This window comes from Perognathus longimembris, chromosome 17, assembly GCF_023159225.1.
Source record: "Perognathus longimembris pacificus isolate PPM17 chromosome 17, ASM2315922v1, whole genome shotgun sequence".
NCBI classification, from domain to species: Eukaryota; Metazoa; Chordata; class Mammalia; order Rodentia; family Heteromyidae; genus Perognathus; species Perognathus longimembris.
The window spans coordinates 51,224,537-51,478,594 of NC_063177.1; the positions used below are offsets into that span (position 1 = coordinate 51,224,537).

The following is a 254,058-nucleotide window of genomic DNA, read 5'->3' on the forward strand; positions in this document are numbered from 1 at the left end:
ACAGTTCAAAGCCAGCCCAGGCAGGAAAGTCCGTGAGACTCTCATCTCCAATTAGACAGAGAGAGACAGAGACAGACAGACAGACAGACAGACAGACAGACAGACAGACAGAGAGACAGAGAGAGACAGAGAGAGAGAGGTGGTGCTGTGGCTCTAAGTGGTAGAGTACTAGCCTTGAGTGAACAAGCACAGAGACAGCAGCCAGGCCCGGAGTTCAAGCCCCTCCTCGCCCCCAACAACAAAAACCACACCCAACTATGACCTAAGCAGAACTAGAAATATATAGTTGGGAAGAAGGCGGGCTCCAGAGCAGCGAGCCGGGCTTCCAGACCACTCCCACCCCACCCACGCCTGGCACCTCTAAGTACTCCACTACCCACCCACAAGCTTCAAGACCAGCGGGGTCCAGGGCCTAAACACCATCTCCCCAGGGAGGACAGGCTGTCCTGGAAGGGTCTCAAAGATCCAGTGGAAGCTGCTTGAGGCCTGAACAAGGACCAAAAGGCCTTCACTCCCCAGACCTAGAGCAGGGATTGGCCAGACAATGGGGATGTCAGCACCCGTTGAGTATCTCAATAGAGTTTCCAGTGGGGGGCCTTGCAAGGAGGAACAGAGACAAGAGCCCACCGCGCACCCTCGTCTTCTATCATCTATGTGTCATCTCTCTGTCAGTTCATCTATCATCCTTCATCTATCTGTCCATCTGCCTGTCCCCTTTGAGACCCCCCCGACAGTGAACTTTCAACACTCTGTCAGGAACTGGAGGACTTCCCTTTAAACACCCTAAAACTTCTTCCTTGCAAGTGGAGTGGACGTGCTTAGCAGGCATCAAGGCCCGCCAAGCTTGGGGTCAAGGGTGTGGCTCTGTCTTCCTCCCTGACCCTGTGGAGCTTGTCTGCAAACGGCGTGAGCCCCTCTTCCAGGCAGGCCCACTGCGTTTCTCCTCTGTGGGTGGAGATGAAGGAGGGAAGTCGGTGGAGAAGGGGCAAGGGGTGCCTTACTTGGATCCTGGCAGGGGAACTGAGACTCCAGCCCCTGTACCTCCAGATACCTCCGGACTTGGGGACTCAGCAGGGCCTTCACTGTCATTTCTCAGGGGTCAGAGGATATGAACCCCAAGGAAGTAGGTTTGATTTCCCCCCCTTACCATTACAGACCCGGGCTGTCCTCGAAGTGTCATTCCCCACCCCCCAAAATATGCTGCCTTCCCCGAACTCTGCGGGCATTAAGCAATACTAATAACACAAGACAAAGCACGCCGAGGAGGCTTGCTATTTCCAGATTATAAAAATAATGCACACCGATTGGAGGAAGCCTGGAAACATACAGAAAACCAAAACTGCAAGCATCGTAGCGCATCCCCAGCAGGAAATGCTGTCAATAACTGGGCACATGAGCAAGGACACATTTCTCCGTGTGCCGGCTTGCACACTTGTGAGTGCACGCACGCCTGTCCGTGCCTCTTATAAATCACGCTCAGGGGTCTCCTCCATGCATCCAGTGCCCTTCTCTCTCCAGCTAAGCCAACACCACGACCCTTTTCTCACACCGCTTTATCCCGACTGCCTCAGCGCCTACTTGTGTGTGGTCCTTCAGAGGGCAACGCAGGCACCCCCCGAGAGCACCCCAGCTCAGGCTGCAAAGAAAGACCAGAGCATACATTAACCCAGAGTCAACAACTTATCCTTAAACATTCAGAAGGCAAAGGGATTCACAGTTGATCAAACAGTCAATACATCAGAAGGCTGAAGGACATAAAACCGTCATTGCTAAGCTCCACGTGGTTAACAAGCACAGTCGCCTCCCTTGTCCTCCTCAGCCAGCACATCCCTCCCCCCAGGTCCCGCCACGTCCTACCATCCTGGTCATCTCAGCCTGCCCTCGCTAGCTCACCCCCAGCGTCCCCCCTTCCCCCCTCCCCCCCACGCCAGGGTCCTGTCTCTCTCTCTTTTCCACACCAATTCCTTAACCAGCGCTCATCCACATTCCTCAACACACTTCCAGAAGCCCATGCCAAGGCTGCCATCTGGTGAGATGCAACCAGGAAGCCGGGGTGGGGGGGGGTGTCACTAGGGAGGGAGCAATGCATGGCTGGGGTGGGCAGAATGGACGTGGAGGGGGATATAGAAGGGTCAAGGTGCTGGGGGCCAGCTGGAAGCTTTTAAACAGTCATGAATTGAAAATAAATGAGACCTGGCCTTTTCTTGTGTTCCTTTTTCACGGTGATTTTTTTTTCTTTTCTTTTCAGCCAAGAGTGGTCTTGTCTCCTAAGGGACTTTTGTCCTTATCTAGGGACATTTGTGATCGTCATAGCTGGGGAAATGCATGATACAACAGCATTGGGAAGGCAGTCTGAGAATGGGCAACCCTGCCCTGCTTCCTTCTCTCTTCTGTGGTGGTGAAAGCATCCACATAGACTCTTCCAGATTCTTGCGGCTCGCAAAGACCCACACGGAGCAGCGGAGTCTGGTCTGTGAGTTCCAGAAACGTAAGTGGATGGAGCCTGAGAGAGTCAGAAACACGGCAGTGGGCCGATCTGTTCAGGTCTGGTGAAGGTTACCTCATTCACTCCCTCTAGGCCTGGGGGAGCGCTTAGGGCTTATGATCGGCAAGATGCCGCCCCTTCCTCGGGTGCAGGAAGGCGAGCCGCGGGACACGGTGTGGGCAGGAAGTCGTACTTGGACAACTTTACAGAGGAGAAAGAGGAGAGGAGAGAGGGCTCCTTGGGGTGGAGGTGGGTGGGGTACGTGCCAAGCGCTCTGTGTGTTCTTGGTGCTCTGCCCATGGCCCCCAAACTCCCGAGATGAGAGGCGGCTAAGATTCTTCCGTTCAACCTGGGTAGGAGGGCTAGATAAGTAGGAAGACATCGCCCAGTGCTAAGAACCTGGGGCCACTGGCGGGTCTTGTCATCCTTGGTAGGCAACACCAGCCAGGAGCCCCAAGCCTTCTTGCTGGACTAGCAGGGGAAGTGCGCCTCCTCTGGCCTTGGTTTTAGAACTCTTATTCGGATCCTGGCTGCTGGAACCCTCAGCTCTAGGGCCAGTGCTATGGCTCCTGGGCCTTGGGTGTCAGATCCTCAGGTCCCCACCCCTCCCCCCACCGGGAGATGGATGGGGTATGAGTGACAGGGGAAATGGCAAATGAAATACAGCTCTGGGGAGATGGATGGGGTATGAGTGACAAAGGGGGCGGGGCTTAGGAAAATGTCTTCTGAAAAGAACCGAGTGTTACCTCTTCCAGGCCCTGGAGTCTTGCTCTAGCTACTCAGCTATGCAAATGCCATGCAAATTCAGCCCTAAACGATAAGTACGTGAATGAACATGGCAGTGTTCCAATAAAGCTTTATTTATAGACACTGAAATGCAGATTTGATATCATTGTCACATGTCACGGGATAATACTCTTTGGGGTTTTTCCCTCCATTATTTGGAACGTTAAAAACCATTCTTAGCTCACAGGCTGGAGAGACAGATGGTAGGTTGTCTTTGGCACCCAGCCTGTGGTATTCTGACCTGGGCTGGAGAGATTTACGATAATCTCTGGAGACGCACTGCCTCCTCTTGCTTTATAGCGTCATATTCCTCTTGGGAAAGGAACTTTGAGCCCCACGGAAATACCTGGTCCCTCAGCCGAAAAGCTCAGTGGCTCTGCCTTCTCTGGGAGGCTGTTAGATTGCCTTTCTGTCTCAGAACTTGAATAGTGACTGGTCTCATCATTCATGGTGGTAGATGGCCGGAGATCAAGCTGGGAAAATGTGTTCCATCATGAAAGGCTGTGGCCCCAGGAGCCATTGCGTGGTTCCTCCCGTTTGAATAGAACTTCTAACTTGCTCAAGAACAGCTTTGCCTGGATTTCACAGACAGTGTGACAAGCTGGAATGGCAGGGTGGTCTCGGCTCAGACAGGATTCTGAGTGTTAGGCGTGTGATTGTGAATCTGTCCTTTGTATATGTGTGCACGGGCACACACGCACGCACACATGCCAATACCAGAGCTTGAACTCAGGTCCTCGCACTCTCTCACTTGGCTTTTTCACTCAAGGCTACTGCTCTACCACTTCAGCCATACCTCCAACTTCAGCTTTCTGTTGCCAGTCATGGGGTTTTAATTCGGCTTGGGCGCTGTCCCTGGGCTCTTTTTGCTCAAGGCTAGCACTCTACCACTCCGAGCCACAGCACCACTACCAGTTTTTGGTCTTTTCTGCCTGGGCTGACTTCTAACTGCAATCCTCAGATCTCAGCTTCCTGAGTCGCTTGGATTACAGGCATGAGCCAACAGCACTAGGCTCATCTTCAGCTTTTTTGCTTTGATTGAACCTCAGTCCTCAAGAGACCAGCCTCCTGATTAGCTAGGATTACAGGTGTGAGCCACTGGCCCCAAATAGTTTTGGGGGGGTTGTAAATTTAACTGATTTAAATAAAAAGGTTCCCCTTTCATATTCTGGCAGAAATAAGCAGGGAGCAGGTGCCCTAGGAACTAAAACAAAGTTCTAAGTCCATGATGGAGTTCAAGAAAAAAAAAGGGGTGGGGGAGGGCAGAGGAGCCTAAGGTCTGGCAAAACAGAAATATCTAAACCAGGCATCCTGGAAGCAGTATTCTCTATCTCCTGGCTGCTTTAATATACTGGTTGTAGAAGCCCAAGAAATCATCAGAGGTCTTAGGGTCTGAAAAAGATTGGGCTGGACCTCAAAGAAGCCAGCGCCTACCGCGAACAACTTTAGAATAACCTGGAAACCCACAAGCAATGTGCTCACACACAGATACTTTTATTCATTCATCAAATATTTATCTCCTGTTTCTTCTGTGCCAAGCTCTAGGCTAGATACTCAGAGAAACAAGTGGGGAAAAGAAGAAGAAGAAGAAAAAAAAAAAAGACTCACCTCTGCCTGCAGCAAAAGACCGACAGGGTCCAGTGGTAAAGGTATCCGGAGCATGAATAGTGAGGGTAGGCGAGATCCAGGGGGTGTATCCCCATACTACAGACACCCCCTTGCAGAAGCCGGGCCTCCCGTAGCCTGCTCTGAGTCCTGAGCACTAGGCCAGCGTCTGCGGAGGCTGGGGAATGATGCCCAGTGGCTGCTCTTGCTTCGTGAACCCAACGCGACCTCAAGTCACCTGCAGATCAGTCATCTCTCTCCCTGCTCGGAAAGTGTCCCCCACCGCGTCCTGCCCTGCCTGCCCTGTCCCGCCCCAGGAAGGCGGCACGGGTGGACAGGGACCGAAGATGGCAGAAAGAGAAAGTGGATCTGGACTCCCGCCTGTGCCCTCCGCCCGGTCAGCGCCCTGGCCTTGGCATTGATGGTTTCATCTTTCTGAGGAGGAAAAGAACAAACGCGGAAGATAATTGTAGTGGAACGGCCCGAGAAGTAACGTTTGGTCTCCTTTTTACAACTATTCCCTAGGGCTCCATTATGGTAATTTTTCTTCTATAACTGGCAAATTGTATAACGAGTCAGATGATAAACCAGCAAGCAAGGCAGGAATTTGCATTTTAATACAACCGCTGGTACCATTTCCCCCACCCCCATCTCAGGGAGGTCAGGGCCTCTGTGTCCTGGGGTACCCCTGGCTCCCTACTCTCCTGGCTTGCTCTCTTACCCTGCATAAGGGAGACAGCAGCACTCAATAAATGCAGCGTTTTAGATGAAAGCGTAAGATCAACTTTCTAAAAATGTCATGTAGCAGAGCGGGATTTGGACCAGGCCCTCTACCGGAGGGTGTCTCTTGGGGCAGGATCCTGATCTGTGCCTCAGTTTCCTTTTCTGTCAAGTAGAGAGCATTCTACCGCCTCCACGGGCTTCTTAATGGATGTGTAGTGCATAGTAAATATAATCAATTTTCATTGTTATAGTAAGTGTAATCAAGGCACAACTAATAACACTTATTGATAAAGTTGATGGCAATGTGAATGCTGATCACTAACCGATATTAACTTGGATATCAGTAAATATTAATGACATTAATTACTGATGAGTGTTAATCTTGCACTAGTGGTGACGGTGATGACTAGTGCTAATCAATAGTAAATATTATGGATCATAGGCAGGGTGGTGATGAAGATGACAGAGTCTGGGAAGACCCCCCCGGGTCCACAGGGCAACCATTCTGGTCAGGATCTTGGCTCAGGGCTGGAGGGGTAGCTCTCGTGGTGGAGCGCTTGTCTAACAAGGTGGAAGCCCTAGGTTCAGTTCTCAGTGCAAAAAATAGCCAAGGAGACTGAGATCTGAGGATTCCGGTTCAAAGGCAGCCTAGGCAGACAAGTCTGAGAGACTCTTATCTCCAACTAACCATCAAAAATCCACAAGTGGATGGGTGCTCACATGTGAAGCACCAGCCTTGACAAAGATAAGCAAAATCATAAAGCCCTGAGTTCAAGCCCCAGTACTGGCGCACACACACACACACACACACACACACACACACACACACACACCTCAAGTCTGTCCTTTCTTACTTCTCTCATGCACTCTTCTGTACCACTGTGCTGCCTTTCTTCTATCATCATCATCATCATCAATCTTTAAGTAGTTGTACAGAGGAGTCCATTTGTGAGTCTAATACTTCTTGGCCAATGTCACCCCTCCCATCATTCTCCTCCCATCTCTCCCTGATGCGCTCAGCCCCCTCCAATTCCCTGGCTCCTTTTCCACATATTCCACATTCCTATATTCACCCATCCTTCCTCTCTCTAATCATCTGCTTCCCGCCCCTTGACCATCCCCCTCCAGACAGCCCATGTGTCAGCTTCTGGGTATCCTTTTTGTTAAATTATAAGTTCTTTGTTTGAAGACGTTACATCATTGCTATCTGTCCCTGCCCATACCCTACTTTAGTAAATATGTAAATATCCATGCTGCCTTTCCATTCAGAGGCTGTGAATCCTGGAAAGGAGCTAAGAACCTACAAGAAGTTAAGTCATGGGTTACAGAAAATCAATCTCTCTCTCTCTCTCTCCTCTCTCATAGAGAGAGAACTATGAGCTTGCTGACTTAAGACTGTTCTGGCCAAGCAGAATTTCAGGAATTCTAGAACGTCTACTCATTTGGAATAGTGAAAACAATCGCATCCCCTAAATCATAGACTTAACTTTAAGGCTCTGCTCCATCACTTCTGACGGTGTAACGTTGGGGAACTGGGTTCGTTCCCATCTCTCAAGGGGACACAAACACACACTACCACTGTCCGGAGGCCTACAAGAGTTAACTGAGGCTCGGTCCAGGCAGTCAGACGCCAGGTGAATCCAGCTGACTCCAGAGGGGAGGCGCTCTCTGCCCAGCCAGCTTTTCTGAGGTGGTTCCATTTGGCAGAGATGGCCTGTCCTTTCATGCCCAAGATAAGCCGGAGTAGCATCCAGAAAATCCTGCCAAAAGCCAGGGATTAGTATCTCAGCTCCCGGCGTGAAATCTCTGGGGGTTGACATGCCTTATGGTTTGAATTTGTGGACCCAGGCTCCTCCCACTAGCAGCTAAAGGAGTGAAAGTGTGATTGTCACAGCCAACTCTTTGAGGGTTATTTTTAGAATTTCCTCCAACTCCTTGAGACCATGAGAGGTTCCCGGGAGAACTTGGAACTGAGTTTGGTTTCGCATCATGATGAGATTTCTGAGCTCACCAGAATGCATTGGGAGCTGGGTTTTTTGGGGTTTTTTTTTTTTTCCCCCTACACCCAAAAGTGAATCATAGCCGATGAGGATTTATGGTAAAGCTAAAGCCATTCATTCATTCATGCATTCAACAAACACACAGTGACCTCTGGAGCTGTTCCAGTTTAGTCTCGGTACTTAAGAGACGTGGAGACCACAACTGCCAGGCCCTGGTGGCTCACGCCGGTAATTCTAGCTACTCGGGAGACTGAGATCAGAGGACGGTGGCTCAAAACAAACCTGAGAAAGCCTTGTCTCCAATTAACCAGCACAACACCAGAAGTGGAAGCATGGCGCAAGTGGTAGACCATCAGCCTTGAGTCAAAAAGCCAAGCAAGTGTGCAAGGCTCTGAGTTTAAGCTGGTACTGGTATACACACACACACACACACGGATTCTTAAAGGATAAAATAGTCACCGTGTCATTTAAGCCACCATGGTGCGTCCTAGGCGTTGCATTCGTTCCTGGGCTCTGGTGGGGCCTCTTGAGCCTGTCACTGCCAGGTGAGGAGTCAGGCCCGTAAACGAGGACGTGAGAATGGACATGAGCAACCTACAGTCCAGGCTGGCCCGGCTGGGGTACCACGTCACAGGCAACCGGCAGATCGTAAACAGAGGAAGATGTTGTACAAGATCTCCCTCGTGGCTTTCTCTTGCTTCCAAAACCGACTCAGCCACTTCATAGAACAGGTAGGTACCTATTATTTCAGCTGCCGCCACAGGTCCCAAGTTGGGGTGGACTTTATGTTTCAAAAGGGGAGACAAATCAAGCTGGATGCCAGGTGGCTCGTGCCTGTAATCCTCACTTCGGATGGGGCTAAGAGTTGAAGATGAAGGTTCAAAGCCAGCCAAGGTAGGGAAAGTTCATGAGACTCTTATATTCAGTGAACTGCCAGAAGTGGTCAAGTGTTAGGGTGCCATTCTTGAACAAAAAAAAAAAAATAGCTAAGGTTCAGTAGCCAGGCCCTGAGTTCACACCCCAGTACCATCACAAAAGGGGGGGGGGGTGCGGGGAGGATCAAGGAATCCACAGATTCAACTCTGAACTGGGAGCCGTGGGAAGGATCTTCAGCTAAGCTTATTCGAGCCTCTGGACGTTGAACCAAGTCACAGTGTCCCTTATGGCTGTAGGACTGGGTTCTCACTTCCCGGCTGGCCATTGGCTGTGTGGTCTGCTCCCAGAATGGAGCAGCTTCCTCACTCTTCCCCCTGTGTGGTCTTCTCACACCTACCGACGATGATCTTTCTCAAGTCAGCTGATTGGTGACCTCCAACACATCTTCAGAGTCCCCTCAGGGCAGTGCGCAGGTTAGTGTTTGATTGGACAGTCAAGGGATGGGGATCTTAGGAAGCGGGTTTAGGAGTCTTTCTGTACCCCACTGGCAGTTTGTGGCTGTTGTGATTGTTGATCTTGTCACACTACCAGAGCTATGGACAACAGGGCTGAGGAAGATGGAAAGGGCCTCCTTCACGCTCTTTCCTACCAGCTTGACTTGAACTACTTGCCCCCGTGTCAGCCAAACCTGGGAGCACAGTGCTTAGGGTAGAGTAGAACAACAATGGTGGAATCTGACCTCCAAACAGCCACAAAGAGCAGAGAGGCCTCATCTGCCAGGCCACTCCCCCCTGAAGTATTGAGAGTGAAATGCACTTCATTGCTTAAACCACTGAATTATTACTTTGCATGATTATAGTAGCTTAGTTCATACATGTAATCTTAGCTACTCAGGAAGCTGAGATCTGAGGCCAGCCCAAGCAGAAACGTCTGTGAGGCTTACCTCCAAGGAACCATCAAAAACCCAGAAGTAGTGCGGGGCTCACAGGGTAGAATGACGGCTTTGAGTGAATAAAAAAAAAACGAAGGGACTGAGTTCAAGCATTCAGCCCTGCTTCATACACACCTGCACACATACACACAGGCAAACTGATGAATGTGAGACATGTTCAGGGAAGAAGCAGCGAGTTCTACCAAATCAATCCTGATGGGTCTCTTGGAGGGGACATATAGCCTTAATCAAAGGCATGCGCGTGACAGTACACAGAGGACTCACACAATATTGAAAAACTGATCACCTCAGACCCAAAAGAAATATGTGTGGTGACAGGCACAGAAAACAAAGGAGAGCATGCCTGGGAAGGTCAGAGGTGGCCCTGGGGTACATCCTGTAAGAACCAAGTAGGGGTCCATATAAGATTCCCATCACCAATATGGTGGGACTAAATGAGGACCCAGTGTTAGCCTCGAGAAGGGGCTGGGAGGTTGGGCCCTTTCTATGAGGATAGCCCTCCTCGGGGTCTTACCAAGCTTACCAAGTAGAAGACCCAGTAATGGCTGCTAATGGATAGACAGCTCCGAGGAAAAACTCTCTTCCCTCCCAGCTTCCGCAGGCCAGAACTTCCCCCAACTTCAACAGGCAGAGGCAGAGACGAACAACTTTCTCGTGATGACACGAATTCCCCAGAATATCACTAGGTTGAGTTTCTTATCATTCAATCAACATTTGCAGCGTCGGGTGCAGTGTGACCATAAAGGGGGATGAGCTACGGTCCTGTCATTAAGAAGCTTGCCAACCCGGGGATGATATAAGATATGCAAGCAGGAGACCAGGGTAAGAGGGAGAAATTGATGTGTGCAAAGACAGAGTAGAAGAAACGTGCTCTGAGAATTCCAAGGAGAAAGATGGCGTCCTGCTGGGGTGGGAGGTATTCAGGCAAGATGTGGTTGTGGCCTTTGAAGCATCCTGGGGAGCCAGCTTGGGGGTTGGGGGGGGGCGGTTGGGACAGGGCTGGTGGAGGTAAGTTGGGGAGACAGAGATCTCCCCAACATAGGTCTAATGGAGAGCGTTCAGGAGGCAGGACCAACTCCATGGCTTCGTAACGTCACGGCCGGGGAAGGTGCCTCCTTGCTCTGCAGTAAAGAGCAAGTGACGGATGCACTGTTGAGAAGCTTCCCGAAGTGAGAAGCGGAGGCCTCGCTCCCGGTTCCTTCTTCTGTCAACCTGAGACGCTTGAACTCTCAGGGCGAGTAGGGAAGGGAGAGACTGCTTCCTCCTGCCCCATGGAACGCACCAGCTCGGTTCTGCACCAGCTCGGCCTGGACAGGGGCCCCGGGGAGCATCTCTGCCTCTGCCAACACCCTCCTCCCGGGTCCAGCACAGCCTCACTTCCTGCAGGTGGGAAAGTCCGCTCCCCTCCCTCTGGAGACAAGAGGAGCTCTCCCCTTCGCTTTCTTGGCGGGACCTCTCCGCATACACGCAGAGCGACTCTGAACAGAGCCTCTTCGTGCATGCCCAGAACACCCTCTCCGCCTCCCTTTCCTACCGGACCTCTGTGCGCGTGCTCAGAACAACTCAGCGCCCCCATTTTGCGGGCTGGTTGGCAAGAGATGGGGCCCCAAACACTCAAAAAGCACTCCAAACTTCCCCATACCAAACTTCCAGGAAGGCGTGATCTTAGTGAGGGGAAAGATCAGAGCCTCTCAGAGATCAGAAACTGGTGAGGGTTCTGGGGCAGGGGGGGGGGTTGGGAGGGAGGGGGGGGCTCCTCATCACTTTCTCCTTGTCACTAGGAAGACTTAAAGCCTGGAGAGGGGGAGAGGCCGGCTCTGAATCCTGAGCTCTCTGCACACGCTTCGCTCAAACTCTCTTGTCAAAATGAGACAAACTGTTCTTTCAAAAATCCAACCAGGGAGATGTTAATAACCATTCCTACTGAAAAGTGGGGAAGGGGGAGGGGGGGAGGCAAAACACTAAATAATTGAAATTCTTGAGAGCTTGTGTGGAGAGACGCAGTGTTCTTGGCCGTGATGGGGAAGGTTAATCAACTTCGGCGGCGACACTGCCCGGCTGCTGAGGACTTGCAGCGGGCCGGAGGCCTCGCTGAAGGACACCTGCACTCAGGTGCGTGCCCAAGGCCCCGCACACCTGTCCCCTTAGACCCCCCCCCCCCGGCTCCCGTCCTCAGTCTGTCAGCCCCGAGAGACACCCGAGGACACAGAAGACCTGAACCCCCTCGCCCTTCCACCTAGATTCTCACCACGCCCTGGCCTCTCCTTGCTTCTAAGGGGAGAAGCACACGAAGATGGTGGCCTTCGGCCCCTGGGCCCCCCTCCAGGAATCTGCACCCCACGAGGGAACCACCTCAGATGGTCCTAGAGCCGGCCATCCCACCCAATGCGATGCCATCCGTCTCTGAGGACCCTGAGTGGCGGCACCCACGGGGAGTCATCAGAGCCGTGGGTGTTGCTCTGGTGAGCTTGGTGTGGACACGCGCGCACACCGAACGTTCCCCGGGACTGCTGGAGCTGAAGGAAGCCCTCTGGGGAGTGGAGATTTCCTTGGGGACTCCCTTGTCCACCCCTCATCTGTCTGCCAGCTGCAGCCTTCTGCGTGCCAGCCACCTCCTGCCCCTTCCCCCGGAGCTGCCAGCTTTCATCCGCCAGACCCCAGGATGTCTCTGGATGCTGCCCGGGGGCTTTGATCTCCCCCTGAAAGTGCCTAGCGGCAGCAGTTTACCACCTAAATATCACATCCGGAATCTGACGGGGAAACAAGCTCTTGGGTGGTACCCAAATACAGCATCAACACAGACACACTGACATTTCCATCTGCCCCTCAGTCCCAGGAGTACCCCGTGTGCACGAGAAGCCACCGGCAGCAAAAGTAGGTCGCTTTGCTCTCGGTGGAGCGGAGCAGGTGTTCAGCAGAAGCCCAGCTATGAGCTGGGGAGGCGGCTTGGAGGCGGGGGGGGGGGGGTGGCGGGGGGAGGGGGGAGTCGTAGGGTACCATTGGCAAAGGAGGGGAAATTCTTTGCCCATGTTTGCAACAAGCTAGGGAACTGGCAGTGTATTTGGGTCTAGGTCAATGGTTCTTAACATTGATTCTGAAGGGGTTTCGTTTCATTAATCACGTCTGGACCCACAGAACACCAGAGAAGGTGGGGAGGAGAGGCATCACTAACCTCGAAGACCTTCCTAGGTATTCTAAGAAGGTGACATCTCTGATGGCCACAGAAGGTGACGGGCTCTTCCCTTCCCTTTGTGGGTGAGAAAGGACCCAGGGGCGGGGGTGGGGGGAGGAGAGAAGGTAACTGGATGGGCCTGGGTGCTCTCATTTAGCTTGTTCGTTCCACTTCCAGCTTTCTTGCTGTTTCATTGGCGATGAGACTCTCGTAGACGTTCCTGCTCAGGTTGGCTTCGAATGGCAATCCTCCCATCTCAGCCTCCTGAGTAGCTAGAAATTTACAGGCATGAGCCTGTCTCTCTCTCCCTCTCTCTCTTTTTTTTTTTTAACTGTTTTATCCTTTTAGGGTTTTTGGTTTGTTTTGGTGCTAGTTTGGGGCTTGAACTCAGGACCTCCTGAACTTCTTTTGCTCTGTTTATTTGTTTTGTTTTTGTTGCCAGTCCTGGGGCATAGACTCGGGGCATAGACTCAGTGCCTGAGCACCGTCCCTGGCTTCTTTTTGCTCAAGGCTAGCACTCTGTCACTTCTGGCTTTTTTCTATATATGTGGTGCTAAGGAATCGAACCCAGGGCTTCATGTATACGAGGCGAGCACTCTACCACTAGGCCACCTTCCCAGCCCCCTCTCTTGTCTCTTGAGTGTGAAGAAGTGAGATGCTGGGTAAGATCTCCCACTCTCCAGAGCCCCTCCCTCCGCGTCCTCATCTTTCACACGGGATCACTGAGCCTGCACCTTTGCCAACCGTGTTCCGGCCGTGTTCCCCACAGGACGACGGGTGGGGGTGGGGGGGTGCCTGGAGTACCCGCCTTTGGGAAAGGGACGCGCTGCAGGTGCTGCTGAGAGTGGTAAGCTCAGGCGTGGGAGTCCCGCCCCTGCCTGGCTGGTTAGGCTGCGCCCAGCTGGCAGGATCACGCTACCAGGTGCTCCAAGGAGAGGCCCGAGCCACACAGGCCAGGTCTGCTGTGCAGGCTGGGGCCGGGCCCTCCGCCCCCTCCCTTCCTCCCCAACCATTCACCGACGCCTCAGGAGACCAGAGCCCCCCAGACCTGCCCCCCGGATGAGGGAGCAATACGGCCCCTCAACTCTCCTCCTCCTCCTTCTCAAAAGGAACAGATACAATTTCCGACACGTGACAAAATGTACTTTGCTAAGCAACCCCCAGCCACCTTTCCCAGAGGGAGAAATGCTAATTATCTCCCATGTTTTCCCCCAGCAGGAAGAGCATGGCAGTAGAAATGAGGGAGAAGTTGGTCAAACAAGAGTAGCCCTCGGGCCAGGCCCTGGGGTACAGCTTCTGCCTGTTGGCACTCTGGGACCTGGATGGGGTGGTGGGGGAGGGTCTGGTGGGGGGTGCAACAGGGAGCCTGAGCTTTGTCTGCAGAGCCTGGCATCTGGAGTAGATTAGCAGGAACCCCCGCCCCCCCCCCGCCACCAGACAAAGCCACGGGCCATCCACAAGAGGTACCACAGGGGAAGTCACTGGGCATGGCCACTACAGAGCAAGGGCCTCGGATAGCAGGAAAAAAAGGTCCAGAACCTAGGGAGAGTGAGTCAGAGAGGCCCAGGAAAAGAGGGGGTGGCACAGGGGTGTGTGGTGGTGGTGGGGATTCTGGTGATGGAATAATCTGGTGATGGAGGACCAGGATGAGACCACCGCGCTGCGCGGCACTCTCCCTGTGACAGACATCTAATTAAGGATGGGCGGAAGCAGGGGAGATCGCCGCTTCTGCCGGACCCGATTCTGCCTTGCTAATTTAGGTGGCCGCGCGCGCGCGTGCGCGTGTGTTTCCTGTTGGGTGAATGCTTATAAAATTTTAACGAGGTAGTGTGGATTGGAACAGAGATGGAAAGCTACCTTTTCTACCCCCTTTGGTAATGGCCTCACTTCCTCCGGAGGCAGCAAAGTTCTGCAAGCAACGTCCTGAGTAAGGAAAGTGGGAAAGGCCTCGGACCCTGGGCTTCCGGGGGGGGGGGGAGGAGAGAAGAGATTCTGACTCCATCACAGACAGATGGCCCAGACCTCTCTCTCTCTTTTTTTTTTGTCTTGTTTTGTTTTGTCTTGTCATCAGACTCAAAGTAGCTATTTATAAACCTGCCAGGAGAGGCTGGCATTTCGCTATCATTGACCGTCAACTCATATTGAATAAATTTTTAATCCCCTTTAATGGGACCGGTCAGCAGGGGCAGCCGGAGGGGAGCCCTGGGCCTCCAGTACTGGCTGAAATGCACAGCAGGGAGCGGGAGCCGTCCCCAGCGCGGAATCAGAGAGCCCCTTCCCTTCTTCTGTCTCCTGGCCTGAGTTCTGCTCCTGGGGCTCAGGTACCAGCCATGTCTGATGTCTCCAGCGCGTGTCAAGAGAGCCCAAGGAGGACAAGACTACAGGTGCGAGGATGAGCAAGCAGCAGCCTTGCTTAGCTTCCATACCAGCTAGGAGTAACTCCGATGGCCACGGCCCAGGCGGAGGTGGGGCTTTAAAGCCTGCACCCCCTGCGGCCCTTGTGGAAGCGCAGATTGGAGTAGGGTCTGCGACTCTGTCTATCTAGTTGAGGAGGTACGCAAGAAGCCAGGCATCCGTGGCTCACACCTGTCATCCTAGCTACTCGGAAGGCTGAGATCTGAGCATCACAGTTCAGAGCCAGCCTGGGTAGGAAAGTCCGTGAGAATCTTATCTCCAATTAAATCACAGAAATAGAAAAAAAGTTAAATAAGAGTCCCGGGACTGTGGCTGCCATCTGCACCACCAAGAGAGCTTAGCAAGACGTGGCCCGCCGGTCCCATCCCGCAGGATTCTGGCTTCGCTGGTGTGAGGTTGAGAAGGGGATCCACAGTGCTGATGGGTGGTACAGGTGGTCATGGTGGGGCAGAGACGCACCTTGGGAATGGCTGCTCTTCGGGGCTGAGGCCCGCTGTGAAGGACTGGTCCCCCACGTACCCCCCAGCCGAGCGAGCAGGTGCACAGTCAACGTTGTGGGAGTCGGAGGAAGCGGAACTGAAGTTGGCTTTTGAAGATCTGGGTCCAGTGCCGATCCACCGAGAGGAGGGGAGCCCTCCCAGGTGTGTGCACGCAGAAGTGGACGAATGCGAGAATTTTCGAGCTGGGCCCAGTAGCTCACACCTGTAATCCTAGCGACGAAGAAGGCTAAGATCTGAAGATTGTGGTTTGAGGCCAGTCTGGTCAGGAAAGTCTTGAGACTCTTATCTCTAATGAAGAACCCCCCCCCCCAAAAAAAAGCCAGAAGTGGAGCTGTGGCTCAAGTAGTAGAGTGCTAGCCTTGAGCAAAAAAGGGACAGTGGCCAGGTCCTGAGTTCAAGCCTCAGGACTGGCATACACACACACACACACACACACACACACACACACACACACACACACACACGAGAGAGCTCGTGGGTTGCCCCTTTCATCCCACGAATGGGGATTCTGCTCTTCTCTTGACTCAGCAAAAGCAGGCAGGAGGAACACTTGAAAGGCCGTTGAACGGACAGAAGTTGCTGACTTCTTCTAATTCAGTGATAACTTCTCAAGTACAGCCTCCTGAGAGGGAGAAGAAACAGCCCTGCCCGTAGGGATATTTACAGTCCGGATGGAAACTGAGCAAGGACGGACGTGTCGACAGCCAGACGGCGGGGTTCCAAGGCTCGCGCCGAAAGGCAGACGTGGGCAGCAGGCCCACCCCTGGGTCCTGCTGGGTGAGAGGTGCCTCCCTGGAGACCTGGCCATCCTCCGGGGAGACACGGCTCTGACCCCACACCTCAGAACAGCTGCAGAAACCACAGCAGCCGGGGGGGGGGGGGGGGGGACCTGCGCCTGAGCAGAAGTGACACTCACTTTGTATACACATGTTTACAATCAGGGCCAGATGGTGAAGTGCTGGATCGGTTTCAACGCCACTTGAGTGAGCTCGGCGGCGGAGCCAAGCCCCGCACGTGGCCCAGGAATGGCAAACGTGGCGGGGGGCCGGGGGGGGGGGGGTCCCTTTCCTCAGATCCGCCCTTGATCTGATAGGTATTTATTAGCCCTCACTTAAAAGCAGCCTTAACCCGACAGCTGTCAGAACTCTTTTCTTTTTGTCAAATCTCCTGAAATTCTACAGACGGGGGAAAAAGACACACACGAAGCCCACTCTGATACCGCCGCCGACTCTTTCCTTTCCCTTTTCCCTTTTTTGAAAAAAAAAAAAAAAGAAAGAAAGTGCACTTGACGGAAAGGAGTTTGTAAACGATCGGCGATGACAGTGTTTATGTTGCCAGATGATTCGTGCCGGCAGGAGGAGGGGGGGGCGGCTGCCTGTGGTTCACGCCCAGCCGTTATTTCCCAAACTGTGAAGGCGGCCTCCATGACACGGCCCAGCAGGGGGGGGGGGGGAGGGGCGGGGGACGGGCGGGGGGGGGGCGGGCAGTCCGGCAGCGTGCCACAGACGGTGTTGGGGGGTCCGGGGGCTTCCATCCGAGTCCACCTTGGAGCTTCCAGCCGGCCGGCATACCGGGAAGCAGAGGAGGGGCCCAGGACCGTACCAGCCAACCCCGACCCAGACGGTGTCTCACCCCCCCCCCAAAAAAAGATCTGGGGCTCAGCAAAGCGCACGATAACCTGGTACACCATGAAAAAAAAGGAGAAAGAGGAGGGGGGTCGGGGGAGAGGGGGGAGGAAGAGGAGGAGGGGGAGGAGAGCAGGGAGAAATGGAGGAGAGAAGAGGGGTGCGGCAAAGTCAGAGAGAGAGAAGCAGGGGAGGGGGGAGGGGAGGAAAAGGGCAAGGGGAGGAGATGGACAAGGGGAGGGGGAGGGACGAGAAGAGAGAGAGGGAAAAAGAAAAGAGGAAAAAGGAAAGGGAGAGACGGGAGAGGAGAGGTAGGAGAAGACTCCTGTTTTCTTCACTAGGGAATAAAAAAAAAAAAAAAACCCAGGGTCTGAAGAGAAAGTCACAAAAGTTTCTGGGAAGACATCAGTCCATAACTCCAGCTGCCAGAACTCCTCTTCAGAGGCCGGACATGTATTTATTCCGCGGAAGTCATCATTACTGCAGACACCTTATTTTACAATTCACCTTTAAAAAAAAAAACACTCCCGTTAGAGCCAGTTAGGAAGAAATGTGTCACCGGCAATAGCCAAGGCGTTTGGCTGCTGGGCACGCCAGCCAGCAAGGGGCCAGGAGACAGCACAGCGGGGTAGAACTCTGAAACCAGCTTGGGCCAGGTTCCAGAGAGACACCCCTCCCCCCGCCCCCTTCTACCAGCACGGCTGGGCTGCTGGTTCAGGGCGACCCCAAAGGGCAGCTTTGGAGTCCCGGCTGGCTCCATGTCTGAGTGGGACCAGCTACGAAGAGGAGGGTGCTATTCTCTGGGAAAGACCTGCAGCCCCCCCCACCCCCGGGTGGGACGCACCTTCAGGGGTCAGCCCCGCCCCGCCCTCCCGACCTTAGGCCCTTAAGGCTTGTATGCCAGATGAAGGCAGGTGAGACGCCGCTAGGATTTCAGCCGCATCTTGGCTGGCGTTGGACCTTATTTCGGTCACTTTCCAGTTCCCAGAGGCCAGAACAGTGCTCAGCACACAACCAATGCTCCAAGAATTGTTGACTGAATGAACCCAAACGTACACCCCCCTGGCTTTCATATCCTTGGGCGGCTGCTTCCCGGATCAGGCCAGTGTTGGTCTCCGCCACCACCAGAAGTGAGGGGATGCTATGTGCTAACACAACCATGGGACTCCCTACCAGCAGCCAGCAAGACGCCATCTTGGATGTGGTTCCTCCCGCCCCAGTCAAGCAACACCAGCCCCGGGTGACTTTTTTTTTTTTTTTTGCCAGTCCTGAGGCTTGAATTCAGGGCCCGGGCACTGACCCCCAAGTTTCTTTTTGCTCAAGGCTTGCACTCCACCCCTTGAATGGGCCACACAGCGCCGCTTCCAGGTTTTTCTGTGTATGTGGTACTGAGGAATTGAACCCAGGACTTCATGCATGCTAGGCAAGCACTCTACCACTAAGCCACCTTCCCAGCCCCCAGGGTGGCTTTTTTGACTGCAGCCTGCTACAAGCCTTTGAGCTGTCTCTCAGACTCCTGCCTTGCAGAATAAGCAGGGAGCCCATGCATCACGCATGTTGGTTGTTTGCCTTCCTTATATTAGGGGGCAACATGTTCCACGGTGCTAGATAACCAAGCTGGAGAAAGGGTAGGGTAATGCACGTGCCTACGTATACACTTTAACCGACAAGGCTGCATTTTACCCCCCGACCCAGATCCTCTCTTACAAACACGCCTCTTCGAAAAGAAAACAAAATGGGTGGAGTGGCTGGTAATCCCTATCTCGTGCAAGGATGACGGTCGATACAAGTTCCCCCCCATTTCAAGTCACGGCTCCGCATGGCCACGCCCAGCTCCCCTCTGCTGCCACCCCTGCACATCAGGAGAGGCGGCTTCGTTTCTTGGGAGGGTTTTTCTTTTGTCTTCTCCGGTCATTTGACTTGCCTGGCCACTGTTTGGCCCCAGTGCTAGAGTTTAATAAGCACTGGATGGACAGATGGATGGATGGATGGATGGACAGGCTTCCTTTTATGCTACTTATGATGGTGTTCATGGATATCTGCCCAAACTCTCTACACTAGCTCTCCCACTGTGATTGGGGCCCAGAGCAGGATGGGTAGGGGAAGGAAGAGATTGATCGGCTCATCCTTACGGCTTGAGCTAATGAGCTGGGACTGAAAAGGAAGATGGGAGGACTATGGGATGGAGGCGGAGACGGGAGATTTTTTTTTCTGGCCACGATTATTTAGAAGATACAGCAGCAAATTAGGAGCGAGCTGGTTTTCATTACCGAATAATGAGCCCAAATGATAGGAGAAAGATCTGGCTGGCTAGAGAATAAGAGAGCTCTCTTTTCCCCTCACCTCTCCTTCGCCGTGCAAGAGCCAAGGGAGCTAAGTGGTCTCAGCAGAAAAGCACGCCCGCCCGGCTGGGAGGACGTGAAGAAGACGGGTGTGCGTCTCTCATTTTTTTTTTTTTTGTTCTGCAGAGAGTGAGTGCACGCTTGCCTTGGGAACAAGGAAGTCCACACGCAGGCAGAGGCGGCTTCTGCTTCAGGCTATGGACATCGCCTAGGCCCCGCACACGACTTCCCAAAGGCCTGAAATCCTTTCTGACCACAGAGCATAGCTCCACCCTTGTGGGGCACACCTGGAAGTCAACTAGCTGGCCCCGCCTGTTTCTCAGTCGTGAGGCCACGTGTGGCTAAGATGGCGGCACCTAACAACAACGCACAGCTGCTACAAGTGTCTTTGGTGATAACCCGAAGGCGGTTCTGCCCTCCCCCTCATCCCTCCCCTTCCTGCTGATCTTAGACCTGATTGGCTCCTGTGCCTTATATTAGTGGCAATAAGCGAGATCTTGCGCCGACTTGACTCCCAGGCCGTCTGATTGTCCTCCGGTGAGGGAGGGCTGGCTGGGTGCGGGCGGCCTGCAGACCCTTTCCTTTCTTGGTTCGTCCGGTGGGGGCATGCCTTCCCCGTCTCTCCTGCAGGTCGGGGGAGTGCGGGGGGGCGGGGGGAGAGGGGCTAAAAACCCCGACACACCCTGGGTACCGGCACAAACGGGGAGCCCACACTGCCCAGCCTGGGAGCTGGTACCAGGGTAGCAGCCTGCTGTTCTCAAAGGGCTCCCCCAGAGGGAGGGGCAGAGCCTGATGAGCAGGGGAGGAGCCAGGACCCAGCATCCGGCAAACCCACCCCAGCCTACCACAGCCCAGCCTGGTGTGGGGGTGTCCTGACTACAGGCACATTGACGGACCATGAAGAACACCGTGACGCGTCTGCAGACAGGATAGCAGGGAATGCGCCTAGGGACTTTGGCCTCTGTTGTTTAGGGCTCTCTGGTTCGGGAAATAGAAAAAAAGATACCCAGAAAAATTGGGATTCCAGATAAGTGGTAGTTTACTTGATGTGAGTATATCCCAACGAAGGCATGGGACATACGAACGTTAAACGTGGCTACCCGAAACTCAAATTCGACTTCGTGTGGAAATACTGAGATGACTCCTCTCTCCGATCACCGTCCCAGCCCCCTCTTGTCTCACACGGACAATTATTCGAGACACAGATACCACCAGCGGTAGCGTGCTCCCCTTACCACGGCTAGACAACCGACAAATGCGGTGGCTCCCGAGAACCCCTTTACCGAGCCCAGAGACTCGGCCAGCAGTCCTGTGATCTCGGGGCCACCTCCGGGAGGCTCTGGCAGTCTGGCACGTGGGCTGCTCGAGGCAGGACTCCCCCTGTGAGGCACACGCAGGGAGAACCGCACAGCTGATGTCACGGGGGGGGGGGGGGGGGGGGGAAGGGGCGGGTGCTGGGTCCCAGCGGAAGCCTTGGCAGGCCAGGCTGGGGCGAGGTGAGGTGGGGGGGGGGGGGGGCGGAGAAGACAGCAGCCAGGTCTGAGAGTCATCAGAAACACACGGGGACCGCGCGCGGGGCTGCGGCTGATTTACACGGCACTTCATCAAAATCGTCTGCCACCGTGATTGCCTGCGACTGATAGCATCTGCGTGGATCCGGCTCCCGGTCCCCCGGGCTTCGTCTCTGCTCCCACCCATCTGCAGCCCGGAGTCCTGGCTCCGCTGGAGAAAGGAAACAGCTGCCCGCCTCCGAGCCCGCCTCCCCCCCCCCCTCCTCCCGCGGCTGCCAGACGGCCTTGACTGCCAGAATACAGACTCCGGAATGGAGTCTGTAAACCCCAGAACGGCCTCTCTCTGGTCACCCCTAAGATCACTAGCCAGAGAATGGCCAGAGCAAAGGAAAGGGGAGGGGACTGGGGAGCCCCACATATTGCGCGACACCCCTACTGTCACTGCCGCCCCTTCTCGGCCTTGACCTAAAGCCTTTTTGCCCCAGGGCCTACGGATGCCCCCAGCCACCCCTACCCCTGCACCTGCTTCTGGGAGCCTGCAGGTGAGCCAGCCCCACCGTGGTCTCTGTGGTGGGAGCCTGCACCACGTGGAGATGGTGCTTTCTGGAGCTGCAGCTGGCTGGAGTTTGCAGCATCCTAGCCCGCCTGCCCCAGGAGGGGGAGAAGGGGAGCAGCTCGCCCACCGCTGGGGAGGGGAGGTCAGGACAGTGGACTCTTCGTGCAAGTCGACCAATGCTCAGCCTCTCCCCAGCACGCCGCCCGCCCCTGCCGGGGCTCAAACAGCATGGCAACTTAGGGAGGCTGCAAACACAAACTAGGAGGCCTGGGGCCGGGACCTGTCCAAAGACTCGGGTGTGCGAAGCCTCACGCCTGCTGCCTTAACGGGGAAAACGTACGTGGCATCCGGTGGCTAAGCCTCGTAGGCCGCAGCTGGGCCTGTCTGTCCTGTGGGGTACACATGTCCTTGCATCCTGGGGCTTCAGGACTGGGGCACACAGAAGAGGGGGGGGTCCCGTCCTCTCACTGCCCTAAGACTTCCAAGTTAGGGACGCAGGTGACATCAGCTCACGTGGGAGATGGGATGCTGGTGTCCATCATTCATTCCCTGTCACAGGGTCACACCACCAAGGCCTGGCCTCGGGTGGGCAGGGCCCTTCCTGTCCGGTGGCATCCGGCTGCTTTGGCCAATAGGATATCGTGAGACACACACTCGCCCGCCCACACTCGACGAATGGACTCGGAGAGGCCGAGTTCGCCAGCCCAGTGAAAGCCAGTCCTTAACAGCGAATGGCGGTCTTGCAAGATCGAGTGTCTGGTGGGCAGAGACACCCAGGGTAGTGACACCGAGCCATTTAGTTCCCAGTTTGTCACATTCTCCACTTGGTACTCCCGGGTGATTGTAGCACATGCACCTTTGGGAGTCGATTGCATTTTTAAGAAAGGGATTTGTGTCCTCCACCCTTTCCCTCATTTTCTCCGGCAGGGAAGGATCCGCCCTCTGGCATTTTGTTGGGGTCCACTCTACCCAATGCTGGTTCATTCCTTCCCTTCTGGTATCCTATTTGGCTACTCTGTTTATCTAGAAACTTCCAAGCACAAGGACTTTATGATCCTCAGGCCCGTCAGTAAGTTGTTAACGTAATAAACAACTTTTCACTTGAAAAGGCCCTTCCCTGGGCTTTATTTTCCCACAGATATAAAAAAAATCACAGCCCACAAATGCTACGGAGGAGTCCACATGCCTGCCTGCCCTCTCAGCTTATTGTTAGCCCCAAGAGATGGTGGCACCCCGGTAGCCTCCTGACCCAAGGAGAATGAATGAAGTCTGGGCACAGGACCTGATTTCAGCCCCAGCCTGGAGCCAGGCCAGGCGAGCTGAGGCCAGCCGTGCTGAGGAAGCTTCCGGAGCACGGGGGTGGGGGCTTCCCTGCGGGGTCATGAGGCCGGCTCTCCTGCACTCCACCACGGCCGTGACCCGCTGATACGGTGACCTCACTCAGCTCACAGAAATCGGAGGGAGCCAGAGATGAGTGAACAGAAGCAAAGCATAAATAAATTTTTTTTTTAAAAAGGACCCTCAAAGCTTAAAGGGAAAGGAAGTCACATAGAAAGGCGACAAGCAATGTAACTACAGAACTATAAAAACAGTTCTGAGTCACCACAGTGATACCATAGCACCTGCTAAAGATTAAACTTGCCAATCTGTGTGGGTGGCCAACGCCTATAATCCTAGTAGCTCAAGAGGCTGAGCACTGAGGATAGTGGTTTGAAGCCGGGCCCCAGGAGGGAAAGTCCTTGAGACGCTTATCTCCAATTAACAATCGTGGGAGGGAGGTATTAGAAATTTAGAGGAGGGTGGGTCCCTTGGTAAAGGAGCAGGAGGAAGTATTTAGCAAGAAATCACTAAAAAGATTAAAGAGAAATTGCTCCTAGAAGCCTGCAGCCGAGGTAGAGAGAAAGAGGTCATCTCCTGGTTTAGGCTGTGTGAGCTAACTAACCCTCGCACAAGGTCTGAGACAAAGGTCCAGCCCAGAACGACAGCAAGGATGCTGTTCATAAATACAGGAGCTGATTGATCCAGGAACACTTGGTGTGGGGCAGCAAATCCGGTAAAGATTGCCCGAGCCCATGGTCCCGCTTGTGCTGCAGAGCCCGATCCAGCTGCATATTGATAGGCGCTCGCACGGACAGCCCTTGGAGCCTGCTGACAGAGAGCTCTCGCGGCAGTTTGTCTGGTCTCCGTGAGAGGTGCTTTTGCCCAACACGAGTGGCTCACGCCTGTCATCCTAGCATCTCAGGAGGCCGAGATCTGAGGATCCTCGTTTGAAGCCAGCCTGGGGCAGGAAAGTCCATGAGACTCTTCCCTAAGATTAACCACCAGAAAAAAAAGCTCCAAGGAGAGCCGTGGCTCAAGGGGTAGAGCACCAGCCTAAAGCGAAACAGCTAAGGGATAGCATCTAGGCCCTGAGTTCAAGCACTGGTACGAGAGAGAGAGAGAGAGAGAGAGAGAGAGAGAGAGAGAGAGAGAGAGTTTCATATCCCAGGCCCCCTTGTGTGCTCAAAAGTGTCCAGAGCCCCTGAGCTCTGAAACCAAGCGCCGGGCCTCACAGCCAGGGGGGAGAAGGAAGCTGATATTTTGTCACAAAAACTCAAACTGGAATAGCAAAGGCCCTCATCCGTCCAGGAATATTGACATTAGCCAAGAAAAGAAAAGAAGGCCTCAGACTGAATGTGTTTAAAAGACACAAAACCATAAATGCTTGATTGCGACTTGATGGTCTAAAAAGAAATGACAAATTATGAAACAGTTTGTTTAAACGTACATTGAACAAAAGCGGACTGTGAATTCAACTCCTTTTTAATTCCGGGAATGAACAAAGAATGAAGTGTTGATTCGAGAAGCATAATTTTTCTGACAAGATTGCCTTGATGGCGCCATACGGCCGCCTTGATTTCACGTTTGACTTTTGCAGCACAATCAGAAAGAGGACTTTTTTGCCAAAAAAAAAAAATTTATATATATATAAATATATATACATATGAAGGCATCATCAATTTTCCCAATGGCCTGTCTTAATCCTCTAAAATTCAACTCTCTTTCCCTCTCCCTCTCTCTCTCTCTCTTTTGAAGTGCCTGTCATTCTGGCAGCCTTGTAGATTTCTTCTTCTGTAACTGTTAACTGGGCGGAGAACGCCAGTTCCTCCATTTGCCGCGCAACCACGTCTGTGACTCAGACAATTCTCCATAATCACTTTGATCCATCTCAGGGAATTTTGCATCTCTGGTGCCTTTTTGCACGGTTTGGGATCCTATTTCTGCACATTCGTAGCATATGGCTGACCCGCAACTGGGTGTTGGGAAAGTATGTGGACATGAAGCTTGAGGACCATGACAGCCCAGGCAGTCAGTCCCTGAGTGGATTTTTTTTTTTTTTTTGCCAGTCCTGGGGCTTGAACTCAGGGCCTGTTCACTGTCCCTGAGCTTCCTTTGCTCAAGGCTAGCACTCTACCTCCTGAGCCATAGCACCACTTCCGGCCTTGTCTGTGTATGTGGTGCTGAGGAATCGACCCCAGGGCTTCATGCACTCTAGGCAAGCACTCCACTGCTAAGCCCCATTCCCAGCCCTGAGTGGATATTTTTGTGTAATGGCAACTTTTTTTTTTGTTTCTTTTGTGTCAGTTACTGGGGCCTAAACTCAGGCCCTGGGAGCTGTCCCTTATCCCTTATGTTTTCCCACTAAAGACTGGCACTCTACCACTTGAGCCATACCTCCAGCTTTCTGCTGGCAACTTGGAGATAAGAGTCTCATGGCTTTTCTACCCAGCCTGGCTTTAAACTGTGATCCTCCACTATCAGCCTCCTGCGTAGCTAGGATTGCAGACATGAGCCCCATGCTCCTGGCGTGGCAAATTCTTGTTTGTCCGAGACAGGGTCTTGCTGCTTACAGGCTGGTCTTGAAGTTGCTGTTACTCAGGCTTGCCTGGAACTAGCAATCCTCCAGCCTTAGTCTCCTGAGTGCTGAGATTACAGCACGTACCTCCATACTCAGTCTGTCACGGCAACTTTTATTTCCCTATGCAACCGTATTTAACTTCAGAGATTCTGATCATAAGAATAAGGAAATCACGAACCTCTATATAGGAAAAAGGAACATTTACCATAATATGTAAAAGGCCCATGCAAAACAATAAGAAAAAAAACGGACAGACACAAAATCCTTGAATGAAAGAGAGGAAAGAAAGAAAGAAAGAAAGAAAGAAAGAAAGAAAGAAAGAAAGAAAGAAAGAAAGAAGAAAGAAAGAAAGAAGAAAGAAAGAAAGAAAAGAGGGAGGGAGGGAAGGAGGGAGAGAGGAAGGAAGGAAGGAAAGATGCAAGTGTCACCAGTGGTACTCTTGCCTCTAATCTTTGCTACTCAGGAGGCTAAGGTCAGAGGATCTCAGTTGGAGGCCAATCCAGGCAAAAGCACATGAGGAGAAATGCCTGCCATTCTAGCTACTCGGGAATCTGAGATATAAAAAACTGAAGCTCCAGACCAACCTCTCCCGCCCCCCCCCCCCAAAAAAAAAAAGAAATTCACAAGACCTCTATCTCAACAGAAAAAGGTGGATTGCAGTCCAGGCTGGCGAGGTGAAAACTGAGAGCCTGTTTTAAAAACTGCTGCAGCCAAAACGTATAGAGGTGTGCCTCAAACAGTAGAGTCCCTGCCTAGTCAAATGAAGCCCTGAATTCAAACCCCGGTACCGACAAAGAAAAGAAAAGCAAGAGGCTAATAACTATTGGGAAAGAGATTCAACTTCACTGTAAACAAATCCACCACAAAGCAATATTTCACCATCAAATGAATGCTTTAAATTATAATTCTCAATTCTGCTAGGGCTGTGAAGAACTAGGCCTTCCTCATACCGCGTTCGGAGGTGTAAATTGGTGCAGGCTTCCCAGAAAACAAATGCAAAGCTGTATCCAGCCTTCAAATTATTTCAGCTGCATCATATTTCTTTATAAAGTCCCATGTTGCCTGAGCATATTCTCACAGCATTCTTAAAACGAACAAAGACTAAATCAAATGTTGATTTTTGAGGGCGTAATTTTACTGGGGGAGAAAAAGAAATTTCGTCTAGTGGCACAAAACAATATCCTTCACTTTGAGTGAAGTTAATTGCTTTTCAGCTCTCTGGAAAGTTTGATCTCTCACTCGGAGGCCACTTTGAACAGGAAATAAAGACTTTCCTCTCTGGAGGGTCCCCACAGGAAGGGACGTGAAGCTAGCGGGGCAGGGCTGAGTCAAGGCACCAAGCTGAGTTGCAACCAGCTCCTGTGCCCACCTACCCTCCAGTTCCTCCGCACTAGAAGCAAAGGACTGGGTTTCCCAGATCTGGGTATCATTCTCAGAGACGGAGAAGCCAGATGGTCAGTCCCAACGGACGTGTCCGCCAACAAGGACGCAGCAGACATCTCTAGGTGGCTTTTTAAAACTTTCTTCTTCCAATTTCCTGCCGGTTTATGCATTTGTACAATGAGAAAGCATTGCATTTCCAATCACTGAGGGGATCTCTCTCTCTCCCCCTCCCTCGCTCTTCCTCCCTCCCCCTCCCCCTTTCCTTTTGTGCAGGTCCTGTGGCTTGAACTCAGGGTCCTGAGTGCTGTCTCTGGAGCTTTTTGTTGTTGTTGTTTTTCTCTCAAGGCTAGCATTACCACTTCTGGCACAGCTCCACTTCTAGCTATTTGTTGGTTAAGTAGAGATAAGTCTTATGGGCTGGTTCAAGCTCTAGTACTGGGACACACACACATACACACACACAGAAACACACAAATTCAGTCTCTCACATCTGATGTTCCCTCCCCTGCCTCCTTTCAAACCAGGTGGCCTCTTGAAACCTTGGACTCCTTATATGTTGGTGTGGGGTAATGCCAGCACACACCTGCTAGGGACCCATCACCATGAAGGGGAAAAAAAGGAGACATGCAAAGGACTTACCACAGCACCTTGGCAAACACTACCAGATCCATAAGCGGTGCCTCGTTCTTCTTATATCCCAGTAAAAATGCCCGTGTGGTCTAGGATTTGAGTAATGTTACAAGTAAACACGCTTTGTACATCGTTAGCCAAGAATAAATGAAATGCAATTAAAAATCTCGTTTGGAACATTTCAGAAAACATCAGAGGTGGTTTCATTCATCCCTGGTAGCCAAACTGCAGAAATAAAACTCTCTAGCTCCTGCCCGCCCTGGGCTCCCCCCCCCCCCCCCCTCAGCTCCATAATACCCAGCGTGCATCCCCTTCAGTTCCTGGGCCTCCTCGTGATTTGGCTTTTTGTTTTGCTTTGTTGGGGTGTGGGAAGGTGTTCAAGCTCCTTGGGTGTCTTGGTCAGTAACACCGCCCCCCCCCACCCAGATTCTGGAAGATAACAGCTAAGTGCTTTTGGATTAACAATGAATGTACACACACACACACACACGAATGAAGGAATGAAGGTACACACTGGGACCCAGTGGCTCACCCCTGGAATCCTAGCTGCTCAGGAGGCTGAGATCCGAGGATGGAGGAAGCCAGCCCAGCAAAAAGCTAGAAGGCCGAGGTGTGACTCGAGGGGTAGAGAACCGGCCTTTAGCAAAACAGCCGGGGGTGAGAGTGAGAGGCTCTGAGTTCAAGCCCCAGTACTGGAGCAAGGCGGGACGGGGGGGGGGGGGGGGGGGGGGTGGGGGGAGTGTGAACAAATGCAACCGAGAAAGGGTTTCTTAGGCCACTCACTAGATCCCAAACATCTAGGAGCCAAGGCGGCCCGGGTGTTGAGCAGGACCGGCTTAGAACCGGCTCCTCTTCCTCTCCTGGCTCTGCCTCCCCCGGGTCCACAAGAAGCTGGTCCAACCCAGGGAAAAGAGCATCCACTGGAGTCCCACTGCAACACTCAAAACTCAAGCGGGGGCTCTGATTGGCCCATGGTGGATCATGTGACCACCCCCCCCCAGCTGGAGTGGGAGGGACCCTTAGGAGAGTCAGCCCACGCCCCTCGGATGCCCCCATGCTGGGTGTCTTTCTCCCTTAGGAAGCTGGGAAGGAGACTTTTGCCATCCCCAGCAGGTGTAGGGGGCCGGGGGAGGAGGATGTGTCTGGTGTAAGATGCCCTGGCTGTGCTGAGGGGAACAGAGAGAGACAAAAACAAACAAAAACCTACCTTCCGGGGCTCCCCACGGCCATCACAGCCAAAGTCCTCTGCACAGGACTGCCTAGACCAAAGGAGTCCTTGGGAACCGAACGAGAGAGGAGTCCTGCCAACGAGAGGGGCTATCTCTTCTCAAGGACCAAGCTCAGGTGGAGCCACCGGTTTTGAGGGTGACGTGAATGACACCCCACCCCCACCCCCCCAGTGTCCCTGAGCCTTGTGTGTCTGGGTTGGCTGGCCTCTACACCGAAACAAAACTGAAAACACTTGGCGTCGACCAGCCCCCCGATCCTCTAGGAGGTCACGGGGAGGTCCTTTCAATCCTGGATGCAGACAGCGAGATGCTCCCAGCTTCTCAGCTTCGGCGAATCTGACTGCAGCTCAGAGAGACCCCACAAGTCGGCTGAGGCCTGGCACCCTCCAGGGAGTCCGCAGATGGGGAGAGAAGAGGCCTTTAGCCTCCAGCAGAGTGTGTGCGGTGGGCCAGGCTGGGAGGAGAGTTGCAAATATGTATTTCTCACTTCCTTAATGAGGTTGGGGGAGGGGACGGAGAGCACCCCTCCCATCTCCAGGTGCACAGATGGGCAGCCCACCCTCACCTCTTCCTTCCCTCTGACAGGGCAACACCTGCATGCGTAGCACAGCTCCTCTGGCTGCCCCCCCCCCCCGCATCTGCCTCTGCCTGAGCTGTGTCTCCTCCTCACTCCAGGCTCCTTGCCAGAGACTGCCTGCCCCCCTCCGGGCACACCAGGTGTTCTGAGGAAGGCCGGGGCCAAATGGAAGCCCATCGGGACTCTTGTCGGGAGAGATGTTATTCTGGAAGATTTTGACGGCAAGTGGGCATCAAGGCGGCTGCAGTAGCAGGAGCCCCCTTCGCGAAGAGATCTGCAGGCTGGACAGCTTTCTCTCCTCGAGAGGGGTACGCCCTGCTGGACAGAAGCCGGTGACGATCGATCGGAGGGCAAAAGCGGGCTGTGGTTGGGAAGCAGCGAAGACAACGCTCACCCCGGGGCCAGAGGAGCCGAGTGCCAGGTTTAGCCAAGTGGAGGATAAAGGATACACCGGGAAACCTATAACCGATTGGGCCTCCTGTAATCACGTGAAAGCAGGGCGCAGGGGATACCTGGAAAGCAGAGGTGCTGAATGCTAAACCGAGAGTGATTTTGAGTGCCTTGCTCCCTGCAGCCCATCCTCGTGGCCTGCATGAAGGGAGGCCCCCCCTGGGGCCACGTGGGCAGTTCAGAGGACTGTTGGTATTTCCGGGGTGCAAGTCTCTGCATCTCCGTGCCTGTTAACTCAATGGCCCAAGACACTTTGAACCGTGGACAGAAGCTGCCGTACTCCAGCCTGATCCTCTTACCCCATACCCTTGACTGGGCGAGCAAAGCCATTGGTTTAATGAACTCATCTTGTTCCCTCCTTCTAGTGCTCTGCAATGAATAGATTGGCAATCACCATCTCAAGGGTGCGAGAAATGGTCCGTGACTTTATTTTCCTGAAGTCAAATTCAATCTGACTCCCAGCCCTATCCCATGAGGATAGCAGGAAACACAATCTCAAGCCATGGGGGTGTGGGGGGGCGCTCCCTTGTCACCAACTCCCTCCCCAGGGTCATATGAAGGACACAGTATCCCTCTGTGAGAAGGGAAACTTTGGGGGTACTTATGGTTTTTCACAGTCCCCCTGAAATCCAGCCACTCCCCAGCATCCGTGCCAGGCTAAGGCTGAGGCTCTGTTGAGGATGGTAGCCTTGTGTCTGTCTCCCTCAGGAGTTTGGCAACAAAACTCAAGGAGTCCCCCCCCCCCCCAGCTTCTCACTCCTTTGTGGGGGAATGCCTCTCTTCTTTTGCCACTCCTCTCTTCCCTCTCTCTCTCCTCCTCCCCCCTCCATGGTTCTCCTCCCCGCCCCCCCCCCCCTCCCCCACCGAATGAACAGAAAAAGAGAGTATACGTATACAATCAAGCCGGGTGCTGGTGGTCACGCCTGTAGATCCTAGCTCCTCGGGAGGCTGAGACCTGAGGATTGTGGTAAGGGGTGGAAGGACGAATGTCTTGTGCCTTAAGCCCGGTGCTCAGCTGGGGGCAGTTCATGGGCCAGCTCAGAAGACCCTGGCCATGGATAAAAGAAAATCTTCAACTCGCCCCAGGTCCCTTCCACGGACAATAACAACCACAATTAACTATGTGCCTGGTCGGACTGAGTAACCCTGAGGACCCGGCAGCACCCCCTACGGGTAAAGGGAGAAACCACTTGCCGAGTTCTCCCGTTCACAAACCTGGGAGAAGAGAAAAAGCCGAAGGGTCGAATGCCCCTTTAGATTGCAGCTTTGTTACAGGGCGATGGGGAACACCCCGCCAGCCCCTCGTGGAAAGCCATTAGCCGGCGTCCTAGACATCAGGCACCGCTCAGACTGGGAGGAGCAAACAAGAGCCCTGGACAAAGTAAACTTGGATGGCAAGAAGGCCGCTGTCCGGGACTAAAGGGGACTGGTGAGGGGCAGAGGGTAGTGTGCGGCGTGCCCTGCACCCAACCGCGCACAGCTCCACGGAGAGTTGGCATCGCCCGTCTCCTGGAGCCAGGCACGGGTGGGGTGAGAGGTGGGGGGTCGAGATGCAGACTCCGACGGGCACTTCTGACGGCCGTCGGGGGACAGCCCGTGCCAGTCGACCCTGACCGGGGCCCGAGAAGCGGGGGGTTTGAGGGCTGCTCTGACCTCCAGAGGGGCTACACTGCCATGTTGAGCTGACCAGGGAGGGCATCTGCACCTGCCCCGGCTCACCCTTGGGCTCTCAGGAGGGGCCGCGTGGCCTTGGTTGGAGAGCCGGATGCCTTAGCCAGGCTGCCCACGTGCCGTCAGCCCTCGCCGTGCCCCAGGCTGCGATCGTTGGCAGCTTGGAAGCAGAGGGACTGAGGGTAGAAGTCTCCTCACAGCCTGGTTGGGGGGGGGGGGGTGGTGTAAATAATGAAAGTCGGATCCATAAGTAATTACTTTTTAATTATTAGGAATGATGAATAGCAAAGACCCAGCCACTCTTGGGTGCAGCGGTGTTAACTGTAATAGCCTGTTCCTTTCTCCTGCTCAAATTGATTTGCTGGGGGAGGAGGCAGAAGACAGGGGGGGTCCCCCCCTGGGTTGTGGGGAAGAGGAGAAGAGCAAGGCAGGGAGAGAGGGACCCCAGGAGCCTGGCGCCAGGGGACATCCTTCCACACCCCCTTGCAACAGCCCACCTTTGGGCAAGGCTTGGAGAGGAGAAGGGCTGAATTTGACACCCACCTTCCGGGAGACAGAAAGCTCTCCCCCCCCACCCATTCGCACCGAATCATTAACACACAGGCACAGATCAGCACCGGGTAGATGTCCTCCCCTCCCCCCACCCCCCCTGGGCTCCTCCCCAGCTCGCCTTGGAGGAGGGGCGGGGCCTTGGAAGGAAGGTGGGGCCGGATGGGGAAAGGGAAGGGTCAACTGTCCGGGTGGGGCTTGGGTGGGCAGGGAAGAAAAGTTGGAGAGATCGCCTCTCCACAGAAAGAAGACTGGGCGTGAAGCTCACGCCTGACATCCCAGCAGCTGCGGGCATTGTGAATAGGAGGATTGTGGTTTAGGCAACTTCGGACAAAAATCATCAAGACCCTCTCGCAAACATGAGAGCTAAAAAGGCCGGCGACGTGGCCGTGGGCGCCCTGCTTCACAAGTCCAAGGCCCCTGAGTTCAAACCTTGGTACTGCCCCCGACACCAAGGGGCAGTAAGCTAGGACCCTCTTCCTATTCCTGAGATGTGAGCTGCTTCCCCCAACTTTAAATCCAGCGCTAAGGGAGAGCACCACTTACCTGCTTAGAAGCCACGGGAGGAGGGGTTTCGGAATCAAACACAAGACCCAGGGGGGGTTGCCAGCACTGGCCCGGCGGGCGCTGTTGCCCAGCCTCCTGGTCTGTGGACCAGCAGCCCCCCCCGCCCTCTCCCCGCCCCCACCCCACCCCCCAGCATGGCCCCCGGCAGGCACCTCTCTCCTAGGAGCTTCAGGCTTCCGGGGGCTCTCTTACCTTGGCTGAGCATTGCACAGTGGCCCGGATGAGCAGACAAAGGTGCTAATAAGACAGAGTGCTAATTAATATCAGGAGCTCTATAGCTTTGCTGTTTTAATGCTGAAAGGAAAAGGCGTTTATGGCTTTCTTCCTTCCACCCGCTCTCCCAAGCAATTATTTCATCTGCGGCAGAAAATGTGCATATCAGTAATAATTACTCAATCCGATCGTCATTAGCCTCCCAAGCTCCAAGTGGCCATGCTCAGCACATTCCTGGCTCCTGACCTCCATTGCTGAGTTCAGGGATGGGCAGCAGGCACAAGAGAGAGAGAGACCCACTTCCCCCGGAGACCAGAGGGAGCTTGGGTCTATACCTTCTCTGACCCTCTTGCTCTTGGCTTGCTACTGATTCCCTGTGTACATCAGGTATGAGCCTTGCTGGATTGAGAGAGAGAGAGACAGAGAGACAGAGACATAGACAGAGACAGACAGACAGACAGACAGAGAGTCTTGGCTGGCTTCGAACTGCAGTCCTCAGATCTCAGCCTCCTGAGTAGCTGTGATTACAGGCGTAGGCCACCAGCGCCAAGCCATGCTTTCATTTGAACGCGGAGTCATACAAATGACATAGGTGTCCCTGCCCTGCTGTTTCCAGGGAAAACACTTGGGGTGCTTCCCAGGGCTCCCCCAGGATTCAATCCTTGGATGGGCACACATGGGCTTTCTCTGCAATGGCAACCCCGGCCTCGCTGGCCAAGAAAATCACAGACTACTTTTCAGTAACCAATGTCGTGGGGAAGCAGACCCCTTGCCAGCCTTTGAAGGCCAAGCCTAGCTAGTTACCTAGCTGGGGACACTGACGTGGCAGAGTAGTAACACGGGTGGCCTGTAGGATCAGAGGGGCAGCGTCACGGAGGTGCTGCCGGTGCTGGAGAAACGAAGGGGCTGAGGTCAGACCTGATTGCGTTTCTGGTTCTGCTTCTCAGTAGGTCATTTTTTAAAGGCCTGCTAAAGTCCCAGAGCCTCGATCTTCTCAGCTGGTGCCCTTGACATAAAAGGTTAAAAAGGGAAAGCGGAGCGCTGAGGGAGGGAGAAGAAAGGGGTAGGAGCGAGAAGGAAAGGGAAGAGAAAGGAGGGGAGGGGAGTCACCACATAGAAGGCCCGGTCAGTAAGCAGCAGTGCAAAGACAGCAAACACCAGAGGGAGTTGGGACCCACCGAAGATCATCGCCCCTGTGGAAACCTGGTGTCCTTGTAGCATGTCCTTTCGAAGGCAGCAGGAAATGGAAGAAGGGACCCGGTACAGTAGCTGACACTTGTAACCCTAGCTACTGGGATGGTGGAGATCAGGAAGATTGAAGTTCTTGGAAAGCCCAGGCAAAACCATTTGCAAGACTCCATCTCAACAGAAAAAAGAAAAGAACAGCTGTGTGTGGTGGTGAGTGAGAGCTGTCGTCCCAGGTAAAGTGGGCCCTATCTCAAAAATAACCAGAGCAAAAAGGAAGGGAAGGAGGGAGGGAGGGAGGGAGGGAGGGAGGGAGGGAGGGAGGGAGGGAGGGAGGGAGGGAGGGAGGCCATGAGCAGAATTCCAGGGTTCTTGGCTTGCTGCTCCACTGCCAGCTGCCATCACCAGCCTAAGTCTGGTGGTCCCTGCCCGCCGCCCAGCTTCCAGGAAGACGGAACCAGTGGGGACACCTGGCAGCCCCCATCGTTGCACCTGACAGCAGCCCCTGATGGACCGCGGGAGGGGGCGGATCCCCTGTGGCAGGGGGCCTGATAAGCAAGAACAAAAGGCCCTGAGTTCAAACTCCAGTACTGAAAGGGGAAAAAAAAAAACATTTGTTGGGAGAGACCCATAAGCCTGATCACCCCCACCCCCCACCCCCCAGACAGACAGCCTGAGCCGGGACACGACAGAACAGACGTCACCCAGTGGGAGAGACGAAGGACCACAGACATCGGCCTCCCCTTCCGGTCCAGGGTTAGAGGCTGGGCTCAGAGCCGGCCCACTCCGAGGGGATGGCTTGTCCTGTCTCTCCCTGGGGTAGAGGCACCCAAAGTCTCCAGCAGAGACGCTTCTGAGCCTGGCCACATGCCGCCCTAGCCAAATCCGGAGGCCTCCCGGTACCTTTTTTTTTTAAAATTCTTTTGCAATCAGCATTTTCCTTTCTTCATTTGCTGCTTGAATAATGCAGCCTGGAAGAAAGGGGCCCTCAGCACAATTCCTGCGCTCGTTTACAATGAAAATTGGGGAAAACGGCAAAATGCATACTGCAAAGTGCATTTAAAAGAAGATGATTCAATTGAATTTGGCAGCTCTGATATGCAGGACCAGAAGGAGAAAATCTGTCTATGATTTGCACATGTATAATTAAGATGAAAGCCTTAAGTACCGGGTGCATTTCTTAAGATGTCACCGGGCTCTGTTGACTCCAGGCGCCCTGATCTGTGGCGCAGAGCATTTGTTTCTGAGATCAGAGTGGCTATCCGTGAGATGATGCCTTTTTTCAAACCAGCACCACGGTGCCAAGTCAGAGCCCCACAGCGCTCAGCTCAGCCGGTGGTTGCAGGCAGGAGGAATGAGGGAGTGACCAGGCAGGGATGAGGCAGGGAGGGCCAGGCGCCCTCAGGACTGCAGCCCTGAGCCTCAGCCCTAAGCGTTGAAGGGACAGACAGCATTGGATCCATTCTCTGGGTTCTATTTTGGTTCTTTTGGTGTCAGAGGAGCTGCCCGGGACCCCGGGAACCGCTCCATGCTGAAAATAGCACACACCGAATGTTTACCATCCGGGACTTCTAGGCTATGCTTTTTTCTTTTTGTTTGGTGGGGGGGGGGGGTGCTTTTGTGGTGGTTGTTGTTTTTTGTTTTTGTGCGCCAGTACTAGAACTTGAACTCAGGTCCTGGGCACGACACTCTACCTCTTGAGCCGTATGGTAGCTTGCAGCCTTATGGTAGTGAATCGGAGAAAAGAGTCATTGAAAGTTCTGCCAAGTCTGGGTTCAAACTGTGATCACCTCAGGTATCAGCCTCCTTCATTTCTAGGATTGTTTCAGTGTGAGCCACCAGTGCCTGGCTGACAGGCCTGGTTTTGCTTGCTAGAGTTTCAGTCACCCATGCTCAACCCCAGTCCAAAAACACTAACTAGAAAGTTCTAGAAATAAATCACTCCTGAGTTTGAAAGCGCATAAATCACGACTTTCTCAGCGGTCCCCCTGCTGAATACACTACCTGCCCATCAGACAGACACTCGGTCACCACCTCGGTTATTAGGCTGATCTACTGTCAAGTACCTAGTGACCTAGTGCTGTGTAACTCTGACGCAATGACCTCATGCTGTATCCCAAGGCTTATGTCATTCACTGAATTTCATTTCTTCATCAAGGGATTGCCAGAAGAAAGCAGAACAAAGTAAATGCAATGTTCCCTGACCTCCCCCACCCCACCCCACCCCACCCCCACCCCCCCCGGTATGCTACAGTCCCAGAGAGCAGGGGCAGGAGGGGAAGCAGGAAATGGAAGAAGGGTCAGGGGCTGTGACTCACACCTGCAGGGGAGGGGGAAATCAAGGGGACCACAGGTCCAGGATGGCCTGGACAGAAATGCTCACAAGACCTCATCTCACCAGAAAAATCTGTATCACAATAATGAGGGTGGATACCCCTCAGGGTATTTTGCGAGAGACACCATTTCACGGAGCTTGTGTTATTTATTATAAGTGTTCGACTTCACTATCAGTTGTTCATCTCTCGCAGGGTCTAATTTGCAAGCTAAACTTCATCGTCCATGCGTAGGTGTAGGAAACACAGCCCAGGCCCGTCTGTACAAGTGGGGGAAACTGAGGCCTGCGAGGGCACAGCGAGAGCTTAAACACAGTGTTTACTGTGTTTCTGCGTGAGTAAACTGAGGCACGAGCAAGTCTCCCAGAAGCTGCGCCCAGCGCAGATACTGTGGAAACCTTACTTCTCGTTCCCTTTTTCCTCTCCTGACCTCCCTTCTCCTCCTGCGTGGCTCCCTCCCTCCTCATCCTCAAAGCTAAGGGAAGCTCAGGAAGCCACAGGTCTTGGAGAGGGCTCTTTGTTCTTCAAGGTGTGGGCCCAGAGTGCGGGCCCAGGAGGTGTGGAGCCAAGGTCCCCCGAATCTCAGGAATCCCCCGTGGCTCTTCCCCGCAAGCTGTGAGAAAGGCCTCTCTGTCCAGAGCTTCTGATGTGACCCCTTGTGAAACGTGCATGTGTGCACCTTTCACAAGCTTTGCGTCCCGCCTTCTGCCTTCCAAACCAGGCACAGCGCACAGGAACTGCTCGACTCGAGTGCAGAAGAAGCGTGGAGGAGGCACCGAGGAACGCAGTAGCTTGGACCTTTCAGGGAAGATGGCTCCCCAATGGCGTGCTTGTTACCAGGCCAAGGAAAAGCCAGTGCCCAGTGCCCCTGAGCTGTCCAGCGGCAGGAGGCTGGCCTGGCCGGTGTGGCTGTCACAGTGCCAAAGGCAATGATCCATCTGATGGTGACCTTAGCCAGGGAAGCTGGTAATGGGCGCCGGAAGCTCTGGCTCACCGCTTGGGGTGAGAGGCACTGATCATTGTATCCAGAAGGACCTTGTGGGCTTTATTCCTCTAGGCTGGCCGTGGACTGCAATCCTCCTGTTTTCCACCTCCCCAGGTACTTAGGATTCTATACAAGCATGAGCCAACAGGGATCCACTCTGAATTTTTGTCCTACTTCAAAGAAATGAAAGAAGAGGTTTTGGTCCCTGACACAGAGCAATCCCCACAAAGGATCCGATTGATTCTTTCTTCCTTTCTTTGGTCATCATCTGGGCTCGGAAGGCCATGGGGCGGTGCTGGCCTTTCCAGAGGCCGGGGAGGAAGAGTCCGGGTAACTGTGTAGCTCGGATACGCAGCACCAGCACGGAGCCGTCTCACCTGCCTGCCTGAGCGCCGACTCCAGATGTCCAGGAAATTACTATGGGCGGCGGGGTTATTGGGTTTAAAAGCCAGAGCCTGTGAGGGGGGGTGGGGTGCGTGGCAGAGGCCCCCCCGGGGGCTCCTGGGGTGCGGAGGGGTGACGGGCACGCTCTCTCTCTCTGCCTGATGGATGGCTTCAGTCAAGTGGCAAATCCAAGGGCAGAAAATTGCCTGCTGCCATCGGTCAGCCTCGGTGTGGTCAGGCGGCAAAGGTCCTGTTAGCCCCTCTGTCATTAAGCAATACAGACACAGGTAATTTGCTTCACTCTTCGGTGGCGAAGTTAAATGACTCATCATTATCTTATTAATGAAATCAGAGGCTGAAAATGAAGCCGGTCTGGGCACTTAGCCACCACGGCGTTTTCTAGAAGAGTCAGATGTTCACAGCCCGACCCAGCTCCCTTTGTCTCCAAGCCCAAGAGCTCCTGCGTTGGTTCCAAGTCTGTCAGGGCCCCCTGGGTGTTCTAGGCCGAGAGACAATCTCTCTCTCTCTCTCTCTCTCTCTCTCTCTCTCTCTCTCTCTCTCTCTCTCTCTCTCTCTCTCTCTCTCTCTCTCAAGTCTGTGAGGGTCTAATCCAGCCCCGGGGCAGGGGTTGGGGGAGATGGGTTCCCTGGTCTCTGAATGTGCTCTGGCAACCTGCCCTGGATCTGGAGCGTGAGAGAAAGGGCCACCAATGGCGACTGTCCTTTGCGAGGTGCACCTACTGCACTTGCCCGTGCAGTGCCACTGGGGGGCGCTCTTCCAGCCCAGGCTCCGCGGCTCTCACTACACACTAAAGGGGGGAGAACATCACCCAGCCTTGGAAGGGAAGGAGGGACCTTCCATTGCCACTAGCAACACTCCAGCAAGGAAAAGGGACACCGCTTGCCTTTGCCCTCACTCAAGACCCCGGAGCTGGGGCGCTGGTGGCTCACGCCTGTCATCCCAGCTACTCCAGAGGCTGAGATCTGAGGATCGCGGTTGGAAGCCAGTCCAGGCAGGAAAGTTCTTGAGACTCTGATCCACAACGAACCAGCAAAAAGCCGAAAGTGGAGATGTGGCTGAAATGGTAGAACGCCAGGCTCGAGCATACAAGCCCAACAAACGTGGAAGGCCCTGAATTGAAGGCTTCAGGGCCTACAGCGCTGGGAAGAGCTTCAGTCCTTTGCTAGAGACCCACGGCTGCCCCCTCCTGAGCACGAGTCTGTGTCTCCAGAGCCAACCTAGATTCTTCTCCTGGGGCCACGGGAGGAAGACAAGCAGCAGAACTAACCTGACTCCTGTGGAGGTCAAAAATCACTGGGAGAGAAAGTCCTGTATTTCCAAGTTGGGTCTCTTTTATCTGAAATGCCTGGGGGCCTTAAGTGTCTTGGACTTAGGAGTCTTTTGAATTTTTGAAATATTTGAATTTATATAATGAGGTATCTGGGGGATGGAGCCTCAATCTAACCATGAAATTTATGTATGCTTACATATGCCCTATACACATAGCCTAAGGGTAATTCTATACAATATTTTCAATGATTCTGTGCATGACTGGACATAGTGGTACACACCTATAATCCCAGCTGCTTGGGAGGCATAAGTAGGAGGACCAAAGTCTAGCCCCCGGCAAAAGCACAAGACTGTCTGAAAGACAACTAAAGCACAAAGATGCCGGCTCCGTGGTACAGTGCCTGCTAGCAATCTTGAGGGGCCCTGAATTCAAATCCAGGTACTATAAAAGAAAAAATCGTGCAGAAATCAATTTTGTTGAGCTAACACTTCAGGGAGTATAGAGACCAGGCCATGTTCTCTGTGCTGGAAGGCGTCGAGAACCACAGTCTTGCTCTAGGCTTGGGGCCTGGGACCCTCCCATCTGCCTGCCTATCTTGCACCTGATGCTCAACAGAATGTATTTGGTGATGGGTAAACCCAAAACAAGGTCCTCCCTGAATGTAGACAGAGAAAAAGACTCAGCCATCCCCAAGACGCTGGGGGAACCACCCAGGAGCAGGAGGTGAGAAGAAGAGGCCATCAATCCGAGACGGGACGCAGCCCAGCACGCATGCGCTCTTCAAACAATGAAATTGCAAGTGTTGCTAGCCAGACACACCAACCTGGCCTGTGAATAAATACAGCAGTCCTCGAGCCTGCTCTCTCCATCATTTGTACTCGGGCTATAAAAGCAGAGTGAGAACCTGGGGTTGGGAGAAGAGGAGGTCATGGTCCGTGCATCCATCCATCTCCACGGCCCTGAAGCTGGTGCGTCCCGAGGGGGGTGGCCCTCCCTGGTAACGGCCCTGAGGACACAGGACATAGACCTCCAGCAGCGCGTGGCCCTGAGACCTGCCTTAGAGGCTAGACTCCTGGAATCACCCAGCTTTCTTGGCCTGGTTCACACTCAGCAACCACTGCATATGAGGCTAGGGGCCTCTCTCCAGCCTTCTTCTTGGAAGCCCCATCAAGGAAGTTTCTAGAAGTCACCCCAGCAAGGAATCACAGTGATAGGTGTCTCTCTCCAACACTAGCAACGTTCCTGGGTGACGTAAGCATTTGAATAATATAGCAAGAAAGAAAAGAGAGCCATTGGCTCACACCTGTCATCCTAGCTGCTCAGGAAGGAGGCTGAGACCTAGAGGACAGGCATGTGAAGCCAGCCTGGACAGGAAAATCAGCGTGACTCCATCTCCAAAATAGCCAGACAGAAAAGAGCCAGACTAGAGGTGTGACTCAAGCAGCAGCCTGAAGGAAAACAAACAAGCAAAAAAAAGCTGAGCAAGAGCTTGAGGCCCTGTGTTCAAGCCCTGGTAGCAGCAGAGAGAGGGGAGGGAGAATAAAGCAAGTCCTCGGCGGGCCTCTGTTCTCGGGCTCTCGGGTGTTTGGAGTGTTTGGTTTGGTTTGGGCAGTACTGGGGACTAGGTTAATGCTCTTCCACTCAGCCCCACTCCCAGTCCTTCTGCTCTTCATTTGCCTTTCAGTTAGGGTCCCACTTTTTTTTTTTTATTTAGGCTGGATTCAACCAAGTTCCTCTGCCTGCTGAGTAGCTGGGATTACAGGCATGCACTGCCACTCCAAGCCCGTTCCCTTTTGTATTGAACCAAGAAAAGATCTCACTTGTATGGTGAAGAGCTGGAGTTCCGGAGTTCAAGCACGACATTCACTACTTCTTAGGAGCTAGACATGTCAGTCTACTTTTCTAAGACTCAAGTCCCTTGTCTAGAAAACAAAGACACTGGGACCTGCCCCCTGGGGTCTGAGAGGTGTGTTCCACGGGGCCATTTTAGACTTGTCCCTAATGCCCAGCACGCCATACTCACCTAAGGAACCTAACCATGGCGGCTGCCATTCTGGTTAGGGTGGAGGGGGAGGATGGGCGGGGGCGTAGCCTGGCCTGGAAACCAGATGCCCCAGGGGGGGAAGGTGGCTCCCCCTGGAGCCTGGATCATGGGAGGGCAGCCGCGTGGATGTTCACCACTTCCTCCCGGGGCGTGTGTCCCCGCCCCACCCGTGAGCCCCAGGCTGGGAGTCGGCAGCCCACGCTCCCCTGCCCTGAGCCCTGAGCCGTGGGGAAGGCGAACGGTGGGCTTCATTCACATGGATGTCAGATCTCAGGCCAGCCCTCACCTAGCAACTTCCGCTGAATTATTCAATCTCGGTGAGGATCACCGGGGCACTTCACCGTCCACTCGCCCGCCGGTGGCTCTCCGCCAAATGGCTCCGGATTATCTGACTGGAACTCCAACCGAGGGGAAGGGTCGGCTCCGCGGTGCGGGGGAAGCCCCAGAGCAGCCCCTCGCCTTGCCCCTCTGAGCACCTCCCCCCCCTCCACCTCCTGTGCTCTGACAAGGAACACTCCGAGTTCCCGGGGTGGGGGGGAGGGCTCCCACTACCCCAGGCGGCACCCACGCTGTGCAGTGTCGCACGAGGGCCTGTACGTGCTCCGTGTGCTTTATTTCATCCTCAGGGAGGTATTTCGAAGAGGATGTCGCTGACCCTCCTTTTCTAGACGGCGAAGGGACTCCGGGTGGTGACGTTCCACGTGGCCGAGTCCAGGCGGAGGCCCACGCCCTTCCCACAGCCGCAGCCTGAGCGCAGGCCACCCCGGGACCCATCCCCTGGTCTCTGAAGTGGTGTCCAGCTGTCCCCTGTCATCGCTGTTTATTGTAATTACTGCATTCTATTAGCGGTTACTCTCCGCTGGGCATTTGGGCAAAATGTCACCGACATCGTTGCTGAAAAGATTCATCACGCAGAGTTAGACTCGGCGAGGCCCTGGGGACTCGGGGGCCCTGGGGCTGGGCCCAGCCCAGGAGTGTGGCGTTTACGATTTTGTCGGGACGGCTTGCCCCGGCTGCCGGCTGACTCCCAAACCTGCTAAGAGCCCCAGGTGAACGGGAGAGATGGCTGGAGTCAGGAATTCCCTTCCCCCCCCCCCCCCCCGGGGAGGCTCAAAAGAGAAGGCTTAGCTGGGTACCGTGGCTCATGCCTGTAATACCAACTACCCAAGAGGCTGAGATCTGAGGACCAAAGATCGAGGTTCGAAGCCAACCTGGGCAGGAAAGTCTATGAGACTCTTATCCCCAACTAACCACCAAAAAGAAGGAAGTAGAGGGATGACTCGCGTGGTAGAGTGACAGCCTTGAGCAGAAAAGCTGAAGGATAGTGCTCAGGTCCTGAGTTCAAGCCTCAGCAGTGCACAAATGAGAGCTAGAGAGAGAGAGAGAGAAAAGAGAGAGAAGGCTCAGGCTAGACCCTCTAAGACACAGTCTCTCTGGAGCCACTACAGGCACAAAGAGTATCACAGAGTATCACAGGTTGACTCAACCCAGACCCTGCTTCTCACCCATGGCCCTGGTGGGTGGGGGCGTCTCCTGGTCTCCATGAGAAATCACCTCAGCCTAGCCCTGCTTTGCCAAGCCCATCTCTGTTCTTGGTTAAAAATCCACTGCTCCATGGAGCTTTTCAGTTCTAGGGACACAGCCTAACACCTTCCTGGCTTGGAATCCTCCTCCTCTGCCTCCATCATCCTCTCTCGTTGTAGCCTTCTCACTGGGCACACACGTGTGCCTGGGTTCCAGCAGGGAGAGGCAGCCCTCTTCCTTCTTCTGCCTGTGGTGTGCGTGGGTGTGTGTTTGAACTCAGGGCCTTGGACTCGTACTCTTGCTTGGCTTTTTCACTCAAGGCTGGTATTCTGCCGCTTGAGTCACACCACTTCCAACTTTTTGCTGGTTAGTTGGAAACAAAAAGTTTTTTTAAAAAAAAGACAGTTTTAGCTCCCCAGAATGGCTTCAAATTGGGATCCTCACCTAATGTGCCTGTCTATTCTTAATAGACACCTACGCTGCCCTTGCAAGCCCCCCAAAGGGGGGGAAATCCTTAAGGCAGTTAGTTGTTTATTACAGTACTTGGTGGCATTCACAGGCGAGAATGTGGCAAAATATAGATTGGGGATTGGGGCGGGGGGCGGGGGGGCCAGCCAGGAATCGCATCGCCATTTGTCCTGTTCCGAATGTCATTACGCATTCCATCGCGGCATATTACCGAGATGATTAGTGACATCAAATGACTTCTGAAAAATGATTATGTGCCATTAAAAGCATTAGTCTGTCTGAAACCAGCACAAACAAATGGCCGTGCAAGGATGAGTCATTAGTCGGGGAGCCTGGGAAAAGGGAGGAGAACTGTCAGGCTGCCAGGCAATTAGCCAAGCCAACAGGTTGTGGGACAGGGGGCTGCTGATCCTACCGCCCTGCCTCTTGGGGGTGGGGGTGGGGGAAGAGGGGTGCCCTGGGTGGGGCTGGGGCCTGTGGGGTGTCCACTGCTCCTTGAAAAGCCGTGAGGATGAAGAGTTTGAGGTGGCTTTCGGGTCCTTCCTGCCCCACGGCTCACGGCGGCAAGGTCCTAGCCCTTCCCCAGAGTGAGGGCGGGCAAAAGAAAGCCGCCGTCGGCCGGGGTAGGACTCGGGGAAGGAAGTGTGGGAGACACAGCGATGAAGACAGAACCACGGAGGTGTGGAATGGGACCAGAGGGCTCAAAGCAGGGGACCCCTGAGGGAGGATTTTTTAATTGACTCCAAGACAAGAAAAAAAAAAAAAACCAAAGTAAAATAAAATGCGTAGGAATCACAATATAATTTACAACAACAAAGGCATTAAGAGAATCTGTCAAGTGGGAGATTAAAAAACATCTTCTGAACATACACAAACAAAATAGCTTTGATGTGAAGGCCAAAGAAGGAAATAGCTTTAAAAAAAAAAAAGGGGGGGGGGTTATTGTATCAGATTGTTTTCTTTAAGAGTGGCCTGGTGGTCGCTCATGTCGGACTCTGCTTGGATTTCACGTCCGGGGCAAGGCCTTGGATTGGAGATGTAAGGACTGAGGGGCCAGCGTCCCTCTTCCTCCTCCTGCAGTGTACATGTGCAGGCCCGTCCACGGGGGAATAGGGGGGCTCTGTCCATCCCTTCCCAGCCCCCCTCAAAGCAGCTAGCACTCCTCTGGCCCCTGGGTAGGCTGCAGGAGTCTTCAGCTCTACCCTCCTGTCTTGCCCCCATCTTCCTTTTCGCCCTTCATCTCTCTGTACACCCAGCACAGGGGATGAACAACCTGCTCCCGGCCTGGCCTTCAGATGGTCGGCTCCTGCGCCAAGCTCAACCCAGCATCCAGCCTCCCCATCCCAGAGTCCAATCTGGAGACCCACGTAACGAGAACGAGCTGTGTCTCCAGGAGCCAGGCCTCCTCTCATCCACCTTCACCCTCGAGGCGGGTGCGACCACCGACCGCTGTGTTTTACAAACAAGGAAACAGGCCTAGAGAAGTCACGACAGCCAGGCCCTCTACTACCCAATGGGTGCTGAGCTACGGGGACTTGGGCCAGGGCTCGCCGGTTCCCTGGAGCCGGTGCATGACCCCATTGGGCCTTCCTCCCAACCACCAACAGGCAACCCAGCCATGGTCCTAGAGACACTCGGATCTGCCTTCCCAGGCTGGACCAGGGGCCCTGTGGGCTCCAGTAGCCCCCGCCTCCTGTGAGGAGAAGGTCCCCCAGCTCCCGTCCTCACGCTCAGTCCCCTCAATGTCCTTAGCTTTTCGGGGGGCAGGGGGGCGGGCGGGAGGGGAAGGGAGTCTAGGGAAGGACAGGCCTGGATACCGCTAGCAGCTTTGTTTTCCAAGCTTCCGAACTGTTCCAGGGCTAGCTACTGCTGGGACTGCAGCCTAGGGGTCCTCAGCCAGCCTGGGAGAATGTTCTGGAAGCTATTAGGCTCAAGCAGTGCCAGGCTGCGTCAGTTAGCCTTCTGTTTGACCAAATTCCTGATAAAACAACTCAAGGGAGGAAAAGATTTATTTGGGCTCACAGGCTTAGAGATTTCAGTCCACCGTGACCCAGAGGTGTGGCAGAGTAAGCTCTCTCATCATGGTTGCCAGGAAGTAGGAAGAGGACACTAACCGGCTTCTTCCTGCTTCTGTTTTTATTCTATCCCAGCTCCTAGCCTCTGGGAGATGGCTCCACCCACCCTCTGGGATGGCTCCACCCATCCCCTGGCATGGCTCCGCCCACCCTCTGGGATGGCTACACCCACCCCCTGGCATGGCTCCACCCACCCTCTGGGATGGCTCCACCTACCCCCTGGCATGGCTCCACCCACCCCCTGGCATGGCTCCGCCCACCCTCTGGGATGGCTTTGCCCACATCTGGGCGGGACTTCCCCTTCAGTCAACCCCTGTGGATTATAGGGACACACCCAGATGTGTACTTTACTAATCTGTCCAATCACGTTGACAGTCAAAATCAAGCACCACTCCGGTCCCAACTACGCTAGGGTTGAGAACCACTAGTCTAGCCCACCCTTTCTACTACGGATGAGGAAACTGAGGCTCGGAGAGGAGAGCCAAGAGTCCAGGTCAAATGGTCACTCAAGGCCCAACCAGGAACCAAATGCCTCTGAAAAGCAGCTTGACAGCCGCCTGCCTTCTCTAACTCTGTCTGTCTCTGCGACTCTGTGTGTCTCTCTCTCTCCCTTTCTTCCTCTCTCTCTCTCTCGTCCTAAAATCTGTCACTCCCACTTGCCACTCCGGAGCCAACGGCAGTCAGAGCCGAGGTGAACAGCAAAGCCACATCAGCTGAAGCTGGAGGCTGTCAGCGCCTGACACCTGTCATCAGGGCCGACGTCTGTCACCATCCAACCCGGCCCCCGGGGGCCTCTGAGGCCCGCTCACCACGCCCTCCCTCCTCACCCCTGCTGGCTTTCCATTGCGAAACCAGGGCATCACCAGCTCCGAAAGCTGGCCGGGCCCCAGACCTCTTTCTTCTTCCCTTGCCTGCGGGCCCGGCTGGGCCGCCGGCCACAGCCTGGTTCTGTGCTTCGTCCTTGCTGGACTTGGCTTTGGGACTCTTAATGTTGGGGAAGGAGAAGGCTGGGATGGTCGTTCAGAAGTGCCGGCTGACATGGTTTTACCTTGCCCTGTTAGAAAAAAAACATGAAGTCCCTCTTCCCCCTGCTCATTTGGTTTGTTTTATTTCCCTTCCCACGACGACGGAGCGAAGTGATATTTGATGATGGCGCTGTTGACGTCTCCACGACACTAGGTCACCGGTGCTCCAGAGGTGAGTCTGCTCAAGTTCAAGTCCGGCTGCTACGAAAGATTGAAAGCAACCGCGCGTAGGACCCCTGCTTTCAGGACCCCTGCTTTCGCTTAACTGAGGATACGAATGTCCAGGCCCACCATCCAGAGAATGCCAAGACACCGGCATTCTGCACACAGGTTGGCATCACCCGCAGGACGTCCCTCGGGGACTGGCACGGCCACAGGTGGGATCACCTGACTTGGGCACCGCCTCCCGGAGCCTCCGGCGATTCCCAGACATTAGGGCTTCTCGGCGCCATCCACCTGCCTGGTGGACTCCACGGGCCTGGAGGAAGTAGGTGGAAGCTGGAACTCCCAGTGTGACAGGAAGTGGGTCATGAGGGTACCCCTCCCCCCCAGAGGGATTACCATCCTTATAGGAAGAGACACCAGCCAGGCGCCGTGGCTCACCTCTCTAACCCCAGCTACTCAGGAGGCTGAGATCTGAGGATCATGATGCAAAGCCGGCCCAGGCAGGAAAGGCCATGAAACTCTGATCTCCAATGAACCCCCAGGAAACTCCAAGTGGAGCTACATAGGGCTCCAAGCCTTAAGAAGAAAAGCTCAGGGGCAGCAGCCCCACAAACGATCCCCAGAAAAGACACCATCAACCATATGTGTTGGTTCAAGCTTGTAATCCTAACTACTTGGGAGACACTCACTAACCAGGCAAGTTAGTGCCTATCTCTTTTCCTGGCCAGCAAGGAGAGTATAGTGACCGGGCGCCGGGGTGCCTGTCTGTCATCTTCAATAACATGATGAAGCACCAGGACTCCAGCCCAGGTCAGCCTAGGTATAACACAAGAGCCTACCTCGAAAATAACCAATACTGCCTGGAGCCAGCGGCTCACACCTGGAATCCCAGCTGCTGAAGAGACTGAGATCTGAGGATTGCAACTCAAAGCCAGCCAGAGCAAAAACAAACAACAACAACAACAACAAAGTCTGTGAGACTCTTAATTCCAACCATCAGCAAAGCCAGAAGAGGAGGCATGGCTCAAGTGGCAGAGTGCCAGCCCTGAGGGAGAAAGCCACGCAACAGTGCAAGGCCCTGGGTTCAAGCCCCAGTACTAACACACACACACACACACACACACACACACACACACACCCACACACAACCAATGCAATAAGAGGGCCGAGGCATGGCTCACGTGGTAGAATGCCTGCCTTCCAAGATCGAAGCCCCGAGTTCAATCCCAGCACCACCAAATAAAAAGAGAGACAACACTGGGCTAGCTCTGGTTGCTTTTGTCCTTGTGAAAGGTAGCTGCCTGCAAGTCAGGAATGGAGGCTGGGCCAGTCCCTGGCCACACCGAGAGAACAATGTAAAGACAGAAGCCTGGCTCCAGAATGGAGCCCTATGGGGCGTGCTGGGTCTTGTTATTGTGGTGGACCTGGGGCTTCCGGAAGGGCGGTCCTGATCGTGGAAGGCAGGCCACAGCACTGGTGGGGGTGTGGCCAGCTGGGGAGGCCCCATTCCCAAGAGGAGGCCCCTGCGGTTGCCATGGTCCCCCAAGTCCTGGCTGACTAGCCGTGGTTGCCTTGGGGATGCTGGATGAAGCTGGCTTTCTGGCTAGAGCAGGTGAGCCAAGAGACATTGCAGGGAAGTCAGAGCTGATTCGGCCCCGTGGAGCGGCCTGCAAAACCCCACGCACTGCTTGGCGCTACCACCTTTGAGAGATGCCCCCTGTGTCTGCCCCCCCGGGGCAGGGGGGGGGGCAAGGATAAAGGAGGCACCTGCCCCCTGGGCTCCTCCAGCAGACGAACTGGGGTTGGAGTCCCTCCACCCTTCCCGGGCAGCGGCGGCATAAAACCTGAGGTTCCAGGCCCGATGGGGCGTCCTTTGAGCCAGGAAGGACAGCTGTCTCCTACTTACGAATCTCCAGTCATGGGTCTTGCTTGCCTGACAAAGCCCCCGGGCTGGTTTTGTCTGGCTGCCGCGTGCACCCGTAATAAGTCATCGTTTTCTCAGAACGGTCAAATTCGAGAGCCCTCCCCTACTCCCCAAGGAGTAGGGTGTCCCCCCATGATGAGTCCCTGGTCCAGAAGGAGTGGCCAACCGCAGGCTCTCTGCCTGGAACCCCAGGGTGACTAACCGCTCCTCCGGCAAACAACTCCCAAACAGTCCAGGCTTCCTTCAGCCCAAGCACACGGAGCCCGTGGGATGCAGTCACCTACCAGCTCTTAGCTGCACGCGGTCTCCCAGCAAGCTGGTAAAGGCCCCCCACCCACCTCCTCCCACCTCCCAGGCCCAGCATGAGAATGGATGGGAACACAGAGCCCCCCTGCCCTTCCCCTCTGCTGCGCCCTCTTCCACCAGCAGGGGGCAAGCGTGAGCCCGGGGAAGCCAAGGGACCGTCCAGCAGGTGTGGATGGGCTTCCTGGGATGTTGAGAAGCAGAGGAGGAGATGGCAGGGATTAAGAGGGGTGGAGGCAAAGATCTGGCTCTGGTCCTGGTAGGAAGCGGTGGTGGTGGTGGTGGTGGAACCAGGTTACGGAAGCCAGAGCAGGGGCATTTGGAGAACCATAACAGATTTGGAAATTAGAATGGACGACAGCAATCAAATCACAAACCCATGGACGGGGCAGTCCCAGAGGAAGGAGTTCCGCCAGCCCCGATGGTGTCAGTGGAACCTCCGCTGGCAGGAATGGTGGGGTAGACTACAGAAGCGTCTAAACGCAGCAGGAAAAGAACCACAGCAGACAGCAGGGAGCTTAGAAATCGTCATCCCAAAAGCATTAGAGAGGCTGCAGTATTCAGGAACTCCAGGTCCAGGCACCCCGGTAATCATGCAATCCTAGCTACTCAGGAGACTGAGATCTAAGGATTGAGGCTTGAAGCCAGCCAGGACAGAAAAGTCTGTGAGATTCTTCTCTCCAATTAACTAGAAAAAAGAAAAAAGGTGGAAGTATGGCTCAAATGGTACAGCATTAATCTTGAGTGAATAAGCCAAGCATGAGTGCGATGCTCTGAGCTCAAGACCCAAGACAAAGGAGAAAGAAGAGAAAAGAGAATGAAAAAGGGAGGGAGGGACGGAGGGAGGGAGGCAGGAAGGGAGGGAGGGAGGGAGGGAGGGAGAAAAAAAGACTCCTGTGCTCAGGACTTTCATGACCATACTTTGCAGAATGTGTGGCTGTTATTAACGCACTACAGTGTCGATTACAATCAATTTTCGTGAGGTCTCTTTTCTGCTAGTTCTTTTTAATGTCAGGTGTATTGCCCTGGTAAGTTAGATTAGTAGTACCAGGAATAAAAAGTAAAGGAGGGGGGGTAACCAGGGCTTGAACTCAGAGTCTTGTTGCTCATGGAAGGTCGGGTACTCAACCACCTAAGCTATGCCTCCAGGATGACATTTTGCTGGCTAATTGGAGATGGAATCTCATGGACCTTTCTGCATAGGCTGGGTTTGAACTACAATCCTCCATATCTCAACCTCCTGAGTAGCTAAGAGTAATAGACACGACCCCATCGCCGTCCCGCCTGGAAAAAAATTAAGGCTTTCTTTTAAGTAAGTAAATAAGTAAATAAGGGAACTTGGGAGATCTTTTCCTCCTCCTATTGCTGTGCTAGGAAATAGTACACTTGGCACTTCATGAGCTGAATCTTTGCTCCCCTGGTCTCTGCGTCCCTCTTAGACCCCTACGGTTTCTGACGTCAGGCCTGACCTCACCCCATGAGGGACCCCCCCCCAAGCTAGTTTAAACTCAGACGTAACGAATACCCTTCAGGCTGTCACCATTCATCCTCCCGCCTGTGTCGGAGAGAGTGGAACGAGGAGCAGAGTTTTCTGGAGAAAGCATTAGGCCCGAGAGGTTGAGCTGTGGTCTTACGGCAGTCCTGCACCTGGCCAGCACCCAGCATGCCGCGCGGGCGTCTCCTCTAATGCGCCCTGTGTTATGAGCACATCCAGGTGGTTCCTGGGCCAGCAAACGGGTCTGAGCTAAGCATGAGGCCTTGCGGTCGACGGATGACCCGGGGACCAGCACCGTGGATGTAAAACGGAGAACCGGATGTTGGCGTCTGTCCTTGGCAAAAAAACATCAGAGCACCCACACTCCCTCTGCTTTTTCCTGCAGGCTTTCTGACCTCCTGACAGACTCCTCCGGACCACAGGGCAGCCAGGGCTGTCTCCACACGGATCGCTGAGGGGGAACTTGTATCCCGACACCAACTGCACTTCCAGCTGGAGATGCCCGGTGCCGTCTGCAGGGGCCCTTCCGACCCAGGCAGGTGAGAGGCAGCTCCCTTCCCCCGGCTCTGGGCTCCCCCCCGCCCCCATGGCCTAGCGCGTCCTTCTCCCTGGACTTTGACACCCGTGGCTCTGCTACAGGCCATGGTTACCAACAGGCAGCATAGCAACCGCAAGGCTGTGCTTCCTCGGTGAAGCATCGCCCGCCGAGCTCCCAGGTGACGGCTCGGCTCGGTCCCCAGCTGGAGGCATTTCCAACAGAGGACTGGCTGGTGAGGCAGAGTTGGCCCGTCCGGCAGTGAGCTATTAGGAGGTGGCGGGAGGATGGTCACCAGGACTGTGCCTACAAAGGATCTACCTTATCCCCCAGACCTGTCCTTTCTGTCTTCCTGCTTCCTGGCCTCCCAAGAAGCGAACGGCGTTGCTCTGCCACGCCATGATGCTAGCCAGCCTCGCCATTGTCCGGTGCAGCGCCTAAACAGATGTTGCCTCCTGTAGGTTGGTTTGCTTAGGTATTTGCCATAGTGAACAACAACAACAAAAAAAAAAATGTACTCACACAAGCAAAAGTGCCTCCAACAGCCCCACACAGAAGTAGCAGCACCTTCCAGGACACACACACACACACACACACACACACACACACACACACACCTGCAGTGGTAGTATGTGCGCTGGGTGCTTTCCATGTCCTACTTAAACATACCTGTGCTACCTCCTGGTCCTATGCTGTTACTCCCCCATTTTATAGATGAGAAAACTGAGGTTCTAGGAGACAAGCACTCTTGCCCCTAGGCCGTATTCCCAGCCCCAAACTGAGGTTCTAAAGGAACAATGGGTTGAAGGCTGGACCCTGGTGCTGTCTTCTGGTCTGCTTAGCAAACTTTCCTACTGTTGGGAGTGTTTAAAGATAACGGTCCACACAGGTAAGACCCTGCCAGCTGTCGTGGTATGAGCCGGTAATCAAGGAGGAGGAGGAGGAGGAGGAGGAAGGAAGATAATGAGTTCAAGACTAGTCTGAGCTACACAAACTAGGTAAGATCATGAATCTCGAACTTTAACTCTTGGTAAAGATTTTACTGGACTTGATATTCATGAAGGGACACGGTATGTGTGAGAACCAATCCCAGGAAAGCTGGAAAGCAGAGCTACCTGGAGGAAGGGAGTGGGAAGTGGATTTACAAACACACCGGAACAGGCTGTCCCCGGGGGAGAAGGCAGTGAATAGAGCCACCAACCAGACAGAATTTATTTGCATGCCTATAGACAAGAATTACTTGTTATCCTGTTGGGGGGGGGGGCGCACAACTTACAGAGTCATAAAACACTCAAAGGCACTAAGAGGCTCGAAGTTACAGCTGGTATGGCTGTATTCTAAACGGGTGGAGCCTCCATTGCTGACACCGATGAGTTGTCAGACTTACTCCTTGCAGGTGTGCTACGGGCTGAATGCCCTCTCCCACCTTTGTGTTGGCAACTTTAACCCCCAGATGCACATGTGGATGATATTAGGTAGCGGCTTAGCCGGGCGCTGGTGGCTCACACCTGTAATCCCAGCTACTCAAGAGGCTGAGACCTGAGGATCGCCGTTCAAAGCCAGCAAAAACCAAAGAGCCGAAAGCAGAGCCGTGGCTCGAGGGTGAGAGCACCAGCCTTGAGCAGAGGAGTTTGGAGGCAGTCCCTCCAGCTCCAAGACTGGCACACAGATGTTATTTGCACGGGAGAGAGGTAGAGGTGTTGGGAAGGGACTGGGGGGACTGGGCGCCCCGCCCTCGTGAACGGGTTAATTCCTCCATCCCAAGAGTGGGTCGGGGGAGTTGTTATGGAGACCAGAGGCCGGCGTGGCTCCTCTCACGTGACGTCCTGTGCATCACGCCACTAGACAGCCTCCACAGATGCCTTTCTATTGGACTCCCTGCCCCCTCAGAACTGGAGGAAGTAAATTTATTGTCTTCATAAATCACTCAGGGTTAGCGGCCAAAAAAAGACAACACAAAACAGCAAATAAGACAAGGGACCGGTGTTCAGACAAAGACTGGGTGGCCTTAACGCCTCACGCCGCCTGGAAATAGGGGTTTGGAGAAAGCATAAGCCCCCCAGCATCCTCCTGGGGGGGGGCGGTTCAAGGGACTGAAAGAGAAAAGGTCATCCCAGAAACAGGAGAAGAAAAGACATGATGGCTCCGACGTCCCTGAACCCTTGGCACAAGCCAGGCGCTGCTGCCACCATCTTGCACGCCACAGTCCTGACAGAAGACCTGGGGGAATGGTGCTGCGGCTGCCCCCGGTCCAGGGGCCCTAAATCCTGCAGCCTGTATGGCGCAGCACCTGGTGAGATCAGGACCACCACACCATGCCTTTCATTAGATCCCGTCTGGACGGGGGACAGGTGGGGTCCTCTTGGCTTTGGCCTTGCTCACCTGACAGCATGGGCTATGCCCCCTTGACCCAGCCCCAAGGAGGCTCAATGCACGCATCAGGGTGAAGTTGTATAAGACCAATGTTTGGAGACTCACAGAATTGTCAGAATGCCACTATGGAGACTTGACCTTTGCCCCCCCCCCCAAAAAAAGCTGTTTATTGAATTGGCATCCATAGCAAGCAAAGGCTGAAAATTCTCAGAAAGTAGCACAGCTCTCGTGGTGGGCAATTACCCTCACGGTGCTCAATATTTCACAAAAACTAACCAAGAAGAGGGCTGGGGAAGCCCAGCTCTGAAACAGTTCTCCACAGGAAAATTCTAGCCTCTCTCCAAGACACTTATAGGAAAACATGGCCCTGGAGTACTTAGCCCAGCATTTCCTAAGTGCAATCCAGAGAACAACTTGTTGGAATTAAATTGAAAAGGTTTATGTAGTCATATAAAGTTGGGGAACTTAGGACTCATTAAAATTTAACAGATTTCCAGGTGCCCATGGCTCATGTCTGTAATCCTAACTATTCAAGAGGCTGAGATCTTGGGATCAAGGTTCAAAGCCAGCCTAAGCAGGAAAGTCCATGAGACTCTTATCTCCAATAAACCACCAAAAAAGGAAGAAAGGAAGGAAGGAAGGAAGGAAGGAAGGAAGGAAGGAAGGAAGGAAGGAAGGAAGAAAGGAAGAAAGAAAGAAAGAAAGAAAGAAAGAAAGAAAGAAAGAAAGAAAGAAAGAAAGAAAGAAAGAAAGAAAGAAAGAAAACCTGGAAGTGGAAATGTGGCTCAAGTGGTAGAGTGCCAGCCTTGAGCAAAATAACTCAGCAACAGTGCCCAAGCCCTGAGTGCAAGCCCAAGTTCTAGCACACGCACACACACACACAAAACATTGCTTTAGAGTCTTTATTATCTTTTTCTTTTTAAGTAAACATGAAGTGATAGAAAAATGTATTAGAACAGAAATATGACAGAGAAAGACAGGAATACGACACTTCAGCCCATCCCCACCATCTTGGCCATCTTCATCATCTGGAGAATAATAACGGCTCCCGCTGTCTGCAGCCCCGAAGGCCCAGCACTATTATTAGGTCATTTTAGCCTGGCGACTGACGTAGGGACTGCTCCGGCATCCAGCCTTGGCCTCTTGGTCCCGCACCAACTCCCAGAGACAGGTGTAGAATGACCCCCAAACTTCAGCTCTAATTCCCTCCCCCCACCCCCACGTTTTCCTGGAGACCCTGCTAGGCCTCATGATGCCCGAGATACTTGAGAACTGGTTCCAGCGTCTCAGCAGCAGGCCTGGCTTCAGAGCCCCATCCACCGGACACTGGGAAGCCAGAGCGAGTCAACACGGCAGGCAGGGAGTCATGGCATGGTGAGAGCCTCTGGGGAGTCTATATCTGCTGGCTGTGCCCCCCGCCCCCCCCCCCCCGTGTCCGAGCAGAGACATCCACCCCTCGGCCCTCCTCTCTGGGCTGCCTGGAAGCAGGAGGCAGTGGAGAAAAGCCAAATGGGCCCACCACCACACCTAGCTGAACCCCAATGCTGGCAACTTCCCAGCCAGTGACAGCAAGAAGCTTCTCACGAATTGGGCTCAGCCCAGAGGAATGAAGGTGCTAATAATCACTTCAGGCAGCCGTCCCTCCCCTCGCCTGGCCCTCCCTCCCTGCACTCCCTTGCCATTTCTGGCTTGATCTGATGCTTTGGCTGGAGTCGACAACAGGTGCATGAAGGAAGTGGGGGGACGCGAGCATCCCTGGGGTTGGGGGTGGGGGGTGCCAGGAACCCATTGCCACGGCCTCGGGAGGGGGAAACCAACCAGAACTCATGTGGGAAGTCAGAGTTGGCCAGAGATGCTGATGAAGTAATTAATTCTGCTTAAGCGAAATGTTACTAATAATTAAATGTACTAATTAAGAAAAATTGGATCAGCTGTTGTCCCGGTAGCGCAGAAGCGGGAGTCCACTGACATAATTCGTGGGCAGCTTCCTTGGGGGAGTAGATGGGACCAAACACCATGGACGCCGTCCCTCTGGGGCTCTAGGAGGTGGGGAGAACTAGATGAGCCAGGAGCAGGAGTGGCCCCCCAAGGAGGAGGCAGCAGGCTGAGGGGTGCCCAGCATGGTGACAGGTCCAGAAATCTGGAGGAGACCCCAGGAGGCTGCCATGAAGATAAGAAGGTTCTAGAACCTGGTCTGGGTGTGAGAGCCTGAGAAGCGGAGCTGTGGGACCCTGATGGATTGGGGGTTTGGGGTTCGTAGGCCTTCTTTCTCCCAACATACTCTCAGAACACAGAGAGCTTCCTGGAAAGGCCCATTGGCCCTGGCTGCACAGGAATTCAGTCCTATCCTGGGCATGGACTAATTCCACCCTACACTGCCTGGGAGCCGGGAGTGGACCTGGGTTTATGCAAATTGTAAGCTGTTTACTGCTCAGCTCTAATTCCAGAGCCGAGGAAGCCATCTACCACTTGCATACAAAATATTGTCACTTGTTGATGCTCATACCTTACTCTGCACACCCTTCCCTACATGAAACCAATAACAAACCTCGGTGAATGGAACCCTGGGAGCTGAAGCTGGTGGAAGGCTACAGGCCCCCTGGCACCCCGAACCTCAATTCCATGGTGCGGTCATCATTACTGCCTTGCTCCTGGTGGTGGAAGTTGAAGGCGCAGGAGGCCGGTTGTAATGCCTGAGTACGGCCACTCTTACAGGAAGTGCAGGAAGGCTCAAGCGGATGGGGGCAGATCAGGGAATGGTGGGGAGCGCAGAAGCAGGATGGAGTCTGATGGCAAGTCAGGGAGAGAGAAGACACAGGTCGGGGGTCGGGGGTCAGGGGTCAGGTGTTTGGTACTGGGGTTGTCAGTGCTCAGCCTCGGGTCAGGTGGGAAGGCAGCACAGTGTCAGAGAAGGAGGAGGAACTGGGTGGCAGGGGTCCTGGCTAAGGCAGGATTCCTCTGCATGGCACTCTAGTAGTTCTTTGTCCTTGTAATGAGGGGTGTCTGGGCCTTGTAGGATGTCTAGACGTACCCATGCCCTAGAAACAGTGGACATCAGAAGTAATCTCCAATCAGAGCAATCAAAACATCTATAGGGGCTAGGGTGTGTCTCAGGGGTAGAGCAGAACACACTGCCTTAGATTCCATCTACAGCATTGCAGGTAGGTAAGTAGACATGCAGGCAGGCAGGCAGGCAGACAGACAGACATGCCTTAGGTACAGACTACTGAACTAATTAAAAGCAAAAACTTGGCATCTTAACATAGCAAAGACTATGGTCACTCCTAGGAAGAGTAGAACCACCCAGCCCAGACCCCAGGCCCCTTTCAGCTGCTGGCCCACTGCCCCAGTTCTCAGGTCCTTCCTGGGATCCATCACCTCCAGCTGGACAATGAGCTGGGGACAGGGTGTGTGCAGTCTGGGGGACCTTAGGGGCCAGGCTTGGAGGGATGGACATCTGTGCTTGGGCCACTGGCCCCACGAGCTGCAGAGAAGAAACCTAGCTCGGGTATGCAGGAGAAAGAGATGCCAGGCACGGCTGGACAGCTGGCCTGTGTCATGTCAGCTCCTGTCTGTTCCTGACACTAAAGAAGGGCCCTCTACCCCTGGCCTTTCCTTCTCTAGGCTTCTGTCTGCAATCCAGCTACAACATGGATGAGCAGAATGGTAGAACAAGAAGGCATAGGAAATACTGCATGATTTTACTCTGCTCTGCATGTGCTCTGCATGGGGCAGGCCGATCTGAGACAGACCCCAGGGGAGGGCTTCCCCGGGGCGGGGGTGGGAAGGTGGGCGAGGACAACTTAACCAGCCCAAGGCTTCCTCTTGGAATGTCAGAAAAGAAAAATAGATGGAGGTGACAAATGTACTGAATGCTATTGGATCACATGCTTGCCAATCACTATTTTTAATTATTTTTATTATCTTCAAGTAGTTGTACAAAGGGGTTCGATTCACCCATGTCAATTTATGAGTACAATACATGTTGATCAACGTCACCCCTTCCATCATTCTGCCCGCATCGGTCCCCACCCCACCCATCCTCTCAAGTTCCCTGCTTCCATTTTTACACATGTCCATTGGATGTTATGACTGCGTTCATCCCTCCTTCCTCTTGCCATTCGCCTGCCCCCTCCTCTTGGCCTCACCACCCCCAACAACACACACATGCCCTAGCTTCTCAGTGTTTGTTTTGTTAAATTGTTCACCAGTTTCTCAGAGGAGTTACGCCCCTGGAGCCCTCCCAAGCACACCCCACTCAGCCAATTTCTGTATGTGTCTATGTGCATTGGGTTGTCCATGCTTTCACACATGTTCATAATTCAGACCTAACTTCCACGTATGGGAGAAAGCACGTGCCCTTTGTCTCCCTGAGCCTGATTTGCTCCACTTCCATGTTTTAAAGAGCAAAGGGCCCTTCTAACGCTAAGCTTCAGTGCTTGTTCAAGATCCAAGCAGGGCAGGAACCACCCAAAAACAGAAAAGAAAAAAAAAATGGGAGCTGTTCTTCCCAGACGCATACCCCTAAATAAACAAGACTAAGGCCCAGTTCCTACTTTGCCCATTGAGTGAAGTGTATGTTGTAAGCCTCTCTGAAGATGGAAGGGACATTATTATTATTACGCGGCTCTGTGACCTGGCTGGTATTTTCCACTCAGCTGGGGACACGAAGCCTCCGACAGCCTCGGAGTAAGTGAGCTGCATAGATGTGTGTGCATTAAGGACAAGCCAACACAGGGGTCCTGCACAGTGGCCCAGAACAGCCATGATTATTCAGACCAAGTAAATTAATAATGATGCTGTTTTCCCTTGTTTCCTGAGTGTCTGACCCTGCAGAGACCACCCATAAGCACCCACGTGATTACAGTCCCCTGCAACCTTTATTTTACACAAATGGAAACCCCAAAGGTCCCATGATTTGCTACGTCCATTATCGCCAAGTAACAGACCCTCCCCAAATGTAGCAGCAGCAAACATAATGGTTTTCTCTCACGGTGTCTGTTCTCAGGGGTCCAGACATGGCTCTGCTGGGCCCTCCATCTCAAGCTGCAGCCCAAGGGGCTGCGGGCTCATTCGATCCACAGCCCTGTGGCTGTTGGAAGGGTCCCGTCCCTTCGTGGGTGTTGGCCTGTGGGTCTTAGTTCCTGGCCCTCTGGCAGCTTGTTTCAGTCCTCAGAGGCATCTAGCCGAGGAGTCTCTCGAGAGCATGCAGACAGGACAGCCGCCATGTCGCCCTGCCGTCCAAAGCGACATTTGGTTCCTTTGCCATCCATCACTAGGGCTAGGCCACAGGCAAAGGGAGGGTCACGTCATCCGTAAACCCCTGGAGGCTGGAATCTAAATGGAGCCCGTGCCGTCTGCCCACCGTGCTTTGCCAAGGGTCCCAGACTAGTAAAGAGGCACCATGGGGTTTTTCTGAAGGAGTTTGAGCTCACTTTGCTGCGTTGTATGTTCTTAATGTATTCCCAGGGTGGGGAAGGGATTGGGGAACAGACACAGGAGGGGTGCGCTGCCCCCCACCTTCACCAGGCGTCCTATCAGACGGACGGACGCAGCCTGAGTTCGCTCTGCCCTCCACGGTCACCGCGGCCTCATTAGAGGCGTGCGCGGGGCTGCATTAACGGCCTGGCAGAGCAGGTTCCCACTCCTCCTCATCATGACTAGTAATAGGCTGGGAGCCACCAGGACTCCCCATCCCTGCCCCCCACCCCGGCCCAGGCTGGCAGCCCTCTCCCAACACAGGCAGCTCGAGTCTCCCTCGCCCCCCTCCCCCCGAGCCCCGCGGCCCCCTGCAGTTCCTTACACCCAATACACCACCCTCAGAGCACCCGGGAAGCAGGGGTAGAGGACTCTGATGGTGGCCACCAGGCCCGCTGAGCCAAAGGGCTGGCTCTCCAAGCCCCTGCTCCTGGCCGCCAGCGGGGGTGACCCAGCAGGTGGAACTCAGCGCCTGTGAAATCAATCACTGGCCGCCACAGGGGGTCTCTCGTGCAGATGTGGTGGGACACTAGGGAGGCCAAGACCGAGCAGGAGAAAATGGTCTTGGCCAAAGTCTCATTTCCCGTCACTCTCTGAGTTAAGGGGGATGTTTTCAGGAACTTTCCAATAGCCACACAGACCAAGGGAGAGCCAGGTAAGCGTTTGTAATTACCTTCTTCTTGCTTCGGAGATGAAACCACACACAAGATGGCTCTCCCCGCCTCCACTCCCCCAATTCAAGCAGAGGAACCCTGCTGTGACTCAGGTACCTCCAGACCCCCTGGCCGGATTCTTCCTCCCCTAAGTCTTTTCTCTAGAGATTGCCAGTGTTGAAACACAAAGATCTTCATGGCACCCACCCCCTGCCAGCCATAAAGGGCCCCCCCACCGCTGGCTCTCCAGCCCCTCCTCCATATTAGAACCCAGATGCCCCCAGCAGCCATTGCTTTCCCTGCTCCAGGCCAATGAATGGATGGACCCACACCAGGCGGGCTCCCTGTAATCCTAGCTGCTCAGCAGGCTGCGCTCTGAGGGTCTCGGTTCGAAGCCAGGCTGGGCAGAAAAATCCAAGAGACTCTTATCTTCAGATACCCAGCCAATATCTGGAAGTGGAGGTGTAGCTCAAGTGGTTTGAACACCAGCCTTGAGCAGCAAAGCTTAGGAACAGCACCCAGGCCCTGAGTTCAAGCCTCAGTACACACACACACACACACACACACACACACACACACACACACGTGAATTGCCTAACCTCCTGGTCACACAGAGATGATAATTCATTTATTAGCTCACACTCCATCTGAATCCACAACAGCTGCTACTTGGGAACCTGCATAAGCAACTAGGTAGCACCCCTCATCTGGAGCAGGCTGGTGGCTTATGCCAAGTGAACAGCACAGGCTTGAACAGCCTTGCTGGATTGGATGGGCTGGTCGCTGTGGGGTGCTTGTCTGCAAGGCTGCAGCACATCCTAGAGGGTGCATTACTCAGCTCCTCCAATGGGAAGGCCCGCAGCTCCCGGCCAGAGCCCTCCCGCCCCTGCCATCCCAACTTCCCAGTTCAGCCCCTTGCTTTCCTCCATCTCCAGCCTCCTCCTCCTCCTCCTCCTCCTCCTCTTTCCTGTGCTGGGAGCAAAGGAAGCTTATTGAATTTTTGCAAGTACTTTGCATGGCATCTGATTTACAATTCATAACCTGGATTATACTGCAGGTTCATCCTTCCAGGGCTGGTGTAATTTAGATCTCGGAAATATTTGCCCGTACCTTCAATTCCCTTGATATCTGAGGGACTGAAAATGGATTCCGCCCGGGCAGGTTTCCTTCTTGAAGGGAGCAATGGAAAGGGGACCACAGGGATGACGCACAGAGAGGGTGACAGGAGCAGAGACAACTGACTAAAGGGTGGAGACGAGAGACTGAGGCACCTGCAGAAGCCAATATGGCGGGCACAAGAAGGAGGCCTGGGGAGGCCAGGGGCACCAGAATCCTTGCCACCCAATGATCCTACACCAGGGCCCTCGGGACATGGAGCCAGCTGTCCAGCAGGAAAGGCTTGGCCATGTGCAGCCACCTGGGGCCGGGGTAAAACATCCCACTTCCTTTATGCCAGGAGCCAGTGGCTCACACCTGTCCTCCTAGCCACTCCAGAGGCTGAGATCTGAGGATCACTATTGGAAGCCAGCCTGGGCAGGAAAGTCCATGAGATTCTGATCTCCACTCAAACACCAAAGAGCAAAAAGTGGAGCTGCGGCTCCAAGTCATAGAGCACTAGCATTAGGCGAAGCTCAGGTACATCTAGGCCCTGAGTTCAAGTCCTAGGACAGGCACACACACACACACACACACACACACACACACACACACACACACCATCTTCCCCTGCCATTCTGGAAGAGGAGCAAATCTCCTGAGAGAGAGAGAGAGAGAGAGAGAGAGAGAGAGAGAGAGAGAGAGAGAGAGAGATGATAGGTAAGTAGGTAGCTAGATAGATAGATAGACAGATACCAGTACTGGGGTTTGAACTCAGGGCTTGGGTGCTAGCCCTTAGCGTTTTCACTCAGGGCTGATGCTCTAACACTTGAGCCACAGCTCAACTTCCAGGTTTTTGCTGGTTAATTAGAGATAAGTGCATCATAGACTTTTCTGCCCAAACTGGCTTTGAACCTCAATCCTCAGATCTCAGCCTCCTGAGTAGCTAAGATTTATAGGAGTCTGCTATGGGTGCCTGGCTCCAAATTGCTTTTTTATTTTTTTGTAAAGTATTTTTGAGGTGTCATTCACCTACCACCCACTGGCCATTTAAAGTATATAATGTCATAGCATACAGTATATTCGGAGTTGGACCCACGTTTCCTCAACCTAGTTCTGAACATTTTTCATTATTCCACAAGGCATGCCTCTACCCTTCTGTTCACTTCCTGGGGCTGTTGTAACAAATATCCACAAACCTGGCCTGAAAAATAACAGAAATTAGGACTGGAAGTTTGCCCCAAGTAGTAGAATGCCTGCCTAGCAAGCATGAAGCCCTGAGTTCAAATTCTAGTACTCTCAAAAAAAATAGCAATAACAGAAATTCGCCAGTCACTGGGTGGGCATACCTATAATCCTAGCTACTGATGAAACTGAGATCCAGAGGATCACAGTTTGAAGTCGGCATAGGTGGAGAGAAATCCACTGAATGCCATCTCCAAAATAATCAATAAAAACCAGGACTGGAGGTGTGGCTCAAGTAGTAGGGCACTAGCTAATCAAGCAAGCCTACCAAGAGAGTCCAAAGGCCTGGGTTCAAATTCCAGCACCATGGGGATGGGCAGTGGTTGGGGAAATTATTCTCTCATGTTCTCCCTGGTGTGGGGCAGGGCTGTGCTCCCTCGAAGGGTCTACCGAGGTTCCTTCCCGCCTCTTCCAGCTTCAAGCGGGCCTTGGCAGCTGGCTGCATTACTCCATCCTCTGTCCCTGCCATCACGCAGCCTTTTCCTCTGTGTGTCTGTGTCTCAACTAGCCTTCCTCGTTTCTCTTGTAAGAACACGTCGGCCAGTGGTGAGTGAGTGTCTGTTATCCCAGTACTCAGGAGGTAGAGGCAGGGGATCCCACATTTGGCCTTCTATCGCTCCTCCCTCTCTGTCTCTCTCTGACTCCCTGTCTCTGTCTGTCTGTCTGTCTGTCTCTCTCTCTCTCTCTCTCACACACACACACACACACACATCATTGAACATGAGGACCACTTAAAATCCTGGGCTCAATCATATCTGCAATGATGCCTTTGATAGGCAAGCTCACAGTCACAGGTTCTAGGCGTTTAGAACATGGGCCTTTCTCTTTGAGGAGATCCCCGCTTAACCCTCTCCATCCGCTCTACCTATACCATTTTCCTCAGCCCCTGGCAACAACCAATCTCTTCTCTGTCTCTACAGATTTGCCTGCTCGGGACATCTCATATGAATGAGGGACCACAACACACCAGATGGTCCTTAGCATCGGGCTTCTTTTAAGTAGTGCAGTGTGTTCGAGACTCATCCCGATTCTAATGTGTGAAAGCTAGTACTTATTCATCTGCAGTGATGTTTGAATCCTGCCCACCTGTATGGATATACCACATGCCAGTTTTCCATGTATCTGCTGAAGGACATTTAAATGCTGTCTCTTCTTGGGCTAGCCCGAATAGGACTGTTATAACCGTTCATGTGCAACCCCCAACGTTATTCGTACCACTAGTGAAATGGGGAGAATCTCACATTGACTCCCCCCAGGTCAAGGTCACAGGGAGTATGCTAGGCAGCTTCCCAAATGGCCCTGGTGGTCGGTCATCCTCTGGAGTTCCTAGCTTTGCAATCCCTGCCGAGCGTGGGCTGGACCCGGTGGCTTATTTCAATGAGTGGAGTTTGGCAAGGATAATGGATAGACATCCTGTTCAAGACCAGACCATAAAACACTTAACCTCTGACCTGCTCTCACTGCCGTTCTCACTACTGTTCTGGGGCCCGCACAAGCTGCCGTGTTGTGTGCGGCACAGCGGGAAAAGCCATGCAGCAAAGAACTAAAGGAAGCCGGGGGGCCAACAGCTTTCTCAGCACTGAAGTCGTAGTGAACCAGGCAAGATGGCACTCCAGCTGCGAGCTTGATCTTGGCCTTGGGAGGTTCTCTGAGCCAGAGGACCTAGTTCTGCTCCCTCAGCCACGACTATAACGACCCACATGTTGGTGTAAGCTGCTAAGTGTGAGGGTGATCTGCTACAGAGAAAGAAAGACGAAATGCAGCAAGGTGTGAAGCACATCTTGCCCTGTACTCTCTCTTAAGAACAAGAGGAGAGTCTCTTTCTTTTCCTAGGAACAAAGAAGCCCTGATGGTCAAACTGGGGTGGGGAGAGCTGGTTTGCAGCCATTGCCATGGTGGAAATTATAATGCTAATGGTAGTGGTGGTAGGGGGGGATCATGATGGTGGTGATGGCCGTGGTGACATTGATAATGGTAGTGATGGTGGTGGTGTTGGATGCCATTGTGATACTGGTAGTCATGGCACAAATGGTGTTGGTACTGGTGGTAGTTATAATGATGGTGACAATGGTGGTGATGGTGATGGTAATGATGATGGTGGTGGTGGTGGTGATAGGGATAATGGTGGTGGTGGTTGTCATGGAAACTGATGGTGGCCATAGGACTGGTACTGGCAGTAGCAACAGTGGTAATGGTGATGGTGATGATAGTGGTGGTGGTGCTGCTGCTGACGGTGGTAGCAATGAGCGTTGGATGATGAAAGCAGGGGTGGCAGTGGTAAAGTCCGTGGAACCTCGCTGCAGAACGAGGAGAAACCTGGCTAAGCCACGCCCAGTGCTGCTGGGAATATGGCCTAGTGGTAAAGTGCTCGTCTCGTATACATGAAGCCCTGGGTTCCATTCCTCAGCACCACATATATCGAAAAAAGCCGGAAGTGGCGCTGTGGCTCAAGTGGCAGAGTGCTAGCCTTGAACAAAAAGAAGCCAGAGACAGTGCTCAGGCCCTGAGTCCAAGGCCCAGGACTGGCACCAAAAACAAAACAAATAAAAGCAAGCCGCACAAGAGGAGAGGACAGCTGACTATGTGGGCACCCTCTGGAATCCTAGACCTGACTCCCTAGCTCAGGGGCTGATTCTGATGCTCATTCCGTGACCCAAAGCTGACCCACAGTGAACACGCCAGACCCAGAGCTCAGCACAGGGCCCCGACCGTGACAGACCCTTGAAAACATGTACGCGTACACCAACCATTGGGCAAACTGGAGGCCAGAGGCCGCCACGTGGCTGGAGTCCCACGTCTTCCCTGGTGCGCTTAGAGAGAAGTGGGTCTATCTAGAGGCTGAGTGGCCTGAGCCTCCCCGCTAGAGAGGCGGCGGCTCCAAGGTCCGTCGAGGCACAGAAACATGAACGTAAACCACAGCCACGTCATTCAGAGGTGGAGAACGGTTACGCCTGGGAGAAAACACGTTTCGATTTGGTTACTCTAATAAAAAGAAAGTAATCGCTAATATTGCCGATGGAAAAATTTTGCAAGAATTTACTCACTCGAACTCACAACAACCCTTATGACGTGTGTCCCCATTTCCATCATCATTACCAGCATCACCATTATGATCACCACCACCACCCCCGTCATCACTGTCATTTATAATCATCACCATCACCCCCATCCCCATCATCACCATCATCGTCACTACCACCACTATCACCATCTGATGATCACCATCGCCATCATCCCCATCATCGTCATCACCGTCGCCGTCACCGCCATCATCACTCGTAACCATCTTGTGGAAGCAAATCTGAAGCTACAAGGAAAGGGGTCCTATTACCCATAATCCCACCGCGAGTCAGTGGCAGAGCTGGGAGAAAACCCCAGGCAGGCCACGCTCCTCGCCCAGGCTCCCTGCAGCCCAGGCAGCTTTCCCACCGTGAGCTGGCACCTCAACGGTGGCGTCGGCCTCCGCGGGTGGTGACCGTCAAGGGGTCTTGGCCGGAAGCCACTGGCAATTCCCTAAGGAGCGCTAGATTAGGGTCCCAGTAAGGAGACCCCTAAAGCAAGGCTGGAGGAATAGGGAACACAGGTTGAGAGTTTTAGCAAGAAAGGGTGCCATTCCATTCCCGTGTGTGTGTGTGTGTGTGTGTGTGTGTGTGTGTGTGTGTGTGTGTGAGGGGGGGGGGCAATCATAGGAAAAGCCTCAGTCAGCCACTGTCAGCCACTCTCCCCTGCTCCCACCCTTTGACCCGCCATTTGTGCCACAGCCAGGCAAGCCGGAGCCTAGGCCCAGGGGCCCTCAGAGGCCCGAGGTGGAGAAGGAGAAGCTCAAAAGCAGACGAGGGGAGGTGAAGCAAGCCGTCCAAGGTCAGATTGACTTGATGCCGAAAGCTTTCCCACCGCCACCTCTGCGGCCCGAATCCCAGCGAGGAGGAGGCGCCTGGCGCTCACGTTGGTGTAAATGCTCGTGCGGGAAGCTGCCAGCAGGCTCTCGGTGTTTCCATAATGGGATTTTAATTCACTCCCCCATCACCCTGCTGAGCCCAAAAGCACTCCGGTTTGTCTAGTGCTTGTTAAGCTGCTGCTTAAAACCAGAAACAGGCGGCAGTGCCTCACACCACTGACCCGGAGGAAGCCGTTCACCCCTCCACACACACACACACACACACACACACACACACACACACACACACATCAGGTCCCCCGAGAACCCCATTTTCTCTGTGGCCAGAGCGGGGAAAGAAGATTGGGCACCTTAAGAAGGGGAGAAGCCAGTACCTTCGGAAGGCAGCCCGAAATCAGCACACCCAGGAAGCGACGGCTACGCTGAGCTAGGGCATGGCTCCCAGAAAAACATGATTCCCAGCCCCACCCTGTCTTTCCACATCAAGAACCCCCACGCCCCCAGCTGCCCCCCCCCCCCCAACCCCAACATCCCAACATCGACATCCAGCCACAGACCGGGAGATGTCTACCCAGATTCCCCGGGCCCTGGCCAGCCTGGCCGCACGCTGCGTTGGATTTCTGTTTGTGTGTGTTCTGTTTGTTCTTCTTCTTTGGTATACCCCATCCTAGGTGAAATTCCCTTTAGGAAAGGGGGTGCCCTCCTCTAAGTCGGCGCTTAAGCTGCGCTTCTGTAGATTGAATCCCAGCACGGCGTTGGCTTCCTGAAGCTCTTTCGGAGATTGGCTCCCCAGTGAATCCTTACATTTTTAACTTTCTCTCTACCCACCCCAGGAAAGAGTCTGGAATTTTCCAAGAGGCGTTCTGGTGAGCTGGTTCTCTGGTGCTAATGACAGTGAACTGTTCTGTGGACTCTCTTTAACCCCTGAGCTAGGCATGGATGGCCTCCCTGGACCCTGACCATGAGAACGGCTGGGATTCCCCAGCCCCCACTCTCAGGATCTCTGCTCAAAGTCAGCCTCCAGCAAACGCATTGGAGGGACTCTTACCCCCAGCGGACCAGCAAAAGCCTGGAAGGGGAGGTGTGGCTCAAGTGGTCGAGCGCCAGCCCTGAGCAGAAAAACCACATGGGAATGTGAGGCCCTGAGTTCAAAGCCCAGGAACAAAAGCGAGAGGGAGAGAGAGAGGGAGGGGAGAGAGAAAGAAAGAAAGAGGAAAGCATTGTGGGGGCGAGGTTGAGGCTCGCTCCTTTCCAGCACCTGCCGGTGGTGACTGACTGGGAGTTGGCCAGTCCCACGCCTTGCCTGCCCTGTGCGGCCCCTGAGGCCCGGAGTCCACAACCACGGGCCCCTCCCCGCCTCCGCCAGCCCCTCACCCACCAGGAAATGGCTTGGGGTAGCAGCTGGCAAAAGGGAGCACAGCTGCCTCGAAGTTCTCCAAACGATTTATCTTAAGATTCATGCAGAATTCATTGTGTGGGGACCGCTTTAATATTCATGCAGATTTGGGAGAAATGTTAATCATGGGCTTGGATAATTTGCACTTTTGCTGAATTCTCCTCCTCCTAGCCTGGGTTCGCCAGGCCCCTAGCCCCCTTCTCTCTGCCCCTCCTGTATTCTGGGGGTGGGGGAGTGGGGGGGGGAACCTAACCCACCCTGACAGCTGGGGTGGGCACAAAGGCCACAGGGGCAGGGGAAGGGGCGAGCTGCTGTCTCTCCCCGCCAACACCTTGGAGCCAGGAAGGGGCATGGGGGTGAGGGGAGGAGACCAGGGGAGGAGGGGAAGGGCAGCAAGGGGGAAGAGCAGCAGAAGCCTTGGGACAGCTTGACAGGAAATAGATAACCTGCTATAGCAACCAGATATGTGCAAATTAGCATTGATTAGTCTCAAATTAACAGCCTGGGCATTGCAAACCCCAAACAAGGTCTCAGCTCTGCCTCTCCCTCCTCTCTTTCTCTGTCTCTCTCTCTCTCTCTCTCTCTCTCTCTCTCTCTCTCTCTCTCTCTCTCTCTCTCCCTCCCTCCAGTGCCCCACCTGCTCTCCACACTGCCTGGGCCTGAGGAAGGGAAGGAAGGCTTCCTGGGGGAGGAGACCAAGGGGTCTCCACCCACCTCTCTTCTCCCTCTACTGCACAGAGGTGAGACTTTTGTAGAAATTGCCCATGACTCTGTCCTGGTTGGAACCCTCATGCATGGGGAAAGCATGGTCTGACTTACTTCTGGACTTGAGGTGATGCCCCCGGAAGCAGCTCCCTCCCTCCCTCCCTCCTTCCCTCCCTCCCTCCCTTCCTCCCTCCCTCCCTTCCCTATGAGGTGGAAACAGCTGGAACATCCCTCATCCTTGCCCTCAGCTCTGACAGACCCCATCACCCGAGCCAGCCAGGAGCCCACTACCAGGGATAGTCCCCAAAGATGCCAGACGGACCCTAGGAAGCTTGTCTGAGAGCAAGCCATCAATGGAACCATTGTGTCCTCCCTCTCTTAAGGCCTAGCTGGGACTGGGAGGAGGGCCCTGGTGGGGTTGTCCCAGGCACCTGCTCCAACAGAGGCCATGCAGCTGTGTTTGATAGAGGACAGTTGGTAGTGAGGGGCATGGGTATTGCCATCAGCCCAGTTGGTGAGCCCTCTCTCTCTCTCTCTCTCTTTCTCTCTCTCTCCTTCCCCCCTTGTCCTGCTGGTTTTCTGGTCAGCTTCCAACACCAGCAGTCACTGTGACCTCTTACTTCCCTTCAGCTCCTCCACCACAAGTAGCTGTCTCTGCCTATGCCCAGAATATAAAATGACATCTAAGGGGCTGGGGATATGGCCTAGTGGCAAGAGTGCTTGTCTCGTATACATGAAGCTCTGGGTTCAATTCCCCAGCACATATACAGAGAATGGCCAGAAATGGCACTGTGGCTCAAGTGGCAGAGTGCTAGCCTTGAGCATAAAGAAGCCAGGGACAGTGCTCAGGCCCTGAGTCCAAGCCCAGGACTGGCAAAATAAATAAATAAATACATAAAATGACATCTAAGTTTTTCGGGTAATGTGGTCAGGTAGGCATTTAAAGCACAGGAATTAATTAAATATCTGTAGCTTCTGTTGCGTACCCTTTGCGTATGGTAGATAACATGGTGTTAGAGGCCATTTGTGTCTTGGGGGTTGGGGGTGGAGAACCTGGCAGTATTGGGACTTGAACTCAGGACCTCGTACTATCTCAGCTTTTTCACTCATGGCTGGCACTCTACCGCTCAAGTCCCAGCTTCACTTCTGGCTTTTTGCTGGTTAATTGGAGATAAGAGTCTCACCGACGTTCTTGCCCGGGCTAGCTTTGAACCATAAACCTCAGATCTCAGCCTCCTGAGTATAGTTAGGATTACAGGCATGAGCCTCCAGTGCCTGACTATAACTATGTGTCAAAGGCCCCATCTTTATTGAATTTGAACAAAGGGCGTGCCTTCATTTTTCAAAATGGCACTCGGCAATGTAGTTGCTAGCACTGGGGTGCAGTGGTCTACACGGCCAGCAGACATCCCACCCGGGGTGTGGAAAGGCCTGACATGAGTCTGGCTAGAAGCTGGAGAAGGAGAAAGATCGAGAGACAGTCCTGACCACTTGTTTGTGCCCCTGGAAATGTCTTTACCTGAAGAAACCACAGCTCTTGGAACACCCAGATATATAGGTCAGTACGCCTCTGATGCAAGTTGGGTTTTCTGTTTCTGGTCACAAACAAGTCCACATGAATGTGGAGGCAAGGCCAAGCCTTGAGACTGAATGAGACCAATGCTAGCCCCTGTTCCTGAAGTTCAAAGTTTAAGGAGCTATAGATGGACAGGACAGGGTGGACAAGCAGTGGAGAAAGATAAGGAACACCTCCTGACTTGTAAAAGTATCTTGTAAAAAGCAGGATTGTGACCCCACTCCGCGTGCCTGCTCCCATGCTGGATGTATGCATCCAGCAGATGTTACTAGAAGGTATGGCGGAGGCTGGAAACTCCCCAGATCACATCACCCTGGCACTCTTAACTGCACTGGCGATCACTGGCCGGGCATGAAAGTCTGAGTTAAAGAAAGCGGTGACCCTGACGCCCTTAGAAAGCATTGTTGCAGCCTTGGCTGGAAATCCCTTGTTGGGCGGGCGGGTCAGCCTCTGAGCTGCACCAGACCAGTCTCCCACAGCGACACCATGTGGCAATGTGGAGTAATGGCAGCCTCCAATAAACGGCAGTTCTGCCCAGGCGGGAGTAAGTGAGCTTGTGCCTGCGGAAAACTAGAATTTTCTGAGGTCCCCTGATGAACCAGTGTTTTGAGAATTCTAACAAGTAACTGGAGGGAGGAGTGGGACTGAACGAGGGGCAGTAATCTGTTTGCACTCCAAACTAGAAGAACAGTCATGCATTTTTCCCAAAACAGCCTGGCGCCTACTTGTTGTGCACTCTTGGGGTGAATCATACTCACCCCAATTCGAGCACTCTGGGATACTGGGATATCGTGTCTGAGGAGTGTGATCGTGTTGGGGAAAAGGCGAAGGAGTAGAGGGACCCTACAAGGGACCCACAGACTCCAGACAAAGCGCTCCTCAGCCCTCCCTGCTGTCAGGTGGGATGGCTCCAATCAGCCCCCAGAACAACACACCCACCCGCCAGGGGTGAGAAGTGTCCCACAAGACGGCCATTGTGTCTGGGGGTGCTCCAGCCACCAGCTATTCAGGCCCGCCTCCTGCCAAGCAGCTCCCACCCTACCTCCCAAGCCCTGAGGACCAGGATGTAGATCTGACGTTCACCCTTCTCCTCTAAAGAGAAGGAAAGTCAGAAATTCTCCAGGTGCCCCGGCCACTGGTCACACTAGGCACAAGAGGACGCCTCCGAGTCAGAGATCTGAGCCAGCCAGCCACCCAGGTTGACAGACCAGGAAACTGAGGTCCGCGGTGCAATTGAGTCAAGCAAATCCCCAGGCTTAGTGGAGTCTGGGGCTCTGCACACCCATCTCCTACCCAGCAACCTCGGCATCAGCCTTCTCCCCATGCCCAGCCCGGCACAGCGCAGCGGCGGGGGCGGCAGACTCCTCTGTCCATCCACCCCTGCCCTTGTATCCAGGGCTGTGAGGTTCTGAACTCACATTGATCCCCTGAGCTTCCAAAGGCTGGAAGAGCTGTGGAAGTCCTGCCCACAAGAGTACAGATTTGAGAGGGATTTGGGTTGAACCGGGAGAAAGAAAATAGAAGGGCTGAGGCCCACGGCTGGGTTGCCAGGGGATTGGTGGAGGATGCAGAAATCGCTGTGTGTTAAAGCTGGATCCAGGCACAGACATAAACCCCTTTCCCTCCTCCGAGGGAAGCTATACAAGCTGCCTTCAATGAAGGCTTTACATGGAACGTGTCCAGGCGTTTCAATGTCCTCTTCCCAGAATAGGGCCCCCCACCCCATCTTCTCTGAGCTGGCAGCAAAGAACAGTCTTCTCTAGCTTTTCCTGGAGCGCCAGAAGGGTAGCCTTGTGGTTTTCTCTCATAGGGATAGTGTTGTGCAATGGGCAGGTCAGTCCAATTCGCCTAGGTTCAGGACCACACTGCCTGCCTCAAACGGTAGCTCTGCTTTTCACTAGCTGGGCAGTCTTGAGGATGCTGCTTTCCAGGCCTGAGCTCAGATTTCCCTGTCTATAAAATGGCCACATGCGCCAGGCGCCAGCCAGTGACTCACACCTGTAATCCGAGCTCCTCAGGAGGCTGAGATATGAGGACATCCGTTTGAAGCCAGCCCAAGCAGAAAAGTCTGTGAGACACTTATCTCCAACTAACGGATAAAATGCTGGAAGTGGAGCTGTGGGCTCGAGTGGTAGAGGGCCAGCCTTGAGTGAAAGAACTAAGGGACAGCACCCAAGCCCTGCATTCAAGTCCTAGTAACCCCCCCCCCCACCACACACACACATACGGCATTACCCATGGCCACCATAAGAAGTTATTGTGAATGTCGTGGCTTAAGACAGTACACGTTTACCTCACTGGTTCCCTGGGACTCGCGTCACGGTGGGAGCAAGGCTGCCTTCCTCCCAGAGGCTCCGAGGTCTTTCCCCCCCATTCTCCCGCCTTTTAGAGCCCCACAGTGACTCAGGTCCTTTGCTTCGTGGTCTCGGCCAGCAGTCCTGCTCCTCGGGCCATTCTTCCGTTGCCTCTCCAACCCCTCTTCCGCGTGCGAGGACCTTGGGGTGACACTGAGTCGCCCTGAAAAGACTCCCACCACCAAACCCTTGACGTGATCACACCTTCCAGCCACATTGTCACAGCCCCAGGGATTAAAACGAAGACAAAGCCAAGCACGGCTGCTCACGGCTGGAAGCCTAGCGACTCGGGAGATGGAGATCGCAGGGTTGCCATTCAAAGCCAGACGACTCTCATCCCCAATGACCCGGAAGTGGAGATGAAGCTCAAGAGGGAGCATGCCAGCCTTCAACAAACAAGAAAGCCAAGGGAGTCTGAGGACCTGAGTTCAAGCCTCAGTACTGGCACACACATGCACATGCACACACACACACACACACACACACCACACACACACACACACACCAATAACGGAGACAACTTTTGCAAGGAAGGGGAGCAATATTCCCCTGACTACACCTACCACTCCGTGTGACTAAGCAGGTTTAACAAGAAACGCACTCCGCAAGGTGTGAGCACAAGGCCCCCGTCTCCCGTGCACACAATAACGTGCAAGCAGCAACAGTGCCCCTGTTGTGCCAGCCACACCCACGGCTGGCACAGACTTCACAGGCAGCAGCACGGTTTTGCTTATGTTCCAGAAATTTGCACCCTCTTGCGCCTTATCACAGATACTTGCACATGTGGGTGGATGTATGTGCACATACAACGTGCCATTGGGGCTCAGCCAAGTGCATACATACATGCATACACACGTGTGCGCACACACACACACACACACACTGAATAGGCATGACCACGCCTTCCAGACCTCCGTCAGCTGACAGAGCCCCTGATCAAGCAGGACAAGGGCACTTTTCCTGCCCCCCTGCACAGACTGAGCTGCCCCCATGCCCCAGAGAAGCTGTAAGAGGGTGCCAGGAGCCCCCCACTCCCCCGGCGGCATTCAGGGCCCCCACCCTCCCGCCCATCCCTGAGCCGTGCCTCCATTGATTGGCCTTGCTGCTCCGTAGCCGGAGATGTGCCCCAGCTGGAGGAAAGCACTTGTAATTTATGGAGTGTCTGATTTTTAATCAGTTTTTTGTTCCTGTGCTGTAATTGTCCTAATTAGATATACATATTTTGATGAAGGTTTTTCCAAAATAAAAATTGTAATCGAATCTTGCTTGACATTCTTTACACCCACTCGCTCGGATCCAAGCCCTCTCACCCGGCAGCAGAGGCTGGGAAACGGCGCATGCGGCTTCCCCGGGGGCGGCGCTGGGCCCTCCGCTGGCCTCCTCCCCCCACTCCCCCCCCCCCCCGCCGGGGCCCACGCGGGGCCGTCCGCTGGCCTCCAGGCCGGAGGGCATGGGGGGGGGGGGCAGGCCCCAACCGGGCAGGGCAGTCTCCTTCCGCCCGCCCGTGGGGCAGCCTCCTCAGGCAGACTCTGCATCTGCAGGCCGCGTCCTGCCCTGGCTCTGCCCACAGTTCTAGTCCCGAAAGCCCACTTGGCCCTGCTGGTTTCCAACACTCCCCACCCCCCCGAGTCTGGCACACAACCACGGGCCCCACTTCTCCTCCAGCACCCACGGGCGCCCGGGTTGGTGTTCTTCCACCCAGTCCTAGCCTGCACCAGGACGCCGGGCCTGGGACTCCACCACCGGCACTCCGCCGGAGCTGACCGCCAGGGGGCGCCGGAGGGCTTGACGGCGACTCTCTGCTTCCTGTTCCTCTGGGAGCAGGTCTTCACTGCCACGTCACCAAGTCCTTCTGTCAAACTCGCTGTTGGAGTGACTCGGGTGGCTTCTGATTTGTTTTTTAATCTTATTTTCGCTGCATGGTACCTATGGGCCCAGGGCTCCACTTGAAACGAGAAAGTGTGTGGAGGGGGGGCAGAACCACCACACCCACCCCGGTGATGAGGAGACGCGAGCCAGCCCCGCCTGCTCACCCCCACACACCCGAGGTGCCTGGACAGGAGAACCAGCAGATGGAAGGACGGTCAGCCATGACGCGGTCAGTCTGTGCTGGACCCTGCCATGGCTCCTCTCTCTAGGCAAAGCCCCACAGGGTGCAACCAGGTTGAACCACCTGGCAAATCTGGTCAAATGATGGCTGGAATGAGACATCCGATTGCATTCTGGGATAATGTGATGCGGGAAGGGGGAAGAGGAACCACACAGGCCACCAGACAATGGCCGGTGGTCCACAGTCATCTGAAATGCAGGTGCAATGGAAGGCACCTAGCCACTTCTCTTACCATGGAGCATGGTAGTGAGCTGATATTGGGGGAGGGGGGTGGATGACTACTGTCCAGGTTAGCCCTGGCTTGTGAGGAATCACAAATGAGAGAACACACACAGGCATGAAGTTGTGTCTATGTTGTGGGTTTTGTTTTTGTTTTTTTCTGGTCAATCATGGGGCTTGAACTCTCTGAACTCTCAGCCTGGGCATTGTCCCGGAGCTCTTCAGCTCAAGGCTAGCGCTCTACCACTTTGAGCCACAGCACCACTTCTGGTTTTCTGGTGGCTAATTGGAGATAAGAATCTCACGGGCTTTCCTCCCCTGGCTGGCTCCAAACCACACCCGACAGACTTTGTGTTATTTTTAGTGTGCCTGGTAAGCAAGATTTATGCCATCGAGACTAGCAGAGTCCAATTGTGACCAACAGGATGAACCAATCTCTGGGTCACGTGTTAAATGTCACGAATGATGACACTGGTAATCATGGCTGCCGGAATATTCCTTCTTCTTCCCCAAACCTAACCAGATGATCCTCAGTAGGTCTCTGAAAGGTCCCAATATCACTAAAAGAATGGCTCCTCCAAGTGTGTTTATTATGGCCAATGAACATTATATAAAAACCGAACTATGTAACTTGAGGGTAGGAATGGGAGGGGGAATGGGGAAAATGATGGAAGAAGTGACATTGATCAAGAAGCCTTGTGCTGGGCTGGGGATATAGCCTAGTGGCAAGAGTGCCTGCCTCGGATACACGAGGCCCTAGGTTCGATTCCCCAGCACCACATATACAGAAAACGGCCAGAAGCGGCGCTGTGGCTCAAGTGGCAGAGTGCTAGCCTTGAGCGGGAAGAAGCCAGGGACAGTGCTCGGGCCCTGAGTCCAAGGCCCAGGACTGGCCAAAAAAAAAAAAAAAAAAAAAAAAAAGAAGCCTTGTGCTCACAATCTGACTTATGGAACTATAATCTATCTCTTTGTACAACTACAGAAAAAAAATGAGGAGAAGGAGGAGGTAGAGGAGGAAGAGATAGAGGAGGAGGAACAGGAGGAGGAGGAGGAGCAGGAGGAGTTATCTATCCAAAAGTTGTTAGTAGGGCTGGGAATATGGCCTAGTGGCAAGAGTGCCTTCCTCGGATACATGAAGCCCTGGGTTTGATTCCCCAGCATCACATATATAGAAAACAGCCAGAAGTGGCGCTGTGGCTCAAGTGGTAGAGTGCTAGCCTTGAGCAAAATGAAGCCAGGGACAGTGCTCAGGCCCTGAGTCCAAGGCCCAGGACTGGCAAAAAAAAAAAAAAAAAAAAGTTGTTAGTAGAGCTTTTTTAAATTCTTTCTGAGAAAAATCAAGCCAGTTTGTGTAGGTTGATTGAAGTAGACCTGGCCCAACATCGCTTCTCTGGAGAAAGGATGGTTCACTCTCCATCTCCCAATATTTTAAGGCTCCAGTCTAGCAGGGGTGACTCCATCATCCAATCCTAGTACCAGTTAAAAGGAGGCTCAAGAAATATCTCTCCCTAGCATTAAGGTAAACTATTGAGATGGCTCATGCCTGGAATCCTAGCTACTTGTGAGGTACAGATCAGAAGGATCTTGGTTTAAAGACAGTCGGGGCAAAACCGTTTGGATCAATAAAAGCTGAATATGGTGACACATGATTGTCACCGCAGCTATGTGGGAAGCATAAATAAGAAGATGACATCCAGGCAGGCCTCTTTGGACCTTGTCTGGAAAATAATGAAAGCAAAAATGGCTAAGAGTATGGCGGTGGCTCATGCCTAGACCCCTAGCTACTGAGGAGGCTGAGATTGGAGGATCACGGTTCAAAGCCAGTCCAGTCACGAAACTCTATGAGACTCTCAGCTCCAATTAACCAGCAAAAGGCAAAGTGGAACTGTGGCTCCAATGTTAGCCTTGTGCAAAAGAGCTAAGAGACAGTGCCTATGTCCTAAGTTCAAACCTCAGTACAAAAAAAAAAAAAGAGTAGTATATAAACTTTCAAGCCAACACAAATCCCATTATTACTATCAAGAAGAAGGGGGCTGGGAATATGGCCTAGTGGCAAGAGTGCTCGCCTCGTATACTTGAAGCCCTGGGTTCGATTCCTCAGCACCACATATGTAGAAAAGGCCAGAAGTTGTGCTGTGGCTCTAGTGGTAGAGTGCTAGCATTGAGCAAAAAGAAGCCAGGGACAGTGCTCAGGCCCTGAGTTCAAGGCCCAGGACTGGCCAAAAAAACAAGAAGAAGAAGAACTAGAAGAAGCGCTACCTTTCCCCTCTGAGGTATGCTGGGAGAATATGAATTTGAGCTACTCATGGCCATGTTTCTCACCATTCAGAAGGATGCTTCCAGAACAAAGTCAAACCAAACAATCAGAGGCTGAGGGAACGAGACCTTTGACTCCTCTGTGCAGTCCCAAAGACCAAGCCTCTACTGCTCCCCCAGAATCCCTTGCAGCTCATGACAGGTAGGTTCTCTCCCACAATCCCTTGCAACTCATGACTGGTGAACTGTCATTTGCTGACATCTGTTAAGCTGGACAAGTGTCACTTGCAAATAAATGAGCCCTGAGTTTTTTTGTAGCCCTCATAATACCACATCCTGTATGTCCTTCCTTCCCTGCACCGTAATGGCTGCTCAACACAACTGGCAGTTCTTAAGAAGAGAGATTCCTGGGCTTCACCCCAGACACGGGGTGCAGAATCCCCGGGAAAGGAGGCTGGGCATTTGTGTAGCACTACCGAGGATTCGGATGTTTAACCAGTTCCAAGCCTAGGTTGCGACCCGGCCCTCGGAAGAGTTCCTGCTGTCTGAGTGTCCTGTCTGCAGGCAGCTAGTGGAGGGGATGGACAGGACGAGGGGGTGGCGGAGGGCACTCAGACAGCTCTTCCCGTGATGTGTTTCTCAGAAACCAAGCAAGGGGGGAGCCCACAAGGGACCCGCTGTCTTCGGCAGCGTGGAATCTGTCACGTGGAGGAAAGGCAGATTGCCTTTGCGGCATCCCCCAAGGCCAAGCCTTCAACCAAGGGCATCGAGGTGCCAGACTAGAGCTAAACAAAAGGAAACAAGTTTCCGGCAATTAGAGCTGCCCCGTGGCGGAAGGTCCACCCCCAAAGGCAGGAGCTGCCCAGCTCCACGGCTCGATACTTCGCCGCTCACCATCTGTCAGTTGCTCTGGCCCCGAGTATCACACTGGACAGAAGGTTGGATGAGCTGGCCTTTCCTTGCCAAGATTCTACAATTCCAGAATGTGGTCTGGGGACCAAAAAGGACATGGACACACAGACACACAGACACACAGACACACACACACACACACACACACACACACACACACACAGGAATCCAGTGGCCCGAAGCAAAGAGACCAACACAGGTTTGTGGGGAAGGGTCCCTGTAGAACACAAAACCCACAAGAAATCTCAGCGGTCCCCTGGGTTACTGTTACACTGTGGGCTACCCCTTGAAGCCAGGGAATTTTCTACTTTTATGGAACTTGGTTTTATTTTATTGTATGGTCATGGCTGTGAGTTTCTTTCATAAAGAAGGAAAAAAAAAATCCCAGATACTTCCATCTCAAAAAAAAAAAAAAAAGATAAAGTAAAGGTAAAGCAATGAATAGTCATGCAGTTAGGTATGAAGAGGGATTGTGGGTAAAGAACTTCCCTGTCAGGGAAAACAGAGTTCAGGGGTTAAGGAGGTGATGCCCCTCTGCCTATCCGCATCTTGTATTGGCCTAAATGCCAGAATGGCTTCACCACCAGAGTTGTACCTTCACTCTGGGCTCCTCTGTCTCATTCGGGGCCTGGCATCTAGAAATATCCCTAAATATGTTCCTTTATGTCTGTAGCAGGGAGAACCCCAGGGTCTGTAGGCCATAGCAACCAAGCTCAGGAGAGGAGAAAGGGAGAAGGATGCTGGGAAGGGGGACGTTAGCCTCTAATGGTGCAGGAAGATGGGGAGAAGGGGGTGTGTGACCCAGCCCCAGGCCCTGGGAGAGGGAGGACGCACAGCTGGCTGGGACATTGTCTTTGAAGGCCAGTGTGTGATCCAGGGCTATTGTTTATAAGCAGCAGAAACCAAACTCAATCAAGTGACGGGTCTCACAGCTGGGAGGATCCTGGGAAGGTTCTGAAGATTTCCTTCTTTGCTCACCTCTGACTGAAGACGGGCTCTCTCAGGGGCTGGCAAAGATGGCTGGCCACCAGACACCTCATGCTCCTTCCTACCATTGCATCCTCAGTGAGAAAAGTCACCACTAGCAGGATCCAAGGAGCTATGTCAGAGGGAGGATTTTGATTGGCCCTGCTGCCATGGCTCCTCCCTTCATGGGCCAATCATGTTTGCCCAGGATGGGGCCCTGTGATTGGTCAGGTACGGGTCACGTGCCCATGCCTAGGGACTGTGAAGAGTTGGGATTAGGCAGTCAGTGCCTAGTGGAAGAAGAGCTTGAAGCTCGGAGTGGGGGGGGGGGATTCCTCACCTTCCTCTGGGAGGCTGATAGAGTGGGGCCCCCTCCAGAAAGGCCTTGCTGACCCCCGCCCCGGGTCAGGTGACTGCCTTCACAGTAAGAAAGGTCAGTCAGAGGTGGCCAAGGGTGGCTTGTCCCAGTCCTTGGGGGATGGGCTCAGCGGGATTCAGGATGCTGCCATGGCAGGGAGGCCTCCACGTCATCCTGGTACACTCTCACTCACACAGACAACACGCTTGTGTTCACCCAAACCTTCACACACTCACACAGTCTCACCTGTCTCACACACACACACACACACACATATATACATACACACATATATATTCTCATACCCACTCACACACACACATATATACATGCACACACATATATACTCACACACACACACACACACACACACACACACCTTTGCTTTCCCATGGTTTTAGTTTTTTGGGAACAGGCTAGCCTTGAACTTGCCATCCTCCTGCCTCTGCCTCCTAAATGCTGAGGTTACAGGCCTGAGACACCATATCCAGAACACACACACACACACACACACACACACACACACACACACTCCCTCCTTCCCCCATAATCCCTTTGTGAACACAGATCATAACCTCCTCGGCCTTGCTGCGCGCAGCTTCACTCCCTCCAGGGCCCCGAGGGGGTGGGGGCTGCCTGGCTTCAGGGACGACCCCAGCCCCCCACCCTAAGCCCCCCGGCAGGCAGACTGACCTGAACCAGACCCTGCAGTGCATCCAGCGCCGGGTAACCCTCTGTCCTTTGTGTAAGTCTTCCCGGGAAGGAAAATGAGAGAGGCGATCTCATCTCAAACTGCCCCCACCAATGCCCAGCAGCAGGTTCCTAAGATGAAAGAAATCCACATCTCCCCACCAGTCCTTGGGTGCCCAGACTGCTGCCTGGCTGTGTCTGCACCCTCCGAGCCGCACCTCCCTTCCACGTGTGTGTGTGTGTGTGTGTGTGTGTGTGTGTGTGTGTGTGTGTGTGTGTTGGTAATGGGATCTGAACTCAGAGCCTGGGCACTGAACCTGAGCACTCTACCACGTCAGCCACAGCTCCACTTCCAGCTTTTTGGTGTCTAACCGCACCTAAGAAGAGTCTCGCGGTCTCCTGGGTAGCTAGGACTACGGGTGAGAACTACTAGCCCTTGGCCTCGGCCTGTCTTCCCCTCGTCCCGGAACGCACGCAGGGCCGTCCAGAGACTTAGAGAGAGAGAGACACGGAGAGGGAGGGGACTGCCCGGCACCGCGTTGCTGGCGGGTGTCCGGAGGTGTGACCCCACGAGGCGGCTCTCTTCCCTGGGACGGGGCGGTCTCCCTGACAGCTCGGAGTTCCACGGGTGGGAGCGGCCCTGCCACCCACAATGACCTGTCCTGGCCAAAGCACGGAACCTCGGATGGCCGCTGCCCTCGAAACTCAAAAGGGAAAGTGCCCTGAGCCCCCTCCAGGAAGGGACAGGTGCCCGGTGTCAATGCCTCTTGCCATCTGTCCCCGCTCCCCCTCCACCCTCCACTCCCTCCTCCAGCTGAAGGCTCCTTGCCCCTTCTTGGCTCTCACCGTCCTCTGCCTGGAAAGCCCTTCCTCTCCTCTGCCCTGCCAACAACACCTTTGCTTTCCTTTCTGTCGACGGTGGGGTTTGAACTCAGGGCCCGAGTGCTGCCCCTGAGCTCGTTTGCCCAAGGCTGGTTACTGCTCTACCACTTTGAACCCAGCCTCCGGTCCAGTTTTCTGGTGGTTAACTGCAGATCACCTTCCTGCCTGGCCTGGCTTTGAACCGCGATCCTCAGATCTCGGCCTCCCGGGGTAGCTAGGATGACAGGCGTGAGCCACCGGCGCCCAGCTTCCAACAAAACCTTTTCAAAGCCCCCTCACGCTTTTACCCAGGTCTTTGGGTGCCCCCACTGAACCCTGAACGCGGCAGGAGGCCCCCGTGGGGTGGGGTAGCGCTTGGAGAGGCCAGGCACCCGGACCGCTGCCGTCTCCCCTAGGAAGACATCCATCCACAGCCTCCCTCCAGCACCCCCGCTCCTCCCGGAGGCCACCCTTGTCTCTTAGCTGATATTTATGGGTAATAAGCCAAGCACATCCAGCACCGAGGTGAGATGCCTCTTAAAACAAATACTCTCCAGCCGGCCAATCCATCCAGCGGGCTGGGCCTCGCTGGCAGCGGGGATGCGGGCAGGAGCCGCGGCCCGGGGAGGAAGAGGCGCCCAGGGGCGGTGAGCGGCGGGTGGGAAGGGCTGGGGCAGGTCCCCTCGCCCCACACAGCGTACAAAGCGGAAACGGAGCACGTGCATGCGCATGCGCACACACACACACACACACACACACACACACACACACACACACACAGCTCAGCCGCAGACCTCAGCCAGGATGAAGCGGGCGGCGTGAAGGCTTGGCAGTGACGCGGGGCGGAGGCCGCACCTTCCACGCGGGGAGAGCCAGAAGCCAAGGCCGCCGGGAGCCGGCAGAGCTGCTTTTCCTGCTCCCCTAGGAAAGGAGCCTGTGCCAGGCTTTCGCGGGGACGTGCGTGAGTGTCTCCAAGTGCCCTGCGTGTCCTCAGAAGCCGCCGTGGAAGAGGGGTGGGTCTCCCCAGGAGGTCCTTCCTCCATCGGCCCCAGGCTGGGTCAGCTCACCCTCCACAACCACCCAGACAGGCGCCGGCCTTCTCCTGCTGGCAGGGATGAAGGCCCGCGGGCCCTGGTGCAGACAGAGACCCGCCCCACGCGAGTCCTCACACACAGCGCGTGTACGGCTATTCCAGAGCACGCACGCACGCACGCAGGCACCCCGGCATGCATACACACACGCAAGCACCTGTCCGTGCATGCGCACATGCATGTGTCCGTGAATACATATGCACACGAGTGTGTACATGAGTACACCTGCCACATGGTGTACCTCCGTGGGTATGCACGTGCACACATGCAGTTACTTTCGTGTGCCAGTATTAGGGCTTGAACCAAGAGCCCATGCACTGTCATTTAGCTTTTTTGTGTTTTGGGGTGTGTGTTTTTTTTTGGGGGGGTGCTCAAAGCTAGCACTCTACTGCTTGAGCCACAGCTCCACTTCCAGCTTTTCACTGGTTAATTGGAGAGAAGAGTCTCGGGGACTTTCCTGCCCAGGCTGCCTTCATTCAACCACAGTCCTCAGGTCTCAGCCTCCTGAGCAGCTAGGATTACAGGTGTGACCCGCCAACCCCCAGCTGTGTGTGCAGCTTCCGTACGTGCCTGTGTGTGTACACGCCGGCGTGCCTGTGCGCACACCGACACTCCCACACGTGTACACAACGCGATCACAGTTCCCCTCTCACAGCTATGCAGAGTCAACCCTACCTCTCACACTCCGGCTTCCTACCTTAGTGACCAGAAAGGGCTGGGAAGGCTTTTCATCAGATGCTGGGGACACATCTGAGATGACAGGTGCAGGCCAGCTCTTGCTGACCCACCGAAACCCCCCGGGTCTGTGGCTGACGGACCCACAGCTTGGCCTTTCCACGCCACTGCCTGTCGCTCTGCAGGGGACAGCCTAGGGCCTTATTCCAGACAGCCTGAACCCACCAGCTTCTGCCCCCAAACCCAGCAACAGGAAGCTTCCTGGCTTCAAGGGGGCCATTGAGACCTCACCCCCAGCCTGTCTGGCAGGGATGAGGCAGGAAGGAAGCTGAGAAGAGGTAAGAACTAAAGCAGGCAGATAAGCGGACAGGCAGCCTCTGCTACATAAGCACTGGGTCAGTCAGTGCAATTAGGGCCACTTATGCCCCATTGTCTTCCCTCCGGCTCTTCCTGTACTCTTCAGGGGATACTCCAGGCTTCATTAGTTCAGCATCTTTTGAGCCTGAATGTCTTCTACTGCACATGCAACCCATTGGCTGTTTTCCCTCTGGGCTGGGACAGGTGGGAGCCAGGAGCTCTTCATTGCTTTTGTGAAGATAAAATTCTTGGTTGAACCAATAGCTGAGTCCCTGTCTCCATTCCACACTGCATGAGTCTCCTGTGCATTGTGCTGGTGAGACATACTCTGCCTCCAAGCTCTTGATACCAAGATGGCCTGGAAGCAACCTCTCTTCTGTCACTCAGAGAGGACTGGACCCTACAGGAAAGGAATGCCTGGACCTCAGCTTGGTTAGGCAGGTTTTCTTTGAGCACTATTCTGTCAGTGGATGGATGGGTTAATGGATGGATGGATGAATAGATGGGTGGATGGGTGGGTGGGCAGATGGATTGATGGATGGATGGATGGATGGGTGGGTGGGTGGGTGGGGTGGATGGTTGGATGGGTGGGTTGGTGGGTGGGGTGAATGGTTGGATGGGTGAATGGGTGGGTGAGCAGATGGATTAATGGATGGATGGATGGATAGGTGGGTGGGGTGGGTGGTTGGATGGATGGGTGGGTGAATGGTTGGATGGGTGGGTGGGTGGGTGGGTGAGCAGATGGATTAATGGATGGATGGATGGGTGGGTGGGGTGGATGGTTGGATGGATGGGTGGGTGGGTGGGTGGGTGGGAGATGGACTGATGGATGGATGGATGAGTGGGTGGATGGATGGATGGATGGACAAATAAACACACAGCTAATAAGGAAAGCCCTCCTCATGCCCATCTCCTTTATCTTCTTCTTTCTCTTTTCCTCCTTAGAATAAGAGAGTTGTGTTTCTGGCCATAAGGGCAGCACTGAGATTTCATCTCACCTAGTAAGATTGGCCAGCATCAAGAATAGGAATAAGGGGCTGGGGATATAGCCTAGTGGCAAGAGTGCCTGCCTCGGATGCACGAGGCCCTAGGTTCGATTCCCCAGCACCACATATACAGAAAACAGCCAGAAGCGGCACTGTGGCTCAAGTGGCAGAGTGCTAGCCTTGAGCGGGAAGAGGCCAGGGACAGTGCTCAGGCCCTGAGTCCAAGGTCCAGGACTGGCCAAAAAAAAAAAAAAGAATAGGAATAACAACAACAAATGCTGGCGGGGGTGGGTGCAGAGGAAACAGAACCCCCTTGCGCTGTGGCTGGGAAGGCAAACCAGTGCAACCACGCTGGAAGGTGGTTTGGCTAAGCAGAACTCAGAGAGAAGGATGTACAACTTTCGTCCTCTGGCTCCCCAAGCCTGGCAGGGGCGGAGGGGCGGCTTGCTGGAAAGATAGATGCCCGTGAATCAGGCAAGGCTGAGCTCTCTCGGAACCACCGAGAGCATCATGGAGGAAGAGAGCCATGTTCCCTTCTCTGTTCAAGGTCAAGGACTCAATGGGGAGATTTAGAAAGGCACAAACGTCTGGACCCCGCCCCAGCGGCCGGGATTTAGGAATATTTTCAAAGACTCCCAGATGATGAAGCCATGCAGTGGGTACAAGGAGCTGCTTTTATGTCGGTCTTTGGACCTGAATGCAGGGCCTGGGCGCTGTCCCTTAGCTTTTTTGCTCAAGGTCGGTGCTCTACCACTTGAACCACAGCTCCACTTCTGGCTTCTTGCTGATCCATCGGAGAAACACGAGTCTCACAGACTTGCCTGCCCCGGGCTGGCTTCAAACCTTGATCCTCAGATGTGATCCCCCTGCATAGCTGGGATTACAGGTGTGAGCCATGGGTGCCTGGCTAAAGGGAGCTTCGATGAAAGATTTAGGCCAGCACTTCTCAAGCAGTAGTACACATCCGATCACCTGGGGATTGTGTTAAAATATGAATTTTTATTAGACCTGGGGTGGGACTCCAGAAAGTTCATCTCACAGAGGCTCCCAGTGAATGGGTGCCAGTGGTCCCAAGACTATACTTCCAACAGGAAGGATTCAGGCCAATGGGTCTCAAGTGAATCGACATAGCCTGGGTATGTGTTAGAAGTGGAAGTCTCGTGTCCCGTCTCAGACCTACTGACTCAGAAGCTTGGGTGTGGCCCGGGAGTATGCTCAGGTCAGGAGAAGCCATCACTGAGGGACGAGGCCCTTGCTCCCAGGCCCATCTGCCCCCATCTGCCCCCATCCGCCCCCATCTTCAGGAGGCTGCCAGAAAGGCCTTCTTGGAGGGGTTCCCCTCCCCGTCCAACTGAGTGAGTGTTTGGGGAGGGGGAGAACAAACATAAAGGAATTAATGAGTCCATATGCCAATTCCTGGCAGGGAATAAATGCACGCAGTAAATGTCTAGTTTGGGGGCCTCGAGGAAGAAAGGAGAGAGAGAGAGAAAAAAAAAACCCACATCTGAAACACACCAGCAATGGAGAGATGCAGTTCAATTCCAAACTAAAAATACACATTCTTTATCCCTCTCTGGAGGGCAGTTGGGAGGAGGCCATAGCGAGTGTTTCCCGGCTGGTACACTCCTCTGTAGCGTGAGCAGGGAGCCGGGTGGATTGTTGTGACCCCCCCACCCCACCCCCCCAACTCCCTCACCCCACCCCCGGGCCCCGCATCGCTTCCTCCCACCGGAAACCAAGTCCCATTATCTGGAGGCTGGTGGGCAGGCCCTGGGGGGCACCCAGGCTCTGGGCGCCAGCTTCCCAAGGCCGCTCCCCAGAAGGTTCCACCGCCCGTGGTGTCACCACGGAGCCACCCACCTGGGTGCAGCAGTGTTGGGAGGGGGAGCGTGTGCTCTTGGTGACTTCCGAAGGATCCTGGGTGTGGCCTGGGGGGGACAGGCAAGGGCCCACCTTCTTCTTAGGAGGCAAGAAGGCTTTGCAGAAGAAGGTGGGGGGATGGCCCTAGGCCCCGTGTGCCAGGAAGAGCTGAATCTAAACCAACCTTGGGAAGCCAAGACGGGCCCCGGGGAGGAGGAAGCCAGTTTTCATATACAGAAAAACAAGGCTGGGCATTGGTGGCTGCCCCCTGTGATCCTAGCTACTCGGGAGGCTGAGATCCGAGACGCATGGTTCAACACCAGCCCGCGCAGCAAAGTCCATACGGCTCTCAACTCCAAGTACCTAGCAAAAACCCTAAGTGGAGCTGTGGCTCAAGTGGTAGCCTTGAGCAGGAAAAAAACAACAACAAAGCTCAGGGACAGCATCCAGACCCTGAGCTCAAGCCCGAGGACTGGCACCAAAAAAAAGAAAAAATATATATATATATATAAAATATATTAATATATAATATATATTACTTTAAGAGAAAAAGAAAAAGAAGGCCAAATATGCGCACTGGGGGCTCGTGTCAATAAGCTAGCTACTGAGGAGGCTGAGATCTGAGGACTGCAGTTCAAAACCAGCCTGGGCAGAAAAGTCGGTGAGACTCTTATCCCTAACTAACCAGCAAACGGAAGAAGAGGTAGAGCTCTATTTGTATAGTGCCAGCCTTGAGCTAAAAAGCCAAGAGGGAGTAAAAAGGCCCTGAGTTCAAGCCCTATATTGGTACACACACAAAAAAATAAAATAAAATAAAATAAAATGGGGCACAAAATGGTGCCAACCACTCGGGGTTGCTAGCGTGCCCGGTGGGGGGGAGGGGGTGCCTAGCCCAGAGGGAGCACCAGATTGAATAGGTGTGGGCGGGCCCCTCCCATCCCCAAGGCCGCTGGCGCCCAGCTCTACAGCTCCCCTGTGTCCTAGAGAGGGCACCCCTTCCCTTCCTTCCCGGGTCACTACGGAGGGAGGCGGAACATGGAGAAAGGAGAGCCAAGGCCGGGGAATGAGAGAAGGCCCTGGCGAAGGCCGGCACCATTCCTGGGAGGTCACCTCACCAGCCGTGGGTCTCGAGCCACCGCTGGCCACCACCCTCCCTTTACAAGGCCGAATGACTGGGTCCCCGGCACTGACCCCCTTCACGCGGGAGGGAGCCCCACCCCGGCTTTGCTACGGCAAATGGACTAGGCAGGGAGGTTGCCCAACACGAGAGAGAGCACTGAGCCGCCCTCGGCAGACCAGAGTTCCCATCCCGCCTCCGCTGACCTCTCTACAGACCGTTCCCTCTCTCTCCCTCCCGGGCACCCGTCTTGAAGCAGGCACTGGGGACAGGGGAGGTGGAGCGCCGCCCTTGTGGCTAATGCCCAGAAGGCACCTTGTTCGTGGTGGACACCAGGAAGCATCCTGCGTGGGGAAGAGATGCAGCTCCTCGGTCCACCGTGCCCCAGATGCCCTCATCGGGGCTTCGAAGAGCTGGCTGTGGGTCTCCCCCCTGTTCCTCCCATAACTCCGGGCTGCCTGGCCGCCTCCCACCTCCCTGTGAGGTTTCCGCCTTCCTAGTGCCTTGTTTGTCCATAAACCCGATTATATGAAATAGCCGGCGTGCGCCTCCGGGCCTAACAGCCTCAGGAACCTCTCATCGGCTGCAGGTCAATCCCCTAAAATGACGTTATGAAGACAAAATGAACACCAGTCAACGAAACTGAAGACTTGAAAGGCAGCGAGTAACTTCAGCAAATGGACCGTTTCGAGCACTGGTGGCCATGGGGTGAATTGGATTGGGAAGAAATGATCTTCGGGGAATTGGGCTTCCTCCCCCTCGGGCCCTGGCTGAGCCTGAGGCAGGCTGTAAGGTGGGCAGGTGGAGTTCCCCAGCTGGGCCCTTCCTACCGTTGTTCTGGAAGCCATGTGGCGGCTCCTCCTCTCCCAGGAGCAGCCCCTAAGAAGGTACCGGTGGTCACTACCTCCCTCCTTCCTGCCTGGGCATGGGGTATCTATCCTCAAGGGGAATTCCCAAAGCGGGGAGCAACGGGGCCAGCGAGCCTCTCTCCTCCAGTAAGTAGTCCTTGTCCTATGAATTATATTGAGTTCCCCTCCCCCATCCCCCCTCCCCCGTGGTACCTTTACTCACCTTTCTATCACCATAACCAGGTACCTGATATAATTGACCTCTACAGGGAAAAGGACTGCTTTAGCTCATGGTGCTAGAGGGTCCAGTCTACGATCAAGTGGACTCTTGGTTTGGGGGCCTGTGATAAGGCCGCCCATCGTGGTAGGAACTTGTGGTACAGAAACCCCACTTCTATCCCGAGCCAGGGAGCAAAGTTAGAAAGAAAAGAGGCCAGAACCCCATCATCCCTCTCAAGGACACACACCCCCAATGACCTAAAGAGCTCTCACGAGGCCCCACCCCTTAAAGGGGCCACTGTTTCCTGACAGAGCTACCGTGGGGACCAAGCTGTTAACACATGGCCTTTGAGAGACATTTTGCCATTAGTGCTAAGACTCTTCCGGTCCTGTGTGGGCCTCATCCGGATTCCTTCCCTAGGGAAAGGGCCATCCCTGCCCACAGGGACAAAGTCAGGTGCTCACGAGCCACAGCCAACGCCGTGGCTCCGAGTTGGATCCCAGCAACTCCGCCACGTGCTCTGTGTTCCTGCATCTTGGCTGCCCATCCTCATCTCCAGGGCACCATCAGAGGACGCTGAACTTAGGGTTCACCGGGCTCCGCTCCCCGAGGCTTTGCCAAAGGTCCCTTCGCGCCATGATGATGGCGGGTAGCCGCGGCCTACCCCAAGAATGCCTGCCCAGATCCCTGGTCAGAAGGGAAGGGACGTGGAAGGCAGGCAGAGGCGTCCCGGGCTCGGCCTGCCTCACAGGGGCCGGGCTGCCTGCCGCAGGAGAATCTAATGCTGACCGGGAGGACGTGGGCACTGGTTTGAGCCTTGACGGGTGGAATCTTCACTTATCTCCTCCAGGTCAAAGAGGAAGATTTCAGAGAGAGAGAGAGGGAGAGAGAAAGAGACAGAGAGAGAACACAGCTGGCTTCACATCTCCAATGGGTTGAAAAAGGAAAAAGGAAAAAAAAAAAAAAAAGGCAGCTCCATCTATTTACAAAATAGGATTACAGTTTTGCAGAATACTGCCGAGGCCTGGGGGGAAACTTTGGAAACACATCCATTTTGCTTCATCCTTATCAGAGCCACCTGCTCTCCTCCCCCCCCCACCCGCCTCCTCCACCCCACCCCATCTGGCTTTATTTCACAGAGATCAAAGCACAGGCAGGAAGCATTCCATCCTTCGTGCCGGGAAAGGCCGGCTGCTGCTCTCTGTCTACCTAGACTCCTGGCTGCGGAGACCGTGTCCATCCTTGCCTAGTTCCCCCCTCCGGGGAGGGGGAGGGGGGGCGTGGAGGGGAGGGGAGGACAGAGAAAAAAACCTGCGGACCCCTCCACAGAACGCCCAAGCCCAGCCTGGGGGAGGAGAAAGCAGAACCCGCCTCCTTCCCAGACCCTGTCTCCAGAAAACCAAGAAACGAGCCCAAGCGAAGCAAGGACAAGAGAAGGAAGGGCCTGTGAATGATGTCCCGGCTCCCATCATAATAAACATGTGGGCCAACTGCTGCGGGAAGACTCATCTTCATTCAAGGCCTTTCTTCCCTACACGACACACACACGCAGTAAGGGCTGCCACGGAACCAGTTCCTCCTGCACTTGGTTTAGTTGAATGAGAGCCTGTCATTCCCTGCCTGTCCCTCCCTGTCTCCTCTCAGCTACCACTCACCTCCCGGTTGTGGATGAGCTGGGTGAGAGCCGGCAGACAGCCCTTGGGGTAGTGGGTAGGGCCACAGGTCTGTTAACCCCGTTCCGTGGGGAGTGGGAGAGGGGTTGAATGCGATCATAGAATGTCAGGGGCTCCCAAGAACATCGGTTTCAGCCATCTTATTTTACAGGCCAGGGAAATACATCTCGGAGCGAGGTTCAGGTGCCGCTCGAGGCACGAAGGGGCTGAATGGATGGAGACGCGGGGAGGCGCTGCCAAGAACAGCAAGAACCTTGGATTCTGTTTCCTAAGGTCGAGTGAAGAACTCTTTAAGGGATAATGGCTCAGTAACTCAGGCGCTAAAGTAATGGAAGCAAGAGAGAAGATCGCATCCTGACTCTAAATCTCCAGGGAAGGAGGTGGGGAGGGAAGGTTCCAACGTCCCTGAACAAACCCTTGTAAGAAAAGCACTTAGGAACTAATGGCGCCCTTCAGATGAGGAACCTCCCCGTCACCAAGGACAGCTCCTGGGGCTGATTCACAGGCTCTCCCAGGCCGCTCCCTTGGTTCAGGCAAAGGAGTAGTGTAGAACCAAGAGGCTGGCTTGTCCCTGGGGGAGCGGAGGGCGGCCCCTGAGGGGCTGAGGACACCCCCCCTCCCCCGCTGGGGAAGTTACCCGTCCGTGAGATTGCAAGACTGACCCCATTTCAAGCCCAGCACCCCAGGGCTCACGCCCGTCATCCTAACTACTCAGAAGGCTGAGATCCGAGGATCGGGGTCCTTGGGGAGCCAGCCCTGGGGGAAAAGTCCCTGAGATCATCCCCAACGAACCACCAAGAAACTGGAAGTGGGGGGCAGGGGGGTGGCTCAAGGGGTCGACTGCTAGCATTGAGTGAGAAAGCCAAGCAAGAGCAGGAGGGCCCGAGTTCAAGTCCCAGCACCAGAGCATGCGTGCACGCATGTATATACACACACACACACACACACACACACACACGTACACACGTTTAGGCTATTGTCAAAGGCTCTCGTGTCTCTCACTGAAGCAGAAGTGACAGTGACTTGTTAAGTGAGCCATGGGGTTGACGCTGTGCCAGCCTGCTGAGCCAGGTCCCCAAGTCCCCTGACTCCCCCAAACTTACTTTGCTTATCTGTGAAATGGGGGGCTCGGCTGTGCTTGAGGTTGTGGGCAGTGGAAATAAGACCGCATTTAAATAGCAGGCTACTACTCACTAAACTGGAGGCTGCTAATAAAAGCAGACAGGAGCTGACACCGAGCCCCACACTAAACTTTTTATGTGCTTTATCTCAATGTCTCTCAATTAATCAGATCGTCAAAAGCCTGAGGGGCAAGTCTATTACTTCTCCACTTTATAGCTGATGGAACTCCGAGGCCCAATAACTGCCCCGCTCCACGGCTGGTTAACGAAAGACGGACCCTGATTCCAAACCCAACCCTCGTTTCAACGATGTAGTGTTTGCTTCTGGGCAGAGCCGGGTGCCTTAATGGTACCTAAGGCCCAGCTGGGAGGCCCTTCTCACCCACATCAGACCCACAAGCAAAGGAGGAAGGGTGGCTAACAAAGCATTCACGAGTCACAGGCCCTTTGCATGGGATGAGAACTAGTACGATTCCTACTTTATCACTGAGAAACCCGGAGATCAGAGCGGCTCAAGGACAAGCCCCAGGTCACCAAGCTTGGAGTCTGGATTTGAACCCAGGTCATCTAACCCTGGAAGACGGTGTCTTCATCTCTGTTCTGTTGTAGCATCTGGGCTTTATTGACTGGTGTGTGTGTGTGTGTGTGTGAGACAGACCGAGAGCACAAGCATACGCGCACGCGTTCACACCTGTGTGCATGCCGGTACCAGGGCTCTTACTCAAGGGCTCATACTCTCGCTTGGCTTTTTCACGCAAGTCTAGTGATCTACCACTTGAGCCACAGCGCTACTTCCAGCTTTTTTTGTGGTTAACTGGAGGTTAGAGTCTCGCAGACTTTTCTGCCCAGGCTGGCTTCAAACTACAGTCCTCAGAGCCCGCACAGGCCTTGAACTTGAGATCTTCCTGCCTCTGCACCCCGTGTCCGGGAATTGCAGGTACGCACTCATCACCGCATCCCGCCAATGAATAGGTTTTAGGATCGTGTTCATCCGTGTTGTCAAACGCTCACCCTGTGTTCTAATCATCGGGGCCTCCTACCTTACCAACGTCAGGTTTGGGGGAAAGGCAGAGAGGAGAGCACCATGGCTGAGCAGGAAGGTTCTCACCCAGCATGGCGGTAGGAAAGCAGATCTGAGGCCGCAGCTCAGAGACAGAGAAAGAGAGACTGTGATGGGGCCTTCCGGACCCTCAGCGACGTCACGCCGGCAGCCGCATCGCGGCTCCCCCAGATCCGCTCGGGAGAGTCGGCTCTCTCCGCCAGAGCAACCTCACACGCTCATCTCTCAGATGAACCTGCGGTGCTCGGAACCCAGTGCTCCGGAGTCAAGGAGAGGAGAAGCAGCCTTCTCCCGGTCCCCACCTCCTGCAGCAACCTCACCCACCCAGGGAACGGAAAATGGCTCACGATGCCTCTACGTTAAGAAGCATATAATTATGTATAATAAAAAGATGCTGGCCCTTGTGGATATAAACACCGCTTTGACTGAGTACCCTTTCCCAAACAGCCCTTCTGGCTCGCAGCACAGCCATCAAGCATCTTAAACATATGGTTGCCACTCGGGCCTCCAGGCAGATTTGGACTGCGAGAGCAGAGGAAGGCAGGAGAGGGATGGGGTGCTTGTGGGGGGGGTAGGGGGGGAGTAGAGCTGAGCCAAGCTCAGGGACAGGGACATTTACAATGGAGACATAATCTGGGACGGAGATCAAGGCCTCCATCCCACTCGGCTGTCGTTCTGCCCGGCCCTCCTTCCCTGCATTCGGTCCCCAAAGATAACAGGAAGTTCCGCCATATATATGTCTCCAGGTCGGGGAGTTTCCAGGTGGCCTGGACCATTAGAAGTGGTTTTTGAGGCCTGCAGGTGCCTGTAGCTTATGCCTGTCACCCTAGCTACTCCGGAAAACTGAGATCTGAGGATCACAGTTCAAAGCCAGCCCAGCCAGGAAGGTCTGTGGAACGCTTATCTACACTAAAATGGCTGGAAGTGGAACTGTGGCTCACTTGGTAGCGTGCTAGCCTTGAACAAAAGAAGTTCAGGGACAGAAGTCAGGCCCTGAGTGCAAGCCCCAAGACCAGCACGCACACACACACACACACACTCACACACACTCACCATGGGTTTTCTTTGTTTTTATTGAGAGCCTGGGTTCCCACTACTTCTGCTCCACTGCTGTAAGTACCCATCACCTATCCCTGCACTGTCATGTGTCCAGGTAAGATAGCAAGTGTGTGGTCAGGAAGGTGAGACACGCCCCCCACCCCCGCCCACCTCGATGAAGCGCCACCCACGCCCCAGCCTTGGAGTCCTCAGGTTTGGGATTTGCTCTGAACAGACCGCTTGGTGGTCCTCAGCTCCCTCAAGCCAGCCCAGAGACATGGCTACACGTCAGCCCAGGCCCGTGGGGGCCCCACACTGCACCCCGGAAGGGCTCCCTGAGGCTGGATCCATTCCTGGCCCTCGTCACTGTGGGGCCCGCCCGCACGGATGCCTTGCATCATTAATAGGCAGTTCTAGCTGGCCCCGCCTCCCAGCCTTGGGACCGCGTGTAGCCAAGATGGCGCCTGGTGGTGAACCCGGAGGCGGTCCTGTGGGCTGTGACGTAGAATTAGGCCTCCCCTTAGGGAGGTCCCTCGGAGCTCCACCCTGATGGACAGCTCAGGCGTCCAGTCACAGCCCCTACATAGGTGCACGTACCCCTCCCCTTCCGCCGCCCTCCGACCCCTTTAAAAGAGAAGCTCATTGCCGCCATTAAACGAGTCTTAGCGCTGACTGGCTCCCGGACTGTCTGTGTGTCCTCTGTCGAGAGGGGTCTGGGTGGCAGTCTGTCAGCCGTCTTATCCTCTTCCTGGACCCGTCCGCGTGGGGTGTGCTATCCTGTCTCTCCTGCAGGACAGGAGAGCGCGGGAGGCTAAAAACCCCCGACAGTCACCATCGCTCTTGTCCCCCGTTGACCCACCACTGGCCGGGCTTTGCAAGAGGCTAGCGAGGTCGGACGCCAGCGAGTCCATGAGACTCTCATCTCCAATTGACTGCCAGAACATCGGAAGTGGTGCTGTCCAGTGCTAACCTTGAGCACAAAAAGGCTCAGAGACCGTGCATAGGCCCTGAGTTCAAGCCCCATGACCAAATAAACAATCAAATAAATATTCCAAGTGGCGGAGTGCTAGCCTTGAGCAAAAGGAAGCCAGGGACAGTGCTCAGGCCCTGAGTCCAAGGCCCAGGACTGGCCAAAAAAAAAAAAAAACCAATGCAAAAAAAGGGCTGGGGACATGGCTCAAGTGGTAGAGTACCTGCCTAACAAGCATGGAGCCCTGAGTTTAATCACAAAACCACAGCAGCAGCAGCAGCAGCAGCAGCAGCAGCATCCATGAAAATACAATCTTTCAGAAGAGGGATGGGAGAAGCCACCTGGCCCCTAGCCGAGGGTCTCCTTCCTGAGTCAGGGGCGATGCCTGGCCATAGCACAACTCCAATCACCGTGGGTCTCTGTGGAGTAGGTGGGTCTGCTGTGGGTTACAGCGCTGGGGCGCTGGGCCTCGAACTCTGGGCCTCACCCATGCTGGGCAACCTCTCCAGCACTGGGCTGCCTTTCCAGCCCTGAGTGGGGATTTGCGTTTTGTTGTTGTTGTTGTCATGTGCCAGTATCGGGGCTTGAACTCGGAACCTTGAGCTCTCCTTTAGCTTTTTTCTACTCAAGGCTGGTTGGTGCTCTACCACTCGAGCCACCAGCTCCACTCCTAGCTTTTTTCTGGTAGACGGGAGGGAAGCATCCCTTGGATTGGTCTGTCCGGGATCTCAGATGGTAGATTACAGGTGTGAGCCGGAACGGGGATGTGATCACGAGGGCTGACTCCACGGCTCTGAGAACCGAGGCGGAGGGAGAGTCAGGGAGGCTCCGCCTAGAGACTCAGAGCAAAGGGTTCCGGAAGCGGCTGCCACTCCCTCCCTGTGCTCAGTGGTTAAGAACTGGATCTTCCGCCCGCCCGCTGCGGGCCCCGCGCCGGCCCCCTCCCTCATGGAGCCATGTTTTAAGTCTGTGGCTGGAGACTGAGGCAGGCTGGGCCCACCCACGCCCACTCACCCACCCCCCCCTTCTACCACCACGAAGACCCCACTCAGAGGACTCCGCACCCCACTAGGACGCCCTGCTAAAGGACTGTTCCTCAGGGGGTGGGTAATGGAGAAAGTGGAGGTGAGCGGTGGTCCCATGCTAAGAGGCCCACAGAGCTCGGGTTGGGGGTGGGGTCAGAGCTCAGTTTGGATCCACCCAGCCAGCCTTGATGTGTGATTGTCAGGGGAAACCAGGAGCTAGGCCCCCATCTCCACAGAGGCCAAGAGGAGGGAACAGAACCCACCCCTCCTCCCCAGCACCTCTACAACCTGGCACCCCCTCCCCCACCGCCAGCAGCCAGCAAAGGCCCAGGAGAGGGGTCCGGTGGGCGGCACAGAACCAGGGGGGCTGGGATAGGAGGGAGGGACCCCTTGCAATTCTGCCATCCTCCTGCCTGCTGCTTGCCATCTTTTTCCTGTACCCCAGTAGCCAGGGGGGATTGAAGATGCTAATTTCATTTCATTAGATCCCAGCAGCTTTGGATTACAGCAGGCGGGAGGGAGGAAACGGAGCTGATGGGTTTTAGAAAGCCGCACTTTTTGCGCTGTTTTTAATTTAATGCTGCCGGTAAAAGATGCCGCCTTGGAGTCGCTAATGATTCTTGGGAATTATTTTGGCTGATTTACACACCCTTCCGACTTTAAATAACAAGGGAGGAAGGAGTTTGGGGGTCCCCTCTGGAGCTGGGAACCTGAAGCTGAATGCTGATGTCGGTTCCTGGGGGGGCTTTGCTTTGAATTGTGTCTCCTCTGTGAGGCACCTGCTGCCCCCTCCACCCCCAGCCAAAGGCGTGACACAAAGTCAAGCCTTAGACAGACCCTCCCTCTCCCAGCCAGGTCGAGCCTCGTAATGACAGTGATGAACATATTTAAGGCCTTTGCAAGGGGCCACCTGGAGCCAGGCACTTGGTGAACTGCAGTGTTCCTACATATGTTGAGAATCGGAATGGCTTTCCCCGTGTCCCTGACAAGGGAACTGAGAGGTCAAGTGGCTTGCTCAAGGTCACCCAGCTAGGAAGTGGCACCCAGAGACCTCGGATCCATTCCATGACAGCAGGGCCCTCCTCCCTTCCAGTTTGACTCAGGATGCTTGCCTGCGAGGAGGCTGTAGGAAATAAAGCAGCCACAGAACACACGGATTTGGGGCTTGGAGGCGTGGCTCTCTTGGTAAAGCACTAGCTAATGAACAGACCCACGAGGAACCGAGTTCAAGTCCGGTCTTGGACCACAAGTAAAAGAAAAGAACACGGATGTATTCAAATCCAGAGTCCAGCCTCCTTGCTGGGGGCCAATGGCCTCTCGAGAGCTGTCTTGCCCTGCAAGGCCAGGAGCGAAGGGAGAAGGAGGGATGGAAGTCCTGCCTCCGACCCCTTGTCTAACTGGCATCTAATCAAGCTGCACCTTGCCCAGGGTAGGGTAGGGAGGGAAACAGGAGCCTGCCTGGCAAAAATACCAGAGCCTGGTCAAGGAGCCTCCATCTCTCCTGATGCCTGGCTCTTCTCCACCGGGGGGAGAAATGTCGCCTGCCCTCTCGGGCCCCCTCTTCTCCTCCCCTTCAAAATAAAATTCGAGGTAGCAAGTGAAAGCGTGAGGCTCCTTCGGGATTGTCCTTCCTCCTCCGACAAGGCAAGGCCGGAGCCTCAGAGCTGCAGGCTTTGTGCGGGCAGCAGCAGGTGGAGGCCCAGGCCTGGGGAGGGAGTTGGGAGGGAGACCGGGGGAAGCCAGGCCTTTCCCACCCGCTAGAAGTTGGGGCAGCCACATTCCTGATTCAGCCCAGCAGGAAGCTTTGAACCAGGCTGGGCCAAGACAATCAGAAAAAAGGAACTGAAATCATAAAAAGAAAGCTGGAGCCTGAGCAAGGAGACCCTCTCCGGAGAAGCAATCAGTGCCTATACAAAGCACTCCAGGCTTCCATCTGGGCCCCAGCACCCAGGCAGCTAGAACCAGAGCACAAAGGCTAAAGAGTTCCAGGTTCGAGTCCCAGTTCTGCCACCTACGTGTGCATGGCTTCGGGCGAGTTATTGAGCTTCCCTCAAACTCCACTGGCTCGATGTAAAAATGGAGCAGGCAGGAAGCAGGTGGTGCTGTCCAACAGAGAAGCCAGAGGAGCTGACCCAATGGGAGCCCACCCTCGTGGGATCTGCAGATCCAGTGCAAACCAGAATGCAAAACCCTTCTTCAAACAGCATGAGGTGCAGGCAAGCATTAAACCAAGGGTGGGCCAGGCACTGGTGGCGCACGCCTATAATCCTAGCCACTCAGGAGACTGAGATCCGAGGTTTGAAGTTCAAAGCCAGCCCAAGGAGAAAAGTCTCCTCTCGCTAATGAACCAGCGACAAGCCGGAAGTGGAGCTGGGGCTCAAAGGGGGTACAGTGCCAGCCTTCGGTGGATAAGGCATATGGCTTTGAGTTCGAGCCCTAGTATGGTCACAGAAGAAAGAGACAGAGACAGACAGACAGACTTATGAGGTGGAAAGGCTGGCTTACCAGCAGAGGGCAGGCGGAGGAAGGTAAAGAGACTGGGGCCGGAAATGGCTGGCCATTATTAGGAAAACCAGGTGAAGGGCGTAGGAGGAGGGTTGGGGGTGGGTGTGTGGGGGGGGTGTCTTTCCATCCCTGTGGAACCTCTCAGCCTGGACCGAGCAGGCACTCGGTCAGGTGGGAGGCAATCCTGCGGGCGAGTCTGGTGCTGGGTCTGTACTCTGCCTTCCCTTAGTGAGTAAGGGTGGGTGGACGGGAGGGAAGGAGGAAGGGAAGGAAGGAAGGAGGAACAGGGCTACCAAGGCCCCTCCAGATTGGGATCAGAACGGGAGAACGAGAGGCCGGAGCTGGGCCACTGGCGGGGGGGGGAGAGGGGGGCGCTGAGATGTCGGGGTGCTTCCTGGGCTGGATGCAGGCTGGCCTCTCCGCAGTCCCTCGGAGAGCTCCGGGGAGAGCGGGGTGACACTCGTCAACGCTAGGTGACCCCGCGGTCACACTGCCACTACGCGGGCGACGTGTCATCCTGCCTGGGAAAAGCATGCTCAAGTGCAAAAAGCTTCGCTTCTGGGGGGGGGGGGCCGGCCGTCCCTCGGGACCTGCCGGTCAAAGCCAAGGACCAAGGGCAGCTGAGCTGGCAGCTCAGAAGCATGCGCCCACGCTGGGCTTCCCAAACAGCAAGGGTCGCGGGCTTCAACCACCAAGCCCAGCGAAATGTCACTCCCTCTCGGCTGGAGCTACAGACTGGGGCACCTTCGCCAGCCTCTTCCCGGAGCCCTTCCCACCTCCCTTACGCGGCAGCAGGGCTCCGAGCCCGCCCCAGCCCCCCAAGCCGGAGCGGCGGCACGGGAGGGACAGAGCCTCCTCCTGCCGCATCCTCTGCCGCTCAGCCAGTTCTGGCTGCTTCCCAGGCGCCTGCGCTCTTGCCGTTGAGCCACCTGCCCGTGGTCGGGCTCCCGCCGTCAGGTGGGGCGCTGGACGTCAGCCAGACACGCGGCCGTACCCCTCCCGCATCCGTGGGCTCCAGCCGAGCCTGGACGTGCGCCAGGGCAGCTTCCGAGGGCCAGTAGTGGGTGAGGCGCTGGCTTTGATCTTCTAGCTCTCCCCAGTCTACGAGTCCAGGAAGCTGAACCCCATCCCCCCCCCCACCCCGGAGAAGGGGACTCGGGGTCAGGCGGAGCCTGAGAGACTTGGCCAGCGGGTCTTTGTTATACGTGGACCCGGATGATGTGCTTTTTAGTGGTGTGTGCGTATGCATGTATGTATGTATCTCTGTGTGTAGGTGTGTGTTTGTGTGTGTGTGTGTATGTATATGTGTACTGGCAATGGGGCTTGAACTCAGGACCTGGGTGCTTGCTGCCCACAGGAAGCAGTTTTCACTGGTGGGATCCAAGGCCGATCAGTCCCCACATGAGTGAGTCACCCGGAAGTGGATTCCCCCAGCTCCAGCCAAGCCCCCCCTAACTAACACTGGGCAGAATGGAAGTGCCTGCCCCACTGAGCCTCTCTCAAGATGCAGATTTACACACATACACACACACACACACACACACACACACGATGACTGTGCTCAGACCTAGACTGGAGGGACCAGCTTGCTACCTATGAGCGGATGCCCGGGTCATCTTCCGATAACTCGCTCTCACGATTGGGTGATCTGAACCGTGAGCTTCGAGGCCTGGTCCCTGCGCCCGGCAGGGAGAAGGCCCGCGCTAATCCTAGCAGGCAGAGTGGGGATTACGCCAGGCCACGGACACCGTGGGAGCACAGACCCGTGGGGGGGTGATAGAAGATTGCAGAACGAGAACCCATTCCTCCAGAAATGGCTCCCAGAGCTCCGACTGTGAGCCTAGGAAGGACCGGGAGGAAGGAGAGACTGGGGTGCCCATCCTGGCCCCTTCGCTCCCTCTCTTCCTTCTCTATGAGACGGTCACCTCTGTTCAGACCACCAAAGCCTTGCCCAGGAGTCGGTGGGACCCCTGTCTGTGCAGCGCCAGAGCCCAGGCTGGGAGCCTCGCCCGCACACCTCCGATCCGGCCCCACCCGCCCCCCCTCCCCCCACAGCGCCTCCACGAGCCGGTTCATCCCAGGCCACCCACCCTCCTCCTCTGCCCCCCCCCCCACATCCTAAATGTCGCTGAGTCCTGATGGTATTACTTCCTAAATACCATCCACGCCGGTCGGCTGCTCCCGGGCCCTCCGCCGTCCTACCCCCGGTCGCCTCCGGCACGGACCATTGCAGCAGCCTCCCTGACCTCTCCCACCACCTGCTGTGTGGAGGAGTCCACACAGCAAGCGCAGGCGTGGCGAGACGCGTTGGAAACTTTCCTCCGGTTTCCCGGTAGGCGTAAGCCCGGCCCAGATCTTCTCCGCCTCCTTCCATCTCCCCCTCCTCTCCTGCCTCAACGTCCTTCCCTGGTCCCTGTGTTTTAGCCGTGTTAGCCTCTTCCAGTTCCCCCAAGGGGAGGCTGGCCAGCACCCAAGAAGGCCTGGGAGCTGAGGACCGTGGTCGGCGGAGGACACGGGGAGACTCCCCTCCCACGCTGGGATGGAAGGGAGTGCCAGGGTGTCAGACAGAGCGCAGAACACACACTGGGCTCTGTCTCCCTCCCCCTCTCGGCCTGACCTATCCAGAGCCGCCATCTGCCCTGGTACCCAGCCCGAGGTTAGCAGTCTGCAAGGAAACACACTGGAAATGCCACCGGCAGGGTTGCCTGGGTGACTTATTGCTTATTAATAATATAAATATGTAAATGCCACACAGCCCATATCGATCCCAACGTGGAAGCCATCTATCACAAGCCAGGGTAAGGAACGGGAGTTGTAAATATCAGATAATAGGTCTGCAGCCTGAGATTTGTCAAGGTAGGTGGGCCAAGGCTGGGACGGGACTCAAGGTAACTCCCCGCCATCCCACCCACAGAGGTGGCGGGGGGCGGGGGGGGGGGCCGTGGTGTGGGAATGGGGTGTGGGGGAGGCCCCCAGAGGCATCCGGAAGGGAAATCCTTTCCTTTTCTCCAGCAGGCGCAGGAGAAGCAGTCGTCAGCTCTCCTGTGGTCTCGGGGAGCTACGTGGGCGGGTGGCCCTGTCCGGGGAGCACAGGATCACGCGAGATCGTTTCCAGGCTGGAGGCTGGGCCACTGGGACTCAACCACAGCCTCTTACGTTCTGCTCTCAGGCGAGCCGGTGCAGATCCATGGCAGGACCCGGGTTTGGGGCCATGGGGAGGTGCCGCCGGCTGCCCCGCGGGGCCCAGGAACTATCCGCATCCCGCGACCTTCTCAGTAATGGGCCTTCTTCCTGCCCGTTTGATTTCATTATTATGCCAACACACTTGCTTAATTCTCCGCTGTCTTTCTTCTGCACTGTTGATTTACACTGTTAGTGTTTTAATTATACAATTCAGCACTCCTTAAAACATGAAAAACTGCTCAACTTTTCAAGCAATTAAAAGGCAGCGAAGTACATCAGCAGATCCGAGACGAGATAAGTAAATCAAGCAATTAAAAAAGCTCATCTGGTGAAAATGTAGCAACCCACCCAAAATGAGCCAGGCTGGTGGTCCCTACCTAAAGAGGGCTTGGGAGTGAGCTCCCGGCTCCGCCTCACCTTCCCCCTGCCCCAGAGCTCCGGCGACCCAGGCGCCTCCCACCCCGCTAGCCTCTCACCTTGAACGTGCGGCCTGGCTTGACCTCAGCTCCAGCACCTGCTTTCTAAACAGGACCCGGGGCTGCTACACCTTGGGTACTTCAAGGATCACTGATCCGCTTGGCTGTATCAGCCGGGCATGGTAGTGTACGCCTGTAATCCAACTAACTCAGGAAGCTGAGGGAGAAGGATCAGCAACAGAGACCAGCCCGGGCTACGCCAGACTCCGTCTCAAAGCAAAACAAAATCTCACTGGATCATTCTCTTGGTTCTTAGCTGGGTTTACATGATTAGGGCTTTGCATGAGTACAGATGTGTGCCTATGTGTGTGTGTATCTGTGTGTGTGTGTGTGTGTGTGTGTGTTATACATATGTATATGCCGACCTCCAGTGGCTCACATTTGTAATCCTAATAACTCAGGAAGCTGAGATCTGAGGATCATACTTCAAAGCCAGACTGGGCAGGAAAAGTCCATGAGACTCTTAATCTCCAATTAACTACCAAAAAGTCAGAAGTAGCACTGTGATTCAAGTGGTAGAGTGCCAGCCTTGAGCAAAAAAAAAAGCTAAGGGATAGCACCCCAGGTCCTGAATTCAAGACCTGGTACCAGTACAAACAATAACATCATACTATACATAACAAAATTTACCATTGTAGAAGTGAAAAGCATCTTTTCCCTCCTACCCTAAGTTCATGGCCAAGGCCTGTCTAAAAAGACAAAGTAGCCAGGGAAGAGTGTACCCCCTCATGTCCTAAGGAAAGCCCCACCCTCCCCACCCCCAGGAGTAGGGAAACTGAATGCTTTGAGCTAGGTTTGTTGGAAAAGTCAACAGTAAGATTCAAAACCCCGATGGTTGAAGGCTCCTTTCTGTCCCTGCGTCTTCAGCGCCCTCCCTGCGGGCCCAGAGAGGGCCTCTCGCTGGCGGGTTCGGGGTCTGGCTTCAGGGGGAAGGCAGAGGGTCCTTCCTCCCTAAGTGTGACCATCTGCTTCGGGGGAGAAGGTGAGGGAAAGATGGCGGTGACCTTCCGGCTTCTGCTGTCTCCTCAACTGTCATGGGGCCACTGGGGGAGGGGGAGAGGTCTCCACACAATGTCACCTGCGGCCCTATGGTGGGACACCCCCCCTACACACACACACACATCGGCACACAGGCATGTCGCAGCTCTGACCCTGGGGTGGGGGTGGGGGGTGCGGACCAGCAGGAGAAAGCTGGGCTCCATCCCCAGCTGTTTAAGCTATTGATTGAGCGGCTGAGTTGGATTCCATTTGGACACAGACCACAGGTTTTTGGAGTGATTGGGGGAGCTCCTGGCTCCGGGAGGAAAGGACTCCAGGGCTGTTCACAACAGGCGACTTCTTCCCCCCTTGCTTGTCTGAGCACAGAGGGGAGAGGCGGAACCCCTACCCCAGCAGCAGCTGGGTGCAGCCTCAGATTCAGCCCCTTCCCGGGCCCAAAGCCAGCCCTTCTCTGCGTTCTCCTGACACCTGGTGCCTCTAGGGGACCCAGAGCCAGCAACTAACTCTCCACTGTACTCTGGAATGGAGGTGGTGGGGACGAGGTGAAGCTGGGACCGAGGTTACAAAGCCACCCTTCCATCATACCAGAAGCCAGAAAGGCCAGACGAACCTCCTGGCACCCGTCCACCGGCCAGACCCGGTGCGGAAGGGGAACTGGCCAGGAAGAGGCAGCAAGGACACAGGGCAGGCCCTACAGGGGTGGAGGCGCTGGGAGCAGCAGCTTGATCTAGCCAGCAACATCCGGGCCAGGGCACAACTTCTCAGTGGCTCCCTCCCCATCCGTCTTCTGATGGACAGGATTGTTAATGCCCAGTGGCAGTGCCCGGAACCTCAGCCCTCTTGGTCCCAGCAGGAAGAAGCCAGGCCAGAGCCTCCCAGCATTTGGCTCAGGGACGAGACTCAGCCTTCCTACCAGAAACCGAGCACACCCCAAAGAGATAGCTGGCTTCAGCCATCTCCCAAATTCTCCTTGTTAGAGAAGGGACAAAGGACATCCGGGCCTCAAGAGAGGTTTCTCTGCCATTTTGTTTTCAACCCAAGGATTTTCCTTTCCATCCGTCAATTCAGATCTGAAAACAGGCCAGCACCCGTGGCTCACACCTGTACCTACTCAGGAGGCTGAGATCTGAAGATCGTGGTTCAAAGCCAGCCTGGGCCAGAAAATACATGAGATTCATTTCTCCAATTAACCACCAAAAAAGTCGGAAGTAGAAGTATGGCTCAAGTAGTATAGCAGTAGGTGTAGGCAAATAGTGCCTAGGCCCTGAGTTCAAGCTCTACTACTGGTGTGTATACACACACGCATACACACACACACACACACACACACACACGCACACTGAAAATGGTGCCCCTTTCAGATGTGGCTAGTTGCTGGGTCTCTCTCCTCAGGGACTTCTCCAGTAGGGCAGGCTGAACAACAGTCCATCCCCTCCTCTCACCGCCCCCCACCAGCCACTATCTATTGAGGAAAGTGAAGGGAGTATGGGCACACACCCAGGTCCAATTTGACAATGGTGCCCAGCCTCCTCACTTCAAGCCTGTTCACAGGCAAAGCCATGCTTCCAGGGGTCACCTGCTGGGCGAGAGCCAGCCCCTGCTCCGTGTCTCCCCGTGGGCCCTGAGCCCCTGTCTCTCCCCTTTGCTGGGTTCTGTCCACAAAAGCTCCCCAATCTCGCCTACAGCCTCCTCAAGGTTACTCCTCCTGAGCAATTTCTGTCTTAACAGCTTCTATGAGCTGCTCTTTGTAATTCTAGACCCTCCATTAATCATTCCTAAGCTCTTTGAATGCAATGTTTTCCTCTAAGAACCAAAATTTCTTCACAAGTCTGTACTCTCCTGTCATCTCCAATTACCCACTCTCATCAGTCATTAACATAAAGCATTAGCATATCTATAACTCCTGTATACCTTGATTAATCTGGCATGAATTTTTCTCCCAATTGCACCTAATTAGCTGAAAAGTGACCAGGATGGGCTGGGAACATGCACAGTGCCTGGTCTTGAAGTTACAGCCATAGACTAGAATAAAACGGCAAAATCCAATTCCTTTCTGCAGATGAAGAAATGGAGTTAGACATCAGGGGTTCACACCTGTAATCCTAGTGTCTCAGGAGGCTGAGATCTGAGAATCAAGGTTCGAAGCCAACCTAGCCAGATGAACTGGAGAGACTCTTATCTCCAATTAACCAACAAAAAGCCAGAAGTGGAGGTATGGCTTCCGTGGTAGAACACCAACTTGAGCAGAAAAGAACAAGGGAAAGCATGATGTCCTAAATTAAAGCCCTAGAACTGTCATGCAGAAAGAGAAGGGAAGGGGAAGGGGAAGGAGGGGGAAAGGGAAAGGGAAGGAAGACACTGAGCCCTGAAAAGGTGCTGGCTTACCCTTCCTCCTCGCACAGACACCCAGGCAGTATCATCCCACGTGTGCTTCTTGCAAACTGTGTCCCACGAATGTTCTGGAAGGAATAAAGCATAGGCTTAGGATCCAGGGTGGTGAGGTCAGCCTTGCAAAGACTGACTGACCCTCTTGGAAATTCCAGGCACCGCAGGATATTGAAGAACACCCACAGTAAGGAAACCTCATAGCTTTAACACAAAACTTCAATAAACATTACCTCTTTTTTTTTTCTTGGTTTTTCTCTAGACTGCCTACATGAGCTATATCTTATATATAAAAAAAAAAATCATCCCCACACTAAACAATCCAAACTAAGAGTCGTTGGATGTCTCACAGAGTTTGTGAAGGTGAGAAAGCTAAAAGTGTCTTACCTTGGCTCAAGGTCTTTCATGAGGTTGCAGAGAAAAGACACCTTGGGATGGATCATCCAAAGGCTGCCCTGGGGCTGGAGAACCTGCTCCCAAGATGGTGTGCCTCCATGGAGCTGGTTCTTGCCCAGAGATCTCGGTTCCTGACCATGTGAACTACTCCTCCATAGAGCTGTTGTAGGTGTCCTTGGGACATGGCAGCTCCACCTAGAATAGGAGAGAGAGAAAGAGAGAGACAAGTGATGGTGTTTATGACATTTTGGAAACCAAACAGTAGCATTTCTACAATTTTATTGGCTACACAGGTCAGCCATTATTCAGTGTGGGATAGTGTGAATGTCAGAAAGCTTGAACTGTGGTGCACCATCTTGGAAGCTAGCCATGTTAATTCTACACATCTGGAGAACCCCCAGATCTGAAGCTACTCTGTAGGTATTAAAATACAACTGACCAGTGTGTCCTATCCCAGCTCCTCCACCTGATGGGACAGTTATCAGGTGCCACAGACCGAAGTTGGTATTCAGGGTCCATGGCTACCAGTGCCACTGGGAAAGACTCACTCTTGAATCTGCCCACAGCTCTGCCTCCTGCCTAAGAAACCGCCCATGATGGCTCCCAACTCTGTCCTAAGGCAATCAGTTTAAAAATCATTGACTTCCTTTATGGTGCCCAAACTGATTAGAACTGAGCATAGGCATGCGCACAATGATCAAGGAATTGTCTTCCAAGTTAACTTTTAGGCCATAACCCCTACTTATGTCTTCAAATATATGAACTGCATCTCATGCATTTGACTAAAAATACAGGAATTGGCATGTAGCACCGACATAAGAAACTCACATGAAGGGCTAGGAATGTGGCTTAGAGTGCTTGCCTAGCATGCACAATGCCCTGGGTTTGATTCCTCAGCACCACATAAATAGAAAACAAACAGAAGTGGCGCTGAGGCTCAAGTGGTAGGGTGCTAGCCTTGAGCCAAAAGAAGCTCAGAGACAGGGATAAGGCCCTGAGTTCAAGCCCCAGGCCTGACCAAAAAAAATATCTCACAAGGAGTTGAGGTTGAAATCAAGAGATTCTGAAACAGCTAAGCCAAGCCTAGATTCTTGATTTACAAAACCTGAACAATCAATGTCTATTGTCTAAATAGCTAGATTGGAGCTAACAGAACAGCTCAAGTAAAAACCTAAGTCTGTGTTGCTATTTTGTAGCAGTGGGTACTATTACAGCAGAACAGTAGATCAAGAGCAAATTATTGTAATAATTACATTAAGTATAAATGGACTAAAAACTAAGAGAAAAATCATGACAGCATATACCTATAATATCAGCTAGTTGGGAGGCAGAAGGATCTTGAGTTTGAGGCCAGCCCAGGAAGTTAGCAAGATCTTATCTCAAAAACATATTACAAACAAAAAGGACTGGGGCCATTGCTCAAGTGGTAGAGAATTTACCTTGTATATTTGAGGCCCTGAGTTTACTCCCCAGTAGTGAGAGAGAGAGAAAGGGGTAAAGAGGATGCAATGGGGGAAAGAGAGAGAGAGAGAGTAGAGAAAGGAGAGAGGGAGAAGGAAAGGGAAGAAGAAAGGGGAGAAAATGAGAGAGGAGAAAGAAAAGAGAGAAGGAGGGAGGGAAAGAGAAAAACAGAGAAGAGGGAAGGAAAAAGGTAGAGAAGGAGCAGGAGAGAGGGAGCAAGAGAAGGGAGAAATGGGAGAAGAGAGAGGAGAAAGACTTTCAAATTGGATTGTTTATTATTTAAAATAGAAAGAATGTATCTTAAATATAAAACACAACCAGGTTGGAAGTGAAAATATGAAAAAAGATATATGGTGCAAACTATAGACATCAGAAAGATGCTAGGCTCATATTTACATGAGACTAAAAGAGCTTAACAATGAAGAATATTACCAGAGATGAAAAGGAACATTTCATACACATAAAGGATAAATGCATACCATAGACACGGTAATATCAAAATGTATGCACTTAATAACAGAATTTCAAACTAGATGAAGGGAAAGCACACACAACTGCATAAAGAAAGAGATAAATACACAATCATATTGGGCGACTGTAACAACTCTCTCTAAATAATTGATAAAATGTCTCGAAAAAAGCCATTATACATATGTGGAAGTTCTGCACAGCACTGTCAATCAATTCGGCCTAATTGATTTTATGGAATAGTCTCGGCAGCATCAGTAGAGGACAGGTTCTCTCAAATTCTCATGAAGACAGATTTCACTCTGCAAGAGAGCATTTTGATAAATTTCAGTCACCAAAATATCAGACCATAACTGAATTACACTAGAAATATCTAGATAGATACCTAGATATGCCCCAAATATGTATAAATTAGGCAACATATTTCTCAATAGGAGCAAAATTAGACAACACATTTAATGAAATAAAAACATCCAAATCTGTGGGAAATGTTCTGTATCTATAAACTCTGTTTCCATCCATGGAAAACTGGGGACTGTAAGAATTGCCCTCTGGCTGGTCACAGTGGCTCATTCCTCCTGTCATCCCAGCTACTCCAGAAACAGAGATCAGGAGCACTGCTGTTTAAGGCCAGCTTGGGCCTTGAAGCAAGACACACCTTCTCCCCCCACTCCCATCTCAACCAGTAAAGCTGAGTATGTGGGCCTGTAATTGCAGCTACACAGGAGGCACAGACAGACGGTTCATGGTTCAGGTGGGTCTACACCAAAATGCAAGACCCGATTTTTTTTAATCAGCTAAAACAACGATGAAGGCATGGCTCAAATATTAGCTCACTCGCCTCGCAAGTATGAGGCCCTGAGTTTAAAACCTAGCACCACCAAAAATAATTAAGTAAATCAAAGGGGGAGGAGGAGAAGGAAGAAGGAGGAGGGGAGAGAGGAGGAGGAGGAGGTGGAAGAAGACAGAAGAAGGAAGAGAAGTAATGGAGGAGGAGGCAGAACAGAAGCAAGAGGAGAAAAGGAGGAGGCGGAGGAAGAGGAGAAGAGAGGAGGAGGAAGAGGAGGAGGAGGAGGAAGAGGAGGAGGAGGAGGAGGAGAAGGAGGAAGAGGAACAAGAGGAGGAAAAAACAGAAGGAGAAAAGAAAAAGGAGGAGATAGAAAAAGAGAAGGAGGGGGAACAGGAGGAGAAAGAAGAAAAAGGAGGAGATAGAAAAAGAGGAGGAGGGGGAAAAACAGGAGAAAGAAGAAAAAGGAGGCAGAAAAAGAGGAGGAGGAAGAGAAGGAAGAAGAACACTAAGTTGGGGGTGGGGGGAATGCAGTTCCTGACACATCATTTCCTGCATGATAGGAAGATCTGGCACTGCTCCTGAAGGCCTTGGAACACTGGAACATTCTGGTGGCTGGAGTGTCCTGTGTTCGAATGTTGTGACTCTTGGTGGGCTCCTGGGTAATCTCAGGATGGGGCTAGTTGTCAGGAGAAACAACCATGTGGTTGGAAGGTTGGAAGCTTAAGTCCCACCCCTGGACTCCAGAGAGGAGAAATAGGTGGGAAGTTCCGTTGAGCCATAATCACCAGTGATAGAATCCATCATACCTGTCACCAAGCCTCCATACAAACCTGAGAGGACCAGGCTCCGAGAGTCTCCAGACTGCCAAATGCTCACAGACACCTGAGGTGTGGCTCACCCCCGAGTCCTTTGTAGCACCCTTTATTATCTAGGGCCTAACAGAAGTAATGTGTGGTCTGCGTTCTGAGAGCCCCTCTAGCCCATTCATTGAACCTGACGAAGGGGTCGTGAAATCTCCCGTTCTCCTCTGGCCATTTAGAAGCAGAGGTCACTATTTGGGGCTTGCCATTGAGACCTTGGGGTGGGGGGTGGGGGGGGGGGGAAAGTCATGGAGGACTGACTCCTCCAACTGTAGAATCTGGTGTTGTCCGTAAGTGATGGCGTCAGAATGCTATCGAATTGTAAGATATCCAGTTAATGTCCCCTGGAGAATCACATGGTATTAGAAAGAAAGCCCTTCACACTTTGGCCACTAGAGGTAATATGTTCCATGCCATAAGACAACAACAGTGAGAGGGGAAAATGTGTTTGTGTTTCCCCTTACCTTACTAATGTAATCAACTAGAAAGCCTGACAACGTACATGTTTTCAGATATTGAACAACCGACAGGCTATAACCATGTTTCCAGACATAAAGAACAAACAAGGTAAGCCCTTGTTCAAGGCGAGGAGGATTTCTAAGCCTCAGTAAAGGGAGAAGGAGCTCAAGCAAAGCAAAGGCTAGGGCTGATTTAAAAAAATAAAAAAAGACAAACTGGACTGTGGAAGCTGAAGGGCTGAAATCAGCGGGGAGGGGATAACACAGACAGAAAGGAAATGCAGGACAGAAGAATGTTCCAGATATCTGAAAAAAGTCACCTTGCTTCTTTGCCAAAATACTGGGGGGGGGGGGTGTGGGTGTGTGTGTGTTAAACTCTAAGAGCAGGACAAAGAATGACTCACACACAGGCAGTAAAAGAGACTCAAATGGAGAAGTAGACACGGGGGGGGGGGCGGGGGGCGCTAATGAAAAGGTGAGTGGGGATGGGTCCGGCCAATGGGGCCTGTTTGCATGTAAGGAAATAAAGCAATGGAGCCTGTAGAAATTGCTTCAAGACAGGGGAAATGGGCGAGGGGGAAGGATGGAGGGGGTAAGACTGATTGGGATATATCCCACATACACACGTGGAAATGTCACAATAGAATACTCCTAGTACAACTAATGTATACTAATTAAAAAATTTTTAAGCAGTAAGTCAATTCCTGAAACTCACCAGTCAAGGGATCTTCACCAAGTCTGGGTTTGTTTTTGTTTTTTTGTCTTCCCCACCCACAGCAACCAGAGGGACAAGGCCCAGAAATACACAGAGGATCAAACAATGTCCCCAGAAAGTGGCTGTGGACCCAGCAGTGAAGATGAATCAGCACTGGACTCTGATTCTCTGTGAGCAAAGATTTCAAGCAAGTCACAGAGAGATCAGGCCCACCCAAATGAGTTGGTAATGTGCCATGACGGTGTCCAATACCCTTTAAAGAAATGAAACCCAGCACAAATGCATCAAACCAAAACAACAAGTCATGAAAGGAAGGAGGAAAATAAATATGACCCCAAACAAACAGAAAGCAGACCAAGAAATGATAGAACCAGGGGATTCACGAAGAAGGGCACCTGGAAAGTGTTTACAGGGCATAAAAGAAAACACAAACATGCTTGAAGATGAGGAGAGACGTGGCATATATTAAAAAAGCAAAGAAAGATCCCCCAATAAATTCAGAGACCCAAACATAATAAACATTCACACTACACGTGCACACACACACACACACACACACACACACACACACCAAAATACCTCATAATCAAAGTGTTTTCAAAGTGCTTATAAGCCAATTAAACATAAGAATTACAGCAGACTCTTCGTCAACCAATATGCAAGCCAGGAGACAGTGGAATGACATCTTTAAAATGATTGAGGGTGGGGGGGCAGAATTCTCAAACTGGGCATGGTGGCTCATGCCTATAATCCTAGCACTCAGATCCTCTGGAGGCAGGATTGTGAGTTCAAGACCAGCCAGGGTTACATATCAAAACCTTGAATGAATGATATTCAAACCACATATCTGAAAATGGTACCAGGTGAGTTGAGAGGATGGCTGGGTTTGGGAGAGATGGGAGAGAGTGATCAAAGTGCTCACACTGAGAATGCAGTCAAGAATTCAGTGCATATCCTACGTAATGAAGGGCAGTGAGGAAAGGGGTAGGTTGAGAGGGATGGGGGAGAATGTTGACCTTGAGGGGTGACATTGACGGAGATGTATTGTATTCATAGACTGTCTTGTTAAATGGCAGCTCCTTTGTACAACTGCGGAAAGATAATAAAATAAAAAGGGATGACACTGCTCAAGATGCGGGGAAAGGAAGAGAAAGGAAGTGAAGAGAAGGAAAGAGGAGAAGGAAGAGAAAAGGAGGGAGAGGAGGGGAAAGATAAGAGAGAAAGGGAAGGAGGGAGGGACAGAGCCCTGAGACTCTAAAACCTATCAGTTGCCCTTTGATAGAATTTAAACTACCTGTCAGTTCTTGTCAGTACTTACACTGCACAGAGTAATCCCTGTTGCTCCCGTCTCTCTCCTTTTTTCCCCCTATTTTAATCGAGTCTGATTTAAATGAGAAACAATTGGTATACATAATTCTTTCCTTTTCAATGCACAAAATGAATTTCAAGTCAAGGAGCCCTTCACCTTGAGGGGGCCTTCCCACCAATGAGGGAGAAGCCAGCCTCCCTCCCAGCCGTCAGACACCGAGCTCTGGGCAGCGCCTCGAAGGCAAGCGCTTCCCTCGTCAGTGCTGGCAATAAACAAGGGATGCTGCCTCACACCATTTTTTAAATGAAATGAAAAAAAAACAGTTTTGAGAAAGGGAGGATCTTGGAGGACTCATACCATCTGATTTTAAGACTTGCTATAAAACTTACAAGACAGTATGTTACCAGTATAAAGATACGCAAATAAATCCATGAAATAGAATAGTGAATCCAGAAATTGAGTCTCACATATCTAGTCAATTGACTCTTTTAAAGGCACCAAGGCAACTTCAGGGAGAAATATTTCAACAAATGGTGCTGGAGCCGGGTACCAGTGGCTCACGCCTATCATCCTAGCTACTCAGGAGGCTGAGATCTGAGGATCACAGTTCAAAGCCAACCCAAGCAGGAAAGTCCATTTGAGACGCTTATCTCCAATTCACCACCAAAACAATGGGAGGTGAAGGTATGGCTCAAGGAGTAGAGCACTAGCCTTGAGCATAACAAGTGAAAGGGCAGATCTCAGGAGATCTGAGTTCAAGCTCCAATACTGGAAAAAGAAAAACAAACAAACAGGTAACACTCACTCCTGAGGGCTTATGAGCCCCTCAGAAGTGAGCCAAGCGGTTTGTCTACACCTTCCTTTCTGTTTTGTTTTGGGTTTGGTGTTTCCTTTTTTCGCCCTCCACTCCTCCATCCCATTCACATTCCCTCCTCCCCTTTAAATTATATTAAGATTTCCACGTATGAAAGCTAATTTAGGCACCATAACGGAGACTATATTTAATGCAAATGGAAGACGCAGGAGCAGAAGGATTTATGGTCATAATAACCTGCTTGTAATAACACGGAGTGGGTCACCTGCTTAAGAAACTGCAGATTAAAGAGAAGGAAATTTACCTCCCCAAAGAGCGAATGTCACCAGAAAACTGCAATAACGCCACATCTCGGATGATCTTATTAAATCCCATAGATCTGAGACAGTGCTTCCCTGCCCCGGGAAGGCGGCTTCCCTCCTGGGTTTGTAGAAATGGCCACCGCGAGGCCAACAGTGAACGGATGCGGGTCGGGGCTCACTCACCGCCTGCCCGGCCCAGGTCTCGGCTACACAGAGCCCAGCGACGATGGCTGGCATCACAGAACATCCCTGGTGGGAAGGGGGTTCCCACAGCAACCGGGAGGGGAAGGGAGAGGAAGACAGGAAGCCAACCCCTCCACAAGACAGCGCGGAGGTCACCCCCTCCCACCCTGTGGGGATGGGGATAACGGATCTCCCCCGAGCAGTGTGTCCACGCGGGTGGCCTCCGAGATGCGAGTTCAAATCCTGGCCTCACTCGTCGCTTCATCCATCCCCAGCACTGAGAGGTCCTCACCCTGTGTCTCCTCCCCTTGGGATCCAGGGCAGGGACCAGAGTGCCCGCCTCCCCGCTACCCCACCCCACACAGGACACTGCCACACAAATCACACCGATCCATTCATGCGGGCTGCTCTCCTGGCCTGATCACGGGTCAGGGACCCGTCTCCCGGGAGAGGTGCTAGCCCCTCCCTACTCAGCTTAGCCTTGTCCCCATTGTGGAGAAAGGGGGGAGGGGGAGGGGGGGACATGGGCTATCCCAGGAAGGGACGGGGCGGGGGGGGGGGGAGAGACTCTGCCAGGGAATAAAAGCAGAAGCACTGGGGCTTACACACACATACAAACACACCTCCAGTCCGGAGCCAGGCGTGCCAGGGCAGCCTCGGGAGCTAGCTGGGTAGGTGAAAGTCTACACCCTCAGTGCCTCCAGGCTTAGAAACACAGCAGTGCCTTAGTACAGCAGGCGGCCCAACTGAAGTATGCCTTTTCATCTAAATTTAATGAGGCCTGCTGCCTCTCAGCTGGGAGACAGGAAGCAAAGTGGCCGTGGAATGGCCACAGGGCTCCCTGGCCTTCAAATCCCCTCCGGAACCTGGCCTCCTCCGTGCTCCGGAACCTGACCTCCCTTCTCCGCGGCGCCCTCCTCTTCTGCGCCCCGGGAAAGCCCAGCTGCTGGACAGCAGAATGTTTTGTTTTTTTTTTAAATAGAACGGTTTTTCAGCCAGAACCCGCTGGGTTGCCCAAGGATAGACTGGCTAGCTGGACACCGGTGTCTTATGCCTATCATTGTAGTTACTCAGGAAGCGGAGATCTAAGGACCAAGGCTCCAAGCCAGCCCGGGCAGGAACGTCTGTCAGACTTTGATTTCCTATTAACCATCAAGGAGACAGAAATTGGTGGTGCGGGCTCAATGAGTGCAGCACCCAGCCCTGGGAGGAAAAAGCTAAGGCATAGAGAGCTCAGGTCTAGTACCGGCGCAACCCTGGACCAAAGGCTTTCCCCAAGATGGAGATCTTTCCATGTTAAAACCACAAGAGTCCCAAAGAAACCAAGATGGCTGGTGGACCTATTTCTAAGAAAGTTGGAAGGGGCTGGGAGCTGTCCTTTCTAGAATGGATAAGAAGAGGCTGAGTCTGAAGCTCAAAGTACTTTGTTACTTCAGGGGTCTACCTGCCCAGGGAGGCCTCTCTCTCTCTCTCTCTCTCTCTCTCTCTCTCTCTCTCTCTCTCTCTCTCTCTCTCTCTCTCGGCTGAGGACTGAACTCAGGGCCTTGCACTTGCCAGGCAAGTCCTCACTGGATCCTCCATTTTGTGTCCCCGTCCCTTGCGCTGAGCGGTTCTCTGCTGCAGTCACCTGGGCAGCCATCTTGGAAGCCAGGAAGGAGAGGGAAAGGGACTGGATCACCAGCCAGGTACCAATGACTGTCACTATAACAAGACCCCACCTCACCAGTCCTGAGACTGGGACTGGACGGTCACCCCTGACCACCTCTGACCTCGCCTGGCACGGCTTTTAATTATACATACCTTCTCTTCCTAGTTGACCTAAAACTAAATGCCGGTATCCCTCCCCGCAAGATGGCTAGAGACTGTACCTAAGTGCTGTCTTCCCATGACTGCCACGGAACAAGTCTCCTTTCTCTACCTTCTCACCGTGTCTCGCTCTTTGGCGTAGGAGGGTGAGTCTCTAGACTTGACAGTGGGGCTCCTGGAGTTGGGGCTGAGTTCTAAACACTGGTTTCCATCTCAGTGACCCATGCCATCCAGCTCAGCCAATCGCTCAGGTGTAAATCCCGAAAGCAAAGCATCCTGGTCCTCCTCTTGTCCCTCCAGACTCACGTTCTGCTCATGAGCCGGGTACATGCCCATCCTGCCCCAGGGCCTTCCGTCCACCTTCCATCACAACTGCCGTTAGTACCTGGCTCTGGTCAGTCACAACCAAAACAGGTTCGAGGCGCCCGAGCCAGAAGGTGCTGTGGGTAGAAGTAGCCACCTGCCCTTCCCACCCCAAAACTGTGTTGACGTCTCCCAACACTTAAGAGTGAGACTTTATTTGGAAATGGGGTCTTGATAGAGGTGGTGAGTGACAATAAGCTGGGGTCACTGGAGTGATATGGAAAGGACACCCACATGCCAATGGAGGCAGAGAGTAGAATACGCCTTCGATGAGCCAGGAAACCCCGAGGACTGCCGGGAAAGATCAGATGCTAGGAGACGCAAGAGGGATCCTTCTCGGTGACCAAGCCGCACGGCAGGACTTCAGCAAGGGCCCAGGCTAACCCAGGCCACCTGCTGCCTCGCTCTGCCGCACTGCCTTGTCCAGTTTCACCGAGTGGCCCAAGCTCAGGCCCTTGCGGTGCCCTCTCTCCCTTCCCCCATCCACCCGCCAGGAAACCACCCGCCAGCCCCTCCCTCGGGGCCTGGTGGACTGTCTCAACCCAGACCTCGGTGTGGGATCTGGAACCCTGCACGGCTCTCGATTCTTGGGTTCTCCTTGGGGACCCTCGGAAACGCCGAGCTCTCCCCAGAGCAGAGCCTGAGATGAGGACGTGGGTCAGGCGGGAGGGGGCCCTCCCCTGGAAGATGACTTCCACGTGACAAGCTCAAGAAACCACCCAGTGACCGGCGGGCTGGCTTGGATACCGAGCGGGAGACAGGGCGGAATGCGTTCCGTTTCTAGGCAGCCTGGGGCTGCCAGCCCCACCGCAGAGGCCACAGCAGGAAGGGCTGGCTGGGGACAAGCAGCCAAGGCAGCCTTGCTGGCCTCTGCCTGCAAGTCTTTCCCGGGGAAGAGGCCAGGCTCCAAAAGCGCTTTGGGGAAAAGCTGCTCTTTGAAGCTTGGACAGCTGGGATGGCACCTTGTGTTGAGTACGGGCTGCCAACCCGGCACGGTGGGCGGAGCCGGCATGTGAGGACGCCCCCACGGAGCTCAGGGAGCCCAGAGCGCGTCAGCTCTGCAGCCCAATCTGCTGGAAACCCCATTCCCGATGCAACGGTGTTGAGGCAGGACCACGCCGGAGGCTCACACCTGTAATCCTAGCTACGCAGGAGGCTGAGATCTGAGGACCGTGGTTCAAAGCCAGATGGGTCGACACTTCTTCTCTCCGGTTAACCCGGAAACAAAAGGCAGAAATAGAGGAGTTACTCGAATGGTAGAGTGCCAGCCTTAGAAGAGCGTGAGGCCCTGAGTTCAAGCCCCAATGCCAACATAATAAATGCACACACACACACACACACACACACACACACACACGCACACACCAGCATCAGCTCATGAGGGCTCTGTCTTCCTGAATGGATGAATGATTCTGTCTCAAGACTCAAAGTGGCTTATTTTGTTATTACTTCCTTTTTTGTGGTCCTGGGGTTTGAACTCAGGGCCTTGCACTTGCTAAGCAGGTGTTCTCCTACTTGAGTCCTTTTTGCTTTAGTTATTTTTTTTGCCAGATAGGATTGCATGGGTTTTGTGGGGGTTGGGGTTTTTTTGTTTTGTTTTGTTCTGTTTTGTTTGGTGGTGGTAGTGGTGGCTTGTGTTTTGTCTTGGTTTGGCCTGGGTCATCTTAGACTGCGATCTTCCTACCCATACTTCCTGCATATGTGGGATTGTAAGTGTGAACCACCACACCCAGGTTGTTAGTGGAGATGGCGGTCTCCCTAACTTTTTAACCTCAGCTGGACTCCAATGGCAATCCTGATTTCCCCCTTCCAAGTAGTGGAGATTATAAACATGTGCCACTGAGCCCAGCCCTGTAAATGAGGGACTCTCTCTCTCTCTCTCTCTCTCTCTCTCTCTCTCTCTCTCCTCCCTTCCTTCCTTCCCTCACCCTCTTGCCTCCCACCATGGCACAACGCAACGAGAGGATCTGCCCCAAGATGGCCTTGGCTTGGACTTCCCAGACCCCAGAATCATGAGCCAGCCAATTTCCGAAATTCATTATCAATCGAGTGCCCAGTCTGATTTTCTATTTGAGCAGCGCAGAGCAGACAAGGGTCATCCTGTGATCTCTTAGAGACATCGGCGGGCCCTCTTCCTCCCCCAGACTGCAGCTGGCCATTCCAGCCCCTGCAAACAAGTCAGAATGAAGTTGGCAGGGGAGGAGAGGCTGAGCTCAGTCCCTGGGGCTGAAGCGTCAAAGGGAGCAGGGGCGTAGGGAGAGTGACGGCGTGACGCCCTTTTACAGGTGATACTCTATATAGAAGGGAGGGCCTCGTGGCTGGTACTGATTCCTGGCCCCTCCAGGCTCCCTCCCCCCCCCCCCAACTGCCGGCTCAGACCTCGAATTCTGTACGCTGGCTGGGATTCCATCCCCGCCATCTTCCGTCCCTAAACTCCCAACACAGCCTCCGTGTTCCAGGGAAGCGAGCTGAGGCCCAGAGCAGCCCCGCAAGTGGATGGCAGAATCCAACCCCGGGACTCAGAACAGCTCACTGTCCAGCCAGCACACCCAGAAGCAGCGGAGAGGGATTGTGGCCTGGAGCACATCTTTGGGGAAATTACAAGCATCACTTTCCCTTCCAGGGAGGGGGTGATCGGGGTGGGGGGGGGAGGAAATAACCCCGGGAACCATCTGCAATTATAGCTCATCACGGCTGTCTGTGGGACTGCAGTCTAAGTAGCTGGTAATCAGAAGACCCAGAGACAATGAGACACGGGCTTTATTTAGCACCTTTCCTCTGCCGCCCCCCCCCCTCCAAGCCTGCCTGCGTGGGTGGGTGACAGGAACAAGGTTTCGCCAACCCCAGTCCAGACCTTCCCCATCTCTGCATCCCCCCAGATGAGGCCACGGATGGTTTGGCCATCTCAGAAATGGTGGCTCTTCTTTCCCCAGAGGTCAGCCTGACCTCCCCTCCTTCCTGTCCACTTAGCCCTTGCTGAAGCAGTATTTGTTGGTTGGTCCCCTCCACAACGGCATATCAGGGAGAAGCGAGTGACACGGCAAGGAGCCACCAGGGGTGGCCTGTCCTGGTAGAAATGGTATTCTCTGCCGGGAGACACACAGCAGATGGGATGGAGGGAAACACTTGAGGGGCTTGGGGGATGAGCCGCTCTGCCTGCCCCCAGAATGACAAAAGGCTAGGTAGGGGCCGTCCATCCAAAGGCCCTGGGGCATGAATGACATGCTGAGTTCTCAGCACTGAGGAAAAGCCGGTGAGAGCGGAAAAGAGTGCACTAGGCGAGCTCGAAAAGACGGCGGCCTGATGGTGCACACCTGCCGTGCCGGCTACTTGGGAAGTTGAGCCTGGAGGCTCATGGCTTTGGGCCAGGAGTTCGAGGCCAGGCTGGCCAAAGGGGAAAAAAAACAAGACCAGATCTCTAAAAGAAAACCAAAACAAGCGCAGAAGGGATACCACATGGGGTGACGAGGTTTGGATTGAGGGTGATGGGGAGGTTTGGATCAAAATAACGAGGTGGTGGGCTTCCTAGTGAGACATGGCCCTGCCTGCTGGTGGCGAGGGGCAAGGGAAAGGGTGATCCGATAGGGTGTTGGCAAAGGAGCCGGGGCCGATGTGATGCAACAAGTCCTGGAGGTGGAGCTCAGACCGTAGGTTCCTATGGAAAGCCCTGCTACACCACGGCCGGGGTGGAGAAGGGCTCAGCCTGCCGTCTCCCAGGCTTCGAAGCCAGCTGGCCTGTCCGGTGGCAGATACCTGCAGGAGCGTGGAGGGCAGAGGAAGAGGGAACAGGGCTGTCTCCCGCTCTCTGCCCTCAGGGGTATCCAGCATCTCCCGGGAGGCTCGTGTCCCTGCAGGTGGGCCTCTCATCACCTTAGCTTCAACTGTGTCACCCGGTCCCCTTGCCCTTCCATCCCACAGACTGCCACCACTCCCTGCTCCTGCATATCTCGGGGCGACTCTCCGTCCATTCCTTGGCTTCCCAGTTCTTCTGTCCCCCGACGCGGTCAAATCACAAGAAATTCCCCCGTTTTAGCAGGCACTGGTAGCTCCGGCCTGTAATCTTAGCCACTCGGGAGGCTGAGATCTAAATATCACAGGTTGAAACCAGTCCAGGCAAGGAAGTCCAGGAGGACTCACCTCCAACTAACCAGCCCCCCCAAAAAAAGCTGGAAGTAGAGACACGGCTCAAGTGGTAGAGCACCAGCCTCGTACCAGCGCAAATTAAATAAATAAATACACACAAAAAAAGGAATAGGCAGCACAGAAGTCCCTGGGATTAAAGGAGCGACTCTATAGCAGAAGAGCTCTGCAGAGACGGCGTTCTCAGAGCAGGCCACGGTGCCACAGGAAGCTGCAAACACCGCAGTGTCTCGGGCGCTGAGCACAAACCCAGACTGGCAGGGGCTCCGCTCCTCACAGTGCCTCGGGCACCCAAGCCGCAAGGGTTTCGTTCGTCTCAGAAATGGCTCCCCCAGCAGTGGGAAGGACGCATAGCAGCGTAGCAAATCCTGTGCCAGCGCTTAGGGTGGCCACCCAGGTGGGAAACGCGCCTGCCTGCGCAGGTTTTCTCGATCGGGCAGCATCGCGCCGTCGGCTCTACCTTGGGAGCGGGTGGGTGGGCATCGCGTGGCAAGCCTCCGCGTGCTCAGGAGACACCCCAAGTCCCCACCCGAAACCTAGGCGTCCCTGCGTCTCTCTCATCCTCATTCACCCCATCTACTCCGCGAGTGAGACCTGACAACTCGGCTCCAGAACCATCCTGAATGTGGGCCCTCCCCCAGCCGTGCCATCAGCTGTCCATCGCCTGTCACGTGGGCTTCCGTGGCCCCGCCCCCAGCCGTGCCATCAGCTGTCCATCGCCCGTCACGTGGGCTCCCGTGGCCCCGCCCCCAGCCGTGCCATCAGCTGTCCATCGCCCGTCACCTGGGCTCCCGTGGCCCCGCCCCCAGCCGTGCCATCAGCTGTCCATCGCCCGTCACGTGGGCTTCCGTGGCCCCGCCCCCAGCCGTGCCATCAGCTGTCCATCGCCTGTCACCTGGGCTCCCGTGGCCCCGCCCCCAGCCGTGCCATCAGCTGTCCATCGCCCGACACCTGGGCTCCCGTGGCCCCGCCCCCAGCCATGCCACCAGCTGTCCATCACCCGTCACGTGGGCTCCCATGCCAAACTTCCGCCTGGAATCTGTTACCACACAGCCGCCCATCTTCCGAAATTATCTACCTGGAGTAAGGAAGGCACATTAAAAATAAGTTAAACAGTCGAGCGCCAGTGGCTCACACCTGTAACCCCAGCTACTCAAGAGGCTGCGATCTGAGGATCACAGTTCAAAGTCAGCCCAGGTAGAACAGCCCATGAGACTCTTAACTCCAATTATCCACCAAAAAGCCAGAAGCTGGGGTGCGACCCATGCCACAGTGTGAGCTTTGAGTATTAAAAAAAAAAAAAAAAAAAAAAGCGAAGCAAGAGCTGGGCACCTATAACCCTCCCTCATCAGAAGGCTGAGCTCTGAAGATCACAGTTTGAAGCCAGCCAGGCCAAGAAAGCCTGTGTGACTCTTATCTGCCATTTAACACCAAAAAAAAAAAAAAAAAAAAGCCAGAACTGGAGCACGGTCAAGAGGTAGAAAAGTACTCTCATCTTGAGCAAAAGGCTCAGGAAGAGCAGCAACCAGACCCGGAGTCCCAGCCCCGGTACTGGCACTAAGTAAATATAAAATAAACGCAAGCTGAAATAAGTGCTGGGTGGGAAACAAATGGGGTACAGGGTATGGAAGGTTCGCAGTGACCTTCCCCTCCTGTCCTCTGGGTGGACAGGCCTAGGTGCCCCTCACCATGACGCCCGGCACCCACGGCCATGGCCAGCCTCGAGCACTGACCCCTTGCTTCTCCAAAGTTCAGCCTCATTCCCATCCCCAAGAATCAGATGCCCAAAGAATCAAGCGCTACTTCCGGGTCTGCCCCCAGGGAGACTCGGGGCTGGGGCTGGGGCTGGGGCTTCGTCCTCCGGGTGGGGAGAGCAGAGCCGAGCCTCCCAGGCTGAGGATGGGCTGGGCCGCAGGGCAGGAGCGGGAGAGAGCCAGGCCCGGAGGGCTCTCGGCTCCAGGCCTGAGCCTTATCCCTTGGCTCTCTTTGCTCAAATCTGGCCCTCTACCACTTGAGCCACACACTTCCGTTTTGGATTTTTTGATGGTTAATTGGAGATGAGGAGTCATACAGACTTCCTTGCCCGGGCTGGCTTTGGAACCCTGTGATCCTCAGATCCCAGCCTCCCGATTAGCCAAGGATACAGGCATGGGCCACCAGAACCAGGTTTGCTTTTGGTTTGGTTTGGTTTGTCAGCCTTGGGGCTGGAGTCCAGGTCCTGGGCGCTGTCCCTGAGCTCTTTTTGCTCAAGGCTAGTGCTCTACCACTTTGAACCACAGCACCACTTCCGGTTTCTGAGGGGTTCATTGGAGATGAGAGTCTCACTGGGACTTTACTGCCCTGGCTGGCTTCAAACCACGATCCTCAGATCTCAGCCTCCTGAGTAGCTAGGGTTACAGGCATGAGCCACCGGCGCTGGCTTTTCTTTTTCTTTCTTAGTTTGGCTTCCCTCCAACTCTCATTGCCTCTCTACCTTTTGTGCCACCTGTCTCCCTCTCTCTCTCTCCTTCTGGCCCCTCCTGGGGCCTCTGGGGCCTTCACTCTCTCCTAACAAGACAGAGACAAGGCGAGCAATAATGCCGTGTGGTAATGGGGACCATATTTTCTGAGCCTGCTCCGGACAAAGGTCTGAGAAATCCAAGCACCTTTGCTGGGGTGATGGGGTGAGGTTGGAAATTGGGGCTGTCATGAGTTCTGAGATGGATGTGAGTTCAAACTCCAGGGGTCGGCGGAAGAAGAAATCACTGTCCCCGGGGCTGTGGGCAGAACAGCTTGTGGATGAGCGGTGTGAGAGACCCTAGGCTTCGCAACCAGGGTGCCCCGGAGTGCCCACAGATGGGTCACACCACCTCCCTAGAACTCAGCTCCCTCGTTTGGAAAAAAAATGGGCCAATAGTGCAGAATTCGTGAGGAACCTTGGTCACAAGTGATGGAGACACACGCAAACATTTAAAAGGAACTGGTCGTTATGGGACACAAGGAGGGAGGGGCAAGGGGTGGGGGGAGGACTGGGGTCTATTGCCTCCCAGCCTGAGCACTGGCTGGGGAAGGGAGAGGAGGGAAAGGGAAAGGAGGGGAGATTTGGCCCTTGAAGAGCGGCTACTGTATCTATGCTTCCCTCTCCCTGCCAATTTCAAATTCCCAGGAAGCAACTAGGAGAGAGCAAGCCAGGTGACCCCAGGGCACCAATCAGGGGTCTTAATGTGGAGAAGGAAGTCGGAGTGACTCAGAGCCATCCCCGTTATCCGGGACCCAGCAACTCTCTGGTTGTGGGCTTTGATGTGCTAACTTCTCACGGAACACGTGTGTGTGTGCGTGTGTGTGTGTGTTGGGGATAAGAATGGGAGAAAGGGGCACCTGGCTGAGCAGTTTACGAACAAGTGACACCACAAAAGCGTAGTCCCCGAAATGGAATCGGCCTACATAGTACCCAGAGCTCAGCATGTGAAAACGAGGCCACTGTCTCTCCCAACACCCGGCTGCCATTCACAGCCAGACCTGGGCTGCCTGCTAACTGACTGCTCCACGTGGACCAAAGCCACGCCCACGGAGGGCACGCCCATGGGTGTCCCTGGACACAGAGGCCACGCCCACCCTGCCGAAGCCACGCCCACCGAGGCCTAGTCTCCCTAGTCCCCCGTGAGAGCCGCGTCCTTTAGGCCATTCCCACCACCAATAATGGTCCAGAGCTCAGTCCTCGCCCTGACAACTGGCTCTCCACCTACGCCCATGGCTTTGCAGTGGCCCACAGCTCCCCATTCCACGCTACCTGTCCCCAGATGCCTACATAGCATGGCACCGGCTCCTGGACCCCACAGCCCCCCCCAGAGCCAGTTCCCCCCACGCTGAGGCCTCTCACATGCAATAAATCTGGACCTGCAATGCTGCCTTTCTGACGCCACTGAAATAGCCTGGGCTAGCATAACCTTGCACTCCAGACAAAACATCTAGGAGCTATGGGAGATGCAGACCCTGCATCCCATCCGTCAGGGGCCTGGCAAGCTCTGCTCATCTATCACGGACTGGATCCATCCACTTTCTCCATCCATCTCCTGCACAGGCCCCCGTAGTCTCCTAACTGCCGCCGGGGCTTTCTGTACAGCCCGCGCCCATCCCTCCCTCCCTCCGCAGCCAGAATGAGGGTTTTAAATTTATAAACCACCTCGTGCTACCCCTTGATTAAATGCTTTCACTTACCATGCAACCCACAACGTTGCAGACGGGCACGGCCAACCTCTCCAGCCTTCTCCTCTCCCCCAGCTCGGCTCAAGACAGCAGTGCTGAGGTTTGAACTTGGAGCCTTAGCCAGCCTTACACTGCTCCCAGGAGGGCCTCTCTATCCGAAGGAGTAGGAGTGGCTGGGAAACTGGAGGAGAAAAGGGATGGGGGGGGGGGGTCCTTCCAGCCATCTTGCTCATCTTGCCCATGTCATTCACAGGTCTCCACCCAGCCCTAGCGGCTGGTTCCTAGGATCATCAGCTCATTCCTAGGATCGGGTCTCTATGGCGCCATCTCACTGTGCTTCTTCTTCGCAGAAGTGTTAGCACCAAGCTGGGTGTGGTGGCTCACACCTGTAATCCTAGCTACTCAGGAGGCTGGGATCCCAGGATCAAGGTGTCAGGCCAACTTAAGTAAGAAAGCCTGTGAGATTCTTACCTCTAATCAACACCCAACAAGCCAGAAGTGGAACCGTAACCCAAGTGGTAGAACACCAACCTTGAGCGGAAAAAAAAAAAAAAGCTAAAGCTGTAGTGTGAGGCTCTGAGTTCAAGCCCCAAGACCACCAGAAAGGGAGAAAAAAGAAAAAGAAAGGAACTTTATAGTCAACCTCAGTGAGGACTTGGGACCATTTTCTGGGGACTGTGGATACCATTGGGTTTTGGAAAGGGGAGGGACACGATTGTATTCACCAGCAGCAGGCACCTGGTGTCCTTGTGCTGACCTTGAGCTCAGTGGCCCTGGCTCTCTGCCAAACCACATCTTCCCCAGGACTCAGTTCTCAAACTCTTCATCTCCTCCCTCCCCCCCCCCCCCCCCCCGCCCCAGGTGCCTTCTCTAAACCTATTTGTGCTGCATCTCTGCCCCTCGGAAACCTTGTTAGGGCACTAGTTAGTGTGATAAACTAATTCGCAGAGAAGTGTTAGCAAATGAAAATGGTTTATCCCTCCTCGGGGTATTTTCATTTTAATGGAGATTCGGTTGACAAATATTTACTGAACAGTCTATTACATGCAAGAAACTATGTAAAACTCCTAGGGGGAGTCATGGCTTGACCTAAATAAATCACAGTCTCTAATGGCGGAACTTGAGGCGCAGGGGGAAGGATGACAGGCAGCAGATAACCTTCCTCATCTCTGCATACGCCAAACAGAGCACCTGTTGCTCCGTCCCGGTCCTTGCCCCCCCCCCATGCAGGCAAGTGTCTGTCATGGCTTCCGGTGGGGTGGAGTCCTTGCCGGGACTGTTTTTAGGGGACTCAGGAGCCAGTCCCTGCCTCGGGGTTTGGGGGTTCCTCAGATGTGTCCCGTGAGGGAGGGAGAGGGGTGTCCTTGAATGTCCCAGTCCTCTTCTTGGCCACCTGCTGTCTCCTCCTCTGCCTCCTTCCCTATGATTCCACCCAGGCCAGCTTTCCCAGAGCCTCCTGGGTGACATGCTACCAGGACTGCAGAATAGTGGAGGGGGGGCGGGGGGACGGGGGGCAGAGGAGAGGGTGAATTCCAGGGGATCTGATGAGGCACCCACTTCAGTTCTGCGTGGAATAGATTCTCCTTGGGAAAACAGTCTCCCTCCGCCTGGCTGGCTCTCTCTCTCTCCTTTTCCATCCCTTTCCTTTGCTTCCCTCCCTTTCCCTTCCCTCCCCTTCCCTTCCCTGTCTCTGCTTCTCTCCATCTCCAAATCCAGCTTGAAACGCAGAGGAGGCCGAGGGGCAGGAAAGGATGAAGACACCGGGAAGGGAAGGGCAGGCTCTTACAGCCGCTGCCCCTCTGGTCTCTCCTCTCGGCCCCTTTCACCTTCAGATCCCGGCCTAGCCTCTCCCCAACCTAACTCCCCCAGGCATAGCGCGGCTGGTGAGCCCAGCACAGGGAACAGCCTCACGTGGTAGGGGAAGGCAGTAACGCCACTCCATTCCTACCTTTCATCCCCAATGCCACCCCCCCACCCCCCCACACACATCTGCCTACAGGTCCTCCCGGCACCAGAGATCCTAAAGGTCAGACCCAATGAGCTGGCTGAAGGTTCGACCCCCAGGGCCTGCTGCATATTATTCCAGGTGAGTCCTTACCTAGCCCTTCACTGGGTTTGCTGAACCCCGTTTTCCCATCTACAAAATGGGCCACCTCCCAGGTACATTCATCCGAGATAAATCAGAACTACCCCCCCCCCGCCCCGCCCACCATCCCTGCCCAGCGCCCAGGCCCATCTGTTAAGAAACACTGACATCTAGTGGCTCAATGCAGAACCAGCAGCACAGACTCCAGCTTCCAAGAACAGGAGCAAAAAAACCTTCAGAGCAGAGCCTCGAGTTCACACACACACACACACACACGCCTCCTGCCTCAGTTTCCCCTGAGTGCACATCCCATCCCCTAAGGAACCCAGGCAAGGCAGTCTCGAAATGCCCACAGGCCTCTAGTCTTGACTACATGTGGTCCAGACACCTTCTGGTGACAAGAGGAGAGAGAGCGCAAGCGTAAAACAAGCCCCGGATACTCCACACGGTGAGTCATTCGGAGCTGATTCAAAGCCACTTCCCGGGAGCCACGCAGCTGCATGCCAGCCCGGGGAAGAGACACGGAGGGGCTGTCCACCATCCATCTGCCAGCCAGGAGGCCCTGTGGACCACGGAGGCTCAGTCAGCACCCGCAGGCGCTCGGTGTGCGTGCGTGCGTGCGCGCGCGCGTGCGCGTGCACAAAGACAGCGTCCACGGCACGACTCACCGGAAGACACGTGAACCGTAGGATAATTTAAATTCACCCACTCAACAGATACTCGCGAGCGCCTGCTCCGTGAAGACGGGGGAGCTGCCTCCCACTCGGCGGAGGGCCACCCCGCCTGCTCCCGCCCCCACCTCCTGAGCGCAGAACACCCCCCTGAGACCCGCACCTCCACTCCCCTGCCTTGCCTCCTGGCGTTTGTTATTACCTGGGCATCCCGGGACCCAGCACGCCGGAGGCGACTCCTACGTGGGGACTGAAGGCCACCTGTTGCCCCCTGGGCTGTTGGGTGTCTCTGGCTTCGGATGCAAGGAACAGAACTGCACATCAAACTGGCAGGAACAGAGAGCCTCCGCTTGGTGTGCGCACAACGGTGGCGCCAGGCCCTCGTGGTCCCCGGGGCTCGGGGCGACAGCCCGTCCCCAAGTTCTGCTTCTGTCCGCCATGGGCCTGGCTCTGTTCTTCCATCCCAGCTGCCTGCCTGCAACCGGAGACGCAAGGGGGGGACCACGGGATCCGAAGGCGGGGTTCTGGAAACTTCTCTCTGTCTGCTGCTTCTGCGGGAGCTGCCCTGGGGAGCATCTGAATGAACCCCAGGGCATGAGTCTGAGCCAGCTCAGATCCTTCCCCACCCCACCCTGCTCCACTGCACCCCCACTACGACAACGCGACGACGACGCTCCGGGTTTACAGCTCTGCAGCCAAAGGGCAGGAAGGGAGGCCGGGCGCGCGTGCGCACACCAGCGGCAGTGGGGTGCAAAGAGGGGCACGGGGTCATGGCGGGGGGGGGGAGTCAGAGGCCCTGTGGATCTGTCCCATCCAGACGCTCAGACTGTGAGCTGATGTGGAACGAAGAGTCTAGACGAAGACCCGATGTAAAATGAGGTCTTTGAAGAGGAAGGCTATCTGAGGACAGCTACGGCTTTTGAACCTGGTTTTAGATGAAGATGAGAGACATTGTCCCAGACGAACATGGGCCTTAAATCCCATGCGTGTCCCTGCAAGAGACGTGGGAAGGCGGCCATGTGTTGATAGAGCAGGGATCTGGGCGATGCAGCCCGGAGCCAAAAACCACAAGGAAGGATCCTCCCTCCCCAGCCCCTGCCCAGGGAGGGTCCTCCCTCCCCAGCCCCTGCCCAGGGAGGGTCCTCCCCCCCCAGCCCCTGCCCAGGGAGGGTCCTCCCCCCCCAGCCCCTGCCCAGGGAGGGGGCCACAGCACGCAGGCTGTGGAGGGCTGCAGGCCTCCAGAGCAGTTAGACGGTCCCTGCCTTTGTCTCCAGCCAACGGCTGACCTAGAGCGCAACTCAGGTCTCCTGTGCTGCCCACGCCGGTCGTCCCAACACTCCGGCAGCTGAGGCAGGAGGGTCACAAGTTTGAGGCCAGCCTGGGGTCAAGACAAAATGAAATGTTAGAACCCAGGAGTGACACAACCCAGGCTGAAGGTCCTGGAGATTTTAGGGCTTAAGAGTAAACTGAAGGGGTTGGGGATATGGCCTCGTGGCAAGAGTGCTTGCCTCATATAGACAAAGCCCTGGGTTCGATTCCTCAGCATCACGTATAGAGAAAAAAGCCGGAAGTGGCGCTGTGGCTCAAGTGGCAGAGCGCTAGCCTTGAGCAAAAAAGAAGACAGGGACAGTGCTCAGGCCCTGAGTCCAAGGCCCAGGACTGGCAGGGTCAGGAGGGTATTAACCCCCTTGCCCGGTGCCCTGTCTTCTCACCCAGTGCTGTCCCCTCCTGGCCTTTCTTCCATCCGCGCGTGGTTTGCAGGTGCTGCCGTGGCCTCCGTCAGCCTGGCTTTCTGATGGCTGGCATGGAGCCACTGGAGGAGGGGAGCCCCCAGGGCAGACCCCAGCTCCACCTTCCCCGGCTGCCAGCCTCAGGAGCAACTTCGGGGCATCTCCGCCCAGTGGCGCCCCCCGGCACCGCCCCGCCGCACTGCAGCCCTGGGTAGAACCGCGTCCCCATCCCGGGCTTTGATGCTCGGCCTCCCACTGCCCACCCACCACGGGAGGAAGGTTCCACAGAGTCCACGCTGCTCCTAGGGCCGGGCCCTTCCTGCATGATACTTTGAAGTCGCTTCAAAGCCTCCGTGTCCAGAGCGACACCGGGTGACAGAAAGGCCCGGTGGCCCCAGGCCGCCTCCAATTACCAGCCAGCATCGAGCTGGCATCACACAGCAGGGGGAGGGCCGCAGCCCTCCTACCCTCGCTGAGCAACCCCCCCCCCTCCAGCATCCCCCAAGGCCTGCAGCGAGCTCCCTCCCACCAGCCAGAGGAAAGGGAGGGAGAGAGGAGGGGGAGGGGTCTGCCAGGGACTCCTCCTTCCAGATGGCGGGGGAACTTCAAAAGGAGAGACCACACGCCACCGATGCTTGGATGCATGGAGCATGCATTGTGTGTGTGTGTGTGTGTGTGTGTGCGCGCGCGCGTGCACGCGCGTGCGCGCATGGGGCCTGTCCCTTAGCGTTTTTTTCCTAGTGATGATCTACCACTTAAGCAATACCTCCACTTCCCATTTTTTTTTAAATGTTTTGGTGGTTCATCGGGGAGAAGACTCTCATGAACTTGCCTGCCTAAGTTGGCTTCAAACCCGTGATTCTCAGAGCTCAGCCCCTCCCCCCCCACCCCCCCACCCCCCCACCCCCCAGCAAGTAGCTAAGATTACAGATGTGAGGTCCCAGAGCTAGTACTCTCCCACTTTGAGCCACAGGGCCACTTCTGGTTTTCTGGTGGTTCATTGGAGGTAAGAATCTCACCATTTTCCTGCTTGGTCTGGCTTTGAACTGCTATCCTCAGATCTCAGCCTCCTGAGTAGCTAGGATCACAGGCGTGAGCCACCAGCAGAGCTGGTATTTCTTTTTTCTTTTTTTTTTTCTTTTTTTTGGCCAGTCCTGGGCCTTGGACTCAGGGCCTGAGCACTGTCCCTGGCTTCCTTTTGCTCAAGGCTAGCACTCTGCCACTTGAGCCACAGCGCCACTTCCGGCCGTTTTCTATATATGTGAGGCTGGGGAATCGAACCCAGGGCTTCACGTATACGAGGCAAGCGCTCTTGCCACTAGGCCATATTCCCAGCCCCAGCTGGTCTTTCTTAAGTGCCAGGAGGCCAGGTGCTGCCCTACGGCAGCTAGGCAGGAAGGGTGCAGCTTTACACAACTATTACCAAGGCTCAGTACGTACACACACACACACACACACACACACACACACACGTACACACACGTACACATACACGGTGTTCTTTGCTTTCCCAGTCTTGAAAAGGGCAACTCATCAAGCGTTCCCCTACTCTTTATCCATCCCCTGCCTCCTCCTCCTCCCTTGCCTGTGTCCTTAATAGAACTCAAACCCTCTCCATTAGCAAGAGCATTTCAACTGCCGCCCGCCTGCAGGGAGCCCTTAGCACCTCCGGGCTCCCCACGCCCTTTAGCACCCAAGAAGCCAAGAAGGAATGAGGCTCCTGGATCAGCTGGGAGGGGACAGGGGAGGGGGAGGAGGAGACTCAGACAACAGCCAGACACCCCAGAGCGATGACCCTTCCACCTGCCCCCCCCCCTCCAAACCCCGAACCCCCTTCACACCCTGCGGCCTGTGACTTTGGAGCATGGGACTGAGTCTCATCAACAAGAAATTTGAGGCCATTAAAATACAATAAAAGAGAAATTAAATGTAATCACTCTGTAAATTATGACTAATTGAAACATCAATTGTAATTTTTACGATCTGCACTCGAGTGAGTGATGCCACCAGTCAGGAGATGAGAGTTGTAAAAGATGGTCGAGCTGGCCTGGAATGCCCCGGGCGCCAGCCTCGGCCCGCCCCTGCTGCCAGCTTCCTTCCGGTGTGTGTGTGTTCAGAACCGCCCCCGCCCCCGCCCCACCCCCACAAGCACGCTCCTGTGGCTCACACCCCAGGCTCCAGGTGCTCTTGTGGGGGAGACTTCAGAGCAGGGACTCCGTGTCGCCCCCACTTCCCTGCAACCCAAGGAGGGAAGGCCGCCTTGCTTTCCCGGATGGATTCGGGTCTCAAGCCCCGGCTTGAATACACAGGCCTGCTAGGAGAACGCCAAGCTTGGACACGGCGGGAGAGAGCGGGGCCCCGCGGACTCTGACCTCCCAGCAGGCCTCTGGTTTCCGCCATACCGCGGTGGACACCGAGGAGTCCGGTCCATCCACCTCCCTCCACCCCCCCCACCCCCGTGCCAGCACTCGGTCCCCACATGGACGTGTAAGAGGGACCGTGGGGTGTGCCTCTCAAGGTGTGTACTTAGCCAGCCCAGCGCGGGCGGCTCACGCCTGTAACCCCAGCCGCTCAGGAGACTGAAAGCTGAGGCTCTGAAGCCAAGCGAGAGCCGGGAGCCCAGAAGTCAAGCCCCAGTACTGGCACAATACTGACAATAATAACAATCCTTCAGACTAAAGAGAGCCGTGGAGGAGGAGAAAGAAAACGCCATTCCTTCCTGAATGAGGTTACAGCCAAGGGTCAGGCCAGACCCAACAGAAACCAGACCATTCTTCAAGGAAGCTCTCTTTGCTAAATTATAAGACACATACATAAAACACCCAGACCACGGCATAAGGGGAGGTAAGTTTGTGCCAAGTGAGACGCAACAGTGAACTGGCACCTGGAGCCCTAGAGCAACACACGGAACAGAGCTGGGCGCTGCTGGCTCACGCCTGTCACCCTCGCCACTCAGGAGGCGGAGATCTGAGGATGGTGGTTCAAAGCCAACGCAGGCAGGAAAGTCTGTGAGACGCTTATTCCCAATTAACCACCCAAAAAAAGCTAGACGTGGCTCAAATGGGTGCTAGCTTTAACAAAGATAGACAAAGAATAAAGCTCAGGGTAGCACCCAGGCCCTGAGTTGAAGCCCCCCATCCCCCACCCCCACCCATATCCTTTCCAGTCCCTGTTTTCCCGGAAGCTCCCGCCCTGCCCTTTGTCATCAGGTCGCAGTTCCGCCCAGAAGCCAGATAACGGGACAGGAGGGCCGATCCAAGGGACGGGAACCACAGGCGGGCAGTGGGGTACCGGGGCTGCAGCCCTCCAGAAGCAGGCCAGCCACGGCTGCCTGAGCAGGCCAAGGTGGGGAGAGAGGGCTGTGTGTGTGCAGAACACCGGCGTGTGTGCGTGTGTGCGCGTGTGCGTGTGCGTGCCATCACCCGCGTCCCGCCTCCCACCGCCGGCATCTGGCCTTCTTTTCTGCCCAACAAAAAAATAAACATGCTCCAGAAGGGCTGAGATTGATTAACTCGGGCTCCGCTCCCTTCCCGTTATTGACCTTTGGGGCTGGATCCGTCTTGGTTATATAGAGCCGTCTCGTGTCCTGGGGGATGTTTAGCGGTATTCCTGGCCCCGAGCCACCCACCAGATGCCCAACCAAACGCTCCCCCCTCCCAAGCTGGGACAACTAAAACCCGCTGGGTGCGGTGACTGACACCCGTAGAGAGCACGTAGAGAGCAGAGAGCAGAAGGCCAGTGAGACAAAAAGTGGGCAAAACCCCATCTCAAAAGAAAAGGCCAGGCAGGGTGGTTCATGCCTGTCATCTCAGCCCCAAAGAAAGTGTCCCACCTACCCCTCAAAACTACCAGTCGGTGGACGAGGAGGAAGTCCAGGACCAATGGAAACAGTGAGCAAAGGGCTTGCTGGGCCTGGGTCCTGCTGGGGTCCTGGGTGGAGGCTGAGCTCAGAAGCCCCAGGGCCTCCATCCACCCAGCTCAGCAACCACCGGGGGCGGGGGGGGGGGGGGGGGGGGGGAGGGGGAAGACGCCCACACCCAATCAGGAGACCGGAATCCCCGGCTCCTCCTCCTCCGGAGAGATAAGAGGAGGGAGCTGGGGTCTGTGATTGGATTTCACTTAAAATGATTAGCACTGTTTATTTAGAGTCCACCGGCTGCACCCATGGTCCATGGAGGGTTATTGTGAGTTTAAAGAAATACAGGAGGGGCGTGGGGAGGGGGAGGCAATTTACCCAAATTGAAAAAGTCCTCCTGTAATTAGAAGATCAGAGCCTATCCAATGAGAGGATCGATAATGGGAAATCTAAGTGCCACTATGAGCAAAGATTACAGTTTCGAATCGCTCCATCTTGGATTTAATTTTCTTTCTCATTGTCTCACTGCTGAGAGATTCCCCGCTCCACCTCCCCAACTTGAAAGAGGCAGGCGGGCGGTGGAGTTGCGCCAGTCCCCCAACTCCAAGGCCCAGTGAGTGCCAGTCCTGGGGCTTGAACCCAGCACCTCCTCCAGCTCTCGCTTGGCTTTTTCCCGCTCAAGGCCGGAGCTCTACCGCTTGAGCCACAGCTCCACTTGCGGCTTTTTTGCGGGTCGGTTGGAGAGAAAAGTCTCATGGATGTTTCTGCCCAAGCTGGCTCCGAACCCTGATCCTCAGATCCCAGAATGCACTCGGCAGCTTGGAGCAACCCGCTTTTACCATCTCACAGTCCCCCCAGGCTAGGGGGCTGGGGACGGTTCAGCTGGGTCTCGGGTGACCCATTGGCTGACTTATCTTTGAGGACTTCACCTGATGAGACCTGAAGTCTGCAACCCTCCCTTCTTCACCCTATCCTGTGAGCCGGAAGCGAGTGACATGTGAATCGTTGTTTTCCGCAGCAGTAAACCGAATTCCCAGAGCAGGCCGGGCCAGTTACGACCAACAGAAGTCTCCTGGACTCACCCAGGTCCCAGAGCCAGCCTTCACCTTGCCTCCCAAGGGGGCAGAAAGGCAAGTGGGAGGGAGGGGCTGGGGGCAGAACCCCTCTTTTCAGAACCTACCCCCCAAGATAACAACAAAAACCCACTCAGCAAGGAGGAACCCTGAGGACCAATCACCTCCTAAAGTTCCCGCTGGTTAAGACCATCCCACGGTGGATTCGATCTCCTCCGGAGAGAGGACACGCCAGTCGCAGCAGCAGCAGCCCACACACAGAGGGGAGGGCACTGGACGGCGAGGCCACCTGCCGCTCCCTCCATCAGAACTCCCTGTCCAAGCGCTGGACCCCCACGTTCTCAGAGATGGCTCACGAGAAGATATCCCATCCCCCACGCACACACACACACACACACACAAGCCTCCCAGTCCAACCTGCTGGCCGACCCCAACAAGCTACCCACCTGTATTGCTTGACTGCTTAAGAACCTTCCATATGGGAGAAATGGAGCAACCTACCAACGCTACTGTGTAATCATTTGACCCCTGTCCAGCACTGCTACGTCTTGTAATCATATATATAATCATATATGTAATCATATGATTACAATACACACACACACACACCCTTCTTTCGTCTTGTTCCCTGCCTTCCACGTCCGAGATGGCTGCTGCAGCTCCAGCCATCACTCCCCACAGGCCAGCCAAGAGGAAAGAGGAAGGAAAGGAGAAGGAAGGCCACGCCTCTCCCCTTGACACCACTTTTTATGCCCCCGTTGGCTATAAGTGAGTCACGTGGCCATAAGTAACGGCACAGGATGCTGGGATGGGTAGTTTTCTTTCTTTCCGGGTGAATACCTGTGGGATTCTAACGCACCCGGGGCTGTTTGTGGATTCCCAAGGGGAGGTGATGTTTCATCTGAGCTGGGAACAAGCACCATGAACCGACTTTCCATACTAGAGGAACTCAGAGGGCTCTGGGCCCTGTCCATGGTGCTGACCCACTGGCCCTGCCCGGAGCCCAGCTCTAAAGTAACGTCACACCCATCCCTGACCCCCACACACACACACTGCCACCCCCTCTGGCCTGGCACGGGGGTGGGCGGGCAGCATGGCAGTGGCGTGGCATGTAGCTATGCGATGCATTTTCATAATGACCTTCCCACTTCCTCTCTCAGTCTAACTTGTCAGTCAGTGACCATTAAGTTCCTCATTAGCAAACGAGATTTGGATGGGCTCATTAAGATAACAAATGGCCCCAAGGTGCAGCTGGCTGGGGGTGGGGGGGGTGAACTAGAACTCTTGTCTTATGTTTTCCTTCTTTATTAAAAAATAATGCACTTGCTGGGCAACGACGGCTTACACCTGTATTCCTAGCTGCTAGGAGAGCTGGAGACGGAACCGTGGCTCTTGTGGGAGAAAGCTGGCTTTGAGTTAAAAAGCTCAAGGACAGCACCCTGGCATTGAGCTCCAGCCAGGACACTCTCTCTCTCTCTCTCTCTCTCTCTCTCTCTCTCTCCCCTCCCTCCCTCCTCCTATTCTGTGTGTCCCTCCTGACCCCTGTGATTCCTCGGGGGAGCAGCTTAAAGGGCAGGGGGAGGAACAGCAGACAAGCCACAGTAGATTGACACTAGTCCCCCGATTCCCAAATCAAGGTCCGGTCTTTGGCCACCTTGGATTCAAGCTCGCTCCTCCTGAATGCAGTGTGTAAACCTTTCCACGTAACTCCCTCATCTCCCTCTCCAGTACCTTCTGGAATCCTCTCCTCACGTCCCCTGCAACCAGACAGTAGCGCACGGCGTCAGCTGCAGCTGATCAACAGTTCAGCCATTCTGCACGACCACCATGAGCTGTGTGAACTTAGCCCTGGTAGGAATATTCACACCCTAGGAGTCAACGGGCACCACCGATGAAGGCTTTTTTTTCCTCACAAATCTGGATTTTCGACAATGGCCAACGCCCCCCCACCCACCCCGGCTTCTGGAACATCCTCCTCTGCCCACGTCTCCTGCCTCCCTCCGCCTGGGCCCCCTGACCCTCTTCTCCAAGTGGCAGAAATCCAGTCCCCACGTGGACCCCAGCGGGGGTCCAGTCCCTCTTCTGCACTCTACAGAGCAGGGATCCGAGACGCCCCCCTGGCCAGAATGCTCCTCTTCCTCTTCTGCCTGAGGGGGTCACGTGGTTTCATACCCGGGGGCGGGGGGGGGGGAGAAAGATGAAGTGTGGGAAGAGAAGTGGGAAGGGTCATCTTGGCCACCGAGAGCAGAAGGAGGGGAACTGCCGACGGCTGCCGTGGGAAGGGCGCGCACGTGGCGGCGAGGCGATTGACGCGGCCCACGGACCCCCGGGACCCCCGGCTCCCCGCGCATCCCAAGCAGCCGCTTTCATCTCCACACCTCGGGGGCGTCGCGGCGTCCCTGGTAATTGCTTTTTGGAAACGCGGTCACCGGTTTAATTGGTAGAACTTGTCCCCGGCACCTAGCACGAGGAAGGTCACCCGGGACTCATCTTTCTCCCAAGGCAAAGGAGATGTATGGCTGGACAGAGCCAGCCGTGTGTAATGGGGTGCCGGCGCAGAAGGGCCGGCCGGGGGGTGGGGGTGCAGGGGGTAAGGAGGCGGAATGTCCCCCCGCCATGCCTGCCTGGGAAGAGCCGCACTGAAGGGGGCCAGCCACGTGCCGGGGTCACAAGGACACAGAGACCCACGGCACGGCTCCACCCCCAAGGACAACAGCCATGATGAACCTATTGGGGTTCCACCGATGGCCCACCAGGGTGGTGGGGGGGGACAGTGCGCTGAGTTCTGAGCCCTCCCCCGTCGACATTGCTATGGCTGCCCCTCGGGCCAGCGCTCTGAGTCCCTGTGCCCGCCCTCCCGACGGCCCACAAAAGCACGGCGGCTCTGCATTCACCCCGAAACCCCGAACCCCTTTCTGTCAGGACCCAGGAGGGTGCTGGCGGAGTGGGGGGGGTAAGCAGGTGCCCCCCCCACCCCAGGAGGCTCTTGGCCCCCACTCCCCCACACACACACACCATGCAGATGGGCCCTGGGGTGGGGGATACAGGGAGGGCGACGTCCCCCTCTCCACCTATCCCAGCCAGGGCTTCCAGACCGGCTTTCCCATCCCCAGCCTGGACTGGCCCCCCTCGGCCCCCCCCAACAGTGGCCGGCCAGTGGAAGGTATAGCCAAAGCACCCCCCTCCCCGAGCCAGAGAGCCAGCGGGCCCCCACACAGCCCAGGGCCAGGAGAGGAGCAAACTGGAGACAGACAGACAGACAGACAGACAGACAGAGTGAGGAGGAAGGGGGGTGGCAGACCACAGGTTGGAGGACCATCTTTGGGGCAGAAGGAGTGACACCTTTGGCAGAGGAGTGTGTGTGTGTGTGTGTGTGTGTGTGTGCAGGGCTTCCAGGAAGCAGTCAGCAGGGAGAAAACCTCAGAGGCCCTGCCCAGACCCAAAGCCCACCCCACAACACACACACACACACACACACACACACACACACACACACACGCCCCGTCGTGGGGTGATCTGTGATTCCGTTAATCGTGCACCCCGCCCCCTGCTTCAACCCACATCCCCAGGCCGTGTCCAACCCACCCTCTTCCAGGGACCAGCCTGTGAGTGTCCAGCCACAGATGAGCCCACGGATCCACACAGCTGCGGACCGCCCCCCCGCCCCCCCCCCCCCCCGGTCAGCCAGCCCCCGCTGACATCCGGGACTCTCCACACCAGGTGATTTATGGACTTCAATTTGCCCCAGCTCCTCAGTTATGCCTGTCAGGTTTTTGTCTCCCGGCACTGCCCCCCCCACCCGCCCCCCTCCCCAGCCCCTCTCTCCTTCCCTGATGTTTAATTTGAAGCATCCGTCTGCAGCATCCTGAGGTGGGAATGGCGGCCGTGCTGGATGTATTCACTGCTGACAGCGCCATTGATTTTCTCTCTCGGACTGCATAATGCTAGATCTAAACACCCCGATAGGCTGGCCCCTGCCCTTCCTTTGAAGGGACGGTGCCCTTTTTCTTTCTGGCTCTAATGTCCCCTCGCCCTGGCACGTGCTGATATACAGGAGGGGGTGCCTGTCCCTGCACTGAAGATGGATTCTCCTGGGCCCCGAGATGACTGTCCGCGCTGCTGGCGGATGCTGTTCAATCTGTCCTCTTTGCAGGAGCAGATTGGACACTGGGGGAGCAGCTTGCGGAGCGAAAGGAGCGGGGCAGGGGGCTGAGGAACTGTCATCCATCACAGAGACGCGGAGCCCCTGCCCACGGCTCCTCCCTACTCACCAAGGGTGAGCCGGGGAGCCTGTTCACCTGCAGTCCTCCTCCTCCTCCCCTCCTCCTCCTCCCCTCCTCTCCTCTTCCTCCTCCTCCTCCTCCCTTCCTCTTCCTCCTCCTCCTCCTCCTCCCCTCTTCCTCCTCCCCTCTTCCTCCTCCTCTCCTCTTCCTCTCCTCCTCCCCCTGCCCTCTTCCTCTCCTCCTCCTCCCCACTGGGCAGCTGCAGACAGGTGTCTACACCAGCCACAGTATCTGCAGTGGCCTGGCCCATAGCAAGAATTAATAATACACCATGCACCACTGAAGCTGAGGCTCTGGAGATTGTTGGAAATCTCCCAGCTAGGGCTGGAAGCATGACTCACGAGGTAGAGCACTTTCCTAGAAAGTGCAAGGTCCTGAGTTCAAAACTCCAATAACTCCAGAGAAAGAGGAGAGAGAGAGAGAGACAGACAGAGAGAGAGACAGACAGAGAGACAGACAGACAGAGAATATCTCCCAGCCATTCACTAATATGGCTCCTCATGAATGGGTTCCTCCTCCAGAAAGTCTACCAGGATTGAAGTCACTCAATCTGATTGGGCCTCTCCTCCGTGCCCTGGCACAAGGGTGGCACGTCCCGGAACTTTGTCTGGAGATGCTAGGTGGATTCTCACCACAAATCAGTGTTCTACTCACCTTCACCCAGCCCCACCCTGGCCCTCTGGTCCCCAACCTGGATGGAGCCTGTTCTGCCCCCCACAGGCTTTGTCACTGTGAGTTCCCTAAGGTGAGGACAGAATCGCATTTCTGTGTTTTTGCCCCATGCCAGAGTCTAGCGCTGAGCTGAGCCACATGAAGTTGCTCTGAATGGATGGATGGATGGACAGATGATGGATGGATGGACAGATGATGGATGGATGGATGGATGGACAGATGATGGATGGATGGACAGATGATGGAGGGGTGGATGGATGATGGATGATGGATGGACAGATGATGGATGGACGGATGGATGGATGGACAGATGATGGATGGACGATGGATGGTTGATGGATAGATGGGTGGATGGATAGATGGGTGGATGGAAGAATGGATGGATGGATGGTGGGTGGATGGTAGATGGATGGGTGGGAGGTGAATAGATGGATGGATGGAAAGAAGGAAGGAAGGATGGATGGACAGATGATGGATAGACAGGTGATGGATGGATGCTGTGTGGGAAAAGGCACTCAGCATGAGCTCTGAACCCACTTGAGGACCGGAGGGGTGGGTGCTCTCACACAATGGAAAGGTAAGCTCCCTGGTCTTGTCCTGCCCCCCCCCCCAACACAAGGTTTGCAGCCACACTCTGGGTCCAGGACAACAGCCTGGCTGTCCCCAAGTATAGATGCTACTCTGGTGACTAAATCATCACACCAAACTTAGCACAGAGCCCCTAGGTACGGATGCAGCCCTCCCCTAGGCCCCCCAAACAGCATGATCTGGCCCAGGGAGGATCAGTCAGTTCTGCTCTGACCAACCCTGCTGAAGACGCAGAGCCAGGCTCTGTCTGAGAGAAGCTTAAGCCTCAGGGCCACCTAAGGGTCTCAGTGTCTTTGGAGGTGGGGGGCTGAAGGAGGGAGATTCCCAGTGCCTAGTGGTCTCCACAACTCGACATAAAAGCAGGAACCCTGTCCTACACCTGGCATTCTTCTTCCACCTGCCCCACCCCACCCATGAGGTCTGACTCCCGGGGGGAGTGGAGGGGGTGGCTGGCAGAAAGGCCAGCCTGCGGAAAGCCGGAGGCACGGACCTCTTGGAGATTAAGTGAGATGGCAGCTGTGAGTGCCAGGCATGAAACGCCGTCAAACGGCACTTATAATTTATATGTATGTGTGGCTCAGCCTAAGATTTCCATGTTCCTTTCCTTCCCTCTGCTCCGATCCAGGCCTGTGCGCCACCTGGTGGCCAGATGTTGCCACTGCACCAGGGCCCGGGCAGTACAGGAGGAAGCCAGGGATGGCCTTGGTGCGCTCTCTCTCTCCTCTCTCTCTCTCTCTCTCTCTCTCTCTCTCTCTCTCTCTCTCTCTCTCTCTCTCTCTCTCTCTCTCTGCCACACCTTGCTCTCAGATCACAGCAGCCTGGAGGCCCCTTTGGGTCATGGGTGCCCACATTACCAGCCCACCCGCGGGTACCACGCCGGGTGTGTGCCCAATCCATGTGCCACTAAAAACTGGAGAGAAGGGGCAAGAAGTCTGGCCTAGTGGAAGAGTGGGTTCTATTCCTCAGTACCCCATACAGGAAAAGCTGGAAGTGGCGCTGTGGCTCAAGTGGTAGAGGGCTAGCCTTGATCAAAAAGAGCTCAAGGACAGTGCCCAGGCCCTGAGTTCAAGTCCCAGGACTGGAAAAAAAAAAAACTGGAGAGAAATCCATGCTGGCGAGCTTCCACGTGGCTTGCTGGAATCAGAGAGAGGAAGTGTAGGCCTCCCGGTACCTCCCCTGCCCTGCCCTCCCCTGCCCTGCCCTGCCCTGCCCCCCAATCCCACCAGGGCTAGCCCTGAGTCAGGCACACTCAGGGAAGGCCTGAAGGAGACCAGAACGGGAATTTATCTCATGGATCTAGGCCTCCTCCTCCTCCTCCTTCCACATCCGGCTCTAGCCTCTGACCACCCTGCCAAGATTCTCTTCTTTGGCTCCAAGATCAATGGCGCTGCCCACCCCAGTCCTCAGGACCTCCAGCCTCCCACAGTCCACACATTGAAAGCTGCTGTTTCCCAGGGGCCGTAGAAGCCAGCCCTCTGGGCACCCTGCTCTGCCTCTTCTTAGCTGCAGTTCATTTTGCTATTCGTCCCCCCCTGGGTCTTGTTCAAGACCTCGGATACTTGAACAAATGTGCCTTTGTGTTTGGTATTGTGTATCAGTGTTCTCTTAAATTACACGATTCAAGTGGCCAGCAGCTGTCTTCCTGGATTGTTGCCAAAAGGGAAGCCCGGCTTCTCCGTCCTACCCCCCAACCCAGGCCTGCGGCTAGCAGTGAGAAGATTTGCCGGTCATTCACTAAACAAACATCATCTGAGCACCTACTGCGTGCAAGGTGCTTTTTGTGTATATTAATACCACCCTTCATCTTTCCTCTGGGTCCCCTCTCCCTCTCTCCCTCCCTCTCTCCCCCCCATCCCATGGTCCCTCCTCCCTCCGGCCCGCAGCCAGAGTGCTCTCAGATGCCTCATCCATTTGAGGGTCTCCCAAGGACACCTACTGTGTGCTCAGTACTGAGTACTACCTTTGAAAGCTACCCACAGATGCTCAACCTTGGCCTTTGCAACGTGTAAAGGCTGAATGCGGAGCCCGTGGAGAAGGGCTCACCATGATCAAACAGTGAGGGTCAGGTCAGAGGCTCCTGATGGCAGAGGAAGAGGAGGAGCCAAGCGGTGAAGGGTCATTAGTATAGCGGGGACCGGGGCACCCAGGACATTAGCACCTCCTTGATTTGGCTGAAAGGCCATGTGCAGGACAGAAAAGACCAGAAAGGCCTCAGTTGAGAGGAGCCAGACTGAGAAACTCAAGGATGTCCTCCAATCAGGACTGAAGTCCCCATGGTTCTCAAATGACATGCAGCCCTCCAAACACTTAAGATGAAGCTGCTCCCTATTAGCTTTTCCAGCGGCCACAAGCAGACACTTTTACAGTTGCATAAGTGTGGTTGGCTTCTCTCAAAGACTTCTCTAGCACAATTAGAGCATTTTTTTAAACACCTCTGCCGCAAAGAATCCTTCATTTACTCTTCCTTATGTTGCCAGCCCTCCTAGAAGGAGCTCTGTCTGGGCTCCCTCATCTGACGGGGAGAAAGAGGAGGCCAAGTTCACGGCAAAGTGCTCTTTCTCCTTGGGAGGACTGCTATGTGATAACTCCAAGGTAATTGCATTCTGCTGTGTGGTTATTAAATTTGGAGAAAACAAATATAATAAAATGTAGATGGTGGTAGAGAGTGAAAATAAAAGTGGAGGATAAAAATAAAACTGATAACCACAGGTTTCCTGGAACCTACCTTAAAAGATATTACTCAAAGAGCAGAGAACACTTGTGTACCCAGAAAGCTACGACAGGCCCAGGATGGGGTCTGGAAGAGCCTTTCCCAAGCTGCCCCTGCTGTCCTGGGTCATGAAGGAGCCGTGGGTGGTGGGAACCTGGGCGTCATGCCCTGGGTTCGCATACGGTGCTTCAGAGAGCAGTAAAGAAACACCTCCTCCTTGGGCTGGGAATAGGGCCGAGTGGCAAGAGTGCTTGCCTCGTATACATGAAGCCCTGGGTCGATTCCTCAGCACCACATATATAGAAAATGACCAGAAGCGGTGCTGTGGCTCAAGTGGCAGAGTGCAAAAAGAAGCCAGGGACAGAGCTCAGGCCCCGAGTCCAAGAAACACCTCCTCAAGCCAGCGCCACGTGGCTCACGCCTGCAACCCTAGCTACCCGGAGGCTGAGAGTTGAGGATTGCAGCCCAAAGCCAGCCCGGGCAGGAAAGTCCTTGAGGCTCTTATCTCCAATTAATCACAGAAAAAGCCACCAGTGGCCACTGTGACTCAAGTGGTAGAGCGTTCGCCGTGAGCTGAAAAAGCTCAGGGACAGTGGGCCAGGCCCTGAGTTCAAGCAAAAAACAACAACCAAAAAAGACAAAAACAACACACACACACACACACACACACACACACACACACACACACACACACACACACACCGTTACACCAGTGGGCCACAAGGGTAAAGTCCTAATGGAAGTAGCCATTTGATTTCAGTGTATTCCAATTCCTGACGGAATGGGAGTGGGTAGGGGGAAGGCGCCCTTGGAACTGGGGAGATTCTGCTCCTGACATTAGACGTTTTTTCAAGTGGAAGAGCAGCAAGGGACCTGAGGAGGCCCCAGCAGGAGGTGCTTAGGCTCCCTCCCATCAAGAGAAGGGAATCTCTCTGCCTAGACAGACGCCCAATCAATGCACGGGTCTGATGAATTTCCAATAACACCTAGAAAAGCCAAGCAAGAGCTGGGAGGGTTTCAGGGGCAAGAAGCGAAGCGGTGGAGTCTGGAGAGAAGCTGGATGAGGGGGGTGGGAAAGGAAGGAGAGGGGGAAGGGGGGAGGGAGAGAGGGAGGGAGGGAGGGAGGGAGGCCCAGTCAGCAGCCCCAGCTGGCTAGCTTTTGGTGTAGCTGCAATGACTACTAGCGACCAGAAGGGGGCAGAGCTGCTGCAATGGAGCGGGGCGGGGGGGGGTGGGGGCGGGAAAGGAAAACGCGTCGATGGTTCTTGGCCCTCGGCGGACACTGTACGTCTGCCGGGAGGGTTTAACTCCCCGGAAGCGGAAGTCCCGTCCTCTTCCGGTCTCTTGGGCCGCGGCCGCTTGCTGTAAGTGTCTGCGCTGGTACGGGGCGAAGCGGGGCCGATCCGGGGCCATCCTCGGCCGGGTGGGGTTTGGGAGTCCCGGGCCCGCCTCGAGGGTGCGGGGGGGAAGGTCGGGGGTGCGGCGACCCGGGGGTGAGGAGGAAGGAGCGGAGCCAGGGCGCGTCCCTCGCTCCTGACGCCGAGGGCTCTTCTCCCTCCGCAGGTCCCAGCCCGCGCCGCGCGCGTCGCCATGGTGAGTCGGGCCTCGGCCCCGGAACGGTGCTGGGGCGGTGGGGAGGGGGCGCGAGGGTGGGCGAGGGCGGCCCGAGGGGGGCCTGGAGAGCCCTCCGCCCTAGCTGATCCCCCCCCTCCCCACACCCACATCCACACTCCTTGTCCTCGCAGCCTCGCAAAATCGAAGAGATCAAGGACTTCCTGCTGACGGCCAGGCGGAAGGATGCCAAGTGTAAGTGACGGCGGGGTGGGGGTGAGGATGCTGTCCCCACGCGGGTCAGGAGTTTGGTGGGGATTTCTCGAGACCGGCCCTGGCTAGCCTGAGACTCCCGATCCTCCTCCTGGAGCCTCCCAGGGCTGTAACGGGTTACGGGCACGAAACCACCGCGTTCAGCGGCCAGTAAGTTTTTGTTGTTGTTGTTGTTCGGGGGCAGCACCGAGGTTTTAACTCGGGAGCTTAGCTAACAAGTGAATGCTCCACCGATCGATCCATTACCCTCTTCCCCCCCCCCCCACACACACACCTTTGTTGGAGGGTTTAACAGTACAGATCACACGCGGTGTGATCTTCAGTGGTTTATCGTGTAATTATATATAAAGAGGTGAGGAATCCGACCACGTGAGGGAGTGCATCTCGAGATTTTACACCGTACAGGGGGGAGGGAGTTGTGGATAACAGGTCCTGGGCTTGGCTTGTGTTGTGTTGTGTTACCTGAGCCCCGTGAACATAATTCATGGAGATGTGTATAGCAAGGTTGGGCTGTGGTGATGGGGTCAGCTGAGCAGCCAGGCAATGGCAACCAGAGGGTGGTGAGTAGGGAATGATTTATACTTAGGCCCCCATACCAAAGAGGGCCATTGACCCCGTGGTGCTGTGTGAAGGGGGGAGGGGCAGATGTGCCTTGGGCTCTGGGGGGAGGACCGCAGGGAAAGGATGTTAGCACACGGCTGTGCTACATACAGAGGCTATCCTTAGGGTGGCTTTCTTTCTGACTGGTTTCCACCTGTTCCAATCCAATGTATTCCTTACATTCCTTGACAGGTTAAGACATGATTAGGTGATATGGCTCATAAGGGTTGAGGTCACAGTCCCCTGGTGTAAGGTATTCGTTGGTTGTTGAGGAATAAACTGGAGGTTTTCTTCCATTTTTAATTGTGATTAAAATTTGCCGTCCTGGTCACTTGGAAACATAACATATCAGAAATGGTTTGGGGCTGGGCACCAGGTTGCACACCCCTGTCCTTCCCAGCTACCGCAGGCAGAATAAATTGGAGGGGTGGGGTCCAGGCTGGCCAAGGCATTTAAAAATAACCAGAGCAGAAGGACTAGAGGTATAGCTTAAGTGGTGGAGTGCTTACCGATAACATGTAAAGGGCCCGTGTACCCCAGTGCGGTACAGCCCACCAATAGAGCAATACAGTGTACCTACGGGTACCGAAGGGGTACGAATAGCCAAATGTTTTGACTTCATAAAAATACGGGCCAGGGCACCAGGCACTGGTGGTTTATGTTTATAATCCTACACTACTGCTCAGCTACTGTGGTCTAAAAGATCAGTAACCAATAAAAAAAGCACCCCTTCCTTGCTCATGAAAGGGAGAGGCCGTGCATTCAAGCCTCAGTACAGAGTGCTTGCCGAGAAATGCACCAGGGCAGCTGCTGCCTCGCACAGGCCCAAGCCCCAGTGCCTCCGCCTCCCTGGCAAGCTGGAGACGGCCAGTTATCTTGTGCTGCTCTCTAGCCACGAGGGGTTGGGAGTGAGTGGCTTTGCAGGAAATTGAAACATGGTGCTCCAGAGGCACGTGAGCTGGCCGGCCGACCGCAGGAAGCTTCCCCACCAGCGATGGAGGGCGGCGCCTGCGGTGCAGACCACACTCTGAGCTGCTGGCTGGGAGCTATACCTGGCTCTTCCTTGTCTGAGCTGTGACTCCTAGAGCACAGAAGCAGTAAGGGACCCAGGAAACGGGTTTGTGTGTGAGGTTAGGGGAGGCTGCCTTGCGTGGTGTGCCTAGTAGGCTGGGGCCTCCTGAAGGAGCGATTTCCCCCCAAAGTCATCATGCAGTTTTCAGGAATGGAGCGCTGGGGTGCTCTTGATGCAGTTAACACGGTGGCGACGTTGAGTGTGCCTGTCTTAAGTACACTTGAGTTAAGATGAAAGGGCTCCCGGGCTCTTGAGTAGTGACAGAAAACAAGTGTGGATTTCTGACTTCGGGAGGTCTCTGGCCACGATCTCTGCTCTGCTCAGCGTTGTGGTCGCGTGGTGTGGGCTCTCTCGACTTCCCCTCGTGGGGGGGGGGTTGTCCGCCCCTTCCTGGGTGGGTGGTCCTTCATCGCCCTCACGTGGGAGCGATGGCCACAGGTAGCCTCGGTGGCGTGTGGTCGCAGGGTGCCCCAAAACCGCCAAGAACGACACAGATGCATGGGCCCCTGGAGAAAACCTCTAGGGCTTCTGTTTATTCAAATGAGGAGCCCCCCAGATATACCCCAAAGGCAGGCACAAGAGAGGGGCCCCTGATTGGTCCCAAGAAGCTGTCCCTCAAGTGATGTCAGGACACTTACTTTGTGGGCGGAGGTCCAGCCCCCCCAAGGATGGGCCCCTGGGGTACCCCTCCACCATAGCACACGTGCTAGCCCCAGAAACAGGGGCTTCTCTTCCTGTTAAAGACAGGAAGGGGAGGGACAGGCCGAGGTCAGTTGTGGCCCCTTAAAGGTACAGCTGACCCCAACAGCGTGGGAGCTGCATGCGGCAGAATCCACCTGCTTCTGTAGCATTGCCAACTGCTCTGTCCTCACAGCTGTCAAGATCAAGAAAAACAAAGACAACGTGAAGTTCAAGGTCCGCTGCAGCAGGTACCTGTACACCCTGGTCATCACAGACAAGGAGAAGGCGGAGAAGCTGAAGCAGTCCCTCCCTCCAGGTGAGGCTCCTGAGAGCCTGCTGGGCAGACTGGGGAACATGGGGGGATGGAGCTCAGAACTGCCCTCCCGCCCAGTCCCACGTGGTCCTCTGAAATGGGGAGGTAGCCTGCTCTTCCTGTTGCTAGCTCGAGGCCCTGAGTTCAAATCCCCCTACCCCCCCCCGAACGATTTAAACTGTGAAGACACAGATTCAAATAAAGCCTATCTTTATTTCTCTTCTAGGTTTGGCGGTGAAGGAGCTAAAATGAAGCAGGCACAGATTGGAACTGTATATTAAAAATCTTGAAAAGACAGGCCCACGTGTCCTCTGTCTTTGGAGATGGGAGGGTGGCTTGGGACTGGAATCTGGGCTCATTGCAGAAGTCAGCATGTCTTGTGGGTTGCTGGAGGGGGCTGTGGTGGGAACGGGAAGGGAGCCATGTGCTCCGGACACCTGAGACCAGGCAGGTGGTTTGGGGAGGATATGCCAGGGAGAATGGAAGAGGGAGGGCTGCAATCTAAGTCATCCTGGGTGCAGCCGGAGGTGGGGAGTTTACTGATATAACAGATGAAAGGACATTTAGATGGGGGAGTCGCAGTGGGAAGTGGGGCTCCTTCCTATCCACCAGATAGTGAGGGGGGGGTCAGCCTGGTTCCTTCTGGTATATCACAGCTGGGCCTCCAAGGCAGTGGGAATCCCCTGCTGAAGGCCAAGCTGGACTTAAGGGGGCCAGCCAGTGCTGATAACTTGCTAATTTCTGCCTCTTTTCATGTGGAAATTAACCACACTTGGTCTGCTCATAAGGTTTGAACTTTTGCTGGTACTATTAACGTGTGGAGGATGTTGAGATGAGCCACAAGGTGGCGCCACACTGCAAGTGACCATGTTTTCAAATCCATTTTCAAGTATGGTGCTGAAGATGTCCCCTCTCCCCCTTCTCTGCTTTAGGAAGTAAATGTGCCCCTGTACTCCCAGCTACTTGGGAAGCCAGAGGTAGGTTTCATGTTCAGGCTGTTCCCAGGGACTTTTACCTGAAAAGGCAAAATGGGGCTACGGGTAGGGTTTGAGGTCTGCCTGGCAGCCCTAATGCTGCCAAACGGATCACTGTACTTGGTTTAAGTCACCAGACAGAGCGTGTAAGGGAGTGAGGTCATTTCGTGCCATCTGTGAGTCTTGGGAGGTATATGTTTTATTTGCTCCAGGAGAGGATGACACAGGCAGCTTGGTGTCCTTAACGGAATTCCCTAGGAAGAGAGTTGACAGCTTTGGTTCTTTAGTTAGCCTGTGGTCCAGAGGTTTGTCCCACCTGCCTGGGCCAGACAAGTCACCTTTTCATGTACCATTACTCTCCCTACATGCACTGAGGCCCCTCAGGTCAGGGCTGGCCTGAGACTGGGTAAGATGGCTGATGGTTTTGGTTTTTGTTGGAGTGTGTGTGCTTATGCTAGTCCAGAGGCCCCAACTCTGCCTAGGTGCTGTCCTTAAGCCATAGCTCCATTTCCAGCTTTGTGATTAGAGAAGGTTCACCGACTACTGCCCTAACTGGCTTTGAACTGCAAACCTCAGGTCTCAGCTTGAGTAGCTAGGATGACAGGCTTGAGCTAGCACCTGGCTAAGTAGAATGGTTTGAGTATTCAGGTACTAAGACTTGGTTCTAATGAGCACCCTAGATAAATGGTAAGGTGTGGGCCACAGTTGCTAGTTTCAAACTCACTGACCCCTGGGGGTTGGTTCCTGATGAGCGTCTGCTTCCCTGGCTCACCTAGAGGTCCTCGCCTGCACAGAACCCTTCCCCAGTAGGCCCCATCTTCCCGTTCACCTATTAGTCTCTCCCAGACTCCACCATCCCTTCACAAGTCCACCCGGCTCTTGCTAGCCCCTGAGGAGAATCGAAGCGGCATGTACATCAGCCCGGGGTGGTGGCCATGCTTCCTCAGGTAGGATATTAAACTAGGGACCCGACAGGGCTTCAGTTCTCATCACTGGGCTGCTTGTAATTAATATACTGCACAGTGAGAATCGGCTTTGCCTTCTCTACTAGATTCTTCACCGCTTATTCGAGCATCTATTGTGAATTTAGCCAGCTCTTGTGGTGCACACCTGTAATCCCGGCACTTGGGAAGCAGAGGCAGGAGGATTTCAAGTTAGGAGGCCAGGCTAGACCACTAGCTCCAGTCTCCAAAAGAAAAAGCTGGGAATAGAGTGCCGGGCCCTGGGTTCCGGTGGGGGAGGAGACTAAAGGCAAGCCTCTTGTCTCGGGCCAACCGGCTTGCTAGTCCTGACACTGATTACTTTGACTTGACTTTGTAGTGAGTCATTAATAAGTCTGGGGACGTAGAGACGGAGCCCCACACAGACCCGGGGCCTACGGAGTTATGGGTGGAGCCAGTGGGAGCGCCCAAGGGCCAGGTGGAGAAGGGGAGGGGTCAGGGGCGGGGTCTGATCTGGGGCGGGCCAATGAGGGGGAGGTCCCGCCGGGGGCGTGGCGAGGCGGGGGCGGGGAGGAGCTGGCGGGGCCCGGGCAGGGGCGGGGCCCGGGCAGGGGCGGGGCCCGGGCAGGGGCGGGGCCCGGGCAGGGGCGGGGCCCGGGCAGGGGCGGGGCCCGGGCAGGGGCGGGGCCCGGGGAGGAGCGGGGCCGCGTGCGTCCCGGGCCGGTGGCAGCCACAGCGGCGGCCGCGGCGGGCGAGCGGACCGGCGGCCCTCGGGACCAGCCATGCCGGCGGCGCGCGTGGAGTACATCGCGCCCTGGTGGGTGGTGTGGCTGCACAGCGTCCCGCACTTCGGCCTGCACCTGCAGCCGGTGGACAGCACCTTCCGTCCCGGCGACCCGAGTTACCAGGAGGTGAGCCCGCGCGCCCCGGACGCGGACCCCCGAGCCCCCGCGCCGCCCCTGCGCCCCTCGGACCCGCGCGGCGTCCTCCCCGTCCCCCCTGGCTCCCCTCTCTCCTCTCCCCGCCCCCGGGACCTTGGGCCCCGCATCCCCTCCTGGCCGGGGACCTCGGGGTTTCGTGAAAACCGGGAAGATCGGAGCGAAGCCGGAGTTGGGAAGGGGCGGAAGGGCGCCGAGGCTGCGGCCGGGCGCCGGGCGCCGAGGGGCGCTGTCGTTCCTGGGCCAGAAGCTTAGGCAGAAAGTGACTTGAGTCTCGGGAGTCCGCGGCCGCCCCCTGCCCAGCCCCTGCTAAGACCTAGGCCCGGGTCCCCTCTGCCAAGCCGGGGCAGGCCTGGGGGGCTGACACCTCTCCTGCGCGCAGATAACCTTCAGCCCCGGGTGTTTGTTTCAGGGAAAGGGCTGGCCTCGGACCAGTCCCCCCCCCTCCCCTTCTTGTGCTGATAACTAATCTCCTCCCTGTGTCCTCCCTCGAGCCTGGGCCGTCCACCCTGCTTCCTCTTCCCACCCTCCCATACCTGCTAGGTCTTGAAATGGGAAGAGGGGGGTGGTCTCGGACACTCACCTCACCCTTGCACTTCAGCCTGTCCATGGGGTCTGCCCTGTCTACAGACTTCCAACCCAAGGCCAGCCTCTAATCACCCTCCAGACGGTCTCTGGGCCCGTCTCAGTGTGCTCAAGTCCACCTGGGCCCCGGCATCTGAGTCCCCCTCCCTGGAGTCCAGGACAGGCTGATGTCTTCGATGCCTATGGGAGGACTTTGACCCCAGTGGCCTTTGCCTGATTCAGTGGCAAGGCACCGCCTGCTGGATCTCAGGCAGTTGGGCTGAGCCTGGCCTCAGTGGAGGCTGTGCTGGCCGTCACCAGCTCCCTTCTTCCTCTTCAGGCCTTCCTCCTTCTGGACACAGGGGATCCTGATTGGGTGGCGTGTGCCTTGCCCCAGTGACAGTGACCCGGAGTCTAATAATAACCTCTGGCTGCCTTCAGGCCCCTGGGGTTGGTGCCTGACCTCCGGGGGAGGGGGAGAATGGACCCCTGGAGGAGCTGGGGACGCTAGGACCGGGAGGCAGCTGTGTGGGCAGGTCTGGCTCCTTAGATCTGTGCTTATCTGGGCCTGGGCTGCATGTCTGGGATTGCCCCCGGGGAATCTTCCGCTCCCAACTGCTGCTTGGAACCAGGCGGATGTGACCTCAGAGACAGTTGCATTGTTGGGGTTTGCCTCAGATCCCATACCTGGGATCCCAGCCATATCTTTATCTTTACTGGAGAAAATCTGGCTGCCCCCCCCATCCAAGTACCCCCCCCACACACACACACACCCTCCAGATGGCACCTGTCTTGCCGGCAGCTGTGGCTGGAGAGCCTGAGCCCGCCCCACCCACTCTGGTGGTGGGTGCCCAGGGCAAGTGGCCGCTGAACCCCGCCCCTCCCCTCCAGCCCCCCCCCATGGCCACTGTTCCTGACCAGGCCCCACCCCTATACCTGGGTAGACTGAGCAATGAGTGGGAGGTGATGAAAGTCTGGCTTTGGGTGTTATTGAAGGCCACTCCTAATTTTCTCAGTTCTCCTGTTGTCTGGCTATGGGTTTCTCCTTTCCTTCTGGGCACCAACCAGTCCCCACCAGATCCAGGCAGCTGCTGTCACTGATTTCGGCCCAGCACTGTGCGAGGCCCCAGGTGACATGATAACCAGGGTTACAGGACCTTGGGGAACGGCCACTAGGGAGTTCCTGGGGTCCGCCTGTAGAAGCAGCGCTGCGGCAGCAGCATTGGAGCAGGAGCTCCTTCTATTCCTGTGTGACTATGTGCAGGTACCTTGACCTCCCGAGACTTACCCTCCTCATCTGTACGTAGGAAATGCGATGTTCCACATAACATGCTTCCTGCAGAGGCTCCCTTAGCACATCGTAGGACCGGTTACCACAAACCTAGGCCCTGGGGCTTTGTGGCTACGAGGGTAGAGGAAAGATCTGCGGGCAGTCCCTCCAAAGTCCAAACCAGCCAGGCCCCGGTGGCTCCCACCTGTGATTCTGGCTACTGAGGGGGCTGAGAGCTGAGGACCGTGGTTTGAAGCCAGCCCTGGGCAGGAAGATCTTGAGATGCTTTATCTCCAATTAACCACCAAAAAAAGCTGCAAGTGGAGGTATGGCTCAAGTGGGAGAGTGTTAGCCTTGAGTGAAAAAGCTCAGGGACAGTGCTCGGGCCCTGAGGTGAAGCCCCAGAACTAGTGTGTGTGTACACACCAAAACAGGCAGGAAAGGAAGAGCCAGTCTGCTGTTACCTGGAGGGCCTCAGCCTTGCTGAGCTTGCAGGACCTGACCACGTTTTCATTCCAGAATGTCACTGTGAAAGCAAGGCCCCTCTTCGCTCTCTGAGGTGTTTGGGCCAGTTCTCCGATGGGGGTGCCCTTGTCCCCCTCTCCTCAGTGAACTGGAGTCCCCAGGAAGGCCACCTGTCCCTTGTCTTGGGGCCAGCAGAGGCTGAAAGAGTGGAGGAAGAGGGGGAGCAGGAATGGGGGCCTGGGTGTGTGCCCAGCTGCAGGCTGCCAGGTGTCCTATCAGGAGGGGGAAATAGCCCAGCCCACCTCTAACAAACCTCTAACAAACAAAGATGGCGCCTGTTTCAAAGAGCTCCCAGGGAGGGCTGTGAACTAGCTGACAGGAAGTGGCTTCCTGCTCCTGGCTCCCTGTCCTCAGCTGGCCAGCTGTTCTTCTCAGGGATGAACGAGGAGGTAGAGAGCGGAGTCGTGCCTGATTCTGGTGGCTCACACCTGTCATCCTAGCTACTCAGGAGGCTGAGATCTGAGGACCACGGTTCAATAGCAGCCTGGGCAGGAAAATGGGAGAGAGATTCTTATCTCCCGTTAACCACCAAAAGGCTGAGAGTGAAGCTGTGGCTCCAGTGGTAGAGTGACAGCCTTGAGCCAAATAGCTGAGAGATGATGCCCTGGCCTCGAGTTCAACCTCAGTCCAGCACCAAAAGAGCAGCAGGCGTCTTACTTTGTGTACCCACACCGATGGATTCCGGTGCTTCTCTGAGGAGATTCAGTTCACAGACTCACCAAAGGGCCCTGCCTGAGTCACAGTCATCAGACTGTCATGCCTGGTGGGCCGACTGGGTGCTCCCAGCTCCCCAACCCCAGCCTCAGCCCCCCCCCAACCCCCACTTCTACCTAATGCTGAACCCCCTTGGAGCCCAGCCTCAGTAGTCAGGGTGCCCCTGTTTGGGTCCTGGCTGGTGCTTCCTACCATGGGCTCACCATTGCCCAATAACCAACCACAAACCCCGGTAGGCTGAGGAGAAGGGGTGTGTCCTTCACCACCAGCCTTTCCCCTCTCCCCTCCCCTCCCCTGCCCCGCACCCTCTTTGTGCTCTGGGACTTGAGTGTTAATTAGGGGCAGGGAAATAACTGCTTATTGGGGAGCAGCTGGTGACATCAAGTTTGTTGGTTGGTGTGCCCCCCCCATCCTCTCTCCTCTCCCTCTCTCCTCCCTTCCTTCCCCCATCCCTGTCCTCCACCCCTGCTCCACACACCCCCTAGCTTCCTGCTCCAGTCTGGGTCTGGGTTTCTCAGGCCCGGCCTTCCTGCCTGGGCTATCGGTGACCTAATTGAGACCGGCTGCTGCCCAGCCTGGAGAGGCCCCAGGCCACTGAGTCCGGGGCAGATGAGGAGGAGGGCTGGGTGCGGAGGGCCAGGGACTCCGCAGGCGTCTCAGCGCCCGCCCACCGCCGGGACGTGGAGGGCTTCATGGAACTGCAGGAACTGCACCACCACGTCTCTTCTGCACCGCTTCCGGAAGGATCTTTCCGGGCCAGGTGGGGATGCGTGGTTGAAGCCATGTTGTTGTTTTGTCCTATGAAGGAAGAGACAGTAGGACTAGAGGAAACAGGAAGCGTAACGGGAAAGGTCTAGAAACCTGAGTGTTCTCAGCTGGTCTGCAAGGAAGGTCTGCCTGACATTTTCCTACCTTTTTTTTTTTTTTTTTGGCTGTACAGGGACTTGAACTCAGGGCCTTGAGTTTAGAAATCTGATACTCTACCACTTGAGCCATGCCTGCAGCCCAGATTTTTGCGGGTCACTTTAGGGATGGGGTCCAGCAAACGTTACCACCCATAATTTTCCAAAATCTCAGTCTCCTGAGTAGCTGAAATTGCAGACATGAGCCACCCAGTGCCTGGCGCATCGGGACTCTGTATGTGGGTATGCACAAGCACCGAGGCTTGAACTCAAGGCCTTAGGCTCGCCCTTGGCTTTTTTGCTCAAAGCTGGCACTCTACCACTTGAGCCACAGCCCTACCAGCTTTTTTTTTTTTTGCTGGTTAATTGGCAATAAGAGTCTCGTGAACGTTTCTGCGGGATCTTCAGATCTCCGCTTCCGGAGTCACTGGAATCACAGGCATGAGCCACGGGCATTCGGCGACAGCGTGCATTATTAAGGAATACCCAGGTCTTAACGGGGAGGGCCTCAGAGGTCCCATTTTGGGGTGCAGGGGCTCTGCCTTCCTAGGAGGGAGCGAGTTCTTGAAGGTCGGGGAAGGTGATAAGTCACGTCGTCCATCTGCTGACCCGCCTGTCCTCTTTGGCTGTCCTCACCACTGCTGCCAGCTGTCCCCGAGACTAAGAAGCCTGTCGATCCAGGGCGACCGTCAGAGCAGTCCATCAGGGCCCAGCCGCCTGCCTGGGGCCTCAGAGGCTGCACACGGCCTGGCGGCGGGATGGCGGGGGGGGAGTGGGGGGGGTGGACACCAGGAAGGGGTATGCGGGACCGCGAGCGTCCACGCCGCTGCGCTCGGCCCCCTGGGCACGTAGCCTGCTCCCCTTCAGACCTCGGGTCCTGCGCTCTCCCCACCCTGCTCACGGCCACCCCTAGCCTGCAGATTCCCTGACACGGGGTGTCCCGGCCCGTGCGCGTTGGGGAACCTCCGGGGGGGCGGGGGGTGGGTCCTGAGGAAGCAAGAAGTACTGGCAGCTCAGGTCCGGCCCTGGCTGCTGGCCGCCAAGCCCGGGGTCCATCTGGTGTCCATCTGGCGGAATCAAGAGATTATCTCAAGACGGGAGTGGAGGGGGAGCACCGGGCCTCTCTACAAACCGCAGCTCCTCGCAGTGCAAGACTGCCAGACACGTGGAGGCCCCAGGAGGCCTCTCCAGCCCCCTCGGGGTCCTGGCTTGGCTGGTCCCCTTGGCACCTGGACCGGCTGCCTCCTGCACGATGCTTCTCCTCCCCCCCCCCCCGCCCCCCCCTCCCTCCCCACAGCTGGCCTCTTGGGAATCTGCATAGGCCGTATTATACCCAAAATGGGCACAGTCGGTATAGGGTGTCCTGGCACGGTGAGTTAGCTGATGTGCCCGGGTTCCCCACACCCCCCCCCCCTTTACCCTAGCTCCGTCTTCTCCTGAGCCCCCGGATGCTCTGGTCCTCCACAGCCTCTTCCTGAGAGCGAATTGTATGGCCCTCGCTCTAGTTCATCATCGTTCCGGCTGGTCTCAAAATCTATTATCAGCCAGGCACCGGTGGCCATAGTTGTCATCCTAGCTACTCAGGAGGCTGAGACCTGAGGACCCTGGTTGGAAGCCAGCCCCCCGGGGGCAGACAAATCTGAAATCCTGAGAGACTCCCTTTTGCAATTAACCAGTTTAAGAAAAATAAAAGTCAGAAGTAGAGGTGTGGTTCAAGTGGGAGAGTGCCATCCTTAAACACAAAAGCTAAAGGGCAAAGCCTGGTCCTGGTTTAAGCCCTCAGCATCAGCCTGGGCCCGATCTGTATCTTCCTGCAGGTGTAGGAGCTGGAAATCCCAGCCAGCCACCCCCAGCTCTCCTGCTCCCGCAGCCCCACCGAGCCCACCCGCTCGTGCTCCGGGACACCCCCCCCAGTGCCCAACTGCACTGCCCGCTGACTGAAACTGCCCCTAGCAACGGGGGTGGAGCCTACTCCAGCCCCACCCCCACTGCCAAGGACGAGCACTGACCCGGCCCTTCCCTCTTTCAGTCCCTGCTGTTCCTGGGGCTGCTGGCCGCCGTGGGCCTGGGGCTGAACCTCGCCTTCCTCGCCGCTTACGTGGTGTGCTCCTGCTGCCGCCAGCGAGACCACGGGGCGCAGAGCAAGCAGCGCGGCTCCTGCTGCGTCACCTGGACGGCGGTGGCGGCCGGGCTCTTCTGCTGGTGAGCGTCCCTGGGCCTGCCCGGGCCTGGGCCGTCTGTCTGTGGCCGCGACGCCGCCCTCCTCCACCCTCCCAGCCCAAGTGTCTCATCAGCCGTACGGGCTCGTGCTCCTGCCACCAAGAGCACTGTCTCTCTTTTCTTGCCAAATATCAGGAGTCAGATCCCAGCAGTGGGGGGGGGGGGGGGGGTAGGCACGTCTCCAGAGTGTCCCCCAACTCCCCTCCCCGTGCGGGGGCCATGCCGGAGGCGGCCCGGGCCCCTCCCTGCCCGCGTGGAGCGGGGAACATTCCCGCAGAGTGGACATCCAGGTTCTCAGCGCCCCCTGCTCCCTGGGTCTGTTGAGGTCAGAGGTCAGAGGCAGCAAGCCCGTCTCCAGCCCAAGTCAGTTCTGTTTTCTCGCGAGATCAACGCCTCTCCGTGTCTCTAGCTGGCTCTTGGTTTCGCGCCGGGCGAGGAAGGACTTGTACCTCGCCCGGGAGCCCGAGGTGCGCGGCCCACCCCACCTGGACAGTGCCCGCGTCCACACCCATGCCAGCTCTGTCTCTATCCCAGAGGCTTTTCCAGAAGCCTCGTGTCCCCCTTGATGTGCCCCTGGGTGAGGTTACCCTGTGGACGGAACCCCGTATTTCTCCTCAGCAGGATGAGTCCACAGACAGGTCATCGCGCTACCACACTTTTCTTTATTTTATTTTATTTTTTGCCAGTCCTGGGCCTTGGACTCAGGGCCTGAGCACTGTCCCTGCCTTCTTTTTGCTCAAGGCTAGCACTCTGCCACTTGAGCCACAGCGCCACTTCTGGCCATTTTCTATATATGCGGTGCTGAGGAATCGAACCCAGGGCTTCATGTATACGAGGCAAGCTCTCTTGCCACTAGGCCACATTCCCAGCCCCACACTTTTCTTTTGTTAGCACATGTTACCATGCCAGAGCTGGTGGCACACACTTGTAATACCAACACACCCGGGAGGCAGAAACAAGAGGATGGAGAGCTTGAGGCCAGCCTGGGCTATTTATCAAGTTCTGGGCCAGTCTGGAACCTTCAGTACTTATAATACAGGTAATCCTTGCCATCTGCAAATTCAAATGGAGCCCTACAAAACAACAGAAAGACACGGGCTCTTCCAAAACTTCCAATGGGGTGTCCCAGTAGCATCCCCAGCCACCTACTGTATGGAAAAAAAAATGCTGTTAGCCCTCCTGGTCTGCCTCTCCAGCCTGTGGACCAATGTGCACAATACCCGGATGAGTTCATAAGCAAGCTTTGGCTGTCTCTTGTCGTGTGTGTGTGTGTGTGTGTGTGTGTGTGTGTGTGTGTGTGTGTGTGTGCGCTGGTCCTAGGGCTTGAAATCAGGCGTGGACACTGTCCCTGAGCCTTTTTGCTCAAGGCCAGCTTCTACCACGTGAGGCCCAGCCCTGCTTCTGACTCTTTGCTGGTTAATGATAGATAAGAGTCTCACAGACTTTCCTGCCTGCTCTGGCTCCCGGTTGTGATCCTCCGACCTCAGCCTTCTGAGTAGCTATAGGCATGATCCACCAGCTCCCGGCTGCGAGACGCGGTGTCTCCCTATGTAGACCAGACTGGCCTCAAACTTTGATCCTCCCGTTGCAACCGCCCAGAGCTGGGATGCTAGCTGTGCATCACCGTGCCCTAAGCATCCACAGGATTCTGACTGCAACATGCTGAAAAACATTGGCTTCGGAGCTGAGGGCACCCTAGAAGCGCTTCTGTAACAGTCTTCCAGAGAATTCCATCCTAGGCTCTGGCTGGCTTGCTAAAGAAATAGAAAGATCTGGGCACCGGTGGCTCACACCTGTCATCCTAGCTGCTCGCGAGTCTGAGATCTGAGGATCACAGTTTGAAGTCAGCCTCGGCAGGAAAGTCCCCGTGGGGCTCTTTTTCTTTTTTTTTGTTTTCGGTGAGTCCCGGTGCTATCCGTGAGCTCTGCACTTCCGGCTTTCTGGTGGTTCATTGGAGATAAGAGTCTCCCAGACTCTTCCTGCCTGGGCTGGCTTTGAACCTCCATCCTCAGATCTTATCCTCCCGAGTAGCTAGGATGAGAGGCCTGAGCCACAGAGACTCTTATCTCCAGGAAACCACTCACAAAAAGCTGGAAGTAGTGCTGTGGCTCAAGTGGTAGAGTCCTAGCCTTGAGCACAAAAAGACTGGGGGGCGGGGTGGGCAGCACCCCGGGACCAGCAAAAAAAATAAGTAAATAGATCAAAAGAACTAAACATTGCGGAGGCATGTGCGCATGAATCTTTCCTCCTCTCCCCAAATTAGTATTTTGAACAAAAGCTCCGTCGGCGGACCAGCCCGCCGTGCTGGGATCCCACGAGGGTACCGGTCCGATGGAATATGATTGATTGCAGAGTGAAGATTTGAACTCTCATTCACTCAGCTTGGAATGTTGGACTGAAACTAACCCGATGGAATTTCACAGTGGGAGCTTTCAAGTCTGCTTTTGGTTAACACTGAACGAAGATCAGTATGGCTCTCGAGGGAGGCGAGGAGGCTGGGCTTCACAATTCCGGTGAAGGAATCTTGGGGCTGATTGCATACCCTAAAGTCAGTGTGGGTGGGACTGGAGGCCCACCGTCAAATCCGTGGGGGAATCGGGGAACCCAGAGTGGTAACTCCCCTCCCCCACTCGAGGCTGGAGCCACCAGGGGTTGGCATGAAGCCTGGGACCTCAGCAGCCTGGAGTCCAACCAGTGCAGAGTTGAGGGCCATGGGGTAGCGGGGGGAGGGGGGCAGGGGGGGTTCTTGGACCCCACCAGACTCAACGCATGCAGCACCGTCCCCCAGGGCAGCCCTGGGCTCCCTCCCGCCCTTCAGAACCTCAGTTTGGACAGCGTTTTCTTCTACTTTTTTTTTTTCTTTTTGTGCTAGTCCTATAGCTTGCACTTGAGGCCTGGGCACCGTCCCTGAATTGTTTGTTGTTTTTATTAAACTCAAGATTAGTGCTCTACCACTTGGAGCCACAGCTTCCTTTCCAGCTTTTCGGTGGTGAATTGGAGTCTCACAGACTTTCCCCAGTCCAGGCTATCTTTGAGCCCTGGTCCTCAGATCTCAGTCTCCTGAGTAGCCAGGATTACAGGCGTGAGCCAGCAGTGCCCAGCTTGGGGCAGCTTTTCTTACTGGCCAAATGAAATGTGCCGTAGGTCCCGTGCCAGGACACATTGGCCTCTGTGGTGTGACTTTGGGTGGTCCTGAACTTCCAGCCCCAGACTTCAGCCTCTCTGCTCAAGTCAAAAGCCTGAACTATGGGTGTTCATAGCCGCTTTGATTCACAGTTGCCAAATGTGGAAGGTACCAGGATGTCGTTCAAGAGCTAACTGGGTTTTGCTGGGTTTGCTTTTGTTATTTTTCTTCTTCCTTTTTTTTTTGTTTTGTTTTGTTTTGTTTGCTGGTCCTGGGGTTTGAACTCAGGGCCTGGGCACTGTCCCCAAACCTTTTTGTGCTCAAGACTAGTGCTCTACCATTTGAGCCACAGCACTACTTCCAGCTTTTTCGGGGACTTTCCTGCCAGGTCTGGCTTTGAACCATGGTCCTCAGATCTCAGCCTCCTGAGTAGCTAAGGTTACATGTGTGTGCCACCTGCACCTGGATCATTATTTTTCTTTTTTATTCCCGTGTGTGTGTGTGTGTGTGTGTGTGTGTGTGTGTGTGTGTGTGTGTGTGTGTGTATCAATACTGGGGCTTGAACTCAGGGCTTTGCACTCTTGCTTGGCTTTTTTACTCAAGGCCAGTGCTCTACCCCTTGAGCTACACCTCCACTTCCTGCCTTTTGCTGGCTTAATTGGAGATCAAAATCCATCAGGGTAGACTGGCCCCGCTGGTTTTGAACCATGATCTTCATATCTCACACCCTTGAGTAAGCTATGATTACAGACATGAACCACCTGGACCTGGCTTACTTTGTTATTTTTCAAACAGGTCTTCCCCACCCCCCCCCCCCAGCCACAATCCTCTGGCTTACACTTCCTGAGTAGTTAAGATGACCAGCACACACCACCTCGCCCAGCTTTTTGTTGTTGGGGATACAGTCTTGCAGGGCATCTAAGCAATAGGACTAAAAGGCAAAGGAGGCCTAGAAGACTGTTCGGTGCGTTTTGGGGTGGGGGTGGGGGCCAGGGTAGTACTAAGGTGGTAAAATCAGGGACTTTCTCCAAGTGACGATTGGTTCCCTAGGTTTTGTTGAGTCTAGCCTGGACAGCGATTCTCCTCGCCACGCCTTCCTCATTGCTGAAATCACGAGGGCGCGCACCATGATGCCTTGTTTTTTTATTGGCTGAGAAGGGGGTCTTCGAGAGCTCCCTGCCCAGGCTAGCCTTGAACCGCAATCCTCCTGCTCTCAGCCTCCCAAGGGGCTGAGATGGCAGGCCCGAGCATCTGCACCTGTCCGATTGTTTTTATTTGTTCCTCGTTTATTTTTTTCCGAAACCCATTCTCCTCTGACTGTTGTTTGGGGTCTCGCTCGTAGTGCTGCGGTGGGCGTCGGTTTCTATGGCAACAGCGAGGCCAACGATGGGATGTACCAGCTGATTTATTCCTTGGACAATGCGAACCACACCTTCTCAGGGATCGATGAGCTGGTAAGGCTTAGGGGCGACCGGCCGGGCAGGAACACAGCCCATGAGGCCAGAAGGTTGCAGAACGAGGGGGGCCGGTCAGCTCCCGGGAGGCAGCTGCACACTTGGGCTCTGAGGGAGGGGCACACACGCGGGGCTGGACTTCCTTCCCTCGTCACCAGGGTGGTTTTTTACATCCTAGGTCAGGAATGGCTTGGGGAACGGCTGTGGGGTCCAGTCGCTTTCTTCTCCGGATGGCTGAACACGGCTCTTTGCTGAAAAAGACCTTAAATGCCAAAATGTACCCCCTCTCCTTCCCCCCCCCTCTTTTTGTTTTCCTGGTTCTGGACCTGGATAGGGCCCAGGCACTATCCCTGAGCTTTTGTGTTCAAGGCTGGTGTCCTACCACTTGAGTCACGACTCCACTTTAGGCTTTTCTGGTGGTTAATTGGAGACAAGAGGCTCACAGACTTTCCTGTCCAGGCTGGCTTCAAATCGTGATCCTCAGATCTCAGCCTCCTGAGTAGCTAGGATTATGGGTGTGAGCCACCAGAGCCCTCCCAGCCCCCCCCTACTTTTTATTAACAATCACTTGGGGGGCGGGGCAGTTACTGGGGCTTGAACTCAAGCCTGTACGCTGTCCCTGAGCTTTTCTTCATCAGTCATGGGGCTTGAACTCAGGACCTGAGTGCTGCCCCTGAGCTTTTGTACTCAAGGCCAGCCCTCCACCACTTACTTGAGCCACAGCCCCACTTCTGGTTGTCTGGTGGGTAACCAGAGAGAAGAGTATCATGGATTCCCTGCCTACTCCAGCTCAAAACCGTAATCCTCAGAGCTCAGCCTCCTGGGTCGCGAGGATTACAGGCATGAGCCACTTGCATGGGGCTCTTCGCGGTCACTTTAAGTACTTGCCGTGGTCAGAGTCCCATGGGGTCCAGGATATGTCCAAGAAAAACCTCTTCTGGAACAAGAAGCCCCTGCAGGGGGGGAGACTGCACCAGGCCCCAGGAGCTGGGAGCTCTCGGATTGTGCTCGGCCAGCCAGATAAGGAGGACTTCCATAGGAAGGAAAATGCTACTCTGCGGAGTGACGGGCCGGACACGAAGCCCCAGGAATTGAGGTTCCCTCTCCCCGCATGCCTCTTGCTCTTTCCCACTGGTTTTCTGGACACCCAGGGCAATCCTGGGCGCTTCCCTACAAAGAGAGGCTCTTGATAGAAGAGGCCTCAGGGCGATGTGGACCTTGTCATCTGCCCCATGTGTGCTCCTCTCTGGACTCAGTTCTGAGCAGAGGGGTGACAGCCCCAGCCCCAGCCCGAAGGGCCATTTGTGTTACACAGCCCCCCACCACGAGACCCAGCACCAGCTAGAGAAATGGGTGACTGCCGCCGCGGCATCCTGGGAATGGGGGGGGGGGAGTCTCAGAGGACTGACCTCATTCCCCCCCCCCCTCTCTGCCTTAAGCTCCTCTAAGGCTCTAATCCCTCACTGGGCCCTTGGAGGGGAGGGGGGGGCTCTCCTTAAAGAGACAGCTGGGCTGTTCATGATGCCCCTGGTATTTGGGGGCCTCCAGAGAGGGGTCTTCCAGAGGCTAAGAGCAGGAAGCCGGGCTCGAGCCTCACGCTCCTGCAGAGCTCATCCGTCTGCCCCATGTCCTCCCCGGTGTCCACCCTTAGTCCCAAGTGTCTAGCCAAGGGACAGCCTCACAGAACTGGGCTGACTTACTTGGGGTCAGCATGGGGGGGAGGAGGGGACATGACCCAGTCTAGGGGTTCGCCCTCTTGCTCCCCAGCCTCCTTCACGGCAGGCCCTAGTGGGGAGGGGCACCAAGATCACTGCCCTCTGGGCTCAGTCTGCCCCCCTTCTTCGCCCTGAGTCATTTCCCACCCCCCCCCCCGCCCCACCCACAGAAAGGTTGGGAGAGGAACTCAGTCAGCCCTGGGAAGGAGGAAAGCCCCAGAGCCATGACCTTCACCGGCTGGACTGCTAGTGGGAAAACTGGAGCTCAGCCTGGTTCTGCAAAGCTCTTCTCTCCCACGAGGAGGACAGGGCGAGGGAGGGAGGAGGAGGAGGAGAACAGGGAGGAGGAGGAGGAGGAGGAGGAGGAGGAGGAGGAGGAGGAGGAGGAGGAGGAGGAGGAGGAGGAGGAGAATAGGGAGGAGGAGGAGGAGAACAGGGAGGAGGAGGAGGAGGAGGAGGAGAATAGGGGGGAGGAGGAGGAGGAGGAGGAGGAGGAGGGGGAAGAGGAGGAGGAGGAGGAGGAGGAGAACAGGGAGGAGGAGGAGGAGAACAGGGAGGAGGAGGAGGAGAACAGGGAGGAGGAGGAGGAGGAGGGAGAAGAAGAGGTGGGAGAAAAGGAGGGAAAGAATGAAGAGGGAGGAAAAGAAGGTGAAAAGGAGGGAAATGAGGAGGAATGGAAGGAAGAGGAGAGAGGAGGAGGACAGGGAGGAGGAGGCTGGCTGGCTCAGGTACAAGGCTGAGGCTGCCGGGCCAGGCTCAGATGCTTGGCTACGAGTCTCTCCCTCTCCCCCACCGGCTCCCGAAAGGCGTTCTTCCCAGGGCCCCTACTCGTCAGAAAGCACACGCGGTGGTCGTCGCAGGGCCTGCCTGGCGATGGGCCTTGGGGCTGGGAATGGCTGCTGGCCCCGTGCCAGGCCCCGGGTGGTTGGATTGGGGGGGGGGGGGGGGGCTCTGGGAGAGGTGGCAGATCTTGGCGAGCTCTGGGTGGGGTTGTCCGCGCGTCAGAGAAATGGTGAGGTGAGTGAGCGTCAGCCAAAGTACAAAGTGGGTGACTCAGACGATGAGGTCCGTCATCATAATGACTGTGAGCAACATGAAGTGGGGGAGCTGGGGTTGGAGGGGGTTGCGGGGGAGGGGCCCTCCGGGGCAGGGCAGGTGACTTAGCCCTGAGTTTTGCTGGGAGCCACCTCAGCAGAGGCCTTCTGGGGCTGCCCCAAGGCAGAGCCGGCTGCTGGGCCCTCCTCTGGGGGACCCCTCCCTGGATCAGAGCCCCTACCTGTGCCCTTCCACCTGGAAAGGGTGGGTTGGGTGGCAGCTCGGGGTTCTGGACCCGCTGCAGGGCAGAGAGGGCTTCTTTGGGGAGATTGGGGGACAATTGCCAGTGGGTCCCCAAGTTCCAGCCCCTTCCCCAGGGACCAGGCAGGCCTCCTCACCCCTCACCCCTCACGATGTAGTCAGATTTTTGTTGTTTTGGTGCCAGTACTGGGGCTTGAACTCAAGGCCTGGGCGCCGTCCCTTAGCATTTCTTTTTTCTGGTGCTCTACCACTTGAGCCACACCTCTATTTCTACTTTGTGCTGGTTAATTGGAGATAGGAGTCTCATGGACTTCCCTGCCCAAGCTGGCTTTGAACCATGATCCTCAGTTCTCAGCCTCCTGAGTAGTGAGGATTTACAGGTGTGAGCCGCAGAGCCCAGCACAAGTCAGCTCCGAATAGCACCTTGGATTCCACCAGACCCGTGAGCTCTGCCGACTTGGGTTTTTGCCTCCTTGTAGGGTCCAGTGTGTAGGCCGCACCTGGGTGGAGAAACTGAAGCACAAAGAGGTGACCTTGGTTGAAAAGTGGTGTAGCTCCAGCAGGACCAGAACCCAGGGCTCTGGTCTTACCCCATGCTCCTCGTGGCTCCACCCATGGCTAGCTGCTCTTGGCTAACCCGGTGAAGCCAAGCTTCCTCCTTCCTTCCTCCCAGAGATTTCATTCAGCCCGGAGCTTGAGTCCAAGTGGCCTGGACCAGAACTGGCCTGGCCTCGGGGCCTTGTGTTCTCAGCTGGCCATCTACTACAAAGTGGATCCCCATCTCCACTTTGGCTTTTTGCTGTTTAATTGGAGATAAGAGTCTCAGGGACTAGATTTCTGCTAGGGCTGCTGGCTTCAGACTAATATCTCAGTTCCGTGGGTAGCTAGGATTACATGTAGGAGCCAATCAACAAGCCCAGTTTGTTTGTTTGTTTTTTGTTTTTTTTTTTTTGGCCAGTCCTGGGCCTTGGACTCAGGGCCTGAGCACTGTCCCTGGCCTCTTCCCGCTCAAGGCTAGCACTCCGCCACTTGAGCCACAGCGCCGCTTGGCCGTTTTCTGTATATGTGGTGCTGGGGAATCGAACCTAGGGCCTCGTGTATCCGAGGCAGGCACTCTTGCCACTAGGCCATATCCCCAGCCCCTGTTTGTTTGTTTTGACAGTACTGGATTTGAACTCAACCCTTGGGAGCCTCAAGCTCCAAGGTTGGAGCTCTATGACTGAGCCACTCATCCAGCTCGTGTGTGTGTGTGTGTGTGTGTGTGTGTGTGTGTGTGTGTGTGTGTGTGTTGAGACAGGATCTCACACTGTAATCCAGGCTGATTTTGAATTCTCAACCCTCCTGCTCCAGCCTCCCAGAATGCTGGGATTCATTACAAGCAATGGCCTATAATCTGTAGCCCTTTGTCCTGATGTTTGATGTTGGTAGATAAAAGTAACATAGTGTCATGTTTGTTCAGAATGTTATTAATCTGTAATAGTGCTACTCTTCTTCATTGTATGAAGTCCTTGTCGATTTTACCTTCTTCACTTCACCAATAGCCAGGCACAGCGGCACATGCCTGTAATCCCAGCTACTTGGAAGGCGGAGGCAGGTGGATCACTAGTTCATAACCAGCCCTTACCTCAAATACAAAATAAAAAAAAAGGTCTGGAGGCTTGGGTCAGGGGTGGAGAACTTGCCTAGCATGTGCAAAAAGCCTGGGTACTGAAAACAGCAATTAATTAACCAAGCAGGCTCCCATTAGGATAATGCTTAGTTAACAAATGAACTCCGACATGGCTTGGGGTTTTCATCCCTGTGGGAAGCCCGGGGCATGAAGTGGTTCTGCCTTGGTGTCTCCTAGTCCCTCAACCAGCTCCCGAGAACCAGGCACACGCCAGAAAGTGGAAGAAGCCATTGACGTGGAGGAAATGAAATGAAGCAAAGAACCATTCTGAGCCCCCACGCCAGGGCTGGCTCACGCTTACCAAATCCTGGCTACTCAGGAGGCTGAGTGCTCAAAGACCACGGTGTGAAGCCAGCCCAGGCAGGAACGGTTGTGAGACTCTTACCACCAGTTGACCACCAAAAAGCTGGAAGCCGGGCTGTCTTCTGGAACCTGGAAGTCCCCTTGTGGGACGGACATGAAAAGCTCCCCCTCCCCCATGCCGTCCCCGGGACCCCGGTGGTGGGAAGGCCCCGCCGCTCCCTCCTTCATTTTTATCTTTCCAGTCTCTGGGAGCCAAGGCCATCAGAGAAGGATTAGTAGGAGCTGCCTCACCCCCAGCCCTGGCTTCTGGGTTTAGCGTGACCATTGCAAAACAACACAATCCCTCTTCCTCCCAGCTGCTGCCTGGCCGGCCCTGCAAGCACAGGCTTTGTCCCCCGGCCTGGCCCCTATTGGCCTTTGCCTGACAAGCCACTCTGTGTCTCTGTCCTCCGGAGCCTGTCCACCCCTGGGCAGGACAGACAGACCACCCCTGGGCAGGACAGACAGACATCCCTGGGGCATGAGCCCCAGAGCCGGCACTGGCTTCCTTCTGTCTCAGAAGACAGACACAGTCTGTGTTTTCCAAGTCCTATTGTTGTGCCTTTCCCCGGGGAGTTGCTTCCAGCTGTTGCTAGCTGGGTGACAAAGCTCTTCTCTTCTTGGGCAGTTTAGATCCTGTCATGTCAATAGAGGTAAATAGGAGCTCTTGGGTTTGAATGATTTACTTCTGCCAAAGAGAGAATTCATAATGGAAATATTTAAACAGTTCTTCAAGGAAGAAAAATACATCACTTAGTCTCCCATATCTTTTGTGTGTGTGTGTGTGTGTGTGTGTGTGTGTGTGTGTATGTGTGTGTGTGTGTGCCAGTCCTAGGGTTTGAATTCGGGGTCTGGGCACTGTCCCTTAGCTTTTCTGTTCAAGGCTCGTGCTGCGCCACTTGAGCCCCACCTTCCACTTGTGGGTTTTTGCTGGTTGGGTAGAGAGAAGCGTCTCACGGACCTTCCTGCCCAGGCTGACTTCGCACAGTGATCCTCAGAGCTCAGGCTCCTGAGTAGCTGGGATGACAGGCGTGAGCCCAGGCACTTAGGTCCCTGTGTCTCCACGTAGCTTAAACATCCCTTATGCAAAATGCTGGGGCCCCATGGGTTTAGTATTGTGGAGGTTTTCTTTGAGTTTTGGAATCTTCCTGTAGACTTTACCCTTAAAGCTTGAAGTAGATGTGTCCCACGGCCAATGACCTCAAGTCCTTGCACTAGGCCCCAGCCCTTAAAGTTCCAGCACCTCCCAATATCACTAAGCTATTAACACATACACAGGCTTTGGGGGAAAAGAAGAACATCCTAGATCCAGAGTAGGTCAATACGCGATGGGGCTCACCAGTCTCAGACAGCTCTCCTGGGCCGGGCATCATGGTACATCCCTTTAATCCATGCTGATGCCTCCTCCAGCACCAGCACCGGAATCTTTCTCCCAGCCCAGGGCTAAACGCAGCCTCTGCCCCTTCCTAGGTGTCTGGAAACACTCACAAGATGAAGGAGGAGCTGGAGCAGCACCTGGACCGGCTGGGTGAGATCTTTGCTGCCCGGGGTGACTACATCCAGACCCTGAAATTCGTGCGGCAGATGGCCGACAACATCATTGTGCAGCTCTCGGGCCTGCCGGTGTGGACCGAGGTCACCGCGAAGCTCACCGAGATCTCAGACCAGACCAGCTTTGTGGAACACTACAGGTGAGGGCCGGGGACACGGCAGCAGGGGCTGAGGGGCACCGCCCGCCCGCCCTTGCCACCAAACTCGTTCCTGCCTCAGCTGGCCTTTGGGTATCTGTTCGTATCATCCATCCCTGGCCCTCGGGCCCTGGACACTGATTAGAAAACCCAGACTGGCCTGGCTGCCACCCTCTATGTATCAGCACTGCATGTGTGCATGCGTGTGTGTGTGTGTGTGTGTGCGTGCGTGCCTGTGTACGTGCATATGTGCGAGCAAGCGAGACAGCCAATACAGGGACTTTGAACTCAGAGCCTAGGTGCTGCCCCTTAGCTTTTTCACTAGCTCTCGACCCCTTGAGCTGCAGCTCCACTTCCGACTTTTTGCTGTCGAGTGTCTCGCAGATGCTGGGTGCTGGAGGCTCATGTCCATAAATCCCAGCTACTCAGGAGGCTGAGATCTGAAGATCACAGTTGCAAGCCATCCGGGGCAGGGAAGTCCACGAGGCTCTTACCTCCAATGAACCACCAGAAAACCGGAAGTGGATCTGTGGCTCAAAGGAGTAGAGCAGAGGGCTAGCCTTGAGCAAAAAGAGCTCAGAGACAGTGCTCAGTCCCGGGGTAAGTTTAAGCCCCATGACAAGAAAGAAAGAGAGAGAGGGAAGGAGGGAGGGAGGGAGGGAGGGAGGGAGGGAGGGAGGGAGGGAGGGAGGGAGGGAGGGAGGGAGGGTGGGAGGGAGGGAGGGAGGACAAGAGTCTCACAGTCTTTCCTGTCTGGGCTGGCTTCAAATCGCAATCCTCTGATCTCAGCCTCCTGAGTAGATAGGTTTATAGGTGTAAGCCACTGACACCCAGCTTAGTATCAGCATTTTGAAGGTCCCCTGCTCTCGCGCCCCCCCGCCCCCCCCCCCACAACGATGTTTTGGCTCCTTTTCAAGACATTGAGGAAGGTCAGAGCCTTCGTTGTACCCTGGCTTTCTGATTTATTGTGTCATAAAGCCCCACCCTGGGAGGTGACTGCTATGCAGAAGGGCCCCTTCCCAAGAGAACATTGCTGATGAAATCCTGGCTCTCTGGATAATACTCCCATCTCCCCACTCCCCCATCCCCCCACCCTCCAGCCCTGTATGTATTTTCATGATATCCTGGGCATTCCAGAATGTCCTGGACCTTAGTCTGTCTTCACACCAAACAGATGCTCCTGGGAGAGATGCCTTCCCCAGGCACTGCTGGGGGGACTGCCTGCCACTTCCTGTGTCCCGGCCAGGGGTCAGGAGGGCCCTGGGACACATGAGCCAGTCCTAGCCTGAGCCGAGCCGCAGAGGGTCCAGAGTGGGGGGTCTGGGCTGACCAGGCTCTTCTCTCTGGAGTGCATCCAGTAGTTAGATGGCCTGTGCGCATCTGGGTGATAAAGGTCATGAAGTCAGGATTTGCATATCAAGCCAGGCTTATTGGGGCTGGTGGCGTGGTTCCGTTGGCAGAGCGCCAGCCAGTGAGTGAAAGCTGCAGGTACCGAGTTCACAAAAAGAAAAGAAAAAGCTTAGGGGGCTGGGGATATGGCCTAGTGGCGAGAGTGCTTGCCTCGTATACATGAAGCCCTGGGTTCGATTCCCCAGCACCACTTATATAGAAGATGGCCAGAAGTGGCGCTATGGCTCCAATGGCAGAGTGCTAGCCTTGAGCAAAAAGAATCCAGGGACAGTGCTCAGGCCCTGAGTCCAAGGCCCACGACTGGAAAAAAAAAGAAAGAAAGAAAGAAAGAAGAAACTTAGGGTTGGGCACCGTGACTCACTCTTATTCGTTCTAGCTACTCAGGAGGCTGAGGTCTGAGGATGCCGGTTCAAAGCCAGGCCAGGCATGAAAGTCCAGGAGACTCTGACTTCCAATTAACCACCAATAAGCTGGAAGTGGAAGTGTGACTTAAGCAGTAGAGTTAGAGTGCTAGCCCTGAGCAAAAAACTAAGGGACAGCACCCAGGCACTGAGTTCAAGCTCGGGTTACACACACACACGCAGGGAAGGGAGGGCAGGCTGGAGAACAAGGTATAGCCGCAGCTTCAGTGAGTGACTCTAGCCCCCATCTGAACGCCTCACCCCTTGTTGAGATTGTGGAGAAAGCCCTGCATGTGGCTCCCGACAACTGGTGTATTATATTCGTTGTATTATATTCCCCACGACATTTGTGCCCTCCCTCCCCCCCAGCCCTAGCCGCCGGAGCTCACCGGGCCCGCCCCTGAGCCTCCCCGGCCTGGCTTTCCCAGGGTTCTTCCTCGGAGCCATCTGGTGAAATCACACGTCTGAGTACTTGGCGGAAGGCCCCGTGACTTGGAGGGGGGTGAGCCAGAGGTTCCAGGTCCCGGGGCTAAGGCGTTGACACCTCACCAGCATCTGCCCAGGCCGGATGTGGTGGGGCTGAGGGGCGGGAGGGGGGGGGGCGGGCGGCGGGAGAGGCTCTGCAGACCAGGGCCAAGTTCTGGGTGAGAAATCCATCCCTCCGTCCCCTGGGAGAGCGCATCTGCCCCGGGTTGAGTTGCTGTTTCTAGGAACCGCTTACGTACGCGTGTGGCGTGGCTACAGAGAACACACGTGGGATCCTGGCTGTGGAGGGCGGTGTGCACACACACACACACACACACACACACACACACACACACACACACAGAGCTGAGTTTCCGGAAGATGAAGAGTGGGGGTAGGAGTCTGGGGAGGTGTCTGTAGCTGGTTATGTCTCTTTGATGACTACCACTACTATGATCCTTTCAGTAGCTGTACGGAGGAGTTGCCATTTAGCAAAGCAAGGTTATGAATACAAGGTGTCTTGATCCGTGTCGCCCCTTTCAACATTCCCCACCCGTCCCTCCCCTCCCCACCCCTTCCCTCAGGTTTCTCAGTAGGGTAGGAAACCCATTGGATTCTTGACTACGTTTCTCCCCTCTTCGCCCCTTCATTTGTCCACCCCTTTCCCCTCGATACCGCTCCACCCCTTTCAAGCCCCTGCTTCCTGGTGTTCTTGCCGAGTGGCTGTGTCTCTCGGAGGAAGGAGGGTCTGGAGTCCCAGGAAACTTCTGGAATTCCTAGGCCAAGCTCCTCTGCTGTGAGCCTTGACACTCACTGAGTGGTTCCCTGAGTGGTTGACACTGAGTGGTTCCCTGTTTCTTCCCACTCTGATTTTTGAGGGAGGTTTCCCTCTTTTTGTTTTGTTTTGTTTTTTCCCCTCACTGATACTGGACCTTGAACTCAAGGCCTGGATACTGTCCCTTAACTTATTAGTCAAGCTGGCACTCTGCCACTCGAGCCACGCCTCCACTTCCAGCTCGTAGCTGACTAATGGGAGTAAAGATAGTCTCACCGACTTTCCTGCTCAGGCTGGCTTTGAACCTCCCTCCTCGGCGCTCAGCCTCCTGAGGCGCTGAGATTAGAGGCCTGAGCCTGTAGGGCGCAGGCCAGCTCTGGTTTTAAGAGGACTTGCCTCTGTGGTGATCCTGAGTCCGTTCCTGGGAGCCTGGGACCTGCTCTGCGGGGGACCGGGGCTCTGCTTTGGCCATTAGGGCTTTTGGCCCCCATTCCTAGGGGCAGAAGGAACTGTACTTGGCGTCCAGAGGCCTCCAGCTTTCCCTCTCCAGCTCCCCCTCAGAGCCTCTTTGTCACTTTCGGCCAAGCGCCACCCCTCAGTCTCCACTCCCCCCGTCTTTGTCCTCCCTGGTGATGCCCTAGCAGAGTCATTGCAGGGGAGGGAGGGTCAGCAAGAGTGCTTGGTCCTTGCCTAGAGTTCCCGCTGCAGGGTCTGGGAACTCTCTTGCCTCTGTTTCCCCCACACCTCCATCATCCAGACTGACCCCCACCCAGGTGGACCCGGCTGGTCTTGTGTGGTGAGGGCCGCCGGGGGTCCTTATTGAAATGGAAAGGCTCCAGGGCACGTTGATTGGGATTTTCTGGGTGCCCTTAGCCTGAAGGTACTCAGATTCCTCAGGCCACACTCTGGACAAAAACAAGAGAGCGGGGGACATCAAAATCCGTGGCTGAGACAGACACTGGCGGCTCACGCTTGTAATCCCAGCTAGTCGGGAGGCCGAGAGCTGAGAATTACAGTTCAAAGCCAGCTCACGCTGGGAACTCGGTGAAAATTCCTATCTCCATGGAACCAGCCAGGAACCAAAGGTTGGAGGCGTGGCTCACGTGGTGGAGCGTCGGCCTTGAGTAAAAAGGCTAAGGGACAGTGCCTAGAGGTCCTGGGCTCAAGTACTAGTCTCAGCGTAAAAACGAAGAAGGGAACCCCTGCTCCCTCATCCTGGTCCCCTTTTGCGTTTAGCGGATGTGTCCTTGCCCTGCCCCGCCCCGCCCTGCAGGAACAGGGGCTCCAGCTGCTTTTACAGACACCGAAACTGGCTGGAAAGGCCAGGCGGTTTGCTCTGCTCTGGTGGATGTGTGACCGCCTCTTAACTAGCTCAGCCTTAGGGTCTCCTTCCCTTTCATTTCGTCTGGACCCCCCTCCACCCCCACCCCCGTGCAGGGTGGATCATCTCCTTCATCCTCTTGGACAGGCCTCCCCGAGATACCCAGAGGGGTGCCCTGCTAATCTAGGTGTCTAAATCCAATTCAGTTGAGAATCGGGATTATCTAATCTTGTCACGGTCCTGCCGCCGGCCACGTGTGCTGCCATTTGAATTCGGTTAAACTTAGGATGTGGCGTTCACCGCCGCACGGTTCGTAATAGCCAAGATACGGAGAGGACCCAGGCGCCCCACAAGAGATGGGCGGAGCCACACAAACGCGGCACCCGTACACGATGAAATTTTACACAGCCACGAGAAAGACCGCAAAGAATGCCATTGGCCGGGAAGTGGACGGAACCAGAACGGATTGTGTTCGTCGCGATAAGCCGAGCTCAGAGACAAATGGTCCAGGTTCTCCCCGATATGCGGAAGTTGGATCTAAGATGCACTGGGACATGCGTGACAAATCGCACAGGATTCTGGATACTCACACGCAGTGAGGCCAAAAGAGGATAGATGATAGTCTTAGGAGAGGATCGCAAAGGTGCAATGCCTACGCGCCTTTTCACGTTTACATAAAATAACATACACACTGAAATGACCTCCACCGGTACGGAAACAAAAGGCTTTGGTTTTTCTTTTTCTGGTGATGATTCTTTACCTCACATATATATGATGTATTCGCACGCATCTCTGTGGGACGGGAAAGGGAGGGCCTTCTGATGATGATTCTTTAGCTTATATCGATGGTGGACTCACGCGCACATCCGAGGGAAGGGGAAGGGAGGGCACAGAATCCGAGGAGAAAGTGGAGCGCACTGGACATTAATGACAGTGAACTACGCAGCTCGTGGGTGGGAGGGAGGGAGGAAGGGAGGAGGGGGGGACCGATGACACTGAGCGAAAGGAAAGGCACTCATTACCTGGCACGTGTAAACACAGCCCCTCTGTACATCACCTCTACGATAACAATAAATTCTAAAAAGTAAAAGGATGTAGGAATGGGTGGCTGGGGTGCAGTTCAGTGTCACTGTACTTGCTTAGCCTATTAGCTTATGCAAGGCCCTAGTGTTCCATCCTCAGCACTACAAATAATAACAACAATTTAGTAAGGTTCCGAAGGCTATTTCCTCCCTTGCTCAAGCCGCGTCTCCAGTTCTCGGTAGCCATCTTTGAGCGGGTGGCAGATAAAACAGGACAACCGGATGCCGAGTGTGTCTGCCACTGTTGAAAGTTCTAGTACATAACGCTGACTTAGACCTCTTCGGGGGGGGGGGGGGGCGCCGGGAAGGGAGGGGGATAACGTGGTCCAGGCAGATATGGGGGTACAGTCCGCGGGCCCCCTGAGGCCCGCACCCTGGCTGGTCCTGGTGGGGCTCCCGTGCCGGCTCCCAGGGCGAAGCAGGTGGACTCTGCCAGGATTGTCCCTCCGTCTCCACCCAGGTGGCTCTCTTACCTCCTGCTCTTCATCTTGGACCTGGTCATCTGCCTGGTCACCTGCCTGGGACTGGCCAAGCACTCCCGGTGTCTCCTGGCCTCGTAAGTAGCCCCGGCCTGTGGGCGCGGCGCCCCAGAGAGAGGCCAGGGCCCCTCCCTCACTGAGCCTCACGGGGACAGCTGAACAAGGGCGCCCCAAGCCCAGCACCTCCAGCCGTCGGTGGCCCATGCCCCTCCCTCCCTCTGTTGGGTCTGTCCAGCCCTTAGGGGGAGCAGGATTGCACCTGAGGCGGGGGTGGGGTGGGGAGGTCCACAGGAAGTGGGTGGGATGGCTGCCATCATGGGGGACCCCTCTCTCCTAGGATGCTGTGCTGCGGAGTGCTGACACTGCTCCTGAGCTGGGCTTCCCTGGCTGCCGACACCGCTGCCGCTGTGGTGAGTGGGGGCAGGGCCCGTCTGTCCGGTGCTCTCACGGGGGGGGGGGGGGGCGGGGGAGCCCTGCCCCCCTGGAATCTCAGAAGTGGAGGGGCTCACATCACCTTGGTCAGGCTCTTCACCTTCCAGACTGAGAGACCAGGCCAGGGCCAAGGAGGGAGCCGCCGTTAGGAGCAGAGCCGAGACACTAAGTCCCTGCTTGCGTGGACGCGCGTGGCTGCACGCGGCGTCTGGGCGGCACCGGGGCAGGTCCCGGGGGTGGGGGGGGGCTGCATCTGGAGGACACACCCCCCCCCCAGATGCTGGAGCGCGTTCATGGGCCGCAGCCCCCGGCGCTGGGCTGGTGGAGGGCGGTGTCGATCCTGCTGTCCGTCGCGTTGCCCTCACGTTCACACACACTCTCACGCGCGTGTGGTTCTGCACGTGGCGGCTCGGATCTTAGGAGAACGGTGGGAGCCCCGGCCACCGTGGCTCACACCGATTAACCTAGCTTTCCGGGAGGCAGAAATCAAGGAGGATCGTGGTTCAAGGCCAGCCCAAGACCGGTTCACCAGTCTTCGTTCTAACCAATAAAATGTGGGCACAGTGGGGCGTACCTCTCACCCCAGCTACCCAGGAAACACAAATAGGCGGATCTCAGTCCAGCCTACCCTCAGCAATGAACTCAGAGCCCGGGCGCTGCCCCCCCCTCCCACGGCTCCACTTCCAGTTTTCTGGTGGTTCATTGGAGATAAGAGTCTCATAGACTTTCCTGCCCGGGCTGGCTTTGAACCACGATCCTCAGATCTCAGCCTCCTGAGTGGCTAGGATGACAGGCGTGAGCCACCGGTGCCAGGCACAAAATCCTAGGTGAAAAATAATGAAAACACAAAAGGGGCTTGGAGGTATGGCTGAAGTGACAAGCACCTGTCTAGCAAGGGTAAGGCCCTGAGTTCAAACTCTGGTACCTCCCCCCCCCCACACACTTAAAAGTAGAGCCTTCTTATATATGGGAAGAGTTTGGTCTTTAGTCGACACAACCCTGGAGGTCAGCCACATGCCGGAGTCTGTCTGCTCCTGGATGTCCACTCAGCAGGGCCAGGTGCTAAGGGTACATAACACAACGCCATGCTGCCGCTGTTTCAGGAGGCCCATCTGTGCCAGGCACCCGCGGCTCACGCCCTTCATCCTAGCTACTCAGGGAGGCTGAGATCTGAGGATCGTGGTTCAAAGCCAGCCTAGACAGAAAAATCCGTGAGACTCTTAGCTCCAATTAACCAATAACAACAACAACAAAGCCAGAAGTAAAGGTATGGCTCAAGTGGTAGGATTCCAGACTTGAGTCAAAAAGCCGAGAGCACAGGGCCCTGAGTTCAAGCCCCAATAATTGGCACACGTGCATACACACACACACACACACACATACACGAACACACACACACACGAACACACACAGGGGCACAGCCGGTAGAAGACAGACTTGAAAGCAGATCATTGCGTCCTGGTGGAGGGGCATGCTCTCTGTACGTGTGTGTGCGCGCACGGGTGTGTGTGTGCGTGCACCGGTGCACACACGCTAGTGAGGACTACATTTTGCCGGTGGATTTCAAGGAACCCCTCCCTTATTTGAGGACCACAAACCCTCGGTCCCCATCCATTCTGCACTAGCCAGTGAAGGCTGAAAGGATGGGCAGGGACGGCCATGCAGGAAACACCCCCCCCACCCAAACTCCTGCCCTCCCCGGTGCCCCCAGGGAGGGGCAGGAGCTCCAGCTCTGGGCATCTTGCCTCCACAGCGCCTGTGCAATGAATGGCCCCTGGTACCGCTTGGCTCTGCCGCTTTGGGCAGAGGCTTGTCCAGAAGGAAGAGGAGGTGGCTCTCTCCCATCCCCCACCCCACATCTTGGGGGTGGGATGGGGGGAACTGGCACAGGAAGGGGAGGGTACGAGCACCCCGGGGTCCCTCCCAGCAGGGAGAGCTGTAAACAGCAGCGGGAGGGTGACGGGCCCCATGGCCGGTTGGCTGGCGGCCTCTCTCAGGACAAGGGGCTTCCTGTGGCGAGCGCCCCTGGGGCCTCTGCCTTCTGGAAGCTTCCAGCTTGCGGCCAGCCCTGCCCCGTGCGGTTCACCCACTCTGGGCAGGGGGCTCATCTCCTACCAGGCTTCCCGGCTGGGGAAACCACAGGCGATTCCCTCCGCACAGCCGTGCGCCCTGGAATGCCAGGGTCCGGGAGCAGTGCCATTTTCCTAATTCCTCTAGTCAGGCCCTTGTGCGGAAGAAGGGGGGCGGGGGGGCGGCCCTGCTGAATGGGCCTTTGATAGGGATGGGGTGCTGCTGCTGCATTCTAATAGGGAGAGGGGCCGGGAGGAGGGGGGGGAGGGGCGGCCTGTCAAGGGGTCATTGTACAGAGCTTTTGTGTTGGCCTCAGCTGCCACCCCGTTCTCCAGGGCCTGTTTGGAGATCAATAGGACCAGACTGCCTCTGGAGGACACTCCGTCACCCCTGCACCCCATAGGAGGCCCGCTAGGAGCCAAACCTAGCGCCCCACTTGCCCCCCACCCTCCCGGTGGTCCCGGGAGTCCACCTCCTCTGCCTAGCAGTGGAGCCTCAGGGATGCTCCTGAAGTCTCCGTGCCTCAGTTTCCTGCTGTATAAAAGTGGGAGAGTGATGGTAGACAGGGGCTGCGGAGAGGGGACTGCGGATTGATGAACCCCAGGGAAACTCACAGTGAGGGTTCCATACCCCGTAGCCATCTTGGCTTCCTACGTAATTGATTCTCAGAAGCCGGGGTCACGGGGCAGGCCCCTGCTTCAGGCAGTCACCTCTGCTCTCAGGCAGTGCTTGCACGTCAGTCAGGCTGGGTTCCGGGGCAGCTTTTCCCATCCGCTCCAGTCACACGAGGCTCCCCGGACACGTGACAAGTGTGCAGGTGCGTGCCCAGAGTCACGCATGCGCAGCTGCGCGGGCCTGCCTCCATCCGGCTCCCGTAGAGGGATGCCGCAGTGAACACACGCATTCACGCACTTGCGCAACGTATACAAAAAGGAGAGAAAGAGGTGCTCGTCCCGGGGCTTGAACTCAAGGCCTGGGTGCTGTCCCCGAACTTTTTTTTTTTTTGCTCAAGGCTAGCGCTCTACCACTTGAGCCACCGCGCCGCTTCTGGCTTTTTGCTGGTGGGTTGGAGATGAACACCTCACCGGCTTTCCTGCCTAGGCCAGCTTTGAACCAAGATCCTGAGACCTCAGCTTCCCGAGCAGCTAGGCTTGCAGGCACAAGCCACCCGCGCCTGGCTCTCTCTTTCTTCAGATGCCAGACTTCTTGACCCCAGCCCCTCAAGAGGGGGCGTGTTCCCCAGGCCTCCCTTCCAGGTCTATGGCCACCCCCACCACCCCCCCCCGCCACTCTGTCAGGCAGAATGGTACCCCAGCTCGGACTGGTAATGATACACCAGCTTTATTTATTATGTATGATGTGGTTTGTATATAAAGCATGGCTCCCAGAGCCCTGAGCTCATGTTGATGACTGAAAAGAAGAGAGGGGGAAGGGGAGGGGGAGAGGCAGCGAGAGGGAGGAGGGAGGGAGGGAGGGAGGAAGAAAGGGAAGGAGAGGGGTGTATCCAGAGGTCCTGGTACTCCCCAACACCCCCCCACACACACAGCTTTGGGACTAGGTACCAGGGCACAGCTCCCCCTGAAAGGGACACAGTGCCCCTCCTGAACAGCTGCAGCTCCCTGCATGACGGGCACTGCCGCCACCGCGTGACCCTCTAGGCAGTGGCCCTGAAGGACAGAGCCCCTGGCATGGAGGGGCTGTCTGCAGCGCCCCCGCCTGGAGAAGGTGGTCCCTCAGGACAGGCTAAGGGCTGCTCTGGGAGCCTCCCCCCGCCCCCCCCCCACCCTGCACCCCACACTGAATCCGGAGGGTCTGGCTCCGGAAAGCATCCTTGTGGCCACCCTTCCCTCCCAGGGCGCCCACTGCACGCCGGCTGGGCTCTGGGTCCCCCAGAGGCTCAGCCCCAAATACTCCCAAGATGCATTCGGCTGCCGCCTCACGCGGTTGGGGGCGTGTCAGAAAACAGGGGCGAGTGCATGAACCCGGGCTGCGGAGAGCCCCACACGGCCCTGCAGCCCCTGGACAGCACCCCAGGATCGGAACGATAGTCCACATAGGCCTGACATGCTCACCTTCCAGAACATGGTTCCTAAAACTGTTAGTATTGACCAAGGCCCTGGTGACCCACGCCTGTAATCCATGCTACTCGGGAGACTGAGGTCGGCAGGGTCAACGTTTGAAGCCAGCCCAGAGAGAAAAGTCCCTAAGACTCCATCTCCAATCACCCAGCGACAAATCCGGAGTGGAGGCATCATGGTAGGGTGCCAGCCGCAGACAAGAAAAACAAGCGAAAGCGTGCCCTCCTGAGTTCAAGCCCCAGTACCGGCACGCACCAAAGAGTGTGAGGTCCACAAGACAAGACCGGGCCACTGAGTCACAGAAACAACAAGCGATCTGTCCAAGGTTATAGCTAGGAGGAGGCAGAACCACACCTGGGACCCGGGAGGCTGGGTTCCTCTTGCCTGACGCTCCTCCACCCTTTCTTGTCTCTCCGTGACTCAGAGCACCAGTGATTTCTGCGTGGCTCCTGACGCCTTCATTCTCAACGCCACGCAGGACCAGATCAGCACAGGTATAGCGCTCTCCCGCCTCGTCTGCGGTCGCTGCCCTCCGTGCCCGGGGGCCCCCTGGGCAATGTCACTCTAGTGCTTCCTGCCCCAGACCTCAGGCCCAGCGGGACCTCTGGGCCCTTTCCTCGGACCCGGCTCCCTTGGCTGCCCGGGGAGGGGACGCCGGTCTGTGTGGAGCATGGAGGGAGGCGCAGGGTATCATCCCCTGCGGGGTTGTCTGATGACAATGACGCCCAGGCCGTTGCTTTGCAGAAGTGACCCGCTACTACCTGCACTGCGGTCAGAGCGTCAGCAGCCCCTTCCAGCAGGTAGGGAAGCCGGGGCGCGCCCCCATCCGCCCCCACCCCTGACGGGGTCCTGTTTCACCTCATTTAGCTGCTTTTCCGAAGGGTGTTACTATGCACTTGGTCAGTGTTTCCTGCATGTTTGTTGATTGACACCTCTGGCGGTGGGGGAGGCGGCCAGCCAGCCAGGACTGATGGTTTAAAAAGGAAATGTAAGCTGGGCACGCTGGTGGCTCATGCCTGTCATCCTGGCTACTCAGGAAGCTGCGATCTGAGGCTCGCAGTGCCAAGCCAAGCCCGGGGCAGAAAAGTCCGTGAGCCTCTCATCTCCAAGAAAGGACTCAGAGAAAAAAAGCCGAAAGTGGCGCTGTGGCTCGGGTGGTAGAGCCGCTCGCCTTGAGCAAAAAGAAGCTCAGGGACAGCACCCAGGCCCTGAGTTCAAGCCCCAGGACTGGCATACACACAGAAATAAATAAGAACGAAAACAAATGTGTTAGGATGTTCTAGAAGGCAGAAGGATGGGCCGACTCTCTACAGGCTGGGAGGACGATAATCATAACGGTAGTGTTCACACTGACCGGATGGCTATGGCGGATGGCGAGGAGCCTGCCCCTTCCCTGTAAGGTCAGGGTCCTCCCATGTTCTAGAATTCACTCCTCTCTGTGCCCTCTGCATTCAGGGTGAGCAGCCCCTTCTCGTAGGTCCAGCCATTTGCAGCCAGTGGGGGAGGGGACTGAGGAGGGGGGGCCGTAACCATGACGCCTCACGGCCCTGCGGTCTCCCCACCCAGACCCTCACCGTCTTCCAGCGCTCTCTGAGCGCCATGCAGATTCAGGTCTCGGGACTGCTCCAGTTCACCGTGCCCCTCTTCCCCACGGCAGAGGTGAGACGCCCACCCCCCGTTCCTGAGCCCCCGGTGGACCCCAGCAGCCCTCCGCCCTCCGCCCTCCCCCTCCCCCCCCCGGGCTCATTTTCCACCTCCTTCCCTCTTCCCTCTTCAGAAGGAGCTCCTGGGGGTGCAGCTCCTCCTGAACGCGTCGGAGACCAGCCTTCACCAGCTCATGGCCATGCTGGACTGCCGAGGCCTGCACAAGGTGCGGGGTGACCCGGACAGGACGGCAGAGCCGGGAGGGCAACTCTCGGGGGCTCCTTTACTGTCCGAGAATGGGGCTGACGTTGGGCCGTAGAGGATCGGGAGGCGATGGCTCGGCTTCTTGGTTCTCTCCAGTGGCTGAAAGAGGGGCTCCCCCGGGGGGATACTCTTGGCCATGTGGCCCATCCTTCCGTTGCCTTGGCTTCCAAGTCGATATCCCAATGTCAGGGCCAAGGTCATCTTTCCAGGGTATCAGATGTGTGCAATCAGCTGAGGTGGTTTGGTGCCTGTAATCCCAGCTCTCAGGAGACAGGAGCGGGAGGACTGTGAGCGTCCGTCCGTACGAGGCTCTGCCTGCAGGGAGCACACCCTGAGCGCATGAGCAGTCCCTGCCACACAGTGACCTCGGCATCTCCCCCCTCCCGTCTGGGCTTATCGGACGGATCACCGAGATCACGATCGTGACCACGGTTCCTACGCGCTCAGCGCTGCGGGGTCAAACTTACGTCCACGGTGTCATGTAGTCCTCGGAGTTGGGTGGGGAAATCACCGTGTCACGGGAAGTTCTATAGATAAGGAAATTATAAAGGTGTTCAGGATGGACGGATGCTATAAGTGTGTGTGTGTGTGTGTGCATGCAGATACAGCTGGTTTTTGGTGGTGGCGGTGGCATGTGTGCGTGCGTGTGTGTGCATGTGTGTGTGTGCACGCACATGCACACTGGTACTGGGACTTGAGCTCAGGGCCTGGGTGCTGTCCCTGGTCTGTTTTGCTCAAAGCTAGCGCTCTGCCCTTGAGCCGCAGCTCCACGTCTGGCTTTTTGTGGTTTATTAGAGATAAGAGCCTCACGGACTTTCCTGCCCAGGCTGGCTTTGAACTGAGATCCTCAGATCTCAGCCTCCCGAGCAGCCAGGATGACGGGGATGAGCCACAAGGCGCCCAGCTCTCTCATTGTTGAGCATGCGCGGTGCTGTGGCCTTTGGCCTCCCCGGGAGGACTGGCTCCTCCTTGCCATCCTGGGCTGGGGTTGTGCCAGCTGAGTCTCGCTCCCTGCCCCCACCCTGAAGCTCCACGGTCTGCCTCAGAGCCGCCCTTCCGGCCCCCTGCACACACTAGGTGCTCAGCAAACACGTGTGGACCGAGTGGTTATGAGGAGCCCTGTGGTTCTGGGGCTGCAGAACAGGGACTGTTCACGGCAGTGAAAGGTGCTCTGGATTGGGGAACGGGGGGTTCCGGGAGAGGGGCTTGAGGGAAGAGCTCAGACACTGACCCCCTCCTTCTTCTCCCCGCCCCCACCCCCCGCCCCTCCCGTAGGATTACCTGGACGCCCTGACCGGGGTCTGCTATGACGGCATCGAGGGCCTGCTCTTCCTCGGCCTCTTCTCCGTGCTGGCCGCCCTGGCCTTCTCCACCCTCATCTGCGTGGGACCGCGGGCTTGGAGGCACTTCGCCACCCGGTAGGAGGGCCGGGGAGGGCATCGGACGGGGCCCGGGGGTCAGCCACAGCAGGTCAGCTGAATAAGAGTCCAGGCCGATCCCCCAAAGGACGTGCGGGGCACCCAGGGCAGCAGCAGCAGCGAGAGGGAGGGTCACGGCCCTTGTGCCCCGACTGGCATGGGATGCTTCTCCTCTCTTCCTTGGCAATGAGGAAAGGGCTGCCCCAGGAGCACAGAGAGAAGACCAGCATCATCTCACAGGGGAGACATCACACACACACACACACACACACACACACACACACACACAGAGTCATCATGGCGGTCTGCCTGGAAGGGGTAATGGTAGAGTTGGGAGCAGGGTAGAGTGATAGGCGTGAGGTCAAGGCTGCAGATTGCTCTGTGTGTGTGTGTGTGTGTGCGCGCGTGCGTGTGCGCGTGTGCGCCCGTAATGGGACTTAAACCCAGGGTCTGGGTATTGTCCCTTAGCTTTTTCTTTTTTTTTTTTTTTTTTTTTTTTTTTTGGCCAGTCCTGGGCCTTGGACCCAGGGCCTGAGCACTGTCCCTGGCTTCTTCCCGCTCAAGGCTAGCACTCTGCCACTTGAGCCACAGCGCCGCTTCTGGCCGTTTTTTCTGTATATGTGGTGCTGGGGAATCGAACCTAGGGCCTCGTGTATCCGAGGCAGGCACTCTTGCCACTAGGCTATATCCCCAGCCCCGTCCCTTAGCTTTTTCATTCAAGGCCGGCACTCTGCCCACATGAGCCGCACTTCCAGCTTCTTTTGGAGGCTCACTGGAGATAAGAGTGCCGGGGACTTTCCTGCCAGGCTGGCTTTGAACCGGTATCCTCAGATGTCAGCCTCCTGAGTCGCTAGGACCACAGGCGTGAGCCGCTGACAGCTAGCTAGCACGCACGGGCTTTGGGGGCCAGAATGAGCAAGCGTCCCGGGAAGAGCATTCAGGACGCAGAGTCTGGCTCGGGCCGAACTCTTGGTGCCGTTCTAGGGACCGGGACTACGACGACATCGACGAGGACGACCCCTTCAACCCCCAAGCGCGGCGCATCGCGGCCTACAATCCCCCGCGGGGACAGCTCCACAGCTTCTGCAGCTACAGCAGTGGCCTGGGCAGTCAGAGCAGCCTGCAGCCGCCCGCCCAGACCATCTCCAACGCCCCGGTCTCCGAGTACATGTGCGTCCCCGGGGCCGCCCCCCCCCCATCCGGGCCGCCAGCCCCGGAGGGGAGCTGCGTCCCCCGGTCCCTCCGCTCCAGCCGGGCCAGTGCTCCTGGAAGTCCTGGGCGCCCTCCGCACCCACGTGTCCGGCCTCAGCCTGCACCACACACCCTGGGCGGGGAGCTGCTCCCAGCGACTGTCCCTGTCCCCCCTCCTTCCCCCCCCCCCCCCGCCCACACACACCCAGCCCAGAGATCTTCCCTCTGTTTTCTTGCCCACGTTTCCCCTGCTTTATTATTTTTTGGGGGGTGGTCAGTCATGGGGCTTGAACTCAGGGCCTGGGTGATACCCCCGAGCTTTTGTGCTCACGGCTGTCGTGCTCTTACCACTTTGAGCCACAGCTCCACTTCTGGTTTTCTGGTGGTTAATCAGATCATCATAAAGAGTCGCGTGGGCTCTCCCGCATGGGCTGGCTTCGAACCCTGATCCTCAGATCTCAGCCTCCTGAGTAGCTAGGATGACAGGCGGGAGCACTGTGCCTGGCCTTCCCTCTATTTTCTTGTCCACTTTTCCCCTATTTTATTTGCATTTGTTTATTTATTTGTTGCTGCTGGCGCTGGGGCTTGAACTCAGAGCGTCGTGCTCTTACTTTTTCACTCAGGGTTGGTGTTCTGCCACTTGAGCCAACTTCTCCACTTCTGGCTTTTTTTTTTTTGCCAGTCCCAGGGCTTGAACTCAGGGCCTGAGCACCGTCCCTGGCTTCTTTTTGCTCAAGGCTAGTAGCACTCTACCTCTTGAGCCACAGCGCCACTTCCGGCTTTTTCTGTTTATGTGAATCGAACCCAGGGCTTCCTGCATGCTAGGCAAGCGCTCTTCCGCTAAGCCGCATCCCCAGCCCCTCCACTTCCGGCTTTTTGCTGGTCAATTGGAGGGAAGAGTCCGCCCAGGACCGGCTTTGAACTTCCACTCTCAGATCTCAGCCTCTGAGTCGCCAACCCTTTACCCATTTCCACCCCTCCGCGCCCCACCTAGGTGCCCCCATGAGCCCTCCTGTGGAAATGGGTGCACGCACACGCGCACGCACACCCATGCACACTGCCTGCCCCCTCCTGAGCCGCCCCCCACCCCCACTCTCCCTGCAGGAACCAAGCCATGCTCTTCGGCGGGAACCCACGCTATGAGAACGTCCCACTCATCGGGAGAGGCTCTCCTCCGCCCACTGTAAGCGGCCACCCCTGACAGTAGCTCTGTGGGGGGGGGGGGCGGTGTCACAGACAAAACCTTCCCACCCAGTGAAGGACGAAGAAAGCACATTGTTTCCTTATCCATTAAGTGCCACGCCTGGTGTCACAGACATTGCGTGCAGGAAGCAATTGCATAGCTTATCTCAAGATAAATGACACCCAGCCTCCAGCAAGAGGGCTCCCAGCACTGTCTGCCACCTTGGCTCACCCCCCCCCCCATCTGCCTGGTAATTAGGGTGGCCAGCCTTGGTAGATGATTTGCTTTGACCCAAAAGAAAAAATTAAATTTCTCTTATCCCTATGAGAATCGGAGGCCAGGATGTAGGCTGAGTCCTCACCGGGAAGGAGAAGGTACCGCCCGAATGTTCACCTTCCTTCCCCGGGGCAGGGCTGAGGAGAGCCTTTAACCTCACCGAGATGTGAACTCAAAGGTCCGGCGTGCTCGGCGGGCTGGCTTGTTTGTCTGGGGCTCTACCACTTGAATCGTGCCTCCAGCCTAACTTTGTGCTGGCCGTTTTGGAGATCGCGTCTTATGGATTTTTCTGCCCCGTCTGGTCTTAACACTAGGATCCTCCAGCTCTCCGCATCCCGATTTAACTGGGGTTGTAGTCATGAGCTCCTGGCAAAGAAAGGTTAGCTACGTCGCCAAAGGAAAGAGAAATAATTTACAGTCACTTTTCAAAGAAAATATTCCAAGCGGAGAGGAATAACTTTTCTTCATTTGTGTTCTAGAGATTTCTTTTTTCCTAATTTTATTTTATTTTTTTGGTGCCACTACTTGGGCTTGAACTCAAGGCCTGGATGCTGTCCCTTAGCTTTTTCGCTCAAGGCTGATGCTCTACCACTTGAGCCACACTACGTCTTCCATCTTTTGGCTGGGGATAAGAGTCTCACAGACTTTCCTGCCTGTACTGGCTTTGAACCCTGCTCCTCCGACCCCAGCCTCCCAGCTGGCTAGGATGGCAGGCAGGCGTGGCCAGATGCCCCTCTTGGATCTTGGGTGTGTGGTGGGTTGCTTCCGTAGGTGTGAAGGGGGAGTGGGGGACACGGAGGGCGGGTGGGCTGCACCGTGTCTGCCTGACCGCCTCCCTCTCTCCCGCAGTACTCCCCCAGCATGAGGCCCACCTACATGTCCGTGGCCGACGAGCACCTGAGACACTACGAGTTTCCTTCCTAGTGGACTCGGCCTCCTCCTCCCGGTTTGGTTTTTAATGAATGCAAACAGAAGCTGCATTTCTTTCCTGGAAACCAAAGGCACACGGACACTGACAGGTTCCGGGGGGGCCACGGAGGTGCTGTGAGGACCCCTGACCAAAGCTCCTGACCGGGCCGAGCCGGCCCCCCTCCTCCCCCGCCCTCCCCCCCCCCAGAACAGCCAGGGCCTGGCTGAAGGTCCCGAGGCAGCTGTGTGGGCCAGTCACCCCCATGTGCCGTCCACCCAGATGGGGAGTAGCAGGAGGAGGGGGGGCCATGGCAGACACAGGCACCACCAGCCTGAGCGCCCCTCCACCAGGACGGGGCCCTTGTTACCCCGGCCCTCAGCCCGGGCAGCCGCTCTCTGGGGCACTTCCGCCTCCATTTCCCCAGCAGGAAACACGGGGGGGTGGGGTGGGGTGGGGAGCGCTGGCCAGGAGTCCAGAACATGGTGGAATATGAGTCCCGGGGCCAGCGTCAGGCGTGCTGTGCCCTCGGGGGGCTGTGGGCTGGGTGCCCACCACGGCGCGGCTCTCTCCAGTGTTCTGCCGTCTCTCACCTCGGTTGCTCACCTCCAGCCCTGAGCGGATGCAGGGAGCCGGTGGGCGTCAGTGAGGGCTGCTCTCCGGTATGAGCAGACCGCTTGGCAAGGCGCCTAACACTCTTCCCCAGTGATCCCAACGCGGTGACTCATACCAAACACATCCATTTTTTTTTTTTGCACAGGAGGTTTTGGGGCTTGCTTCTCACATCTGGATTTTATGCCGTGGCTTTGCAGGATTTGCTGGCACCAGCCAGTTCCCGTGTGTGTGTGTGCGTGTGTGTGTGTGCGTGTGTGTGTGTGTTGGTACTGAGGTTTGAACTCATGGCCTTTGGCTCTTGCTTGGTGTTTTGCTCAAGGCTGGTGCTCTACCACTTGAGCCATACCTCCACTTTTGCCTTTTTACTGGCTAATTGGAGATGAGAGTTTCGTGATGTGTTTGCCCAGGTTGGCCCCGAACCATGATCCTTAGATCTCAGCCTCATGAGTGGCTGGGATTAAAGGCGTGAGTCACTGGGACCTGGCTTACTATCCAGTTCTTTACTGATCTGGAGGAGGCATGGAAACAGATTTTTTTTTTTTTAATAAAATGAAAACCACCGAGATGTCCTGATATCTACTGCGGCTGAAGGCCAGGGGGCACCCAGTAAGAGGAAAGAGAAAGTGTGGGGGACCTGGCTCAAGTGGCAGAAGTCCTGCCTAGCAAGTGTGAGGCACTGAGTGCCAAGCCCAAAGAAACAGAGCAAAAGGTAAGACTAAGCGGGATCTCCTGTTCTCGGGGAACAGAATGCCCACAAATGACCCTTCTTCCTCGTCTTCAAGCAAGTTTGCCGTGGAAGGTTTTAGCAACATGGTGTGAAGGTGTTTCTTGTGAACGTGGTGCGAGGGTGTTTCTTGTGAGGACTAGATTTTTTCCTGACTCTTCCACCGTCCGTCCTGCCCAATCCAGTGTCCCAGGCCCCTGTCCTGCCAGGCTGCAAAGTCGCTTTTCGGCCAAGAGGAAATCATCTCTCTTCCCACCATCCTGCCCCCTTGAGGGGCCAGATTGGAGTCTATGGTGCTTCCGGCCTCCTGCCAACCTTCGGGGCACAATACCGAAGCCATGCATGCGGGCATACCACACGGAATTGCCGGGAACGAGGGCGAGAGCCCTGCTTCCCGTTCAAGTGGAGCCATTACAAACCCGCCCCCCCCCACAGTGGAGCGGCCCTCAGCCCCCAGCCGAGCCATCCCTACGGAACAGGGCCGCAGGGCCGCCAGACTCGCTTTGCGTCACCTACCTTAACTGTGAATACCTACACCGTACACACCTGTGCAAGCCCACGAGCTCTGGGGCCTCAGGGTATCGCTTCTAGCAGTTGAATATCGGCAACTAAATTGTTTGTAATGCATGTAAACTAAACTAAAATGGGGGGGGGTGGTTTCCTATAGGAGCCAGGGAGGAAAACCTCAGCCTGTTACCTGTACCCCCCTCACCCAGAAAAGAAATAAACCACTTTTTACTAAAATATGCAGTCAGTCTTTGGCTTCCTGGGTCACAAGGAAAGGAAGAACGATGTGTAGCCCGGCCCCTTCCCTGAGGGGTGGGCTGAGGGTGGACTGGCAGATTCCACCAATTTCAGACTTCACCGGAGATTCAGAAGAGGGGAGGAGGCTACATGCTGGTGACTCACAGCTGCCATCCTAGCTGCTCAGAACGCTGACATCTGCGGACCACAGTTCAGAGCCAGCCCCGGGAGGAAAGTTGGCGAGACTCTTATCTCCAGTTAACTACCAGAAAGCTGGAAGTGGAGCAGTGGCTCAGAGTGGTTGAGGACTAGCCTTGAGGAGGAAGCTCGTGGACACCACCCAGGCCCTGAGTTCAAGCCCCAGGGCCAATAGAAGGTAGGGGAGGGAGAAGTGACTATCACAGGCCTTACTTTTGCCCTGGTCTTTAGCATTCCCATAAAGGCCCTTCATTGTTCCCGTGTGCACAACGATACAGGTTCTCGAACTTAAACTCGGGGCTTGATCCTTGACCCTGAGCTTTTGCTAAAGCTCAAGGCTAGCATTCTACTACTTGAGCCACAACTCCTCTCTCAGCTCTTTGCTGGTTAATTGGAGATAAATCGTATTACAGACTTTCCTGGCCCGGAGGGCTTCAAACCACAATCCTCCTATTTCAGCCTCCCGAGTAGGATTACAGGCGTGAGCCATTGGCGCCTGGCTTCCTGGCTCTTTAGGTGACCAATAATAAGCATTGATTAAATGTCCCCACCCCGTGCCAGGAACTGTCCCTGGTTTGTATTAGTCTTTCATTAGACCTCACAGTATCCCTAAGAGGCCATCGGAGCGAGCGGGGACACCTGAGACACAGCGTCCCTTATGCCGGTGGCATCTCCCAGAGGCCCCAGCTGGCAGGGGGAGGGGGGGGCTGCTTCAGCGGCTGGGGTTCAGCTCTCTCCCTCAGGACTAAGAGTCCACTTGTGTCCCAGCGGTGCGCCAGCATTTCCAGGAGCCTCTGAAGTGAGCTGCTGAAGAGTGTTTGGGCAGCCCTTGCAGGGCTCAGGGAACACAGCCCAAGGGGCTCTGGCAGCCCCGCCCAGCCCCTGAGCTATCTCAGGAGCAGGGAGACTGCCGTGACTGCTTCCATGTCTTGAAGGTCCCTGCTGCTCGGTCCTCCCAGGAGGAGGACTCTGGGCCTGGGGCTTTGGTTGTCTGGGCTGGGGAGGAAGACCCCTGCAGGAAGGAGAAGGGCGGCCTTCTGAGGAAGTGCTCAACATCCCTGGCAGTAAAGGAAATGCAAATAAAAACAACCCTGAGATACCACCTCACCCCAGTTAGAATGGCCTATACTCTGAACTCAGGCAACAACAAATGCTGGAGGGGGTGCGGGGAAAGAGGAACCCTTCTCCATTGTTGGTGGGAGTGCCAATTAGTACAACCACTTTGGAGAACAGTATAGAGGTTTCTCAAAAAGCTCAATATAGACCTACCCTATGACCCAGCCATGCCACTCCTAGGCATCTATCCTAAACAGCAGGTCCCAAGATATCAAAAAGACATTTGTACTTCCATGTTTATCGCTGCACAATTCACAATAGCCCAAATATGGAAACAACCCAGATGCCCCTCCACAGATGAATGGATCCAAAAAATACGGTACCTATACACAATGGAATACTACATAGCGATTAGAAATGGGGAAATATTGGTATTCACAGGGAAATGGTCATAACTTGAACAAATAATGTTGAGCGAGACAAGCCTAGAACACAGAAAACAAAGGGGCATGCTCTCCCTGATATATGACTGTTAAGGTGGGGGGAGGGGGAGACAGTAGAGACCAGGTCTGGGAAACCAAAAACTTCTGGTCAAAGGGTATTTCCCACATGTTTGGGTCAGCGACCTTGCATTATGTAACTAAAACCAAACAACTACTCAACATATAAAGGTCAAAAATAGACCTCTCAGTGGGTCACAATAGCTCAAAAGCTATGTACGTATGTTCGTATAAGACAAGGATAAGCAAACTCTATTGTTGACGCTATATTTAAAGTCCTAGGTGACTTTCCTTTGGCGTAGGCCACGTGGCTACTGTATATGTTTCTTGTACACTGGGTATTGTATATATGTCTACCTGACCTAGGGAAGGGAAAGAAGAACGAGGGTGTAAGATATCCCAAGAAGTGTACTCACTGCCCTATTATGTAACTGTACCCCTTTTGCACAACACCTTGTCAACAAAATTTAATTAATAAATAAATTACAAAAAAAAGAAGGGCGCCGTGGGAAAGCGCAGGCCCTGTCGATACCCCGTGTGTCGCCTCCCTTCCCTCCAGAGGGCTGGCAGTGCCTCTCACCCGGGGAAAAGCAGTGGCGGGGGAGATGGCGCCAGCAGCCAGGGACCCTGCGGAAGTCATCCATCAGCTGACAGCCACCTGACTACAGACCTGAGCGAAGACAGTGGGTTCTGTGCCACGGCTGGGCCTGGAACTCAGGACCTTGCACTCTTACTTGGATTTTTTTTTTTTCATTTAAGCCTGGTGCTCTACCACTTGGGCCACAGCTCCCATTTCTAGCATTTTTTGCTAAGAGTCTCCCAGATGTGTCTGCCTGGGCTGGCTTTGAACTGCGATCCTCAGAATCTCACCTCCTAAGTAGCTAGGATTACAGGTGCGAGCTACTGATGCCCATTTGGAATCATTATTTTTTTCATATAAATTTAATATTTGGTTACAAACAGAGCCCCACTGTATTGTCCAGGCTGATCTTGAACTTCTAGACTGAAGTGATCATCTCACTTTAAGTCTCCCGAATGCTGGGCCTATATGCATGTACCACCATACCAAGCTAGTTTTTTACATTCATTCATTCACCCACTCATTAATAACTTTGCTATTATGCACTCTACTACTGAGCTATCCCCAGTGCTAGCTTTTTTTATTTATTTGTTTATTTTTCCAGTCCTGGGGCTTGAACTCAGGGGCCTGGGCACTGTCCCTGAGCAAATTCTTTTGCTCAAGGCTAGCATTTTACCACTGAAGTGACAGCACCACTTCTGGCCTTTTCTATGTATGTGGTATTTGTTAGGTCCTCTCCCTGAGGGCTACATGCAGATGTCCCCACCTCATTAAGTCTCCACCCAGTTACCTGGGTAACCTGCAGACCTAGAGGCAGTTACCTCCCCTTTCCCTGAGGTCACCTCCTAATCCACTTGGCCACACCCCTTGCCCCTGCCCTAGATAAAGCAGGGCTGGGTGGGGGTTGCTCTCGCGCTCTCTCTCTCTCCCTTCTCTCCGGCCATGGATCACCTTGGCCACAGGCCAGCAGTTCGGTAATAAACTTTCTTTCCTGCCTGAATACCGCGTGGCGTTCTCCTTTACCGGTTACCTACTTTAAAAACCTAACATATTGAGGAATAGAACCCAGGACTTCATGCATGCTAGGCAAACACTCTACCACTAAACCACATTCCCAGCCCCTCAATGACTGTTTTTTGTTTTTTTTTTGGCCAGTCCTGGGCCTTGGACTCCGGGCCTGAGCACTGTCCCTGGCTTCTTCCCGCTCAGGGCTAGCACTCCGCCACTTGAGCCACAGCGCCGCTTCTGGCCGTTTTCTGTATATGTGGTGCTGGGGAATCGAACCTAGGGCCTCGTGTATCCGAGGCAGGCACTCTTGCCACTAGGCTATATCCCCAGCCCTCAATGACTGTTTCTTAATGCATTAATCAAAAGTACAGAAATGGGCTTTCTGTCTTCTTTATAGACACCTATAAAGTAAATTTGGCTTTGGCCTCTTGACCCACAAAACCTAAAATGTTTATTGACCTCTTACTTTCTCCAAATTCCCGGTCGTGGGCTGCGTGAACTTCACAGATTAGCAAGCAACCCAGTCAGCAGGGATTTGCTCAGATCCGAGTTGTCCAAGCGCCAACGAGATGCCTGGAATGTTCTGCTTCCTGTCCAGGATTTTCTCTGTTTGGTTATAGCGGTGGAGGGAGCTTGGGCCCAGGGCTCCCTGGCCCCACCTCTGAGCGACAGCCCCCAGGCCTTGCTTTCCTTTCATCATTTTTTTGTTTTGTTCTGGTTACAAAAACAAGTCTGTAATGCACACATTCCAAACTTCACAAGAATGTGTGAGAAAATGAAAAATCTCCCCCTACCGAATCCTCAACCCAGAACACAACGCCGTGAAAGAGAAAAGCAAGTTCTCCAAATCTTCCTCTAAAGTATTTGTCGAAATACAACCCCACTGCACACAGGGTCCTGCCATTGGTTTTTGTTTTTTTTTTTCCTACTTAACATCTTGGACAACTTCCTGTCATTCTTTTTTTTTTCCAGTCCTGGGGCTTGGACTCAGGGCCTGAGCAGTGTCCCTGGCTTCTTTTTGCTCAAGGCTAGCACTCTACCACTTGAGCCACAGCACCACTTCTGGCCGTTTTCTGTATATGTGGTGCTGGGGAATCGAACCCAGGGCCTCATGTATACGAGGCAAGCACTCTTGCCACTAGGCCATATCCCCAGCCCCCTCTTTCAACTCTTGATACTGCAGAGAGAGAATGGTGTGGGACCCCAGTACTCCAACAATGAGGACGCTTCCGCCATCACAGGGTGACCCTTCCTGAACAGCAGTCAACAAACGTCACCTGACTGCAGTACACACACACACACACACACACACACACACACACACACCTTCAGGAGGGAGAACAAATGGTTCCCACCCGAGAGTACCGTATCACACACTATCAGCCAAAGAAAGCGAAGGAGGTGGAGATGAAGAGGATCGCAGTTCCAGGCCCATCTGGACAAAATTTCTCAAGACCTCCTTTCAACTGAGAAAAAGGGGATGAAGGCCTTTCATCCCTGCTATGGCGGTCAAAAGTAACCTAAGCAAAAAGGGCTGCAGGGCATGACTCCGGCAGCACAGCACCTGCACAAAGCCCTGAGCTCAATCAAACCCCAGGAAACCCTTCTTTCTTTGGAGCGTGGGGGAGGTACAGGGCAGGGGATGCTGTCAGGGTGCAGTGGATTTGGGTCCAGTCTGGGAGATGGGCAGGGGGGCTAGGGGTTGCACTCAGCAAGGAATTAAGCTGATTGGGCGGAGGGTTGAGAGATACCCCATTTTAAAAGAGCTAATTCTATGACCTCACTCATGACGGCCTGCCAAGAGCTTGCTTACCAGTGAACAGTTTACAGTTTCGGGTAGAAGTTGGCAGCACAGAGGCCTGAGCCAGGAGCCTCTATGAAATCATGGTCGGGGGCTGGGAATATGGCCTAGTGGCAAGAGTGCTCGCCTCCTATACATGAAGCCCTGGGTTCGATTCCCCAGCACCACTTATATGGAAAACGGCCAGAAGTAGTGCTGTGGCTCAAGGGGTAGAGTGCTAGCCTTGAGCAAAAGGAAGCCAGGGACAGTGCTCAGGCCCTCAGTCCAAGGTCAGGACTGGGGGGAAATAAATAAATACAAATAGAAATCGTGGTCGCCTGGGTAAGTGCAAAGTGACTCCAGCTTCCCACCAGCCTTTCCCATTTCCCCTCCGTCCTCCGCCCACCCTCCCTTCTTCATCCGAGTCCTCCGCTTCCTGAAGCCGCAAGGCTCTTCCCACGCCCGGCACCTCATAACCAGTTTCCAGGGCCCGGTTCCCAGCCCCCGGCCCCTGGCTCCCTCCCTCCCTCCCTCCCTCCCTCCCTCCCTGCCTGCGGATGGATGGGTGGCTCGCGTGCCAGAACCCGAATCCCCGGCTCCATCCCTGCACCCGGGTGAACCCCACTCCACTCCGGGCGCGCGGGGCTGGGGGCGCAGGTCCGCCCGCGACCCTCGCCCGGGAAGAGGCGGAGACCCCGGGAGCACGGGGAGGAAGGGCCGCGTGCCAGCCAGCGCCCGTGGGGACGCCGGGGATGCGGAAGCAGGGGCGGTGGGCGGCCAGGGAGGAGGGGAGGGCGGGGCCCGCGGGCCGCGCGTGCGCGCTCCGAGCCCCCGCCCCCGCCCCCGCCCCCGCCCCCCCCCCCAGCGGCCGGCGTCTCGGCCCGGCCGGGGTTGCTAGGCAACCGCTAAACTCGGCGGCGTCCAGCGGTTTGAGCCGTGCGGGACCCCGGACGGGACGCGGCGGCGGCGGCCCGGGCGCTGCGCGGCGGGGGGCGGAGTAGGGGAGAGAAGTGACCCGACCCGAGGAGCCGATCCCGGGCGAGGGGACATCCGGGCTGGAAGAGGAGAGTGGCCGGTGAAGAGGAGGGACCTCCAAGGGTAATCACCATCACCAGTTAGTGCAAAATACACCCCCCCCCCCGGTGGTGGCGGTGTCCATCTGGGCACGAACGGCCCCTGTGCCCAGTGCCCGCCGCTGCACGGGTCCTCGCTGGCCCGGAGACCCTTCGGGGACCCTGCAACCTGGGCGTCCCGCACCCCTGCCCCACGGCCCCCTGCACCCCTGCCGGCCCTCTGCTGGTTTACAGTTGAATGGGTGGAAAACGCGCTCTGAAGCGGAAGGGCTTCCGGATGGATAAGGAGAGAGGGAAGGAAATAAAGAGAGAGCAATGTGCACCTGCTAGGTAGCGTCTGTGGGGCATCCCGAGGTCCGAACTCTTGGCCTTGCGTTTAGTAGGCCAGGTGTCTACCTCTTGAGCCATGCCTCTCCCGGGCACAGGCTTTGAATGCACCCTTTCCTCGGCGCCCCGGGGCGGAGAGCTGCCCCTGTCCGCCACCCCCCTCAGTGGGTCTTCATAGCCCTCGCAGTGCTTTTTCCTGCAACAGGATCCTAGTTGGCTCTTTCTCTTGAACTGCAGAAGGGCCTCCCCTCCCAGCTTTTCCCTTGTTTCCCTTGTTCCTTTCAAGTCCTCGCTTTTGTTTCTGGAAGTTAGAGAGGAAGAGGGAGAATGGGAGAGGAGGTAGACAGCCCTGGTAGAGGGCTGGTGTCAATGTCACACACTCAGCAGGTGACAAAGGCAGGCTGGGCCGTGGGAATAGGAGGATGAGTAAAGAAGGCCACCCCTCAGACGGGAGAGGAGGCGTGGCTCAGGTGGTAGAGGAGCACTTGCCTTGGTGTGTGTACTAGGGCTTAAACTTACACACACACCAGCTAGGGTGACAGGTGTGGGTCATCATCGGGGCTTGGGAACACCAGCCCAGGGAGCGCACCGGACACAGAGTTCTGAGCATTGTTGGGGGAGCGTGGTGGGAGGAAGATACACAGATCTATGTCGCTCTTCCGATTCTGGGACCTCCTCCTGCCTCTACCTGCCCTGACCCTCCTCCTTCCTGCATTGTCCACCATGCTTGGGAAGGGGCACGGTGTGAGCGGGGGAAGACTAGAGAGGGCAGCCTCTTTCGAAGGCCGAGCGAGTCCCTTTAGGACCCCAGAATTCCAGGTGCGCCAGGCCACGGGTCTGCAGGAAGGAGGCTCCCCCCAGCACGTGTCCCAGGGAGGGCTGGGCAGTCCTGGGCACGCGGACCGGGGCTGCCCCTGGGTTAGGACAGGAGGAAAGCGTCCTCCTCCTCCCCCTCTTCCTCCATGGTGGGTCCGTGCAGCGGCCAGCCCGCCCCTTCTCTCCCCACCAGCCCGGAACCAGCCCCTCTTCCTGCCTCTCTCCACCCTGGAGAAACACACTTCCTGCTAAGCTGCGGGGGTCCTTTCTTGTCCAGAAATGACTTTGCTCATTCTATCAACAAAGGGGGATTTTTTTTTGGGGGGGGGGAGGTTAAAGGGAATGTGTAAGACAGGGACTTGCTATGTCGCCCAGATAAACCTCAAAATCACAATCATTCCACCTCGCCCTCCTGAAATCAGGGTTTTAGACACCTAGGCCCAAAGTCTAGGAGTTCAAAGTTAGGTCTAGCCATTCGTTCCATATGCCAACATTAATAGACATGGTGGCCAGGGGCCAGTGTCTCCCGCCTGTAGTCCTAGCTACTCAAGAGGCTGAGATCTGAGGACCAGGGTTTGAAGCCAGGCCAGTCAAGAAAAGTCCAGTAGACTCTTATCTACAATTAACCACCAAAACACGGGATTCGAGGTGTGGCTCAAGGAGTGGAGTGCCCGCCTTGAGTAAAGAAGCTAAGGGACAACATCCAGGCCCTGAGTTCAAGCCCCAGGTCTGGCGCGCACACATGTGCGAATACACACACACACACACACACACACACACAATGCTAATCAGTGAATGCAGTCTTTCTTCAAGCCCAAGATGATTGCAAAGTTGACTGCAATTCCGAACAGCTGATCAAAGGGCAAAACGTTGAGGAGCTTTTAGTTAATTCACAGGAGCCAGCGAAAGCATCTTTTAGGTTGGCTGAGATTACAGGCACACACCACCACCACCACCACCACCACATCCACGGTGAATGGATTCCAGTAGTGAGTGACTCCCTCCGCTGGAGGAATTCCAGCGACCAGTGCGCTTTGAGTGCTGGGGCCAGACAGCCTCAGTCCTTTGGGTTCCCCTGTCTGCAGCTCATCAGGGCGTTGTATAGCACTCTAGGTCTCCAGGTTCCCACGGGGGGGTCAGTCACCCCGCCCCCCCCCCCGAAATACCCAGGCAACAGTCAACCCAACTGCTGCCCCTCTTTGCAGGCCCCCTGCTTTGGTCTTGCTTGGGGACATCCGTCCCATACTAATTGTCACCCAAGAAAAGGGAGAGCCGCCCCTCCACCGGCTTGGCTGACTTCTCTCTCTATTCATCTTCATGCCCTGCCGGCTTGGGCTGCTGGGTGCCTGAATGGGCCGTCCTCCCTGGCTGGGGCCAGCCTTAAATGTCGGCTCTGTCTGCCTCCAACTAAGACAAAGCCTCTCTTCTCCCTCAGGACTCCGCCTCGGGAGAGCAAAATTGTTAAAAACCTGATGGGGATGAAGAGGCTATTTTTGTTTTCCTGGTGTTTCCTCCTTCTCCGGAGCCTCTTTGTGTCCCCTAGGAGCTGGCTGCTTCACAGTTGAGAGGGAGGGAAGGGGGAGACAGACAGACAGAGAGACAGACAGGCTGAATGAATGCTGGGTCCTGCAGCCTTCCCTCTGACAGGCAACAGGGGAAGAACTTAATTGACTTTGCATGCTTTCCCCCCAAAGTCCTAGCTTGGTATAAAATAAAGACATCGGGAGTCAGTGGCTCACCCCTATAATCCTCGCTACTCAGGAGATGTGAGGATCACCGTTGGAAGCCAGCCTTGGCAGGAAAGTTTGTGAGAGTCTTGTTTCCTATCAACTACCAGAAAACCGGAAGTGGCGCTGTGGCTCCAAGTGGTAGAGAGCCAGCCTTCAGGGACAGTGCCCAGGCCACAAGTTCAAGCCCCACAACTGACAACAACAACAACAACAAAAAGACATGAGGGTGTCCTGCTATTGGGGGCATCTCCTTACCCCTCTGTTATTGCTTCCAATCAGAGCGAAGCCGCTAGAGCCCGACTCAAGTTGGCGCTAGGAGTGGTTTGCCATCAGGCTAGGCTGGTTGGTTGGTTTGCTTTGGTTTTGTGCTGTGCCAGTACTGGGGCTGGAGTTCAGGGACTGGCACTGTGCCTGGACATTTTTACTTAGGGCTGGCACTCTACCCCCTTGAGCAATACCTCCTCTTCCAGCTTTCTTGCTGGTTAATTGGAGATAAGAGTCTCACAGGCTTTTCTTCCTCAGTCTGGCTTCGGACTGTGATCCTCACATCTCAGCCTCCTGAGTAGCTAGGATTAAGGGCGTGAGCCACCCCGCCCCAGCTCAGTCGGGCCCTCTGCCATCCTTTGAAAGGCAGATCAAGCAGCTGGAGCTGCTGCCAGGAGAAGGGGCCAACAGCCAGGTGCAGCCCCTCAGCCCTATCATCCTCCCCCCCACCCCCCAGCAGCCGTTGCCATGGAGATCGTCTACGTTTACGTCAAGAAGCGCAGCGAGTTTGGGAAGCAATGCAACTTCTCCGACCGCCAGGCGGAGATCAACACCGACATCAGCCCCAGCCCGGACCTGGCAGCGCAGTTTGTGGAGCGCAACCCAGTGGACAAGGGCATCCAGTGCTCCGCCAGCATGTCGGAGCACGAGGTGGGTCCCCTCCCCACGGCCCAGGCGGTGGGGGGGGGGGCAGGCACTGGGAGTGGGGATGGGTCACCCCAAGAACCACCGCGGTGCCTGGAGTCACTCTGGGCAGTTGGTGTTTGTGGGAGAGGAATTCTGGGGGAGTCGGAACCCCTCTCTCATGAGTGTCCCACGGGAAGTTCCAGCTAGGGTGAGTGGGGTTCTGGATGACCCAGGGTATGCCCACTCAGGGACCAGGGATCGGACCCCTGATGAGGTCAGCAGCTGCATGGCAGCCACTGAACCAAAACCCCTTCCACAGGAGTGCAGGTGCTCCCAGCACCAACTAGGCTGGGTGTGCCGGGCGCCCGCGGCTCACCCCTGTAATCCCAGCTGCTCAGGAGGCTGAGGTTTAAGGATCATGGTTGAAGCCAGCCTGGGCAGGAAAGTCCGTGAGACCCTTATCTCCAAGAATCGCTCAGAAAAAGCCAGACGTGGCGCTGTGGCTCAAGTGGTAGAGTGCTAGCCTTGATCAAAAAGAAGCTCAGGGACAGGGCCCAGGCCCTGAGTTCAAGCCCCAGGACTAGTAAGGGAAAATAAAATAGTTTAGATGAATTGGCTTCTCCGCCCAGACTAATTCCCCTTTGGAGGTGGAGGACAAATGACTTGGCATAGCACGAAACAACATGGCCGCCACGGGGCTCACCACGCAGGCTCCTGTCACAGACCCTCCCTGGCTTTAAAAGGAGGGGGCGTCGGGTACCGGTGGCTCTCCCTGTAATCCCAGCCACGCGGGAGGCCGAGACCTGAGGATCACAGTTCTAAGCCAGCCCGAGGAAGAAAAGTCTGCTCTGGGACCCCTTATCTCCAATTAACTAGCCAAAAGTCAGAAGCGGAGATGTGGCTCAAGCTGTAGAGCGCTAGCCTTGAGTGAGAACGCATCCAAGCCCTGAGTTCAAGCCTCAGTTGGGGCACACAGAGAACAAAAATGGGAGGAAGAATGGGCGCGGCGTACAGGTCCAGGGAGCTAGGATGTGGTGCTCCCTCTCTGGACGCCGCATGACAGTGCCACTAAAGTCATGCGCTTTGCAAGGCTTCAAGTGGCAAAACAAACAGATGAGTCAATGAAAACAAAAAAAGCCACCCAAGCCAGGCAGGCACCCATTGGAAAGGAAGGAAGCAAAGAGGAAAACCCCACGGGTGGAACCTTGCCCCGGTGCCAGGAGGACCCGGGGAGCAAGTGTGCACGGTGGCGCTGCGTCTGCGGGGCTGCCGGTGCTCTCACTGTGGAATCTCACGGGACGGGTGGGTGATGGGTTGCGCAGCCGGAGCTCTGTAGGACTTGGGTCAGGTCACCATTGGGGTTTCCATGATCCCGGGGAGCAGCTGCAAACGGCTGGCTCCACTAGGTGGCGCTGTGGAGGCCACCTGTGAGAGAGACACACACACACACGCGCGCACACACACACACACAGGCACACGGACCAGAAAGTTCCCTGCTGGGTGGCTCTGGCCAGGGCCCTTCACCCGTCCATCCTTGAGAGCTCGGGGGTCCCGCGAGCCCAGGATCCTGGTCTTCCCGCCTGTGCCTCTCACCCGTGGCGGCTCACCTGCTGGCTCTCTGTTCAGGCCAATACGGAGCGTTTCGAGATGGAGACCCGGGGGGTTAACCACGTCGAGGGGGGCTGGCCCAAGGACGTGAACCCCCTGGAGCTGGAACAGACCATCCGATTCCGGAAGAAGGTGGAGAAGGACGAGAACTACATCAATGCCATCATGCAGCTGGGCTCCGTAAGCCTCCCCACCCCCACCCCCCAACTGCAGCCGTGGGCCTCACCCCAACTCCAGGGTCCCCCAACCTGACACAGCTCTGCTGTGGGCTCCTTCCTTCCCTCGGTGGGCTTCTGTGTCTACTGGAGGGGGAGGGAGAATATTGCCCCCGTCTAAAATGTACAGACGAAGTCAGACACCCGTGGCTCGCTCCTGTAATCGTAGCTACTCAGGAGGCCGAGAGCTAGAGGATTGAAATTTGAGGCCAACCCAGGGAGAAGAAGTTCACTCGGCTCTATCTCCAAGAATAAATCAATAAATAACCCCCAAAAAGCAGGTCTGGAGGTGTGGCTCGGGTGGTAGAGCAAGCAAGCAAGCCGGGAAAGCAGGAGGCTCTGAGTTCGAGTCTTGGTAGCAACAAAAAGAACAGAAAAAAAGATGGGCAGAGGAGCCCCGGGTGTGTCCCCCCCAGATTATGGAGCACTGCATCAAGCAGAACAACGCCATCAACATCTACGAGGAGTATTTCGATGACGAGGAAGCCGTGGAGGTGACGGAGGAGGCCCCTTCCGCCAAAACGATCAACATCTTCAGGTAGCTGGGCTGGGGAGCCGGCTGGGGGCCACCGTCAGGCCCCAGGGTGGGCGCTCCCTGCCCTGGGCGCCGCTGCTCTTCACCGGGGCTAGAGTGACAAGTGCCCATCGGGGCCGCGACTCCTGCCCCTGGGGAAGGGCATCACCGACGTGTGCAGGGCGGGCTGAGCTCTTGCCGTGGAGTCGGCCGAAAGCGCTGGACATTGGGACCTTGCAGCGTGGTGGGCAGACAAGCCACCTGTCCCGCGCGCAAGGAGGGCAGCTTGACCACAGGACTTAACGCCTGTGGTGTGTGTGAAATCCCTGCATGTAGGAATTCCTTGCCGCAGTTGTGTTTTGTTTTTTTTTTGCCAGTCCTGGGCCTTGAACTCAGGGCCTGAGCACTGTCCCTGGCTTCTTCTTGCTCAAGGCTAGCACTCTGCCACTTGAGCCACAGCGCCACTTCTGGCCATTTTCTGTATATGTGGTGCTGGGGAATTGAACCCAGGGCCTCATGTATATGAGGCAAGCTCTCTTGCCACTAGGCCATATCCCCAGCCCCCTTGCCGCAGTTGTGTGTGTGTGTGTGTGTGTGTGTGTGTGTGTGTGTGTGTTGGCCAGAGCTGGCACAAGCTAAGTCCCTCGGTACAGACTGCCCGGCAATTCTGGCACATCTAGGGAGTACTATGCTGCTGGTAAAACGAATGGGATCCCCAAAGACCACAGTTTATTGTTTTATTTTATTTACTTTCTTTCAGGGGGTTTGGGGGCGGGGGCTGGTACTATGGTTTGAACTCAGAGCTTCATTCTTTTTTGTTTTGTTTTCTTTTTGTTGCCAGTCCTGGGCCTTGGACTCAGGGCCTGAGCACTGTCCCTGGCTTCTTTTTGCTCAAGGCTAGCACTCTACCTCTTGAGTCATAGCGCCACTTCCAGCTTTTTTCTATATATGTGGTGCTGAAGAATCGAACCCAGGGCTTCATGTATACAAGGCGAGCACTTTACCACTAGGCCATATTCCCAGCCCCAGAACTTCATTCTTAATCCACTTATTTGCTTGGCTGGTGCTGTACCACTTGAGCCACACCTCCATCCTGGCTTTACCATGGAGGGTAATTGGAGATGGAATCGCATGGATTCTTCTGCCCGGGCTGCCTCTGAACTGTGATCTTCCAGATCTCAGCCTCCTGAATAGCCAGGATTGCAGAAATGATCGTTGGGGATCCCTTGGGATTGGTCCCCGTCTGTGGGTTGTGACAAACGTGGAATAAGCGATGTGTTTCCACCGGTGACACTCTGCTCTACAGAGTGGTTTCGCTGTCCTGGCAAGTCTTCGAGCCCCAGGCTGCCCCGCCTGCCTCCTCCCGGCCGGTCCTTTCACCGTCTCTTTAGTTTGGCCATTTCCAGAATGTCATGTGTTGTAGGGAGCAGGGCTGACTCCATCTTGACGAGGGAAGCATGGTAGGAAATGTTGGGGGGGGGGGAGTAGACTAGGTCAACCTGACCCCAAAACTCTGCTTCTGTAAATGGCTTGCTCTACCCCCTGCGTCAAGCCCTGACATCTGTGCTAAGCTTTTACCTTTACGAACCCCAATCTGAGGACTGCTCGGGGTCACGGTGTCAGCTCCCAAGTCTGTGCTGAGTCCCTGGCCGGTCAGTTCCACTTTTTGCTTCCCCAATAAATCCATCTTTTTGCTTGAGACTGTCTCTGCGTGGTGGACTCTTGGAGGGACAGGGACTTCCCTCCCTCGAACCCCGTAACATCATATAGTTGGAGCAGTGAACAATGTGGCCTTTCCATTTCCCTCCCCTCCCCTCCCCTGTCTTCTCCCTCCCTCCCGCCCTCCTTTCCTTTCTGTTGTGGGGCTTGAACTCAGGGCCTGGGCACTGTCCCAGAGCTCTTCAGCTCAAGGCTATAGCGCTCTACCACTTTGAGCCACAGCTCTACTTCCGGTTTTCTGGTGGTTCACTGGAGATGAGTCTCCCAGGTTTGTCTGCCTGGGCTGGCTTGGAGGGTTTTTCCATTTATGGGAGTTTTGACAACTTTATTTGTTAGCTATACTGGAGCTTTGTAAGGAAAAGAAAGATCTATTCAAGAAGGAGTTGGGGGAACCCTGCCCTCCAGTCCTCTGCCCTCCCTGCTCCCCTCCGAAGGGACCCCCAGGAAATCAAGCGGACAGCCACGCACCTCTCCTGGCACCCGGATGGCAACAGGAAGTTGGCAGTGGCCTACTCGTGCCTGGATTTCCAGCGAGTGCCTGAGGACATGAGCTACGAGTCGTATATCTGGGACCTGGGTGAGGAGAGAGGGGGGAGGGTCCTGCGGGGGGGGGAGGGGCAGCCGCAAGCAGGAGGGTCAGAGATACAGGGCTGAGGGAAGGTGCTGCTGTCCTGTCCTGTCCAGTCCCTTCCCTGCCTGGGCTCCAGTGCTGCCCAGCAGAGCCAGGTCAGGAGCAGGTCACTTGTCATGGGTGTTTTTCTTCCAGTGCTAGGGACCGAACCTGGGCCCCTGGGGGCCGGTGGCTCACACCTGTCACCGTAGTTACTGGCCAGGCTGAGATAGGAGCATCCCAGTCCAGGCGGGAAAGTCCTTCAGCAAAGGACCGGATCTAGAGCTCTGGCTCAAGTGGTAGAGCGCCAGTCTTGAGTGCAAGGCCCTGAGTTCAAATCTTTGTACCTGCACTTCCCCCCCCCCCAAAAAAAAGAGGGCAGGGGACAGTGCCAAGGAGGCAGAAGGGGAGCTTCCTGGCGTCTTTGCCACCCCACCTATAGAAGGAGTTAAACCAGTTGGCTCTGTCCTTTCCTGTTCCAGCCTGAGGAGACCCTTCTTTTCCTTTTCTTTTTCTTTTTTTTTTTTTTTCCCGGTCTATAGAAAACCCCAATAGGCCCGAACTTGCCTTGAAGCCCTCCTCTCCGCTCATCACCTTGGAGTACAACCCCAAAGACTCTCACGTGCTGCTGGGGGGCTGTTACAACGGGCAGATAGGTAAGAAGGGGCCCCAGCGCTCAGCCAACAGCTAGCCATGGCGTGATTGCTCTGTGTAAGCCTAAGATTAGCATGAAATCAAAAAGGTTTCAAAAACTATCATTCAAGACCGGGTACTGTATAGCTCAGGCCTAGAATCCCGGCTGTTCAGGAGGATGGAGGTTAGAACCCACCCCCCCCCCCCCCCTGCAAACAAGGCCCCCATCTCCACAGCAAAAAATAAAGCTCAGAATAGAGCAGGAGGCCTGCCACTCCCGCTCCTGGGGGAGGCGGGACCTGCAGGATCTGGGTCCCTGCTGGCTTGGTGGGGGGGGGGGGTTGGGGGGGTTTGGGAAATGAGCCTCTTATCTCCAGAGTCATCAGAGCTAGGGAAGGAAGGAGTGACACTGTCCAAAAAGAAATGTATTCCTTCCCTGAGTGATGGAACAGTAACCCTTCTGTGCGTCAACTTTATCCTAACAAGGTAAAGTTGTAATAGTGATCAGAGCCACTGAATGTGGCGGCTCACACCCTGAATCCTAGCTACTCAAAAAGGCTGAGATACAGAGGGTCACACCGCAAAGCCAACTCATGCGGGAAAGTCTACTAGACTCCATCTTCAGCCAAAAGCCAGACTGGAGGCATGCCTTGGGTGGTAGAGCACCAGTTGAGCAAACAAGGCAAGCAAATGCAAAGTTCAAATAGCCAGCGCAACGTAAAGAGTCGAAGGACATGGCTCAAGCAATAGAGCCCCTTCCCGGCAAGTGTCAAGCCCTGACAGGGCCAACTCTAAAGGGATGATGGGAGCACTGTGGAACCCCATCTTGGGAGAGGCATGGGGAGACCTAGATGGTTCTGATGGTTGGAGGGGAGGAGAAGGGCGGGGGGAGTCCTCTGGGCCAGGCCAGGCAGGTCTGCTAAGGCCCTCGGCCTCCCCCTCAGCCGCAGCCCCCTCCCTGGGGAAGCAGAGGCACAGACCAGGTCTCCCGGTCAGTTTCCCTGCCAGATTATCTGGGTGCTGGGACTCTAGAGGGACTGGCGCAGAGCGGAGCTGCCATGATGTCTTCAGGAGCCTGGCCTTGCTCGTAACTCGTGTCCCCTTTCAGTGCTCAGGGCAGGCGGCCCGGCTCTGGAGCCGCGCTGCCAGAGGACAAGGCCGGGAGAGTATCTGGGGGCACAGGACCCCAAGGGGCTGCCGTGCCCAAGCTTGCCAAGCGAGAAAGCACAGGCCAGGTCTGTGTGTGTGTGTGTGTGCATGTGTGTGTGTGTGTGTGCATGCGCGTGTGCGTGCTGGTCTTGGGGTCTGGGCACTGTCCTTGAGCTTTTTCTTGCTCGAGGCTGGCACTCTGCAAACTGAACCCCAGCTCTACTTCCAGCTTCTTGCTCACTAATTAGAGCGAAGGCCTGGCTAAGGCCTCCACTTGAGGGGCCCTTAAGTCAGAGTTCCTGATGCTGTCCATCTGCCGAAGCAGCTTTCCTGGAAAGGGCCGAGTGCATTCAGGCCCGTGTGCCCCACACACAGGGAAACGAAAACCAAATCCACCCACGAGAACAGAAAGCAGACAGGCCTCGGCTTTGTGGGCAAAGCACCATGCAGGGCCAAGATGCTTTGAGTTGCTCTCTGGAGACAGCAAAGAAAGGTCTAGACGCTCAAATCAATCACGTTCTCTTTGCCCACATCCTCTGACCAGAGCCTCTCTGGGTGCTGTCACCTACAGGGAAGTCTGGCTGCACCTCTGCCTGCTCTGTCCCGTCCCAGGCCCACCCTCTAGCGTATTCGTTATTCCAGTCATTTCGCCCCCAGGCCTGCCCTCCGCACCCTGTCCATCAAAACCTGTGCGTGATTCACGCGGGTCCCTTCCTGCCTCCCCTGGGGCCGGCCCAGCTATCCCCAGAGGCTTCTCCGCGGTGGAAGGCCTCACTCCGCACACAGTAGGGACACAACACGGTGCGGAAGGCTTGCAACGCATGCCAGGACTCTCTCCCGGAGACTCAGAGACCTCAAGGCCGGTTGGAATGTAGCCTCTGGGGTACCGGTACTGGGGCTTGAACTCAAGACCTCTCCTCCTCCCTTAGCTTTTCCGCTCAAGGCTGGTGCTCTGACACTTAGGCCACACCTTTACTTCCAGCTTTTTGATGGTGAATTGGATGTAAGAGTCTCATGGATTTTACTGCCCGGGCTGGCTTTGAACTACAGTCTTCAGATCTCAGCCTCCTGAGTAGCTAGGGTTACACGCCGGAGCCACCAGCATCCGGCAGGACCTGGCTTTGATCCTGGTGGGGGGGGGGGGGGGAATCGACATACCTGCTCCAGCCAGGGAGGCCGTCCGTGCAGCCCTGCTCTCCCCACCCCCACGCCCACCGCGGTCCCCCCCAACCCCCCCCCCACCGCGGGAAGGAGGCCTGCGGGGCCCTCACCGCCCCTTGCTTCCCTCTCCACCAGCCTTCTGGGACACACGCAAGGGCAGCCTGGTGGCAGAGCTGTCCACCATCGAGTTCAGCCACCGAGACCCCGTGTACGGCAGTATCTGGCTGCAGTCGAAGACAGGCACAGAGTGTTTCTCAGCTTCCACGGATGGGCAGGTACCAGGCGTCCAGGCCCGGGGAGGGCTCCGGCACACGGCTCCCTCCTTCCCCTCAGAATCACCCCGGGGGGGGTGGGGTGGCAGGGGATATAAGCACTGCGCATGTGCAAGGCCCTCCACTGCGCATGTGCAAGGCCCAGGGCTCACGCCTCTGCACTGCGCATGTTCAAGACCCTGGGCTCAATCTTCAGCACTGAGCATGTGCAAGGCCCTGGGTTCAATCCTCAGCACTGCGCATGTGCAAGCCCCTCCACTGTGCATGTGCAAGGCCTTGAGCGCATGCCTCAGCACTACGCATGTTCAAGACCCTGGGTCTAATCCTCAGCACTACGCATGTGCAAGGTTCAATCTTCAGCACTGCGCATGTGCAAGACCCTGGGTTCAGTCCTCAGCATTGCATTAGAAAAATATCCAGCCAGGCATCAGTAATCCTAGCTACTCCGGAGGCTGAGATCTGAAGATCTTGGCTCAGAGCCAGCCAGGACAAGAAACTCCATGAGACTTACTTCCAATTTACTTTCACACACAGAGACACGGGCAGACAGACAGACACACCACCACCACCATCATCTAGAAGCTGTTTCTTTGTATTCTATCTTACTTTGCAGTTCTGGGAATCAAATTTAGGATTTCTTAGGCAAGCACTTCTACCTCTGAGCTACCCCACCCCCACCCCAGCCCCCAGCCCTTTGTTTTGATAGCACCATAATGTGCACACAAACAAAATCCCGACCATAGAAACCGACAGTCCAGGAAATGCCTGCCTGCCTCCTTCTCTCCACAACCCCCGGCCCCCTCCCCGGGGTTCTAGCTTCCAGCTCTGCCTTCCGAGTTGGTCTCCCATGTCATAAACCGCTGCCCCAAGTCTGCTAAGGTCGGCCTGGTCCAGCTGCCTCGTAATTTATTTAAGTGGATCTTGCATTTTGTGGTTATGGGAAAATGTGTAGCAAAAGAAGACGGTCGATACCTAGAGCATTTGCACACGGGAGCAGATCTGTCTGCAGCATTTATCACTGAGTCACATCCTGAGTCTGCCTTTTACCACACTGTATGAGGAGCCCCGAAGAATGTAGATTCTCAGGCCCACACTTGGCAAGGCTGGGGTGGGGCCCCTGCACCTGGAATTCTTTTGGCAGCTTGTCATTGTTGCTGATGGCGTGGGACCCCGGGGCCCACAGCAGAGGTTCTCAGAGAGTTGTGTGCTTGTGGGGCCCACACCCACTGTGGCCCACATCCTTGGTGCTCTGGGAAGTCGGGGCGGGGGGGTGGGGGGGAGAGACCTCGGGGGCCTTACCGTTGCCCTCCTTGCCAGGTCATGTGGTGGGACATCCGAAAGATAAGTGAGCCCACCGAGGTAGTGATCATGGACATTACCAGAAAGGAGAATCTGGAAAATGCCTTGGGCGCCATCTCCCTGGAGTTCGAGTCGACGTTGGTGAGTGTTTCTTGTTCTGCCTTCCCTGACGTCCCTCGTCTAGGCTACGACTGTGACGCCTGCTCCCCATCTCTTCTGGCCGACCCTGCGTGGCTGGAGCCCTTCTTCTGAGTGGGCTTTACAGCAGCCTTCCAGCAGAGGGCAGCAGGACTCCTTGAGGAAGGCCACCATTCTCCCAGTGCATTCCTGTCTGTCAGTCAGTCTGTCTACCTACCTATCTATCATTTTTTTTTGGGGGGGGGGGGTGGGGGGTGGGGGGAAGCAGTTGTGGGGCTTGAACCCTGGGTCTAGCTAGGCACTGTTCCTGAGCTTTGTCAGCTCAAGGCTCTACCACTTTGAGCCACAGTGCCACTTGCGGTTTCCTGGTGGTTATTTGGAGAGAAGAGTCTCACGGACTTTCCTGCCAAGGCTGGCTCTGAACAGTGATCCTCAGTTCTCCGCCTCCTGAGTCACTAGGATTATAGGTACAAGCTACCGGCACCTGGCTCTGTCTGTTTATTTTTGTGCCAGTCTTGGGGCTTGAACTCAGAGCCTGGGCACTATCCCTGAGCTTTTCTACTCATAGCTAGCGCTTTACCACGTAAGCTATAATTCCATTTCTGGATTTTTACTGCTTCATTGGAGAGAACAGTCTCATGGACTTTCCTGCCAGGGCTGGCTTCGAATCTTGAGCCTCAGATCTTAGTTTCCTGACTAGCTAGGATTCCAGGCATGAGCCACCACACACCTCTCTGGGCCTTCTTTTCTTCCACCTGTACACAGTTCTTCGAGGATTCTTCTGGCTAATTGCTTAATGGACACTAAGATGGTCTCTGGGGACCGGAAGAGCCAAGGATGGCTTCAGGACGCGTGGGGTCCTGAAGCAGGCTCCCCAGAGGGAGCTCTCCCCAGGCTGGGAAGAGCCGGGACAGCTTCCAGGAGGGCCAGCGCACAGCCTGAGCAGACCTGAGGCCCAGGGCCTGGGGAATACTGGCAGAGCCCCAGGCACCAGTCCCCCCCCCCCCCCGCCCCAGTTGCCCATCGAGTGAGACCTTCCATGCCCATCCCCCTCTCCACAGCCAACCAAGTTCATGGTGGGCACCGAGCAGGGGATCGTCATTTCCTGCAACCGCAAGGCCAAGACCGCCGCGGAGAAGATCGTGTGTACCTTCTCGGGCCACCATGGCCCCATCTACGCCCTCCAGAGGAACCCCTTCTACCCCAAGAACTTCCTGACCGTCGGCGACTGGACAGCCCGAATCTGGTCCGAAGACAGCCGGGAGTCGTCCATTATGTGGACCAAGTGAGTAGGAAGGAGTGGGGTGCCAGGGGTCCCCAGGATGGGGTGTAGTGAGGGGAAGGGGCCGAGGGCCGCTTCAGAGACATTTCTGCTGAGAGAATCTAGCAAATAAAGTCAGGCACTGGTGGCCCACGCCCGTCATCCTAACCACCCAGGAGGCTGAGATCTGAGGATTGTGGTTCAAAGCCAGCCGGAGAAGGAATGTCCGTGAAACTCTTATCTCCAAGTAAATCACAGAAAAAGCTGCAAGTGGCACTGTGGCTCAAGTGGCAGAGTGCTAGCCTTACTTAAGGACAGTGCGCAGGCCCAGAGGTCAAGCCTGAGGACTGGCAAAAAAAAAAAAAAGTCAGCAAATAAAAAGACAGAAGCTGGGTGGGTACCAGTGGCTTGTACCTGTTATCCTAGCTACTCAGGAGGCTTAGATCTGAGGATCATGGTTCAAAGCCAGCTCAGGCAGGAAAGTCTGTGAGATTCTCATCTCCAGTGAACCACCAGAAAACCAGAAGTGGAGCTCTGGCTCAAAATGGCAGAGTGCTAGCCTTGAGCCAAAGAGCTCCGAGACAATGCCCAGGCTCTGAGTTCAAGTCCCAGGTCTGGCACACAAAAAAAATCAATCAAACAACAACAAAACCCAGAATTACAGTGAGATTTAAATGTCAGTAAAAGCAATGAATCTTTTTTTTTTTTTAGCTGAAATTTTCGGAATATATTTGCACTCACAGGTAGTCAGTGCCTGTCAGAAATCTCCAGTGTTTCTTTTATCCTGATCATTTCTAGTGTGTAGTCTAGTTGTTTGCACACTTGGCTTGGAAACGTAGCATCAGCTGTGACCAGCTTCCGCTGTAACGCTGGGCAGGAAGGGAAAACGGGGTTGAGTGGAAGACTTGAACTGTCTACCCTGTGTGTACATATATGTACATGTGTATGTGGACGGTTATTTTTAGTTTTAAATTAATTTTAAATGTGTGTGTGTGTGTGTGCGTGCGTGCGCGCATATGCCAATGCTAGGTCTTGAACTCAGGGACGGGTGCTATCCCTGAACTTTTCTGCTCAAGGCTGGCCCTCTACTAGTTGAGCCACACCTCAACTTGCAGCTTTTCGCTGGACCTAGGAATCTCATGGCCTTCCCTGCCTGGGCTGAGCTTTGAACTGTGATCCTCGGATCTTAGCCTCCCAGGTCACTCGGCTCTCCCGTGTGAGCCACCAGTGCCCGGCTGGTTTCCTTTATTTTTATTAAGTTCTATGTTCACTCAGAAGAGCTCAGGAAACCCAAACCAAGTGAACAGGAAGTGCGGCCTTCCTGGGATCTCAGGACTGCGGCTTCCCCGGAGTCCTTCCACACCCGCAGCTCCCAGAGTACAGGTGCGCCTGCCGCCTTGCTAGCTGCGGAGGGAGGCCCACGCCTGACCACCCCCGCATCCCCGCGAAGAGCGGCCTGTGAGCCGTGGATGGCGAGGGCTGCCTTGTGACGAGTCAGACCCGAGGAAGAACTTCCAGCCCAGAAAACGCCCTGAGGCCCTGGAGCCCAGGAGGAGGGCCTGGGTGAGCAGAGCTGTGGCTCAGCGGGCCGTCCGTCCGTCCCTCCCCGCCAGGGGCCCTGACTCGAAGGCCTGCCCCCTCCCCCCGCAGGTACCACATGGCTTACCTGACCGACGGAGCCTGGAGCCCCGTGAGGCCCGCGGTTTTCTTCACTACCAAGATGGATGGGACCCTGGACATCTGGGACATCGTGTTCAAGCAGTGTGACCCCGCCCTCAGCCTCAAGGTCACATGCATGCCCCTCTCTCTCCCTGTGCATCTATCTAGGTGCTTCTTGGACAGTCCTGGAACAGGTGTGTGTGTGTGTGTGTGTGTGTGTGTGTGTGTGTGTGTGTGTGTGTTGTCTGGCCACGGCTGCTCAAGGCCTGGGCACTGTCCTTTAGCTCTTTTACTCTAGACTGGTGCTCTACCGCTTGAGCCACTGCCCCACCTCCTGCTTGTTTTGGTGGTGAATTGGAGATAAGAGTCTTCTCACGGGCTTTCCTGCCTGGGCTGGCTTTGAACCATGATCCTCAGGTCTCAGCCTCCTGAGGAGCTAGGATTGCAGGCCTGAGTCACCGCGTCCCCGCGGAGACCAACGATCTTGACAGTCTCCCAACAGATGTCACCCCCTCCGGCAGTGGGGGTCCCCCAGGGGTGCTGCGTGGGGCGGAGGGCGAGGCTCCGGGGTCAGGTGATCGCACGGGGTGTCCTTGTGCCGCCTCCTCTGTTCCCTGACCCCTGCTGCCCCCCGGCAGGTGTGCGACGAGGCCCTGTTCTGCCTCCGGGTGCAGGACAACGGGTGTTTCATTGCCTGTGGCTCCCAGCAGGGGACAACCACCCTTCTGGAAGTTTGCAGCGGACTCTCCACCCTCCAGAGGAACGAGAAGAACATCGCTTCCTCTGTAAGTGCTGGGGCAAGGCCCGGTCTGAGCCGTGCTCCGTCCTGGCACCTAGGACGGCACTGAGAAGGACGCGTCCCCCGTCCCCCCCCCCCTGCCTCCTGGGGCAGCCCCGGGGGGCCGCCTGGCCTGGCTCAGCCCTCTCCCCCCCCCAAAGCACTGTCCTCTCAGGGCCCCCATTTCCTGGCTGTAAATCACCACGCTTGACTGGGTCCATTTGGCTGATCCCAAACAACAGAATGTTTTGACAGCAGGGCTATTCAATGCAGAAGACAGATGGAAGTCACCTGCCTGGTGTGGGGGGGAGGAGGGCACTGCAATTCGCTGCCCCCAAACCCTGAGTTCCCTGCTCCCCAGCAGCAGAGGTGCAGAGCAGGATGGAGTCCCTGGGCCTGGGAGAGCTCCCTGATTCTGCCAGAGACGGGGATGTTACCACCGCGCTGGGGCCCAAAGGATGGGCTTTACCTCCATGCTCCCCGAAGTGAATAACTTCGCATCCCTGCCCCAATCCTCCAGAGCCCGTGTTCACTCCCCTCCCCTCCTCCTCCCCTCCCTTCCCTTCCCCTCCCCTCCCCTCTCATCCCCTCCCTTCCCTTCCCCTCCCCTCCCCTCCCCTCCCCTCCCCTCCCCTCCCCTCCCCTCCCTTCTCCTCTGTCTTTTCTGCCAGTGCTGGGGCTTGAACTCAAGGTCTAGGCCCTGTCCATGTGCCTTTTCCTCCCAAGGCTAGTACTCATCCATCACTTGAGCTCCACAGCTCCACTTCAGGCTTTTGGGGTGATTTGTTAGAGATAAGAATCTCTCAGGCTTTCCTGTCCAGGCTGGCTTGGAACCCTGATCCCTAGACCTCACCCTCCTAAGTAGCTGGGATTACAGGTGTGAGCCACCAGCACCCGACTAGCCCCGTGTTAAAGCCCCTACTCTTTTCTACCTCACTCTGTCCTGTGTGTCCCAGATGTTTGAGCGGGAGACCCGGCGGGAGAAGATTCTGGAGGCCAGGCAACGCGAGATGCGGCTAAAGGAGAAAGGCAGGGCTGAGGGCAAGGATGACGACCACAGGGATGAAGGGCTGGCCATAAACATGGATGAACTGGTTGTCACGGCCGAGGAAGAATTCTTCAGCGTCATCCAGATGGAGATGAGGAGGAAGGAAGTGGAGGCCATGAAGAAGAAGGCAAAGACTGTAAGGGCCTCCTCGGCAGGGGCCTGGGTGGGGAGGCGGGACTTAAGTAATGCCGCTCCCAGGGAGCCTTCCTGATTGGACCTTCACTTGTCCATCTGACAAGTGGGAGGGATTCCCATCTCCTGAGGAACATTTTCTCCAGTCAGACCTCAGGCTTCTTAAGGGCAGGGGCCTTGCTCAGCGCCTCCTGGCCTACACCTTCCCCTCCATGGAGGACGCACCTTGAACATGGTGCCAGAGCCTTGAGGCCTGTGGAGGAAAGAGGTCCTGTTCATGTTGGTTTTGCTATTCTGGCGTCAGAAGAATGACTTGTGCCTCTGCCCTCTGCCCTAGCTCTCAAACAGTTTTTGGTTTTTTTCTTCCTCTGTTGCTCGAGCTTTACTTCCTGGGTCCTCAGTTTCCATCTGGGAAAATGAGGAGATGGAGCTGTAAAATTGGCATCTGGCTGGGCACTGGTGGCTCATGCCTGTATTCCTAGCTACTCATGAGGCTGAGATCTGAGGACCAAGGTTCGCAGCCAACCCCGGGCAGGAAAGGCTGTGAGACTTTTATCTCTCCAGTTAACCAGCAAAAAGCCTTAAGTAGAACTGTGGCTCACGTGGTAGAGCACTAAGTAGCCTTGAGCAAAAAAAGTAGCTCAGGGACAGTACCCAGGTCCTGAGTTCAAGTCCTAGGACCAGCACGCAGACACATAGACACACACACACACAGACACACACACACACACACACACACACACACACACCACAATAGAAAGAGAGAGAGAGGGACAGGATGTGTGGTTACTTCTGAACCCTCCTCTGTACTAGAGGACAGGAGAAAAGGAAGGCCTCGTCTACCTTCACCCGTAGACGTGAAGGGACCTACAGAAACACAAGGCCAAGATGGCCGAGAGCCAAAGGTCAGCATGGCAGGAGGGAAAAATAGACCAAACCAGAGCGCTCCAGGATCCAAGACTGGCTGCCTCGGGCATGGTGAACCGGGACAGGGGGGAATCGATCACCTGTGTGGATGGTATCGAGAATGCAGCTTGCAGGATGAGTGTCTTGGCCAGGTTGGCGCTGATGGCGTGGTGGGGGATGGGGAAGAAGAGAACCCAGAGGGCCCCCCGGATGCGCGCGCACGGGCCCCAGAGTCAGCCTGTGGTGCTCGGTGCACGTGGAAGGCCTTGGCTGGGTGCTGCTTTGTTCATGCTGGTTCTTAGTGAGGTGGGTGGGGCCCCCAGTGTGTCAGAGGTCACCCCAGACTCCTGGATCTTTTGGGTCTCCTTCGAGCCATTATCCCCCAGCTGGTCCAGCCCTTCAGGGAGGCGAAGTGATCTGGGACACCTTTGCCGTGCCACGTGGCAGACAGGAACCGTGCTTCATGCCCTGTACCCCTAAATATGCTCCTTACGCAGCTGGAGTGTGTGTGTGTGTGTGTGTGTGTGCACACGCACACCAGCACCAGGGCTTGAACTCAGGCCCTAGGCACTGTCCTTGTGCTTTTTCACTCAAGGCTCTACCACTTGGAGCCATAGCTCCACTCCTGGCTTCGGGGTGGTTAATTGGAGATGAAAGTTTCACAGACTTTCCTGCCCAGGCTGGCCTCGAATCGTGATCCTCAGATCTCAGCCCCCTGAGTAGCTAGGATGACAGGCGTGAGCCACGGGCGCCCCGCTTCCTCCTCCCTCTCTTAGTCTCTGAGGTCAGAAAGCATCTCCCAGAGCGGAGGCTGCCCGCTCCCTGCTGGCTTCCCACGCCTCGTGTCTGTGACGCTAGCCCAGGCCGGCGGGGTGCCATGTCCACACTACAGTGCCAAGGGACCCAGGAGGAACCCAGGGCTCGAGGCTGCCTGTGACAGACACGGGACTGCCAGCCTCTCGGGGCCCCGCCCACCCCCTCCACACCCCCCACCCACTACAAGTTGGCTGCTTTTAACCACATGGGAATTAACATCCGGGAGGATGGAGAAAGCCTGATGCTTCCCGACTTGTGTCTGCTTTTTCCTCAGAAGCAGCCGACCACGGAGACAGAAGAAGACGTGATAGAAGAGGAAACGGGGGAGGAAGATAAGAGCAACGAAGAGTCCACGGCCTAGGCGTCCGCCCAGTGCTGCCCGCGTGGTCCACCCCTCACCCACCTACCCACCCACCTGCCCCCTTCTTGGTATTGCCCTGGTCTTACCGTGGGGAGCCGAAGCATCATTGTGGGGGTACGTCGGGGCCCTGAACGCCCCTTTACAGGGAGGAAAGACACAGGGCTTGTTCCTGTGCTGGCTCCCCCTGTCTCTGCTGCCCCGAGGCTGACTCCGTGTTAGGGTGCACTGCCTCGGGTCTGATTCTTGCGGGTTCCCCAGCCATCGCCTTCCCTCAGAAGTGTGCAAGCTCAGGTGGATTGGCGCCAGCCGTGGCCATGCCTCGGACACACCTGCAGAGCGGAAGAAGGGTCCTCCCCCACCTTCCTGTCCCTCACATCTCTAGGCCTTTCAAAGCAGCCCTCCCAGCATTTTGGGGCTCACATCTGTACCAGAGGCCCCCCACCCCCCCCCCCCGCCGTGGATGTGTGGAAGTGGATGGGGTGGGGGGGGCGGGGGCTGGCTGGCTTCAGACACTTGCATGCTTTTTCTTACCTTACTGCTTGTAAAACTCTCTAAGTCAATAATCACCACATCGACGGTGCTGATACACATCCCGTCCCGGGTGCTTTCTGAAGGTTGCTCATGCAATTCTCTGGAATTTTCTGGCGAAGTGCGCGCCGCAGCCGTCTTTATTCCGCAGAGAAGAAAAATGGGAGGCCGCGGGTGGGGTGCAGGGACTGGCCCAGCTGCAGCGCTGGGGGAGGGGCCGATTGGGACGGGAGCCCAGGAGGTCACCCCACACACACACACCGGGGGGGAGGCTGGTGATTGTGCACTGTTGCTCAGGGCTGCGGAGACTCCAGGCGGACAATGGGTGGACGGCTCCGGCACGCCCTGAAGCCACACCTAGCAGAGCAGTGGGGGGTGGGGGTGAAGGCGTCTCAGAGCCCACGTTGGGCCTGTGTCCACGGCTGTCATCAACTCTGTGGTCGTCAGCTGACCTTGCAAGGGCCTAAAGCTGCCTTTAAGAATAGCTGTAGGGGCTGGGCACGGGCGGCTCGCACCTGTGATCCTAGCGACTCAAGAGGCTGAGATCTGAGGATCCCAGTTTGAAGCCAGCCCGGACAGGAAAGTCCAAGAGACTCTTTTCACCAATTAACTACCAAAAACACCACAAGTGGAGCTGTGGCTCAAGTAGTAGGGTGCTAGCCCTGATGCGGGGAGGGGGAGGGGAAGCTAAAGAACAGCGCCTAGGCCCTGAGCTCAAGCCCCAGGTCCGGCACACACACACACAAAAATTAATAAAAATAGCTGTATTGACCAGGCACCAGTGGCTCATGACTGTAACCATGTCTGCTCAGGAAGCTGAGATGTGAGGATTGAAGTTCAAAGCCAGCCTGGTTAGAATAATCGGTGAGACTCTTATCTCCAATGAACCACCAAAAATCTGGAAGTGGCGCTTGTGGCTCAAGTTATAGAGTGCTAGTCTTGCACAAAAATAGCCAAGTAAAGGTAAGAAGCCCCAGAACTCAGGCCCCAGTGCCAACAGACAGAGAGAGACAGAGAGAGAGAGAGAGACAGAGAGAGAGCTCACACACACACAGAGGTGTGTTTGTGATGACACATGCCTGTAAACCTAGCATACAAGGAGCCAAGGCAGAAGATCTTGAGTTCAAGTCCAGGCCTGGCCATATAACAAAACCCTGTCTCAAGAAACAAAGCAAAGGCTATGAGAAAGAACTCTTGTCGCTCAAGTCCGAAGAGTGGGGTGCAGGAGACACTGAGGTACTTTGAGGGACCTCTGGGACAGAGTGGCAGGAGCCAGATGCGTGCTCACGCCGAGGACAGCTGTGGCTGAGCCTGGCCACCGCTGGGGGAGGGGGCGTGGCGGGCGGGGGAGGGGGAGACTCCATTCGGAAGGCACCAGGGAAGCCACCGCAGGATTTCCAGGGAGGTAACAACGGTGCTCTGTCTTTAGAACAGGGAGGCTGTAGGAAGCGGTGGGGAGGGAGAAAAGGAGATAAAGAGGCTAAACAAGCGGCTGGGGTGATTGAGAAGTGAGACCGAGGTCACAGCCCGAAGGCGGTGCGCGGGGCGGGGGGGGGGGGGGGGGCCGGGAACAGGACGGGGGGGGGGGACATGAGCGACCGGGCAGGCTGAGCGGGCACATTCCGGAGCGCGCGCGTGGGCAGCGTGGACCCAGCGCTCAGCGCTTGTGTGCCTCCCTCAGAACGCGTTCTGGATGGCCCTGGAAAGGGTGTAAGTGGTTTCCCCGAGGAGGAGAGGAGGGGCTGATGCGGAGAATGGAGAGGAATGTGACAGAAGTAATGCAGAGTGAACAGGAAAGAAAGACACGTGTGACCACCCAAAGAAGTGGAGCTGTGTCTCAAGTAGCAGAGCGCCAACAAGTTCAGCGACAGTGCCCAGACCCTGAGTTCAAGCCCCAGCACCAACTCTCTCTCTCTCTCTCTCTCTCACACACACACACAGGTTAAAAATAAAATATAACAGCAAAACTCTGGGGAGAAAGGAGAGGCTTAAGTAATAAATCTCTAGCCATCTTTTGCTTAGAAGCTGCTTATACTACCCATTAATCTTCCTAGCACATTCTGGGTAGGATTTATGCATGCGGAGGAATTTTCTTATAAAGGAAAAAGAAAAGAAACGTAACCCACTTGACCAGGGGCTTCCATGGCTGACCCAACAGTTCAGAGCTCTAGAACTGAAGCGTGAACTAGCAAAGGCAACTCACATCCATAATCCTAGCTACTCAGGGGGCTGAGATCTGAGGATCCTAGTTCAAAGCTAGCCCAGGCAGAAAAGTCTGTAAGACTCTTATCTCCAATTAGCCACCGAAATAAAACACAAGTGAAAATGCGGCTCAAGCGCCAGCTTTGAGCGCAAAAAAAAAAGCCAAGTGAGAGCACAAGGCTGAGTTCACACCCCAGTACTGGCACCAAAGACAAAACAAAAGCATGGCACAGCCTCTAAACAAACCTAGCTCCTGTGGCAGCATGCCACTTTGAAATCCACCAGCTCCAGAGAGCAGCCTGAACCAGAGAACAGCAGAAAGTCTGGGACAGGCAGCCCTCCCTCCCCAAGCAGGAGGATGCCGTTTCTACAGAACCCTTCAGTTGTTTATGTATTTCTCAAACCTGAGGCCACCAGCTGCTTCCGGCTTCTGTTTATTAATAGCTATCCTAACACGGGCTCCTGGGGTTATAGCCCAGGAAGCCAGGCCCAGGGCCCAGGCTGGCACTACCTCTGCCGCTGGGTGCAGGCACAGCCCAGAGGGATATGAACGCTGCCTTTCCCGGCTCCTCCTCTGGGAGGTGACCCCCACACACACCCCCCATCACATCAAGACTCCCTCTCCGGCCTTTGCTGGGGCTTCTGGGCTCTGTTTCAGTGGGGACATGACTCCCACAACCAGCCACAACCAGCCACCAGCATCGGCAGCGAGAACCCCGACATCATCTAGGAAATAGGCCAGGAGGCAGCAGGAAAGCAGAGCTCCCAGAGGCTGAGAGCCAGGACTATCTATGATCCTGCTTTCCGGCCGGGGGGGGGGGGGGGGGGGGAGGGGGGGCCTCCTGAGGCCAGGAAGCTTTCCACTGTGCGCCCCGAGTGTGTGCAATCGTTGCCATTGTCACCGAGCATGGAGCATGCTGCGACCGTCCTAGACCTCCTGGCCCCTCCAGTCGGCAGGAAGCCAGGCGAGTCCCAGGTCCAAGCCCATCCACCTTGGCCTGGACCCGGATGTGAGCCTAAGGCCTCGTGTGGTAGTGGGGAGCCCTGAGGGGTGGAGCGGCACTGCCGGTGGCCAGGGACAGCCCTGCGCCCTGCTGCCACCTCCCCTGCCCCGTGTCCAAGAACAGCCCTGCGCCCTGCTGCCCATCTCCCCTGCGCCTGGAGCGGGGGCACCGGCCCACCACCTCGACGCCCGCGCCGCCCACGGAAACGGGTGGCGCCAGCCGCGCTCAGGAGGCAGCCAACAGCAGAAGATGGAGGCTTGAGGGGCGGGCAGCCGCGAGGTGGGCCGGAGGACGCCCAGGTGCGCAGCGGGGGCCGCCCGGGGCCGCCGCGAGCCCGGGGAGCGCGGGCAGGAGCCGAGGGGGCCCCAGCAAACAGACGCCGCGGCTCGGAACGGACGGACGCCCGGGCCCAGCGTGCGTGCGGGGCGGGGTCTCGCGGGCAGGGGCGTGGCCTCCGCGGGCACGAGGGCGTGGCCTCGCGGATCGAGGGCGTGGCCTCCGCGGGGCACGAGGGCGAGGCCTCGCGGATCGGGGGCGTGGCCTCCGCGGGGCACGAGGGCGAGGCCTCGCGGGTCGGGGGCGTGGCCTCGCGAGGCGCGGGGCGCGGCCCCGCCTCCCGGTCAGCGTCCCGGCCGCGGGCGCGTTGTTGGTTTCGGGTTGTCAGGCAGCGACGGCGCCCAAGAGCGACCCGGCGGCCAGACCGAGGTGGGGGTACGGCTGGGCCATGCCCTCTGTCCAGGCCTGAGCCTCGCCGCCCTCCGCAAGCATGAAAGACAGTGGGGGACTCCAAGGACCAGCAACTCATGGTGAGACCCCTTCATCTCCTTCCTCCTGACCTCCACCATCCCCTGAACCCCACCATCTCAGCCGGCCCCTCACGGGGCAGGCAGCATCCCCCTAAGGGACAAGGGACAGGGGCTGGGGCTGTGCAGGGCCACTCACTCTGCCCAAGTCCTAGAGAACGGCTGTACAGGGGGTATGGTGTCCTCCTGAGTCTAGAAAGTCAGCCCAGCCTCACCCCTGCCCCCCCCCCCCCGCCTTGGGTCTCCACGGGGGCAGGGGGCTCGTGGTGGGTCAGTCAGACTCCCCAACTTGGTGGGATCTGAGATCCTGGAGCCCAGGGTGCACCATGGGCTCCGGAGTGGTTAGTCCATGGCAGGCAACACCCATGTGGCCAAGGCAGGATCAAGTACCTCAGAGCAGTACTGGAAGCAACCCCCTTGGCCCCCCCAGAGCACAGGGATCCTGGGAGAGGAATGAGGAGGTGGGAGGAAGGGTGGACAGATGGAGACTGAAGATGGAGATACCTGGTCATGGTGGGGGTCAGGATGGAAAGATGAGGGGGAGCTTGGGTAGGTATGTGGGGGTCTTTCTCTCCAAACCCCCCTCCCCAGGCCTCATTTGTGCCTGGGAGCTAATGTTACCGCTGGCAGCCCACTTCTGCAGGGCAGCCTGAACTCCTGCGAAGGAAAGTCTTGGCCGGGGCCACAGGCAAGATCCCGGCTCTGAAGCATCTTCTCTGGCGGCAAAAGCGGGCTTGTTTGAAACACCCTCAGTGTGTGCTGTGTACTGCCCGGGCAGGGGCCGGGGCTTCCCCTCCTCTCCCCTTCCCTCCTTTCTCTTCCCCTCCGCTCCCCAGGAGAGTCCTCCCAGGAGGCTGATAAAGATGATCTGCTGTGTAGTGCAGCTGCCTCTCTCTCTAAAGTGAGCCGAGGGCAGCTTCCATCCCCACCGCAGCAGCTGTTTCTCTTAGATGAGCACAACCTCGTCCCCCCACCCCATTCTTTAGGAGACCCACACGCTTGATGAAGACCCACTGGCTTTTATCGGCTAGTGAGTAGAGATGGTGCCGTTCTCCTGGGAGCGATGAGGATATGGTCCCAGGTCATTGGCCTGAGGAAGGGGAAGACCATCATGCTATCCTAACCCTAACCCCCATCATCCTGAAGCATCCACAGAGGTGCCACCAGCCTGCCAAAGCTCCAGGGTCGAGCCCAAGGGAGCTTCAGGTGTTTAATTCGGGCGTGTGACTGTTGCAGCCTGGGCACAGTTCCCTCCCTTGAGGCTTGCCCTGCGACTTGGGCTCAGACACAGCCTGACATCTTGTGGACCCGCTGCCCTCCGGCCTCGGCAGTGAACTTGACTTTCAGAGTTTTCCTTGGGGTGGCTGGACCTTGGAGAACCCAGGGGCTTGCTCTTGGGAGGGAATCCCGAGGCCTGCTCACCCTTCCCTGGGTGGCCTAGCCTGGAACTCTTGTGTCTAACCCCAGGCCCCTGATCTCTCCTTCCCCCAACCCCCACCCCCTGCCCCTTCCCCAGGTGGCGCTCAGGGTCCGGCCCATCAGTGTGGCAGAGCTGGAGGAAGGAGCCACCCTTATTGCCCACAAGATGGATGAGCAGGTATGCGGGGCCCGCAGCCAGGATCTGCAGGAGGGGAGGCCTGCTCACGGGGCACTGATGCTTTCTGTTCCCTCAACTCTGGGATGGACCACTGACGGGCAGCACTGAGGAAGCCAAGGGCTCGTCTGTCTTCTTAGGTTGGTCCAAGGAAGGCTGAGAGGAGCCCTGGCCTGGGTGGACCCGGGTTACTTATCTCCCAGGTGCCCGTGGCTTCTCTGCTGCTCCGTGGACATGCCTTTCTTGGGGTCAGAGCATCTTCTGGGGGTCGGTGTTTGGTTAAGTCCTCGGAAGCTGTTCTCTCGCTCCTTATGTCACCATGATGTAGGAAGGCCTGGCCCATGACACCAGAAGTATTTATCAGGATGCAGGAGACTCCTATTAATAGGAAAGGGGCCTGTCCTCGCTCGGTTACTACCAGTCCAATGTGGGGCAATGAGGCGCTCCTCAAAGAATTGGAACAAATGAGGGTTTGCAGCTGAGGGCAGCAAGAGCAAAAATATGAAGTGCCCAGGAGAGAAAGTAAGGGGGTGGGCTGACCTAGCCCTGGAGGCCAAGGAGGACTCCCTGAAGAGATGGCGTTGAACTGGGCATGGTGGTGCACACCAATAATCCCAGCACTCAGGACACTGAGGCAGGAGGATTTTGAATTTGAGGCTAGTCTGGTCTACCGTTGTAATAAAAAACAAAACAAAACACAAAACACCTGCGTGTATAAAGGCCCTGTGGTGCTGGGGTGAGAGGAATTATGCACAACTGGGTAACTGAGGAGAGACCAGTGTGGCTCAAGCAGGAAAGGGGTGGGAAGGAGGGAGGTAAGATGTGTGGTGCAGGAGGTGATAGCCAAGCGCCAGCAGCTCATTCCTGTGATCCCAGCGACTTCAGGAGGCTGAGATCTGAGGATTGTGGTTTGAAGCCAGCCTGGGCAGGGAAGTCTGTGAGACTCTTTTCTCCAACTAACCCCCAAAAAGCTGGAAGTAGAGCTGTGGCCCACATGGTAGAGCGCCAACCTTGAGTGAAAAGGCGAAGGCACAGTGCCCAAGCCCCGAATTCAAGTCCCAGTACTGACAGTGAGGTGAGGCTGGAGGTGAGTTAGGGCATGCTCTGCAGACGTGGACGGGATGTTTTCTTGGACAGACGGTTTCAAGACTCGGGTGCTGCGGTGGGTGACAGGGACAGTGGCCCAGTGGTGGGAGGCAGCAGGCTTGGTACCCAGGTGGTAGGAGAGCCTGACGGTGGCCCCTTGCTATTTCCTGCCCTGTGGCTCGACGATCGGAGGTCGGAATAGCGTCCAGTGATGCGGAGAAAGGCGTGTGCACACCTGCAGAACCTGGACCGAGGTCTCTGGGGCTGGGCCGTAATCCAAAGCACAGCCTCCTGGCGGGGGGCGGGGGGGGGGAGGGAGGGGAGGGGCCGCTCCCGGCAGGTGCCCTCCCCCACGTCTCTTCCCTCCCTCCGCCAGCCCAGCACAGCCAAGGGTATCGAGGAACCCTGAGGGCTGATTCTTCTCCCTCTCTGCTTCTCCAAAGACCTCCAGAGAAGCAGGGGTGTCTGGGGAGATCCAGGCCAAGCCCGGCAGAGCACCGAGCATGCGCAGTGCAGAGTGGGTGGTGCTGTTTGCCCTCTGGGTGGCTTTGGGCAGGGGTTGTTTGGATCCTCCATTGCCACATCTTTGGAAGGGGCCAGCAGTCACGATGCCTTTTCTAAAGAGACCTTGATGGCCATAGGGTATGTCCACTTACCCAGTGCCTGGCACTTAGGGACAGCTTTTTTTTTTTGTTTTTCTTAGTCAGTACTGAGGCTTGATCTCAGAGCTTCACACTGTCTTGGTTTGCTTGCACGGCTGGCACTCTACCACTTGAGCCAGGATTCCAGCTCTGCATTTTTTTTCTTTTTTACTGGTTATCTTGGAGATAGAGTGTCATGCACTTTTCTGCCTGGACTGGTCTGAAACTATGATCCTCTGGATTTCAGCCTCCCAAGTAGGTAGGATTACAGGCGGGAGCCTCTGTCTGCCAGGGAGAGCCCTTTGGTGGTCGCCTGTCGGAGACTAAGTCCCCAGCACTGCTGGATGCGCCCTCCCCCAGGCTTGACAAGCTGGAGCGCTCAGGAGAAGGGAACGCCTGGCGGTCAGGGCCTCTCCCTGGGTCGGCCAGCTTGTCCCCGAGGCTATCGAGTCTTCAGGGTTGGGACAGTGATGTCTCTTGGCTGCTGCTGGCTCCCAGCCGGCGTGGGGACCGGTGAATATGAACCGGGACACTCCCCGTGAAGGGGGAGCCCATTGTGTGACAGCTCCGTAAACACCGGCTCCGTTCTGCGGGGCAGGGGCTCCCTCCAGCTCTGGCCTGGTCCAGCTGGGGCACGCCACCCTCCAGGCCTGCGCTGGGGCCCCCTGAATGGGGCTGCAGAGAGACTCAGGGCGGGCGGAGCACAGAGCTCTTCTCACCCACTGGCCCTGTGGGCTTCTGTCCCCCCGTGGGCTTAAAGTGGGGCTTGTCCTGGGGGCCTGGCCTCAAACTTCTAACTGTGGTTTGGGCAAAAGCCACCTCTGAGAACCTCTAAAGCCCACTGTCTCCTGACCCGTAATGCTCGGAACCAGGAGGTTAAGGCACAGGGGCCGGAGCGGCTATGTGGTGCAGGTGCCTCCTCCTAAGAGATCAAGTTGGGCTGGGCACCTGCATCCCATTTCTCCCTTCAGTGTGGCCATCGTGTCTGTGGGGTCCTGACCCTCCGGCGGGCCCCCCCCCCCCCAAACCTGCTTCCTCTAGCCTGGATCTGGGCCCTGCCTTCTGCCCCTGCCTGGACACCAGTGGTTACTTTCCTCTGAGAGGGGTGTAGAGCGGCACAGACCAGAGCCTCGGCCCCTGGTGATCAGCAGGGAGTGGCCGCGGCCACATCCACCCACCAGTGGGTCCTCAGTGGGAAGAGTGAAAGGGACTTGGCTTGGGCCACCGAGGGGGTCTGGCAACAGCCTTCCTTCCTTAGTCTCGGCACCATTCTCCTGGGGACATTTGGAGCCGGGAGCCCATCACCATGAGGCTGGGCAGAGGTGGGCACTCCCGTAGGCAAAGTGTCCTCAGAGCAAGAGTGAGGGGGAGAGACAGGTGCTAGTAGCTCACGCCTGTAATCCTAACTACTCTGGAGGCTGAGATCTGAGGATCGAAGCCTGAAGTCAGCCCAGGCAGGGAAGTCGGCGAGACGCTTGTCTCCAATCAGCCACCACCAAAATGCTAGACGTGAAGCTATGGTTCACAGAAGCCTAAAGGACGGCATTCAGGCCCTGAGTTCAAGCCCCAGGAATGGCACAAAAAGAAAGAGGGGCGGGGAGGAGAGCAAGAAACTGGGTGCCAGTGACTCATGCCTGTAATCCTGGCATCTCAGGAGACCGAGATCTGAGTGGTTCAAAGCAGGCCAGGGCAGGGAAGTCCATACGATTCTTATTTCCAATTAACCACCAGAAAGCCAGGAGTGGAGCTATGCCTCAAAGTGGTAGAGCACTAGTCTCGAGCAGAAAAGCTCAGGGACAGCACCCAGGCCCTGAGATGGTCAAGCCCCGCAACCAACGACAAATAAAAATAAAAAAGGAGCAAGAGTTCTGGGGGTCTGGGGAGCTGGAATTAGGGCTCGGATTTCTAAACGGCTATTTCAGGGGCCCGGTAGGCCTGGGGTCCCAGGGCCCTGACTCTGTTCAGGACGGAAGTTGTCACCACACCCACCACATTAGAGGCCTTTCTTGGAGGGCCTCTGTATGGACCGTGTGCACTAACGTTGCCTGCCTCAACGCTCAGGGGTAACGAATGTTAATTTGTCTCAGGGGCTGAGCTAGGGGACGGCTGCGAGCCCCAGAGTTAGGGAAAACCTGACCTGCCTTCTACCACAGCCCGAGGCTCCCATGTATATAGGGAGAGTGAGTCCCTAGTCTTAGATACTTCCACAGCTGAAGCTGAACCCCTGAGGAGTCTGAGGGGTGAAGGGGCGTGCGTGCGTGCGTGCGTGTGTGTGTGTGTGTTGGTACCGGGGCTTGAACTCGTGGCCTTAGTGTGGTCCCTGAGCTATTTCACTCAAGACTGGCACTGTACACGTGAACCACAGCTCCACTTCTTACCTGTTGCTGGCTAATCAGAGGTAAGATTCTCAGGGATGTTTGCTTTTCCCCTGCCTGGGCTGGCTTGGAACTGCCATCCTCAGATCTCAGCCTCCTGAGCAGCTAGGATGAGGGGCACGAGGGCCCCGTGCCTCGCACTGCAGGGAGTTGCAGGGCTGCGGGAGCTGCTCCCGGGACCAGCAGCCGCCATCTCCCTCCTGCTTCCCCCCCACACCCCCCCCCCCCCCACACCTGCTGGCCTTCCCGTGTTTACCTGCAGGATTTGGGTGTAATCTCATAATTAGCACTTATCTGCTTGCAGCCCAACTGCCATTCCCTGCTCTGGGGTCCGGAGCCCCTCCAGGAGGCCCAGCAGCAAGGCCCGGCCTGAAGGAGGGGGTGACATGGGGCAGAAAAGAAAGAGCGCATCAGAACAGAGCCCCTGCTCAACTGTGGGTTTCAGAGGGCACAGCCAGGCTAGTACCTCCCCCCCCCCGCCCCCACAAGCCCTCTCCTCCCCACCTCCATTCCTTACTAGAGAATGAGAAGCTCTTCTACCCTCCTGCTCCCCTCCTCCAGGAAGAATGGAGAGGATTAAAGAGGATGTGAGCTGCAGCTGCAAATTCGAGGCTGTTGCAATAGGTAAATAAGGTATAGGTGACCGATGCCAAGGGCTGCCTCTGCCTTGCTTGCCTTGTGGGGGGTGTCACAGTGGGGGTGGAGGCTGAGCATAGGTGAAAACATGCCCTTACTGTGATGTGTGCAAGGTTTCTTCCTGTTGTAACTTATGTTAGGACTTCGTCTCTTTCCGTGGCTACATGATATTCCGTGTCATGGGGATGCTACATTTTGTTTGCTGGTCCTGGGGCTTGGACTCCCGGGGGCCTGAGCTCTTTTGCTCAAGGCTGGTGTTCTACCATTTGAGCCACAACTCTGCTTTGGGCTTTTTGGTGGAGGTAAGAGTCTCACGGGCTTTCCTGGCTAGGCTGGCTTCGAACCACGATCCTCAGATCTTAGCCTCCTGAGTAGCCAGGATTGCATGCATGAGCCTACGGGTGCCTGGATAGGGTTTTCTTTGCTTTTACTCGGCTGTTTTCACCTGAGCCTGGCTCCCTAGACTGAGGATGAAGCCAGAGCCAACCCAAGCCCTCCTGGGTCAGGCGGAAGAGCGGGTATGGCCTCCTTTCTGGCGACTCCAGTCTTGTCGTCCTTCTTTCTTGATCTCCATCTGGGCCACACTCGGGGCTCAGAGAGGTGGTGCTTTGGGCTCGAGGCCACACAGCAGTGTGGTCCCGGAGGCCCGTGTGTGCTGCCGCCCTGGGGCTGGAGAAGGGGCCATTTTTCCAGCGGTCTCACAGCTGGGGGAGGGCTCTCCTGCTTCCCACACGCTCAGGTGCACACCTGACAGGACACCATGCACGCTCGTGCAGACTTGCACAAATGGGGAGAGCTGGAAGAAGCAGGTCCCGGAGCCGCCCGCCCTCCCCCTCCTGCCCTGCCTCCTGCCCTCTGGCTGTGGCTCACAGAAAAGGAGTTTAGTGGCCCACAGTCATGGCCGCCCAAAGCGTGGAATCAGGGCGGCAGCAGGGTGGGTAGGGTGAGGGCCTGCACCTCACATAGCTAATTGCATCCATAGCGCTGGGTTTCCAAAGAAGCTCAGAATCAAAGGTCCTGGGGTTGGCACCTCCAGCTACCAACTTCGGATGAGAGTCGGGGTAGGGCACAGTTCAACCCCTCACAGCCAGGCAGCCGTGTGAGCACGCAGGCTGTCTCAGGCCCAGGTTTGGGAGAGCTGGTATGAAGGGGTTGATCCAGGGAGCGGAATTGCTTTGAATCTCACTGTGGGCTTTGCATGTAGCTTTGGGGACAATACTGACCCCTGACGAGAATGCTTACTCCCAAGTTTCAGAAAGGGCACGCCCACAGCTCCCCCATCAAAGGCAGTTTTATTCTGCAAGCGCCCCCCCCCCCCCCGAGTGTGTGTGTGTAGACACAGGGTGACATTCACAGGAAGCTTCAGAGAGAGGGCGTGGGAGGCCCCAGAGCGAGGGCAGGCGTGCCTTCACAGGGGGTCCCCGCACTCCGGGGGGTGGGGGGAGCGCCCTCCGACGGTGCGTGTGAATCTGAGATCCGTACTGCAGAGACTGCTGGCAGAGAGGCAAGGAGAGGAAACCCAGGCTTTCTTTCCGACTCTTCTTCCCAAGGGTCTGTGAGACTCCTCAATTAAACAGCAAAAAAAAAGATGGGCTGGGGATATAGCCTAGTGGCAAGAGTGCCTGCCTCGGATACACGAGGCCCTAGGTTCGATTCCCCAGCACCACATATACAGAAAACGGCCAGAAGCGGCGCTGTGGCTCAAGTGGCAGAGTGCTAGCCTTGAGCGGGAAGAAGCCAGGGACAGTGCTCAGGCCCTGAGTCCAAGGCCCACGACTGGCCAAAAAAAAAAAAAAAAAGAAGCTGGAAGTGGAGCTGCGGCTCAAGTGGTAGAGCACCAGCCTTGAGCACACATCAAGCTTCAGGGACAGTGCCCAGATGCTCTGAGTTCAAGCACCAGTATTGGCACAAGAGAAAAAAAAAAAATCCGACGGCAGTGCTGTCTCTCCCAGGAGCCTTCCTGTCCTGTCCGGATGCGAGGTGGTCTCCTCCATGGCCGGCACTCACCTGGTTATTAAAGCTTCCAGGGAATGTCAGGAAGCAGGACAGAAAGCAGGGCACGGGCCTCGCGTCCGTCATCCTGGACCCTTCCCTGCTCCGGGCTTGGCATACGGACAGTGCTCCCAAAATGAGTCGGCTGGCTCCAATGCCACAGGCTGGTCTCCTTGGCCGCCTTGGTGCCCCCTCCCGCCCCTCCTGCCAGCTCCGCTGTGCTTCACCTGGTCCAGGGGCACAAGGGCCCCATTGTGTGCCAGTGTGGACAGGAATGGGGGCCATGCCTTGGAGGGCAGACCCCGGACAAAGCCTTCTTTAAAGGAGAGCCGTCCAAGGACCCAGAGGCCCAGGTGCCCGGGGCTGAGCCCGAGGTCAGGTGACAGTCAGCGGCGGGGGGGGGATGGGCAGCAGTGCCGGCGGCCGTCCTCTCCACCCCCACCCCGGCACTGCCCCTGCCCACACGGCGAGAGCGAGCGAGCTGGCACCGATGGCGGGGCTCCCATTGCGTCCCCGGGGACCGATGCCAGGGGGACTCAGAGCCAGGGTTGATCTGCAGCTCCGTCTGAAACTTGAGCAGGTCCCACACGGCTGGCAGGCATGGGCCAGGGAGCCAGCTCCTGGGCCAGAGACACCCCCGCCCCCCCCCCCCCGAGGACGAGGCCAGTGACAGGACAGACGGGGTCCCCCAGGTGGCAGCGTAGGCCCAGGTGCTCCGAGCTCCGCGGACTGGGGCCGCCAGCCATTGGCAAGCCGGGAAGGGGCCTTCTGTGCACAAAGCAGCCACCGGGCCTGCCTGCAGCTCTGCCTTCTACCTGGCTTGCCTAGAATCCTGTGGATGGGATTGGACTTGTGCCTCCTGGAACCCTTCCCCTTCCCCTTCCCTCCTCCCTGGAGCCCCACAGAAGGCCCAGGCCTGTTTGGGTGCCACCAGCACAGGTGCATGATTGCAGGAGGCATGGGGGTGGGGGTGGGGAGACACAGAGTGAATGCAATTCCCAAGGTCATCGTCCTCCTGGGACGGTGCCCCTAATTCCTCAGGCTTGACAGACAAGGAGACCCACAGGGGCCCACCGTGGATCTCCTAGGCCCCTGAACTCAGTTTTGCTCCTGGCATGCCCTCTTTCCCTTCCCCCCTCCCCCCCCGCCCCCCGCTGTCCCTTCCACAAGCCTTGGCTGTGTGCAAGGACTTTGGGACTGTCACCAGCCCTGGCTCTCCTGCTCATGCAGCCATTGGCTCGGTGGCCCTAAAAGAGACCCGCCCCTCCCCCCAGCCTTACCCATGTTGGGTCTCAGTTTATCTCCTTTGATATTTGTCCAGGGCCCCGTGAGCATCCGGGGCTACCGTGAGCCATGTGTGGGCCTCAGTCAGATTGTGGTGATGGTTGAGGGACACCCCCCCACCCCCACCCCACACAGCTTTCTGTGGGAGCAGAGAGCGGGGGACAGGGAGGGGTGAAAAGATGGTCGGAGGACAGACAGAACTGGCCTGCCGGGGCCCAACCCAAAGCAACAATCCTGAACTCACATTAAAGGACTTTATAAGGCTAGCTATGGCTAGAGTTCCTGGGGTGGCGAGGGCGCCCCGTCTGCCCTCCCTCCTTGCGCCTCTCCTCCCGTGAGTCGCCGAGGGCCTCTGAGGCGTTCGGTGTACCGCCCGAAGCCGCCGTCTGGCCGTTCATCCGTCTGTGCAGGTCCCCTGGCCCCGGGGAACGGGCCCGGCCTCATTAGGCGGGGAGCGCTGGGCGGCTCAGTTCCCCGGGCTGTCTGGCAGAGCCGGGGCACCAGGGAGCCCAGGGGTTCCCAGGGCGCAGGGCAGCACTTGGAGGTGCCAGCCACCCCACGGGGGCGCTGCATGGTGCGGGGAGGGGGGGGGAAGGGGGCTGGAGACGAGCTCATTACTTTCCTGGCAAGGACCGGGTCACCAACGGTGACTCCGTACTGTACGTGTGTGTGTGTGTATAGGTGCGCGCGCGCGTGTTTGCACTTGAACCCAGGACGCCGTCCTTTAGCCGTGCTCACGCGAGGCTGGCGCGCTGCCGCTCGAGCCACGGCTCTGCTTCTGGCTTTTCGGCGGTTCGTCGGAGATGAAGAGTCTTTCGGCCGTGAGGCTCGGAATTGGGGGTCCTCAGAGCGCAGCCCCCCAAGTAGCTGCGGTCGCAGGCCTGAGCCACTCACGGGCTTGGCTTCTCTTGCAGCCTGTGGCTTTCTCGTTTTCTCCTCTCTAGGTTTGGCAGCACAGCCGGGAGGGGGAGGGGGCCCATCCTTCGTCCCTTCCCTCCCCCACCTTCCTCTTTACTGCTCCCTAAAGAGGGACCCCAGTGCACCGAGCTCTGGGGGTGGGTGGGGGGGCTCTGCTCCCTCCAAGCCGCCATTCTGCCATGAGGGGCGGAGCTGGGATTCAAGGCCTGCCCTGCCCGGCATTGTTGTCAGGAACCTGGCACTGACCGTTGCATCCTATCCTAAAGCAGGGCCCCCCCACCCCTCCTAGCCCCCCCCCCCAAGAGGAGCCAACCCTCCTTTCCACATTTCCCCACAGAGCGGGGACAAGGCTCCACGCGCTGGGCACCTGGGCGGAGTGGAGTGGAGCGGGCTCAGATTGTTCCGGAAGATGGGTCCCTTAGCCACGCAGCCAGCCCCTCTCTACCTTCACACACACACACACACACACACGTGTGCCCCCCACCCCAGCCCCCCCACAGGCCTTCCGCCCTCTCCTTCCACAGGGGCAGCGTGTGGGCGGCGCTGTCGTGAGGGGAACGCTCAAAGTCGGGGACCTGCTGTGGGGTGGGTGGGGCACCCCTGCCCCCCCCACCCGGGGATCTCTCTGCTCCTCTGGGGTGGAGCCCATCTCTCCAGGTCACCACTGGGGGTTCGGGGGGGGTGTCCCGGGGTGACCGTGGCCTCCCCGCCGGGCCCCTTTGCAGATGGTGGTTCTCATGGACCCCATGGAGGACCCCGAGGACATCCTGCGGGCGCACCGCTCCAGGGAGAAGTCCTACCTGTTCGACGTGGCCTTTGACTTCACCGCCACCCAGGTGAGGGCGCACCTGAGCGCCCCTCCCCTCCCCCCCCTCCCCCCCCCCAGAGTGGCCCTCGGAGGATTGAGTCCCTGACCCTCACCCGTCCACTACCTGTCTGTGAACGTCTCGCCCATACCTGTCGTTCACACCTGGGTGACATAACACCCGCCCGCGTAGACACTAACCTACCTCCATGCCCGCACACCTACGCGCGTGCACAGTGCACGCCTGGCCTTCCCAAGCGTGCTTGGGTGGACACCCGCACCCACCCAGCACAGGGTGGTCGCCTCAACCCCCTCTCCTCCCCCCCCCCATACCGCGGGGCCACGCACGGGGAGCGGAAGGAGGGAGCCGCAGGCCATCTGCTGCAGGGCAGGCCGGGCAGATGGAGGACTGTCTCCAGGAAGCTGACACCCTCCGAGGGACCCCAACACCCTCCGAGGGACCCCGTCTCCCTGTCTCCCGGGTGCTCCCGGGAGCAGACATTCTGCGTCCTCGGGACCCGGGGCTGGGAGCCAGCTGTGGAGGGAGACGTCTCAGGTGTCCCGAGCTCCGCCGCCGCAGGCTGGCGTTTCCCCCCCCTCCCTCCCTCCCTCCCCAGGGTGTAAACAGAGACCCCCCCTCCTCCCCCTCCCGCCCCCTCCTCTCTCCCACACGCCCCAGGGCACCTGTGCAGTCTGTGTCCCAGGCCCCCAACATGGCGTCTCTTCCTCTGCAGGAGATGGTGTATCAGGCCACCACCAAGAACCTCATCCATGGCGTCATTTCAGGCTACAACGCCACGGTGTTTGCCTACGGCCCCACAGGTGCAGGAGGGGTGTGAGCACAGCCCCGGGGTGGGGGTGGGGGGGGAGAGTCAGGACCCCTCGGCCCCCACAGGGACAGCCTGGCCCTGGCTAGGACCACGACCGGGATAGGATGCGTCCACCCCCACCCAGGGCCCTCCAGCCCCAGAGACCCCCATCTCCAGCCAGCGTGGTCACCCTCCCCGCCCCCACCCCCTCCACCTCCCCCCACCGGCCGTCCGGAGGGGCCTCCCTCAAAGACAGACCAGGCTTGGCAGACGCCTCTGTTCAGCGAGGTCTCACCCCCGGCCCTCGCCCCGACCCCACCCTCCTCTGCCCAGGCTGTGGGAAAACCTACACGATGCTGGGCACAGACCACGAGCCCGGCATCTACGTCCGCACCCTCAACGACCTCTTCCGTGCCATTGAGGAAACCAGCGACGACATGGAATACGAGGTGTCCATGTCCTACCTGGAGGTGAGCACCCCCAGGCTTGGGGAAGCCATCGTGGCTGCTCACCCACCTCTGTATTGTGTTAGCCGCACTTTATTAAACTTGAGGCTCACAGAGGTAACTTATGCACAATCAGTGGGGGGGGGGGATTCGAACTCGAGACCCCGTGACTCTAAAGCCAGGCCCCGTCAGTGAACAGAGTTCAGACATACTCCCAGACTGGTCACCTCCTCGCTGCTGCACACAGGGGCGGGAGACCCCTCCAGCAAGCTGACCTCCTCCACCGGGCAGTGTCTCCCCGTGACGTCTCAGAAGGGGCGTGAGGGGGAGCTGCCAGCGGGCGGGCGTGCAGCCAGCCAACTAGGCTCACCTCGTCGGACGGCACCCAGGGGGAGCTGATGGTTGCCTAGCGACAAGCAGGGCTCCCTGATCTGCTAGGACGGCCTGGCCTTTGGGCAGGTCCATGCCTGTCAACCGAGTCCCCCTTGGTTCCGAGACCTCCCGTAGTGCTGATTGGCTCTGGGACCCAGTTGCTGGTGGGTGCTGAATCTCCCATGCACAGTCCTCCCCAGGAAGGCAGGGAAACTCCCCAGGCTTCTCTCGGGAGCCTGCCGGGGGGGCGGGGGGGCAGAGAGTGGGAGCTTCCCGTCCGCTCCTTGCCCGGGCATCTTGCCTGAGACTGTCTGTCCCTTCCTGACCCGTCCCACCAGATCTATAATGAGATGATCCGGGACCTGCTGAACCCCGGCCTGGGGTACCTGGAGCTGAGGGAGGACTCCAAAGGGATGATCCAGGTGGCTGGGATCACCGAGGTGTCCACCATCAACGCCAAAGAGGTGGGTCCCCCGGTGGCCAGGCCGGGGCCAGGAGGAAGGTGCCCGAGAGACTACGGCACGGGAGAGCAGAGACGGAGCTGGGCCCGGCCGCACACAGAGTCCTGAGAGGCAGCACGGGGGAGGGAGGGAGAGAGGGAGGGAGGGAGGTTTGTTCTGGCAGCCCCCCCACCTCCAGGCCTCCTCTCAGGGGCTCACCCCCCTCCTCCCCTCCCCTTCTCCCCAGATCATGCAACTGCTGATGAAGGGCAACCGGCAGAGGACGCAGGAGCCCACGGCCGCCAACCGGACGTCCTCCCGCTCGCACGCCGTGCTGCAGGTGGCCGTGCGGCAGCGCAGCCGGGTCAAGAGCGCCCTGCAGGAAGTGCGGCAGGGCCGGCTCTTCATGATCGACCTGGCGGGCTCCGAGAGAGCCGCCCAGGTGAGGCCCGCGGAGGGGCTGTCTGGATGGGGCGGGGGCTGAGCGGGGAGAGCATCCCCAGGGAAGGAGACCAGAGGAGTGAGAGACCCTGAGCATGAAGGACTGAAGAAAGTCCCAGAAAGCTCAGGATGGGGGAAACCTGAAGAGGGGAAGGACTGTCGTTGGGGGTGGGATAGGGGTGGGGTAGGAAGACAAAGAACAAAGAGGAGCGAGGAAGAGGGCCCAGCACAGCAAGGACGTAGGGAAGTCCCCGTCCCTTCGGCCACCCAGTGTCACTGTCTGGGAGGATACATTGGGCGGTTGGGGGGGGGTCACCTAGGCAGGGGGTGCTGGGTGCTGTCACCATGGTAAAACTGAAGCCAAGATAAGAGAGAAAAGCCAGGCATTGTCGGCGGCCCGCACCTGGAACTGTGGCTCCACAGGAGGGCTGAGATGTGAGAATCGGAGTTCAAAGCCAGCCTGGGCAGGAAAGTGTGAGACTCTTAACCACCACTAAAGTACAGAACAACAACAACAAAAAGCCAGAAGTAGAGCTGTGGCTCAAGTGGTAGGGCGCTAGCCTGGAGCAAAGGAAGCTCAGGGACAGCGCCCACCAGCCGCAGGACTGGCATGCACTCGCACGCGCGCACACGCACGCGTGCACGCCCCCCCCCCCACACACACACAGAGGTAAGAGAGAAGGCCCACGGCCTTATCTGAACACACAAGGCTGGATTGCCAACGGGACTGGAGTTCACCAATTGGTCCCTGACTTCTAGAAAAGTCTTCCGGCCTCCCTAAGGGTTCATGGGGCGCAGCCTGGAAGGGAAGTGGGGGGGTGCCTATGGTAACTGGAGCTATCTAATGCCGGCTCTGCCAGGATGGGCAGTGATAGCTGCCCTGGGCCTGGAGGAGAGGAGCCGGCCCCTGCATCACGTCCCCTTGCACACGTGCGTGCACACACGTGCGTGCACACACGTCCCTCCTAGCTCCGTGACACCCCGGTGCCTTCGAGGGCCTGTGCGGTCACATCTGGTAGCCTGCCATGCACGACGCTACGGCAGAGTCCAGCCATGGCCACAGTGCCTGCCCCAAGGGAGCAGAGCCCTCAGTCCAGAACCATCCTGGTCCTCAAGGGCTCCCTGGGAGGAGGGGACCCAGCCATCTAGTGCCCCGTGCTCCCCACATTTCCAGAGGGCTGGGGTGTGATGCATGGCTGCGGTGGAGCCTCAGCCTCCAGCCCTCAGAAGGCCACAGCTTTGCCCTCTGCTTTCCCCTCCTCCTCTTCCTCGCCCCCCCCCCCAGACGCAAAACCGGGGTCAGCGCATGAAGGAGGGGGCTCACATCAACCGCTCCCTGCTGGCCTTGGGCAACTGCATCAACGCGCTGAGCGACAAGAGCAGCAACAAGTACATCAACTACCGCGACAGCAAGCTCACCCGGCTCCTGAAGGTACCAGGGCCCCCCCCCCCGCCCCGGGGCAGGGCACCTACACTGAGCTCACCCCGCTCCTGAAGGTACCAGGCCCCCCCCCCGCCCCGGGGCAGGGTGCCTACACTGAGCTCACCCCGCTCCCTGAAGGTACCAGGGCCCCCTGAGCTCTGTGTCCAGGCTTCATCCCTGCAAACCTTTTATTTTCACATTTGTGCTGGTAGTGGGATTTGGCTTTTGCATTCAAAGCTGGCACTCGACCACCCAAGACAGTCGTGGGGCTTGAACTCAGGGCCCGAGCACTGTCCCTGAGCTTCTTTTGCTCAGGGCTAGCACTCTGCCACTTGGGCCAAGCGCCACTTGTGGCTTTTTCTGTGTACATGGTGCTGAGGAATCGAACTCAGGGCTTCATGCACGCTAGGCAAGCGCTCTACCACTGAGCCACGTTCCCGGCCTCATTTCTTTTTTCTTCAGGTTAACTGGAAATAAGAGTCGTACAGACGTTTCTGTCCAGGCTGGCTCTGAGCCTCCTGAGTTGCTAAGATTACAGGCATGCGCCACTAGTACCTGGCCCCACCAACCGTTTAATTTTGCCTGTGGCTCTGTGAGTTAGGGAGAGTGACCTGTGCAGCTGGGGAAACTGAGGCACGGAAAGGCTAAGGAATTTCCCCCCAGTGCTGGCACTAGTTAGTGCTGGGAATAGGTCTGTGGTTTCCTACAGACCCTTCTGTCAGCTTGCTATCGTGACTGTGCCCACAAGCCGGGGAGGTAGGTGGGGGTTCAATAAGGCTGAGGGTTTGTGCTGGAGGGAGGAGCGGTAGTGTCTCCTGGCAGGGAAGGGCCTCCAGGGTTCTCTGCACCCGGAGATGCACAGCAGCGAAGCTTTTTGTATGGGAGGGGAGGGAGAAGGGGAGGGGAGGGGAAGGTGCACATTCAGCCTGGTGGGAGGCGGCCCTGGGGGAGGGGCCTCCTCTAACCACACCCCATGATGGGAGGCAGCCCAGGGGGAGGGGCTTCTGATGACCACGCCCCATGGTGGAAGGCGGCCCTGGGGGCGGGGCTTCTGCTGACCACGCCCCATGGTGGGAGGTGGCCCTGGGGGAGGGGCCTCTGCTCACCACGCCCCCATCTTCCCCACCCAGGACTCCCTGGGGGGGAATAGCCGCACGGTGATGATCGCCCACATCAGCCCGGCCAGTACTGCCTTCGAGGAATCCCGGAACACCCTGACCTACGCTGGCCGGGCCAAGAACATTAAGAACAGGGTGAGGGTTCCTGGACTGCCCCCTCCCCACCCCCAGCACACACCCCTGGACCAGGATTTGAACCGAGGCCTTTCCCAGCACCCCCAGCACGGGCTTATCAAGGCAGGAGTCCTCAGCTGGCTCCGAGGTCCCTCCTCTTCTCATCCCCCGGTTCCCCTACCTGCCTCTTCCTCTTCCTCTTCAGAGGCTCCTTCAGGCCTCTAGGTGGTCACAGCACCTAGGCACACGCCTCACCACGGGGGTGGGGGGCGGTGCTTTTCCTGAACCCCCAACTCTCCACTATCTGATACACGGTCTCCTCCCATCCCCCAACTAAGCAGGACCAGGCGCTGACCTCCTGGTCAGCAGGTGGCTGACCTCCTGTCATCCTAGCTACTCAGGAGGCTGAGACCTGAAGATTGTGGTTCAAAGCCAGCCCAGGCAGGAAAGGCTGTGAGACTCTCATCACCAATGAATCAACAAAAACCAAAACTACCAAGTGGAGTTGTGGCTCAAATGGTAGAGCACCAGCTCTGAGCAAGAACAAGCGAAGGGACAGGGCCCAGGCCCTTTGTCAGTACCAGTCCACACACACACGTGCGCACACACACACACTCACGCCAGGCGTTAGCACTCCTGCCCATCACACAGCCGAGGACAGTGAGGATTCAGACTCTGTGTAACTGGGGCTGGTGGGGCAGAGACGGGAGCTGGGCCTGGCTGGTTTTCGAGTTCACGTCCTCTGGTGGAACCTGCAGGGGGGCCCCTGCTGTCTGGTGAGCCTGTCTGGGCTCGTGTGTGTGTCTGTGTGTGTGTGTGTGTGTGTGTGTAGGGGGAAATGGCTACACCGCAGGGAGCATGTGGTGAACATTAGTACAGGAGACCAGCAGCCGGTGTCGCTGAGACCAGTTGGGGAAGGGGAATGAAGGATAACACCAGAGAGACGGTGGCGGGCCTTCCACCCCTCTGCCCTGGCAGTAAGGGTAACAGTGCTTCAGGAAGATCAGATCTAGCAGAGCCGTGTCGTGTGACAGGAGGCTGTGGGTTGGGTTTGGGTCCAGGAAGGCTGGGGGTTCAGCGGGTAGGCAGGTGGAGGCAGAGCTGCACCCCCCTCCCTCCCCCATCCCTGCTTCCCCACAGGTGAAGCAGAACCAGTTCAACGTCTCCTACCACATGGCCCAGTACACCAGCATCATCGCCGACCTGCGGAGCGAGATCCAGAGGCTCAAGTGCAAGATAGACCAGCAGGCGGGGCAGGGCCAGGCCCCGGGGCGCCCGGAGCGGGGTGACCACCAGCACATTCGGGGTGCGTGCGTATGTGGGCACTTTTGTGGGGGCCTGTCCCCACAACACCCCCTCCTGGGCTGCTTCCCCTTGCTCTGGGGTGCTGAGCCCGGCTCTTCCTGGCTGGGTAGACAAGGGGCTTAGTCACGGAACCTCCCTGAGCCTTCAAGCTGGGGCACCGGAGGAGAGAGCAACCGAGGAGGCCTTCCTGGAGGAATTGGGGGGGGGGGAGGAGAAGAGCCCACGTGGGCCTGAGCCAATCCCTCCCCCGCTCCGCTGCCCCTCTGCCCCCCACCAGCCGAGGTGCAGCCGCACAGCCGGCAGGGTGAGCAGCCCGAGATGGCGCAGGTCCGCGACCAGCTGCTCGGCACCTTCCGGGAGCAGATGGACGTGCACCGGCGCCTGCTGGAGCTGGAGACCCACGGCGTGGAGGTGCAGATCGACACCTCCTGCCACCTGCTCACCATCACTGGGTATGCGCCCCTGCACCACCCTCCCCCCGCGAGATCGGGGATGGGGGAGCTGGGCACCAGGGTGACACCTTGCCCTTCAGGCTGGGCCTGAATCCCACGCCTCCTGTCTCCCCGGGGCGGCGCCGTGGCAGCTGGGAGCACGAAAAGTCGCGCAGGGCCCTCAAATGGCGGGAGGAGCGGAGGAAGGAGAACTACACGAAGGACGACAGTGAGAAGGACTCGGACACGGGCGACGACCAGCCAGACGCTCTGGAGCCGCCCGAGGTGGCCTCGGCCCGCGAGAGCATCGCCGCCCTGGTGGAGGAGCAGAAGAAGCTGCGCGAGGAGAAGGTGCCCAGGGCTCGGGGGGCGGGGCCTGGGGCGGGGTGGGGCGGGGCCTGGGGCGGGGCGGGGCCTGGGGAGGGGCGGGGCTTGGGAGGGGCGGAGCCTGTGGGGGCGGTGCTGGAAGGGGCGGTGCTTGGTAGGGGCGGGGCTGGGAACTCAGGCCACCAGGCGCCTCCCACCCACCACGACCTCCCTAAGCTCCTTCACCCCTCTGAGCCTCAGTGTCCCCACCTGTAAAGCGGGGACACTGAAGTCACAGGAGATATTAAGTTAGTGCTTGGCCCAAACCAAGAATCTAAAGCATGGCGGCCGCTAGAATCACTGGGGCTTTCTGGACCGCTGCTCATTACCGTCCATGATGGGGCACAGCCAGGGAGGGAGGCCCCGAGGGCGTCACAGGGCTGGAGTTAAAACAGAGGCCCATGGAGCCCATACCAGGGCGCGCAGTGCTCAGCACGGCAAGAAACAGGGCACAGGCTGGGCGGCAGTGGCTCGCACCGGGCATCCTAGCTTCTCGGGAGGTGGAGAGCTGAGGATCGCGGTGCAAACCCAGCCCAGCCCGAAGAGATAAGAAAAGTCTTCATCTCCAGCCAACCAGCCAAAGCCTGGAAGTGAAGGTCTAGCTCAAGTGGTAGAGCACCAGCAGAGAGAGCGAGAGAGAGCAGTGCAAGCCCCTAAATTCAAGCCACCATATATAAAGGGAGGGAGGGAGGAGAAAAGAGGAGAGGGAGAGAGGGAGAAAGGGAAGGAGGGAGGAAGAGAAAGGGAGAGAGGAAGGAAGAAAGGGAAAGGGAAGGCAAGGCCGTCAGAGAGGCAGGGAGGGAGGCAGGCAGGGAGGGAAGGAGAGAGGGAGGGAGGGAGGGAGGGAGGCAGGCACAGATGGGCCACCTTGGAGCAGCCCTTGGTTGCGAAGCCCCAGGTCCTAGCCTGGAGGGCGGCCTTGGCGGGCGCTGCCCGGGCGCTGAGCCCCCGTCTGCGCGCAGCTGGCCCTGGAGCAGCGCTGCCGGGAGCTGCGCGCGCGGGGCCGGCGCCTGGAGGAGACGCTGCCGCGGCGCCTGGGCTCGGAGGAGCAGCGCCAGGTGCTCGGCCTGCTGTGCCGCGTGCACGAGCTGGAGGTGGAGATCACCGAGATGCAGTCGCAGGCGCTGCTCCGCGACGGCGCCTGGCGCCACCGCCGCGAGGCCGTGCGCCGCCTGGAGCAGCACCGCGGCCTCTGCGGGGAGATCATCCAGGGCCAGCGGCAGCTCATCGAGGGTAGGTCCCGCGCCCCCCCCCCCCGGGTGGGGTGAGGAAGGGGGAGGCGGCGAGGCGACCCCCAGGCCCGCGCTGAGCCCTCGCCGCGCCCCTCCCGCAGACTACAACCTGGCGGTGCCCCGGCACCTGGAAGCGCTCTATGAAGTGTACCTGCGCGAGCTGGAGGACGGCAGCCTGCAGCGGGCCGCCATGGTGGACCGCGTGGCCTCCAGGGCCCTGCAGGTGGGCGCTGGGGCCGGCCCAGACACCCAGGCTGTGCCCAGGGAGGGGCCTGCTGGGCCAAGCCGGCAGGAACCCCGGGGAACTGGCTCCAGTTCCTTCTTACCACGCCCTACGCCTTGCAAAGCCCAGCAAGGTGCCCCCCCCACTTCCTCTCAAAACACTGCTTGTCCCTGTCCAGGGTCAGGGGGTCAGGGGAGGCCACGGGAGAAGGCCCCTAACCAGTTCAGTAGTGTGTGCCTGTAATCTCAGCGCTTGGAAGGCCGAGGCAAGAGAAATGCAAGTTGAAGGCAAGCCGGAGTCATGCTGCTTTATTTACTTCTGTGCCCGTGCTGGGGCTTGAACGCAAGGCCTGGGTGCTGTCCCGGAGCTTTTCCAGCCTCCTGAGTTAGCTACAGGCGTGAGCCACAAGCACCCAGCAACCTTGTTTTAACTGAATAAATAGAATACCAAGAAAACCATGGCCCCGGTCCTTGTCACCCGTGGGGGTTGTCACCCTGTGCTGGTTGCAGGCTCCAGGTTCAAGTCTTCTGACTGCCCACCCCTGCTCTGCTCCCCTCCCCAGGACAGTTATTTGCCCAAAATTACCCCAGCAGGAGCCACGCTGACCCCAGACTCTGACCTGGAGAGCATAAAGACAATAAGCTCCGAGGCCCAGCGCCCACAGAACAGCACCCTCCCGCCCCTCGGCACAGACAGGTGAGCCAATCCCGGCGGTGCCCTGGCCTGGGGGAGCCAATCCAGGCACAGCTAGGCTAGGCGGGACTTGGGTACTTTCCCTGGTGGCTCCCCCTGCTGGCGGTGGCGGGGAACCGCAGCATGACCAGTCTGGTCAACAGCCCTCTTTCCCCACTGCCATCCTCAGCGAAGCCCACCACATGTTCAAGGCCAGTTCTCGAGCCTGGCAGGCGAAAGGGTCTGCGGTGCCCACCCCACCGCCCATCCAGGTCGGAGGCCTAGTGGCCCAGGAGGTGAGCTCTGGGCACCATCTGGGGGTGGGCAGTCAGCCAGCGTCTGGGATGAGCCCCGGCCCATCTTTGCTGAGTGGGGTGCAGGGGTCCTTCCTGCGTTCAAGCCTTTCTTTCCTCTTCCCAAATACTTCACCCCAGCCCCCTCTGGACAGCCTGGGCAGCCGGATCAACTCTTCCCCTGATAGCAGCGAGAATCTGTCGGAGATTCCCTTATCCCACAAAGGTACATGTGCCACCCACCTGCAAGGTCTAGACGGCTCGGATCAGCCCAGCCAAAGCCCTTTCCTGCCCTCAGCCTGGCGGAATGCACACGTGCCCCAATACTTTCTAACCTAGAAGGGCATCAGCGCCCCCGCCCCCCAGAGGACTGGCTGGGTATCAGCAGCTAGTATCTACACCTGCTCAAGGGCAGAGATGGGGTTACAACCAGAAATCACAACGGGAGCATCTGACCGGTCGCTGGTGGCTCACACCGGCAATCCTAGCTGCTCAGGAGGCTGAAATTTCAAAGCCAGCTCCTACTTTTCTTTTCTTTTTTTTTTTTTTTTTTTGCCAGTCCTGGGGCTTGAACTCAGGGCCTGAGCACTGTCCCTGGCTTCTTTTTTTTTTTTTTGCTCAAGGCTAGCACTCTACCACTTGAGCCACAGCGCCACTTCTGGCTTTTTCTATATATGCGGTGCTGAGGAATCGAACCCGGGGCTTCATCTATATGAGGCGAGCACTTTGCCACTAGGCCACATTCCCAGCCCCGTGAGAAGACTTATTTCCAATTAACCGCCAAAAAAGTCAAAAGCAGAGCTGTGGCTTAAGTTGTAGCATTGCTAGCTAGCCTTGAGCAAAAAAAACAAAAACCAAACAACAACAACAACAACAACAACAAAAACACCTCAGGGACAGGGCCCAAGCCCCAAGTTCAAGCCCCAGGATCTGCACAAAAATAAATAAGTACACAAAAGAGACTGGAAGCACGTGGCACTTAGGGTCACACACACCCTTCCACCAACTAATTAATTGTAATGGCAAATGCTAATTAAACCTTGCTCCCCCAGATAAGGTGGACCAAACCCTCATAACACTAGGGGATCCGTTGTGTCTCTTAGATGGCAAGCAAGCAGGGGTGTCAGGTGCAACCCAAAGCGCGCTGGCCACCGCTCCGATCTCCTGCCCGGGCAGAGGAGGGGGGCGGCGGGAGGTGACCTTGACCTCCCAGTGAAAACTCTGTTGTAGAAAAGAAAGAGATCCTGACGGGCACCAAGTGCATCTCCGTGAAGGCTGCCGGGCGACGCTCGCGGGCCCTGGGCGTGGAAGGGCGCCCCCTGCTGGCGCCTGCCGCAGAGAGCAGCAGCCTGTCCCTGGGCTCCCTGGGCTCCCTGAGCGAGGCTGACGAGGCTCGGCCGCCGGGCCCGCAGGCCTGCAAACGGCCCCCCAGCCCCACGCTCCAACACGCTGCCAGCGAGGACAACCTGTCCAGCAGCACGGGCGAGGCCCCGTCCAGGGCCCGGGGGCCTCGGGGTGAAGCCTCTGGGCCCTGGCTGCGTGACCAGAAGAAAAACATGGGCAAGAAAAGGGAGGAGTCACTGGAGGCCAAAAGGAGGAAGCGGAGGTCCCTGTCTTTTGAGGTCACAGGCCATGGGGTAAGGCAAGGGGGAGGGGTGGGGTGTCTGGGCCTCTTTCTTGTTCTTGTGGGTGGGTGGGGGGGGGCCTGAGGGCTAGATTTTTCCAGAAGCTCCCCCCCCCCGCCCCTCGTACAGCCAGCCCTGTGCTACAGCCAGAAGCTCCACCCTCAGCACTACCCCCCCCCCCGCCCCGGGCAGAGCTTGCAGTAGAGCCCTACGCGGCTCTCAGCCTCACCTCCCTATTCTCCAACCACACAGCTCTCTCGCTCCAAGCCGCACCTCCTCGGGCCCCGACCCTTGGAGGGCATCTTAGACCACAAGATGCCAGTGTGCGGGCACCCAGTCCCTGGTATCCGGCATCTGGGCAAAGTCACCATGCCTTTGACCAAAGTCAAACTCCCTCCAAACCAGAACCCAGGTGAGCACAAGCAAGGGAGGCCGCGGGAGAGGAGAGGCCCTCGCCAGCCCAGGGAGGAGACCTGGAAATCTCCATTCTCTAGGACACTTGGAGGACGGTGCCCCTGGGGAGTTCCCGGCCACTGGGTGATGGGGGGAGGAGGATGAGAGGCATTCCTGCCCCTGCCCCTTCTCCTTTGCAGGGTTTGGGGATGCCTCACCCCTTGCCGGTCCCCCCGACCCGGCTGGCATGTCCCGACGACGAGCGGCTCGTGGGCCCAGCCTGCCCCATGGCTCAAGCAAAGATGGACACTTCCGGCATAACTGAGGGAACTTACTAGAAGCAGCTATGGCCTCCCACCCCAAGCCAGAAGGGGGCACATCAAGGAATAGGGGCAAGGAATGGAGGCAAGAGCTCAGAGGCCGTGACCCCTGAGACTCAGGAGCTGTGGAGGTGTCAGCTCAGCCCTTCCAGGTTTCCAGTGTCAAGGGGAAGGGAAGCGGCTGGGGAGCTGGACCCCTGACTTCCAGCCTTGGACAGAACACGGTTGCCAAAACCCTGCACCAATCTGCAGCTGCCCCGGACTTGGCAGAGAGGAGCTGTTGGTGCGCTGAGGCTGCCGGGCAGACACCTGTGCAAGAGCAGCTAGCTGCACCGGTGGGGAGGGGCCCGGCCGGCATGGCGCCTCACCTACCACCGTGGAAGGTTGGGAGGGGATCTGATTTTGTTACGCGGCAGAGGCTTTGCTTTTTTTCACCTTCCTTTTTAACAATAAAGTCTCATTTGGGTTTTGATGGCTGTGCGGGAAACTAGACCTTGTCTGATGTGGGTGGGACATCTGGCTATTTACCCAGCTCCTCCCTCCGGTCTTCCTAGGTGCCCAGTTCCCCACCCAGGAGGGAGATCAGAGGCTTGGCGGGCACTGCAGAAAACCCCAGAGTGACTGTCCTGCGATGTCAGGGTGCAACTCTCTAGCTTCAAGACTGCCTGGGCTGGCCTGCCCAAGTGCCATCTTGCTTGCTGTTGGGGAAAGGCTCTGGTGGAGGAACCCCATGCTGGTGGAATCCTTGGGGTGGCTTTTTACCAGGGACTGGTGGTGGCCCAATCATCCTGGCTCCTCTATGATCATCGGTTTATTAAGGAGCAAGAGCATCCCCTTCCCCAGGCTTAGTAGAAAACGAGCTCCTGAGACCGGACATCTGGTCTACCACGGCTCTACTGGATTTCCTGGAACCTAGCCTCCATGGGAGCGACCGTCCCCTCCCCAACCCCAGGGGGCGCCAGGCTGGTGGCTAACTCCACGCTGACGTCTCCCCATCCCCGGGCCCTAGTGCGGCCTCGGTCAGGCCTTTATTTCCCAGTCCGGATGAGAGTGTGGTAGACGGGCTTGACGATGAGGTGCAGGTGCAGCGCGTTCTCCACCAGGAACTCGGAGTTGCGCCTGTGCAGGTCGGCGTGCGCCAGGAAGTCGCCGGCCTCCTCGCTGCTCTGATGGAAGCTGTAGGCGTGGCGGACGAGCAGGCGACCCTGCTGGCGCGCCCCGACCAGCACGGTCTTCTGGAAGCTGACGCCGGCCGCGTCGCCGCCGCTGCTGGCCGGGGTGACCACGAGGCGCGGCCGTCCGTCCTCGGGGCGCGCGGCGGGCAGCGCGGTGCCCGCGGCGTCGGCGTAGACGGGCCGCAGGCTGACGGGCAGCCAGCGCGGGGAGAAGAGCACGTTCCAGGTGATGCGGCGGCCGGCGTCGTGGCCGCTGGGCCCCAGCTGCGTCTGGAAGCTGGTGCTGCGATCGTCCCGGGCCGGGTTGTTGATGACCCACGGGGCGCCCCAGGCGGGCGAGAGGTAATTGCGGGGCAGGAAGGCGCTGCCGTTGACGTCGAAGAACTTGGCGTAGTGCAGCGGCGAGGCGGCGTGGAACTGGTAGGCCTGCAGCAGGAGGTCGGCCACGGCGTGCGCGTGGCGCGCCAGGGCGCCCGAGCGCGCCTGCAGCTGGAACAGCTGGGCGGGCGGGATCATCGGGTAGCGGATGGCGCGCAGCGCGCGCTCCGCCACGGCGGCCGGCGGCCGCGCGCGCCCCAGCCACGCCTCCAGCGCCTGGAACAGCTCCAGCTCGTCCTGCAGCACCAGGTCCGAGCGCGGCAGCAGCGCCGCCAGCAGCTCCGGGCTCACCGCGCCCCACTCGGCGCCCCCCGCCACGGCCGACAGGTTCCAGGCCAGGAACTGCAGGCAGCTCTCGCGCAGGGCCTCGTCCCCCGTGCTCACCGCGTAGTGGTACCAGCCCACCGCCGGGCCCGCGCCCCCCGCCAGCTGCGCGCGCATGTAGTCGGCCACACCCCGCTGCAGCGACGACACCCCGTACTTGGTGGCCAGCCGGTGCAGCGGGATGGCCTGCGCCAGCAGCACGGCCAGCTCCCCGCAGTACAGGTACCTGCCAGAGAGGAGGGCGGGGGTGGGGGGAGGTGGGGGGGGTCAGGACGAAGTCACTGCTCCCCAGATCACGGCCCCAAGCCGTGGCGGCCCCTGAGGGGATCCACACAGTGCAATGGCCCCCCCCAGGTCCCCTCCCACCCAACCCATCTCTCTCCCTCTCTCCCTCTCTCTCTCCCCCTCTTCCTCTCGTCTCTCTGTCCTGGGGCTTGAACCCAGGGCCTGATCACTATCCCTGGCTTCTTGTTGCTCAAGGCTAGCTAGCACTCTACCACTTGAGCCGCAGCGCCACTTCTGGCTTTTTCTGTGTATGTGGTGCTGAGGAATCGAACCCAGGCCTTCATGCATGCTAGGCAAGCACTCTTGCCACTAAGCTACATCCCAGCCCTGTGCTCTACCTCTTGAGCCACAACTCCACCTCCACCTCCTTTTTGCTTGTTAACTGTCATGGGGGCTGGAATGTGGCTTAGCGGTAGAGTGCTTGCCTAGCATGCACAAAGCCCTGGGTTCCATTCCTCAACACCACATACACAGAAAAGGCTGGAAGTGGCGCTGTGGCTCAAGTGGCAGAGTGCTAGTAGCCTTGAGCAAAAAGGAGTCAGGGACAGTGCTCAGGCCCGAGTTCAAGCCCCAGGACTGGAAAAAAAAAAGTAAAGAAAGAAGAAAGAGGCACCACTTTGGAGAATGTTACAGGGGGGGAAAGCGACACTGACACAGTGCACACGGCCAAGGCTGGGATTGCTGTCGCTGTACTGAGTGTGGAGGTCACAAGCACTAAGGCCTGGGCTTCTACAGCCCCGCGTGGAGGGAGGGGCCTGGGTAGTGAGGGCGTGGAGGGCGGGGCCGGGGAGTGAAGGCGGGGCCAGGGAGAGTGAGGGCGGGGCCAGGGTGAGTGAGTATGTGGAGGGCGGGGCCGGGGGAGTGAGGGCGTGGAGGGCTGGGCCGGAGGGAGGGAGGGCGTGGAGGGCGGGGCCGGGGGAGTGAGGGCGGGGCCAGGGGAGTGAGGACGTGGAGGGCGGGGCCTGGGAGGGAGGGCGGGGCCTTAGAGGGAGGGCGGGGCCAGGGAGCGAAGGCATGGAGGGTGGGGCTGGGAGGAGCGAGGGCGTGGAGGGCGGGGCTAGGGGAGAGAGGGCGTGGAGAGCGGGGCGGGGGAAGTGAGGACTTGGAGGGCGTGGCCGGGGAGGACGTGGAGGGCGGGGCCGGGGAGCAAGGGCGTGGAAGGAGGGGCGGGGGGAGCGAGGGCATCGTGGGCGTGGCCGGGGGAGTGAGAGCGTGGTGGGCGGGGCCTTGGAGGGAGGGCGTGGGGGCGGGGCCGGGGAGTGAGAGCGTGGTGGGCGGGGCCTGGGAGGCAGGGCGTGGGGGCGGGGCCGGGGGAGTGAGAGCGTGGTGGGCGGGGCCTGGGAGGCAGGGCGTGGGGGCGGGGCCGGGGAGTGAGAGCGTGGTGGGCGGGGCCTGGGAGGGCGGGGTGGGGCCGGGGGAGTGAGAGCGTGGTGGGCGGGGCCTGGGAGGGAGGGCGTGGAGGGCGAGGCTGGGGGAGTGAGGGCATGGAGGGCGGGGCCGGGAGCGAGGGCGGGGCGGGGGGAGTGAGAGCGTGGTGGGCGGGGCCTGGGAGGGAGGGCGTGGGGGCGGGGCCGGGGGAGTGAGAGCGTGGTGGGCCGGGCCTGGGAGGGAGGGCGTGGGGGCGCGTCCGGCCCTGTCTGCCCACCTGATGAACTTGTCGAAGACGGCGGCGCAGTCCCGGGGCTCCTGCAGCACCACCTCGCTCTGGTTGCTCAGCAGCTCCTGGAACAGCTCGCTGTGCAAGCCCAGCAGCAGGCGGTGGGCGTGGAAGACGCGGACCTCGTCGGTGCCCGCCGCCCGCACGCGCAGAGTCACGTCGCTGGCGTTGCCCTGCCGCAGCAGCTCCTGCATGCGCTGGAGCAGCACCTGCGAGTGGTTGATGGAGGTGGCCGCGGCCTCTCCGCCCATGTCAGCTTTCTGCGCTGCAGCAGGAAGGAACGGTTCAGGCTGACACAGCACCCACGCTGGGGGTCCCAATCCACGGATGCAGGGGGACCCGCTCGAGCCCTGTATGCATGGAACTGTGATCCTCCGATCTCGGCCTCCTGAGCAGCCAGGGTTTACAGGAGGGGGCTGTGCGCACACCTGTTTGTGCCAACGAGGTGCATGCGTGCCCACAGACACATTGTAGATGGGCAGGTCCTGGCCATGGGCACACAAGAGAATGCCCTCGGAGAGGGGTGTCCCGGGTAGGGACAGGTGCCAGGAGAAACCATGGGCCAGCTATGCCCCCCGCGAGCTGGTGCCTGCCCCTCAGTCAAGGGTTGAAGGCATCTCATCTGCTAACAGCCCCTGGCCCAGAAGTCAAAAGCAGTGCTTCACCAACACGTATTTATGGGGCACCTACTTGAATCCTAGGCGCTGCTTAGGAGAAGGAATATGGCAGTGACCCGAGCAAACCTAGTCTTTACTCTCCTCGAAGCATGAAGGCGCATGACAGATGGGTAGTAAGCACACAGAGGAGCCAGCCTCTGTGCTCTGTGTGTGTGTGTGTGTGTGTGTGTGTGTGTGTGTGTGTGTGTACCCAGCCCCGCAAATGACCTCCCTGGGGATGGATTTGTGGGTGCCCTCAGGGTTAAAGAGGAGGCAGGGGTTGGGAGCTAAGGTGTTTTCCAGGCCCTGCCCTGCCCTCTCGGGTTCCCGATCTGTGAGACAGACGGATCAGAGACAGCGCCCAAGCGAGCAGGCGCTGGAGTCGCTGAGCCTCCGGGTGCTGCAGCAGCTGGGCGTCGAGGTCGGTGTCCGCCAGGCAGCCCGCCTTTCACGCTTCCAAGGAGGCCAATGGTGGCCGGAGGAGAATGTGCGCTCAGTCACAGAAACCCATTCATAGGCAACGCCGGCGGACGGCGCGCCCCGGTGGAGGAGAGCGCGGCGGGGCAGGCGCCTGGCAGAGGGAGCAGGGAGGTTCTCGGTCTGATGGTGGCAGATGGACACCGGCCCGGCTCACATATGAATGCGTGTGTAGGCACACACACACACACACACACACACACACACACACACACACACACACAGAGGCCGGGGGCCTGGCTGTGTGGAGGGAAGGCCCGCACAAAAGCAGGCATCTGTGTGTGAGGCAGGGAAGCCCAGGGAAAAGGGGAGAGGAGGCGGGTCGTGGATTTCCCAGCACCACCGCACCAGCTGTCCCTTTGAAAGACTGAACGTTGATGGTGTCCCCATTAGGTCCCAGGCCCAGGGGCCTCAGACAATGGACAATGGAGGATCTTCTTGTAGTTGAAGACCCCTGCCTGCTGCTCAGCCCCTCCTCCTCCTCCTCCTCCTCCTCCTCCTCCTCCTCCTCCTCCTCCTCCTCCTCTTCCTCCTCCTCCTCCTCCTCCTCTCCTCCTCCTCCTCCTCCCAGAGGCAGCCTGCCCTCCTCCCTTCTGGAAAAGGTATCTGGGAGCTGAGGAGTTGGGGGAGCTACTAAGGGGCTCCCCCAGGGCTGGCGGGACAGCGCCCTCTCCTGGTCGTGGGTCGCTTGGGCTGGAAGGTCCTGCCCCTGCCCGCTGCTGCCCCCTGTTCTCTGCCTCCTTAACCTGCCGCCCTACCCACCACTGCCCACTCACCTGCACGAGTGGCCAGCCCCACCAAGGTCAGGGTGGCCCAGAAGCTTCCCCAGGACCCAGGCTTGCGGCGGTCTACCCTAAACATCGTTGTGTTCTGCCCCCCCCCCCAAGTTCACCAGAGGGGCAGTGAAGCTAAGCCACAAGGGGCCCATCCCATCCCTCCTCCTTATATAGGGTCCAGCTGGGGGGACAGCTCCCCCTTCTTGCTCAGCCTCCCTCCCCCCACCCAGCCTCAGCCACGGATTGGTGGAAGCTGGCTCCTGCTGTTGCCTAGGCAACCACTTAAGCCAGAGAGTGGCAGCCCCAGGGGCTATTGTGCTGTCCCGGGCCCCCGAGGGGAACAGATCCGGCACCCTCCTCCCCCGACTCTCCTTAGGAGACCCAGCGAGGCTCCTTCCTGCTCTCCTGGGAAGTTTTAGGCTCCGGGATCACTGGCAGTCACGAGCCCGAGGGTCCCCAGCCCCTCTCCCAGCCCCCAGGTCCAGCCTCGGCCCTGGCACAGAACACACTTGGCCGTGCCCATGGTGAGCCAGCTGCAGAGGAAGGGCCTGGAAGCGCAAGGAAGGGATGGTGCAGACTCCCACCCCTCCCCCACTCCCATTTGGGGGTGAGCCGGCTGTCCAGTGAAGAGGACAGGGATTTTGAATAGGACCCCACAGGGGGTAGCTGGGGTTCTTTCATGTCCTGCAGGCTCTGGAAAGGGTAACAGGCTTTTAGGAAAGCTCCACGGGGGCTATGACAACACCCCCCCCCCAAGCCCCTAGAGTCTAGGTGAGCTTTCCAGAGGGTTCGTCCTCACCCTTGGTAGGCAGCCAGCCTCCGAGGCTAAGCTTCCCATCTGCCCTTCTGTTTCCTTTTCCTTCCTTCCTTCCTTCCTTCCTTCCTTCCTTCCTCCTTTCCTTCCTTCCTTCCTTCCCTATCTTTTCTTTTCTTTTTTTATGCCCGTCCTGGAGCTTGAACTCAGGGCTTAGGTGCTGCCCCTTAGGTTTTTTTTTTGCTCAAGGCTAGCTCTCTACCAATGGAGCCATAGCTCCACTTCTGGCTTTTTGGTGTTTAACTGGAGAGAAGAGTCTCATGGACATTCTTGCTTGGGCTGGCTTTGACCTTCGATCCTCAGATCTGAGAAACTAGGATTACAAGCATGAGCTACTGGCACGGGGCTGCTTCCTTCCTTGTTTACCTTCACCTCCGGATGTGACACCCCCCCCCCCCCCCCCGCACCTCCTTTCCCCTTCTTGGAAGGTTTCTTTCTTATTCCTGTCGAAGTTCAAACTTGTTCCTTCCCCAGAAGTCCAAGGAGACATGCAGCAGACCTAGCATCCCAGTCTACCCGTAGGGAAACTGAGGCAGGGTGCTAGGTTACAGCCCCGCTTGGGGGGGGATGCAGAGGAGGGTTCTGGAAACAAAGACAGTGGTCTGCAACGTGGCGGTGGTGTGTGAGCGGTGTGCACGTGGGTGGGTGTTTCCAGGCCTGGCTGTTACACCGAGTCACCCAATTTTCCCCAGCCCCTTGTGGGAGCGGCGCCTTTAAGTTTGATGAGACCCAGCACCGAGAGAGTGTCTCTGAAGCCAGGTTAGAGGCAGGATCAGCCAGGGCCCGGCCATTGCCTTTGACACCTCAGGAAGGACCTAGCTCAACAAATGGGTTTCTGCCCTTCTCTAGTGCACAGAGACCCAAACAGCACCCCCTCCCCATCCCGGGCGAGAGGGGAGGGGGGGAATTGGGCCTGGCACCGGCCTCTTCCGGTTGGCAGGGCTGGAGCTGTCAGATCAGTGGCATTGCCTCCGGCTGACCCAGCGCTCGCGCCCGGCTCTCCTTGGCCTCATCTCCCACCCCTCGCCCACCGGCTGGCTGGCCGCCTGCCCTTCCTGAGGGCTGCACCGTGTCTCAGCCCAGCGAGTCAGAGCCTCGGTGCTGCATCGGCGGCACCTGTGCGCCATGTTGGAGAGGAATACGAGGCGGTCGGAGGACCCACGATGCAGAAGATGCGTCTGGTACTTGCACAGCGTCACTTGGACCCCCTTGAGCCGCTGCACCAGCGTCCTTCAAGCCTGGGCCCCCTGCCCTGGAAACTTCCGTGCTCCATGTGGGTGCTGGAATTTCCAGGGTGTCTGTACGTTCCAGGCACCACCCCTCCACCCCCACCCCAGACGATTGTTAAAAGAGACCTCAAGCTAAGATCTCCCACGGGAGGCAGATGGGCGGCATTTCAGGTGGGAAAGGGCCTGGGAGGTCCCAGGTGGCCAGGGAGACCCAGGGAGGCGGCCTCCAGCTCTGCCTCCTCCCCCAGCACGGCCTTGAGCTCCTGAGAGAGACCCCGTCTCAAGACTACAGCAAGAGCTCTGCTTGACTTCGCTTCCTCCAAGCCCGTGCGTGAGGTTTTCCCTGGGAGCCTTTTTCACCTCTGATAAACACTCTCCCTATCTCAAGGGCTGGAAAGCAACTGCAAACTACCAAGCTTGGGGCAGAAGGAGGCATTTTTTTTTTTAAATTTTTCTTTCTTGGTACAGTGAGGCTTGAACGTACGGCTTTGTCCTTGCTTGGCTGGTGCTCTCCCGCTTGAGCCATGCCTCCAGTCCAGCCTTTTGGAAATAGAGCCTCAAGGACTCTGGATTTCTGTCTCCTTAGAAGCGAGGATGGGGGTGGGGGTGGGAGAAGCTCGGCGTTTTCTCTGTCTTGTCCTGTCAGGCTTCGGAGAAGCACATTTCTGAAGGAGCCCCTGGGGGGATTCTTGGCAGGTTTGGGTAGAATCTGACTCTCCTAACAGGCCCTTCACAGGAGGGGAGCCGTGGGGGAAGGTGAGGCACATCACAGGAAAGGTTGGTTCTCTGGCAAATAGAGCGCCCCTGGTCCATTGCCCTCCCCCTCGTCCATTCTGCCCTCCCCCCCTGGTCCATTCTGCCCTCCCCCCTCGTCCATTCTGCCCTCCCCCCCACCCACCCAGTCCCCCATCTCAAAGGCTACAGCCTTCACTTAAGACCTCCCTCTCTATCTGCAGTGTTTTAAACTTCCTAATAAAACAGATGTCCCTCAAAAACAAACAAGACGCTGTAGGCACAGCGTAGGAAGCCCCTCCCCCCGCCCCCCCCAGACATGGCTGGCTTTCCCAACTCCTCAAGAGCAGCCGGGCCTCTGGCTCATGACCGTGGCACAGGGGGCTGTCAGTGCATTTTCGGCTGGGTCTTGTGCTGCAGTGGGGAACCTGTTCTGGGCAGATAGCAGAGTACCCGCCCAGGTCCCCCTGTGGGCCCGACGTGGGGCCCTGTGCTGCGCCCCCAGCTCTAGCCCCCTTTCCAGCCAGTGTGTGCCGTTGTCCTGAGCGTCCTGCCCACAGACAGACCTGCTGGCCTGCCTGTTTGCCTCACTTTCCCCTCCCTGAGCCACACGCAGATCCCTTAACCTGGCCCCAGCCCCCCCCACACTAGCACTCGCCCACCCCTCCCCGGCCCGTGCACCCTAGGAGACCGGCCCTGCTCCAGTGCAATCCACCAAGCTTCCACTGAACCTCCGCCCCGGGCGGCTGCCCCTCCCTCTCCTCCCCCTCCTCCCTCCTCCCCCACCCCCACTTTCCGCGCAAACAAGCTCAGTACCGCTGGAAGAATCGTGGGGTAAACAGAGCCTGGAGAGCAGAGGTGAGGGGGCACCGCCGGGCCAGGCCGAGAGGGAGCCGTGGGAGTCCCCAGGAGAAGCCACTGGTGACCTGGGGCTCTGGGCCCAGGAGCATGGGGCTGGAGGGACCAGAGACAGGTACCTGAGCCGGAAATGCTGGGGTGGGGATGGAAGTCAGAGGGGTAGAAGGAGCCAGAGACCGGTGAGGCCCTGGGACACTCAAGGGGGGAGGGGGAGGCTTGAAGAGAAAATGAATAGAACTGGGGGGGCTTGGGGGGCGGGCCAGCTAGGGGGTCTCCCATCTTCAGCAGGAAATCAGAGGCCAGCAATGAAAATCTAAAGAGCCTTAAAGTATGAGTCAGGGGGTTGGGGTGAAAGCAGGTGTGTGTGTGTGTGGGGGGGGGGTGTCCTCATCCTAGATCCACCACAAGCCAATGGGGTCGCCTGACCCTGGAGACTCAGTTTCCCCATCTGAACACAGGGGCCACGCAGCTGCAGCGGTGAGGACCACAAAAGGGGGGGGGATGTTCTGGCTTAGGGAAGAGGGGGGAGGCTTAATGGCAGGCCCTCCCCAAAAGAGGGGGTGGCTGCTACGTGGGCTGAGCAGCTGCTGGGAGACCCATTGAGTCCAACTCACCCAGCACACTCGTTAAAGGCGCAGCTGTTCAAGGGGGGGCCACGCCGCCACCACCACCACCGAGCTCTGCCCACGGGGTGGGCCGGTGGGGTGGGCTAGGGGTGATAGTTTCCACAGCGCTGGGCTCCCCACAGCGCGGGGGTTGAGTACAAAGACTGCAGGGAGGTAGGAGCTGCTGCTGAGCCTGGGCAAGAACCGCTCTTAACCCGGTGCTTGGATCTTCCCAGCCGGCCAGCCACAAGTGACTCTGCTGCCCACACCCAATGGCAGTGGCCCCGGCTGGGAGTTGGAAGGCCCCTGGCCGGAGCTCCCAGAGCGGTCGCCCTGCGTGGCTGGCGTCGTCCCTGTCATCTACTACAGCGTCCTTCTGAGCCTGGGCTTGCCTGGTGAGTGGGGGCTGGAGGCGGGGATCGGGGGCTCAGCCGGAAACCGGGGTCCTCTCCCCAGGGGACCCCAATCCTCGCGGGCGGCCCTCACAGAGACTCGGGATCACAGGTTCCGGGTCTCCCCTGGCCTTTATGGGGGTCGTCTGGCTCACTGGGAGAGTAAAGTCTAGGGGATACGTGTGAGAGGGTGGGATTTGGGGTCCTCTATAAACACGAGGCGAGCCCCCTTCCCTGCAGCAGCGAATGCCCTGGGTGGCTGAGGTTCACGTACAGTCTATGTGGCCCCACTGCCTTCTGGGAGCAGGGCTTGGGGGGCAGGGGTTCAGGCAAGGTGGTCTTGCCTGGAGCTCTCCCCCAAACTGGCAACTAAGCTCATGTCTGGGTCCAGAAGGCCTCTGCCTCGAAGGTCATGGAACACCCCTAAAGGACAGAGGGGAAGGCCCCGGCCAGCAGATACTCGTGTGTGAGCCACCTTGGCCGTCAGCCTGGCCCACGGCCTGGCGTGTGGGTGGACGGGACAGGGCTGAGCTGGTTAGCCGGCTGGGCAAAAGGGATAGTCGTAGCAATTCTGGGGTGAACCCCAGGGCCTCAGGCATGCCAGGTGAGCGCTTTACCACTGAGCCCCAAGTTTTCTTATTTTTTTTATTTTTTATTTTGGCCAGTGCTGGGCCTTGGACTCAGGGCCTGAGCACTGTCCCTGGCTTCTCTTTGCTCAAGGCTAGCACTCTGCCACTTGAGCCACAGCGCCGCTTCTGGCCGTTTTCTGTATATGTGGTACTGGGGAATCGAACCCAGGGCCTCAGGTTATACCAGGCAAGCTCTCTTGCCACTAGGCCATATCCCCAGCCCCTGAGCCCCAAGTTTTCGTGTATGTGGGGGGGGGGGGTGGTGAGTGTAGTGAGGCGCGGGGCCTGGGTGCTGTCCCCTAAGTTTTTTTTTTTCACTCAGAGCTAGTGTTCTGCTCTTGAGCCACAACTCCACTTCTGGCTTTTTTGGTGGTTAAGAGTGTCAGCAGGGGCTGGGGATATGGCCTAGTGGCAAGAGTGCCTGCCTCGGATACACGAGGCCCTAGGTTCGATTCCCCAGCACCACATATACAGAAAACGGCCAGAAGCGGCGCTGTGGCTCAAGTGGCAGAGTGCTAGCCTTGAGCGGGAAGAAGCCAGGGACAGTGCTCAGGCCCTGAGTCCAAGGCCCAGGACTGGCAAAAAAAAAAAAAAAGAGTGTCAGCGGGCTGGCTTCAAACCACGATCCTTAGATCTCAGCCTCCCGAGTGGCTACGATGACAGGGGTTGAGCCACCAGTGCCCAGCTCCAAGGCGTGTTGGAAGAAGGATCTAGAAAGAGAAGTCACCATGGCCACACCCCTCCCCACTCCCCCCCCCCCCCCCCCCGAGCCCGGACGACTTTGGGGAGGAGAAGGTAGCTTTGCTCAGGCCTCTGACCTCTCCCCTCCTTGTCCCGGGTCGCCGTCAGTCAATCTCCTGACCACAGTGGCTTTGGCCCGTCTTGCCGCCAGGACCAGGAAACCCTCCTACTACTACCTTCTGGCGCTCACGGCCTCGGACATCGTGACGCAGGTGGTCATCGTGTTTGTGGGCTTCCTGCTGCAAGGCGCGGGTGCTGGCACGCCAGGTACCCCGGGCTGTGGTGCGCACGGCCAACGTCCTGGAGTTCGCGGCCAACCATGCCTCTGTGTGGATCGCCGTCCTGCTCACGGTCGACCGCTACCAGGCCCTGTGCTGGCCCCCTGCACCATCGGGCCACCTCGTCCCCAGGCCGGACCTACCGGGCCATCGCCGCCGTGTTCGGTGCTGCCCTTCTGACGGGCATCCCCTTCTACTGGTGGCTGGACGTGTGGAGGGACGCAGACCCCCCAGCACGATGGACGAGCTCCTCAAGTGGGCTCACTGTCTCATTGCCTACTTCGTCCCCTGTGGGGTTTTCCTGGTCACCAACTCAGCCATCATCCTCCGGCTCAGGAAAAGAGGCCAGCGTGAGGTTCGAGCCTGGGTGAGCAAGAGCACAGCCATCCTCCTGGGGGTCACTTCGCTCTTCGCCATCCTCTGGGCACCCCGGATCTTCGTCATGCTCTACCATTTGTACGTGGCCCCCGTGTTACCGGGACTGGAGGGTCCACCTGGCCTTGGACGTGGCCAATATGGCGGCCATGCTCAACACGGCAGTCAACTTCGGCCTCTACTGTTTCGTCAGCAAGGACTTTCCGGGCCACCGTCCGCCAGGTCATCCGTGATGCTCACCTGCCCTGCGCGCTGGGGTCGCGGTCAGAGGACGTGGGAGTGGAGCCCGTAGGACCCCCCAAAGGGACGGGAATGTAGAGGAGGGGCTCCAGCCGGGAGCCTGGAGAGCTCGGGATCACATGCATGGCACTTTCGTAGTGGTACCCAACAAAACCGTGTCAAACCCCAACCCCCTCCTTTGCAATCTGGAGGAGAGCGAGAGAGCGAGAGCGAGAGAGCGAGAGCAAGAGAGAGACAGACAGACAGACAGACTCCCTGTTTGGACATACCTCCCTCGTAGAGAGATCAACTTAGCTGACTCTTAGGTTAGCTCCACCCTGATTTCAATTTCCTTGGAAAAGGGGTCGCCAACTCTGCAGGCACAAGCTGGCTGAGCCCATTGTGGGGATCTCTTGTTTAAGGGTGTTTCCCCTGGCACACAGTGAATGTTAATGTTGGCTGAATTAATGAACGGAATGGTTGGTGGATGGATGGATGGATGGAAGCCATCCCCAGCCCCTTTCTTGAGCCTACCTTTTAGTCTCCAATTCAGTGTCCTCTCTGGCTTCCAGTGGCGATGTGGGCAGCTGAAAGAAAAATATCTGCAGGCTTAGAGGCCTCTCCTGGCTGGGGAGCCAGAATGTTTGACTGAGCAGGGGGAGGCAGCTAACTGTGTGGTGGGGGGGGGGGGAGCGCAGAAGCCCCCAGGACACAGGGGAAAGTAGTTGTCTCAAAGCAGACTGGATCGTCCGGCACTGTTTGGCCATCCTCAGGGAGACACAGCCCCCTTAGTGTCAGCCATGCTGGCTGGATTCTGCATTGCCCCCTGCTCTGGAGTCAGACTTGGTCCAGGGGTTCACACAGGTCCTGGGGTTGCAGGCTCTGTGCTGTCATTGAGGCAAAAGGGGTAGAGTCAGCCCAGGGCACCAAGAGCCCTGGGAGGGAGGACGGGGCTGCGGGCAACTCCTGGAACCTCCAGTCCACCCACCAGGCACGCGCTCCTTAGAAGAAGGGTTTTGGTTTTCTGCCTCCACCATGGGGGAGGAGGTGGCTAACTGGTCTGTCCCTCCCCAGCCTTTCTAGGCCCTTCCTTGTCCTGGCCTGGGGACACAGCTGGGAGAGCTTAGCAAATGGAGCTCCCACCTGCTCCAGGCCTTGGGTAAACACATTAGCTGGAGAGCTAGGGCCCCTTTCTGCTTCCCAGGCCGAGTGAGTGAGCTGACCTTTTCCTGAATGGCAGGTTCAGGCCCAGCCCCCAGCCCTACCATCTGGGAAAACCCAGGCCAAAGTGCTAATGTGCATTGGGCATACAACTGGTGCAGAATAAATGCTCAGCGTTCCCTGCCTTTTCTATATCCAGACAGAGGGTTTCAGCTACGTTCAGAAGGAAGGTAACATGAACCCCCAACTTCTTAGTCACAATTCTCAACTCCAAAATGCTACAAAGAACAAAATATCGTTCCCAGGTGTGTGTGTGTGTGTGTGTGTGTCACAGACACAGAGTGGCACACCCCTGACCTGAACTGGTGAGACTTAACTGTAGCCGGCAAGTGAATACCTGCAGTGCTGCTCTCTGGGGGGGGCCGGAGGGGGGGGGCGGTGGGGATACTCAGCCCTACCCTACTAGAGTAGGTCTCTTGAAGAGGGTAGGTCACACAGCACTTTCCTCTACTCTGAAGATACTGTGACTGGGGTTGGGAATGTGGCCTAGCGGTTAGAGTGCTTGCCTAGCATGCATGGAGCCCTGGGTTCGATTCCTCAGCACCACATATACAGAAAAAGCCAGAGGGGGCGCTGTGGCTCAAGTGGTAGGGTGCTAACCTTGAGCAAAAAGAAGCCAGGGACGGTGCTCACTCAGGCCCTGAGTTCAAGCCCCAGGACTGGGAAAACGTGTTTCTGATTATAGAGGAAGGATCAGCGACCTGTGCAAGACACCTGCTGCCCAGGGGCTCTAGGTTGCTTGGAGGGGGTGTGAGGCATGGAGACTTGCAGGGTGCGTGCGCAGGTGTGGCCGGGAGGGGCAGCTGGTCCTAGGTCCCAGGGCGCACGCGCAGATGGGCCCCGGGCCGGTTCCCGAGGCGCATGCGCAGATGCGTGCCGGGGACCGGCGGGCAGGGGCACTGGGCTCGGGTCTGCTTAGGACTGGGGAGATGCGAACATAGGCGGCCAGGGAAGCAGCCCTGGGGGAGGGGTGGTGCTGCCCAGCCCAGCCGGTCACTTGGCTTGCAAAGAGCCAAGTCCACCCACACAAAGAGGCCCTGGGAAGAAAGCAAACGCTGTCTTTTGAGGCAGAACCAAATGGAACACTGGGTTGTGGGCCTTCTGCCTCCTCAGGGAGAAGCATGGCTGGCCACGGGAGGCCCGCCCAGGCCCTGGCAGCAGGCTCTTCCCACTGCCGGATGGACTGTCCCTCAAGAGCCCTGACCCTGGACACTGGCGGGGCCGGCGACCCCCCCTCCAACCCTCGGGAGGTGCCTTTGTGGTTGGTAGAGCTTTGTGTCAGTGTCTTCTGACAGCCTGGGTACCAAGTATGGTAGCCATGTCACAGACAGAGGAAACTGAGGCACGGAGAACTTCAATGGTAGTCTATCGAGAACAGTGACTCAAACTCAAGTCTGCCAGTCCCTGGTTTCCCTCCCCCCATATATCTCAGGTATAGAAGACAAAGGAAGCACATTCTCAGGGTGGCTTTGCATGGCCTAGAACATTCTAGTCTCCAGCTTAGCGGACTGGACCGCAATATCCTAGGGTCCGAGTGCAGTGAGTCACACGTACTGTCCTGGCTGTTCTGAAGCCTGAACAAGAGGCTTGATTGAGCCCAGGAGTTCAAGACTGCCTAGGCCACAAAGGGAGGGGCTCGTCACAAAATACACACACAAGCCAACTACCCCGGATAAGTTTCTTTTTAGTTTTCTTTCTTTGTTTCCCCTTTGGCCTCACTGGAGTTTGGACTCGGGACCTTGTGATTACTTCCTTTCTCAGAGCTTCTCATTTTCCTCTGTTGCTTCCAATCTCCCCCCCACCCCAGCAGCTGTGATTCTGTATCAGGGTCCCAACTGCACAGTTATCACAACTTCCACAGGGGCTTGGATTTCTCTCAGATGGGTATCCGGGTGCGGCTGGGCCCCTCTGACTTCCAACGTGCTTGAATTTTCCCCCTGGGGGAGACTCGGACACTCCTCCCCTTCTTGTGTTCATTTGATCTTTGCACGTTTTGCTGCAACAAAATACCAGAGCCTGAGGAACTTACGAAGAATTTTATTTGGCTGGGCTGGGGATATAGCCTAGTGGCAAGAGTGCCTGCCTCGGATACACGAGGCCCTAGGTTCGATTCCCAGCACCACATATACAGAAAACGGCCAGAAGCGGCGCTGTGGCTCAAGTGGCAGAGTGCTAGCCTTGAGCGGGAAGAAGCCAGGGACAGTGCTCAGGCCCTGAGTCCAAGGCCCCAGGACTGGCCAAAAAAAAAAAAAGAATTTTATTTGGCTTACCATCGGGAGGCAGCAAAGCCCAAAGCAAGGAGACAGAGAGATGTTGAGACAGCACGGTGTCCCAGCTCTGCTCTCCTTCCTTACAAAGCCCCTAGCACCATCGCTCATTGGCTCTATCCTCATGACCTCTTCTAGTCCTAAATAGGACTGTGGGGTCGGTTTCCAACACATGCACTTTTGGGGGCACATTCAACCACTGCATAGCCCCCAATAGAGTGCACTGGCTGAATTAAACAGCACAACAACAAAAGCCCACAGCTGCTCATAGGAGCTCACTGGGATGTGGTTGTTTCTTCATTCCTAAAAGGTGACACGGAGGGCTTTGGAATGGCCCGCCCATGGCGTGTGGGGGAAGAGGTGTGACTGGGCAGGCACGGGCTTCTGGAAAGACCTTGCAGTCTACTCAAGCTCAGGGGAGGGGACCCCCGA

The 254,058-nt window shown here is 56.4% G+C and overlaps 6 protein-coding genes across 9 annotated transcripts in view; 5 read left to right on the forward strand and 1 right to left on the reverse strand.

The window, feature by feature from the left end:
• Positions 1-140,429: 140,429 nt before the first annotated feature.
• Positions 140,430-143,891, forward strand: Rpl38 (ribosomal protein L38). Of its 4 annotated transcripts, none has more exons than XM_048365693.1 (5): positions 140,430-140,468; positions 140,668-140,697; positions 140,850-140,910; positions 143,475-143,597; positions 143,821-143,891. In XM_048365693.1, exons 2-5 carry the CDS (start codon positions 140,695-140,697, stop codon positions 143,844-143,846), a joined length of 213 nt encoding a protein of 70 aa, XP_048221650.1. In that variant the 5' UTR covers positions 140,430-140,468; positions 140,668-140,694; the 3' UTR covers positions 143,847-143,891. The 4 variants fall into 4 exon arrangements, with proteins under 4 accessions (XP_048221650.1, XP_048221653.1, XP_048221652.1 ...); XM_048365696.1 differs by lacking the exon at positions 140,430-140,468 and adding an exon at positions 140,474-140,484; XM_048365695.1 differs by lacking the exon at positions 140,430-140,468 and adding an exon at positions 140,475-140,527.
• A 2,370-nt stretch (positions 143,892-146,261) lies between these two features.
• Ttyh2 (tweety family member 2) lies at positions 146,262-182,192 on the forward strand. The gene is made up of 14 exons (XM_048366522.1): positions 146,262-146,420; positions 152,452-152,624; positions 157,109-157,220; positions 163,713-163,933; positions 169,845-169,940; positions 170,201-170,273; positions 174,868-174,937; positions 175,188-175,243; positions 176,010-176,102; positions 176,221-176,313; positions 177,627-177,769; positions 178,754-178,939; positions 180,065-180,143; positions 181,269-182,192. The coding sequence occupies exons 1-14, from the start codon at positions 146,292-146,294 to the stop codon at positions 181,341-181,343; spliced, it is 1,599 nt and encodes a 532-aa protein (XP_048222479.1). The 5' UTR covers positions 146,262-146,291; the 3' UTR covers positions 181,344-182,192.
• A 7,367-nt stretch (positions 182,193-189,559) lies between these two features.
• Dnai2 (dynein axonemal intermediate chain 2) lies at positions 189,560-209,684 on the forward strand. Its single transcript, XM_048365774.1, has 13 exons — positions 189,560-189,629; positions 193,199-193,392; positions 194,995-195,156; positions 195,608-195,729; positions 197,859-198,001; positions 198,577-198,690; positions 201,113-201,252; positions 202,567-202,689; positions 203,748-203,971; positions 205,598-205,733; positions 206,245-206,391; positions 207,341-207,568; positions 209,561-209,684. The coding sequence occupies exons 2-13, from the start codon at positions 193,210-193,212 to the stop codon at positions 209,645-209,647; spliced, it is 1,809 nt and encodes a 602-aa protein (XP_048221731.1). The 5' UTR covers positions 189,560-189,629; positions 193,199-193,209; the 3' UTR covers positions 209,648-209,684.
• Positions 209,685-214,069: 4,385 nt separating this feature from the next.
• Kif19 (kinesin family member 19) lies at positions 214,070-237,977 on the forward strand. The gene is made up of 20 exons (XM_048365630.1): positions 214,070-214,187; positions 215,701-215,781; positions 225,436-225,546; positions 226,250-226,337; positions 226,658-226,794; positions 227,481-227,606; positions 227,830-228,024; positions 229,309-229,455; positions 230,577-230,699; positions 231,819-231,984; positions 232,261-232,435; positions 232,567-232,765; positions 233,743-234,013; positions 234,114-234,235; positions 234,798-234,931; positions 235,098-235,203; positions 235,342-235,426; positions 236,431-236,837; positions 237,078-237,237; positions 237,419-237,977. Exons 1-20 carry the CDS (start codon positions 214,185-214,187, stop codon positions 237,541-237,543), a joined length of 2,961 nt encoding a protein of 986 aa, XP_048221587.1. The 5' UTR covers positions 214,070-214,184; the 3' UTR covers positions 237,544-237,977.
• A 589-nt stretch (positions 237,978-238,566) lies between these two features.
• Positions 238,567-243,351, reverse strand: Btbd17 (BTB domain containing 17). The gene is made up of 3 exons (XM_048365631.1): positions 243,267-243,351; positions 241,346-241,622; positions 238,567-239,641 (listed from the first exon to the last, which is right to left on the reverse strand). Exons 1-3 carry the CDS (start codon positions 243,349-243,351, stop codon positions 238,567-238,569), a joined length of 1,437 nt encoding a protein of 478 aa, XP_048221588.1.
• Positions 243,352-246,989: 3,638 nt separating this feature from the next.
• The window catches only part of Gpr142 (G protein-coupled receptor 142), an 11,581-nt gene continuing 4,512 nt past the window's right edge, over positions 246,990-254,058 (forward strand). The window contains 9 exon segments of the mRNA XM_048366885.1: positions 246,990-247,014; positions 247,741-247,899; positions 249,375-249,517; positions 249,519-249,641; positions 249,643-249,775; positions 249,778-250,016; positions 250,018-250,116; positions 250,118-250,207; positions 251,499-251,529. Coding sequence (XP_048222842.1) covers positions 246,990-247,014; positions 247,741-247,899; positions 249,375-249,517; positions 249,519-249,641; positions 249,643-249,775; positions 249,778-250,016; positions 250,018-250,116; positions 250,118-250,207; positions 251,499-251,529 — 1,042 coding nt within the window.

Coding starts and splice junctions, on each gene's coding strand:
- Rpl38 (XM_048365693.1), top strand. Junction 140,911..143,474: donor CAGGCGGAAGGATGCCAAGT/GTAAGTGACGGC, acceptor CTGTCCTCACAG/CTGTCAAGATCAAGAAAAAC. Junction 143,598..143,820: donor GAAGCAGTCCCTCCCTCCAG/GTGAGGCTCCTG, acceptor TTTCTCTTCTAG/GTTTGGCGGTGAAGGAGCTA.
- Ttyh2 (XM_048366522.1), top strand. CDS start 146,292: ATGCCGGCGGCGCGCGTGGAGTACATCGCGCCCTGGTGGGTGGTGTGG. Junction 146,421..152,451: donor GCGACCCGAGTTACCAGGAG/GTGAGCCCGCGC, acceptor TCCCTCTTTCAG/TCCCTGCTGTTCCTGGGGCT. Junction 174,938..175,187: donor GCAGGACCAGATCAGCACAG/GTATAGCGCTCT, acceptor GTTGCTTTGCAG/AAGTGACCCGCTACTACCTG.
- Dnai2 (XM_048365774.1), top strand. CDS start 193,210: ATGGAGATCGTCTACGTTTACGTCAAGAAGCGCAGCGAGTTTGGGAAG. Junction 201,253..202,566: donor CAGCTTCCACGGATGGGCAG/GTACCAGGCGTC, acceptor CCTCCTTGCCAG/GTCATGTGGTGGGACATCCG. Junction 207,569..209,560: donor TGAAGAAGAAGGCAAAGACT/GTAAGGGCCTCC, acceptor CTTTTTCCTCAG/AAGCAGCCGACCACGGAGAC.
- Kif19 (XM_048365630.1), top strand. Junction 226,795..227,480: donor TGTCCATGTCCTACCTGGAG/GTGAGCACCCCC, acceptor CCGTCCCACCAG/ATCTATAATGAGATGATCCG. Junction 232,766..233,742: donor AGAAGCTGCGCGAGGAGAAG/GTGCCCAGGGCT, acceptor GTCTGCGCGCAG/CTGGCCCTGGAGCAGCGCTG.
- Btbd17 (XM_048365631.1), bottom strand. CDS start 243,351: ATGTTTAGGGTAGACCGCCGCAAGCCTGGGTCCTGGGGAAGCTTCTGG. Junction 241,623..243,266: donor GGGGCTGGCCACTCGTGCAG/GTGAGTGGGCAG, acceptor TTCCTGCTGCAG/CGCAGAAAGCTGACATGGGC. Junction 239,642..241,345: donor GTCTTCGACAAGTTCATCAG/GTGGGCAGACAG, acceptor CCTCTCTGGCAG/GTACCTGTACTGCGGGGAGC.